General features: G+C 40.2%; 3 protein-coding genes and 2 long non-coding RNA genes across 11 annotated transcripts; 2 read left to right on the top strand and 3 right to left on the bottom strand.

Annotated features, from left to right (window-relative positions):
• Positions 1-33,002: 33,002 nt before the first annotated feature.
• On the bottom strand, positions 33,003-55,526 carry LOC116149157 (uncharacterized). Its single transcript, XR_004132789.2, has 3 exons — positions 55,330-55,526; positions 42,821-42,900; positions 33,003-33,059 (listed from the first exon to the last, which is right to left on the bottom strand). It is a non-coding gene; the product is annotated as an uncharacterized LOC116149157 (long non-coding RNA).
• Positions 55,527-58,073: 2,547 nt separating this feature from the next.
• On the top strand, positions 58,074-148,937 carry ERI1 (exoribonuclease 1). 5 transcript variants are annotated; one of them, XR_010377334.1, is made up of 9 exons: positions 58,084-58,338; positions 62,209-62,387; positions 67,110-67,320; positions 70,840-70,923; positions 72,254-72,363; positions 74,364-74,478; positions 77,957-78,258; positions 80,499-80,590; positions 145,915-145,930. XR_010377334.1 is itself a non-coding variant. In XM_010995688.3 (7 exons), exons 1-7 carry the CDS (start codon positions 58,231-58,233, stop codon positions 78,197-78,199), a joined length of 1,050 nt encoding a protein of 349 aa, XP_010993990.1. In that variant the 5' UTR covers positions 58,074-58,230; the 3' UTR covers positions 78,200-79,074. The 5 variants fall into 5 exon arrangements, 1 of the variants encoding a protein (XP_010993990.1); XR_010377336.1 differs by lacking the exon at positions 145,915-145,930 and adding an exon at positions 92,544-95,654; XR_010377335.1 differs by lacking the exon at positions 80,499-80,590 and having other exon boundaries at positions 145,915-148,937.
• On the bottom strand, positions 117,126-159,078 carry LOC105102389 (large ribosomal subunit protein eL29-like). Of its 3 annotated transcripts, none has more exons than XM_064477490.1 (3): positions 157,944-158,073; positions 122,782-122,845; positions 117,126-117,816 (listed from the first exon to the last, which is right to left on the bottom strand). In XM_064477490.1, exon 3 carries the CDS (start codon positions 117,782-117,784, stop codon positions 117,314-117,316), a length of 471 nt encoding a protein of 156 aa, XP_064333560.1. In that variant the 5' UTR covers positions 117,785-117,816; positions 122,782-122,845; positions 157,944-158,073; the 3' UTR covers positions 117,126-117,313. The 3 variants fall into 3 exon arrangements, with proteins under 3 accessions (XP_064333560.1, XP_064333559.1, XP_064333558.1); XM_064477489.1 differs by having other exon boundaries at positions 122,782-122,848; positions 157,944-158,070; XM_064477488.1 differs by lacking the exon at positions 122,782-122,845 and having other exon boundaries at positions 157,944-159,078.
• PPP1R3B (protein phosphatase 1 regulatory subunit 3B) lies at positions 150,506-158,083 on the bottom strand. Its single transcript, XM_031440182.2, has 2 exons — positions 157,944-158,083; positions 150,506-152,696 (listed from the first exon to the last, which is right to left on the bottom strand). Exon 2 carries the CDS (start codon positions 152,666-152,668, stop codon positions 151,814-151,816), a length of 855 nt encoding a protein of 284 aa, XP_031296042.1. The 5' UTR covers positions 152,669-152,696; positions 157,944-158,083; the 3' UTR covers positions 150,506-151,813.
• On the top strand, positions 155,241-235,652 carry LOC135318905 (uncharacterized). Its single transcript, XR_010377337.1, has 3 exons — positions 155,241-156,232; positions 202,072-202,199; positions 235,545-235,652. It is a non-coding gene; the product is annotated as an uncharacterized LOC135318905 (long non-coding RNA).
• Positions 235,653-245,652: the final 10,000 nt, after the last annotated feature.

The raw sequence follows: 245,652 nt of genomic DNA, 5'->3' as shown, positions 1-245,652 counted from the left end.
GGACATGCCCCCTCAGCCTTCTAGATCACGCTTATCATGAAGGACCCTGAATTCCTGGTGCAGACAGCCTGAAGCCTGCTTGGAGAAGGTGGGCAGCCTTTCACAGTCATTTAGGAGTTGCTGATGTGCACATTCCTAGGCCTTGAAGGTGTGGATGGGGCTTGACCATCCCTGTGAGCCCACAGGCTCCTCACTGTGCTGGATGGAGCCCGGGTTAGGATGAGAGGGGGAGTGGGTGTGCCCTATTTGTTAGCTTGAAGTAGCACATTTAACTCTCAGGCATATGGTATATGGGCTTCCATTTGTACTCTTGCCCCAGGCCCTGCCATTGTTAGGGTGGCCCTGCACAGGTTGGAGTTCTCCTAAAAGCTAAAAGTAATAATCTCAGTTTGGAGAGGAGGGACTGGTTATTCCAAGTTTTCTTGCCATGGATGTTCACCCAACATCATGGACTTAATCTATAAATTTTCCAAAAGCGTTTCATTTCTCTTATTTTTCTTACTCTGAGACTATTTTCATATATTAGCTGCTGCTGTACAATGGCCCTTGGATTGCTCCCAGACCTTCTGCTAGGGCACAAGTCATCTGAAGGAGTAGGAGAGCACATGTGAAAAGGCTGGGTCTTCGTCTAGGCCTTAAAAGAAGTGACTAGTTAGAAGGGAGGATCCCAGACACAGGTGCAAGAGTCTTCCCTTTAAATATTTGTCAGTAACGGTCAGAATGGCCCAGGCCACAGGAGTCCTCTGCTCTTTGGAGCAACAAGCTCCAAGTAAGCTTTCCATCTCTGGTTTCTTTTGTTCTGTCTTTAACACACTAGACTTTCCTCCATCTTGACAGATTTTTCTCCTGACCTTGCCAGCCCCCTAGCTACTGGTTCATTGCTTTATTTCCTTTCCCTGTCAAATATCTTATATAAGTGGTCTAGGGTCATCTGGTGTCTCCCCACTGGGTCCATCCTTGGGCCCAGTAATCTGGCTTCCATCCCCACCGTGCCAGCAGCACTGCTCTCTGGAAGGTCAGCTCACCCTTTGTCCTTCCTTGACCTCCCATCATGGAAAATGTTAAGCAATTTCCTTTGGAAACTTTCTCCTTTCTTAACCTGTAGGATAACTGATATCACATTAAGGTTTGGGATTTCAAAAAGAGCCCTGTAAAGGCTAATTATTTCCTTGTAGGAATCAAGTTTGCAATTTGAATAAGTACTACCAAATGAACCACTATAGCTGCAAGGACAAAGTCTCCAGGATTTCCCTATTTAATGATAGCTTCTTATGAAAATATTTGGTCATATGCTTTTTCTGTTTATATTTCTGTTATTCTATTTATATTAAAGATACATAATTTGGAAAAATCACTTAAGTGCCCTTTCCACTGAATTTTAATTTCATCAAAAACAACTTAAGTCTTTATTTTAGGGTGACCAAATGTCCCAGTATGCATAAGACTGAGGGTTTTCCCAGCATAGGAGACATTTTATGTCTAAAACCAGGGCACTCCTATGAATCCAGTACAGTTATTTAACCTGCTTGCTCTCTATCTTGCTCTCCCTTTAACTTTCAAGAGTTTAGAAAACACAGCTTCCCAGAAATGCAGGACTTTTACTTGCTTCAGCTGCTTTAGACTTTCAAAATAGTTATGATTTATTTAATTAGTACAGGCAGAGCTCATTTTATGGTGCTTCGCTTTATTGCACTTCCCAGATACTGCATTTTTCACAAATTGAAGGTCTGTGGCAACACTGCAGTGAGCAAGTCTATTGGCACCATTTTCCCAACAGCATTTGTTCATTTCATGTCTCTGTGCCACATTTTGGTAATTCTCACATTTCAAGCTTTTTCACTATTGTCATATGTCATGGTGATCTGTGATCTTTGATGTTCCTTTTGTGATTGGGCATATGAACTGTGGCCATATAAAATGATAAACTTAATAAATGTGTGTGTTCTGACTGCTCCAATGACCAACCCCTCCCCTGTCTCCCTCCCTCTTCTCTGGCATCCCAGAAACACAATAATATTGAAATTGGGCCATTTAATAACCCTACAATGGCCTCTAAGTGTTTAAATGAAAAGAAGAGTCAATTGATGCACATGCTTCATTGTCTTATTGTGAGAAATTACCACAGCCACCCCAGCCTTCAGCAAACCACCACCCTGATCAGTCAGCAGCAATCAACAGCAAGGCAAGACCCTCCATCAGCAAAAAGATTATGACTTGCTGAAGGCTCAGATGATGGTTAGCATCTTTAAGTAATATTTTTTAATATCAAAACTACCTGTCTAACTTTGAAGGGAAATGTGGCTATTCCTTAAGCCTTCAGTGTAAATGAGCCCCGAGGGTGGGCTACAACATTTCATAAGAAAATTTTCTTAGTTGTCTCCTTGAAGTCTGGAGAAGCCCAGTAGATGCTGCCTTTATCATGAAAAGAGGGAAAGGGCTTCCCACATTTCTCCTTCCTTGTAATTTTTAGATCCAGTGAATATTGCTTTAAATAAACAATAACAACAAAAATGCTCCCTCCTATCTGATTAAAGGTAAATTAGAGAAAAAGTATGTCCATAATTTTCATCAGACCACACCCTTCTTGGTTTGGCTTTGTTGGAGGTAGAAATGGAGGAAATCAAAGGAAAAACAGAAAGAGGAAAAGGAAAGGATGTCATGATTTTAGGCTTGCCCCAAAGAAGAGGCTAGAAGTCAAGCCTTAAGAATTGCCGTAGGACAGTTTAGGAAGTGGATCTTCAAAGTTGTGTCAGCTGAGCTCTTTGATACTGGGCATGACTGAGAAATCTAAGAAATCTATTACTGAGAAATCTGAGAAATCTATTACCAGTGTTAGCAGCTAATATGTATTTAAGGTTTTCTATGTACTCAGGCACTGTGCTATGGACTTTTCATGCAGTATTTCATTTAACCATCACAACATCCTTGAACAGCAGGTCCCACTATTAGCTTCATTTTACAGATGGAGAAAAATGAAGGCAGAACTACTAACTGGCAGAATCCAGACTCAAAACAAGGCAGAGTCCAAAGCTCATGTTTAATCTCTGTGCTATTCCTTGAGGGGTTGGGCAGGGGGTGGAGGGGAATGGGTCTTGGTTCACCATCAACAGGCTGTATTTTAAGCTGCAGAGAGTGGTACCAGCTGGAGAGCAGGGCTGACACCCCGTCTTCAGTAGAAACTGAACTTGCTCTTATAAATGAAGAATGTCATATTGAGCAACTAAAAGCTCTAAACAAATAGTATCCCCAAGAACTGGGTGGAACATCCGTTATTCAACGTTACAGCAGGAAACAGAATTTCTATGCCATCTGTAGATAAGTTGTGTTTGATTTGTCTGCTTTTTGTTTTAGAGGGGAAGGATTGAATACAAATGTCCATAAAATCTATACTTCAGTTAAAGGGCATTTCAGATTTTGTCTTTTGAGAAGAGCACTAAAAAAAGAAAGAAAGAAAAAGATGGAAGGCTAAATTATCAAGCTAAGATTAGATACAAAGAATGTGATATTTTTGTTTGGGTTAAAAAAAAAAAACCAAACTATACTTCACCCTCTTCCCCCAAATTTAATAAATCTGCCTTGGACTCACCATCTGATTTGAATGCAAGCCACTTTGTATCAGCACTGGCTAAGAAGACTGAGAGTGGTCGTTTAACTACCAGCAGGGAACATAAAAAATGTGTTTGAAGCACTAACTCCGCCAGAGAGCAAAGGCAAAATCATACCAATATGTCTGTTGTTTTTCCTTCCCCTTGCTCGACAAAAAAACAAATTTATCTTGGAATGGGCAGCATTAAATTTAACATTGGATCTCTTTGTGTTTCCAGGTCAAGTGGGAACACATATGCTCCCTACTGAGGAGAATAAACTGCAATGTATTTTTAGCATCTGTTGGAAGTACTTTCAGCTGAAGATATTCTGCAGGATTTAGGCAATTTCACTGAAGGCTAAAGGATTTGCAGCAATGTCACCTAGAATTCCAGAACTTGCCCTCAGGGTCTGTAAACAGCAGTATTCTGGAGCCCTCCACTCCACTCCCCCCACCATTCTCAGTCTCAATCCTGGTGTAAACATCCTCTTTATGAGAAAATGGAGGAAAATCATTCCAGTAAAAAATAAATGAAAAACATCTGTGAAGTAGTTATGACAAATGAAACTAAACTATAGCACACTTGGCACTTTGAGATGAAGCCTGTCAAGGAGCAGGGAATGGGGAGGATGGGGAGCAGAAGTTGCCCTCGCCTTCTGTGCCTAAGGTTGAAGATAAGTCATGGACAGGGAGGCACCATATGGTGCGTCTTTGTGAAAAGTGCCTATGTGTGCCTTTGTGAAAAGCAGAACAAGGCACCACCCCCAAAGACCTACGACAATCAGGTGGTTTCAGCTGCTGGTCCCTCCCTCCAAGGGTAGGGTCTGCAGTGCACAAACTGTGTGGCCCTGGCAGTGGTGTTTCAGTTACTAGTCTGAAATGTTTATCCATGAGATTTGGTGATAGTGAGACAAATTATTTAAGACCTTGCTTCTGTCTGCACAGTTTTGCAAAATATTTCCCATTTTTAAAAACAAATTTAGTTAATTTCCAGCTTTTAAATAAATGACACTGGGATATTGCCTCTTCCTTGAGAAATATTGTGTTTCTAAAATAGAAGCAAAGTCTACGGTGATAAAGCATGACATATATCATACAGCACAGCGTAGCAACACAAATGTGAAGTCCTCCCAAAGAACTGTAATTTTGGTGATTATTATAATAAAGCCAGGTGTCTATTAAAAGACAGGGAAGCCAAAGTAATCATTTATGCTCTTCCTGATACTATATTACTCCTGTAGCAAAAAAAGAGTTTCTGTTTACTCTTCTATAGAACAGAACAATGAAACCTGACTCCTGACCTGCTCTACTTCATCCCATGAAATGGTGAAATGCCCTGGAATAATGCCTTGTGACTATAAGGGATGGTGGTACATCATAATACACATATCACAGGTGGTCATAACGTCATTATTAACCCAACACATATTTATGTAAGACTCTGCAGGGTGCCTGAATACAAGAGAATTTGAGAAGGTTTCTGTCTCTGTTGTCTTCGTCAAGATGGAAAAGTAAAGCATTGTCTCTTGTTGATTAAGACAGTCTTCAAAAGCTGTGGACCTCTCATAAGTTACAAAGATATTGTCTACGTCAAAACTCTCAGAGCAGATTTGATGGAAGCCTAGAAGACTCTTCCCTTTTGTTCCTTTGCTCCCTCACTACAGTGGCTCTTCAGATGTTAAAGAATTTGAGAAAGCCTTTCCCTTCCTTTGTAAGGTGATATGATACTGTTCCATGGTCATATGGTTCCTAAATATAATTATACTAACATTTAATTTACATTCTCAAAACTAGGCATATTAGGTTGACGTGTCAGGAATTTGGGTTTTGTTCTAGTATAGAATATTAAATGTATTGTTCTTTTGTTCTTACTTTGGCTCTTTAAAGTAAGTTTTTGTTCAAACAAGTTTAACATGATGTACAGATTAAATGACACTGTGTCCCAAAGTAAACCGAAAAAATCACTGGAGCTTTATCCTAGCAGCTTAGCTTTGTAGGGGAGGAAAAAATAATTCCCCCTCTACCTATCTGGGTTGTTAGCTGTGACCCCTGTAATAAGAGCCAGATTAACAAGAGGAAAGCACATAGAAGTTTATTCATGTGTATACTTCATGTATATATGGGAGATGCCCAGGTCAAAAACGAGCCATTCACAACAGTGACTTAGAACTCTGGTTTATATAGCATCTCCAGCTGAAGACATAGGAAAGGTGTGGAGACCAGTCTTGGTAGTAGTGCGGGATGGTGGTGGTTATGAACATTTAGATCAGTGCCTTTCCATTGATAAGGGTCTAAAGTTGTCTATGGAGATTAACCTTTGTCCTTCCGGGTAGAGAGGGGAGGAGGGACACCTTTGTAAATATATGTCCTGCTTTTAGGCAAATGGAAGACAGGGAGCTTTTCTTGTATCTGCTTCTTCTCAATTGCCTTCAGCTCAAAATAATCCTTATGCCAAAGTGGAATAATCCAGGGTGCTATATTCTGCTACCATTCAGGACTGAAAGTAGGAAAATCAGTCTTTCTGTGTGTCCAGGTGTTAAATGCGAAACCATGAGCAGCTATCTTAGACTGTCAGAGGAACTTGGGAGAAGAGGAAATCCAGTTCACCAAGAAAGAAAAAGGCAGACATGCAATGATCGCAGATATTAATAAGAGAGCATATTTCTTGGTTTTCCAACATTTTGGTTTCTTGCCTGGTATTTTTCAGTCTTAGCTACATTCCCTGCCCTAGATACTTATAATAAATCCCCTGCTTTTGCAACAGCACCCTTGAATTGGCTTCTCTTCCTTGAAACCATAACACTCTTAGCATAGAAATTGTTTTCTGAAAGTGAGTTTGCAAGTTACAGACCATCTAAGAAAATGCTTATGTCAAAGCAGATGGGGTGAGAGTGGGTAGTCCAGGAAACAAAAGAGAGGATGATAAAGCGTGTTCAGTTCTTGTAGCCTTTCAAGGAAGTACAATGAGAGTGAGAAGGAGAAAGGCTTCAGGCCAAGGTTGCCTGGCCAAAAGCAGGCAGAAAAGCAGAGTCAGAATCCAAGTATGTACCAGGATCCTTTCTGACCACAGCCAGCCATCTACAACTGCTGAAAGTCAGTCTAAAAAGCATCTAAAAAGACACGGATCAATACCACCAGATTCTATATTGCAGCTGTTTTTAAAACTAAAAGTGGTGTGTTTATTGAGAAAATGTATGATCTCGGCAATTAGAATGGGACTATCTGGGAGAGACCAGAGGGGCTGAGGACTTCAATCCTGAAACTTCAGCTTTAACTCCCCAAATCCTCTATGTGTCCCACACCCCCATTCATCCCACCAGATAAGTGTGATAAGGCCTGTTCCCACTGTAAAGCAGTACAGCTCAAATCAATTTGGGAGCATAGGTGACACTTCCTGCCACTTTTGGGAAGGAAAAAGTGGCACCATAAGCTAAAGAAAATGACAAATGGGAAATATTTTCAGTACCTACAATGGAGGATTTATATTCAAGATATATAAGGAATCCCTACAAATCAGTTTGCAAATAATGAATAACAATTTTTAAAAAGAGGCAAAGAAAACAGTTTACATTGGAAGAAATACAAATAGATAGTAAATATATTTTTAAAATAGCTTAATTTCCAAAGTAATGCAAATTAAAATAGGATACCATATTTAGCCACAAAATTGGCATAGAGTATATATATCATTATTTTTTACAGTTTTGTTGAGATAAATTTACATACATCACTGTATAAATTTAAAGTATACAGCATAATGGTTTGACTTACATATATTATGAATGATTACCACTATTAGTTAGCATCCATCATCTCATAGAGATACAATAAAAAGAAACAAAAGAAAAAATGCTTTAACACATAATATTAATAGAAGAATAAGGAAATGGGGCACTCTCAGTATTATAGCTAAGAGTGTACTGGTACAACTTTGTGTAGGGCATTTAATAATATGCAGCAAAATCCTAAAGAAATGTTCTGCTCCTGGGAATTGTCCTAAAGAAATAAACATGCCCCCAAAGATCCACATCCAAGGATATTCAAGGATCATCCAAGGAAAACACCCTGGATTTCCAACAGTAAGAGAACAGTTAAATAAATGTTGGCACACATATATGATAGAATCTATGTAGCCATTAGAAATTGTTTTCCAAGAAAATTTAGTAATTTTTAAGATACCTATGTTGTAACATTTGTTTAAAATATCAAGATATATAGTTCTTCATATAAAGCATAATCTCATGTTGCCAAACTTGTGTCCGCTCCCAGGTAAAGCCAATCTACTGGTACCAGGTTGTGGTAAAGGGAAGTGCAGATGCCAAGCAAGGAGTCCAGGAAGCTAGTGCTCAAAAGACCTGAACTCCTCAATTGGCTTTCAAGGAAAGGTTTTTAAAAACAGGGTGAGGAGAGGGGTTGTGGGGTGTGTGATCAGCTCATGGACCTTCTTCTGATTGGCTAGTGGTGAGGTAATCATGAGTCAATATCATCAACTTTCTGGTTGCAACCCATCTGGGGTCTATGTGCTTGTAGTCAACATGTAGTTAACGTCTTCCACCTGGTGGGGGTTTCAGTATCTGCAAAACAGCTCAAAGGATTTGGCTTAGAATGTTATCTATAGCCCTTGAGGAGGAACTAAGGGTCCTTGACTTTGTTTAATGGCTAAACTATTATTATTTTGTCTTGCTTGATTGTTTTCCTTTGTTTCTGCATTTTCTCACTCCTATGATTAAATTTATTCTTTGGAACTCAGGGAAGGCCTAGGAGGCTAAAGTTTTTCTGCAAGCAAGAGGCAGGCAGAGGACAAGACGGGAGGGGCAACCAGGGAAGTCCTCACAGGGTCCTGCTCCATCACAATATCTATATGTATATTTGTGTATGTGTGTGTGTCTGTGTGTTGGAGGTGTGGGGAGGTGGTATAAAGGGACTTTCACAGGAAAAAGCCCGAGAATATCACCAAAAACATGCATCAAATTGTCAGTGGTTGTTACCTGTGCTTGCTGGAATTATAACCATTTTACTTTCTTTCTTATTTTCCAAATCTTCTATAATACATATTATCTTTATCATTAGAGTAAGTTATATTTCAAAAGAAAGTCATGCAAAAAGTACATACATTTTGCTCAAGCAATCACAAAAAGTGATTGTTATAGTTAACGTTACATTGCTGTATTTCAATTTGTGGTTTGTTTGAGAGCAAATATGTTCAAAAGGAAATCCCCCCTTTTCCTGGAATACCAATCTAAGTGTCCTTCCTGGCCTTAACACCACCCTTATGCAACATGTGCAGTTTCTCCACATTAGTTGCATGAGACTCATAAAGTTGAGGATTTTAAAATACATTTCAACAATGTTGAGAATACGTTGCCTAGTATTATAATACAAAACATTTCCAGGATTCTCACTTCCAGCTAAAAAAAAATTCGAATCAGTTCAAGTTCTGAAAATGCTGCCTTTGCTTAACTTTAATCCTATTAAAGAGAGTTTTCTGCCCCACCTTTTCTTTTCTTTTCTTTTTTTCTTCCTTCCTTTCCTTTCCTTCCTTCCTTCCTTCCTCTTTCTTTCTTTCTTTCTTTCTTTCTCTTTCTTTCTTTCTTTCTTTCTTTCTTTCTTTCTTTCTTTCTTTCTTTCTTTCTTTCCTTCTTTCTTTCCTTCTTTCTTTCCTTCTTTCTTTCCTTCTTTCTTTCTCTCTCTCCCTTCCTTCCTTCCTTCCTTCCTTCCTTCCTTCCTTCCTTCCTACCTTCCTTCCTTCCTTTTTTTTGACACCAGATTTCTCTGGCCCTTTCTCTTCATGTTCTGCAGAGCTGGTCACTGGAAAAGTAGGCAACTTGCATAAAGGCATCACAGTCAAAACCAAGTAAGGAGACCAAGAGTCCCAAAGGCCAATTTAGAATGGGAAGGAGAGTCTGGGTCAGTGACCCCATCATACACTAGATGCCTTCACCTGTCATTTGAATGGACAGCACTTAATGTCTTGTCCATGTTAATACAAGTACAGTCAGGCTTTCTGTATCCTGAGGTTCTGCATCTGAGTATTTAACCAACTGTGGATTGACAGTATTAGGGGAAAAAAATTTCAGAAAGTTCCAAAAAGCGAAACTTAAATTTGTCATGTGCAGGCAACTATTTACATAACATTTACATCGTATTAGGTGTTATAAATAATCTAGAGATGATTTAAAGTATAAGGGAGAATTGTGTATGTTACGTGCAAATACAACACCATTTTATATAAGGGACTTGAGCATCCACGGATTTTGTTATCCATGGGGGTCCTGGAAACAATCCCCTCTCCAATACGAAGGTCTGACTATATGCTACCTGAAACCCCCATATGCTAGAATTTGAGGTACTGTCAGAAGCTGGGTGGGGAGATATATTTGGGCCCATGGGGCGTCTCACATCAATTACTTGCTTAGGAATTTCATAACCAAGTCATAGTAAAAATCGCTTGTAACTAGAGTGAACTCTCTACCTTATCTCACTCTGTTTCTGTGGGTGAGTCATTTAGCCACCATGACCCTCAATGCCATTCAGCATAGAAGGAAAGAGCTGAATTACATCAGATGCTTAATTGTGGCATCAGGTGGTTCAGGAACACATGAACTTATAAGCAAAATTATATGCATTTTTGAGAGAAAAGATCCATAGCTTTCATTGCATTCTCAAATCATGTATCCAAAGAGCTTATGGCCCCTGAGTTATGTGATCTGTAAATTTCATTCAACATTAATAGTCCATGAGTCTCCATTTATGCATATTTTGGATAGCACTTCCACCTCATTAGAAAACTTAATTTTATACCATGCTTAGTTTGCTTAGACTTCAAGTTGGTAAATACTATCATTTCCTCCAATAATAAAAATGGAATGTGAAGTGAACATTCTTTCCTCTCTCATTTACAAGGCATTTTAATAAAGAGGGGTCTGTAAATGTATATATTCACAAGAACTACAAAATGCAGAAAGCAGTAAAATGGTTGACCATCCATTAACTCTAACGCATATGTTAGAGTTCTGTTAGGTCCATTATTGAAATCAATAAGATTTCATGTCAATGATGAAAATTTTGCAATTACACAATTTGCTAGTTTAGTTGATATAATTAAAATATTGTAAATTTCTTGTACATTAAAAACAATTTTACACAGTGTTATCTCCACATGGTCCTGATGTTGACCTTAGTGTAATATTTTTAAAGATTTGGTTGGAAAGAAGTTGGGAAGTCCTAGAACTGTAATTCCAAGATCCCAACCCCATCAATATGTAATTAACTACAATGAATTTAGAATCTTCAGATTTTCATTCCCTGCTTGACATTAATAATGCAAAATATCTATTCTCATCAGAGTCTCTGACATTTATATATTCTTTCAGGAGACCACATTAGAAGTGACTTATGCAGGCTCACAGCATCTTGCTGCTCTACAAGCTGATGTGAGATGTATTGAGAAATTCTGTCCGGGAACAAACACTGGCAGTGCCTTTGCCAGGGGCACTGAATCAACATGCCAGAGCATAGTCCTCTTTCCCAACCAGCCAAGCAGGGCACACAGAGCCAGCCTCACTGGTTCAGAGCACTCTGCAATGATGTCTTACTGTGGGACAGATATTGTATCCATTAAACAAAAGAACAGCCTGGCCTCACAACTGTGGAGAACAGTTTTTTATTTTTGAAATGGTTAACTTCGGATTGTTGGAGTCCCTAGAAAGGTCTTACAAAGCCTTTAAATTCTATAGTTTGATTCTTAGATTCCTCACCTCTTTGGGGTTTTGAAAAATACCACTACCACACATTCTATGTGCCCTTTTGCCCCTAAAGAATTCAGTGAATTTGTAAGTAAAGATAGAAATAAAACAGTTAAAAAGAATTATGAGACAACTGGGTAAACAAAATGTGGTCTCTACACACAATGAAATATTATTCAGCCTTAAAAAGGAAGGAAATTCTGATACATGCTACAACAGAGCTGAACCTTGAAGACATTATGCTCAGTTAAATAAACCAGGCACAAAAATACTGTACGACTCCAATTCTACAAGGTACCTAGAGTAGTCAGACTCATAGAGAGACAGAAAGTAGAAAGGTGTTTGTCATACTTCTAGGGGAAGAAGAGGGGAGAAATTGGAGGTTATCATTTAATGGGTATATGATTTCAGTTTGGGAAAATGAAAAAGTCCTGGAGATGGATGGTGGTGGTGATTACACAACAATGTGAATGTACCAGTACCACTGAAGTATACACTTAAAAAATAATTAAATTGATAAATTTTATAGTATGTATATTTTACACAAATTTTAAAAATCCATTGAATTTTTTAAAATTATGAGACAATAAGAGAAACTTGAACACTGACCAGATATGCAATGATATAAAGGAAATATTGTTTAATTATTTTTAAAGACTATCTTTTGAGGTATGTAATAAAATATTTACAGATAAAATGATATGATATCTGTCATTTGGGTATAGAGGATACAGATTTGGCTAAGAGTTGATTAAATTTAAAAAGAGAGAAAGAGAAAAAAAGACCAAGGGCATGTGTTACTGTTAACCTTACATAAATGAAATCAAATATAGATTATAGATTATTTTTAACCAAAATGATTTAGCCATTATATTATTATTTATATCTTTTGGTTTGCTGAAATATTTAATTTTTTTCAAATTTTTTTCTTATGGATTACAAACATCTTAAAATGTTTTCATTTGTCAATACTATATTCTAAAACATATAAATTTCTAGAAAGCATTCACTGTGTTCTTCTGAATGATCTTTCAGCCTAATCAAAAAATATATTGACTTGTTTGAGATCATAGAGAAAATAAACTTATCCCTCTGTAGTCTTATTCCAGTGTCATTATTTTTTAGGAGTCACTTTTTACTTATTATGCAAGTTTGTTGATTAAAAAATGATGTAACATTATCATAGAATTGGACTAAACACTAACACAAACTTAATACTAATTTAATTTAGTTCCCTCTAAACTGAGAGCAAACTTAGTTACAAAATTCTCTACATTGTATACTTCTTGAGAACAAAATTTGTTTTTTTAAGCTAGAAAATAACAGGTACTAATAAATATTTGACTAAGAAAAGAATGTCTAGTTATAAGATAAATAATAAGTACTAGGGATGTAATGTACAATGTGATAAATATAATTAACACTGCTGTACATTATATACATGAAAGGTGTTAAGGAGAGTAAATTCTAAGTTCTCATCACAAGGGAAAGCAGTTTTTTCTTTTTCTTTTATTGTGTATCAATATGAGATGATGGATGTTCACTAAGCATCTTGTGGTAATCACTTCATGATGTATGTAAGTCAAACATGCTGTATACCTTAAAGTTACACAGTGCTATATATCAATTATATCTCAATAAAATGAGAAAAGAAAAAGAAAGGAAGAAAGGAAGAAAGAAAGAAAGAAAAAAGAAAAGAAGAGAAAGAAAGAAAAGAAGAAAGAAGGAAAAGAAAAGAAAGAAAGAAAAGAAGAGAAAGAAAGAAAAGAAGAGAAGAGAAGAGAAGAGAATGTTCAAGATGCTGCTTTTGGAATTCCTATGCTGATCTGTAAAACCATCATCACACACTTAGAAAAGAAGTCTAGTATTACTTTGACTGATGGTGCATGGATTGATATTAATTTAAAATAAATGTCTTCCTTAAATATAAGACACGACACTATAAAACTCCTAGAAGAGAACATAGGCAAAACATTCTCTGACATAAATTGTAGCAATGTTTTCTTAGGTCAGTCTCCCAAGGCAATAGAAATAAAAGCAAAAATAAGTGGGAACTAATCAAACTTATGTAAGCTTTTGAACAGCAAAGGAAATCATAAACAAAACAAAAAGACAACCTACGGACTGGGAGTAAAATTTGTGAATGATACTACCAACAAGGGTTTAATTTCCAAAATATATAAACATCTCATACAACTCAATAACAAAAAACAAACAACTCAATCAAAAAGTGGGCAGAAGACCTAAATAGACATTTCTCCAAAGAAGACATACAGATGGCCAATAGGCACATGAAAAGATGCTCAACACTGCTAATTATCAGAGAAATGCAAATCAAACTACAATGAGGTATTACCTTGGATTGGTCAGATGGTCATTATTAAAAAGTGTACAAATAACAAATGGTGGAGTGAGTGGAGAAAAGGGAACCCTCCAGCACTGTTGGTGGGAATGTAAATTGGTGCAACCACTATGGAAAACAGTATGGAGGTTCCTTAGAAAACTAAAAATAGACTTACCAAATGATCCAGCAATCCCACTCCTGGGCATATAGCTGGATAAAACTCTAATTTGAAAAGACACATGCATCCCAATGTTCATAGCAGCACTGTTAACAATATCTAAGACATGGAAGCAACCTAAATGTCCATCAGTGGATCCTTGGATAAAGAAGTTGGGGTATACACACACACAAGAATACTACTCAGCCATAAAAAAAAGAATGAAATAAGGCAATTTGCAGCAACATTGATGGACCTAGAGATTATTATACTAAGTGAAGTAAGTCAGACAAAGGCAAATACCATATGATATCACTTATAGATGGAATCTAAAATATGATACAAATGAACTTATTTACAAAACAGAAACAGACTCATAGACAATAAAAAACAAACTTACTGTTACCAAAGGAGAAAGGGGGGAAAGATAAATTAGGAGTTTAGGATTAGCAGATAAAAACTACTATATATAAAATAGATAAAGAACAACATCCTACTGTTTAGCACAGGGAACTATATTTAATATCTTGTAATAAACTGTAATGGAAAAGAATATGAAAAAGAATATACATGTATAACTGAATCAATTTGCTGTACATCTGAAACTAACACAACATTGTAAATCAACTATATCTGAATTAAAAATAATAAAATAAAATAAAACAAATGTCCTCCATCCCAGTTGTGATGGTCTTTGTATTATTCTTGAAGATCTGGAGCACTGTCCACTTATGAATCCCTCTATTTGGAAATCTCTCTCCTAAGATGTTTACATGAAATTCCTTCCCTTACTTTTTCTTATAAACTTCTCTAGAGACCTTCTCTAACCACCCCAGCTAACCTGGATCCACATTCCCACCCTGTTTAGCTAACTCTTTACTCATAATCTCCTACCCCCTCATCGAGCACTTATCATTACATGGATAGGTTTGGTTGTTTTGTTATCTGTTTCCCACAGAGGACTATAACTACATGAGGACAGGGGATTTTTTCTTTCACCACTGAAAAACCTAAGCCTTGGCACATGGTGGGTCACAACTGAATATTTGTTGAATCAATGAATGGACAAAGAGTTGAAAAGGCACACATGGTTAAAGAGACTCTAACTTCCAGCTTGAACAATGAGCTTCAGCCATATCTTCAGCAACTTCCATGGGAACTCTCATGGAATTTAATTACATATGTTTTTCATCTTCAAAGTACATTATACATAATTCTTTTAATACCTCCATGAAACAGATGCTAATACTCCATTTTATAGATGGGGAAATGAAAGCACAGAAAAACTAAATCCTAAAAGATCAATGAGTGAGTCAATGTCATAGCTAGGTTTAGAGAAGAATTTTGGATATTTAATCTTGAGCAACTGACTCCTCAAAGTCAATTATCTATATCTTGTGCTTGTTACAACTCATTTAAAAGCATTTACTATTCCTGAACTTGAAATTGGTTTGTTGTGACAGCAGGTGACTCAGTTACTGTAAATCTCTTTCAAGATCTTGTTCTTAATCTGTAGCCAGTAATTCCAACAAAGCAAGTTGCTGTCTTAGCAGAAATATAAGGTCTGTAAGTAATTACCAATTAGTTTCATTATGCCTGGCCCTCATCTAATTTTAAAATGCTTCCACCACCCCAAATCTATTGCAAATATGGTGGGGGAAAACCCATATGCAGTGTCTATAAAAGATTTTCTCAAAGTCTCATTTTACTTTTGATTCTTTGATCATTATTAGATGATAGGACCCCCAAATTTCATTTGCCAGAAGGATCACATGATCTCATTTTTCATCAGGAAGTCCCTTTTTTTTTATAGGGACAGTGGTTCTCAAATCTGGCTGCCTTTTAGAGTCATCTGGAAAATTTACAAATATTGATATCTGGATTCCACCCCGAGAGATACTGTTCTTTGATCTGAGGTGTGGCCTGGGCTTTGTGATTTCTTATAAAAGCTTCTGCAGTGCAGCCAAGATGGGGACCTTTGCAGAAGAGCCTCAGCTCATGGATCTCCTGACATGACCCAAGAATGGACTCCAGGAAGGAGGCAAAGCCAGAGGACTGTGATATTATGGTTTCTAGATTTCTCTGTAATTTTATGTATTTTAAATTATTACAATATCATTAATATCTTACAGTATTCTTCATCCTGGGGTTATTTCTTAGAAGGATCTAGTTTTATGTATCTAAGATTTAAGTTACATTGAGTTAAAATGAAACAGATGTCAAGGTGACAACAACAGGGATAAAGTGTATGAAACACTCCTTAAAATTGTGACAAGCTATAAAAATGTGAGACACAACTAGTATTAATTAAAATTTTGACATGCTACATGAGCCATATAAGACCAAAGTGGTCATTTCTATAATACAGATTGCCACCAAAATAACTTAGTAATAAACAGAATTCACTCAAAACATGTCTACTTCTATTCTGGACACGTTGTACCTGCATCATCAATCACTCTCACTTGAAGAAAAATGAATTTAGTTTTTCATGCCTGAAAGTTTTCCCCATTCCGATAGCTATAGCTTAAAGTAAAACAATCCTTCTGTAACAACACCAGTCATTACATTTACCAACGCAGACCCTCCGTCACAAAAGTATTATGAAGAGTCACACCCATTTGTTTTCTATTAACTTCTCACACTCGGTACTTACTTGGTTTGCTTGACTGCTTAACTGTGAATGGTAATATAAAAAAGGCAATAGAGAAAAATAGACACAAATGAGGAAAGAATCACTGAAAAAGTAATGCTCTGTAAAAAATCAGCAAGAAAACACATATGAGCTTAGTTCTCTAAGAGCTAGGACAAGAAACCCTGTCTCTATCCTTGGCATCTTGTTGGATGCTTCCAGAACCCTGTGCTCCTGAGTCCCTCTCTCCCTTCACTGGCTGTGGGTCTGGGTTTCTTGTCACTTGATCACTTAAGCTCTTTGAAATAGTTTTCCCCTACTTTGCTCCAGGCTGCTGGGCTTGCATTTGGTGTAGGTTCTCTGAAGCAATGAGGCTGGTGTCATCATTCAGCACTCCTATTTAAACACTCCCTTAATTCCTCCTGTTTAGTCTGGCTCATTGGGTGTCACCCATAAAAACAGTTTGACTTTTGTAATCACCATTAGAGCAGGGTGGTGTGACTAATCAGTCAGTTCACTGCAACTGTTATCTTCTGCGAAGTGAGTCAGTTTCAACATAAGCTTTGTGCTCATATGTCACTCCCTACTCTCTGGTGTTCAAGTCTATATTTGTTCCAGAGTCTAGATGCTTTATTAAAAAAAAGGCTTTTTTTTTTTTTTAATAAAAACATCTTCTATACTCCCTCTCAGGAGAACCAACTCCACAGGAATTTGGAGAAATTCCCTTAATGCTAGCTCACTATCCAGAATTCCCAGTGCAGGGAAGACATTTGTTCCATCAGTTTGGGGAATTATACCAATAAAACAACTAGTTCACATACGGAATGTTTACAAGGTGCCAAGTACTTTTCATATATCATTATTTTAAAAATACACAGTTTATTTTAGAGCAGTTTTAGATTTATGGAAAAAATTGCAAAGAGTGCAGAGAGTTCCCATTATATCCCACACCCAGTCTTCCCTATTATTATTAACATCTTATATTAGTATGATACCTTCGTTACAATAATGTAATGATACATGATCTTTACAATATTGATACATTATTATTAACTAACATCCATATTTTTTCCATATTTCCTTAGTTTTTACCTAATGTCTTTTGTCTGTTTCAAGATCCCATCCCAGATAAAACATTCCATTGCATCATCATATCTTCCTAGGATTGTGTTGACTGTGACAGATTCTCAGCCTTTCTTTTGGATGAAGTTGACAGTTTTGAGGAATACTGGTCAGGTATTTTGAAGAATATCCCTCAATTGAGATTTATCTAAATTTTTTCTCACTAGGCTGGGGTTAAGTGTTCTCGAGAGGAAGACCACAGAAGCAGAAGGCCATTTTCATCAGATCGTGTTAAGGGCATATACTATCAACATGAGTTGTCATTGTTGATGTTAACCTTGATCACCTGGCTGAGGTAATATTTGTCGGGTTTCCCTACTGTAAATTTACAGTCAATTTGCCCTCTTTTTCCCCTTTTCCATTCTATACTCTTCAAAAGGAAATCACTATGCACAGCTCACACTTAAGGAGTAGGGAGTTATGCTCCACCCCTTTGAGGGGAGACTACATAAACTATTTAAAATTTTTATTTATTGAGTCATCTTATCAGTATGATCCTAAGAATTTTTTTATACTTTGGGTCATAATCCAATACTTCTTCATCTTCTTGCTCAACTGTTTTCAGCTTTGGCCACTGGGAGCTCTTTCAGTTAGCTCCTTGTCCCTTTGACATAATACTTCATTATGGATTCTTTTTAGCACTTCTTTAATTTCTAACTCTACAAGGTGCTGCAGGCTCATCTTGTATATTTTCCATCCTAGTCCTAGAATTAACCATTTCTTGAGGAGCCCCAGTTCCTTTATTGGAGCGTGGTATTAGAAACCAAGATCTGGGTGATGAACATGCTCAACATTACTGGAGTGTTCTTGGCTTCTCTGCTGAAAGAGGAACTGTATGTACACCTACTAACCCATGTACATAAGTATTTCAACATATAACCATTTGTATCTATATTAATCTAAATATTAATTCACACAGATATCTCCAACTCAAATCTGTTACCACATGGATCATTATAGCCAATTTCCCTTGCTTCAACAGTGAACAAAACAGTTCCCATCATCCATATCCATTTACTTAATTTTTCAATTCCAGTACACATGTATAGAAGTTTCAGAATTGTTGTTAACCTGTACCCCTGTGGGAGGCAACTTTATCAACTAGAGTGGTATTCCATAGAGTCTGGAAAACATTATTCGAGATGGTGGTATTATTATTATTATTATTATTATTATTATTATTATTATCATCATCATCATCATCATCATCATCATCATCATCATCATCATCAAAACATTATTCTGAGCCTGGTATCATTCAACAATCTTTACCAAGGAAGAAGGGTAAAATCAATAAGGAAAGACAATTAATGGTCTCCATCACAGAACCCACTGGAGTGGCAGGTCAGGGAAGAGAAAAACAGAGTGGCTTTATTTTCAGTTTTAACTGAGTTTCTATGAAAAGGGTAGTTGTTTTCTTCTTAGACTGCAAACTTTTGACACAATGTTCATTTCCTCCCTTTGCCACTGAACCAGCTCCACCTTCTTTCAGCCTCTACAGCCATCAGCAACAGAAAGGGAGCAACTTGATTGAGTACATGATGAACTGTGAGGTCAAAGGGCACAACTGGATAATGAGGCAGCAAGGGATAGATAAATGGACTTATCAGCTAATTGTTGGGCAGCTGAAGGTAGCAGAGACTGCAAATAGGTACTAACAGATCCAAAATATTAATACAGCAAGGGCAAAAATGTGGGTGGTGGAATGGGATGTTACAGTGGACCATCAATGAGGCCCTATCCACAACTTTGACTGTCCTGTGCCCTTTCATTGATCTATTATCAAATCAGTTGTCAATATGCTATTTTCATGCACACTTGGCAATACTCAAAACAAACCCTTCCATAGCCACTCTCCAGACCTGAACTGATAGGAAGCATTATGCCAATATGTGGGAAAGAGCAAGTAACTCTACACGGGGAAATCTAAAGTTTTCCCTATCATATGAGAAGATTCAGAGTTTAAGATTCTTGAAAAAAGAAAATGACATAGTAGAAGGAAAGGGGCTTTGGAGATTAACTTATCTGGGTTTGAATCCAAGCTCTGCCACTAAACAGCTGTGCAACCCTAAGCAAATTATTTGCTGCTGTTTATATCAAATTGATATTAAGATACTAAATTACTAAATATAATGTATTAAAATAATATAAAATGATATATTTAATTAGCATTTAAAATGATATGCAACAAAACCCATAGAATTTTACAGCACAAAGAATGAATCTTAACATATGCAAATTTTTAAATCATTTAGGAGGTTAAGGGATCCAGGGATGGAATGCAGAACGTGGCAAAACAATTTATTTGCATTATAAATGTATGAAACAATCTCCCTGGGAGGTGGGGGGATCATGTGTTAACCTAAGTAATTCTGGAAATGAGTGGAGTCTGTCAGACTACAGGCAAAAGAAACTGTACATGAACATAGTGGTCTAGTTGGAAGTGGAATGTGAAACTTCCAGGAGTATCTTTAAAAGGAGGGAACACCCTTTAAAGAAGGGTGTCTTCTTTCCTACTGGGTAGAATAGGGCAGGATGTCTGGTGGGAATACCCATCTTGGATCATGAGGTGGAAGATGGGCTGAGGGCGATGGGAACAAAAAGATACAAGAAGCCCATCTTCTTCTTATGACTATAGAGCCACCATTCTAGCTGAATTTACATGGAATGAAAAATAAACTTGTCTTGCTTAACTCACTCTTATTTTTAATTTCCTGTCACAAAGGAATCTAATCACGACTAGTATAGATTTCACTTGTATCTTTTCCTTCCTGCCTTTTACCCTTCCACCAATTCCGGAATCCCTCACAAAGTGAGGGTACATAACTTTTCAATATATAACTCTCCTTCTAAGACCCTCTGAGGTCTTCTTAAGCACCCAATTCTAGCCAATGAAAGGGGGTATAAAAAGTTATGACCCTGAATGGAATAATAATTGATCAGTAACATAATTTGCATGAACTCATCATCTTCACAAAAGAGTTTTTAAAATGAGTATAAATTTAGCTTTTGTTTCCTTTATATCAAAATTACACAATTACTAGATTTGCAGAGAAATGTTAAGAAGTATAACCTTTAAAACTGAAAGCAACATGGTTGGAATGTAAATTTGGTGCAGCCACTATAGAAAACAGTATGGAGAATCCTCAGAAAATTAAAAATAGAACTACCATATGATCCAGCAATTCCATTTCTGGGAATTTTTCCAAGGAAAACGAAGAGTAATTTGAAAAGATATATACATGCCTATGTTCATTGCAGCATCTTTACAATAGCCAAGATATGGAAGCAACATAAATGATAGATGAACAGATAAAGATGTGGTGTATATATGTAATGGAACATTACTCAGCCATAAAAAAGAATGAAATCTTGCCATTTGTGACAATGTGGATGGACCTAGAGGGTATTATGCTAAGTGAAATAAGTCAGACAGAGAAAGACAAATACCATATGATTTTACTTATAAGTGTAATCTAAAAAACAAAACAGATGAACAAACACAACTAAACAGAAACAGACAGATACAGGGAGCAAATAGGTGGTTGCCAGAGGGGAGGTGGGAGGTAGGAAGGAAGAAATTAAAAAAAAACAAGACTAACTATATGAGGTAATAAATGCTAATTAACTTGATGGTGGTGATCATTTCACAGTTTATTTATATGAAACCACCACATTGTACACCTTAAATATACAATTTTTGTCAATTATACCTCAATAAAACTGAAAAAGAAAAAGACTTTTAAAAATAGTAAAATAAAAGGCAAAAATAAATAAAAATGCAAAGCAACACAAAATAAAAACACTAACATGCTGGTTTGGAAGGTGATAACTTTGTCATGTAAAACAGTAAAAATATTAAGAAAATAGTCATTCATGACTGGTGTGTCATTTTTCTTTTAAATATTTCCATAATAGGCACTAATAGTCTAAAATCTCCCTCTCTCTCTCTCTCCCCACCTCGCTCACCCCCTGGACTTTTGATGCTACACTGGATTTAGGAATTACAAGTCTGTTCATAGAATAATAGAGCATAAAAGGAGGATGGCAGTTAATAGTTGCTAGGTGTCCATTTCAAAACGGTTACCTAGCAACAGTTGGAGTTTGTAGCTACAAGGACTAGTGCCAGGGGCTTACAGTTAAAAAGCTTGCTTGAGCTAGACTTGCTCCACTAAACATCTCCTCTGCATGCTTTCAAAATAAGAATCACCTTTTGGGGTCATGTGGGCTGATGTACAACGGACCATCTGCTTTATTTGTTTTATCTTACTCTCTGACAGGGAAAATATGCTTGGTGTTTATAGCAAACCACTCAGGTTGTGGGAAAAAAACCTGACAGTATTTGAAGCTAAAAAAAAGTCTCTCTCAAAGTTCCTAGATGCCAGGGATAGTAGCTATGTGAATTCATAAATAGATTTTTTGAAACACAAAGTCCACTTTTAAGTAAGAAAATTAAGTTTTTTGAAACCCACAGAATAAGTTTGAAGAATGTAAATCAGCATTAAATAATTCTCACTAAAGTTAAATATCAGTCTAAGAATACTCTAACCCAACAGCCTCCCCAAGTTTTCATCTGTCTATGTTCAGTTGCAGGAAACTGAGACAAATATCTGTAAGAGGAGAAATGCAGGATGTATTACAGTAGTTGTGGTATTTGATATTTACATCCTATCTTTAAGCTGCACTTCTATTCGTTTGTGTTAAGCCTCTCTCCTTGTTTACAGTTATTTTCTATCTATATCTCAAAATTATAAAATATTTTATCTGTATGATTTCTTTGTAAAGTCTTTGGAACTCTAACCTCTCAAAAGGAAAGCCTCTTGATAAGGTTTAAATACACATCCCACATACTGTATGCATTAGAAATCTATTAAAATCAAATTTGCAGGCACTCAGCTATTTGTACACACAACAGATATTTGTACACACAACAGATATTTGTACACAACAGTGTTCACAGCAGCATTATTCAAAATAACCAAAAGGTGGAAAACCCATGTCCATCAACAGGTGAATGGATAAACAAAATGTTGCATATATGACTGACTAGTATTCAGCCCTAAAAAGGAATGAAATTCTGACACGTGCTCCAATATGGATGAACTTTGAAGACATGATGCTAAGTGAAATAAGCCAGACACAAAAAGATAAATATTGTATGAGTTTGCTAATAGGAGCTACCTAGAGTCATCAAATATATAGAGACAGAAAGTAGAATGATGGTTTCCAGGGGCTAGGGTGGGAGTGGGGGCAGGGAATGGGGAGTTATTGTCTGATGGATACAGATTTTCAGAGAAGATGAAAATGTTCTGGAGATCGACAGCAGTGATGGTTGCACAACATTGTAAATGTAGTTAATACTAATCAACCATACAGCTAGATTTAAAATGGTAAATTTCAGTTATATATATTTTACCACACACAAAAAAGCCAAAAGCATCTATTTAGTCCAGACCAAACATTAACAATATACTCTGATTTTGCCTTGTGCTCCAGTGTCCTAATGGGGAATAATTACAGGTAGAGAAAACTTTTTTGTGGGGAATGTGTAATGAAAAGAGGAATAAACCATGTTATCAAAAGAGCAAAATCCTGCCTGATTCTTGCTAGGAATTCTGATAATCAGTTGAACTAAAATTTTTGAAAGTGAAAGAAACCTGACTCTTTTGAGGGGAAAATGGGCTAACAGTATCTATTCCAACAAATATCCACTGTGTTGTTTCTCTTTGGCCTTTTTCCTTCAATGGCCAGACATTTAAATTTGTCTACCCTGAAGAATGAAACAAAATATATGTAAAAGTGAAATTATTTTGCCATTGCTTCCCGTAAGCTGAACATTCATAACCTGTACACGGCTTTTATAATTGATCCTCTTCAGCAATGTAATTACAATACTATTAGATTTGCTTGTTTTCTCATCTGGGCCCTACACTGAACCACTGAGATAACCATTACATAGATACTGCCATCTTAATTATAGTGTTGTGGGTTAATCACGATGGACCCAAAATGAAGACCAGATTAGACTTTTAGACTCTTTCAAGTCACAAGCTTATGATGTATAATTTTTGTAAAGAAGACTAATTTCATTTAAAAGCATGATTTTTATCTTTTCATATACATTGTCTTTAATGTTTATCCCTATTGCAAAAGTAAAATGTATCAATTACAGGAAAATCGGGAAATACACATAGGCTTAATAAATCCTAGGACCCCACACAATCCTCTCAAAGCAGCATGGAAGGCTAGCCTGTCTGCCTCTTCAGTGCTGTGCTGAATATATTCTATTTACTGCACCCCATTTCCTCCAGGAACATCTCCTCAACCTCCCCTGTGCTGCTCCATCCTCTTAGAGGCCCCCAGGTTTCCTGCTTTTTGCCTGAATTTAGCCAATGAGAGGGCTAGTAGGCCCACATCTCTGGCATCCCAAAGAAGCAGCTACTTACCAGAAGAAATACGGTGTTTTATTTGGGGTCTGTCCAAAAGCAGATCTTGAATCAAGGACTTGAATGCAAGCCGTTTATTTGGAAGGTTATCCCAAGAAACAGAAACAGTGGTAGGAAAACGAGGAAGTGAAGCTGGGAAGAGAAGAAAATAAACAAGAGGGTATATTGTCAAGCAAGTCACCCTATGGGCAACTGCAGTTTAATTTCTTGGAGGAAGAGAGAGGAATCTTAGAAACAGCAAAGGATATACACCTCAGAGCTGTCCCATGTGAAGAGTGGGGATTGGGGCATTTGTCACCAATTCACACTTGTCAGCGATGGAGGATGACCCAAGGACAGTGTATGTGAAAGTGTAAGGGCTGTACCTATCGATTTCTCCAAAGGAGTTTCTGGAAGGACAGTGTCAGTGGAGTGGCAGGCGTTGAAGCCAGAATGCTTCAGAGGAAGAACTGATTATGTGTGCAGACAATTGTTTCAGAAAGTTTGATTCTGAAAGGGAGGAGAGAGAGAGGGCTGCAGCCAAAGGGATAAGGGGTTAGAGCAATGTTCTTCAAACTGGGATCTTTGAAAGTATTCTCAGTCCAAAAGACTTGAGAATTTAAACACACACACACACACACACACACACACACACACACACACACACACACACAGTGTCCACACTGTATGCCTGGATGCCCACTTATAACTGAAAACTAACTATTTGGGGATTTCAGTTCCTCTTGTCATATTTGTGTTTACAAACAAATCACAGCCAGGCAGTCATCCTTTAAAGATAACTTTTCAGCAGAAATTGTTCCTGCTGCTGTACCAGAGGAAGGATGCTCTCCATAGGAGTGAACGTCCGTTTCTGTGTTGACAAGGAGAATCCTGATCTTGTCTTACATGCTGCTTGTTCTGGCTTTGGAGATGTTTGCATTTGAAGGGACATTCCCAGTGGAGAGTGCTTATGTCCTAGAAAAGACATTGAGACTCAAAGAGAACAAAGAGCATCAGAGGGAATGGGATATTAGGGATGAGAGATTTGTTGTATTAAAACAGGAGCACAAGCTGAAAGCTTGGTAACACTGCATCCACTCAGTCACTCTGGCTACTATAGGGCACCTCTCCAGAAAGAAGCTCTGGAAACTTTCAACCCTGAAGGATTTGAGGACTTGATTTTCAGAGAGGAATTACTTTCATGGGTATATGAGTGAGTGTCTCAAGCAAGATTAAGTGGGAATGGGCTCCGTTGTGGCCACGGCAGTGTTGAGTTGGGGACATAGGCAGACCAGATGTAAAAGCCCCTTGTTTGCCCATCCCGGAGAATTTTCCTGCCTGTCTGGGTATGCAGGCCAAAAATATGATTTAGTGTGTGCCTGTGAAAAGCAAAGAGAACTTCTGTCATAGGTCATCTCAAGATTTTGATGTCTAATAAGGAGGAACTTAGCATCAATGATTAGGACAAATAATCTTAAAAGTACTCAATGTTTAAAGGAGTTTTACAAACACACACACACACACACACACACACACACACACACACACAAACACCCACCCATAGAGAAAAACACTTTGTTTTAACAGAGCAACTATTTGCAACTTTTTATCTGGTCTTTCTAATTTTGATCTATATGCCTATGGTTTTTAAATCCTTGTGGCCAATGTGTTGAATATTTCATGAGTCATCTCAGACATACCACGTCAGCTCCACTAGTCTGTTTTTCTGTCAGCAAATGAAGAGAACTGCTTCTATTTCACAGGGTTATTCTGAAGCCCAAGTGAGATAACGTAATATAAACACAATTTGTAAACTCTAAAGTGTAAAATTTTGAGGTATAATACTCACATGTGACTGCTTATATGCTTTTCTATGTGTCATTTTCAATGGTTACAAGTTATTTGAACTCAATTGCTATCATCATTTCTTTAACCATTGGCTGTTGTTCATTCCTGCTTTTTGCTACCATAAATAAAGCTGATTATAAACATCTCTGAATGATTAGCATTTTTCCATTCTGAAATATTTCCTTAGAACAAATTCCTGGAGGTAGAATAGCTGGGTCCAAATAATAGCCAGGACATTCTTCTTTAGATGATGTACATCTTCTCAGCACAAACCCTCACTCCAAAAAAATCCAAAACCTAATTATGATGCACCACAATTCAGATAAGTTAAAAAAAAATAGATCTAATCCTGGTGATGACAGCAAATCAGCATATATAAAACCATATCATTATAATTTCCAAAAGCAAATAAAAACTTTCTCTGATCTTGGAACAAGTCTCCCAATGGCTAAAAATCCTCTTTTTGAAATGTGACAAGATAGAGAATGAAAGGCAAAGACCCTGACCTGGTAACCTTCTTTTCCAGTTTTAGCATCCTCTACTTACAAAAGACCTGGTTTTCAGAGGATAAATTTCTTCCCATCCAAGGCTTCAGGCTCCTTCTTTTCAGTTGGATTAGATTCAAAGAAAAGTAATTTTGGTAAAAGGATAGTTTGCTACACAGATTTTAGGTTAAAGTTGAGGACATAAATTTTGAGCTGCATGTATATAAAATATGAAAATATATCCCTCATGATGTGGTTCCAGTTTTCTGAAAATATCATCTTAATATTTATAAAGTACATGCAGATTCTTAGGCTCCTGAACTGTATATGCTCTTAACATAAATTATCTGATACTATTTTTGGAGGCTTAAATGATCAGATTGGCAGGAATTCTCTCTGCCTAAAGGATTCCCTTCTTTGATTGAAATTTTGCTTTCCTCTGGGCCATTTCTTTAGGGATGGCTGTAGGAATCAAAGAAGAAATATCTGATCAAACAAATAGGGTTCAGTAGGAACTCTCCCTATAAGGTGTTTCAGGGGAATTTTACTTAATATCGTTAATCAAGGGACCAGTGTGATTATTGAATGATTAGCTCTACATGGCTCATTTTGTTTCTCCAGATATTTCTTTTTTAAATGGCTTGAGAAGGAGTTAGGAGGAGGTATAGTGGAAGTGCTGGCTAAGAGTTAACTGCGTATGGTTTCAGCTTTGCCACTAACTAACTAGCTGTATGTCCAGATCCAAGTTAGTTACTTATTTGGGCTTCAGTTTCTTCAGCTACGAAGTTGAATCTAACAAATACTCTGTGATTCTATATAGAGCAAAGACCATTTAGAGAGGCAAATAACATAGAAAAGTCTTTCTTAATGTTGTGTTATTGCTGTTCATTGCAGTTGTGTGTGTGTGTGTGTGTGTGTGTGTGTGTGTGTGTGTGTGCGCGTGCGTGCTGGTGGAGCACTGGGTGGGAGAACTTTCTTCTTCTCTAAGTATCAGTAGTTGAAAAACAGGTTGGAAAAAAACACTGTGCCCTCCTGTGTTTGGGCAAACAGGAATCAGGCCACCCTGACCTCATATTGCATCAAGATTGCCAGGAAGCCTGCAAAGTTCGTCCAATGCTGCCCAGACGCATGTCTGGCTGAAAATAAGCTGGAAGGAGCAGTACAGAGCGTTAATGCCTGTAAAGAGGTGGGCAGGTGCCGGCCAGGTGCGGCACGTACTAAGTGCTGAGTTAACATCTGCCTGATTGTCGTTATCAGCTCTTATAGAAATAGCCTGTAGAATTCTCTAGGGTGGGGGGGAAAGCCCTTAACTTACTCCAACCTCACTTCAGGTGCATTAATATTTTAAAAAATAAACTATAATACTTCTACTACTTGTTAAGATTATTATTTCTCTCACATTCACATCCCGGCAGCTGTGTATTTGTATTTGGTATTTATCTGGCATCGCTGTTAAATCTAAGATCCCAGATTAGAGCTCAGGTCCTACAAAGCACTATTATGAGAATGGAGAGAAAGTCAGTCCCAGTGTCCCCTGAGTCCGCCTTCCCTGCCTGCAGCCTCGTTCCTCTGTGGCCCTTGCAGACCTAGGCCCATAGTGCTGTTTAGCCACCCATGTGGCCTCCGGCTTGCCCAGTCTGCGCACCTCTGCTAGTGCCTCTTATGGTCACATTTTCACTTCTCCCTAAAATCTCTCTGGCCTTGCCGGCTGATCTAATGCTACATCCTGCTGCTTCTTCACACGCCCCTCAGGTCCATGGAGAACGATCTGCTGTGGGCTTTCAGGTGCCTTCCCCAACTCTCTGCCCAGAGGTTCTTGCCCCTGCTTGTTGGCCTAATGAACTCTTAAAACTGCCATCCTTCAAGACTCAGCTAAAATATCTCTTCCAGGTATTGTATTGCTTCCGGAATTCTTTGAGCTGCCTCAGCACCCAAGACAATTGCATATACACAAGACACCGTGAGTTTCCTGGAACCATGCATTTTACTTTTTATATTTTCAGCACAGAATCTGGCAAACAGGTGCTCAACAAATGCTCACTCCATATTTAGACCTGTGTTCTAATCACTTCATCTGCAATTCCTGTTTAGAACACGGTAAGGAGAGGTGCTTACATGAAAAAAAGTGTGTAAATTGACATGGGAAAATTTATACTAGATCATGTTTGAACTTCTATTTGCTTTATGGAAACTCATCTTTAAGCAAAGAAAAGTGGGACCAGATGACCTAGGGCCCCTTTCAGTCTCAAAGATCTCATTTAAGAGGAAAGTCCCTCCACACTCAACCCCCAACACACTCCCCCATGAGTTTCCTACACTTCTACAAACCATGGACCCATTTAGGTTAACAAGTTACTCTCTTCAAAATTTAATTACTTGCTAGGAAAACTAAGTCTATTTACCCCTTAGTGAGAATTACTCTAAATAGAAATTCTGCTGTGGAGAGCCATGGGCTGGGGACAGTGAGCATGCTTCATTTTTTGTTTGTATGTTTACTGAAGTATGATCAACTTACAATATTAGTTTTACTTTGGTTTTTGTTTATTTAAGTATAATTGACTTAACAATATTAGTTTCAGGTGTACAACAGAGTGATTCAGTATTTTTGTACAAGATGATCACCACGTAGAGAAGCAAACTTTGAATGGAGGGCTCTTTCCAGGCACACAGGTTACAGCTCTAATGCTAATTAGCACTCCTGAGCTGCAGTCCACCCTCGGCCCAAATTCCTGGCCCATGGAAAGCCAGTGTCCACAGTGTAAAAAGCCTGGGCATCTTTGCTAGTTTCAAATCCGGGCTCTGTCACTTGCTGGCTCTACGATTTGGGGTCTTGCTGGCTCTACGATTTGGGGTAAACTACCCAACTTGGCAGAGGCTCTATTTTCTCACCCATAAAATGGTGATAATAACAGTAAATACATCACAGGTTTTTGAGAGGATTAAATGAGATGATGGGGCTAAGGTCCTGGAATAGAGGGGTGCACGTCAGTAGTAACTATTACAGCTTTGCATGACTTTGGGGCTCTAGACTTGCCAGTAGTAGGTTTGGGTTGGTTGATTACTGGGTCTTGCTCTGGGGTGGGGGTAGTTTGGTGATAGGACAGGAGGCCTGGTGGATATCTGGTCAGGTACGGCACACTGTGGAGTCCTCAGCTGGGGGACACACTATTCTGGGAGCTCCAGAAAATCATCAGCCCACAGCCTGCCAAAGACCCTAGATTCTGGGGGCTAGTCCCTCTTCCAGCTGAAGGTCTTTTCCACTCCTAGCCCACTAAACTAGGGAAGGCCACTGCACTCTTGCAACTGTGGTCCCATCGGCATCCCTTGGGAGCTTATAAGAAATGCAGAAGCTCAGGCCCTGCCCCAGACCTACCGAATCTGCACTTTTAAATAATTGTGCTAAAATATGCATAACACAGAATTTACCATCTTAACTATTTTTAGGTTTACAGTTCAGTAGTGTTAACTATATTCACATTATTGTGCAACTAATCACCAGAACTCTTTTCATCTTGCAAAACTGAAACACTGTACCCATTAAAACAACTCCCTATTTCCTTCTCCCCTCACCCAGCTGCTGGCAACCACTGAGAACTACACTTTAACAAGGTCCCCAGCTGATTCATATGCCCATTAAAGGTTGAGAAGCACAGCCCTAAGTATAAGAACCATAGATTATAAAATCAGGAGCCACTGTGAGTTTCCTGAGGCACCCAGGCCATGACCTTGGGCAAGGCAATGGAAACCAGCCAGCAGAGCAATGACTAATCTCTCCAGACAATTCTGATGCATGCTCAAGTTTGAGAACCACTGCTCTAGACCAGTGATTTGCCCTCCTGCCTACATACTAGAATCACCTGGGAAATTATGACTGAGATCCATCCCAAACCAACTCTAGTCTCTAGAGGCAGGACCCAGGCATCTGTATTTTTGAAATATCTCACAGCAATTGTGATCACTTAGCCAAGTTTCAGAACCACTGATCTGGAGGGACGAAGGAGGCTGGTAGGATTCTGCGCTGTGTGTGGGATTTAGAGGGGAATGGTGTTCCAGGTAAGGAATCGTAACTGCTGCTCCATTTTATATTTGCCCAGGTACCCTGATATGAACGATTGCTCCAAGGAGTTGAAAAAAAAAAGTTGTCTTTGTGAAAAGAAATAGCTGTCTTCTCAGAAGCTGTGACACCCTCCCATCGCCTGTCATTATTTCCTAACATGGTGCTCTGTTTATTTTAATAGCATCCACCACAATGAGCAATTACTGTGCTTACTGTCTGCCTCCTCTCGCTGAACCAACACCTGAAGCTGTGTAAGAGCCAGGTTCAGAGCTCTTGCTCACCTCTCCCTCTCACAGAGCCCTTGATAAATATTCAAGTGAATCAAACACGTTACCAATCAACCCTGTTATGTCACCGAATTTCCTCACTTACTGGCCCCAAACCAACAGAGTGTAATATAGGAAAGCGGGGAGCCAGCTTCTGACAGTGAAAGAGGCTGCCAAACTGTCAGGACTGGAAGAATTGTGATGGTGGTGGGATCCGGGGAGCAGGGGAATGTGGGATTTGCATGACGCAGTCAAGGTCAGTGAGGGGTGAGTTTTCCCAGGTGGAAGAGGCCAGTGCAGGTAGCAGTGCAGACTGATTGACTGGGTGAAGATCAGAATTCTTAAATGAGTGATAGGGACTTTGAGTTAGTGAGATTTGAATATATAAATGTGACTTCATCCAGAACCTCCCAGCTGGTGAGGCTTGGATGAAAATGAATTTATATTTATATAACACCTCCCGTGCTGACTCCCATCCCAGGCAGAATTCTGTAGTGGAAAGACCATGGATTTTGAAACAGACATGCATTCAAATTCTGCTGTAGAGATTGTAGAGTTGACAGCCAGCTGGAGATTGAGTTCTTAAAGAATTTGGGACACCTGACTACACCAACCCCAAACTGCCTAGTATTTGCAGAATCCCCTTGAAAAAGAAAGTGGCCAACTGTTATATGCAACTGAACTTAATTTGAACTAATACAAGGTATAGTTAAATTATGCTTCTTTCATATTCAATTCACAAAAATGAGGTTTAATCACAGATAATCACTGCACTGATTCCATGATGATCAAATAGTGTACAATCTACTAGTTGCACTGAACTGGTGGCTGAATGTAGAGTTTTGATTTATAATGCAAAATAAATGTTAAGATGCTTAAAGAAGTGTAGCTGATCCAAAAAGCTGATTTTAGACAGTAATAAATAGCCCTAAGCTTCTCTGGGCACCAAACATTACCTCTGAAGGAAAACATATGCAAAAAAGCACCACAATCTAGTTAAAGTAAAAAGTATTGCCGTTGGTTTTATGGATTTCTACTAACTATTTTTATTTGTCTTAAGTTTGAAGTAGATTTTAGGCACATTTACTGTGCTAGAGAATTACCACTAGTAAGAAACAGAGTCTCTGTCCTAGAAATACATATATGTAACTTTTGGTCTTTACTTTTTGTCAGAAAATGAGCAGGGTGGGAGAGAAACAGAGACAACATGAGATAAAGGGAATGAAATGGAAGGTTATATACTGGTCAGTGGGAAAACAGGGAAAAGCAGAACTTGGAGGAAGATGCTGAGACAGGGTGTCCTATGGGATGGCTGGGACAGAGGGTAGTGATAATATCTACTGTTGGAATAATGGATTTCTGTTTACAAAGCCCATGAGTTACCTCACTCAGCAGTAGGTGTAGAAACACAGGGAGGGATGCCGGGGTTATGAGTCAGAGAAGGGACGGCTGTAAGGGAATAGCAGCAGGAATTCTTTGGAATGATAGAAAAGATAGTCTCTTTACTCCAACTGCCCAAGATAACCAACATTGGTTATAATGTTGGGCGTGTATATAAGTATCAGGGAATGATTTTAGATTTTGACCTCACACTTACGCTGTTTTGGAGACCCTCTTTATGAAAACTACAAAATTAACTTCAGGGTCTTGAACGAGATCTCTGCAAGTGAGTGCTTCTGAGCCTTAGCCCCACTGTAAATTCAGCCCTGATCATTTATTTACATTTTAAAAACAATCAAAACAGGGACCATACTATACATACTGTCTGTAAACTTTTTCCCCTCAACTATATGTCTTAGGTACCCTTTCCTGCCAATAAATCTGATTCCAGCTCATCTTTTAAAATAATTCTATGGTTTTCCTAATATTCTTTATACATGTATTGAATGATATTTAAATTATTTCCACATGTTGATCCTCTCCCTGGGGGATGCTTTCCATAACAACAGAGCCTGGAATATGATAAGCCCTCAATAAAATGTTTGTTGAATTGGTGCCTTGTTCTGAGCTGTGTAGTTTCCAGGTCTGACTGGGTTAAAAGATGGTGACCTCTACTCTGAAGCTCCCCTTGGCTGGAGTGGTGAGACAGAGAACAAAGCATCAGTATTCTGTCTCCAATGCCTCTCCCTCCTCTGTCCATCTTTCCTCCCTCCCGCTTCCCATGGGCTATCAACACTCAGGGCTCCTAGTGACGGTGGGAAACCTCACTGAACAGGTTTGGCCACAAAACAAGATGGCGTTTCAGGAATATGCTTGAGATTTCAAAGCACTTCTAACCTTTTAGGGAAAGTTTCCTGAACATTCTTTCCCCGGATGGCAGCAAAGTCCCAAGCGTGCAACTGGAAAGACAGTGGCAATCAGAGAGTCTTGAGTTCATTTAGCTCCTGTGAATCTGGAAAATAAAGAATATTAAAAATGAATAAAAATTTCACAAGATCAAGGAGTATGGGACTTTAGAAAGTTCTCTTTAGATTCTTATGAGATTGATAGAATGGACGGTGAATATATTTAATTTATCTAGGCCAAAAGGCATAATCTGTTCATTCGTGATTAGAGACATTCTCTAGAAATAATCAGCAGACGTACCAGCAGAAGAAACAGTAGGTTCAAAACCTATCATCCCAGAATAATGAATAGAGTTTTGATGCTTTTAAGGAGAAAATGCATATGCTCATATCCTCAAATAAATCTCTACATCATTCATGAAAGATAGTGGAATATTAAGCCTACCAACTTCTCTTATTTCCAGCCTCTATAGCCGTCTAATCTAAACTGAGATCCCTCTTCTCCATGGGTTCAGTCATGTCCCCAGGCCCAGGTGAATCTAAGGCACCCAAGGGCAGGTGCTCAGTATAAAGGACATAAGTTACTGTTCCTTGCTACTTTCTCAGCTTTACATAGGTTTGACAGGAACAGGGCTCTTGCTTCATTCCTAATGCCTGAGTGGCTGACAAGGACAAGTTTCAGTAACCAGGTCACATGTCTCTCCCATAGTTTTCTCCAGATCCTTGAACTATACTGGCACCTTTTTTGATATTCCGTTTTTCTAGAGTGAGGACCCTGGGTAGACATCGCTAGTTCACTCACCACCACTCATTCTCATTTCCTAATAGTACTTACACTGTCTTTCTAATATTTACCTCTTTCCCACGCAGTTCAGACATTTCAGGGAAATCTGACCCCATGCCCAGCTCAAGAGGTGGGCTCTGGTGAGCTCAAGGCCATCCACCCGTTGCAGTGCCCTGATCAGTTCACCTACTCAGGGATGTGCCAGCGACTCAAGCTATCTAGTCACAATGAATCTCAGTGTTTTGCTCAGACTATGGGGACTCGGCTGCTCTATTTCTCATTGGAAATAAGCCAGAAAACTTTTAGCTCCCATTGCAGCTGGCAAAAACTAGTTAAATGTTCACCGCTGTTTCCTTTTTCCCCTGGGCACACAGTTCACTACATTGCCCAGCCTCCCTTGGAATTAGGTCTGGCCATGTGACTGAGTTCTAGCGAATGGAATGTGGGCCATATCCATGTCTCACTTATCAAGCCTGTTGCCTCCTAAGTGATCATTCCTTCTCCTTCCCTGTTTCCTGGCTGAATGGAGAAGCACAATGGAGGGAGCCTGGGTAGCAACCTGGAGGACGGCGTCCCAGGACTGCTGCTTGACCAGGCACATTGTGTTGAACTGCATGGAGAAATAAATTTGTATTTTGTGAAAAATACTAAAATGTTGAAATTGGTTATAATATTAACCTTCCCTGATTACTTCACTCCCTTACCTCTGAATCTTCCTTTTCATAGCCCCATAAATCCCTTTTGTTGATTAAACATGTTGCTTTGTGTTTTTCTGTAACTACTAGAATAGGATTAACTGATAGAGATCCTGCCTTGCACCCCATTCTGATACAGATCCTGGTTTACACTGTGGCTTTTGGGTTGTGTGGTTGAAGCTTATTTGATTCAGTTCATTCCTGGCATTCATGTCACCCTGCCTAGGGAGCACAATCTTGCTTGTTTAATGGCTTAACTAGTGATTGTGGTTAGATGCTCCGCCTTATTTTCTCCATTCGCTAAAATAACTTTTTTCCCCCCACTGCAATTTGCTGTCCATTTAGGGATTAAGGATAACCACTACAGGCTCCATATTGCTCCTGGTTAATTACTTAGTGCTTCTTAATTACTCACTAAGGAGCCTAGCAGCCAAATAGTTTAACTAATATCACAAGATGAAAAAAGATATAAACTTGGATAGGAGCATCTTACCCTTACTTTCACGGGGGTTATAGTTCTCTATCACCAGATCAAAGTATCCATATTCATTGTTCATATCACTTTCACAGGGACCAAAAGACCTTGGAGGCAAATGACAAGGGTCAATGGAATAATGGAGTGGTTTGATTTAGTCCTTTCCAGATAATTGTCTATTTAGAACAAGCAGTCTTCTGTGTTAATAGCAAAGGCCAATCCCATGTCAGATCCACTTTAATAAACAAACCAATGTTGAGGAAATGCCAAATATGACCACCAGCAAGATCTTTTCTTTTTGCCCCAACCTTTCTTTCTCATACTATTTTACTGTCCCACCCAAGGAAGCCTCCCTGCCACTTACTCCATCAGACTAGATGTGTTAAATCAGTATCACACCAACTTTTTTTAACCTAGTAATCCTGCTTCCCATCTTTTCTACCTTCGTTTGTATTGACCACTGAAAATAAAAAAAGTTAAGTCAAAATTTCCTTTCTCAAAGCACTTACAACCTCATGAAGGAGGCAAAATGCATTTTAATTGTAATAAAATATGGGAAGTGCTATGATAAAGTTATACACGTGATGCTGTGAGGCACAGAGAAGAGCCGCTTAACCCAGTATGAAGTTCATAAAGGCTCTCAAGGGGGAAAAATGCCTAAGCTGAACCACAAAAAGCTGAATGCTATCTGAACATAAACCAGGAGCCTAAAATGCCAGCAGCTGATGGGTGGAGGGACACATTCAGGGAAGACGGTAGAAGGCACGAGAGGTCAGGGCTTAGAAAAGATACCTAAGCATGCTTTTGAATTAGTTATTCCTCTTAGAATTTAAGTTTCTTGAGTGTAGAAACCTGATCTATCTCATTCACTGATGTGTCTTCAGTACCTAAAACAGAGCCTGATACCTACATGGAGCTAAATTAGTATTTGCGGAGCTGAATAAATGCCTGGAAGTGATGCCATCAGGTATGCATCTCACATGAAACATGCTAGCAGCCATGTGCAGCCGGCAGGGAGACCAGTCCTCAGGCAAACGCAATAGACCCAGAAGAGAAGGGGACCTCCGCATGGCAATGAAGGCAGGGCAAGGAAAAAGGGACATATTTGAGAAATGTTTACAAAGTCAAGTCAGCAGGACTTGGTAACTGGATGTGGGAGACGAAGGAGAAATCAGTATGACCCTTAGTGATCAAGAATAGAGCAGGAATAGATTGGGAGGAGGGAGATATAACAGAAGAAACCTACATGGCTAGGAGTTTGCTTTTAACAAAATCTTTCTCCCACCCTTCACCCTCTCAGGGACCCCCTAACCAGGTAATGTCACATTCATACTGTCATGCTGGTTTAAGTGACATTTATATAATTTTGAAATTATACAATTTATGATATTATAAGTTAGGATATATTTACATATCCTAAATAATATGTTATTTAAAGGTGTATGTTAGACCTTCTCACTGTATCTTTCAGATCAGTTACCTCTACTTTGTATTTTCCATATTTTTGACTCCCTGTTCTAAATTCTTGGTCTGTGTGTGTGTCTGTGTATATACATATATATACACAGACACACAGACACACATAAATATATGGCTGTGTGATTTCAATAATATTGGAATTATAAATTTGTGCAAGTGCTTTTATTTTGGAGAAGACATTTCTCTAACAGCTAGATGAGATAAACTTTTTATTCACTTAAGATTATTATTTATTATTAGGATGTAGCACACAATTACTTTTTTTAACATTTTTTATTGATTTATAATCATTTTACAACGTTGTGTCAAATTCCAGTGTAGAGCACAATTTTTCAGTTATACATGAACATATATATATATTCATTGTCACATTTTTTCCTCTGTGAGCTACCATAAGATCTTGTGTATATTTCCCTGTGCTATACAGTATAATCTTGTTTACCTATTCTACAATTTTGAAATCCCAGTCTATCCCTTCCCACTCTCCGCCCCCTTGGCAACCACAAGTTTGTATTCTATGTCTATAAGTCTATTTCTGTTTTGTATTTATGCTTTGTTTGTTTGTTTGTTTGTTTAGATTCCACATATGAGCGATCTCATATGGTATTTTTCTTTCTCTTTCTGGCTTACTTCACTTAGAATGACATTCTCTAGGAGCATCCATGTTGCTGCAAATGGCATTATGTTGTCAGTTTTTATGGCTGAGTAGTATTCCATTGTATAAATATACCACATCTTCTTTATCCAGTCATCTGCGGATGGACATTTAGGCTGCTTCCATGTCTTGGCCATTGTAAATAGTGCTGCTATGAACATTGGGGTGCAGGTGTCATCCTGAAATAGGGTTCCTTCTGGATATATGCCCAGAAGCGGGATTCCTGGGTCATACGGTAAGTCTATTACTAGTCTTTTGAGGAATCTCCATACTGTTTTCCACAGTGGCTGCACCAAACTGCATTCCCACCAGCAGTGTAGGAGGGTTCCCCCTTCTCCACAGCCTCTCCAGCATTTTTCATTTGTGGATTTTTGAATGATGCCCATTCTGACTGGTGTGAGGTGATACCTCATTGTAGTTTTGATTTGCATTTATCTGATAATTAGTGATACTGAGCATTTTTTCATGTGCCTATTGATCATTTGTATGTCTTCCTTGGAGAATTTCTTGTTTAGGTCTTCTGCCCATTTTTGGATTGGGTTGTTTGGTTATTTCTTATTAAGTCATATGAGCTGCTTATACATTCTGGAGAGCAAGCCTTTGTCGGTTTCATTAGCAAAAATGTTCTCCCATTCTGTAGGTTGTCTTTTTGTTTTACTTATAGTTTCCTTTGCTGTGCAGAAGCTTGTAAGTTTCATTAAGTCCCATTTGTTTATTTTTGCTTTTATTTCTATTGCTTGAGTAGACTGTTCTAGGAGAACATATTTGCGATGTATGTCAGATAATGTTTTGCCTATATTTTCCTCTAGGAGGTTTATTGTATCTTGTCTTATGTTAAAGTCTTTGATCCATTTTGAGTTTATTTTTGTGTATGGTGTAAGGGAGTGCTCTGGCTTCATTGCTTTACATGCTGCTGTCCAGTTTTCCCAACATCATTTGCTGAAGAGACTGTCTTTATTCCATTGTATATTCTTGCCTCCTTTGTCGAAGATGAGTTGACCAAAAGTTTGTGGGTTCATTTCTGGGCTCTCTATTCTGTTCCACTGGTCTATATGTTTTTGTACCAATACCATGCTGTCTTGATGACTGTAGCTCTATAGTATTGTCTGAAGTCTGGGAGAGTTATTCCTCCAGCCTCTTTCTTTCTCTTCAGTAATGCTTTGGCAATTCTAGGTCTTTGATGGTTCCATATAAATTTTATTATGATTCATTCTAGTTCTGTGAAATATGTCCTGGGTAATTTGATAGGGATTGCATTAAATCTGTAGATTGCCTGGGGCAGTGTGACCATTTTAACAATATTGATTCTTCCAATCCAAGAGCATGGGATATCTTTCCACTTTTTAAAGTTTTCTTTAATTTCCTTCATCAATGGTTTATAGTTTTCTGTGTATAATTCTTTCACCTTCTTGGTTAGATTTATTCCTAGGTATTTTATTACTTTGGGTGCTATTTTAAAGGGGATTGTTTCTTTACTTTCTTTTTCTGTTGTTTCATTGTTAGTGTAAAGAAATGCCACTGATTTTTGAATGTTAATCTTGTAACCTGCTACCTTGCTGAATTCTTCGATCAGCTCTAGTAGTTTTTGTGTGGACTTTTAGGGTTTTCTATATATAGTAACATGTCATCAGCATATAGTGACACTTTTACCTCTTCTTTCCCAATTTGGATCCCTTTTATTTCTCTCTCTTGCCTGATTGCTGTGGCTAGGACTTCCAAGACTAGGTTGAATAGGAGTGGTGATAGTGGGCAGCCTTGTCTTGTCCCAGATTTTAGTGGGAAGCTTTTGAGTTTTTCACCGTTGAGTACTATGCTGGCTGTAGGTTTGTCATATATAGCTTTTATTATGTTGAGATATGTTCCCTCTATGCCCACTTTGGTGAGAGCTTTTATCATAAATGAGTGTTGAAATAATGTTTATTATATAATACAATATTTATTATTAATGATCAACAACATAAATAATTTCAATTGGCCTTGTTAGTCTGTAACACTGTATGAAATTCCAGCTATAGCTGCTTCCCTACCCAAACAACTAATAGTGTTCTGAATAATCAAGGACACAGATGGTGACATCAACTAGGATCTAATCATATAACCTTAGGCTGCCATTTTCTCAGGTCTGAAATGAAAAGGTTGAATTCTGACCTCTGAAATGAGAAGGTCACTTCAGTTTAAAGGGTAATCTGGCTCTTTCAGAGCTAATAATCTGGGCTGATAATATTTCAGCTCTTTTCTCTGGGGAAGAAAGAGAAAGACAGGTTTATCCAGTTACTACGTTTTTTCCTCTCCTCAACCCAAAATCATTTTTAAAAAGAGCTCGTAGGAGCAAACAAAAATAAATCAATATAATAATACAGGAAAATATTGAGATTTTAAAATGAGAGGAAGAGAAAAGAGATGAACACACACAAATTTATTCTATAATGTCCTATAGTTGGGTCACAAAGTCTATGCAGCACTTTCCGGTGGCCCAAGCAGAAAAGAAAACATGATTAGTTATTAAGCTCACATTGTTCATAAGATAATAGCAAACCAAAGCAAAGCTTTGCCTAGAAACTTATTCTGAGAAAACCTTCTCCCATGGGTCTTGTGTCAGTATCCTTGAGCTGCCATGAGAAATTACTACAAAACAGGGGGCTTAGAACAACAGAAATATATTCTCCCACAGTTCAGAAAATCAAGGTCTTGGCAGAGTTGGTTCCTTCTAGGGGCTCTGAGGGAGAATCTGTTCCATGCCTCTCTCCCAGCTTATGGTGCTGCTGGCAGTCCTTGGCAAGTAGCTGCCTCACTCCAGATTCCACCTGTCATGTAGCTGCCTTCTCTGTGCATGTCTCTGTATCCAAGCTTCCCTCAGTGAATAATACTGTGTCTATACTGACTGATCAATTGTAACAAATGCACTACACTAACGCAAGCTGTTAGTAATGGGGAAACTGTGGGGAAGGGAGAAGGGGCACATGGAATTCTCTGGACTTACTGCTCAGTTTTACTATAAAACTGAAGCTTCCCTTTAAAAAAAAGTCTATTAATTTTAAATAACTTAATACTGGCTTTTAATATTTATATGTAATAATGAAAGTCCAATAATAACATAATATAATTGAAAACTAGCATTTCAAAACCAAGCCAGGACTTCTGATGCTCTAACCATGTTTTAAAAGATAAGGCACCCAAAGCTCTTCTTCTCTATCTAGTTTGCACAGCTGTCTGGGGCCCTGGAGCACCCTCGTCCAATGACCTGGCCTTGGCAAGAGCTTGTCTCAGGGACCCTCCACCACCAAGATCCCTCTGGTTCCCAGCAGGGTGTGGGGCACCAGGGGCAGCTCTGTGCTGGCATGTACCTCTTTTATTGGGTTGGTGATCACTGCAGCCATGCCTCGGTTTGGGGACATCCCACTGCGCCGGCTCCACCTGCTTGCCCAGCCCCTCATGTCTCCACCTGGTCATGCGCGCCACACCTTGGCACCAGGGATGGAGAGGATGCTGAGCCAGAGTGTCTGCTCTGAGCCCCTCTCTGAGATCGGCGGGGCAGCTGTAGCTAACATGGTGCAGGAGTAGGCAGGTAAGGTGGCTGGAAAGGAAGCCTGGTGTGGGGCTGGTTTGTTTCCCCACCTCCCCTGGCCCAGCTAAGGCCTCAAACCCGCAAAGCCACAGACGCACTTCCACACAGCTTTGGACATCCAGTCTGTCATTCCTAAAGCCTGGGTGGCTGTGCTTGCAGCCTAAAAATAAACTCCCACTTCCCTTGGGGGCATTGGGATTTATTCTATTTAAATTGCACAGATTGTTTTCATTCCTCGGGGTTTGAAGCACTGAAGGCTGAAATCTGCTTCTCAGCTCTTTGCACGTATTTGTTTTTGTGATGGAGTCACCCTTGCAACAGGGGCTGCTCCTATGGCAACTGCTACAAAACAAGATCAGGCCTCCACCAGTTGAGGGGAAAGGAAGCCTTCCAAGAAAGCCTGGCACTGCTAGGTGGATCTCCCTTTTAAGGGCCTGGCCGGCATGAACAACGATGCATGACAACGATGTTTTCATGATGAAGTCCTGCATTGTGCTAACTCAGCTGAAAATTTCTTTAAAGTATGTCTTTCTCTTTGGGTTAGAAGGAAATGTTGGAATTAGGAGTTAACACTTGTTTCGAACAGTTACAAGAGGATAAAGTGTTACACCTTAGCTCATATTCTAACAACTGCAAGCACTGGCCTTGATATCGACATACAGATAGATATGATATATAGAGCTATATGGCTAGATAAAGCTATAGGTGAATAGATATATACAATGCATACAATATAATGCACATGTAATTACATAAATTGTTGCACATATTATAATATTCCAATTATTTTGAAACTTTGTACTTCTGAGCAGATATTGTTTGGAAAATACTTGCAACACTTTACGCTTTGAATTTTAAGTTCTTATACTAAATTCAGAGTTGAGGTCCAAGATCCCTCTGGATCCAGCTGAAAAGCAAGGCTTCATTTCCTTCTAACAGAAGAATTCTTGACCCTATTAGACCTCATGCTCACTTTTTTGTAATGAATATTTTGTAACACCTCCTTAACTATCCTAAAATGCAACTTATAGTTAATATTATTTCCCTACAATATAATTTTAAAAAAATCAATACAATGCTCTAACTACAATATAAAGTAGAACTAAAAGGAAAGTAATTAATAATAATATGATACAGGGACAAGCTAAGAGAAGACACTGTGAGGTAGACGTACGCCTGCCCTTCCATGTATAGTCACATATGAGAGTGACAGCCACAAATGAAAGCTGATACAGATGTCTCATTGGCAAGGAAAATATTCCAAATTGGTGACAAGATTTTCTGAAATGGCAAACAAATCTTAGTAAAGCAAGCAAAACAAAATGGGATCTTCCTCTTTTTAACATCATAATTGCATTCATGGAATTCAATGTATATTAAAACCATGCAAAAGATCCTTTGGGTTTATAGGTAAAATTAGTTAGGTTCTAGGCTCAGATAATAATAAATAGGGTGTTCAGTTTATTTGTTTTCCTTAAATATATGATGGGACATTCAAAAGTTGATAGAAGTATCCCATGCCAACAGTGCTACCCAAATATTGTGACAACTAAGCCTCCTCCTACACAGATTTCCAAAACATCCCCTAGAGACTTTTTCATAAGAGAGAAATAAACCTCTATTGTCTTTATGTACTTTGTGGTCTTTTTGTTATGACAGCTTAAGGAATACTCTAGCCATACATACAGTTTCAAGTTATTTTATATATGTTTTATTTATTTGTTTGTTTTTATACCATTAGTTAAAGGTAAGTATTATGATCAGGCAAATAAGAACATTCTCATAAGGAAACAAGTACAACCATACCTCATTTTATTGTGCTTAGCTTTATTGTGCTTCATAGATATTGCATTTTTTTTTAATTGAAGGTTTGTGCCAACCCTATGTTGAGTAAGTCTACTGGCACCATTTTTCCAATAGCATTTGCTCACTTCATGTCTCTTTGTCACTTTTTGATAATTCTCACAGTATTTCATTACCATCATATTTGTTGTGGTGATCTGTGATCAGTGATTTTTTGATGCTACTGTTGCAAAAAGATCACCACTTGCTGAAGGCTCAGATGAGGATTAGTATTTTTAGCAATAAAGTATTTTTATATTACGGTATATAAATTATTTTTTAGTCAGAATGCTATTGCACACTTAATAGATTACAGTATAGTGTAAACATAACTTGTATATGCACTGGGAAACCAAAAAAAATTGTGACTCACTTTTATTGTGATATTCACTTTATTGCGGTGGTCTGGAATCCAACTGAAAACATTTCTGAGGTATGTCTGAGGAGACTTCTCTGAAACATAGAACAAAGACAGAAGATATATTGATTTAAAGTGTACTTACTGTTTCATGATGCATTCTACCAGATGAGATTGTCCTAGCTTCACAGATATTTACACTTTTGTTATCATGAGGCAGTATAAGGTGGCTATTAATTGCTTAAGTTTGTAGTCAAGTCCTAGCTTCATCCTTGTTGCTGTGTGGCCTTAGACAAGTTACTTAACCTCTCTGTGCCTCATTTCCTCATCTGTAAAAAGGAACCAACAATAGATCAACTTCATTGGGTTGATGTGAGAATTAAATGCAATTCTTCATAAGTGACCAAGATGTTGGATAATCAAGATTCTTGTAACATAATCAGAAAGCCCTTTACTGTCTCATTGTCTACTTAAAATTTATTTAGTGGGAGAAGGCCTTCCCCTGCTTTGGATGAAAAATCAGGCATCTCCCTCATTTTTCTGACTATCCTTAGATAATAAAAAGCTCTACAACCTCATTAAGTTGTAAAACACAATCTTATTTTTGATGCTTAGGAAGTCATGTTCCATATAACAATAAAGGCTTCAGTTTCATCCAAAGTTCCCCCCAGTTGGGGTCTTCTAATGAGAAGAAGACAGGTACAGGGGACAAAATTCTCCTCTATTTCCTCACCTTACTCCTCTAATCTTGATCTCCCAATTTGATAACCAGGGTTTCTCATCAGTTGAGGTGGGAGGAAAGGTAGGGAGGTGCGTAGAGAAGTTCTTACTTGGGACCACTGGAAGATGGCTCCCCACTTTCTGGGCTTGGCAAATGTTCAAAGGTAACTTTTATTTTCTGATGTTTCAGAGGCCCCACCATGACATTCAACTGCACTTCCTGCGTTGAGAGAAATGTGTTTTCTCCTGGTTGCTGTCTGGTTGCTACAGCCTTAGCTGTGTGTGTGTGTGCGTGCATGTGTGTATCTGCGTGTCTCTGTGCGTGTATTTTCAATTGCTCACTGGACAGAGAATCCCTGTTGGAGACCCGCTGTTCCTCCAGGCAGTCCCCTAGCCAGGATTTAGGAAGGCTCTGAGTCACCCTTTCCTCCCTGAGGGTCCACACATGGACTCTGTCCTGACACTCTGGGAGCGCCTGCTGATTGAGGACAGCTGCAGCTCGCTATCACTCTGCTCACGAAGCTTCTTGCCCACCCTTCTCTCTTGCTCTTTAGAAGCTCCAGTCACAAGTCAGACACAACAACTGGGCCTCCTCATTGCAGGAGACACATTCCAAGCTCTGGATGGTCCCAGGAAGCCCTCTTTACTTGAGATGAAAAAGAAAGCAACCCTACTACACCCATTTGGTCCATATGGGAAAGAACCTAGAGAGCACCTCTCCCCAAATACTTTTTCTTCAACTCTTAGGTATTTGACTTGGCTGAAGTTGTCAAGAGTTTTCAACTAAATCCTACTCCGTAAGCCCTCTAGGGTGTTTAGCTTACAACTCACTTTGGTATTTAATATCTATTGTCTTCATGTCTTAGTCAAAACTGGGAAAGAAAGAGACTCATTTTTTTATCTTCTGTATGTGAAAAGCATTTGTAATAGTGATTAGTAAGTGGTAGCTAACATGACTATCCTGACATAAAACAAGACATGTGGGTAGTTTAAAGTTAGTAAGTGGAACCAAAACAAAAGAATCACTCATATTGTCCTCCTCTAACAAATAGGCTTGGAGAATCAATTCGATGTTGTGAAGTATCTTTTCCAGTTTATTTTCAGAGTAGAAGAAATTTTTCTCTATTTGGGATAAATTAACTGCAGTTCAGTTTAAGTAGAGCAGTGGACTTGTGACCTCTTATTTCTAGTCAGTGATACTTTGAAACTGAGTCATACTAAGCAAAGATATATGTGGCAGGAATTACGGCCAGTATGGGGCCAGTGAGTGTACAGGGCCATGATGTTCCATGCAAAGAACGTGGAAAGATTAACTTCCAACCCCTTTGACTATCATTTCCTTCAGCAGATACAATAGGGAAATTGCTGTCCACACTTTTGAAATGGTTCCTCCATGGACGACTTTTTCAGGGAAAAAAGATTTACTGTTTTTTAAAAACAATTTAGATTAGGAAGACATGATTTTTTTTGTTGTTATTGTATAACTGCAGTCTCCTTTTTATGCTTTCTTTTCTAAAGACTGATGAAAAAAGTTTACTGGGTTGTTCTGATTGGACCAGTCAAGTTCCAGCCATGAGAGCCTGGGATGAATGCTCTCTGAACCTCTCAGCAGCGACTTTGCTTCTCCATCAACTGGGGAGCACACACCTGCCCTGAGTAACTCACAGAGCTATTTTCAGGATCTAATTGGCAAGTATGTGTAAAAATAGCAATGATGCTATTTCATTATTAGTGAAAGTACTTGATAATTATATTGAGGGAAATAATTTTCCTGTTGTGTTTGGGCTTGTCTGCTGAAGATAAATTCTGGAGCAGGCCGAAGAGAGAGCAAAGTCATATATGAATCCTGGGCAACTTGGGGCCTTAGGGCATCTGACAGAACTTTGGAATAGAGCCCTGGACATCCATAATATGGTTAGAGAGAGTGAATGGCACTGTATTTTCTCTGTCTTAGCTTATCATGTTCTACTTCCAGCTCTCAGGCAGTTCAAAGCAGAATATTTCTGTAGCGTGATATGAGTACCTTAAACTAACATGGCAGTAGGACCTGAAGGAGAGAGTAGTCACCTCACCAGCTCTTCATCAAGACAAAGCAGATGCAGATAAAAATCTGGCCAGGTTCACTGGACTTTCAGTTCACTTGTTAAACAGAGCATGCTATTAGCATCAAGGGTCTTGGTGATGACAGCACTGAACATGCCTGTCTCTTGAGGTGTGCTGCTCTGATCCTGATTGACGCCCTTTGATGGAGCATAGCTGTCACGTCTTTCTCCATCATCTGGGGGATCCCCTGTCCTGTGTTAGATCTCCTGTTTTTTGAATGCTGTTTTCCTCTTTCTTGGCTTACTCTCATGTTTTGTGGAGAACCTTGAGAAAGGACACACAGAAGGTAAGATTCTGTGATATTATATACCTGATTATAGCTTTGTCCTACTCTAATGCTCCACGAATAGTTGATTAGGTATAGAATTCTACACTGCAAGTAATTTTCTTTCAGATTTTGGAAGGTATTGCTCCAGTGTTTTCTTGCTTCCAAAGTGACTACTGAGAAGTCAGAAGCCTTTCTGTTTCTAGTATCGGGTATACTACTACTTCTGCCTGTCTGGAAATGAGTAATATCTTCTTTTTACCCCTGGCATTCTAATATTTCACAAGAATATGCCTCAGAGTGGATATACTGGGCTAAGTATCTACTGGGCTTTTTCAATCTGGTAACTTATGTCATTCAATTCCAGGAAATTTTCTTGAATTTTTTTGTTTATTGTCTTCCCTTCCTTTTCTTTCTTCTTTCTGGCACTTTTATTATTCACTGTTTTGATTTCCCTGGATAATCCTATGGGTTTTTTTCATCTTTTCTCTTTGTCTTCTACTTCATGAGAGAAGTCCTCAAACGCACTTTCTCAAGTGCTATCAACAGAACTTTCTGCAATGATGGAAATGTTCTATATCTGAGCTGGCCAATACCTTAGCCTCTAGCCATGGGTGGCTTTGGAGTGTTTTTTGAAATGCAACTAGTGCAAATGACGAGTTGAATTTTAAATTTCGTTAATTTTATAAGTAATTTACATTTAAATTGGTTAGCGGTTACCACATTGGACAGAACAAGTATTTTTTTTTTTCTGCTACCAAGTTTTTAATTTCCAAGAGCCCTTTTCAGTTTTCTTTTTCTAAATCTTCCATTTCTATAGCTTTGGTTCTTGTTTAATGGATGCAATATCCCCTCTTGTCTCTCTGAGGATAGATATGATTATAGCTATTGCTTTTAAGGCTTGAATAATTTCTGTTTTCTCCAAGATGCTTTTTCTGTTTGTTCTTGTTTGTTTTGGTCTCTATCTTCTATATAACAGGCTTTCATCAGATATCTGGTAACACTGGGTGGCCTACTCAAAATTAAGAGTGAGAAATTTAAAAACATTAAAAAATCTGAGTCTGTGAATTCTATTGTAGGGTGATGTTGGTAGAGAGGCTGTTGGCAAAATCTTGATGTCAGTATCTTTAAGCATCTTCTTTAGGATGGCCACGTTCCCCCAGGAAAGTTTTCCAATCTCTCCCCTAATGAGTAAAGATTCAGCTGTTCCTTCTGTGGACGAAGTAGGGGAAGAGGTTGGGGAAGGGGGTGATCTCTTAATCTCCTTTAATGAGAATGAACATCCAGACTTCTACGGGTGAAGGAGGATCTAGGGCTCTAATTTCTTCTCAAACAGCTTTCACTGTGGTCCTCCTTTTATTAGCTTTTCTCTCCCTTTTACCTCCAGTCCTGGACTTGTAGTCCTAACTTAAAGAGCCTACAAATCATGCCCTTTGAAGAGTTTGCTGTGTCCCTATTGTTGGTTTCTTAGCTTTCCCACTGATGGCTTGGGGTTTTGTTTTCTCAGGTCTGTTAAGTCACTTACCACTGATCTAAAAGTCCTTCAGCTTCCAAAATTTTGTTGCTGTTGTCTCCTCTCCTGTTCTCCTAATCCATGTGGGTTTAGGCCCTAAAATACTTCTTATTTTTAATGGTTGTTCAAGAGGGAGGAAAATTAAATGCATATGTTCAGTCTACCATTTTAACCTGTAAATTCGGAAGTGTCTGATGTAAGGTCCAGTTCTTCTGTAACGCATTCTTCTGACTTATTTGCCTTTAGCAGAATTAATCCTGTCCTTCACAGCACTTGAATATTTTTAGTGTGGTACACAAAAAATTGGATCCTAATCCATTTGTTTCTGTATGCCTCTTTCCCCAGAGAAAATATTAATCCTAAAATGTCAGGACCCAGTTTTTATGAATAGCACCTATCACAATTAACAGTAAGTGAGGACTCAATAAATGTTTGCCATACTCAGGAATGTATAATAGTTAGGTTCCAGTAAGGGTAGTGATGAACCTTTTTAAAAATCGAACACTTATTTGGATATGTTTTCTGTTTTTAATTCCCCTTTTTTTTTTGCTGTCTTCCCAAATTAAAACTGAAAACTGTTAGCCCCCCCACAATATAGAAGCCTGTTTATACATCAGCTAGATTAGTTTCTGAATTGATCGCCCTCTGGTGGCATTTCAAGAAATGAACTTCTTGTACAGCCTGTGGGTGGTCTTTTAAGGAGAGGATATCTGGTCTATTGCTATTAAATTCTCAATAGACTGCATCTGTCTATTTTTCTTAGTTTTCCTAATTGAACACGCACGACTTTTGCAATCAGAGAAAGGCTATAATTTTCAAAATCACTTGATGAGTTTCTGATATAACAGCCGAACAAAAATACAAATATAAATTATGTGTATTTAAAATACAATCTATTTCTAATGTTTACTTTGCTTTTCTTATTTCTCAATCTGACTCAATTGAATTACAACAACCTTCAAATCTACCACTGATAATTCAAATGGTAAATATCTTAAGTTCTTTATAACAGAAAATCCATTTTATTTTATATACCAAAAACCCAAACAGTTTCTTCTGCTCAAATTAAAAATAAATCTGAAATCTTTAGTATACAGGTTTAATCATGTTTATTTAAACAGACATAAAAACGTGCAAAATAAACTTTCTTGGATGCTATATTTAATGACAGGGTCAAAAATCTGTAAACACCTCCCCTGTCACTATCATGCTGGTCTGTGCTTGTCAGCAAGGCTATACTCGGGGATGTAGTGGGGAGAACAGAGGACCCTGTTTGTTTGTATTCAAGATGAGATAGGATATGATTTGTACCAGGTCTCATAAATGTTTTAAGCAACTGCACAATACCATACATAGAGAAATTATTAGAACAAGGCATTTTTAACTCACAAATACACACACACACACACACAGCATACGTATCTATTAATATCCAAACTGAATAAAATTATTTAAACTTTCGAAGTTTAACTGTTCACAGAACCATAGCAAAGAAGTTCATGCCAAGCAAATATAAGAGAAATGGATACTATCAGATGACAACCACAGGAGATAAAGATGGGAGAGACACTCCATCCCTTCCCCATCCCTCTGAGAGCAGAAAACATGCTTGTCACATGAGTCTAACCAGTCTGAGCTCAGAATCTTTCTAGTTCCTACTCAGCAGGAATTGGTCATTTGTGGCCCAGAGACTGTTTATGTTTTCCCTTCTTTCCTCCTCCTCCACTTTCTCCTCTTCCTCCTTTTCCAAATAAGTATTCTTATTCCAGTTACCCTGCTCCTACTTTCTCATCTTGGGTATAGTCAGAGCAGAAGACTTGTCTTTGGTTTACAAGTGGCAAGAAGAGCTCCACTGGAGCCTGATAATGAGGACGGCACATCACTCAGAGATCGCAGACATTGAGCTGGATGCACTAACTGAATAACCTCTGGGTGTGGTCGCCACTGGGGAAGGAATGGGTGTGCTCTCTGTGCAGGAAGGGGGATGTGCACGGGTATGTGTGTTCACCAGGACTGTGGCAGAAACTGTTAGTTGTCTGAATGTTTGATCTTCCCTTTTCAACAATAACAGACTTTCAACTGTTAATAGTTAACTGTGCACAGAACCAAAACATTCCCCTCAGCCTCTTCTGCAACTAGTTGTAGTTATGTGACTACGTTCCAACAGATGGGATATAAGCATGACTTCTGGGTGTGACCCTAAAAGGAAATGCACATTCTCCCTTTCAATTTCTCCTTCTTTCCACTGGCTGGAACGCACACGGAATGCTGAGCTGTCTAGAACAGGGGAATGAGGACAGCACGCTAGGAATGGTGGAGCAACAAGACAAAAGGACCCTGGGCCCTGGACATCTTTGCATTATAGAGCCAAGCTTTAACTTCCCAGATAAATTTTTATGTCATTTAAGCCATGGCTATTTAAGGTTTTTTTCTTACACAGTCAAATCTTTATTCTAAAAAGAAACATGCCAAGGAAGGAAGCAGATCTCATAAAGCAGAATTTAGCCAAATCTGGAGATTTGAGGGAAACATTCTGGAGATGAAGTTTAATCTCTGATTTAAAGAATGAGAGGAATTATCCTGGAAAAACTTTGAGATAAGAACAAGGATCTGATATTGGGATATGGAACAAAGTTAAGCATGGAAGGAGACAGATGGTATTTCCTGCTAAACCTGCAGAAATCAGCACAACCCAGATCATTCTGAGTCTTGTAGCCTCTTGAATGAGGCAGGTGAAGAAGATGAAAAGTCAAAAGTAAATCCCCAAAATGAATCCAACTACGTGGTTTACAAAACCATTTACTGAGAAAAGAAACAACAGAGAAGTGGTAGTTTTGGTGGGAAGATGATGAGCTCACTTTCAGATACACGGAGTGTGAGGTGTTCTTGAGTAGGCAATTAGTCACGTGGATCTTGTGCTCGGAATTAAGATCTTGGATGGAAATATATGTTTTGGAGTCACTGGCAATCAGATGGTAAACAAAGCTAGAGGAATGGATAAGAAAACCTAGAAATGGATAGGGACACCTAAGAAAGTCTACACTGGGAAAAGAATGCAAGAGAAGAAGGTCTAAAACCCAGCCTTTAAAGAAGTCCTGCATTAAATGACTAACTATAAGAGTGGGGACTGACCAGGGAGACTGAGAAGGAATGGCCTGAGAGAAAGCAAGGAAGCCAGGCAAGTTCATTGTCATGGAGACCAAAGTAAGAAAGTGTTTCAGTAAATAAATTATGACCAACAATGTTGGATGCTGTTGCAAGGACACATAGGATGAGCTCTGATAACAGCCTACTGTGTATATATCTGAAAAAAAACAAAACCATTAATTTGAAAAGATACATGCACTCCAATGTTCATAGCAGCATTATTTACAATTACCAAGATCCAGAAGCAACCTCAATGTCCACTGACAATGAATGGATAATAAAGATGTGAAAAAATATATATATCCATATATATAATGGTATACTACTCAATCATAAAAAACAATGAAATCTTGCCATTTGCAACACGGATGGACTTTGAGGGTATTATGCTAAGTGAAATAAGTCAGACAGAGAAAGACAAATACTGTATGATATCACTTATATGTGGAATCTAAAAAATAAAACAAGCTAGTGAATATAATAAAAAAAAAAGGTACAGATTCATAGATATAGAGAACAAATTAGTGGTTACCAATGTGGAGAGGGAAAGGAGGGCAATATAGGGGTAGGAGATTAAAAGGTACAAACTTTGACACAACACTGTAAACTGACTATACTTCAATAAAAAATATATATATATACAAAAAAGGTACAAACAATTATGAATAAAATATTCTATAAAGATATATGTACAACACAGGGACTATAGCCAATATTTTGTAACTTAAGTGGAATATAATCTTTAAAAACTGTGAATCACTATATTGTATACCTATAACTGATATAATATTGTACATCAGCTATACTTTAATATAACATTTTTTAAAAAATTGAGGCTTAAGAGTCACACCCACTAATACCAATGTATGAATGTTATTTTGATACCAATTCCAAAAATAAATTTTAAAAGTATGAGACAATTGAAAAAAAGGAGAACTAATCTAAATTAAAAGTGAAATTATAGCTCATGTAAATGCCATACACTATGGGCTGAGCTATATATGCCTCAAATTCATATGTTGAAGTCCTAATTCTCAGTACTTACTTAATTATTTTTTCTTGAAGTATAATCAATTTATAATATATTAATTTCTGGTGTACAGCATAGAGATTCATTTATATTTTATATATATATATACACACACACACACATACACACACACACATACATACACATATACATATACACACACACACATATATATACATTTATGTTCCTTTTCATAGTTTTTATCCCCAGTAGTTCATAATGTGACTGTATTTGGAGGCAAGGGTCTTTATAGAGGTATTAAGTTAAAATGAGGTCATTAGGGTGGGCCCTAATCCAATATGACTGATGTCCTTGTAAGTACAGGAAATTTGGACACAAATAGTTATAGAGGGAAGACTATGTGAAGACACAGGGAGAAGATGGCCATGTACAAGCCAAGGAGAAAGGCCTCCAAAGACACCAGCCTTGCAGACTTCTTTATCTTGAATCTCTCCTTATCTTGAATTCAGAATTGTAAAAAAGTAAGTTTCTGTTGTTTAAGCCACCCAGTCTAGGGTACTTGTTATGGCAGCCCTAGCAAACTAATATATCATATATCTTAATATTGTAGAAATAAGAATGTAGCTTCAAAACTTATTGACCTCTCTCTCTCCCATGAATCCTGGAGAAATTCTGCCATTAAGAAAAAATATGGATTTGAGAAATGAATTACAACAACAACAACAAAAGAGGCTCCTTGGGAGTCTGAAGGGTTCAAAATGGTGTGGGAGGTAGATGTGCTTATCTAGGGAGGATGCAACTCTGCCTGGGGTGGTGGGCAACCAGAAGCAGCCATGAGAAGGCCTGGAGGGAAGAAGAAACCAGCAGCAACATCCCCACGCTGCCCAGGACTTCTATCAAGGCAGAAGCATGAGGGCACCAGGCTGAGGAGAGGGGTTATAAAAACAGGAAGTCTGGCCAGCTGCCTGCAGACGACTTCTTTGCCCTTCCTCTTCCAAATCCCAGGGCTGGTGGATTATGAACTGGGGAGATGGTCTCTCAAGCTACTTCTTCCTTAGAGATCAAAGGTGCAACCCTGAACAGAGTTGCCTGATGGAGTGACAACAAACAGGAGTGATTAGCACTAATTCTGTGGTGATGGGGGCTCATTTGCTTCCTTCTTAAACTCATCTGGAGGGTTACACATGCCTCTTCCCCAATTCACATTAGCAGACACTCCTATGGGCAACATGAGCTCATAGGCCAAAATACCCTGGCACCTGTGGAAGAGCTGAGAGATCATGAAATGCAGACAACACACTGAATCACACATACCAACTGAATTAGAATTATTAGAACAGATTAATCAAGAATTTCAAAGATGCATGATGAATGTACTTAAGGAGATAAATGAAGATATCAGCAACATGAAGAAAAAAATCATTAAAAAGTGGAAACATGGGTTATGAAAAGTAAAAAATTCTGATGAGAGAAATGGTACAGATCTGGCTTCAACAACGTGAAGGTGCTGCGCTCTCTAGTTAAACTCTCAAGGCTTTCCAAAAGTTCACAAACTACCGAAATTGTTTTCTTTGATACCCCTATGGGTTGATTCAAGCTGCTGGCTAACCAGTATACCCCAAATATGTGCACACCAAGCACTATTTCCAGACTGTGGCCTTTCTCCTCTCTCTTTTGTCTTTTAAATCCTGTTTTTGCCTTTGTTTCTTAACAATAGTGTAATGACTGCCTTCCTCATGTGACTGAATTGCTGAAGCAAATTAACTAAAGGTTCCTGAGTTATTCTTTGACTAAATAAAATATTTGAAGGGAAAATGCAATAAATAGGAAAAACTGCATGGAGGATACTGCTAAAGAGTAAGTTAGAGATTTGTAAAATCAGATTGAGAAACTTTCCCAGGAGGATGCAGGAAAAAACAAAGATACAAAAAACATACAAGGGAAGATAAGAGATGTAGAGGGTATGAAAAGAGCACAATGCTAATATCCAGATTTTATGGGTTCAGAATAGAGAGGGGAAAAGAATTGGAGAAGATACACTGAAAGAGATAATGAAGGTAAATTTTCCTAAATTAAAGAAAATGAAGGATCTCAGATTGAAAGGAATCAGAAATCAAAGAAAACAAAACAGACAAAAACCAAAAAAAGATCCCTACCTAGATTCATTACTGTGAAATTTAAAAACATTGATGATAAGAATAAAATACGCAGAGTTCTCAGAGAAAGAGAACAGATCATTTAAAAAAGATCAAGTATCATGTTGACTTCAGACTTTCAAAGCAACATTAGATACAAGAAGAAAATAAAGTAGTATTTTTAAAGCATTAAAGAAAAAGACCTTGGAACCTGCAGAAAACATTATATTAAGTAGAGATGTTCAGCACTGGTATCATTACTGTTAACAAATTACCAAGGCTTCTGGGCCATGCAGTAAGAAAGAAAAAGATAAAGAGGTGTAAGGGTAGGAAATGTAAAGCTAAAACATTTGCAGATACATGATCATGCATTTTAGAAAAAAACCAACAGAATAAAAAAAACTACTAAAGTTCATAAGAGAGCTTAGGCATTATAAAAATCAATAGAATTTTTTCTTTAAGTTCTTCTTACTCCTTTTACTAGAACTTCTCACAAACACCCAACCTAAATTTTAAACACACACACACACACACACACACACACACACACACACAGAGCATTCACAATAGTATAAAATAATATACCATTCATTATGGCAACAAAAACCATGAAGTATCTAGGAATTATCTTAACCAAGAATGGACAAGACCTCTATGGAGAAAATTATAAAATTTTAAAGACATAAAACATGATCTGAATAGTTATATTTTTTAACAGGGTGACAATTTTAGTATGTCAGTTCTTCAGTTCTCAATCTACTGAATTCAATTTTAATGAAAAATTCTGTTGGATTTTCAAGGACCAAAAACTTTGTCCTCAAATGTATGTGAAAGACCAAAATCCATAAATAGCTAAGCCAGTCTTGAAAAACAAGATTAAAAAGGGGGGACTTCTTTTGCAAGATACTAAGACACTGCAGAGCCAAGCAATAAAAACAGCGTGGGGTGGGTATAAGAACAGACATCATGGACCAATAGAACAAAGCAGGGTGCTCAGATTCAAACCTACACGTACAGAATTAAATATACACTGGCATCAGGCAGCAACGGGTAAAGGGCTTAGAAATAAATGGCATTCTACTCCATAAAAGTCACATATTTAGTTCAGCCTAGAACAATTTACAAAACCTGGTATTCAACACACAGATCTGTCAGAGAGTGGATTAATTCAGGGACATTAATGAATGCTAAATGAAAAACAGGTGTGTTTTTCACTGCGGTTAATAAGAGAATAATAGATTCTAGAACCTCTCTTTTAGGCTTGTGCCATACTTGAAACATTTAGGGAGGCTTTCCCCTCGAGCTGACAATCTAGGGCAACTGACTTTCTTAGGCACTGGGATTTCCCCCTTGGTGTATGGAAAGTAACAGCAGAGTCAACATTTAAAAAATGCGGATCTCCTTCATGCTGACATCACATAATCAAAGGAAAATATGGGACATAGCGGTATTTCTTGAACAAGTTCTCATCTCAGGACCTTTTCACTTGTTGCTCTGCCTGAAAGTCTCTTCAGATATCCTGCTTGTTCCCTCACTGCCTTTAGGTCTCTTTGCTTAAATAGAATATCATCAGAGAGACCCCCCATAACCACTCTATTTACAATTGCAACCCCCCCTTCCCACTTGAGCATCCCTGCCCATTCCCCTTACCTGCGTAATTTTTCTCCACACTGTGAACAGTTTACTTATTTCCTTTGTTTATTGTCTGTATCACACTTCTTGAATGTAAATTTCACTAGGGCAAAAGATTTTGTCATTTTTTTCAATGTTCATTTCTGGCACATAGAAAGCACTCAATAAATATTTGTTGAATGAATGAATGATTATTGCATCTTAGCATTCCCATAGATACTGGCAACAGTACTAAGTATAAGCCCATCATTTGAAGTATAGATAATAAATCAAGTCTTTATAGAAAATCTTCTTTACTTAACAGTTGAGACACAAATCAGAAAGCTCAAACAGAACAATTTGTAGCTAATCCTTATTAATGTTCACTTAATGTGGATCCTGACAGTGTTTACTGGGTCATTTTTTCTTCTTTGAGAGAGAGAGATGAGATTAGCAATTCTTGTTAATTTCCCTGCATTTTTGTGTCAGGACTCAGAGTCATTATCTGAAGAAGAAATGATTAAATCCTGGCAGAAAGAGATGATCAGTGCTGTACCTTAGAAATCTTTATAATTTCTGAGCCTATAAACCTTATTTTATAAACATGTAAGCCTGTAGTTATGAGAGAAAAAATACAGTCCACTTACAAAGAAGATGATTTCAGAAGTAAAACATCTGTGGTAGATTTCTAATTATGTCCCTTTTACTATTAGAGAACTATATGTTCTCACCAATTGCCATGTGACTTGAAGTGATACTATACTCATTAAGTTATTTTTATAATAATGCAGAATAACAAACCACCCCAGTGGCTTACAAGAGGCATTTATTTTTCTTCTTCACAGGTCTGCAAGTCAGCTAGGATGGCTCTGCTTCAGGATGCGGCTTTTCTGGACTTGTTTGTCTGAAAAAGTCTGTTTCACCCCGTTGAGTATAGAATGCCAAGTTGAGAGTTTTGTTTTGTTTTTGCACTTTAAAGCTGTCATTTCATTTTCTTTCGGCTTGCATAGTTTCTAATGAGAAGTCTATAAAAACTCTTATTATTGTTTCTCTGTATATAATATGCCTTTCTTCACCAGCTGCTTTTAAGATTTTTCTCTTTATCTCTATTTTTCACCAATGTGATTATGATATGGCCTGGTGCAGTTTTCTTTATATTTACCTTACTTGGCTTCTTTGATCTTCTTAGATCCAATATCAAATATTAAGCTTGGAATATTTTTGTCCATTACTTCTTCAAATATTTTTTCTTCACCCCCATCTGCTTTATGAGGCCACATATATTAGGCCTCTTTATATTGTTCCATAGGTCACTGAAGCTCTGTTTTTGTTTTGTTTTTTAGTCTACTTTCTGTGTGTGTCATTTTGGATTGTTTCTGTTGCTATGTCTTCAACTTTATTGCTTTTTTTCCCTGCAGTGCCTAAATTGCTATCCAGTCCATACACAGATTTAAAATTTTCAGATATATTTTAAATCTCCAGAAATTCTATTTGCTGCTGCTTCTTTTTAAAAAAATCTCTTCGGTTTCTCTCCTGTCATATTTTGTGTTAAATCCTTGAGCATACTGAGTGAATCTATGATAGGCATTTAAAGTCCTTCTCTGTTTTTGCCATCATTTTGTCATTTCTGAAAATGTTTCTATTGACTATGATATATTTCCCTTTTTATTTGGCATGTCTGTTAATTTTTGACTGGATGTCTGATATTTTAAATTTAATGTTATTAAGTCCTGGATTTTGCCCTAGTTTTTTAGAGTATTAGACTTTGTTTTGGCAGGCAATTAGGTTACTTTATTGAGCAGTTTGAGCCTATCAGGGCTTGTCTTGAAGCTTTTTAAGGGTCTGCATAGCTTTTCCTTTAGACGCCAGAGTCTAGGGTTAGTTTACCTCACTACTAAGGCATGACACTTCTGGGGTCTCTACAGCATATTCCCCTCACCAACTGTATTCAGCAGTCTCTCCACTCTGGCTGCAGGGAACGCAAAGGATTCCTAGTCCTGTGTGAGCTCTGAGAATTATCTGGCTTACTGCTCCCCAATAATTGTTTTTTCCTGGCCTTGTGCAGTTTCACAGGACATATTCACTGATTTTTATTCAGCCACAGATGCAGGGGTACTCGTAAACAGATTCCTGAAGCTCTTTAAGAACTCCGCCTCATAAATTCCAACCAACCTGGCCTCCCCATGTGCCCTAAATCCAGTTCCTGTCTTCTCAACTCAACAAGTCCTCCGGCTTCTCGGCGAGACCCTCGGCTGTGTTTGAGCTCCCCTGGTACCTGCAAGCTGGACACTGCCTCTGGGCAGAAAGCCAGGGAGATACAGGGCCCACCCCGTTAGTTTCTTTTCTCTCAGGTACAAATGCCCGGAACTGTCTACTGTCCAATGTCTGAAAACAGTTGTTTCACACACTTTGTTCAGTTTTTCAATAAATCCGGATCCATTTCTTTTTCCTGTCCAGACGCGGACGTCTTAAATGCCTTATAGAAAATGCAGATTGATTTATAAATGCTATTTGCTATGTTTAAAATTCACCTCTCTCTGTGGTACTCCTTGTATTCTTCTAAGGAGATGGCACTGGTCATTTCCTCTAGTGGAATCCTCCAGGGACTAGATAGAGCCCGACGCTTGCGTATCCTCAGCTCCGCGCGGGAAGCTCCCAACCTGTCTCTCCCGCGCGCGCACCTCCTTCCCTCCCCCACGCCGCCCGCCCTCGTCCTCCGAGGCGCTCGCGTTCTGCACGCCGGCTCACTGCGCCTGCGCGGCGTGCGGACGCCTCACGCTCCCGGAAGTGGGAGGTGTTTGCTCGAGTTTGTGTGGCCGCCGCCGCGGGAACGCGAGCCCGGTAATTTTTCAGCGGAGAAAGGCGAGGCTTTCGGGCTTGGCCGAGTGAGAGTGAGTGAGTGGAGCGCTCTAGCAGCTCTCTTCTTCCGTGACACCCGTCATGGAGGATGAGCAGAGCCACCAGCCCGGCGGCGAGGCCGTGGCTCCCGCGCGGCACCGGTCGCCGGGGTCGGAGTGCGGGGAGGAGCCGCAGCATCAGAATCCTGAGGTGAGAGCCTGCCGCGCGCCCCTTTCTTCTAGGGTTTTCCACAGAAACCACAGCCTGTGTTCCCTGGGGCTCCAACCCTGGCCGCCGTCCCTGTCCCCAGCTCCCGGAGCCTTTACTCGGGGTAGTTGTCATTGAGCTCCCTCTGGTCCCAGTGATTCTCTGAAAGTGAGTAAATAGTCCAGACGAGAAGTACGTTGCAGTTTTAGAAGTTCTGAGTGGAAATTCTGCCCTAAACATTCTGAGCACACGGTTACTATTGTCATTCTGTGTAGCTCTAATCTGTAATTGGTAGTATATGTTTTTAAAAATCTCTTCTCTAGGTATGTCTCTTCTTAAGACCTTTAAGCCCGTCTCCCAGCCTTGGCAGAAGGTGCTTGTGCTTGTTAGCTGGAGACGTGTCTCTGATTTTTGCCCGTTAACTCCTGCTTAATGTGGAACAGTGTATGACTGATATTCTTAATGATTTTGACACTGGTAGATCCTAGTTACGGCGGCAAAGTTGTAAAAATAGTCTTAAAACTTCTGTATTCGTCTTCTTTGCAGATACAGTTATTGTTGACCAGCGTTGCGTACTGTAAATAATCTAATACCAAAATTAGTCATTTTCCATGAATAACAAATGCTGAGCACCTCATAGAGTGGATTCTTGCAAGAGGCTTTCTAGCTCGTGCTCTTTGCATCTACAGCCAGTTCTTCAAGTAGCAGCTAGAATGATCTTTTGGTAACTTGAATCTGACTGGATCTTCAGTTTGCAGCTCATAGGACCTGGCTCCTTCCTGCATTGCTAACTGCGTCTCATTCAGCTCTTCCCTTTTGCTCTCAGTCCCCAACAACCTCGGTTTTATGGTGGGTGGTCTTTCTTGTTAAGCAAACTTCCTTTGCCCTACATGCTCTTCCCTTGGGTCTTCGCATAGTTATCTCATTTGCGTTATGATATTACTTTTAAAGAGGCCTTCATAGCCCTTCTCTCCAAAGACCCACTCTTCCACCCGACCTCCCTCTTCAGTGTGACATGCTGTCAATAACATCGTGTAACTTGATTTAAAAATCGTTTTTCAAAGTTAATTTTTAATAAGAGAAGTGTGATTGAATACGCTTCATTATATTTTAAAGTCTTAAAACTGAGATATAGTGACTTAAGTCCTGGGTCTATTTTCCTAGTTGGTTTTAGTGACTGACATTTGTCAAAAACGTGTTGTTGGAGTTTTGTTTTTTTTTTTTTCTCCAGGCTCAATTAAGCAAAATATTTTGTTGGAATTCAGCTAAGTAAATATTCTTTATCCCCAATGGCAGTTGTTTTTGTAAACTATTAATAGGGGTTGCATTTTTATATTTTTAATCAAGTAGGTTCAAATTTCATCAGAACTCTTGGAAGGATTTCAATTAAGTTTACTTCTGCTTCTAAGGTTTTTGTTTGTTTTTTAGTGCAATGCTGCAGAGACTTTTTTTTATAATAGGTAATGCACAGATTTTTTTTGTTCAGTATAATGAAACATTTTCAAAACATCCGTTTTCAAAATGTTCTTGCCACAGAAAAGGTTTCTTTTGATAAGTAGTTACTTTCTGAGTTATTGTTAAAACATATTTTCTTTCATCTTGAAATAAATTGTGTTTATTAAAAAAAAAAAACTTAAGGATAGAGGTATTAGTCCCTTTCTCATCACAGAAGATGACAGCAATTTTGGAACATTTCTTTGTAAAAGAAAATATGTAACCCATCTGTAAGTTCAACAACACTTTTAAGTACTTTGCCACAAGATAATCAGTAAGCCACTGCTTGGTATAAAAGATTTTCATGGTCACTTCCATTTTGTAAAGATTCTCTCATTTGGGATAATATAAAACATGCAACCATTTACCTGGACACTTGAAAATTGCAAAAGGTCACAGTACCATGAAGGTGAATATTCCTCCCTGTACTGTGGAGTCCATCCCCACTTTCCTCATTCTATGGCCAATACTTTCTATGACATGTGACAGATGGACATAGACATTGGGGAGGGTGCCATTATCAATCCATGTATTTAGTAAACTAACTTTGTATTTTTGTGAATGAGTAACACATGCAGGGTTTTTAATATTTTCTTTCTGCCCCTTATGGATTGTCTTGAGCAACCTTCTTTGGAAACTGTTAGTGTAGAATGAGATTTGTGAGAACTGGCCTTTGACTGTGTCCTGGACTTCACTGAAGGAAGAGGGCTAGAGTTGGACTCAGGAGAGGAGGCAGAGTTTTCTTTATAGAATTCATGATTTATAGCATATCTAGAAGAGGCCTAAGTGTTACTGTTGGGTAATATTTGTAGCTACAATTCTAGATGAGAATTAAGCAAGTGAATCAGAGAGAACGTTTAGCAAAAGAGAAAATTTTCTTAAGCTGAGTAACACATCTGTTTTGGTAGACAACCTGTTACTAACTTGTTGACCTAAATTTTAACATGATTGAAAATGAATGATTTAAAATTCACTGTAACTGTAAAGACAAAGGATAAATTAGGAACCCTGATTAAATTCTAATGATAAAGTAGCCAGGCATCGTAAATTTAATATATTATTGAAAGCTAATTATTTTCTTATCTTTAGTCAAAGATTGGTGTAATAAAGTTTTCTAAACGTTTGTCAGCAAGGAACTTCAATATAGTTATTCTTCAGTTTATGGGAAATTCACACATTGGAATTGCTGACCTCTTCCTTAGAGGAGATGGGAGTGAGTAGTTCTTAAGTATTCTGGCACAGTATCTGCTAAATGTGTGTTGCATTAAATTGAGAGCTTAGAGTGAGAAATAGTCCCTGAACCATCAGGATCAGTTCTGACGCAGGGACTATGGCCTGTCCATGGTTATCCTGCCTTAATCTGTAATTAAAGTTCCCATGGGAACAATGTGGTAAATTATGACTAAGTTAACAAACTTTAGTATGGATTGCTAGTACCAAAGTGTTTCTGAGAATTCTGGAACATACCTAATATTTGTAACATTGCATGTGGAAAATAACTTACAAATGAATTTTTGGAATTAAACATATTATTAATTTGGGGACACCTATGGCATGATTAGAGTCAAATTATGTTTTTTATCATAATTCTTAACATGGATTTTGATTTTTAAAAAGGAGGAAAGTTTTATAATACAGTAATGATAGTTCTCCTGAATAACTGCTATACATGTAACTTTTGGAAATTGTGTGTTTTTAAACAAGATATTTCCTTCTTTGTTTTGGGTACTAGCAAGTTTTGAGTCAGATTTCAGGTCCATTTTGTTTTTATATTGGCTAATTCCTGTTAACTTTGTGAAACAAAGTCCGGTTAAAAAATTCTCAGGAAGGCACTGACTTATACATGCATAATGTAAAAGTTTATTTAAAAATTAGTTCATTTGTAAATTTTAGAATATTGTTTGTGAAAAGATCTGATCTACAGTCTATGATGGTAGTAAGTTACCATTTATTAAAAGCCATGATGAGTATGGTATCAGGAGTCTGATATACTTAATGTCATTTAATCCTTATAATAATCTTGCCCCAGTACTATTTATCATTACCACCAAGTACCAAATGCCATTTGAGACAATTATTATGATACCTTATTTTATAGACAAGGAAACTGAAAATCAGAGGCTAATAAGTAACTACCCAAAGTCAGCTGGGGTTCTGAACCAAGGTTGCTCTGACTCCTAACACCAGAGCTCTTTTTACTTAGCTTCATTTCCTGTAAGAAACCTCATGACTCAGAAGAGAGCAGGATAAATTGTATTGGAAACGCATCTTTCTTCTTCCCATGCACTTATTGAACATATAGCATGAAGAGGCCACAGGAGTTTGAATCTTTAAGATGTTTGTACTAATTATAAACTATTTATTTATTTATTTTGATAGAAAAAGCAGCGATGTAGACTTGATGGACAAGAAACAAAAGGATCTAAGTTCATTACCTCCAATGCAAGTGATTTCAGTGACCCAGTCTACAAAGAGATTGCTATTACGAATGGTTTCATTAATAGAATGAGTAAGGAAGAGCTCAGAGCTAAACTTTCAGAGTTCAAGCTTGAAACCAGGTAATTAAAAATAACTTTTTAAAATTATGAAAGTAGTATATGCTTATAGAAAATCTTGAAAACACTGAAAAATTAAAAATCATCTATAATCCTACCATAAAGAGATAACCAGTTATTAATAATAATAACCATTATTAGTCATTCAAGTAACAGTTATAATTACATTCCTATACATGAATCTTTGTGTGACTCTGATTATTTCTGTCTTTTATTGTGTGTGTATATACATATATTTATTGATGTATAATCAGTTTATAATGTTGTGTCAGTGTCTAGTGTACAGCATAATGCTTCAGTCATACATGAACATACATATATTTGTTTTCATATTTTTCACCGTAAGTTACAGGATACCGAATATAGTTCCCTGTGCTATACAGTATGAACTTGTTGTTTATCTATTTTATACATATTAGCTAATATCTACAAATCTTGAACTCCCAATTTTTCCCTTCCTACCTCCTCCCCTCTTGTAACCATAAGTTTGTTTTCTATGTCTGTGAATCTGTTTCTGATTTGTAAATAAGTTAGTCTTTTTTTTTTGGTTTCCACATATAAGTGATACATGGTATTTTTCTTTCTCTTTCTGGCTTACTTCACTTAGAAAGACAATCTCCAGCTCCATCCATGTTGCTGCAGATGGCATTATTTTATTATTTTTTATGGCTGAGTAGAATTCTGTCATATATATAAATATACCACAACTTCTTTATCCAGTCATCTTTTGATGGACATTTAGGTTGTTCCCATATCATGGCTCTTATATATAGTGCTGCTATGAAAATTGGGGTGCATGTATCTTTTTGAATTAAGATTCCCTCTGGATATATGCCCAGGAGTGAGCATGTATCTTACTGGATCATATGGTAAGTCTCTTTTTTGAGGAATCTCCATACTGTTCTCCACAACGGCTGCACCAAATGCATTCCTACCAACAGTGTAGGAGGGTTCCCTTTTCTCCACACTCTATCCAGCATTTATCGTTTGTGAATTTTTGAATGATGGCCATTCTGATTGGTGTGAGGTGATACCTCATTGTAGTTTTGATTTGCATTTCTCTGATAATTAGTGGTATTGAGCATTATTTCATGTGCCTGTTGGCCATCTGTATGTCTTCATTGGAGAATTGCTTGTTTAGGTCTTCTGCCCATTTATGGATTGGGTTGTTTGTTTTTTTCTTATTAAGTTGTATGAGCTGTTTATATATTCTGGAAATTAAGCCCTTGTCAGTCTCATCTTTTGCAAATATTTTCTCCCATTCCTTAGGTTGTCTTTTTGTTTTGCTTACAGTTTCCTTTGCTGTGCAAAAGCTTATAAGTTTAATTAGGTCCTATTTGTTTATTTTTGCTTTTATTTCTATTGCTTGGGTAGACTGCCCTAGGAGAACATTGCTAAGATTTATGTCAGATAGTGTTTTGCCTATGTTTTCTTCTAAAAGGTTTGTAGTGTTTTGTCTTATGTTTAAGTATTTAAGCCATTTTGAGTGTATTTTTGTGTATGGTGTGAAGGGAGTATTCTAACTTCATTGATTTACATGTAGGTGTCCAGTTACTCCAACACCACTTGCTGAAGAGACTGTCTTTTCTGTCAATCTTTTTGATGATAGACTAAGATTGCTGAGTTAAAGCCTATGAATATTTTGACAATCTACCAGGAATGTATAGGGCTATCTATCTTTTTATACCAAATATGTTTAAATTTCTTTTTTAGTTGATCACTTGGTTGATGGATAATTATACCCTGTTAATGAGATTGAATGTTTTTCCTTTTATTTTGTTCATTTGTATTATTTTTATAAAAAGAGTTTCTTTGAAACCAGAAAATTAGAGGAAAAAAAACTTTCACCTACCAGGAAATATTTTTTTCTTCTGTTTTAGTTTCTAAAAATGTGCAGAATGAGAGTAAACATTAACTGTATATTGATTGAGAAAACAGTGCAACTTAGCCAACTCAGTGTGAGTGTATGTATGTGTGCAAAATTTTTTGCAAAACAAATCATTTTATTTTGACTTGGGATATGGGCAGGAATGACCTTTGGAATCCAGAAAAACATGTGGATTTTTGATATATAAGAGAATTGCCAGGCATCAAGAAAAGAAAATTGGCTACACATAGTAAAGGAAAACTTACTGTTTGGGGATCCCTTTATTATCTTATAAGTGTGGTATTCCTCCTCTTTGCTTTAAAATAAAGCTTCACTGCTTTTCACAAGAACATATGTGTATTTTTTTTCCCTTCTGGATTGTCTTACTCCATAATTTATGAAGAAAAATGTTACCTTCTTTCCCCCGTCTTTTCCTATTATGAAAATACAGCCTGTAGCCTACTTAAGATTTTCTGAGCAAAATTCTTGTCCTTCCTAGGTGTGAAGATAAGTTGCTTACTCCCAACTTACATGGAGCTAGAAATTTAGATGTATGTTTATACATTTAGTCAACAAACTCTTACTGAATTGTAAGCACTTAACTAGGTAATAAAGGTAAAACAGACCTATTCCCTATTTTGGGAAGCTCAGTCTTTGGGAAAATCTACAAACCAATTATCACAATACGGAGTGACCAGTGCTATATTGGAGGTCTGGCCAAGTACATCATAAGAATACAGAAGAGAGTCTGCCTCAGGAATTAAGGGGGTGACATTTGAATTGATTTAAAACAGAAAAGGGAGGGAAGTTATATTAGACACAAAGAAACCAGACTCCTGATTTCTGCTTGTTTGTTTTCTGCTACATGATCTTGCTTTTTCTTTGTACAGCCAAAGTTGTGGAATATGAAATGGTGCCACATTTCGGGAAATGGCTTGTATTATGTTTTGTCTGTAGTATGTGACATACTGTAGGGAAGGGGAAGCATCTGAAGATGATGCTGAAATGATTGGTGATAGCCAAGTGGTGAAGAAACTCTGTGCTGAAGTCTACATTTTACCTCGTAAAGCAGAAGTGAGCCACTGAAGGTATTTGAACAGGAAATTGGCACTAGTGCTTAGCTCTTGAGCAAGATAAAGAATGAAGAGGAGAGCTATGATAGTGGAGTCGTGTGCCTAGTCCCAAAGGCTAATGGGAGCCCTGCTGGATAGAATTCAGGAGAACCAGATTCTGAATGTTTGTCTGAGTTGGAATTTGGCAGAAATGGTGATCCTTAAGATATGGGGAGGCAAGGGAGATGTTAAAGATGCAGGTTTCTCTCTGGAGCAGCTGGTTATGTATTTGGGTTGCCATTAGGATTACAGAAACACAATCTTTTAGTAAATAAAATTTTACCTTTAGTAGAATACAGTTTCTCCAAAAAGAAAGAAAGAGAAGAAATTAAAACAAAGCAATCCAAAGTTGTTACATGACACACAGAGGTCACTCACAGAACCTTAATATGAAAGGAGTTAGGGGGTTTCCTTCCTAGATTTTGGTGATTTGGAAAATCTCAAGCAAATAAACGTATTAAGACATTTTGTCTTAAAACAAATAGCTGGTTAATTATCTGGATTTTTCATGGATAAGATTCCTTTTTAGTGGTAGTTTAGAAAGGAAAACAAAAGGTTAGAAACATTTTTTCTAATAGTTACTAGTTGGTGATGTGACCAAAATGTCTTCCTTGTCACTACATACCAAGTACAATTTAGATCCTCTTATTTTTACTACCATTTGTATTTTCAAACCCCTATAGGACTCAGCCTAGTAACAATGAAGGAGGTCTAAGTAATGGGTGTGACTTTTGATTTTTTGAAGAAGTATATATACTGTTTGACAAACATGACTGCCATTACCCACCATTGTTACCCATTTAGATCAGCCTTTCCCCACCTCCCATTTATGGAACATTTAAAAAAAAAAATACTTGTAAAACTGAAATCTCCTAAATCATATTCTACCCTTGGTAAATTAAGAAATCTACTTTCAATTAAGAATCTCCTGGGAGTTCAAAATTTGTAGATGCTGACAGGCATGTGCAGAATAGATAAACAAGATTATACTGTATAGCACAGGGAAATATATACAAGATCTTGTGGTAGCTCACAGCGAAAAAAATGTGACAATGAATATACGTATGGTCATGCATAACAAGAATCACGTTCTATACTGGAATTTGACACAACATTGTAAAATGACTAATAAAATAATGTTAAAAAAAAAAGAATCTATGACAGTGTTCTTCTGGACATGGTATTTATTCTAGGGTATCTCCTAAATTAGTTTTCCTAGTTAAATAGCTAACATTCAACTTTATATACTAAGCTTATAATGCTTTCATATTCATGTGGATTTTTTTAGTTGTCTCACTTAAAAAAGCCAAAAGAAAGGAAAGAGCACATCATATTTAATTTACCTGAATTTTCATTCTCTTAAATTTGTATTTGATCAGTAAAATAATTCAGTATTAATTTCAGTTTCATATCATGTACTTCATCTTAATATGTAAGGCAATAGGGCTGTATAGGTGGTGTATGCTAACAAGGCTTATGGTTTGAAAGACCAATATGTATTTTATATACTGTACTACAAAAGTGAAGTAAACTTGTGAAGGAAAATATTGATGTTGTATTAAATGTTCTATTTTAATTAGCTCTTTGCTGACTTAACTTTGCATCTTGCTTTCTTTACATTTATTTTAGCTAACATTTTCTAAATTATGCTGTGACTGGCATTGTTCAACCAAGTGCCAACAGGTAAGAGTTCAGATTCTTGCCTGTAAAATTTGCCTGTGTTAATTTTATTCTTATTTTTCTTAGAGGTGTAAAGGATGTACTAAAGAAGAGACTGAAAAACTATTACAAGAAGCAGAAGCTGATGTTGAAAGAGGACAATTGTGTTGACAGTTACTATGACTACATTTGTATTATTGACTTCGAAGCCACTTGTGAAGAGGGTAACCCGCCTGAGTTCATACATGAAATAATTGAATTTCCTGTTGTTTTACTGAACACTCATACCTTAGAAATAGTAAGTGAATTGTTATATTTAAATTTTACTTTTAGCAGCAGCTAGTCTGAGGTTAGCTAGTAAGGTGGAAGGTCCAATTTGCTGTTTTAGCTAGAATTAGAATTCCAAAGAGGGGGTTTTTGCTCTGACTGCATACTTTTGATCAGCTTCATTAATAGAAAGGCTGTAATCAAATAATTTCAGAGTCTGCTGCTCTCCTTTTCCAGTAGCTAAAATTATAGTGTTTTTTTCTCTTTGCTTAGAACATGTATCTGACTGGACATCAGAATCTCCTGGGGATTAAAAAAAAAACAAAAAACTTGGCTTGCTGCTTGGCCCTCATCCCAGAGATTCTGATCCACTTGTACTGTGGTAGGGCCCCGGCATCAAAAGCATCTCAGCTGATACGCAGTCAGGGTTGAGAACTACTGCAGTAGACTAATGTGTACTCTGATCTCTAAAAAATGATAATATACAGAAATTACCCTTAAACTTAGAACTGGTTATCTTTCTGGTGAAATGCTTTTGGGGGAAATGACTTAGAACCTTGGCTTCTAAGCCATATGAAATATATGCTTTAGATATTTTCACCAGTGCACTATTTGTTCAGGATCTCAGCAGATATCCTCCAAATTATGATACCGCTTGCCTTATAAAATCTGAACAAGGATGTATCATAACATTTCATATATCCAGGAGTTATTTCTGTGGTATCCGTAGTTGCCACCAGCACACTGGGGATAAGTATAAAAAGGCTTTGTGTTTTAAAATACATAGAATTGTTTCTGTGTGTTGTTTGAAGCTTCGTTTAGTTATATTCTTAATCAGCCTATTTATATAATTTCCTTGTCCAAAGCAGATTAAACCTCAATAAATTAGAAGGGGAAAATGACAGTAATGAAGGCAAATCATCTTGTATAACTCACTAGATCCTACGTCCTCTCTCTCACTCAAGGACATTGCTCTCACCATTCTCTTCCCTCAATTAGACATGAGTGATTTCTTGCTTTCTACTATATTGTTCCCATCACATACAGACTTGTTCTTTTTCACATAATCAGAAGCCTTCGCTTGATCCCACTTCCGTGCCAGCTACCCCGTGTCTTTGTTCCTCTACAGCAGATTTCTTTGAAAAAGTTATATAAACTTCTGTCTCTGTTTCCTCCCATTCTCTCTTAAACCCACATGACTAGGTTTAAGTTATGTAGTCCATGCCATCATTCCACTAAGATCACTCCTCGAGTCATCTTTAACCTTCACCTGAGCCCTGGTCGAATTGACCACTCTCCTGGAAGCACTTTATTCAAGTGACTGCCAGTACACCTCATTCTCTAGCGTTTTCTCCAGCCTCACTGGGTGTTCCTTCACAGTTTCCTTTGCTGGTTGCTCTTCCCAGCTTCCTAAAACAAGATGCCCTATGTTCAATCCCAGATCCTCTTCTCTATGTAGATCCTCTCCCTTAATGATCTCATCTGTCATCGAGTTCCATGGCTTTTAGGAACTGAATGCTAATGTCTTTCAAATATGTATCTCCAGCCTTGTCCTCTTTCCCAAATCCAGATTGCTTACTTTACATTTCTACTTGAACATCTTAACAGACATCTTAATGTGTCCCAGATTAGATTTATCCTCAGCCTGTTTTAGCTTCAAGGCTAGCTGAAGGCTGGCAATTCTGTATTCTCATTGCTCGGCTCCGAAACCTTGGAGTCATCCTTGACTCCTCTGTTTCTCTCACATCATCACACATCCAGACCAGCAGCGACTCTTGTCTTCAAAATATATCCAGAACCCAGTCACTTAAGAGAATTGCTATGACTCTATAGTTTGAGTCCCACTGATTTCTTGTCTGGATTTACTGCATTCACCACTTAACTGGTCTGGTCTGTGCTTGTTCCCTGTAGCCAATTCTCAATGTAGTGGCCAGACTGATCCTTAGGAAATCAGGAAGTCGGATCATTTTACTCTTCTGCTCACAACTCTTCTATGGCTCCCCATTTAACTCAGAATAAAAGTCATATTCCATATATGACCTGGCCTCTTCTTGCCTTGGATTGCGTCATATTGACCTACTTGCTGTTTCTCCACCCCTTTACCTCCCAGGGCTTTAGCTCAAATTCCTTTCCTTCAGAGGTCTTGCTGCTAATTCCCTTCTTCCCTCTCATCCCCTCTTCCTTACTTCGAGGTCTTCCTTAACCTTGCCTTCTAAATAAAGCATGACTGGTTCTCCGTTCAGTAGTGCAGCTTGAACACCCCCCCCCAGTGTTTCTGATCCCTCTTATCTACTCTGTTTTTAAGACCCCTCATCACCTTTTAACTTACTATGTAATTTATTTAAATGATTTTTAAATAGTCAATGAATGCATAGTTCTCTGTTGCAACATTCTGTTAAAAGTATTACATAACAAAATTTTGTTAGTGTCGTACCTAGTATTACCTGCTTGTAATGGTAAAGGAAGTTGCAACATATTTTTGAAAGATGTTCATCTAAAATTATGAAACAAAATACTGATACTTAAAAGAATATAGAGTTTATTTACCTATGAGATTCAGTTAAGTAAAATTTTTCCGTTTGCTGTATGTTTGGTAAATAAAGAACATCTATAACTTTTGACGTTCTATTGTTCTTTTACTCTTTTACAGTTGTTAGTAACTGTTGATAATTCATCTGCTTAATACGCTAGTGTGTAAAAAGAACTTCATAAAAACTTATTTTTCTTAATTTTTAAATTTTCTGTAAGGAATATTCTTTTGTCTTTTTCTCCATAACTGCCTAATGTTGATAATTGCTGCCGGTAAATCTTCAGGCTTTAAAATTGTCCTTAGTTTTTAACAAGTGACTTAGTGTGATCTGGTTTAGGGAGGTAGCATTGGGCTAGAGGAAAAAGTACTTAGAGACCTGAGCCTGGTGATAAGAATACTGTCCTTACTGAGTCCACAGGATTGTTGTGAGCATAAAATAAGACAAGCATGGAAGCTTCTTGAAGAGGTTAAACATTGCTAAAATGTGTAGTAGTATTATTGCTGTTTATACTACTACATGCCATATAGTTATGCTTTGACTATTCAGAATTCATGTTTAATGGAATCATAATATAGAAATAAAGACTATTCAGGAGTATATGAAAGAACAGTCATCTGAGCTAATTTGTTATAACTGAAGACTGACATTTCTTCAAAATACTTCATTATTTAAAAAACTCTTAGTATCTTGAAGTAGAGGTTGCCGTTTCAAAACATTATAAACAAAATCATCAGCATTTTGCTCCTCTGGAAAATGTTTATTTAAACTTTGGTTTGAAGACTTGCTTTCAGATACTTGTTTTATCTTAAAATTTTTAAATTATGAAACCTATTTTTTTTAATTAAAAAATTAGAGCACTTTGGAATAGGACATTATCTTTAAATTGTTAAAACTCTGGAAAGGTTCATGACGTGAGCACCTATAGGATTATAGTCTTATGTGGCTGACTTTGTCATGTATTATGTATCATGTATCTTAAGTCATAGAAAATACTTTAATTTGCTGTCCTTCCCTTGTAGGAAGATACATTTCAGCAGTATGTGAGACCAGAGATCAACACACAGCTTTCTGACTTCTGCATCAATCTAACTGGAATTACTCAGGTTATAATTCTGTGTTCTTTTTTCTAGAGTTTGGAAGTAGTTTTGAAATTGGGGATTCATTTTATAGTTTCAAAAATTATTGTTGTATACAATTTAATGTGATGCTTTCCTTGCTTGGTTAAGATCTTTCATATTATAGTATTTAAAAGATAGAAAAGCACATTTTTTTATACCGGGTAAGATTGTTTTCAACCTTTCTTTTTAAGGAATTGTTATGATGAATCTGAACATTGCACTTGTTTGGAGCATTAGTGAAGTAAATGTTACCATGTTGAACTTGGTGATAAAGTTTTAAAGTGTATCTGTTTACAACCTGACTTCATATGTAGCTTACTTTTTTTTTTTTTAGGTCTCTGATTTTTGGTTGTATTCTAATGTGGTAGGCCCTTTGTTCATTTACTTAGTTCCTTTATTCACTCAATCACTCATTCAACAAATATGTCAGTGCTTGCTGTAGTATTTGCCAAGGTACGAGGGATATGAAGATGGTCAAGGCAGTCTCTCTCTTCACTCACTTAACAGTCTGTAAGTCAGGGGACAGAGTAAACCAGTCGCTGCAGTGTGGTCAGGAAGTCTGCAAGTCAGTCAGTGTTTCATCAGGGTGTCATGGGCATCTATAGGAAGAGCTCCCTATGTAATGGGAGGGCTGTCCTGGGAAAACTCAAGTTGGTGAACTTGGGCTGAGTCATGACAGGTAAATAAGTGGAAAGGAATGACTGGGCATGTCAGATGCGAAGGGCAGAACTACATGTTGGTAGTTCTGGATGGTTCAGGTGTATTATGGGCTAGTAAGAAAGTGGTCGCAAATAAAGCTCATGTCAGAGGCAAGCTCGATTGTGAGGAGACTTGTGTGTCTTTTTGTACTGAAAGCCTTGGGGAATGTTTGGAGGATTTTAAGTATAAAGCGATGTGATGGGTCAGATTCACCCTTTAGGAAGATGTGTGTATGTTTTGGAGAAATGGGAACTTCGAGATAGGGAGACCACTTTCAGCTGAGAAGAGATTGCCCTTTTTCTCCCCTTTGGAGAATCAGTAAGCCACTAAGTTGAAGCATAAAAAAGAGAACCCCTGGGGATGATCTTAAATCTTAATTTTGGGAGGATTATATACTTCAATTGAAAGCAGTCCCTAATACTTAATTATAAACAATTTTTAATGATCTTATAAATGGAATTTTAGGTGAACCTTAGCCTAGGAAACCATGAAGAATTCATAACATCATAGATAAGACTTTCTCTTACTGTTCCTTTCCCTACAGTGTTTGTGTCTGGCTATTTTGTGGGACTGTGTAGCTACCCTGGTTTTTATGACTTTATTTTCATATCCTCAGGATCAGGTAGACAAGGCTGATACCTTCCCTCAGGTACTGAAAAAAGTCATTGACTGGATGAAATTGAAGGAATTAGGAACAAAGTATAAATATTCCATATTAACAGATGGGTAAGTATTTAGGAAATTTATCTTTTTAATCTACTTTTTAAGATTAAAGATGTCCTTATTCATTTAACTTTTAGAATACCACAAAAAATATTGTTTACTGAAGGTCCTGAAGTCTTGCACAGCAGACAGTATTTTTTCATTCACATTCTTATTCCTAGTTAAATTTTGAGTCCTAGGGGTCAAAGAGAGGAGGGAAAGTACCAATGACAGTCTGATCGAGGACTAGAGGAAGATGAAATATTAATGTGTGAAACTAAAATGACTTTACTGAAACTATTTTTTATCAGGACACTTCTGTGCTCAGAAAAGTCCAAACTCTTCAGTCTGGCTTTCAAGTCTCTCATCTAATCCCTCGCTACCTGTGTAGCCTAGTCCACCTGCTATTTTTCTTTTTCATTCTAAGTCAGGCTGACTCATGAATCACATGGTTTATCCTTTCTCTCTGTACTTATGCAGCTCTCCTCTCCGCTGGAAGGCTTGCTTCCTTGACTAGTTTATTATCATTCAGAGCCCACCTCACATTTTACTCCAGACACTACAACTCACGTTGATCTTTTCTTGAAGATCTGGCCTCCATGATAATGTACCATTTGTGTTGACATCTGACTAAATATTCTGATAACTAAGCTTAATGTGTGTGAGACTTATGTTTGCAAGGAGATTAAAAATCCTTTCAGAGCAAGGACTTTTGCTATTTGATAGTCTTCCATGTTGTTTACTATAATGCTGGGCTCAACATGTATGCTTTGAAAGCATTAGTTAACTGAAAAGCCAAGTGGGGAGATGAGATTAAAACAGGGATTACAGGCATTGTGCTGAGGTAGCTCCTATACCATATGCTATTAAGGTTGAAGAAGAAAGTCCTCATCAACTTCTGGTTCAAACTGTGGACAGTTGGACAATAAAGCTGAGGTGTTGCCTATGTGAAGGATTTAGAGGCTGTCACATGCAGTAGGGAAAGAGCATTGAATTTAGTTACATCATAATTGTGCTTAAAAATAGAAGTTTGGGGAAATGTTGCTGGACCTCTTTAGAAATCTACTGATTTGCAACATAAATGAGCAGTGTTTCTGCTAAAGTACATGGGTGGTTCTGTCATAACACAGACTGTGCGATTCTCTAAAAACCTCCTGTTCTGAGACACATCATTCAAAACCTGTACAATTTTGTACCTGGAGCACTAACAAAAACAATACCTCAAGAAATAATTTGCACAGCCCAGGCAAGCAGCTTGTGGTCTGTGGAAGTCACATCAGAGGATGTTACAAATGCACAGAAGCCAGAGGACCCTGGGGACAGGCACTTGTTTTTAATTTTCTTAAACTACATTTAAAAGTACTGTTGCTGGTACTGCTGCTGAGTTGAGAGCTTTTTTCTTTCCTGCTGAAGGTTATAATTTCTATTGCTCCTATTCTGACTCCCTTTGCCTGAGAAAGACTGTATGAACCAACACAATTTCCACTTGATACAGTCAGGGTTCTTCTGCTTAACTACACAGGTTGGTTAGTGTGGTAGAAACATGTGCCGTGGCAGAACAAATGGTGATCTAATTGCAGTCAACTGCTTTTGTCTCTTTCAAGTATTTTGTTCATTTATTTGGTTTTTTTTGTTTTATTTCAAAGCATGCCCTCAAAGAACATCCTAATACAATAAACCTGGCTTTACCTGTAAGCTGAGTAGTTATTTTAGAATTAAAAAATAACAAAAGAGATGTGCCTAGCTAATCAGAATCATAAAAATGGTCAAAATGAACCCAATAGGAATTAATTTGTGAAAAAAATTTAATATACCCGACTTCCACTTTTTCTTTTTGAAGTTTAATTTTGCATGATTATTTTGGAGCAAGAGAGCTTAATTTTCTAAGCTTGATGTTATGTGTGACTATAAGGAAGAAAAGTGACCTGTAAATAAAAACAAGTAAAATGACTTAAAATCCTCATTTTTGAGAATTAGTATAGCATTTATTTAATCCAATTTTTTTTTTCTGTTTTTGATTTAAGTTCATGGGATATGAGTAAGTTTCTGAACATTCAGTGCCGGCTAAGCAGGCTCAAATACCCACCTTTTGCCAAAAAGTGGATCAATATTCGAAAGTCATATGGAAACTTTTACAAGGTAAGATTTCTATGTTGATTATACTGCTCTTAATGGTAAATTTGTTGTATTTTGCATGTACCTTAAGTTGTGGTTTATGAGGTCCTCTTCACAGAAAAAGATCATATAATTTGTTGTTATTTTTCAGATTCCAAAATAGTTATGTTCATGTGAGTTTAGAAAAATGAGCTATTTTCTCTCAGTCTTTTATTTAACTATATACACAAACACATATATGATCTTCAGTAATAGAGGGTTGAAACTGTAGGGGTATTCAGTATATTGATTGTAGAACAGATGCTCCCCACTGAATTTTAATTTTACTAAAGTTAATGTATGTATGTAGTATAAGTTTTGTAAACAGAGTATTGCGAGGCTGATAACAAATGGCAGTTTTCCACCAGGGCCCTCACCCGTCCAGGTTCCTGTTCTTGACGCAAACACTTTCAACCTTTTAAAGCTATTCCTTCTAATATTAACCTTCCTATTTCTAAGTTATATGTTTATGCTATTTCTTGAATTTTCAGTTTGAGGTATCTGTTGAGTTCCTGCAATGGAAAGTGAAGATTTTGCTGTATTAAAAAGCCACCCATTCCTGCATATCCTTACCCTCCCTGCATCTTTCTCATTTAGTTACATTAGCTTTGTAATCAAATCATTAGTCAGTGTTTACGTTTCTCATGACTTTGGAGGGTGTTCACGACCTTTCCCCAGATCTAAAAATTGACTTCTTTTGTTGTTTTCTTACCCTGTTACTCTCCACTCAAACTGTAAATCACTTCTCAGTACTCAAAACATGCAGGTAGTCTGGCCGGTTTTCTTTTTCTTTTTTCTTTTCCTTTTTTCCTTGGAGACTGTTTTCCTGGAGGCTTTAATCCCCTAATCTGAACTGTTTGTACTAAAATCGTCCTGAGAGATTTCTGTTGCTTCTCTGTCATGTATTAGATCTTGCGTCATCTTCTCTTTCCCTTTACAACCTCATATTGGTGAAGCACATCCTAAAGTAGGTTCATGAGAAAAGATGCTTTTCTTTAAAAACTTTTTTTTGGGTAGTTTTAACGTTTAAAAAAATTGAGAACTGTGTATACAGAAAAGTGGAGTTTGACAAATTGTTTTAAAGTGAAATTCCTTGTAAACTCCATCCACTTAACCCCCTTCCTTCCTCCCAGAGCTCCTGTAATCCCTACTGTCATGGGAATCATTTTGTTTTTTATATAGCTTTAATATCTATATGTTGATCCTTGTACCATATAGTTTAGGGGGTCTTTGCCTGCTTTTAAATGTGATATAATTGGCATCATACTGGCTGTATTGTTTATTTTGTTTTTCCCCTCAACATTATGTTTGAGATTCATCCATGTTGTGTGTGTAGCTGTAGTTCATTTATTTTATTGCTGTGTAGAATTCCATTGTGTAACTGTACCATAGTTTATCTGTTCTACTTTGGCTGGCCATTTGGGTATTTTTCATTTTGGGGCTTTTATGAACAGTAGTGCATGTCTTCTGATGCCTTGTGTACTCGTTTCTCCAGAGTATAAATCTAGGGGTTTAATGCATCATTGGAATTAGTTGATAATGCAAAAATAGTTTTCCAAAGTGATTGTGCCAATTTGTACTCTCACAAGAGGAGTGTGTGGATTTATAGTTGTTCCACGTCTTTGCTAACATCTGGTATTGCCAGACATTTAAAATGTTTGTATAGATGGTTGTGTGATACTATCTCATTGAGGTTGTAACTTGCATTTGCCTAATTATTCATGAAATTGAGCTCCTTTTCCTATGACTATTAGTCATTTGAATTTCTTCTTTTGTAAAGACCCTGTTTAAATCTTCTACCCATTTTCAAAAAATTGGTCTTTCCTTTTGTTACTGGTTTATAGATCTTTGTTGGGATTACTAGTCCTTTGATTATATTTGGTAAATAGTTTTTCCTTTTTTGTGGATTTATCTTTTTACTCATTTTGTGATTTCTTAGAAGTTGGTTATGAAAAATTATAAACATATACAACAATAGACACATGTAATGAACTCTCATGACCTAGTTTCAACAGTTATTAATTCATGACCAACCTTGTTTCATCTCTAACCCCACCCACTTTCCCCTTTCCTTATTCTTTAGAAGATCTCAAACATTACTTCATTTGCTTTGTAAACATTTCATTATGTAACCCCCAAAAGATAAAAACTCTTAGAAAACGTAACCACCACACCATTATCACACCTAAAAAAAATTAGCAATAATTCCTTGATCTCATCAAATCATCATAAATATTGTATTTTGTTTTCTTTTACCCTTTGTGTGTTGAATCAAGATCAGAATAAGGTTCACACATTTGGTTAACGGTTGCAGTTGCTTAACATGTCTCTTAAGGTTTTTAATTTATAAATTCCTTTCCCACCTTCTTTTTCCCTCTAGCAGGGTTTTTGGGTTTTTTCATTGGTTTTTTTTTTTTGATTGAAGTGTAGTCAGTTACAATGTGTCAGTTTGTCATGTACAGCATGATGTCCCAGTCAGGTTTTGTTTTTGTTTTTTGTTTTTTCTTTAAGAAACTGAGCCATATGTCCTGTAGAGTTTCCCATGGTCTAGACTTTGCTTATTGTATTGTGTGCTATAGTTTCAGATATGCCTCTGTCTTCTGAATTTCATGTCAGTTTGTAAGGGCTTGATCAGCTTTAGGTTCTTTTTTTGCTACAGCTCCTAGATGGTGATGCATTCTTATATAAGAGGTTTTTCTCCAACCTTTAACTTAGAGGAATAATTCACTTTTTCTAAGGATAATTATTAATAATTACTAAAACCATGAAATAATTTTCACATCTGCAATATCTTAGATTGACCAGAAGGTTGTAGATACATTAAGGCAGTTGCCAGTGCTTGTTTGAGTAGAGAATAGTATTTTCCTGTGAGTCTGTTCATGTTGGCCAGTGTCTTAGGCTGCTCTTTTCTGTGTAGATTCCCCCTCTTCATAATAGATAGCAATTATAATGCTAATTAGTTAAGTGAAATAATACATTACAGAAAAATACCACCCAAAAGAGTTAGTTTGGGTTAAAACGGTAGGAGCTTCAACTTAGATGTTCAGAACCATACATCTCCTTTCATAAATGATTTGTTAAATTATAAAACTTTTGAGATGTCTTGAAGATTCCATCTGTTTACATGTATTTTTATCAAAAACTATTAAGATTTTTTTATTAGGGGGGGTAGGTAGTTAGGTTTATTTATTTATTTTGAGAGGAATTACTAGGGATTGAACCCAGGACCTTGTGCATGCTAAGCATGTGCTCTGCCACTTGAGCTATACCCTCTCTGCTGCCCCAAGATTATTTTTTTTAAAGCTCTGAAGTTTGTTATTTGCTTTATTCAACCCAGGAGTATTTGTCCTTTGCCTAACTTTATTTGACTATTACTGTAAGTTCAGCTTCTTATTTTCCCACTTCACAGTGACTTAACAGAATACTAAAGAATTATTTACTAAGCTTTTTGTTTGTTTTTTAGGTTCCTAGAAGCCAAACCAAATTGACAATAATGCTTGAAAAACTAGGAATGGATTATGATGGGCGACCTCACAGTGGTCTTGATGACTCTAAGAACATTGCCCGAATAGCAGTTCGAATGCTTCAGGATGGATGTGAACTCCGGGTTAATGAGAAAATCCATGCAGGACAGCTAATGAGTGTGTCCTCTTCACTACCAATAGAGGGCACTCCAGCTCCACAAATGCCGCATTCTAGAAAATAACAGCATTTTTGCCCTTTTGCCTGTGGATCATTCACTCTAACTGGAGTTGCTACAAAGAGGTAGCAGTTGAATACTTATTGAATTATTCCTTCAGTGCAAAATTTAAGCACTTTAAACATTTAAAATCTTACTACAGTTATAGGTATGTGTGTGAACAGATTCTATGGGGAGGGCATATTGAATTCTTTGTCACCAGCACTTTTGATATGAGCAGTATTTGTTACACAGTAACAGTTCCTGCTTAGAACTGAATTTTATAATTTAAGGTGTCCAGGGTGTATTCCTGTTGGTTTTAAAATGCAAAGGTTTCTTGGCTCTCCCCTCAATGGTCATCTTACTGATGTTAAAATATATAATGTATTTCTGCATTAACATCATTAGATCAGATCATTTCCTAAAATGTAGAAAAGATTGGAAAGGTGGGCCTTATCTAGCCTTTGGGTTTTAAGAGTACCATAGTCTTTTTGATTTTTGAGTTTATATGTGAGGTTCAGCTGTGAGTGTGAATTTCATACAGTACTTGGTACATATATCTGCCTGTATTTCTTTTCAGTTCATGATTGGAAGACTTGTGATGGATTATAGGGTCTGGTTAAAAATTCAATTACTGATGAGATTAATGGAAAATCAAAAGAAAATACCATTTAAAGGAGTAAAGGGCTACAGCTTGAACTTTATAATATATGAGTCAGTGGGATTTTTTGGATTTGGCGTTTTGGTTTCCCTCCCTCTTAAGACATATGTCTGTCCTAATTCTTAAATCTAAGAGACCATGCTTTGAATTAGACTTAAAATTAAGGGTCACCATTTAATTTTGCCTTTTTATTCAGCATTATATGTGAGGTTAATAAAGTCAAGTAATGTTTTCTACCATATCTTAACGTTTTTTATTATTAAAAACTGGTTTTACATAGTAAATGACCACTGAATGTTGAATAGTTAATTCTTAACTAATTCTGAAAACAAAAATGTGTTTATGGAATTGAGAAAGGAAAATTCTTCTTGTCTAGAAGCTAAAAATACATATTTTCAGAATAGGATTTCCTCCTGTAGCTTTCCTAGAACGATTTCATTGACATTGTTTCTTTTCATTTACTTTCTAATAATAATTGTGATACTACTTTAGTTTAATGATTTATGCAATATAATCAAATTAATTTTGTAGAGATTTTCCAACCCTGATACATAAGAGAAAACTAGGCATTTTTCTTGGTATGAGAATTCTCCACACAATGCTATTGGCTTTTTACTTGAAAGAATGGATTTCTGCCTTTGAGCAGTAGTTGTAGAATCAGCATAATAAAGAATAACAAGTGGCTAACAGAAGGCACATGGGTATGTGATGCCCTTAGACAAACTGATATGGATTATAGTAAAACAAGGAAATCCAGATTTTTTAAGTTTATACTGTAAACTCTTGGGGTGAAATGGATATATGCGAAGATTTTTGTGAATCCCAAGTAGCACCATACAGTATACCATAAAGTATTACTGGACATTTTAAAGCATTTCCTTTAAATCCTTACTAAGTTACTGTGCCAGGGCCAAATAGTAGAGAACAGCAAATCATTACTGAGGTTTGAATGCCAGGAGGTCTCACTCCTTAGGGAGATTTTTCTGCATAGCCACCTTACCATAGAATTCAAGTTCATGCCGCAGCAAACTTATATCTCACCAGCTTCTAGAGTTGCTCACAAATAGCTAGAAGTTGCAGTTGGGAAATCTTGAGTATGGCAAAGAAATATTACATTGCCCTCCTCCTTTGTGTTTTGTTTGTTTTTAAGTCAAGCTGCTAATTTTTTTGCCTGTTTTACTTTTTGCCACGTACCCAAGTTTTGTATTTCTGTAAGACCTTCAACATTATAAGCTCTCAATATCCTTTTGGCTTAACCAAATATTTTATCTGGTGATGCTTTACTGTCCTAACTCATTTTTTAATACTTTGCTGAGGAATAATTGTCAAATGTAATTGTATATATTTAAGTATAAATGTGATGATTTGATACATACTGTGGAATGGTACCATGATCAAGATAATTAACACATATATCACCTCATATAGTTAGGGTTTTTTGGTGGTGGTAAGAATGCTTGAGATATACTCTCGGCAACTTTCAAGTCTGCAGCACCGTATTATTAACCGTAGTCACAATGCTGTACATTAGCTCCTCAGAAATTATTCTTTGTATAACGAAAATGTGTATCCTTTGATCTACATCATCCCATTTCCACCATCCCCAGCCCTTGACAACCACTGTTCTGTTTCTATGAAATTGGCTTTTTTGTTTGTTTTTTCTAGAGTCTGCATATAAGTGATACCGTACAGTATTTGTTTTCTCCATCTGGCTTATTTCACTTAAACCTCCAGGGTCATCCACATTGCCGCAAATGGTAGGATTTCCTTTTTTTATTTGGCTGAATAATACTCCTCTGTGTGTGTGTGTCTGTGTGTTTGCCCGGAAGTGTGCCATTTCTGTTTGTTTCAGGGTATTTTTTGAGTTCCCTTTTTACTTCTCCTTTGACCTATTGATTGCTCAGAAGTGTGTTGTGTAATTTCCACATATATGTGAGCTTCCCGGATTTCCTCCTGTTACTGATATTTAGTTTCATACCATTGTGGTCAGAAAAGACACTTGATATGATTTCAGTCTTTTTAAATTTATTGAGACCTATTTTGTTACTTAACACATGCTCTATCCTGAGAATGTTCCTTGTGTGCTTGAGAAGAATATATACAGGTATACCTCAGAGATACTGTGGGTTCGGTTCCAGATCACTACAATAAAGTGAATATCATAACAAAGTGAGTCACATGAATTTTTTGGTATATTTACACTGTACTGTAGTCTATAAAGTGCGCAATAGCATTAAGTCTAAAAAACCCAATGTACATTCCTTAATTAAAAAATGCTTTATTGCTGAGAAATGCTAACCATCACTTGAGTCTTCAGCAAGTTCTACTCTTTGCCAGTGGAAGGTGTTGCCTCGATGTTGATGTCTGCTGACTGCTCAAGGTGATAGTTGAAGGTTGGGGTGGCTGTGACAGTTTCTTAAGACATCAGTGAAAGTTGATCACATCAACTGTAGCTATAGTTACTTTTAACACTTTTGTGTCTTAATCTATATGCTAGAGTTCAAACTAACTTACCAACATAGCAGTATTAGAGTATTTTGAATTTGAATGTATATTTACCTTTACCAGTGAATTTTATATTTTTTTACGTGTTTTCATGTTACAAATTGGTGCCCTTTCATTTCAGCTTGAAGAACTCCCTTTAGCATTTTTTGAAGGCAGGTCTAGTGGTGATAAATTCCCTGTTTTTGTTTGTCTAGAAAAGTATCTCTCCTTAATTTCTGAAGGACAGCTTTGCTGAGTTAAGTATTCTTGGTTGACAGTTTTTTTGTTGAGCATTTTGAATATATCATCCCATTCTTCCTAACCTGCAAGGTGTCTGCTGAGAAATCTGATGGTAGCCTTATTAGGATTCCTTTGTATGGTCTCTCTTCTCTTACTTTCAAAATTCTTTTTTTAAAATTTTTGAGATCTTGATTATAATGTATCTTGGTGAAGATCTCTTTGGGTTGAGTCTGTTTAGGGATCTAGCTTCATGTACCTAGATGGCTGTACAAAAAAAAAACAAACCACTGTTAACTTCATAGGTAACAAGCTTGCAAGGCTTGTTGGTAATGAGGATCAGTGGGGAAGGGGAACGGATTTATGTTTACAGTTTTTCCCATTGTTCTCTAGGTGAGGAGTGCAAACGAATCTAATGAGACGTAGAGGTCAAAGGGCTTAAGCTTGGCTGATGAGGGGCTGAAGGGTGGAGGTGGTCATTTTTATGGATCCTGTGTCAAGACTTGAGTAAGAGACCAGTGATGCTGAGGCTTTCAGCTCAATCAATCAGTTTTTGAACTTCTAAATGCACGTTCTCAAGAATGATTTCCTTAGATTTCTTTAGGGCAAATATTGATAGATCACTATGGAGTCATTTAGTATGATCAACAACAAGGTTAGAATATGAATCCTTATTTCCCCTATTGAACAAGAAAACAAAGTAGGAGAAAGCGTATGATTTTCCATCATTGTTGATGGAGATGAGTTGGAGCTTGAACCTTTCCCTTCACATGTCCATTCTTGCTTGCTGACCCTGTTCCTTCCAACATAAACCTGTTTTCCCGTTGGATTTGTTTTTGTCAGTGGGACCATGATTATTCTAGTCAAACAGGCTTGAAACCTTGGAATTAGTTGTGGTTCCCCATGCCCTTTTAGTACAATGTCCTTTGATTATTTTCCAGTCACAATATCCACAATATTGAGTCTGCTTCCATCCTACTCCCCAGACCATGGCTGAAATTTAAGTCACTCTTCTCTCTTCCTACATGCTACTGTCACTAAAAAAGCTCCCTAAAATGTCACACATTGATCTCAGAAAACTTTGCATTTCTCATGGGATAAAAGCCAACTCTTCATTGGCATTTAAGACCCTCCACAGTCTGGTTTCCAGCTATATTCCAACTTTTATAGCAGCCGTCTGCTCTGGGCTAATCACTATTCTCCTCACTGTCATACCTGAATCACACCTACACCATCCTATTTCTGTCCCCAGCAAATTAGCCCATCAGTCTTGTTCTCTTGATTCTGTTTTTTGTTTGTTTGTTTGTTTTGTTTCGGTTTTTGTTTTTAAGACCTACTTTGATCCCAGACCACACTGATTTTAGGGAATAACTCCCTCTATTTGTTCATTTCAGTTTTTGTCATAGTCATTGGACCCATAATTTGTGCTGCACAGATTCCTATTTATCTCAGTGTTTTTTTCCATTTCCTAAGGGATACTCAATTAAAAATAATTAGTAGTGGTAAAAATACTCCATGAGATTAGTACCTTTTCTTGAAACTGCAAAGAGTAGAGAGCTTAAGTCTTGACTAGTCTCCAGTCAAGGAGTTACTGCTCGCTCACAGTTACAGATATGAGCTGTTCTCTGTTACTGTGCGCCATAAATCAGTTCTTAGAGTGTGACTCAACAGTAGACCTGTTTAATCCCTGTCTACGCTTGGCTTTCCCTCTAGGTGCCAGGAAAAGCAAACAGATGCTAAGCTCTTCTTCTTAGTTGTTCAGTCTGTGCGCTGCTGATAAAGAATCTGCTCTATCTTTGGCCTCAGAAATGTCATTGCTAACCTTTCCTCTTTCTGGAACAGTGATTTGCAAACTTTTTTACATCAGTACTCTCTAATAGTTTTTTTGTTTAATAATTTAATTATCTTAAAAGGAAACTGTTCCTTTGTACATTTAAAACTGTTCCGAAGTTTAAACATTGGCAAAGGATAGAATTTCCAGCATAGTATGAATACTGGCATTTTAAAACAAAACATCACTCTTTCAAATATATCCAGTGGAGGCAAAATATAGAAATTTTAATACTATCAACCGTATTAAAAATACATAAAGATACTTAAAATTTTACATCTTTCCTTTTTCTCCTTGAACTTGTATTTCATTGTGATTTTCCCACAGGATCCTTCCTTCCTTCCTTCCTTCCTTCCTTCCTTCCTTCCTTCCTTCCTCCCTTCCTCCCACCCTCCCTTCCTTCCTTCCATTTCTTTATTTATACTTTTTAAGGGAGGTTTTGGGTATTGAACCCAGGGCCTTATGCATGCAAGGCACATGCTCCATCACTGAGCTATACCCTCCCCCCATCTTTTTTTTAAATTCTTTTTTTTGGGGGGAGAGATAATTAGGTTTATTTATTTATCTGTTTTTTAATGGAAGTACTGGGGGTTGAACCCGGGACCTTGTGCATTCTAAGCACACACACTACCACTGAGCTGTACCCTCCCCTTCACAGGATTTTATCTTAATGTAATACAACATAATGCCTAGATGGGTCCCCAAAAATTGAATTTTGAAAATACAGGGTCATATTATTGCACTTATAATGAAAAAAATTATATTTCAGTCTGTATTGTCACACAAAGGACAAAAATAAAGGTAGTGAAATTTACTATACAAATTGACCATTCATTGAACTGAGAAAGTCCCCAGTAATCACAAGGTAGTCACTAACACTTTCTAACCACCACCACGTGCCTTCCCTGGAGAAGCTTAAAATGTCTGGGAGTAGGGGACTGAAATGGAGGATGGGGGCCAGTTCCATTAGACCAGATTCTTATATTGTTGGAGTTTGTTGTCATAGGATTTTACTGTATGTTTTTATGCCCGGAAATAATACTGGTCACACTATCATCTTTGAAAAAAAAAGTATATAGATTAACATTTTAAAATTTATTATAAGAGGGTGAGTATTGCTTAGTAGTAGAGTGCATGCTTAGCATGAGTGATGTCCTGGGTTCAATCCCCCAGTACCTCCATTAAAGAAAGATAAATAAAATTTAAAAAAATAAAATGTATTTACTATGGCCTTAAGTCTGTGCTAAATTTCTTCTATATTGAGTTGTTAAAATTATTTTACATAATTGATCAAAATATAAGTATTTAAGATTTTGATACTTATTAAATGAAATGTAAAATTGTTGAGAGTCCTCTTTTAATGAGAGTAATTTTCTCATTGGTTTATGTATCCCTGCATAAATATGGCATTGCTAGAATGAAAGAGGGCTCAGCATCAGTTCTGTTTATGTCCTTCATTTCTATCTATGTAAGTGCTGAAACAGCCCCTAAATAGAGCTGGGTATGGAAGTAGCTTTATTAGAACAGTTTTACTCAATTCTTTAAATTCCATGCCAAAGATCGTGTTGTGTTTTTAATTATCCTTCAGCTGACAATATGATTAGTTTACTGTTTTTTTTTTTTGTTGTTGTTGAAAACAGAATTGGTAGCTCTAACTTTTGGAAGAGTTTGTTACTTAAAGTTATTTATTCTCAAATTTGGGGACATAAACCCAAACAGCTCTACCGAGACTATCAAATGATTATTAAGTGTACCTGTTACTCTTCCACTTAGAAAAACTTTATTTAATTCAGTTGGAAAATCCAACCTGTTACTTTCAAAACACCTTTTCAGATATATTTTTCATACAATTAGTGCTTTAAATATTTTTATCATAATATATATTTTATTAAATGTATCAGTCATCAAAACCTTGGAACCACAGGTTTAATCATTCAGTTTATGGTAAATGTCCACCACATGATGAAATCAAGCCAAATAGCCACAATCTCATCATTAAATCAAGTAAACAAATCATATTTCCTTTCTGTCAGAAAAAGTCTGACTTTTATGTTGTGTTAATGGATTTTGAAGAATATTATAAAAAGTATTAAGAATGTCACAAAACACCTCTTCTAAGAAATTACTAAAAGCACTCAAGGGGTAAAATTTTAGTTTCATATTATTTAGCCTATAACAAGTCAACGGTCCTCTATAAGCTAAAATTATCAGTTACCTAAGAAGCAAGTAGGTTGATAAGGCAAGATAATCTTTCAATAAAGGTGTGTGCATATATAGAACTAGGTGTTTAGTTTTTGGTAGAATTAGGAATCAAAAAATAACAGTTTTATTAGGATCAGATTTTTCTATAGATGTTCTATAGGGTGCTAAAAACTGATGTGGCAGGTAGAATCTAATTTATTTTCTTTTAATAGGTGGTGGGAAATATTAATCATTTCATAAAATTAAATAAATTGAGATATGTCTGTATTTGAAGTAAATGTTTCATAATATGAAAATTTTTGTCTGTAGGTTTTATCAGTGAATCATGAAAATTCTGGTAGTCCTGAAAAATATCCCAAGTTATAATTAAAGTATCAGCATTACTAAAGTGTTCTTGTTTTGACTGTTCAAAGTTACTTTTCTTCAGGGTCAGTGATTGTTCTAAAGATAAATACTTTAAGTAGTAGAAAAAGTACTTATGAGAAAAGCTGTTTGTAGCATTCAGTGTTTCTTAAAGGTGCTTCCTGCTTTGCTAGTAGGGTTTCCATCAAGACTGATATATTTCTTCCTAGGCATGCATCTGGTAATGGAAGCGGCCAGTCTGTTAAATAAGAATCAGCATTACTTCCACTATATCCTACTTTGCAACATATCCAAATTTTGAACATCCTAACAATTCCCAAATACGCCATCTCTAAATCTCCCTTAACAGAACAGGAAATGCCAGGAAGCCCCAGGGACTAACACTCGTGGACCCTGTAGACTTGAATGCCTCAGGGCAGTACAGCCTAGCATGAGCTGGGGAGGTAAGAGGTGTGCCTTTGGTTTATGGAAGGTGACTGATGTGCCTTTGGTTTATAGAGTGGAGGAAATACTGTGGATGCAGTATTTTGTTGTTTTTTAGATTGCTCAGTTTGAGGGAAAGTTATGTATGAAAGGTGAGAATGTGGAGTAAGTTTCCTTTAAATTTACCCTTCTTCGGCAACCCCTTGATAGATTTTGAGGTCCTCTTGATAGGGTTAGACATACCCTATATGAACACTCTGGTCCAGAGTGTTGAAAATTTCTGTCCTTACTTCCGTATGTTTGTGAAATGTTTTCGTCAGCGACGTTGTGCTTTTTTTTCTTTTCTGAGTTCCCATTTGATAAAAGTTCTTATTTAGGACTTCCTTAGTGAGCACTGAGAAAACTGGGTTAGTCTTTTGAAGGGGAGTGAAAAACAAACCAACCTGCCCCTGCCTCAGTGTCATAAAGCTTATCCATCAACCAGCCAACACCAGGCCTTTTGAGTTCCCCTTATCAGATAAAGTCAGGAACACCTGGGTTAGCATTCTTTCCATGTCAGTCTAGTGCTTATTCAGTCCTGAGCTGTGTTGAAACTGCAGACATACCAGGTATAATGTTAAGAAACAGTTTTCAGTGCAGACAGCTGAAACCCAGTCACTCACTCTGCTGAGTGCTTTGGTGATTACACTGCACTCGGCTTGCTTGCTTAAAATGTATAAAGAGCACTGCAGGGAACAATGACCATGACTTCTTCATTCTGTGTGTATAGTGAGAAAAATATGGGAACTCCAAATAGTAACTTAATGATGATTCAGGAAATTAAGGAAAGACAGGCAAAATATAATAAATAAACCTTAAGTCATAAAACTTGCATTAAATCCTGTGTTCCTCATACAAGCAACTTCCTCAAGTTCTACCAGTTATGTTCAGGGAAGAGAGAAGGAAGGGGAGCTTTTAAAAACTGGATCTGGTAAAGTTCCAGCTTATAATTTCAAACATTCTTATAGGGGATTTTTTATCCAAATATATGGGATAATAGTGCACAATAAGAATCTTATGCTGTTTTGGATACCACAGTTCTTTATTTTTGAGAAAGTTTATTAATCCATTCAAAGGCTGCACTCTACCACAAGACTTTGTATGGCCTTACTGAGTAAAGTCATTGATTCTAAGGCTCTATTTGACTCTCAGATTTGGGGAGAAATTTACTACTTCTGTCCAAAATAGAAGGAAATAGAATAAGGTAAGCGTTAGGAATGTCTCAAGGCTAAAAGGAATCTGTACAAAGAAGAGGAAGGATTTGGGGATGAGGTAACCAGAATGCCTCATCCAGTGTGTGCTCCCCTAAGCTTGTGTCCTTGGTCCTCCCCTTGCTTTATTTTTCCCCTGGAATGCACAGGATTTTATCACCTCCCTGCAAAAGATTCCTAAGATCTATTGCCCTAAGATCTATAACCTCTCTTGAGTTCTTCTCTACCAGCTTACTGGGTATTTCATGAGTATCACCAACATTTTAAATTTAATACATTAAAAAACAAACATATGGTTATAACCCACCCCGACCCCTGCCTATACTTCCGTCACCTGCTTATCACTCATTCAGATGCTTTGGCAAAGCTGCCAGTTTCTTGTTTTTTGGGCTAGAGGCATGCTTTGTCTTTCACAGTGCAGGCACGCTGTGGTTTTCTGCTCTTGGAGAAAGCCTAGAGGTAATTACACTTTGCACCTAGAATGAAAAGTTTACTAACAAAGCTACAGAAAAGTGTTGTGCTTTCAGGAGGTGATGCCTGAGCCTGCTCGAGTCAGCTGTTCCCTCCATTGCTCCCAGATGTGGTGTCATATACCTGCCTGGTGCGTCTGTCATCCCTGCGAGGCTCTGGACTCAATTTGCTATAGCCCCAGGAGAGAAACAGCTTGGCTCCTGCCTCCTTGCAGTCTGTCTTTCATCTCTTCTGTTGAAATAGGTGGGGTTTGACTCTGCTTTTACATCTAAGTGCATCTCTTTAGGTTTCCAGCTTTTGAACCATGCTTGAGTGTGAAAGGGGTACATAATTCTAATTTATTTAAAAATTTTTCTTTTTATACTCCCCCACTTATAATTGATATAAATCATTTCTCATATCCCCTAGAACTTCTTAAAAATCCCTCCTTTAAGACAAGTGGTGAATGCTTTCTTGTGTGAGCTGTCAGATACATAGATGGTGTATTTGGGAAACCAGTGAATGCAGTGCCCTCCCCCAACTACTCAGTTTCATGCCTGGCATATGTGACTCTTCTGTGACTCAGTGATGAATCCTCCAAGAGTGTGTCTGGCCCCATCTCCCTGTCTTGAAATAGTTACGTGAACATTCTCAGACCCTACCCTTAAGGGCCCCATCTAAAACAAACAGCACAGGGTAAGTAGGGCTTCCTTGGAGTTCAGGAATGTCTTACGAAAAATGAAGACAACAGTGGAGAAATCTTTCCCTCAGCCATGGTAAATAGATGAGATACAAACGGGCTGAGGCTTACATTCTGTTGGAAACTTTTAAATATATACTTCTAGAAAATTATTCTGTGCTTGGTACCTGATAAAAGAAGGTTGGGCACTTTTTTTTTAGTTCAAATCAGTGGCATACCATCCATAATTACATTGTTTGTATTCAACCAAAGCAACAAATACTTATTGAATATTTCATTCTAATTGGGAAAAGAAGGCATACATAGGGAGAAATAGCTAACTACATAAAGTAAGTTTCTCAAGGGGCCTCAAGGGCAGCCTGGTGTTTGATAGTTTAAGGATTTGGAGTCAGATCTGGGTTTTGATCTCAGTTCTGACACTTACTGGTGGTGTGGCCTGAGCAGGTTACTGAACCTTTCTGACTGCCATTTTTCCCTATAAAGCTTTCTTTGTAGGCTTGTTGTAGGAGTTAAATGAAAATGAGTTAACAACTGAATCATGCCTAGTGAATTATGGCCAGTTTAGCTAGAATATCATAGGGTAAAACATCCACAGAATTCATCATGGTGTTAAAGGGTGTCCTAATCGGCATGGCATAATGCATACAGGGCTACAGGTCTCCTTATTTGCCATGATTAAGGGATGAATGACCACAGAAACTGGAATGGTACTGAGATTTTTGGCAAAAGCAAAATGGTTTTGACAATGGGAATGAGGGGGTGTGTGAGGGACAGAAGGGAAGCCGAGGCCAGATCAGCAGACACATCACTACATCAGTTCAGTAGGACGGTTCACACCAACCCCCATACAAGTAGGTTTAGTTACCTAAGTGCCAAGTACCCATCATCAAATGGAGGTGATGGAGACGTAAAATGATTACCATCCATGATGTGTCGAGGTACACAAAGGATATTATAAGAACTGAAGTAAAGACTCATGGACTAGGGAGTCAAAGAAGCCTTCCTCTAGGTAGAAACACAATTTAAGTCTTAAAGAACAAACCAACAGACGTTAGAAGAGTTAATACTACCAAGCAGCAGAAACAGCACGTCTAAGAAGTGAATGCGTGGGAACATAAAACACAACTTGATTCTATAAGGTGATGTTTTCCCAGTGGAGCTTCATTTTTCTTTAGTATGACAGCCCAAATTCTAAACCTATTCTTGACTCTTACGCTGACCCACACTACCTGCATCACCTACTTGGCTAACATTAAGCCAGATTTCACCTGGTAAGAAGTGTTCTTGAAATCTCATCTAAAAGTCCTGACCACGAAGCCTTTAAGAATAGTGATATTAGATCCAACTCTCAGTCGGCTTCTCAGATTTCCACTAGACTGGTTCTACAGCAAGTGTTCTGTAGCTCAGGGAGTTCCCCAGCCCACTCATGTATATTTGCACTGAAATGAATTGCTCACTCTAGCCCTACAGTAATAGCCTTCACAAATAGTAGGCAGCTTAAAAGGCAGTCTCGTTAGACCTTAGTGGAAAGATTAATGGATACCAAAGTCTTGTGTTTCAGTGGCTTTCAAATCTAATTTATCATCAGAATTGCTTGAGGAATTTTTAATGTAGAGTCCCAGCTCCTTCCCAGAGACTAGGGTGGAGCCTGGGTCTGTATTTAAAAAAAAAAAAAAAAAAACAACTCTCACAAGTGACTCAAATCATCAGCCAGACCTGGGAACCTTGGTTGAGAAGTTGGCCACTGGGCTATGTGTCCACTGACCACTGCGGATGGTTACTTACCAATCAGGTACTTCCTCAGAATCGATACCAAAAGACACCAGTCATGCTCTCAAGTGGAAGTGCTGAGTACTACTCTCTGAGTGGTAGCAACATGTCTCCTCGTAGGCGGAGGCAATCAAAGCCAGTTAGCAGAGAGACACAAAAGCAGCTCACATGCCAAACTTCACAGATGAGACATTGCAGTCATGTCCTGGCAGCTTTCCAATTCCCTGTCCCTTCCTGAAGCCTGGCCACACTCTTGTCCTTGCTTGCTTGAGATGTTCCTTTATTCATATAATAAATCCCCCTCTGTGGCTAAAGCCAGTATAAGTTGTTTCTGTTACTTGCAATTAAAGATTCCAGTGGCTAGGAGTCTAACTAAAATAGCTTCTCTAAAGAGCAATTGAGGCATACACTTTATTTTTTAAATTTTATTATTTGTTTATTGAAGTGTAGTTGATTGACAATGTTGTGTTAGTTTCAAGTGTTCAGCAGAGTGATTCAGTTATGCATATATGTATTCTTTTTCAGATTATTTTCCATTATAGGTTATTACAAAAAATTGAACATAGTTCCCTGTGCTATGTTACAGCAGGTCCTTGTTGTTTATCTCTTTTACATATAGTAGTATCTGTTATTCCCAAACTCCTAATTTATCCCTCCTCTAGGAGTACACTTTATTTTTTTTTAATTAATCAATTTTGGGGGGTAATTAGGTTTATTAAGTTTTAGAGGAAGTACTAGGGATCGAACCCAGGACCTTGTGCACACTAAGCATGTGCTCTACCACTTGAGCTATACCCTCCCCCCTCTAGGCATACACTTTAAACATGCTCTGGTATGAAATATCAACTTTCTTTCCAAACAAGCCTGGAAATGGGCTCAGGGGAGGAAAAAACAAAACACTCTTACGACTGCATAGTTTACTCAGCTATTAACTTGGGACAAGGAGTACTCCTTTATGAAAAAAAAGAAGACACTGTATTGATAGGAAAAAATGACAGTGATGGAAGCAACCCATGAACCAGTGGGGGCACAGATGGGCCTCCCTAAGGGTAAAGGAACTACTGCCAATTGCGTGGCAAGGATGATTTCCGAGGCTGAGCCAACCTCCGTTACACTGATCCCAATCTGTGCCTTCTGCCTCACCCTCTCTGGATCAGCCCGAGGCTGGCAGAGGTCTCTGAACAGGGCTGGGATTTTTGACCTGGTGGGCTGAAAACAATCAACACTGTCCAAGGAACAAATAGAGCACAGCTGTTTTCAGAAGGGAAAACAGGCAAGCTACTCTTTCCCAAAGGGAGCGTCCTTGCCAAGCTAGGATGCCCTCAGGGTCTTCCTGCACAGGGCACTTAAATGCTCTGCTGCTCTTGAACAGGAAACGGTTCAGGCCTCCTGGCCACCACCACACACCTAAAAACCAGAGATACTCAGCCAGCCAGGGGATTGGGGATTTAGAGCAGCGTCTCCTGGGTGGGTCAGTGAGCTGTTAGTGGCTGCTCTTTCCACTAACGAGCCTGAGGCTCCAGAGGCCACTTGGGCCAAGCAGCCCTACTCTGCTGGCTCCTGTGGCCACAAAGTTGTCCCTGAATCCAGCCAGCCTGATGCCTGCCACCAGAAGAGAGATTGGAAGTGGACCACAGCAGTTCCAAGGCAGGTAGAGCCACCCCAAACAGAGGAAAATTGGATCTGTAATGTTATGTTCCATACTAGTGGTCTTCAAATTATTTCCTAGAACCCCTAAGAGTTTGCAGAACTCTGGAAGAAGAGAGTGGGGTCTCTCTCCCAAAACCCAGCTTCCAAAGGCAGTTCTGTCATTATCTATTTATTCATTGGGCTTCTCATCATTTTGTTGGAAGAATGGATTCTTAACTGATAATACTAATAGCTCATATTGGGTGTGTGGGTGCATGCGTGCGTGCAGGCACACGCCTGCCAGACACTGCTGGGTGTTTTTTAAATGCCATAGCTTATTCCTTCAAACAATTCTGTTATTATCTCCACAGCGCAGTTGAGAAAACAGAAGTCAACTATCTTGTTCATGGTCACAAAGCTAGTATGCGGGAAAGCCAGTAATTGAATCCACCTCCCTCTGACCTGGAGCCTGACTGTTATTGGCCTCGGGGAAGGACCACAGGGAAAATCAACAGAGGGAGGAAAATAAAAAGTTAGCCTTTCACTAAAGCAATCATTCTCAGCCTTGCCTGCTCATCGGAACCATCTGGGAAGCTTTAAAGATTATGGACTCCAGGCTCTCACCTCTGGAGACACTGATTTAAATGGATTTGGGGAGCAGCCTGGACTTAGGGATTTGTTTTTAAAGACTGAGAACCACTGCATTAGAGGAAACAGTGATGGGAATTCAATAATTAAAATTACATGTCAACACTGATTTGAGGGTGTCAAAGGTAGGAATTTGCCTCGTGGCAAATTACTCAACTGATGATATAAAAAAACGTCCTTTAAGAAAGAGAAAGAAACAGCAAAACTGCTCCTGTAGCTCTGGTGCAAGGTGATGAAGACTTTTTCCCCTTCTTTCTCCCTCATGGCTCAGCTATGAACTTGAGAGCATGTGGTGGTCACTGATTTGATGGGGCTGATGTAGAGAACAGCTCACTTGTAGAGGAGACGGGGAAGGACATAGGGAAACTAAACTGGGAATCAGGGCCCTGTGATTGCATTTTTAATGTACCTGGTCCAGGACCGGAATTGGGTGGGGACCGTGAGGTGCTCAACCTCGGGCACAAATTTAAGAGGACTCAAAAAAAAAAAAAAAAAAAAAAAAGGAAACAAAACCCCACCAAAACCCCTCAACCATCAAGATAATTTAGTGCCATATTAAAAATAAAAATTAATGCAAAAAACATCCATGGTAAATGAAATGTCAAGAATTTAAATACAGACAGGATCCGACAGGGCTGGGAATGGGGCTGGGGTGAGGGAAGTGGGCTGTGTGGTGCAAGTATGTGGTTGGATCTCCTGTCTTTATTTAAAATGGATTTTTTTGCGTTAATTTTGATTTTTAAAAATACTGCAGGCAAGCATTATTTGTCTTGTGCCCTATAGCGAGCCCCAGTGAACATTCCCTCGAGGAGAGTAAATGACTTTTTTTTTGGCTTATTCAGATCCTTCTGAGTTGAGGGAAGGGAATATCACAAAAGCATCAGAATATTAGCCTCCAAGAGGCCTGATGGGATTTCCTGCATCATAGTGAAGGCTTCAGCAGAGAAATGACCTCATCATTCAGAGCCAGCAGGTGAGAAGAGAGAGTAGAAAACCATGCAGGGAGAGGGGAGGGAGGGTAGGCTGAGTGCAGGACCAGCCCGTGTCATGAAGGGCAGCCCTGGAGTCCCTATCTCTGTTGATTCATTAGGCTGGGATGTGGTCTGGGCCCAAACACACAACTAAAACTGTTACCTTGGTATGTTAACCCATTTAGCACTCAGTTCCCTTATCTGTAAAACGGAGCCAATAATAGACATTCCTCATGGGGATGTTTTAAAGAGAGATGACCTAATACATAGCCATGTGGTCTTGGACAAGTTTCTTAGCTCTTCATGCCTCAGTTTGGCTCACCTATGAAATGGGAATAATACAGCACCTGCCCAAGGGTTGTTGTGAGGATTAAATGGTTAATGTCTATAATGCATCTAAAATAGGGTACTACTGAATGCTTTGTAATTGTTTGCTAACTAAAGATTAAAATGATGCCTGGCATATAGTAATTTTTAATAAGTGTTAGAAATTTTAATTATTTTCTGCTTATGTGACCCCCTCTCCCTCCATCTCTCCAACTGCAGTGATTGATCAGGGAGTAAGAATCTGGAGCCCAAGATTTGGGTATTTCTAACTGTTAGGATGGGATGGTGGGAAGACTCTTTCTCCCTGTAGTCCCAAAGTTATTGCTGCAAAGTCAGGGAAGAAGCTAATCAGCAGTAGGAGAGAAGAAAGCTAACAAAAATAAATTTTTTTTAAAAAGCAAACAAAAATAATATTTGAAAGGAGGGGAGCAGAGAGAGGGAAAAAGACAGACACAGAGAGATAGACAGTGACAGTCAGAGACAGACCTAATGGTATTAGAGACATGGTTCCCATGTCTGGAGTCCCAGAAGTTTCTTGGTTTTCTGTCCTTCTGATCATGGTTGAATAAAGAGCTCTTCTTTCTGTTCTGTGAGCTACTTTTAAATATATATTTCTCAATAAATCTAAGCAAGTTTTAGTCAGGTTTCTGTCTCTTGCTATCAAAAGAATCTGGAAGAACACCACTTGATTGGGAACAGTCACCTCCTATTCTTTATCTAATGGGTCTCTTTCTGATCCTTCGGTCTTCTGAGATCCCATGAACGCTTCCTCAGTAACACCAGCAGCATTCTGGCATATGTGGTGTACACCAGCACTGTCAGCTACTTAGCTGAGAAAAACTTAGTGCCATCACACTGAAGTGCATTCTTTGCACAAAGAATTGTGTAAAGCATTGCACAGTGGTAGGAACCTGGGTCATATTTGTCAGGGAAGTATGTTAACTTCGGGGTACAGTTTAGAAAACTGAAGTAAAGAGATTTCATCAGAAAACACATTTCAGAGCTGTGGCATAATAAAAAATAAATATTTGGTCTTTATCCCAGGTTCTTGGCACAGAAAATCCCAAAACTCCTTGGGATTTTCTGAGTGATAGTATTATTTTGTGTTATGAATAACAAGCTCCTTTCTAACCGAATCTAAGTTGATGTTAATGAGATGACAAACGGTGGGACCCTCAGATAGATTCAAGGGAGGGGCTGACCACAACAGAAAGACCCAATGTGAGGTTAGAGGGTTAGAGTTTTCATCCTCACCCTCAACCTCCAGCGAGAAGAGAAGGGTTGGAGATTGAGTTCCACCACTAATGAATAGAGATTTAATCAATGGTGCCTAAGTAATGAAACCTTGATAAAAACTCTTGAACAATGAGGTTCTGAGAAGCTTCCAGGCTGGTGAACTCATCATGGTTCTGGGACAGTGGAGCACCCAGGAGGGCATGGGAGCTCTGTGCCCTGACCCCTACCCAACCCCTTGCCCTATGGATCTCTTTCATTTCGCTGTTTTTGAGTTTTATAATAAAACTGATTGTAAATATACCTCTTTGCTGGGTTTTATGAGTTCATGACGCAAATTATTGAATCTGAGGGGGGTCTTAGCCCCCCAACTTTTTTGGACTATTTTTTAAAATTGAGGTTTGACATAAAACATTTATATTAGTTTCAGATGTACAACATAATGATTTGATATTTGTATAGAAACCCCCGAATTTGTAGTCAGCCAAGCAGAAGTGCTGGTGGCCTGGGGACCCTGTTACCCAAAATACTGGGTTCGTCTCTTGGGTGTAGAGCCAAAATACACAGCCAAGCCAAGGAGAAGGAAGGATTAATTGCTTGCAGCAAGTAAGGAGAACACCAGGGATCATTCCCAAAGCAGTGTCTCCCCAAACAGCAAAACTGGGGAAGTTTTAAGCTAAGGGTATATGCATATTCATGAAGGAGCTTGGCTGGTGTATGCATATTCATGAAAGGACTTGAGCAAAGGAGAATTCAGCATAGAATTGGTCGACAGAGTCCAAGCATTGGTTGAGTGAAGTTACGAGGATCAGAAAAGGTCAACATCATCATCCCTCAGGTTATGACCAGACTGGTTCTCGGTGTGTAGTTACAATCCTCCACCCAGGGAACTAACTGTTCAAGGGCAAGCATCGTGGCCAGCCTTAGCTCACAAAATGGCTTATGGCAGAAATGGCTTCTCTCACGTCAAGAAAGCCATCTGTAATTCTCTTTCTCTGGGGACTCCTACCCTATCTGCTTAACAACCCCTGGCGTCTGAAAGGGGGGGCATCTTGTGAGAACTAAGCCCTCACTTGCAGAATCTAGTGCCGACTCCAGGCGGTCAGTGTTAGATTTGGATTGAATAATGGGACTCCCCATTAATGTCAGTGAATCAAGGCTGGAACCAGGTAAGAACTCCTAAATCAGAATCCTGCCCAGGCTGAATCATCTTGCAGTGCCGGAAGCCTCTGTTGTCTTAGGATTGCAGGTCCCTCACCCTCCTGCTGGCAGCCATGCTGCGCATCCCCGCCTGGCATGGCCCGTCCAGTGCGCGCGACCAGGGCGTGCGTGCAGCCCTACGTTGGTGGACACAGGGCGCAGCCGCGGGCGCAGCCGCAAGCGCAGCTGCCCCCCCTCCCTCGTCACGCAGCGCACGTTGCACGTTCCTGCGGACCCCGTGCTGCGCGCTCGGCCTGCTTCTGAGTCGGCGTTTCGCAGGTAGTACGGCAGCTCCCTCGCGGCCTTCTCTTCAAAGTCAACCCTCCGCCCAAGAGTTTGTGAAGGAATAAGACGAGGAAAAGAAAATGAAAGGAAAGAACTTCGGAGGAACTGGCTATAGGAAGCCTCTTCTGAAAAGCGGCCAAGCTCTCAGTCCTCTATTGTCTCCAGAAAAGCACTTTAAAACACTTAGAGCGAAATTTTCAACAGATCCTTTTGAAGTGAAAGAAAATAGATCCGTGATAGGTGAGTAAACCACGTCACACCAAGTTCTGAGACCCCATATTCTACCTGGTATGATAATGAGTTCCGCCCGGGTCCACGTTCACATATGAGGTTTATCCAATTTGTGATTTTTTTCTGCTAAATCTCCTCAGAGTGGATCTCATTACTGTGTAAAAGCAACGCCGTGGAATTGGATGTATCAAAGGTGGTATAAATTACAGTGGTAATGGTGTTCTGGAATTAACCTGTGGGTGAACTAACCTACCTGACAGACTCCTAGACTCTGTTTGAAAAACAGTTGTGAGGGCCAAATTATATCCATCAAAATACTCCGTTATGTGCCCAGGTAGTGCTGATTTGGATTCACTTTTTTATAGGATTCAGCTTTAGGTTTCTACAAATACATTTATTGTTTAATGCCTCTGGTTTTACATTTTTGTTTGTACTTTTTTTTATGTATTTGGAGTGAGCCCACTCTAATTTATATGCATCCCTAAGTAACGATGGGGTGTCAGAGCAGGTCATTGGGTGCCCACGTGCTTAGGGTTCCTGGAACTCTGAGGAGAGAGACTGTTGCAGGAGAGCAGAGGACCTATCAGTCTCTGAGGATTTGAGACAAGAAGGGTGGGGTCCAACAGCCCAGAATCCAAGAACACTGCTCTGTCCTGGGCCCAGGTCTGTTTATACCCAGCCTACCTCCTTCCCATATTTTTTCCCTAATCTATTTGGGTGGAAGTCTTTGTAGCTTCACATCAGGACTTTCCCACATTGTTAAATTATTAATGTGTCATTAAAAGTGGAATGGAGTTGATGAGCCATGTAAAGTTTGCTTAGTCATTTTCTTATGGTGGGCCATTTAGGTGGCTTCCAAATTTTGTTTTCATAAATATAGCTGTAATAAAATCATTGCCTAAATAAAGCTTTTTCCACATTTAGGATAAAATTATACAAATTAAGCCCTGAATATTTTAAGGCTTTATACCCATTTGCCAAATAATTTTCTAAAACGGCTCTATTTTCTAAAGGGTGGTGTCTGAAAGTACATTTTTCTCTTTTCCTTTACCAGTATTGAATATCATAATTTTTAAAAACCTCTGCTAACATACTAGTAAAAAAATAGTCTTACTGCTTTGATACAGATTTCTTCAATTAGTCTTGATGTTAAATACTCTTTCCTCCCCTACTTTTAGCCACTTATTTCTTCTTTTCATAGACTTCTGCCAACTCTGAACCATTCTTCCCTCCATAACTTCTAATTGCTGGATGAGGCTGATGAGTGTTGAATTAGGGTTGGCAGACACTTCAGTGGTCACATAGAAGACTCAGCATACAGCTCAGAAATCCAGTTATTTGGGGGTCCATGCTTAGAAACCACACTTGTTAACTAGTTTGTGTTAATCTTTGTGCAAAACAAGGATTTGGCATCTATATTCATTTATTCATTCAACCGACAATTCTTAGGGACCTTCTGTATGCTGAACAGTGTTTTAGACAGACTAATATCAGACAAAGTCCCTCCATTTATAGAGTGTATATGCTAGTGAGGAGAAAAAGTAAACCTACTAAGCCTGATTCTGTACATCAGAAGGCGAAGTGCTGGGGGAGGAGAGCTGAGTGAGGGAAATTGATGGCACTGGGGAGGAGGGTGGCACATGCAGCAGTTCTGAATAGCGTGGTTGGGGTAGACCATAGAGAAGATGGCATTTGAGCAGAGACTTGAAAGAGGTGGGACAATGTGGCGAGGAGGGTCTCGGGTAGATTGCTTCGGGCAGAAGCTAAAGATGGCTTCCGCCAAGGAGAAGATTCTGAGGCAAAAATATGCCTGGTGTGTTTCAAGATCAGCAAGGAAGTTGAGTGGAGTAGAGGAGTGGAGGCAGTGGCAGCTAGAGGAATAGAAGTTGAGGCTGGAGAAGTCAGAGGAATGGATCTTGTAGGGCCTTTTGGGCCACAATCAGGACTGGGGCCTTCCTTGGAGTGAGATGGGAGGCCCTGGAAACGTTTGAACCAGAAAACCGGCGTGAACTGTCTGTGCTGTGTTAAAGACAGAATGCGGGGTCAAGGGCAGAAGCCGGGAGACTGGCTAGGAGACTGCTGCAAAGTTGCAGAAGTCGCACTTGGCTGTGGAGGTGATGAAGGAGCCTCGGATACTAGCATAGCAGAGGGGTTTCCTGACGGAGTGAGTATAAAGTCTGAAAAAAGGTGGACTCTTCCACTGATTCTTTTTAAGTAACTCTTAGGTTACTCTGGGCACGGTGGACCCTTAATGTTTCTGAACATTTCCAGATTTCAAATTAGAAACACATTTGCTCACAGAGAGAGTTCCAGGGATTAAGGCCATATGAGAATTAATTCCCATCATGAGAACTCAGAAGGGGCAGTGGTTTTATCCACTTTAATGAGATGATAGATAAACATGGTAACACGATTGTGGCATTTGGTTCATCCTTTTAGGATCTTCATATATTCCCTGTTTAACTTCATGTCATTGGATTAAAATAAATATTCACTATCTTGGCAACCAATTGTTATTCTTATGCAGGATGTATGCCTGATGTCTTTTGAACTTATCCACACTTGCAGTGATTTGATTGAATGTTCACGTGTGTCTGGATTGTCCAGCAAACTGAAGGTGGATGACACACTACAGGCAGAAAGAAATCAGATGGATTATTTTGTACTGATGTAGGCCATTTTGTTAAAGATGCGTTCAGTTATGAATGATGGATATATAATGCAAGCCATTATTTTTAAATAAAGGGGTTTAATATATTTTATGAAGTCTATTTTCTTATCCAAAATACATAGTCTTTGCAGACCCCATGGCAGAGACTAAAATGTGACTGCTCAATGAGTTGGCAGTGAAGATGCTGGTTGAATGTGTCTGTGATCGCTTTGATTTTATGAAAGGTGGAAATCCCATTGTGTTGCTGTTCTGCTGTTCTCAGTGACTTCAGCTGAGCTGTGAGAATGGGCAGATGAAGTGGGAGGGGAGGGAAGCCCTTCATGCTCCCAGCCTCTCAGCTGCCTGGCAACAGGAATCAATGCTGGTGAACGGGGGAGAAGGTCGAGGTCTGCCCCTTGCAATATAAACTTGGGCAAATTATTTAATGTGTGTGTATCTCAAGTCTGTTTACAAAAAGGAAATAATTTGGATTCCCTGACTATTTCTTAAAGCAGTTGTAAGGCTCAAAAGTGAATGTGATATGACATAAAATTGCTTTGTAAACACTAAACCATTGTGTAAATATAAGCCTCTATTAATCTAGCAATAAGGTACATTAGTCATACATGTAAGATGTTAAACCCAAAGATCATGGACACATTTTTTCACCATCCTAAAATATGTATTAAATTTTCTGGACATGAAGAATCCATTATTTCATGATTGTAATTTTTCCTCTCTGTGAACCTGTTCCTTATAAAGGTCCCCAGTGAAATTTAATCTTTAACCTGTATGTTTCTACATGTGCGTGGGTGTGTGTTGGGGTGTGACATTAATAGAAGGAGGGACAAAAGAAATGTGAACAAGGCCTTATAGAGGGTGGATGAGGCCTTACAGATGACTGAGTCCAGTTTCCTCATTTTAAGTTGAGGAAGCTGGTTGTTGGTTGATTGCCAAGATTTCATAGCTTATTAGAGCAGAACCAGGGCTGGGAGTCAGGTCGATGGACTCTTAGTCCAGTGTTCTTTCTACCTCATTTTACTTCTTTCCTGTATTATGCAATTTGTCTGCACATATTAGTACAGAGTGTTACACCACCTATATGTGATATAACATATCTCCCCCAACAGTCCCTCAGCCAAAGGAGAACTTTCTACCAAACTTTGTACAGTTTCACTTAAAGCTTTACAGCTGAATAAGTAGAGGAAGCAGGGGACATATATTTTCAGAGCCATCGCTAAGCCAGAATTGCTTTTCTCCTTACCATTCATTTACCTTCAAATTCAGATTTTCTCCTGAATATCTCTGAAATCTTTTTTTATGTGATTGACCTGACACTGTCTCACTTTTGAAGACACATTTCTGGAAGTTCCACCTAACAATCTCCATGACATCTCACATGCTGTCCTGTTCTTCCAGATGGCCAGGAAATGTGGGTTGGGGCTCTCTTAAGGGTGAGAGGGAGGCTGGATACTGTGAGGACATCTTTCTGTCACAGAGGGCGTTCATGACACCAAAAGAAGCAAGCTCCTCGCTTGCCCATAGGCTCCATCGTATCCATGGCTTACTTTTCTTTTGTATCATAGTCTAAATTTGTCTTCTCTATTCACCTGAGTGCTCATTCATTGTCTTGTTCTTTCTTCTTTTTAGGACATCAGCTTCCTGAGAGTAGAGAGCTGACCTTTGTTGGTCATCAGTGTATCTTGAGTGTGTAGCATTTGGTAGGCACTCAAGTATTATTAGAAGGATAGAAGATTTATGGGGTCAGTAAGTTGAATATTCATGAGACTTTGGATCCAAATTATCAAATCACCTCCCCCAAAATATCAAAGTTCAGAATCTCATCAACGATGTTGGACGGTCCTTTTCCTTGCATTCTGTCTGAACCTGGGTGTTATAACTCGGTAAAAAAGCCCCTGTTAATATCATAGGCAAAACACTAAACAGGAATTCTTATTCTTATTTTAACTTACATTTGTTCATTGCAATATATTTTAGAAAGATTTTTATTCATACAAGTTAAGTTTTTGTTTTTGTATTTTTTTTTTTTTGGATTGTGGTAATATAAAGGGATAAACTTTAGTGGTCAAGAAAATTCAGTTAATCTTCCCTGGGAATGCTGAGTAAATTGAAGATTACTGTACAGCCTCTTTCAGTTATTAAGATCGAACATTATGATACAGCATTTTAAGAAGAAAAAACAAATTATGCAATCATAGCAATTTGTTATACTGACAATGGTAGTGCAGAGGAGACTGATGGTTTTACTCAGATAACATATTTAAAGTACTGTAAAGATACCTAGTTATACAGTCAGACCTTCTATACCCTCGGACCCACTGCATCGTGGATTTAACCAACCTCGGATAGAAAATAATATATATTTTTAAATTCCAGAAAGTTCCCAAAACTTGCATTTGCTGCATGCCAGAAATTATAAGAAATCTAGAGATGATTTAAGGTATACAGGATGATGTGCTTAGGTTATATGCAAATACTATGCCATTTTATATAAGGGGCTTGAGCATCTCCAGATTTCGGTATCCTGGAGGTGAGGGCGAGGTCCTGGAACCAATCCCTCTTGGATTCCGACTGATGACTGTAGCTAGTAAGACATTGGTAGTGTTCAAAACTGTTAGTATGGATAGAAAGGAAGAAATCGATGGGCTCTTTTCCCAACCACTTATTCACTCACAGAGCATTCATAATGAATACCCACAAGAACTCATTGCTTACAAGGACCAATTAACTCACTTAACCAGTGCATTTCATCCTTGCAGATGCACACAGAAAGATCTACTTGCTATCTGAAGGGATCTGGCTCCAGTCTCAACTGTATAGGTCAAAGTTAATTTTTGTTTTGGACCATGGTTCTGTGAACTATTGCGGCTGACTTTGTTTTAAATCCCTCTTTTCCCCAGCTTTTTGGCAGACCATGTGTCAAGGGCCCAGAGGGGACGATGTGGTGGTGGTCAGGGCATGGGGGAAGAAGCTTTCAGGAGCATCTCAGTCTACTGTCACCCTGAGTTCTCCAGCGACTGCAGGGTGACTGGACTCAGTCCTCTCTCTACTTGGTTCTTCTGGGTGTTTTGGTCTGTTGATTTTCCAGTGTCCGTAACCCAAAGCAACGTATCTTTCTTGGCATGTTTGGAAAGGGAGCTGTTGCTAAGATTATTGGGCTCACAAGGGAATGTTCTTGTAGTTACACAGTATAATAATAACATTATTCTAAGCTGAAGTTTGTATGGTTATAGATATTTGCTAGGTCAGTTTTTCTTAACCATTTTAATAAAACTAATGATAACCAGTAAACTTGACACAATCATTTCTCAAAGGAGCTTTGGTGTTTAATAAATACTTTTCTTTTTCTAGGGTTTATATTCTAGCTATTATATTTGAAAGTAGAATGCACACCCACTATAAAATGCCTAACCTTTAAGCTCCCTCTGTGGAATTCAATATAATTAAAAGCAGAAAGTATTTAAGTTTCTAGGAATGCCAGCCCTATGTGAGGAGCTTTGGGGGACACCCAAGAAATCCAAGTCCTGGAAATGATGTCCTAATTATGTAAAGGAATGAAAAAACCTTTACCAGTTTTCAATTCCCAATACATTCATCTGAGAAATGCTTTCTCCAGGTCGGACAGGATAATGACTCCTTTAACTGGTTCCCCATTCTGCAGGGAAAGGTGGAAACTGCTCCCCTTGAGCCGTTCTATGGCCAGTACCTTCCTTTCAGGTGTTCAAACTGTAACATGTTCATTACATCCACAGTTTGTGAGCTCCAGCAGGAAAACAGTGGTATCTAGACAGTGACAGAGAGGCAGAATTCCCCTAAGAGGTGTGAAATATGAAATATATGATTTTGAGTTTCCCTATGGTTCTTTACTTAGCATTTGATAATACCTTTCCTTTTCGGGGTCAGTTATACCCACCTCTTTACCTTCTAGCCCTGGGAGGTTGCTGTCATGGCTTATTCTCATATCACATTGGCTCTTCTCTCTAATTTCTTATTGGCTTAAAAAACAGCTTTTATTGATATATAATTCACATATCATAGACTTCACTCATTTAAAGCATACGTGCAGATATGTACAACTGTCACCACAGTCAATTTTAGAACATTTTTATTACCTCAAGAAGACATCCAGTATCCCTTAGCCCTCACCTCCCTACCCTCCCATCCCCTCCAGACCTAAACAACCACTGATCTTTTCTTTCTTTCTTTCTTTTTTTAAATCTCTGAAGCCATCATGTGTCAGCACTTTGATATAAATCTCCACTAGATTTTTATCGGTTCTTCGCCAGACCTTGACATATGTGCTCCCTTTCAGTTGGAGCCAATACACCAGGGAACACAATGACCTAATGACAAAAATAGCACCACAGAGAGGTTAAGGGTTAGGATTAAGCACAAAGTGTTCTCAGGTGAACTGAAAATCTTGACCTGGCATTTGGAGAACCACCTCAGCCTGAAGTTTTTTCATAGAGATCAAGGTGCAGCATTCATCTTTTTGCTTCTTTGGAAGTAAAAAACATTTTGTGATTTTGCTTTTCACTGTACCTTCCCTCTCTAGTTCTCTTTAATTTACATCTGTCTTCTACTCTGTTTGACTTTAGGATGTTTCATCTGTATCCACCACATTCATCAGGGAACAGATGCATCATCCTTCTTTTGGCTTTTGTTGTTAGTCAGTTTGGATATTGGTTGTCTTCTCAGCCATAAAGTTTATGACAGCTTTGTCCTTGGGTTTGGAAGACTATTGAATCAACATTGTTTATCGTTCCTGAAGGCTGTATCTTAACCACCTTATAGTAGCATTAATCTGTCATATCATCCCAAAGATGTAAAGCACTATATACTGTCTAAACTGAGACTCCTTGTCTGTTGAAGGGTATTGTCCACTCTCTTATTAAAATATCTCCTCTTCTGGTCCTGAATACTTCCGAGAAGTGTAAGCATGAGAGAAAGTATATGTGGGGACATTTAGGTAGGGAGGAGGGCACACTAGAAAACAGAGCATGGTAGAGATCACTGTCATCAGCCATTTATAATTTTGATGCAGGAGAATTTTGATGACTTTCCTTTGGTTTTCTAGTTCAGTTTTTATTTAAAAATTTATAAGGCTTTTAACCATTCTGTATTCAATTTTGTTTTTTAAGACACATGATGTTAGGCTTTTAAAAATGTCACTGAATAATTATATTCTGGTGTGAAAAATCTGTGGTATTAGCCTCCTGTTTCTTAAATAGGCTTAAACATTCTTCACCTGTTCTCCTTCCTCTGATGCAATTAGGACTGTAAGACAGAGGAAACTGTATCTAGTCCAGTAAAACTTTTGTTTTAGGGTCTTTCAGTTATTAATAATTCACTTCATGACAGTTTCAAGCCCTATAGCATCTTGTAAAATTCCATGATTTATTCCATGTGCTTTAGTTTTATAATGCTCACATATATATGAGTAGTCTCTGTAATATCCACTACCCTTTAAAAAAGTCCTGAAGCTTTAGTTAATAGAGGGCATAGTCCTCTTGGTTCATTTCAGCCCTTCTAAGGAAAAATCAGCATTTCCTTGTGTTCTTACGTTTCATAGCCATAAGAACAACATTTTCTCCTTCAGCACCACGGGAGGTAGCATATAAGAGTGGCAGGGCTGCCAGACATGCACTTGCACTCATCTGGTCCTGGCTGAGTTAGTAGGTTTCCCATGAAAGCCCATTTTTCCTTTCCTGAATCATATCTGAGCCAAAGGCCCTATAAGGGAAAGATTCCCTGCTTCGTGAGGAAATGCCAGCACATGACATTCTTTCTAATGAGTCACAGTCAATAAAAATTGTTCTCGAAATGAATCTGAGTATGCCTCCACACCAAGCTACATGAAAGAAACATCTTTATCAAATCAAAACATCTCGTTTCATTAGCTCATTTCAGACAAACCTTTCATGTCTGTAAGCAAAGGGAAATGAGTTTCCACACAAAGTGAAAATCCAGTCTGTCCTTATTTTTCCTTTGTTACACATGTTATATAGCATGAGGAAATGAGGGAGACACATACTGGAAAATGTTTTCAGGGCTTGGGACTTAGGAGAAGCTACCAAGGAATTTTGTGTATTATTAATAATGAAATGATTTTTCATTAATCTAAAGGTACTTTGGACTCCTAAGAGCTTCCATATAAACATTAGGTGATAGGACTTGTGTATATAGTTAGATTGAACATGGTCTTAACTTGGAATCTCACCAGCCCTGTTATGAGGGGAAGTGGGAATTTATTAGCAGTGCATTTCTGTTGTGTTATTGCTCAAGAGACTTAGTGAAGCCACAAAGGATCCCCAAGGTGTATACATATGAGCTATGGACGGGCTATCCTTCAGGCTTGGGAAAATGGAAATGAAGAAACCCTGTAATGATTGTCCAGAGGTTAACTATCATGTGAAAACATAAAGAAAAATTTAAGGAGGAAATATAAGCAAGTCAGGTGACACATTTAGGGGACAGCAGAGAGGGTGTGAATTTCAAGGCTGGCATCCATAAAAATCCTTCAGAGGAAGGACATGCAACACATCAAGTTCAACTGTAAATCAGAGCAAATCCAAGTTAGAATGAGATGAAGGATTTAATTAACTGCAGTCAAGGCTCCAAGGGATCAGTGACACCATAGATAAGTGACAACCCAGTTGGACCTTGAACGTGACCTTCTCTCAAGCATTGCTAGTATTTACCCAGTAAGGAAAGGAGGCGGGGCAGGGAATTAAATTCTTATCCAAACATCAGGAGTTTGTTTGCTTAAATTATCCAAGTGCCTTTGATAATGCTGTGTGCTTCTCTTTCTATGGGAGAAACAAAATTATATCCAGAGAAGGGTAACTGGAACGGCAGAAAAAGCCTCTTAAATGAGAAATGGCTGAAAAATCCAGGAGTGCTTGGCAATAAGAAGAGAAATGTGAATGAGGGCGAGAGGACTGCCAGAAAATTAGGAGAAAGGGGGAAAATGTGTCGCTCCGAAAGGCAGAGCTGGGACCAAAGCAGAGCTTCCCGGCATTTGAAGGGGCCTCTGGGGGAGATAATAATTCAGAGGATTCGGCTTTATGATAAGGCTGCAGCAGTTGGATATGGGGAGGTGGATATGAGACCAGGGTTGGGAAGGAAGGAAGAGCTGTTAAGAAAAATAGACTCTTAACAGATCTCCCTCCCTCCATGCGCTCCCCCTTCCAATCTCCATCTGCAGACCTGTGTTAGTAAGGCACATTGAGTTTCTGATCAGAACATTTAATTGGCTACTTATTACCTATTGAATCATGTTCAAACTCCTTTTCTTTGTACTCAAAGCTTACAGCAGTGTGGCTCTAAACTTTTCCAACTGTATCATTAGATTAATCGTCTTCCCAGACTCTCCAACGCCCCCTACATCATGCATTTTCCTGCCTTGTGCCTTCACCTTCCTTTCCCACTCAGTTCTCTGCCTGTTGAAAACCTTTAGGGCCCAGTGAAAACTCCACCTTTTTCACAAAGCACCACACCCTCCCCGCCCCCCCCCCCCCCCAGCCTTTCTCATCCCAACTGAATGCACCTCTTCCTCTGTGTTCACTCTGGCCATCCTTTTGACACCAACCCCAGGCTGTCTTCTTTTCTACTATTATGTATTTGTACAGCACTTTGCAGCCACAAAGAATTTTCACAAACATGGGTATTATGTCCCTGGGAGATTTTTATTCCTATTTTGCAGATAGGCTTTGAGAGTATAAGTAATTTGTCCAAAATCACAGAGCTAATATTTGGTAGAGCTGGAATTCAAATGCAGGTTTTCTAACCCTAAATGCAGAACCTCCCTCCCTCCTAGATTGTGGTGAGGGTTAGTTAAAACAACAACAATTCTTAAGGCTGAGAGCAATTTTCAGATCTAAAATTCTGCTCAGATGAAAGGAGGGATGTCTCCATCAGACTGCCATCTTCTCCACACCAGAGACTAGGTCTTTTTCATCTGTGTGTATAAATGCAAATTCTCAGGCCCACCTGAGACCTACTGAATCAGTGACTCCAGTGCCTTTGTGCTGACAAGCCCTCCAGGTATTCTGATGCACGCTCAGCTCTGAGAACCAGGGCTGTGAGAGAGGATTATCCTTTCTTTGTGGGGCCCTTGTCCTCCAGAGGTGGGGCGTTATGGGATCATTAGCAGGTATACAAACCTCAGTTCTCAGAGGGGAGGATGAGTGAGCAAAGTCTATATAGTGCTGAGTGAGCAAAGATTTTATCAGGGATAAGAAAAAAAATTAAAGACTAAACTGGCAAGATTTTGAGCTATAAAAGGTGGTGTGTTACCTGGAAGGCAGGTGTCAAGTGGAGCTTTAAGTGGTGGAGGTAAGAAGACAGGCTCTTGAAAGGGAAATTCTTCATGGGTGTCAGAAAATCTCACGGGGTGGGGAGAAAAGAGATTTATTACGGAATTTTAATTTGGGAAAGAAATGACAAAGATTTTTTTTTCCTTTGAAAACTGCTGACAACAGGCCTTTGGTAAAAGGGTGGAACAATAGAGATGCAGAGAGCAGATAATAAAGAACTGAAGGGTAAGGTTAACCCCTTAGTCCAAAGAATGGACTCTGTCATTTGAGTTTCTGTGACCATTTTCTTTTGGAAATGACAGTGTGAGTTCAGCTACAGACTGTTTTTATTTTCCCTAAACAATGCATTGTTCTAAAGAGAAAAAGTAAAAGGTTCCTGGTTTCTCTAAGCTATTTTGAATAATGCAAAATATTATTTGGTATTCTTATTTGAAATGTGCACAGAATTAGCTAGCAAAGAAGAGGAACTTGCTGAAGTTCAAATGACCGACCGTATAACCCAAGTCTGTCGCTAGAGTCGATGTGCTCTGTAAGTCTCCAGGTGCCCTCTGGTGAACTTCCGTTTATGTCCTGAGATGATAGCTTGCATCATCCCGCAGTACGCATATTGTGGGAAGTCCCACACCTGGTCCTAACCTTCCTGTAGGTTTCTGTGGGTTCCAGGTCTCCTAGTCAGCCTTGCTATCACCTTATTTCAGAATCTGAGAGCATATCCTCAGTGTGGAACTTGACCTCTTCTTTCTTATTTCTCCCCTTCCCAAAGCAACACTAACTAGGCTTCTGTAGGTAATAGGCTGTGATATTGTGATTTATAGTAAGAAATACATATTTGGTCTTCATCCCTATTTCTTGCATAGAGCTCCTAAAACTTTTGAAATTTCCTAAATGGTAAGAATGATAAAGGTGTGTTTTGTTACTCATAACAAGCTCCTTTCAACCCTGTCAATGGAAAAAAATTAATCAGTTGATCTAAGAAATAGAAAATTTTATTTGAGCCAAATTGAGGAATATAACCCAGGAAGCAGTCTTTCAGAAAGCTCCGTCTGTTCTATCCAGGTCAAAGCACAGTTATCTAAGCTTTTTGAGACAGAGGGCTCTACGTTAAATGATTATTATGGACAGTTTACACAATCCAGATCTAAGCGTGTGAAGTGGGTAGTGGGTCATGGGTCATCGTGGCCCCTTACAAGATTAGGAAGGAATGTTATCTGTTAAGAAGTTGTCTTGGTGCTAGGAGAATGTTGCTCTTTATGGTTGAGCAGGTATTTCTGCCGATAGGGAGGTGTGGCCCCTGCATAATGCAGATACACAGTGCACAGTGAGGGGAGAGAGGAGGCTAAAGAGTAGAGAAGATTATGTTTAAATTTTCTTTGACTTGCCTTAGAGTATGAATTTTTATTTCATCAATCCCATCTGAGTTTATGTTAATGAAGTGACTTTTGGAAAGACCCTAAGGATGGTGGCTGGTGGTCAGTGGAACTAAGCGTGTGTTTTGAGGGCTGGAACTTTTATTCTGCTCTGGCCCCCAGGGAGGGGAGAAGTGCTGGAGATTGAGTTCAGTCACCAATGGCCAATGACTTAATCATGCCTCCATAGCGAAGCCTCCTTAAAAACCCAAAGGACAGGATTTGACTGCTTCTAGGCAGGTGATCTCGTGGAGGTGCTAGAAGGGTAATGCGTCCTCGGGGGGGCATGAAACAAGATTGGCTGTGAGTTAATTGTTAAAGCTAGTTATGGTACATGGAGGTTCATTAAACTAGTCTGTTTGCTTTTGTGTATGCTTGAAATTTTCTGTAATAAATCATTTTTTAAAATGGATGCTACATATTCCACAGCTGTCCTAGAATCCCTCAGCTGCCCCTGGCACAGTTTCTCTCTGGCCATCCTTCTCTCTGTTGTGTTTGCTTGGATGCCCCCCTTCCCCTCTGCCACCCATTTCTTTACCTCTTTCCCACCTTTTATGACCCACTAAAGCCCTGTCTTCCCCGCCTAAGGGGGACGCTAATCATCATCTTCATCATCATCATCCTGTTCAGTGCAGAGCAAGCAATTTAATTCTTCTTTGTTGAGACTTCCCATCAGCCTCCACTGGAAGTACCACTCTTTTATAACCAAACATACCCATTCATACTGTTTTTCTGAACACAAGCAGATCTTACCCCATGCAGAATTCTGCCTTCTGCCTAGTCCATCTGGATCCCTCAGCCAGCCTTTAAAATCATTGTATTTTCCCTGTTAGAACTATAAAATATGTTTAACCTCAAAGTAGAAGTCATGAATAGTAGGTATTTCCTATGATAGTCCCAGGAAAGAGAATTTAGTCTCTGTGTAAAAACTTCCATCAAGAGAGGTCTAGCATTGAGACTTGACTCTTGATTTGTCTCTGGTTTAGCAAGGCAAGAGAATGGAAACCGCCACAAACTCCTCAAACTCTTGTTTTCTACATAATCCTCTTCCTTTAAATTCCTCTTATTCCTTTTACCAGAACTTCTGGCAAGTAATGTGTTGACTCATGGTATCACTTCCTTCCTCTGGCTTACCTCCAGTGGAAATGCTAATGAGTTGTCAAGTGACCAATAGGCAAGACGTGATGAAAGGAACGTCCCTGCTACAAAAATATGATCATCTGGGCATTAACAATATGTAACTGGCAGTGACAAACTGAGACAGAATTAGGTTGGGTCAGGAGGTAGCTCCTGCCTTCCAGCATGAAATCACTCTTCCCTTGTTCAGACTCTACAGAGCCCATCTGCGTGTATGGGGGATGCACCATCAGGAATGACCTGTACATCTTGGGGGTCTTAATTTCAGCTGTGATGAGAGGATATTGAAGGGAACTTGTAGGGAAGCTGAGTCTGGCTTCCTCATCTTAGAGAGGAGACATTTGCTTGGAGACGTTTAGGCAAATGACTTCTCTCCTTCCCTACATCTCTTCAAGAGCCAGAGGTCAGGCTGTCAATCTGAATTTGTCTAGGATCAGGAAGAATGCCTTTCTAGGAACATAAGGAAAGTTGATGGTGAAATACCCAGCGAGTCATATTATCGAAGTCTAGTCAGTCCCAGGGGAGGTGAGGTGTGGCAGGAGTTGGAGAAGGATGGGGAATCTCCTAAATTTTATGAGCCATAGAAGTAGAGTTGCTAGATGAAATATGGGATACTCACTTAAATTTGAATTTCAGGTAAACAACAAATACATTTTTAGTATAAATGTGACCCAAATATTGCATGGGACACAAAAAATGATATTTGCTATTTGTCTGAAATTCAAAAATGTAACTGGGGCCCTGTGTTTTTATTTGCTGGAGATCCTGTATAGTAGCCCAGTCTTTCTAATGATCTCTTTTTGCTCCATCGAACGCAGCAAGTCATCATGGTGTATTTGTTGGGTGAAGCAAGCACAATGACTATGGTAATAATGCTTTATCTTCACCTGCTTCCAGTGAAAAAGTCACCTATTTTTTCCTTTTGGGAATGTTGTTAAAACAATGATTGTGCTATGAAAATAACTCCCATCCAAGGGTCTTTTATTGCAGCATATATGCTCTTTGGAGAGAGCCTGCCATCAAGGGTTCAGAAATCGTTACTTAACTCCATTCTTTTTTTTTTTTTGATGCCTTTTTAAATTTTATTTTTTTATTATGAAAAATTTCAAACTGACAGTAAAGAAAAAAGAACAGAACCATGAACATCCATGTACCCATCACCCAGCCTCAATAGCTTTCACCTCATAATCAATGCTGCCTCATCTATAGCCCCCCTATTCTGTCCATCCTGACCCCATTATTTTGAAACAAATCCAAGAGAGCTGGAGCTTTATTGCTCTATAACTTTCTGTTCCTTGCTGTACCTTTTCTTTCCCAGTAATGGAATTGTATGGGTAGTATTTACCCCAAAATCTTCTGAACACTGTTCTGTGTTTTTATAGTTTTCTAGGTGTTAGCGTTCCCAATATAAAATCTCAGATCTACCTTTTCTAGCCTCCCTTGCCCCCACGGCTCATACACAGGACTTGAGGTCTGAAATTGAGACCCACCAGGCATAAGACTTTGGCTAGGACTTGAGCTACAGGAGGATGCAAGACTGTGTGCCATCAGGCCCACTCTGCAGTGTCACTCTAGAAGCTGTTCCTGGGAGCTGATCTGAGAACATGTTCCTCCAGCTTTTGCAATGAGTCTGAGCACTCTAACATACCTTAAAACATCCTCATACACTAGCTAGAGAAGAGTCCATTGACTTTAACTTGATAGCTTAACTGATCGGAAAGCTAATAGTACTTACCTTCCAAAGAGGCAAGAGAGGAAAAGCACACATGAGCACTTAAGTTGCTCAGAAGAAAAATGTGATGATTCGTGTGAGTTTAATAATTTATTGAGCATTATAGGCTTATGGGACTGTCCTAGAGCAAAGGTGCTCAGAGCATGGCCTCCAACCAACAGCAGCAGCATCACTTAGAGACTTGTGAATTCAAATGCTTGGGCCCATTTCCAAGACCTCGTGAATCAGAAACCTTGATGAATGGAAAGTGGTGGGAGGAGTCTGGAAATCTGTGTTTTCACAAGCTCTAGATGATTTAAATCTGGGGTCAGTCACCAATGGCAGCCTGAGGACCAAATCCTGGTCACCCTGTGATTTTGTCAATAAAGTTTTATTGGAACACAGCCCCAATCATTTATGTATTGTCTCTGCTTTTGTGCTACAATGACAGGTTTGAGTGGTGGTGACAGAGGCTGATGAAGCCTAAAATATTTACTACCTGGCCCTTTACAAAAAAAATTTGCTGACTTCTGATTTCGGTTCATGCTAAATAATGAGTCCATAAAACTTAGAGGGAGCCCTCCCCATTCTGGCAGGACTAGGTGTTCAGCTCACTTCCCCATGTCCTTCAATCCTCTTACAAGCCACAGATTTTTGAATGCTTGTTACCATATTTTAAAATTTGGTCTAATATGCATAGAGTGCTTGCTATGTGCAGGTATTTTTCTGAGCTCTTTAAAACTGGAATCTCAATGTTTTATTATCAGTATTTAACATGTACCTTGGATAGGACAACATACATTTTGAGATATTAATAACATTTTTTAAAAATTTAAGTCTTCTATCATGAAGAAAAGGTTAGAGGGTGAGTTAGCAAGAGTTGAACAGGAATGTGTGACATTAATTTATCACAAAGGATAGCTGTTGGAATTGATTCCCATGATGTGGAATGGTCTTCTACCGTTTATCTGTGGTCTGTGGAATACAGACTAGCTGGCTATTTCTGACTTCTATCAATGGCAGTCTTTGCTCCTTAGGGCTTAATATTAACAGAATCTTATTTGATCAAACTATTAAAAAAAAAGTATGTGTGTGTGTGTGTCCATCCAGAAGACAAATAATCTCTCAAACAGACCAAGCCTAATTCTATCCCTAATAACAGGAATATAGCTCCAGCTCTCTTCCAAATCCAAATTTGTTTATCTGTGTTGTTGGGGCATTTTCACAAGTAATAAAAAGTGGGGATGGTGGATTTACAAAGTGAGTTCAGATAGTGCAGAGAATGACAAGTAGATTATTTGCCAAGATAATAAAACTCTTCAGACTAAGTGTAGATGATTCTTACTTGGCCATGCTTCATTCCACTCTGCTTTGATCCTTCTATGTGAGGAAGAAGCAGCCACACAGATCACTTTCTGGTCTCTCACTAAGTGAGCCCCAGGGGAATGCCTAAGAGACTGTGCACTGGGTACCATTGATCCTGGGTCAGGTGTCTTCCTCCCTGGTCATTAGTTTTCTCACCCAGAAAATGATGGGCTGGGACCAAATGACCTCTGAGAGTCTTTCTGGTTCTAAAAATGCAATAATTGCTGTGCAGATGGTCTAGTGCTTCTTTTGGCACTGATTATATTTTCTAAGATACCTGTTAGAGACCATGCAGCAGTCAAACCTAGGCTCTTCGAGGAAGAGGGAAATAGCCATACTTACACTCAGCTAGTGTGATAACTTTCTGGAAGAAGTGTTTATAATATGTATCTGAAGACTTAAAAACAATGCCATCTCTTTGACCCACCAACTCCACTTCTAAGAATTCATTCTAAGAAAATAAGAATGGATTTGTATTCAGTGATATAGCAACAAGCATGTTGGTTTCAGCACTGTTTATAACAATGAAAAATTGAAAGCAACTTAAATGTCCTAACTAAATCAATGTGGTTGAGTCATATTGTGGAATATTATGTGGCCATTTAAAGTGATATTGTAAATGTATACTTGTTGACATGGGTAAATATTCATACTGTTGCAGAAACAACAGCTTCAAAGCATCATTTTTGGTTACCATAGTTTGCTGGAACGGACTTACCATTACATATACCTATCTATATAACTGTGTTATAATCTACAAGGGTACATATGAAAATTCTCAAAGTGCTTACTGCTGGGTCATAGGGTTATGCATCCTTTTGATCCGCTTCTTGTCTCATATTTATTTTAAGTTTTTCTGTAGTGATGATGTATTATTTGTGCGTGGATGTTAATGCACACATAAGCACATGTGAATACATGCACACATCTAAGTTCAGAGAAATAACAAAATTTAAATGGGTAAATTTAGACACCTTACTCTCTGTCCCAATTGACATAAGTGCCCTCCCCATGCAGCTGGGTGGAAGCAGAAGGCCCCATGAGGGTCACAGGTTGCTCTACTTTTATAGAGAGGGAAGGAGGCAGGTATAACCCTGGAGGACCTGTTGTTCCTCCCTCATTTCCTGGCTCAGATGACCAACCATCTCAGTTTACCTGAGGCTGAGAGGTTTTCCCTGATGCAAGACTGTCAGTACTAAATGGGGAAGTCCTGGGCAAACTGGGGCAAGTTGGTAACCCTATTCTGGCTGACTTGGGAAGGATGGTTAGTACTTAGTCAGGTATGCTGCAGTTCTAACTCTCTCGTGGTGTGTGGTCTCCTGAAAGATTATTTATGAAACTGTTGCTGACCTCTGGCTCTCCTGGCCAGGAGAGGTGGTGAACTCCACAGGGTGGGGTCAGGACTCAGAAGAGATTTTTCTGACCCCATTTCCGGAGATGCCTTCCCTTCTCTGCATGTATCAGCCCTTGCATTTGTTCTGTGCCTGAGCCTCTGTAGTAAAATGAAACCAAGTGTTATCTGAATAATTCAGGCCAAATTTGCCATTCAATGACTTGAATGGCTGTGAATTTCCTACTTCAACTAATATTAAACATTGAACTAATTAATGTTGCTAAAGTCACATTAATTGTATCCCATTAGCTCAGTTGTGCCAGTGCTGCTAAAGCTCTCGACATCCTTTTTATGAAAGTGAAAGAGGAAAGGAATCAGGAATGGGGACCAGCAAGCCGCAGCTTGTGTGGAAAGGAAATGTGACATGTGATGGAAGTGGAAGTCTGTGTAAACTGCTGGGAGGTTAACTCTCTCTGTGTTACACATGCACGCATTTGAAGGTAGGTGAGATGGTGCAGAGTGGGACCAGTGCCAGTTATAGAGACGGACATTATGGGCTCATCTTGCTGCCTATCACCCTTTATTTGAAAGTAACACACTTTTTGCACCAGCTGAGTCAGGGGATGTCCTCCTGGGTAATTTCAGGGACTCTGTCTCATTGCTCACATTCACATCATTCCCTTTGGATCTCAGGGTGCTCAGGGATGTGGAACAGTGAGAATCTCCACAAAATAGACCGAGGCCATTCCTTGATTGGGTCATCTGTGAGTTAACAGCATTCCTTCTGTCTTCTATGCTGAAGTGAAAAATTATGTTGTTTCCTAGCTCACAGGGTCAGCACATGGAGTAGAGTCGAGTGACCCAGACTTTAGAATTATCCAGATTTAAGACTGAACTGCAGCTCAACCCCTTCCTAACTGTGTGACACTTGGCAAGTTACTTAACGTCACTATGTCCCAGCTTCCTCAGATGGATGATGGGAATAGTATCATTCCCACCCCATTCTCATTTTTCTCCTTTTCTGCTGAGTTTCTCTGACCTGTGCTCCTTTGTTGCCTGGAAAACATAAGGAAGGAGAGTAAAATGGATCCAGGGGGGATTCCAGATAATTCTCATCTTCTGGCACACGGTGACCTCACGCATGGAGCCCAGATCTTATTCCACAGGGGAGCTTTAGATTCATCTTTCTTTTCTGACAAAGACTGATGCCATGGGTTGTAAAGCATATTCTATGGCCTGTTGGTGATTGCCTGGTCCTCCAGGTGTTGTAAAATTCAAGGTGAGAATGTGCTCATGTTTCCCTATGAGGAGGAAACATAGAGGAGTGACATTGACTCTGGGTGAAGACTCTTGGCTCCACTTTAGAGCCCTGGGAAGATGTGATCTTTTTTTTCTTCACCTGGTACCTGTCTCAGTCTTGCTGAGATCCCACATCTAATCCTTTGTTGTTCCCCCAACTTCATCTTCGCTAGCAGCACAAAATGACAGGGTTTGTGGGCCAGAGAAATCCTTGGGCTTTTGTTTGTTTTACACCATTAGGAAGAATAGGGGGATTAAGTAGAAAAGTCCACTTAGCTTTTGGGTGAAGAAATAAGAGGTGTGGTGAGAAGCGTCTAGGTGTATTTTGCTGGTGGGAATGCAAATAAGATCCAGAGGAGGAGGAGGATGTGAATGTGAGCAATGAGACAGATTCCTTGAACTTACCCAGCAGAATGTCTTCTGACGTGATATGACGGGCAGAAAAGAGGGTGTGTGGCTTTCAAATGAAGGGTGACTGGCAGCGAGATGAGATCACATCTTGCATTTTTTTTTTTTTGTCTTAGCATTAGTTTCGCTCTGCATCCTTTCCCATCTGCGCATGTGTACATGTGCAACACACAGACATCTGCATACACTGAAGGGTGGGTAATGAAATCCCACCTCTTAGTAAGCAAATCTAATCCAAGGACCCGAGACACTTGCTTGACCCAATTATCCAGAAACTCAACTGCTTCATCCTCTTCCTTACATTTTGAGAGAGAGAAGGTGGATGGTAGAGCAATGAGAGGACAGGTGAGGTGACCTGAGGTGTATTTTGCTGATAGAACGGCACTTTGGTGCCATATAGTAGGAAGCAATTTGCACAAGTATATAAATGTCTTTTATTTATTTGTTTGTTTGTTTGTTTGTTAGTTATTATTTTTGACTGACAGATCCTGCCTCAGGTTTATTTGTACAAACAGCACAGGTAGACACGAGCCCCATGCAGACAGTAGCCCAGGGGTCACACTAGTCCTTCTATCCTTACATCAGAAGATGAAAGCCTCTACTCTGGAGCCTTTGTCGGGGCCTGGGTGCCTTTGGGAGCCTGAGCCTGAGCTGCAGCTGCAGCTGCAGCTGAAGCTGCGGCCTTGGTCTGAGCCTTATCCTTGGCCTTTGGCTGACAGAGCCTGAGATCCTTGGCGATGTGGGCATGAGCACATTTCCTGAGCTTGGGGTGAGCAATGTAGGCAAGTCGACTGAGCCTGTGGCTGTTGCCCTTTGGGATCTTGGGCTTGACCTCCTTGGGCTTTACGAGAGCCTTAATCGCCTCAGCACTTGCACTTGTGGCCTTGGTGTTGTTGGCCTGCATCTTCTTCAGGCCCTTCTTGTGCTTCTTGGCAAAGAGCATGTTCCTCAGGAACTTGGGGTCCACCCCCTTAAGAGATTCGTATTGTTGTGATGGGGGTTTTTTGATGCCGTTTCTGTGCCATTTTCGGAACTGGGTGTGTGTGGTGTGGTTCTTCGACTTGGCCATGTCTGCGCTGGAGCCAGGAGATCCCAAATTGCCTGGGACCAGAAGAGAAAGAGCTATAAACGTCTTTTAAATGTTCTCATTCATTGATCCAGTAATTCTAGATCTAGGAATCCAGCCAAAGGAACTGATATAGAGGACCATGTAGTATGCTAAGGGTACTCACTGTAGTTTTACATATTATACTAAACCATTGGGAAAAACAGACATAATCAAGGATAGTAAATATCAAAATATGTTTAAGTACATCTATAATGTGGAATTACACTGCCAATAAAGGTGATGTTTTGGATGCATTCATTTTCTATATTGAAAAGTAATACATGCACATTGTTTAAAGGGTTAAATAGTGCAAAAGAGAAGAAATAAGAAAATCTTCTTCTCACCTCAGACCCTAGTACTCCTCTATAGATATGACTACTGTTATCAATTACAGATTGTGCTTTAGAAAAGAAAGGAGGGAAATAAGAAAATGATTCCAAAGAAATGCTAAGTGGAAGAAAGACACAGATAAGAAAATTAACTTTTCACTATACTTGTAATTTGAGAGGGGTGAATATAGAAAGGAAATATTCCAAACTGTTTCTGGGTGGTGAAATTAAGGATAACTTTTATTTTCTGTGTTTTCTAATTTTTTAAAATAATGTGTAATATTGCTTTCTAATTTCAGTGTAATATTGCTCAGCATTTAGGGAGCTAAAAATTACGTTCAAGTTCTGAATTCAGCAGTAAGGACAAATGATCTTTAAATAATACACTTTTTGAAAAAGCAAACGGTTTTACATTTATACGTATGTTCTATTCCTGTCATGTGTAAGTTTAAAATAACACTGCAGGCCAATATGCTTTTGTTCTAGAAAACCCAGAAAATGAATTTTATCTCCCCACTAACCTTTTTTCAGTATCCCACAGAATCAGCACACACACACAAGAAAGTTAGAGTTCTTGCTATTATTTGTTGGTCTTGTGCTCCAATAAAAAACTTCCCCTAATTTTGTATTTGAGTGCCAAATGCTGAAGTTTGAACTTTGCCTTTCTATAAATGAATCCATCAGGGAAAATAAATTTGACACTAGTTCTTAGGTCAAGGTCTAATGTTATGAGAGTTTTCAAAAGAATCCCAAGGGAAAATATTTGTCTGGTTTGTATATGACAGCACTTAGGAACAAACTTTCCAAGTTTCCCAAAATGATAAATGTACATTTGAGAATCTAATACAATGGTATTTCAGAATCCACACACAAGTTTTAAAGAGACAGGCATTTCTAAATGTCCCTAAAAGGACTCTGTAGAAAAAGTGTTAATTTCTGATGTTGAAAAGCTTTCTGCACTTATATTGGAGCCTAAGTATGTGTTTTGATGATGAGATTCCCATGGTGCTTTGAAAACCCTATTAGAAGATATCGGCTTCTCATTCTTTTTAGAATTTTCTTGTCTGCACCATTGTACCTGTGGCCAGTGGTCAGCTTCACTTGAGTCTGGGCTGGAACAAGCAAATATCCTATTTATATCCATAGGCTGGTTACTTGGTCAAGTAGATGATGATGTGAGTAATTACTTGAACCACTTTCTGCTCTTGCCATGAATAAACAGATAGGGGACTTAACTGAAGATTATGTGGCACTGAATGAGCAATTTTTTTTTCTTCAGTGCCTCCCACACATATCAGCTTATTAAGATAAACATGACAACTGTGAGCTGGTAGTACTAGAAGCAGTAAGGAACCAGGACTGTGGGCAGTGGTCTGCCCCTAAAACTAGATTCAGATTTCTACTTCCTCATATTTTGAATTCTTGATTCCTGGTGATTTACGTATTTATAAATGTATTTTGTGTTCATTTGCTAGGGCTGCTGTAACAAAATAACACAAACTGAGTGACTTAAACAACAGAAGTTTATTTTCTCACAGTTCTAGAGATTAGAAGTCCAAGTTCAAGGCATTAGCAGGGCTGATGCTACGAGGGGTTGGGGGCTGTTCCATGCCTCTCTCCAGCTTCTGGTGGTTTGCTGGCACTTTTCAGCGTTCTTTGGCTTGTAGATTCATTACCTAAATCTCTTCCTTCATGTTCATATGGTGTTTTCTGTGTGTTTGTGTGTCTGTCTCCAAATTTTTCCTTTTTATGAAAACACCAGTCATAGTGGATTAAGGGCTCACTCTACTCCAGGATGACCTTATCTTAACTAATTACATCTACAGCAACCCTATTTCCAGATAAGGTCACATTCTGAGATACCAAGGGGTTAGGATTTCAACATATGAATTTTTGGGGACACAATTCATAACATATAAACAGATATGTGCATACATGTGTGTATGTGTAGTATTTTTTTGAGGGGAGATAAGCACAGTGAAAGCCAATTTGGCCTGCTTTGGACCCTGGTTGTGTGATGGAGTCTTCCTTGAATCCTACAGCGTTACTGTGAAAAATATGTGTATGTTGTCAATTATAGCAGTTAAGCATTACATACATTTGTGGCATGGCCTTTGAATTTGATGTTTCTTTTATTGCTATGTTTTATGGCAATAATTATAGCCACATATGCATGCAACTAGCATATGGGCCAGTTGAAAAGCTTATGAGATGTGGTTTGTGATTTCACAGAATTTCTTCCGTTTTTCACAGTTAATGGCATCATTACTTCTTCATTTTGATTTAGAAACTTATTTATTCCACACTAGTTCAGTTTCTGCTTGAGCAGTTGTACACTGTCAGAGCCCAGACACTCATGATCTGGGTCACGTATATGATAGGACTGGATCATCTAGAACTTAAAAACTTCTCCAGCCTTGTGACAACAGAGAAAATGTCATTTTACAGCACTTCACGTTGACTTCATCTCAGCAATACGTGTAACAACAGAAATTCTGTGATACTAACCTGACAGTTCTGATGATTTCTGATCTTATCTGTTCTTTGAAGTCCTTCATGGAGAAACCAATGGGTATGAGTAGTTATTACAAATTTCCTGGTACCAATCCTTCAGAGAACGGATCTGGATTAACCTCTTACCAGGGGTCAGAAAACATCACATCCGTCCGAGAGAGTAAATCATCCATTTAAGGAAGTAGAACATTAAGTCCTCGAGTGTTCTAGAGAGCTTTATCTACCAGAAAGTGGTGGATGAGTGTAGGGTACAGATATGAAGACACCAAGTCAGAAGACCCAACACCCATATAAATAGAAGACTTTTAAAAATAATTATTTTTTCAAAGAGAGAAGTAGTTCTGAATTTTAAGAGAGGATGTTAGTGTGTTTTTAATGTTATTTATTCAAATACAGTAAAAACCTTAAGAGAATTATGGTACCCCATATACCTATCAGCTAGCTTCAACAATTATTAATAATTGTTATAAATTAACTGTTTAATAATCACAATGACAGTAGCAAATTATTAGCAATTTAAAAGCTCTGCTGGAGAATATTACAAATAGCAAACAAAGCATTGAGGAAAATGGAAAAATTAGCTGGATATTTCTTGACCAGATCCAATTCCTGAAATAATAGCTTATTACATTACGGACCCCAAGGATCATCGTGGACTCTCATAATGAATCCAGGCAGCCAGCAGAGTCTCCTAGGGCAGAAGACCTCACCCTTATTCTCTGTGCTGCCTTGGGCAGCAGCCCAGAGGCCTCTGTAAGAGTTAAGGCTTGATATTTTGCCTTGCAGTCCTTTTCTCTGTAGTCGCTGTACTGAGTCTCTCAACCTTTTGTCTGCGGACCTCTTTGATGACACAAAACCCCTCCAACCATCTGCCCTACCTGTTGGCTTCGAGCATGAGGGGGGAGCTTGCTTTTTGCTTGCTCTTTCTGACCAGTGTTTTGATGAATGATGCCTTTCTAGCAACCCAATGGCTCAGGACAAAGACCACGTCTCCTTTTCTCTTTTCTCTTTGTGCTGGTTAGGGAACCTAAATGTGTTTCTCATTATTCAGTCTGTTTTACAAAGTGAGTTCCTGCTGGGGTTCATTGCTTTTGGGATTAAATAGGTATTTCATCTCATACAAGATTGGCCCTTCCTTAATGTTTAACAATGGTAGTCTGTCCCAAGACAGGAAACTCTGAAGTGCTTTGCTAAATTTAAAGACCCAACCAAACATTAAGGTTCAGAAGATTTTTTCCTGTTTTAAAAAAAACATGTAATCTCCTTCTGGCTAGTGTGTATATGCATTATGAGAGTGTTGGGGAGGGTATTGAAATGGAGTGGTGAGTGGTAGGACGGATCCAGAGATAATTCCTAGGTTAAAAGCCATTATGGTACAATGAAAAGGAAATAGGCCCTAGAATCAGAAGGTTGGGTTTTGAATCCCAAGTCTTTCTTACTGGCAGTTGGAACAGCTAGTGGTTTTGAGAAAGTGAATTGACCTTGCTGAGCCTTACTTTCTCTTCTGCAAAGAAGAAGATAATATAATCTACTTCTGGGGATTGTTGTGAAAATTAAATAAGATGCTGGCTGAGAGCACTTGGCACTTTCTAGGTGTTTGGTAATTGGTACCGTATTATTATTATCTTCCTGTGTAATGGCGAGGAAGTGTTAGCTTTGCTAATACAGCGTTTGTGACCAAAGGTTCCCTGAATCTATGGGATAAACATTTAAAGTACAGCTTTGCTCTGTATTTAAGGTTCATCTATAGAGGACAGGAGCAGAGCATTGATTAACCCAGCTCTGGGACCTGCGGCAAGTCACTTAACCTTAGTAACATCATTAAAGAAACACCTATTGAGCCCCTGCCTCCTAGCTCCAGGGCACTGGGTCATCTGTGATATGGGACATAATAATCCCCAGTTTCATCATAGGGCTGACCTTGGGATAATGAGATAATGTCTGTGAAAGTACTTAGTAAACTTGGAGCACAGTCTAAAGGTACTGCTGTGGACGTGAGGCAGAGAGAACATTTACTCTGTCCCATTCATGAGGCTCAAATACAAACTCTCCATTCCTCTGCGAGAGCAAACACATTCTATTTGGCTTTGGCATTGAATGAAAAGTAAACAGTACCTTTTCAGTCTTTTTGCTTCCTCTCTTTACCCTTCAAAACAAAGCCAGGTCCTTCAAGTGCTTCCTGCTGAGTTGAGAAAGAAATGGTGGATTACAAATCCAGCCCCAGCTCCCAGGGCCCCAGAGGATGGCAGAAAAGTAGGGCATCAGAACAAGGGTGTTTAAAGACACCTATACCTGGTTCTTAATTAAGGGATTGGTCTTTTCTCAAGTCCCAAACCAGGGCCAAGTACCCCCCAAGACAATTGCTTCCTTCTTCCACGGGGGTAATGCTAGGAGAACACATATCAAAGCACTTGGACAACGGCACTGCTGGATTGTGTCAAGTGTTACTATGAGGATGAGAATGAGGTGGCCTGGGGCTGGCCTCGGAAGCTTGGTTGAGCAGCTTAACTTTTGGCTGGTGCCCTTGAGGATCACTGTGAGAAGTGTTCTAAGTGAATCCAAAGTCTTGTAAGTTTTGTCCTTGAAAAGTCTATCACTTCCTGTCTGTTACTGTTCTCCATCTGAGGTCCTTACTGCACTCTTTCCTTCGGTCTCACCAGTCCATCTCATTTGTCCTGAATTTTGCCTTTGTGATGAGAATTAAGGATCTTCACAATCTAGACAAACCTACTTTTCCTAACAAACTCATGGCCGCATCACATCTGTGCCATAGCTCTGTCACTCCCTCTGGAAGTGGGGCTTTTTTCTCTTACTATTTATGCCCTCACCATCCTTCAGGATACTGTGTGGTTTTACCTCCTCATGAAGCCTTTTGTGACAATTCAATCCCACTGATCCTTCTCCCTTCACTGGTATAGCATAGTATAGTACGTATTTTCCATATTACTCTTTGGCCTTTAACAATTTTCTGTTCCTTCATTCATTAACAGTTTGCCTTTGTACCTGGCACTGTGTTGGTGACTGGGGAATCCAGTAGTGAACCAAACAAACATGGCCTCTCTCCAGAAGAAATTTGCCATTTAGTAAGTAAGAAGGGAGATTTCAAAAAAAAAGAAAGAGAAAAGAAAAGAAAGAACCAATACATAATATATAGTAAAAAGCACGGATTTTTATTCTAAAAGCAATGAAAACTATTGTAGAGGGTTTTAAAATAGCTTTTAACATTTTAAAATAGCTTTATTGAGATATAATTGACATACAAGAAACTGCATATATTTAAAATGTACAACTTGGTAAGTTTTGACAGATGTATGTAAAACCATCATCACAATATAGTGAGCATATTTATTATATACTAAAGTTCTCTTGTACTCCATCCTTCCCTTACCCCTGCCCCAAATGCTGATTAGTTTGAATTTTCTAGAATTTTCTATTAATAATCATATAGTACATACGTTAGTGTGTGACTTCTTTCACTCAGTTCCTCCTTTTTCTTCCAGATGGTATTCCATTGTATGATATACAAGTTTGTTCATCCATTGACCTGTTGATGGACCTTTGGGTTGTTTGCACTTTTTGGCTATTATAAATAATGTTACTATGAACCTTTGCGTACAAGTACTTATGTGGACATATGTTTTCATTTCCTTTGGGTAGATAAGTAGGAGTGGAATTTCTCAGTCACATGGTAAATTTATGTTTAATTTTCTAAGGAACTGCCAGATCTGTTTGACCTCAAGGCCGTAATTCTGTTCACATCAGCTTATTGTAGAATAATGTAGACAAAGACGGTGACAAAGGAAAATAATAGCTAACATTTATTACATGTTTTCCACATTCCAGGCGTTATGCTAAGAATTTTTAAATACAATATTCCTTAATCTCTCCAACAAACCCTTGGAGGTAAGCACTATGATTATACTCATTTATAGAAGAGGCAACTGAGACTTTTTGAAATTGAATAACTTGCCCAAGGTCAAAGTCACCAGAGCCCAAACCTAGGCCTTTCTGACCCCAAAGTTTGTATGTATAACCACAGTATGAGTAAGACTAAGCCAGTGGACACTAAAATCAAGACACTTGCCTTGCACTTTGCTTTCTTCTCAGACTGGTGGGGTCAAGGGGTGGGAAGCAGAGCATTCTGTGCCTACAAAGAGGATTCTGTTTAGTTGAGATGCTGGTTTCATTTTGTTTTAACTATTAGTCTAAGAATCTAAGCAAAATATAATGTGCAACATACACTTAGAAATAATTTTTAGATTACTCTAGAACTCTATAGAAATAAAGTTGTCTAATCCAAAAATATAACTATATTTAAAATGAATTTCTTTTTTACTAGGTTTAGATCTAGTTCTTTAGAGGCCTCATCCATCAAAAGACAATAAATGGAAATTGATTGTATAAGGAATCCTGAGAATCTGATATTTGGAAGCAGAATGATAGAGCAGAGAGAACACAAGTTTGGGTATGAAAGAGACTTGGATTGAATAATGAGTCTGATATTTCATAGTGGAAAAGCTCCTTAAACCTCATTTTCCTCACCTGTAGAATGGAGATAGTAATGACTATTTTAAAGAGTTGTTTTGAGGATTAAAGGAGATTACAAGTCAAAGCTTTAGGTTCTCAGTGAGTGCCAGTTTCTTTTTCCACTTCACTTTTTAAAAAAGGACTCACACTTTTTCATCCTGGCTTAAAATCTAAAGCCCTTTTTGCTTGACTGCGGTGGTCCTCCCAAACCATACACAGAATTGTGTATGTTTGTACATGAGCATTTTGGTGGGAAGATGTCCTTGGCTTCCATCAGATTTCAAAGAACTCCATGATTCAAAAACAATTGACTAGTTTTTATTCATTCAACAATATTTATTGAATATCCACTATGTACAGGTCTAGAATTTTGCACAGATAAGACCCTGTCCCTCCCTGCCTTTAAGTAGTTTACAGTTTTGAGTAAATAAAAAACTGCAGTGTGTTGTGAGTTTGTGTGTTACCACGGTAATTACATACATCAGAGAGAGCTTGGTGTGTGAAGGAAAAAGCAGAAGATTCCTAGGATGGAGGTGAGCATAATACAGTCATTGCAGGGAAAAGACTCAGGAATCCAGGATATAAACTTCCTGACTATCCAGTGTGACTGGCAGCCAGCTGCTCCATCGCTGGAGAAGACTGTACATGTCCTGCCCTGGACAGAAGTGCCAGCCCAGGGCTGGGGGGTGGGATGCAGGGCAAGGAGATGCAGCTGGAGCCCTGTTACCAGGCAGAGAGGCCTCAGAGCTCGGCCTAACTGGTAGGGGCTCTTTCTTTCAGTTTTTCTCAAATGTTCTGTGTGTGCTGCCAGCCCAGCGTGGTGCTGCTACATGGTGTAAAATTTCCCTTTAGTACTTTTGCTGTTAAACTTTAAGGAGGATCAACTTAAGTCCTGAAAAAAAAAGAAAGAAAAGAAAAAGAAAAAGTGTGCTCTTTGTTCCACTGATCTCTTAGTGGACATGATCAAGATAAGTTGGATCACTGTGTCAACAATGTTTTGAAAATAAAGATGGTATCTTCCAGGCAGTTAGCGAGGCGAGTTGGAAAATTCCTGAAGCCAGAGGGAGATCTGAGTTCTGTGTGGCTCAATCCCTTCATTTTATAGATGAAGACACTGGGGCCCGATGATGGGAATTCTCCGAGGTTTCACGGCCTCTCCTGTCACTAAGTAAAGGAGCTGCAGAGCGATGGTTAATGAAGGCACATTCTGGACGACTCACTGTGATCTCTGTGAGCGCTGAACTGTGGGAAAAGGCCTCTCTGCTGTCGACCCTGTTTCTGCTGGCCTTGCCCACAGTGACTGGCTCCACCTGCCATGTCGTATCTTGGGGCCAGAACCCCTGCGTGTTTATTCTTTCCAGTCCTGCACTTTGCTCTTTTATTTTTACTGGCCCTGGGGTTGTGTTTGTTCTTGGAGCTCTCTTCATGCATATTGCAGGCGCCCCGTGTTTACTTGAGCTCAGGACTAAATATAACCTCCACTATCGCCAGAGGCATCCTTACATGTCAGCCGCTTTTCATTGTGTGCAAACTCCACTGCACGTTGCAGCCCCAGGGCGAGTACCAACACTGCTTTCGTTTCATGGGAGTTCACTTTTAAAAGGAAACTGTCACTGAAGACATGGATGGCCGGGTTCAGGAAGAAATCAGTTTCTATCACAGGCTGCCCTCATGCTTTGTCTCTTGTGTGCGAAAAGACCGGATCTCCAAATCCTAGTTGAGACAGCCAGGAAGGAGCACGTTTAGGGCCCCTCTTCTCCGTTTAACAGCATGGCAGGTGCCCCTTCTCCTGACTCCATCCCCATCCTGTAGGCCTTTTGTAGAGAAATAGAAAATGTCTGTAGCATGGGTCACATCCTTCCTTCTTCTAGGACCTTCTAAAGTGTTGTAGGAAGTGTCTGGTTAGTGGCTTTACATAGTGCCCCAGACCTGAGACCCAAGGTTTTCAAGAAATTGCCACCGCAGTGCACTGAGCACAAGGACAAGCCTCCAACCCACTCCATGAAGCTCTCCCTAATGCTCTGTCAACCACGCTCTCTCCCGTCCATGTTCACTACTGTGCTGATTAGAATTTGTCTATATGGTTTATAAATTATTTTGTGCTTTTAATCTTGTCAAAAGGAGAGTGAAAGCTTATCAGAATCTGAGTCTGTGTCTCCTGCTTACCTTTACCCATTGACTGTAGTCAATGCGGAGGAAACATTAGGTGCTTGCCAACTTCTCAGCTACTTGAGAACATGGAAGAAGGTTCAAGCTGGCATTTCCCCTCTTTGAATCCAGTAGGATCTGCTGTACCCTCCGTTGGAGGGCTGTGAACTGTATAGGCAAGAAGTAGCCCCGAGTGACAGCAGGATCGCATCCACGAGTATGCTTGGTGAGGGAAGAAAGGGGACTCAGCTGAGTCAACCCAGCAACAATGGGATAACAGAACCTGAAACCACACTGCCTTCACATCCTCAAAGTGGGCCTGAAATCAGATCCTTTAAAATTTCTCCAGGGCCCCCTTCTGAAAGAATACTATAGGCAATGCCTGCATTTCTCAAACCAGTCCCTCTCTTCCTCCCTTCCTTCCAGCAGTTATTGAGCATCTGCTGTGTACAGTGATCTGGGTCAACAAGGAAGACCAATATGTACTCCTGCTCATGGAGATTACTATCTAGAAGAAAAGGCTTATCCACCGACACAGGAAAAGGACTAATTAAGGACCACTAGATAAGATGTCTGGGCTGCTTTGGAGATTGTCAGGAGAGCGATTTGGATGTTTAGAAGCAGAAGACACTTTGGCAGGGGTTCAGGGAGAGTAAGAAAGCTGAGAAAGAAGGTGGTGAAGAGGAGGTTTTGTTTGTTTGATTGCTTTTGAGCTTGTTTCAACCCTAGGAAGGAAGCAGGTGGAGGAGGTAAGAGTGCAGGTGCCAGGGAGGGCATACAGGGGACAGCAGATGTGATCCCATCGGACAAGGAGAGATGTGTGTAGGGGCAGCGTCGGGCCACGCGTTGTGCTTCTCAGTCAGCATTACTCCTCGTTGTCTTGTCGTCCTATAGGTGTCTGACTGGCAAATTTTCTGTGTGGCTGGCCGACTAGCTACCAATTCTGTTCTTCGAAAGTTCCCTGTTTTTGTGTTCACTGTAGGTGAGGAAGGGAAATTGTTCTTGCCCTTTGCCCTCAGTCGTGTTTGCAGGGTCAACCCCTGCTATCAGGGGTTTGAGTGAGGACACAGTGTCTGACACTGTTCATCAGAAGAACTCTCATCCGTGTGCATCTAACATTGGCTGCAGGATTGCTGGTGGGGGTAGGGTGGGTGCTGATGGTGAAAACTGGAGTCTTTCTGAAACTGACATCCCTACAGCAGATAGTGATCTTTGGGGGCCTAAGGAGGGTGTCGTTAGGTGCAGCTGAGAACACAGAGGATGGGGGAACCTGTTGACAAGGAGGTGGGGCTGACTGTGTGCTCAAGATGGGGCCTTTTGATTTTCAGTGATTCATTGTTAGAACCGGAATTTCAGGGTTCCTGTGGCCTGGGGTCTACATGGGTAGGTGTTAGAAAACTGGAATTTCTGGGTCATTAAGTGGTATTGAGTGTGGATATGTCCGGAGTGTGAAAGCTTTACCCCAAAGTACAAAGCAGGATCTCATCTCTAGTGCCTCAGTTGGGCAAGATGTTATATTGGATGTAAGATGAGGCCCGCATCTCCCTTGGAAACAGGCAGTAATGTCTGTAAGCCATAAATGCAGGTGAAAAATGGTCAGCTTGTGTTCTAAATCAGAGTGAAAGACCAATTCATTTTGCTCACTGGCATGTGTTTTTTGTTATTCCACAGCCCACGTACAATGAGAAAACAGGAGTTGTGAGTAACCCAGGACCTGGTAGATGCTTAGGAATGCTAATTACATCTTTACCCCATTTTGCCTGTGCCTGCAAGAAGAAAGTCTCAGCCCCACACACTTGGAGGCTTTCTACACAACCAGGTTCCTTTTCTTGTGTTCAGTAAAACAGCACCAATTATGTGTTAGGAATGCGATAAAGTCCTTGCCCTCGTGGAATTTAGATTCTAGTAGAAGAGAAAGTCAAGAAACAAAGTGTGTAATGTCAGGTAGTGAAAAGCACAATGAAAAAAATGAAACAAGGTAAGGGGAGATAGCATCTGCTTTTATATTTTTATTGGGTGCATTTCAACTATTTCTTTCCCCAGAAATGCCCTCTGATTCCCCTCACCCTTATCTGGCCCACTTGTTATGCTGTCGTTGATTCAGATTTCAGTGCTGCCTGGAGTTACTCCTTCCGTTTGGGTTCAGTTTCCTTCTTAAAGTTCACCCTTTTCCTTGAGGGTCCCTGAGTAGTTATATTCTCCCAGTCTTTGTCTGACTATATTTTTATTTCATCTCTACTTTTGTTTAGTAGTTTAGCCCTATATATGCTCTAGATTAAAAGAATTTCCCCTCAGCACTTGGAAATACTATTCCACGCTCTTCCAGTGTCTCCTGCAGCTGTTCAGCAGCTTTTTATCAGGCCAATTGCCGTTCTTTGTATAATTTGTCTTTCTCTCTCATTGTTTCTCTTCCCTTCTCTTCCTTCTTTTCCCTCTGTTTTTTCTTTTTTTCTCCTCACTTTCTCCTTTGGCTGCTTTTCAGTTTTTAAAAAACCGTGTGTGTGCATGTGTGTGTGCTCTGTACTTCACCATGGGTCATGTGGGTATAGGTTTATTTTTCTCTGTTCTGTTTGGGACTAATGTCTCCATATCTTCAAATATGAATTCTCACTCATTCTCCCAAAACTTAAACTCCAGTGAAATATTGTTCCTTCTTTTCTGTCTTCTATTTCCTTTCACACTCTAATATTTTCTACCTCTTTATCTCTCTGGCTTCATAGCAGGTAATCTGTGTGTGTGTATTTCATAGTTACTAACTCCAGTGACCTGTTTTACATTTCACATAGTCTATCTTTAGTTTTGCTAATCAGAAGTTAAACTGTACATTGTGTTTGGATCTTAAGGACATTTATTTGTTTCTAGAAAAAAATTTTCAAAATTTCCCTTTTTTCATGCCACATAATATTTTCTCAGAGTTTTTGCCCTTTTTGGAGGGGCCTGTGTTTAATCATTTCAAATATTTCTTTCAGATTGTTGTTCTACAAAATTGAATTCTCCATTTTGTTTTATGTTCTCATTCTCACAAATAGTGGATTGTTTCCTTATGTATTTTATAATTTTTTATCTGTGCTCTAATTTAGAGATTGTGTGTGTGTGTGTGTGTGTGTGTGTGAAAAGCTCTTGTGGCATGGATTTTGAGAACATCTTTCTCACAGGTGCCTCTGTTTCTACCAAGGACTCTGAATTAAAAGGACTTTTAATCACTGGCCCAGGACCAGGTTTTTACATTAATTCCTGAAGTTGTCATTTTCTATACCACAAAGATAAATTTGAATCCCTTATCTATGCAAGACATAGGCTAGAATTCCTATTTTTCAGGGAAAACTATTTCCCCACCCAGAGTCCAGCCAGAAACAGAAGAACTTTCTTGTAATATCTTGGTACTGATGGGCAGATTTTTCTAATTTACCTTTTACCTGCGGAGGCAAGTCTATTAGGGTCTCATCTTAATGCAAGAATTTCAATTCCCAGCTCCGATATATCTCTGTCAGGCTCAAAGCCTTGTTGAGGTCTAATATCCGGGCTAAATGTTTACTTTAAAACCCAGTGCTGCATCAGGGGCCTCCAGCAGCATCAGCAGCATCTTGGAGGTTGTTAGAAACACAGTCTCACCCGGACCAATAGAGTCAGAATTTTCATTTTAACAAGATCCCAGGTGATTCATGTGCACATCAGAGTTTGAGACGCCCTGCCCTGGATCACCATGTTATATGATGCTCATTCTTCCAGCCTCTTCCCTAGAGTTGGGACAGTGTCAGATCATGTGTTCTCTGGTTTTGTTTTGTCTTGTTTTGTTTTTTTAAAAGTTTCCTCTGCATTTTCAGGAAATGAGAATTTCACTGTCTTTCTTGGGAGCTCATCTATGCATTTAAAAACACTTTTGTTAAAATCTTTTTAATCCCCAGGTCTGGAAGCCCAGTCCTACTCTGTCTTCATGGTCCAGTTTTAAATATTTAGCAGCTTCCTATACCAGCCTCTAGCTTAGCGCTTTTGTGTGCAGACAGTAACTGTAGCTTCCCATGTTCCATTGGTAGATTAGAACTGTTCTGTTGAAAGTTTCATGGTTAAATGCATAATATTTGCTTAGTTTTCTTTCCTCGCAGGGTGGTCTTCATATACACACACACACACACACACACACACACACACACACACACATGCACACACTAATGCTTTGACGTATAACATACTCTTGTCCTACTACATCCTTTTTATAACGCTGGGTCTGGCTCAAGGCTAGGTCCCCTCTTTTGCACCATGGAATTTCTGTAGTGAGATCAGAGAAATTGGTTGTGCTGTCAGAGTCACAGGCAGTGAACAACACAGCAGGGGCCAGTTTATCATGGACACATCTTTCAAGCCTCGGTTGAACAGTGGGTTATCTCAGCCCATGCCTGGTCAGCCTGCACGTGCAGTCTTGGGTAGAAAAAGCTGTAGTGGGAAAGCAGCTCTCTCCAAATTCATTACTAGGCATTAACTGTGCACTTGTCCATGGCGATGCAGTATCCTGTACTTTAGGGACACCAGAAGGGGAACACTTTGGGCAGCTTATCAGCATAAGGTAGTGAGGCACCCATACGCAGAAAAATGAGAAGGAAAATCCCAAGAGGTGAGATAAGCAAGTACCTCCTAGAGAGATAAGGACTGTACAAAAATGCCAAGGGACTGTGGATGAAGAGAAGGAACGCCATAGGACGGTGCAGGATGACATCATCCCTTCACTTCCTTAAATTGCCACTGAATCCTTATCCCTTGCCTGCTTCTGCTTAGGGGCAAGTCATTCTCCTTTGGTTCTCTCGCCTGCCTGGGTAATCCATCACACCAACCGCGGAGACCTTGGCTTTCTAACACCATTTAGGGGGCTCTGCTTGGCATAAAAAACGTATCTTCCCCCCATGAGGTGAAGAAGAATTTCTGGTTTCTTCACCTCCTGTAGGGTACATCTGGCCCACAGTCCCGGATCATTGTTTGCAGAGCTGTAATCCAAATGTGTACATTATTTTTTGAATGGCAAAAGACTGAGCCAACAATAACCGTAGGTCTTGATCTGCTCCGTTCATCTGGAGAGTAGGGTTATTATATGAAGCTCCCTTCCAGCCAGGCTGCTATGCTCTTTGTTTCCTAGGAAGCCAGGATCGTTGCCTTTGAAACTCTGCTCACAGCACACCCTCCCCTGGAATCCCTTACCCCATTCTTTTTTGAACTCTGCCCATTCTTGAATGCTCTCGTACATGGGTGACTTTGTAGCTGCACTGATTATTCGAAACTTCAGTCATCCCTTGTATTGTTAGGAATTGCGTTTTTATCTTTCTGGCTTATCTCCTGAAATATATTTTAAACTTTCTGAAGTCAGATATCTTGTAGGATACAGCACAGTTGGCCAGCATAGAGCAAGTTCTCAAAGATCTCAAGAAAGTCTGTTGATTCCAGACTCATAAAATTACTAGTTATCAGTATATACAGTTATTCATATGCTCTAAAGAAACATTTGTATATGGTGTCCAGGTTGTTGTGGAAATCATAACAAAGAGTGGCTAAGAACACAGGACTGTCTTGTTCTTAATGGTTATAGGAAATGAGCCAGGTTTTCCCCAGAGGGGAGGTAGACTGCCTCACTACTGCTTACCTAAATGCAGTGCCCCTCTTCACCTGCCACCACCACTTTCTACCACCTTTTTTGTCATAATAAAATGAGAGATAATAAAATGTCACATGCATCTTCCTCATTTTGTACATTTGGAAGCTCTGTTATTAGGTGCATACACATATATAATTGTAATATCTTCCTGACAAATTGACACTTTTATCATTATGAAGTCAGTGTCATCTGATATTACTACCACTTGGCCTCATTATGCTTATTCTTTGCATGGTGTATCTTTTTCCATTCTTTTATGTTACTTTTACTTGGAACCTATCTGTCTCTATATTTACAGTGCATCTCTTGTAGACAGTATGTATTTAGTTCTTGCTTTATTATCCATTATGAAAACCCCTGCCTTTCAATTGGGATGTTTATTCCATTAATATTTAATATAATTTTTCTTGTGGTTGGCTTTAGGGCTACTCTTTTCTAGGAGACATACCTTGGCGATATTGTGGGTTGGGTTCTAGACCACTGCAATAAAGCAAATATCACAATAAAGTGGGTCACACTAATTTTTTGGCTTGTGGATACACTGTATGTTATGTTTACACTATACTGTAGTCTATTAAGTGTGCAGCAGCATTTTGTCTACAAAAATATGCATACATTAATTTAAAAACTTTATTGCTAAAAAACACTAACCATCATCTGAGCTTTCATAGTAGTAGTAGTAGTAACATCAAAGATCACTGATCACAGATCACCTTAACAAATATAATAAGTAATGAAAAAGTTTGAAATATTTCAAGAATTACCAAAATGTGACACAAAGTGAGCAAATGCTGTTGGAAAAATGGTACCGATAGACTTGCTCAATGCAGGGTTGCCACAAACTTTCAATTTGTGAAAAATGCAATATTTGTGAAGTATATATAGTAAAGCAAAGTGCAGTAAAACGAGGTCTGCCTGTAATAATGTTGGCTCATATATTCTTTGCCAAGCATGGTGCTAAATGTTCCATAGACATGATCTCATTTAGCCCTCCCCCAAAACTTTTAAATTAGGTATAATTATCCCCATTATGCAGATATATTAGGGAGACCTAAAATGATTAAGTGAGTTGTTTCTTGGTCAGACAGCTGAAAGTGTGTGGAAGAAGGACTAGAATCTGGATCTACCTGACTTAAGGTCTCTTTTCTTATGAGCATAGGGTAGATATGGGTTTTCCTTCTCCCCTGTAGGCAAAACGTGGTAGCATAGTTCATGGCTATGTAAATATATACCCTGAATATTTACCTTTCTGATTCCCTTGTCTCCTTCCTAGGTAGGGAGAGTAACTAGGTCCACTGGCCTCTGCAGTGGCAGGGGCGTCAAAGGGAGGGAATCCCTATGGATGGTGAAAACCTGCTTTCGTCTGAGAGTCAAGGGATCTGACTGCAGCCCTTATTGTTGCCAACTGCTGGTACGATGTGGAGCAAGTTACTGTGCCTTTTTTCACCACTACTTCCTCATCAGTAAGTTGGGAGGACCTCTCAGTCTTTTCCAAAGCTACTTAACAACCTGATTCTCAGGTTATTTTTGGTGGCCAGGAACTCGAAAGAACCCTCTTGGCAAAGTTTTGCTTGTGGATCATGAATTTAACAGTATCCATGGTAACTGTCCTGGATATCTTGAATCCCTAGATATCTTCCAATAACAACTCAAATAGTAAAACCAGGATCTCTCATTCTTAACATAGTGTTCTTCAGTCTCTGACTCCATCTAAAGCCTGCTTCCCACGTGGGTCTGTCATGTTGTAATCAGTGCTATTGGCCGAGCTGTCATTCCTTGGGAGTGCCATGATCCTGGCTGGGTCACTTTTTGCTTTTAGGGCTCTAATTCTTACAGATGAAGCAAATTCAAGGGTACACTAGTCATCTATCTTAGTGGCATGTGCTCTGGGGTTGGGTGGTTGACCCTTCCCACCTAACAGGAAAAAACCTACCTGCTTAACCTGTTCAGGATGGGAAGAAAAGGTGTTTACATTTCCAGTTCCCTCGTGGGGCTCAGTTTCGATGCCTGCATTTCAGTCACCACACTCAGCCCTAGACTGACAGCACAGTAGGCTGTATTCTCCGAGGAATGCATCAACTGACAAGTGTTCATTTGATCAATTAAAGAATTCAAGTCCTGACTGAAATGACTCCCTGACATCAGAATTTTGTCAGTTTCTGGAATCAGAAGGGCCCACCTCACCCTTCCTCACTCCCACATTGCTTTTTTTTTTTTTGTTAATAATCATGCTGGAAAAATCACCCTGTCTAGGAAGAAAAATAGTAGAATAGAAGGAGGTAGTGCAGACTACTCAAGTGTGCAGAGCAGTATTTTTGAAAACAACAGCTTGGGCCATCGCAGGTGGAGGCCTTCACCTTCCTGATCTTCCCAGAAATGGTTCTAGGAGGAGGAACGTAAACCATATTTTCCCTCTGACTCACTGTGTAACTCTGGAAATGAGTTCAACCTTTCAGTGGTGCATGCGTGAATGATGGATGCCAAGGTGTTGCCTCTCATAATTTTGTGACAGTGAAGATCCTTGAAAAATTAGGAAAGTCTTGGAAAGATAAAGTGACCTTACAAGGGTTACATTTCTGGTCACTACTTAAAATTATAACAGTATTTAAATGGGATTTTCTGGTTTGTCATCAGTTTATGTCCTCAATTTGCTCTAAGACTGAACTCTTCAGTTCATTTTGGGGATGTCTAAATCAGATGTTGACATTTTACAGTCTGTGTGCCAAAGATGGCAAGGACCAGATTTTCCTACACAAGGGGGCCAGATGTCACCACTTTTGCCAGTGACTTCTGTTTGCCATTTCCCTCTTCACACTTCTCCTGCTTCCAAGCTCTGATCCACAGTTGCTAACCCAGACCTGGATGGGGTTAGAGTTGCCAAACAAGAACAGAAGGCCCTTATCTTGGCAAAACTTTTGAAAAGTTTCCACTTCCTTATCTAAAGAAAGAGAATGTTCTTGCCTTAGAAGGAAGACTTAAGCTTTCCCAGGACTGCTGAATCAACCACTGATGAATAATTAAATGCTGTCAGATTCTCAAAGCAAGAATTTGCCAGAAGGGCAACAGGTGACTGGACACCATTTAACTTCTCTGGGCCTTAATTTTCTTGTCTGTAAGATGAGGCAGTAGGAGTCACAGAGGATCCAATTTTTTTCCTGTGTCAACAGTCTGAGTCTGTCTTTACTAATATTGTGTTCAATTATCATTATCAAAGCTGGTGTTTTGCCTAAAATTATTTGTTGTATTAACAAACATTAATCTCCAAACTCCTCTCCTCCCCCTTCTCACACTTTATTTAAAGTACTCAGATTAGTTACAACCTATGGCCTTTATTGTGTTCTAGCTCAGCAAAAAGACACGAGGATTTCATCCTCCTAGCGAGGTATTTCAGGTCTCATCATTGACTTGAGTTTTCTTTGGTATATGGAGCATCATGAGAGAGTTTTTACTCCTAGCTAACACATCTCCTTTCTGCTAAAGACCCACCCAAATATTCTAGCCTTATCTTCTCAGCCAAGTCTTATTCTTACATTTCCAGGTATCCATAGGGAATTCTGACTTGAGAAGAACATCTCATCATAAGTCAATCAACAGGTATGGTTGAGCAGCTACTATAAACCCAACATTATGAGTAATCTAGAAGAAGCATTAGACATCACCCTTACTCTTAATTGAAACTAGGGAGAAAAAAACTAAAGTATATCCAGTCAGGAAACACTTGTTGGGGGCCTTTTTCTAGGGGACACCATGAAACGTGATAGGTAGTATGGCAGTATATCCCAATTTTCCAGGAACTGTCCTACTTATACATGTATTGGAATAATTATTAATATCAATCCTCTGACCTTCAAAAGCATCCTAGTTTGGGTGAAAAATTGTAAGATTGCCTTAATAATAGGAATGACAGGGCCTCAGTATCCTCACCCATGGGAGTTTAGAGTTAGATTAACATAGAAAATTACCATAGCAACTAAGAACCATGATGATTAGTGCTTTCTGAACACAGGAATGGCCATTGTCACACCCTGAGTGTTTTTTAGTTTGGATGAGGTGATTCCTTTCATTACCTGAGATACTTGTATAGGCTATATTGTGTTGTTGGTTAACCTGATGCAAAGGGTTATTTTCTCCAGCTTAAAATTCTAATCAGCATCTATGTCTCTGACATGAGCTTAACCTATTTCTGACATGTGTCAGATCTTTCCTCTATGGGAAATGGACCAAGAAGAACCCTTAAGGAGTGGGCAGCAAGTGAACTGCAGCAGCTCATATAGTCCACAAAATGAGACCATCCCTGAGGATCTACACCAACCCAAACACTGGCCTGTAGTCAACAGGGCAGAAGGAATTTTATGAGCAAAACCCAGAGGTAGGAGATAGTATGGGGAATGTGGGGACCACCAGGTAACTTGGTATCGGTGGGAGTTGAGTGAGCAGGTAGCAAGGGATGTGGCAATGGAGGTGGTGGAGAACTAACATCAAGAAGCATAGTGTCTTTTAAGTTTGGAAATGAAATGGGACCTCAGATATAGCTCCATTCCCAGGGCTCTCGCCCTGGCAGCCACATGATCTCTTTTTTAGGCTTCCTGCTGATCTCTGAAAACCTTCTCCGTCCCCTCCAAGGCTCTATTTGCACTGCTCCTGTTTTCAGACTTAGTACTGATGAGATAGTTTCTGGAGATCCAGGAAAAACAATGCTAGCTTGGAGGAAGTAATCAGCCCTGGGCAGATAGCCCCATGTTCAGTGTCACCTCCAGGGGCTGCAGAGAAGCTGGAGCAGCAAGGACAGTTAATTCACTGGGTCAAGGCAGTGGTGCTTGTGCTCTTCCTGAATGTGCAGCAATTGCTGACAATGCTGAGCTGGCACCAAGGATCCTGCTGGTTCCTTCAATGGCTCCTCCTGCTGGCAGACTTTGATGGCCCCAAAGGCCACATAACCCAGTTTGGTGCGCCATCCCCACCCAAGCTGCTGGATCCGGGAGCCCCTCCCACCCTGAACTGCAGTGTACAAGTCAGGTGATCTTATTTACCCTGGCAATATAAATTCTTGGCAAGAAAAGCAGAGCAGTATGGGTTGGTGCATAAACACAGGAAGTTAAAAAAAAAATAAGGCTGATACCACTTTGGAATGAGCTGGTAGAATCCACCAAAAATGCAAAATGTAAAACTAGCAGGAAGAACTGTCTCCAATCTTGTGAGAAAGACATGCCAACAAAGACTTTGTTCAAATAATAGAATTATTAAGAAATAGATGACCATGAAGTTTTAAAATCAAATGCAGATGTTTGTTTTCCAGTTTGCTAGACACAAACACTGAGTGTGATATTTGCAAAAAACATCTCTTTTAGGTACAAGGGAGATTTTCCCTAAAGTTGCATGTAACTTTTTCCCTTCGCTAAGTCACTTAAACATGTTTCCTCAATTAGTATTTTCTCTTCTCCATTGCAAGAGTCTGGCCAGTGTTCATTTGGTGAAGGATCAGTGATGGATTTTTGGGAGTGTGGAGAGGTGTTCCCCTCCTTTGAGGTGCACAGAGATGCCAAGATGGAAACCGTCTTGAACAGAAAAAGTCCATGGGGTTGTTGGTACTTGCAGTGGTGCTGGGTCATGTGGGTACTGATTACTTTCATCCAAAATGCTTTGAGGAGTACATTCTGAACTGGACACTTGAAAATCATACGATTATGACTATTTCTAAAAATTATTTATTTACTTATTTTAAAAATAAATAATGTGTTATAATGTGTCAATTTCTGGTGGACAGCATAATGTCCTGGTCATACATACACATTCATTTTAATAATGCCTGTTTTTAACTGTGACTCACAGGAGAAAACTTCAGTCTAATAGCCTCCTTTATGAAGTTTTAATCCATGTTTCATTGTCATTTACACCAGTGCTACTCTAAGTACCGGTCTCTAATGACGTGAAGGGCTTGGTCCAGAGAGTAAATCAATGTACTACTTCCTTCATGGAGAAAGTCAGTCTTTGAAAAACACATCATCTCAACCACAGTGTGCTTAGAGAGGTGGCTGATACGCAGTACGGGGCAGGCCTCTTCTCCTGATGCAGGAGGTTAAATCTGCAGTCCACCATCTGTCTGTAGACTGTACTTTGAGAAGCACTGATGTACACGTTACTGTCACTTTCATCATCTTTCTAATCTGTAACTATTAATTTGTCTTAATTTTTTAAAAATAAATTTTGTAACCATATGAAGCTTACAGGAAAGTCACAAGAATAGAATAAAGAACTGTGTACCTTTCAGCCCCCTTGCAAGTTTCACTCATGATGAGCTTGGTGGCAAACAGGACAGTTCTGACATGTGCCCATCACTTTTGATCACTTCCTTCACAATAAGCTGTTTCTGGCTTATCTGGTACTTTCCCTGCCCCAGTGCTGGGGCCTTCCTCAGGAGCCTTGGTTTCTTTTTGTGGAGAGTGATATTTAGAAGTCAAGATCTGGGTGCTAAGTGTGCCCTTTGCTACTGGAGTGTTACTTCTCCCAAGCCCTCCCAATGGACAGAGCTGGGAAATATGTGTACTTTTATACACACATGCATGCATACCCACATATGTATGTATGCATGCGTAACTTTAACATCTTTACTGTCTGTTTCTCTCAGTCCCATTATCCTTAATATGTTCTTTGCTCAATCCCCTGTATGTAGCCATTCCCCCTGATTACCTGAGGTTGCCTTTCTGCCCTACTCTGATGCTGTCTTTGTAAAACTCATTCCTAGCTGTTAAAAGCTGCCCCTGCCACCTTGCTCAGTACCATACTTGCCCAGGCCCTGTTACCCACTGCTTGTGCCCGCCCAGTGACTGTTGGACTTAAATTGGAAGGAAGGGAAGAAAGGAAAATTTTTCTTTCTTAGTGAGAAGAAAGTAAGCAAAGCTAAATTGAGATTATCTGCATAGTTACTCCTTTGTTCACTGATACACTTTAGAATTTAAACAATAAGACAGCCCATCCCCTGGTATGGTACGACTATTGGCATAAAAGGGCCTGAGGTGTCTCTGAGTCTCCTTCAGGACTGAATTAGGGCCAGGAGTTGGGGAGCAGGTAGATGCTTGTGCATCATGTGCTGCACTTTGGCCTTGGCAATAATGGCAGAAATAGGGCTGTCAGTGTAGAGTGCTTGTCACCTGGGCTAGCCAGTCATCATGCCTCATGAAAGAACAAAAACAGGCAATTGATTTTTTTCAGTGAGTCTCATCAAGAAGTTACACTGTTCGCTCTGAAAATGACTTGGACCGCTGCTGAAATAGTACCAGAAAAATAAATGTGTTCCCGTAGTCAGTAATGACTGTTACCTAACTATGAACTCACATTTCCCGTCACTTGGGCAACAAGTATTCGCCAGCCCTTCCAAGTTGATGGTAAGCTCCTTGAGGGCGAGGGACATGATGGTAACTTACATAACACCCACAGTGACTTGCAAGTAGTGCTGATTAGTAGCTGATGACTCAAGGTTTGATCCCGCCCACCCCCTACCCAGCTAGACCATTAACCACAACACTGGGGGAGGACTCATGTCCATTTTCCTATGGTGTTCTTTCTAGTCACCTCTGTGGTTCACATGTTAGATAGGTTGGAAATCTGGAAACTTCTCAATTGGTTAAAGAAGGCAGAAATAGAAGTCAACCCTTTCTGATTTCACCTTCTTACCTTCCTTTCCCCTCTTGCCTCCCTCCCTGCCCTTGATTTAAAGGCTGGCAGAAGTTGATGCAGGAATGACCCTGATCTGGGTGGGCAAATGGCCCTGAATTGTGGAACTTCAAGTTCAGAGCCAGCCCAGCAAGTGACAGGACATCCCGGCTCAAGGCTTCAGTCAGAGCCCTCATTTTAGGCTGGCTTCTTCCAGGAACACTCTGCTCTACTTTCATCAAGTCTCCTAACCTCTCTGGGCCTCATTGTCTGCATCTGTAAAATTGGAGGTTGGACTTCATGATCTCTTAACAGCTGTGGTTCTACGGTTGTCTTACTGGGGTGTTATGAAATGTTATGATTCATGGTCACATCCTGAATGATAGCACAACAGTGGCAAAGTAACAAGGAAAACTGAGAGTGAAAGTGTAGCTTATGATAACACTAGAAAGACCAGTCTCTGAATACTCAAAGCTAAACATCTCTTTGTGTGTGTGTGTGTGTTTGCTTGCAATTACAGGAAGAACTACAGAAAGCCACTGACAGCTGCTGCCCTAGATTATTTTGAAATTTATATGAAAAGAAAATCCCTAGAATAGCTAAAACAATTGTGAAAAAGAATAAAGTGGGAAGACTCACTATCTGGTATGAGGTCTAGTCATACAGCTACAGTGATCAAGGCTGTGTGGTACTGGTGGAGGGACAGACACATACATCAATGGAACAGAATAGAGAACCCAGAAATATGCCCAGCTGCTTTTCCATGAAGATGCATGGAAAATTCAGTGGAGGGAGGACAGCCTTTTCAACAAATGGTGCTGAAGCAAGTGGATACGTATAGGCAAAAAGAATGAACTTTGGGCTAAGCCTCTCACCTTATACAAAAGTTAACTCAAAATGAGTCAGATATTTAAATTTAAAATGTGAAACTGTAAAACTGTTAAAGGAGACAGGGATCTTTGAAAGTGGATTTTTGAGATCCAGGGCTAGTCAAAGAATTCTTAGACTTGACACCAAAAACATGATCCCATAAAGTGGAAGACTGAGAAACTGATAAAGAGTAAAACGATTTGGTCTGGGAAAGTCCATGTGAAGAGGGTGAAAAGGCAAGCTATAGATTAAGAGAAGATATTTTCTTTTAAAAAATTTTTATTATACAATTTTAAAGGTTGCTTTCCACTTATAGTTATTACAAAACGTTGGCTGTGTTTCCTGTGCTGTACAATAGATCCTTGAGCCTGTCTTACATACAATAGTTTGTACCTCTCAATCCTCTACCCTATTATGCCCCTCCCCACTGTAACCACTAGTTTGTTCTCTGTCTGTGAGTCAGCTTCTTTTATGTTTATTCACTAGTTTGTTGTTTTTTTAGATTCCACATTTAAGCAATATCGTACAGTATTTCTCTTTCTCTAACTTATTTCACTTAGCATGATGCGCTCCAAGTCCATCCATGATGCTGCAAATGGCAAAATTTCATGCTTTTTTTATGGCTGAGTAGTTTTCTATTTTATATATTTTTATATACATACATATAAATAACACACACACACACACACACACACACACACACACACACACACACACACACACACACACACACACACACACACACACACCCCATCCAGAGAAGGTATTTTCAAACTACACATCTGACCAAGGACTAGTATCTTGAATATATAAAGAACTCTCAAAACTCAACAGTTTAAAAAATCCTCAAGCAATAGAATTAGAAAATGGGTGAAAGGCATGAACAGACATTTCACCATAGAAGATAATAGATGGCAAATAAGCACATGAAAATATGTTCAACATAATTAGCCATTAGGGCAATGCAGATTAAAACCACAACAAGATATCACTATATACCTGTCAGAATGGCTGAAATAAAAAATTGTGACAGCACCAAAATCTGATGAGGATGTGGAGAACCTGGATACATCACTGGTGGCTTTGTAAAATGGTGTAGCCACTCTGGAAAACAGTTTGGCAGTTTCTTATAAAACTAAACACATAACTACCATAAGACCCCGTAGGTTCACTCTTGGGCATTTACTCATGAACAGTGAAAACTTATGTTCACATAAAAACCTGTACATGAATGTTCGTAACTGCCTTATTCATAATAGCCCCAAATTAGAAACAACTCAAGTGCTCTTCAGTGTATGAATGGTTAACCAAACTGTGGGATATCTATAGCAAAGAATAATACTCAGCAATAAAAAGGAACACATTTGATACCTAGGACAACCTGGATAAATCTCCAGGGAAGTATGCTGAGTGGGAAAAGACGGTCCCCAAAGATTACATGCTATATGATTCCATTTATATAACATTCTCGAAATGACAAAATTATAGAGAGGGAGAACAGAGGAGTGGTTGCCAGGGTCAAGGACCTGGGTGGGAGTGTGGAGGCAGAGGCAGAGTAGAGCGAGGGAGGCAGTGTGCCTATAAAAGGACTTGAGAGATCTTGTGGTGGTAGAAACATTCTGTCTTGAGGTCAGCATCCTGACTGTGACATTGTATTATAGTTTTGCCAGATGTTACCACTAAGGGAATCTCAGCAAGCAAGTATATGGACACTCTATTATTTCTTGAAATTGCATGTGAATCTACAGTTACCTCAAAATAATTTTAATGTAAAATAAAGAAACAGGCTTCTCTGTCTGGGCTTAGTTTGATACAAGTAAATGGAGTTTTAAAATGTACAGTTTGGGGGAAGAAAGAACTAAAATAACCATTGGAGACATTATAAATAGCTGGGTGACAATGATATCTCTTTTTCTTTCTACATTCCCCAGAGTACTTGGCCCCAATCATGACCTTATCCACAGAAGTGCTCAGTAATTTGGTTTTATGTATCATTGTTAGTATGGAGTAGAAGTTGCCTATCAAGCAGTTTAGTTTTCATATGTAAGACACATACATAGCATAATAAGAAACTCAAATGTGGTTCTGTGTGAACAAACCAATTTGTTTTGTGAAAGATGATCGTTATCCATGATAACATAACCAAACACAACCAGAGTCCTTTTGCATAATATGGGGTTAACTGTTTTCCTCTTATAACAGAAAAATTGTTTTGTTTGTTAGCTTGCTTTTGTTTTATTTTACAGGATATCCTTGACCTACATTCACTAGCATAGGAAACAGGAGGAGTGTAACTTCTGTGCTTCAAGGGAAAGGTTCTCACCTCTATTTCTGGAGCCCACGGTCTTAGGAAGTATCTCAGGAGTCTGAGGAGGGGGACATGGGTTCCCTACTTCCTGCAATTTCCACCTGGGGTAGTTAGTTCCCTCTCTATCTATTTTGCAAATTGAGTTCTTGTAAGATTTGGTTTAAGAACATATTCCAATGCTTCATAACATATTTGAAAACCACCAGTGGCTCCTGTCTGGGTTGGCTGCTCCGCAGGGCTAAAGTTGCAGTTAGAGACCCAGTGTCTCTGAATTCCCCTGTCTGGGGAGATAGTGCAGAGGCTGAGCAGATAGGAGTGAGGGTCTGCGTGGCATAGAACCAGTGCCTTATGTCACTCTTTGTCCGCTGCTGCAGCCACTGCCAACAGTGTTGCTTGTTCAGTGTTGCCTTTGCTCCAGTTGTGACAGAGCACATATCGCCTGCAGAAGCTCTGGAGCAGAAACTCCCCATTTCAAAGGGGAAAAAATTTGCAGAGAAAATGCTTTTTAATTTTCTTTTCAGTGGTGTGTGTGTGTGTGTGTGTGCTGTAGTGATAGTAATACATGCATGAGTGATATAAGACATGAGGACCCAAGGTGGTGAGGTCATTGATCAGTTGATGAGCAAAGCAACTGGGGACTGGAGAATTCAAATGAACAAACACTTATTGCATAAGGAAATGTGCAAAGCAGTGTGCAAAAAAGAATTATGAAACTATTTGGGGGATAGTTCAGTGTTTCTTTCAATAGGTAATTGATTAATGGTGAATAATTAATAATAAAATAAATTTTAATAAAATGGTGTGCTAATAAGATCAGCAAAATGCCCCCTGGCTAATTCCACACTCAAATGGGACCAAGATGTCCACCAAAGGGCAGTTACCTAGGTGGCCCTGAGAGTGAGCCCAGCAGAAGTAGGGAGCCATTTTTCTTTCTGCGGTGCAGTTTGTGATGCGTGGTATTTCCACGTTCTCTGAAAGAAGGGTGAAACCTGGAAAGCTTAACCCACCTTTGATGGTGGAGAGTTCCCCTCGGATGTATTGGGGCTTCATAAAAAACTTTCCATGTCCCTGCAGCACTAACATTGGGGTCCTCTCTGCATTGCTGCCCCTCCTTCAGCACTGGGTAATGGTAAATGCCAGCCGTAGAAGGTGACGAAACTTAAAATGAAGAACATGTGTGTTCACATCGCAAAGATGGCCATTGGGAAGGGAGAGTGGAACTCCAGGGCCAAGGCCCGCAGCATTTTGGAGATAAAATTCTACCTCTGTAGTTTCCTGTGGTGCTTAAGGCTGGGCCAGAGAAAGATGAACCGAGAGCCTGTAGTTTGCAAAATTCCTGGGAGCAAGCACTTCAGTGGTACTTTCTGGGGATTGGGGCTTGGAACACTGTTAGGTTCAGCCTGCGTCTCTGTCCACAATGAACAACTTTCTTGGGGAACTTGGCCATGCCTTATTTTTGGGGACAGGAGTGGCGGTGTAGGGATAGTAGGACATAAGCCCAAACCATTAATAACCCCTCTCCTTCTAAATTCTCTACCCTTAAGAGTGAATTGGCTGGAGTTTCCAGAGGGCTTTTGGCCATCAGCACTACAATTAGGAAACAGAAAACCTAACCAACAAAAACACATCTAAACCACAGACGAAATCACCACTCCGTTATAACCCATCCCAAGAAAAGCACTATCCAGCTGGAACTGATTCTGGCGCATAACTGGTATGGGCTTTCTGAGCTCCCTAAGGATCTAAGGAGATCCCAAAGGCCAGGGTAGGTGAGCTCCAACAGGGCGCACACAGTAGGGTTTACACGAGTGCTCCAGGGTCATTCAGAGCATCCCAGTTTGGACCATAAATTATATGGTCTTTAAACAAATGGACTAAAAAGTTGCCTCCAGGCCTCAGCTGAGGGTCTGCAAGTCGGCTCTGGAATCTCACTCTTCCTATGTGACTCTTCAACCAGGGTCAACAAACTACAGCTGTTTGCCTGTTTGTGTATGTCCACAGCTGAGGATGGTTTTTGCATTAAAAACAATTTTCTAAAGGAGAATATGTGACATAGACTGAATATGATCTGCACAGCCTAAAATATTTACTCTCTGGCCCTTTTCAGAAAAAGGCTGCTGACCACTGATTTGGCCGCTTGATCTTGCCTTTCTGGGGAGAGGGCCACAGTCAAGGATCATTATTGTCTTTCGCTTCCCAGAAAAGTGAGTATTATTTTTCCTTATCCTACCTTTGCCAGACTCAAGTCCAGCAGAGGGCCTGATAACTGGGGAAGTGCACTGGTGCCTGTAGACGGAAATGAAACGTGTCACCTACCAGAGAACCCCATGTGGACAAAGACCTCTGTTGAGATTCCTCATCTCCTCTCCAAGGGTTGGTAGTGGCGAAGGGAGAGGAGCGAGGGTTAGAGTGTCCTGTGCTGCAGGTGAAAGGCAGTGCTGAGGTCCCGAAGCCTGCTTTCCTCCTGGAATGTTTGGGTAGCAATGGGGCCCTTTGGTGGTTTCCTACTCTCAGTCAGACCCCGCTGTTCATTTGGGCCCCAGGATACACAGATCATTCAGTGTTGACCTCTATGCTTCCACATGGTCGGTAGTCCTCATGTGTGCCTTTTGTGTATAAGAATGTGTGTTTTCACCCCTCCCCTGGAGATTTCATCTCTCCAGCATGAGGGCCTTCTTTTCAGAATCACTGTTTTAGTGAGAGAGACTCCCAGTTCTGGGGGACAGTTCTTGGAAAAAGGAAAAAAAGACCCGCCCAAGGTCCACCTCCCAGTTTTGTCACCGACTGGCTGTGTGACTTTAGGGAACACACTGAGGGCCTTCATCTCTTTACCCATAAAAAGAGCTCCCTGATATCCCTTCCAGCATGAACACTGATGGTTTTGTGAAGTCCAAGCTGTTGTCTGGAATGGTCTTCGTTTCTGTGATCCATATGAAGAGTGCAAATAGTGTACATGGTACTTCTTACAAGTTTAAACTTAGAAACATTTTAAAAATGAACATGTTGGCCAACTCTGAGAAGTACTCAGGGCACTGCTAGAGTTCCTGGTTACCTTATTCCTGCTAAAAACACTCAGAGCCTCATTGGTAGAGCAGTTGACAGGGGACAGCAGGGTCCAGGCCAGAACCCAGGCTTCCCGACTCCTGATATGCTGGTAGCACCATCCACTGCTTTCCATGGCTACCAGAGGACCCACCCAAAACCTGAATGTCTCTTAGAGAGCTGGGTAGAAATAGCACCTAGAAACAGCCTTGCACATGAGAAGTAAATGTTCCGCTGCATTATTCAGAGCTGGCTATTCGCTATTCTGGGGACATTGCTCTGGAAAAGTTTTTTTGTTTTTTGGGGTTTTTTTTCCTTTTTACTCCAGACATCTCTGGGATGTCTGTCTCACAAGTTAGAATTATGTCATGATTATGAAAACCACACTGAATCTCAAATAGACATTCACAAAAACCAATGTTATTTTTCCCCCCCTCCCATTTCTGCAAAGGCAAAATGTGGGCAGTGTTTGCCAGATCTGAGAAAGGTGATTATGTATGTAGCTCACTTTTGGCATTTATTTACCAGGTGCCAAGATTTAATACACTCTGACTTTCCACTGCAAAACCACCACTGCCTTTCCCTGCGTGGCCGAGCCTGATTGGCAGGAAACATCTGGCAGCAGTTCCCCACCATCTTACATCCTATCTTTCTAACTTTGAAATGAAACATTTCTGAAATCTTACTGAGGGTGAATGTCCCAGACCCAGTACTGGGGGGTCCCACCAGGAGCCGGGTGGTTTTGCTGTTTAGAGGGTTTGTCTGATCAAGCAGTTAAAAGCTGTGATAGAAGTTTTTGTTTTCCCACTTTTGCATGCACTAAACCAAAAATATGCTTCAAGAGCAAGTGAGAAGGTAGGAAGAGACCTGCCCCGGGATCGCTCAGATTCAGAACACCCGCCCTTGCACTCCTTCCCTGGCAATCACTTTCTCAGCTGTAATCAGCCTCTGCTGCCGTAACATCTTAAAAGGCAATTACCCGCCTTCCTCTGTACCTTACAGCTTTTCAGCTCAGCCATTGATTGTGTCCTACCCCTTTGGAATCCGACGATCTATATATGGAAACACACTAATTGACAATCTCTCTCCCCAGTCCCTGACTCGAAGAAGAGAGTCAGTTTTAAAATAGGACAGTTTCAGTTTTGTTTTTTCTACCTTTATTACATTTTTGCTTTTGAGATACAAACCACTCTCTTATACCACACAAAAGATATCCATTCTGGTGACTTTAAAGTGCATTTCCCCTTTAACTTTGTGTACAAAAATATGTATTTTTTAAAGCCTGTGATAATTTCTCAACAAGGCACTTTTAGGCACGAAAATGAAGATGAGTCTTTGGTTCTACGTTCACACTGAAGTGAGAGCAAACTGCCACCACCACAGCCTCATCTTGGGAGTCCTCACGGATCCAGCTGACCCTGGGAGCTGATCGACAAGACTGTATTTACACTCATAGCTTTACAACCTGGGCTACAGCACTTTACAACCCTAGCAAGGGAAAGCTGTGCGTGAGCACAGCTCTCCTTCCCTGTCCCAGACCTGTCTCACTTCAGGAAGTAAAGATAAGCCGGCAAACTGTCTTCCGACGACCCTGGGAGATCCCATTATATGTGTAACTTCTCCCCAGTGTCAGTGATCATTTCAGGAGGGACAAGGACATCAAGCCCTCCCAGAGCAAAATGCCATGATGCGTACTCTGCAGCCAGCTACATCCTGCTGAGGAATTTGACTTGAGGAAACAGGAAAGACACTGAAGTTTTCATTCACTGTCCACTGAGAGGGAAGACCTAGCAAACAGCACTTCTGAAAAGTGAGCAAACACTTTTTTGGTTTATAAACATATATACACATAAGTCCTTTAATGTCCAAGTGACTACAAGTAATGCTTGTTTTTAAAAAAGCAAATGATATGCCAAGATCAAAACCACAAAACATTATTTTAGCAGTTCAAAATTTCCATCTTTAAAAACACTGAGAGAGTGTTTTACCACCGTTAAAATTAAATCTTAGCAATATAATAAACTCTACCTTGACTCTGAAATTGTTTTAATTTCTGGAGAACTACGTAACTCCATTATTTCTCACCAACTCCCCTATAACAAGAATAAACAAACAAACAAACCTGCCCAATTCACATCTTTCAAGAAACAATGAAAGCTAATTTTTTTAAAAAAACTATCTTTATATAGTCTAGCTTATTTATTGCACCTAATTTGTGAATGCTTCTCAGGACATATGGGGGAATAAATATGAAACAGAAATGGAGCTGCCTCCCCATTCCTGGACAACTGCACCAGTGGCAGAAGGCTGGTCTGTCTGGGGCAAGTTGGGAAGGACACCAGGACCACGGGCCATTGGTCAGCATAACCAAGAGCCATCTGAGGGTTATACCTACAGGTCAGGCTGCAGTGACGTCTCCAACTAAGGAACTCATCACTTTCTGAAGTGTATAGACCTGTCTACTGTTGGTGAGCTATGAAACAGGGACAGGGTTCACTGGAGCAGACCCCTGAGGCCATCTGTTGATATCCTGGGACAGAACTAATCCAAAAGGAGACAGGCTGATGGGTAAAGAGAAGACAGTATTCTTCAGAGGCGGTGACAAGGCTGACAATCTGGGCAAGCAGATGCTTTAGTCAGAGAAGGGTCTTTGTGAGCGGGTGAGGACTTGCCTGCTGGGGTGAGCAGCCCAGGTGCACAGGCTGGGGGCTTGCAACCAGTGCCCCCAGCAGAAAAGCTGGGGTGAGCTGGGAGAAGAGAAGGATAGTAGGGGGAGGGTTTGTGGCTGTTTTAAAAGAGATACTTATCACTGAATTACCGTATTTCAAGTTTTGACACGGGAATGTCTTAAGATTATTGAAAACCCTACAGAAGTTACTTGAGGCATGTTTCTTATGAGCATAGAATGATCTCATTACATTTAGTCTGGTAACACGTAAATGACAGTGCACCTTGTACCTTACATAAATTGCAGGGGCGAGGAAGGGACTTCTTAAAGCAAAATCATGACCTGTATAAAATCAGTTTTGCTTCCAAGCAATGTAGATTTCACCATTACATAATAGCTCTGGTCATCAGATTTGTAACATGGAGAGTACTGTCTGTGTACTTGATGTAAGACATACTTAGATAAAACCTAGTTCTGTGCAGTGTCAGCATAAGATAAAAAATGTGATTGTCCCATAAATTATATTATCCTGTAATCCCCCAGTGCTGCCCACCTGGGAGAGGCATACAAAATAAAGCACTAAATTGCAGTCTAGTCACAGCCAGTTTTAGGAATAAGAACTCCATGGAACACCACTTCAGAGCATTTAAAAAGTCAAAACATTTTACAGTTCAAAAAAGAAAAAAATCCAACGACAAAACTCTAGGAACCAAGACACTCCAGATCTGCTTGACACTGATTTACAAAGCCACAGAAGCCGGGAGGACTCTTCCAAATGATCTGGATAATGCAAGCAAAAGAAGACCCTTTGCTTGCAGAGTCCAGGAGTTGTGCCCCCGAATCCAGACAGCTGGGTATTCCTCTTCCTGCCTCCCCGTGGAAAACCTCACCCTAGTAAGATCAGACAAGAGAAAAATGAGGCAGTCGTTTAACTAAGCTCCAAAAACCAAAACAAAAGAGGGAAAAAAACCCCAACCTTCTACAAATATACATGTAAAAATATTTTTTTAAATACCCCCAAGTACCAACCAGTCTTGTCCAAGAAAAATCACAGGGTTTGGGGTGCATCTGACAAGGAAAGCCCCAGGAGTCTCACAATAACATGAACCCACAGACTTTTAATGCTTTAGTCCAATATGGTTAAGAACAATTAATCTCTGATATTTCATAGTTGGCAAACAGTGAAAATAAAATCTGAGAACCTGGTGAGGTTTTTCTCCCCTATTCCTTTACATACCCACACACCATAAATAAAAACAACCAAATCAGAGTCCATGGGGGCTTGTAAAGTGTTGTTTACAAAGTGGATGTAAATCACAGTCAAAATACAACTGAACATTTTCTGAAGGCATTGAGGATATATTGACTCTCTAAATCAAAACGTCCCAAATACAGCATAAAAGATGACTCTCCAGGAAAAGAGATTCTAAAATCTTTTTGTGAAGATAGACATGGGCAAACCAGCCAGGCAAGTTACAACATGTCTTGTAACTGAGCCGTCCGTCGAGCAGTCAGGTGACTCAGGCAAAGAATGAGTGCTTAGAAAGTTCCCCCAAAGCCAAGAGGAGAATTTAAAAGTGTCCCACTCATGACTGTTCTGCCTGGCATAAGCCTGCCATCAGAAACACTGCATAGGAGCCAGTTACTTTCGATAGCTGGTGTCTTGTCCTCTGCTGGGGTATCTATGTAGCATCAGAAAGAGGAAATGCCAGTCTCTGTCATGAGCTGATTTGCCTTTATTATCTTTTCCTGAACATTAGATGAACTGTGGAAGAAAACCAAATCAAAAATTGCACAGAGAAAAAGTATGAAGCACACATAGACACGGAACAGCAGCAACAGGCAGGCAGGACCTGGCTGAGCCAGGAAGACCCGAAGAAGAGAGCCCAGAGCCAGTGGGATGTGGCTGGGAACAGGGCTTTCCAGGTGACTCACTTCCCACACCCCAGGAGAGAAAGGCTCCTTCAGGCGACCTCATTATTAAGCCACCGTCCTCTGGTGTCACCAGCGCTGCCTACAGGCCTGGGTCTGGTCCAGACCCTTTCTGGCACCATCCTGCTCAGGCTCTCATTGTTGCCCTGTGGGTGCCAGACAGACCAGCACACCTAGTATTGACCCAGTTCTGTGATCTAAACCTGACTGGCTTGACTGATTGAAGAAAAAGTGACTAGGATCCTTTCTTTTCAAAAACCACGTCTGATGGCAGTTCAGCTTTTCTCGAGGCCTTCATCTCCATCCCGTGGTGACTGTAGCTTGGCTCGTCTGCACCACAGCCCCGTTCCATCGCACGCTATCACTAGTAGTAGGGCCCGAGCTTTTCATATCCTAAATAACTAGGCCACTCGGCAAACAGACCGTAGGAACACCGAGGGCTTCCAAACTGGTCAAAGGCTATTCCAAAATCCGGTCCATTTGGTTGCTGGGCTGTTCCCTGGGTGGATTTTAACTCTGCCCGGATGATCCTATAGTTTTTGCCTTTGTTGCTGTCCCAGTATGTCTGCCCATTGCACTCATAGCACACAGCAAATTCCATCCTTTCATAAGACTGAATTTTCTCAGGCAAACTGATGTCAAAGGAGAAAGTGTCCCTGTCTGAGCCCGCATACGTGTCCTTCACGTACCCACAGGGAAAGTCCGTGAAGCTTTTCCAGGTGTCAAATGTCATTCTGATTTTCACCATCTTCTCGAATGCAAGGTTCTGCACCTTCACTGTGCCAGCAATGGCTCTGTCCTTCAGGACACAGTTCTCCAGGCAGACGTGGTCGGTCTGAAGCCGATTTCTAAAGTCCAGGTAGTCTGCAGATGGCTGGGAGAAATCCAGCACAAAGCTCTCGCTCTCCACTGTCGTCAGACTCACGATGTTGTCCAGGAGCTCGGTGATGTTCAGCGGGATATCTAATGGGTCATCGAACTCGGAGAACACTTTGACCATTGTCAGGGCCAGCCCCTGGTTGTCTGCAAAGGAGACTCGCTTCTTCACCTTTTTCTCCTGAACGGTCGGGGCCACCGTCCCACTGGCTTCATTCTTGCCGCCCAACTGTATACAAGGCCTCAGAGGTTTGCTCGGCTTTGGTGAGATCTGGAAGGCGAACCGCTCTCTGCGCAAGGAGGGGGCCATGCAGCTGTACCTGCACTCAATGTCTACAGCCATCACGGGGTTAGAAGAACAGGCTAGAACCCTGGCAAAGGGGAAAGACAGAAATAGCAGGGAGATCAGACAGACGTTCAAACTCATCCCTTCAACAGGACCAGTGAACTACGTTTGCCTTTGTCTCTGCCCATGTGGCTGCAGCTCAGTACTAACTCAAGTGTAGTCCAGCATGACCTTCGTTTTAGGGGAGTTTAAGACTGTATAATGGGGGTGAGGGTGTGGGGAAGAGGTTCAAGGTTAAAACAAACAAACAGAGAAGTATGGAACCACTGATTTTAAAACTAGTTCATGGGTCAGGAAAACTAAAACTAAAACTAAAACTAGTTTTCCTGTCACGACTTCTCGAGGCCTTCTGTACGCTGATGTGCTGTGGGTAACAATGAAGAGAGCATGCTGTTTGCAGAATTTCCCAAACTTATCCCACACGAGGAAACCCCTTCTTGTGGAGCACCTGCAGAACCCATGTTCTGTGGAACACACCTTGGTAAATACTGCTTTCATCTGATAAAAAAAGAAATGACTACCTCCCACAAATATTGATTGGTGTTTGCTATATGCCAGGGATGATGCTAGATACTGAGATTCAGGAGTGAAGACGGACACAAACCTGCTTTCATTACATGTACAGTAGATTTTTATGTTCCAGTGTATCTTACTTTTAAAAAGTTCCAGCAATTTAGTATTTTTAAACCATTTGTATCGGTAAATAATTTTTTTTTCTACAGTGAAAATAGCCTATATAAGAATAAAAAGCAAAGAGAATCATATGCTAAAGATTAGGTTAAATCTGACTTCATAAAAACAATATTTTTCTATAAATGAAAACAATAAGTAAAAAATCAGAAGATTAAAGACACACTGGGGAAGCATTTTACAAAAAGTATGGTAGCAAAGTGTTAACACTTTAATATATAAAGAGTTTTTACAAAACAACAAAGTCAAATATTCCATATAGAAAAAAGAGCAAAAAGCACAAATAGAAAATTCATAAAAGAAATTTAACAGTGATTCATAAATACCTGAAACATCCAACCTCATAAATAACTTAAGAAATTTAGATTAGAAAAGAATGACGGTTTTTACCTACAGAGTAAGGAAAAAAATTTTAGAAGATAATACAAATATGTGTATTAGTCTAAATGGGCACAACCTTTCTAAATGTTGTTATCATTTTTGGTTCTAATATCATATACAAGTATTACTCTTAAGGAAATAATTAAAAATGCATGGAGGTTAATGTACTGAAATGTTCAATGCATCATTATAGGAGGAAAAAAGGATGAGAAAATAAAGTAAATTACCAATAACAGATATATAATTATATCAAGTATACTACATCCTTAAATCAAGTATACTACATCCATGTGATATAATTTTATATCATCATTAAAACCATTATTTGGAAAAAGATTCAAATGGCATAAAAACTTACATTATTAACGTAAAAATGGAGAAAATAAAATTGTACATACAGATTAGACTTGTAGGGAAAAATATTATGTATATGCACAGAAAAAAACTAGAGATATACTTAAAACTGTCAGAATATCCAGGTGATGGGATTTCAGGAAATTTCTGTTCTCCTGCTTTGAAATTTCTTATATTTTCTAAAATAATAGACCTTCTCTAACCAGGAAAAAAAAAAGGAATCTAATAAAACACATCAAGTATTTTAAGATTTGCCAAAAACCATTCAACATGATTCCCTCTCTAAAGCCAAGTCATTTTTATTCTAATTACCATGGCAAATTTATATTCTGATTTGACAGCTCCAGTGGGCTAACTGAAGAAGTCAGTGATGAAACCAGCATTAAAATCTCTAGTCTGAGAACCACAGAACACAGGATCTGGTTTAGTTCCCAAATGCATCTCTCCTCACTACTACAAAGGCGTCTATATGTGGTAGTGTGTTGGGATTCTGGCACTCAGGCCTCCCCTAATCCCCCTACCCCTCCCCTCCCCACCGTGGTTACTGCAAGGTGATGGTGGTAGTTCAGGAGGACAGGCAAAACGCTGCTCATCTTCTGACAAGAATGGAGACCACTGGCTCAGTCCAATAAATAATATCTCATTTTCAGCTTCTCACTTCCATAATCAAATATATAAAGAAAAATGAGAAAGGGTGAAGACACATTGGTTTTGATCTCATTTTCCAAAGAAATACAGTACTTCTCCAGGATGCAGGAATCACTTAGTGATGACCAAGTGGAGAAACACATTCAGAGACAAAACAATAGTAATACAAATATCTGTATCGGTTTAAATTGGCCCAACCTTTCTAAATGTTCTTATCTCAATTTATAACCATAATGTAGTTATCTAAACATTCATTTGAAAGGATATCTGTCTTACTATTTCCCTCTAACAAAGTTAAATAAGTGAAAATTTTAGAAGCAGATTTGCTATGATTTGTTCTTATACCCATGCAATTGTTCTGAAAAGGAAAGTTGTCATTGAATTGGGCAAGACAGCTTTAAAGAAGGTCAGTGGGTTCACTAACAGGTTCAGTGTGAAAAAAACCTATACTTGAACAAAGTACTTGAATTTTTCTCTTCCCCTGTTCATTGCAAAACTTGGTTAGAATGCATCGGAATTATACTTTCAGTTCTACCTTTAACACAGGTAGTTTTTGTTTTTTTAACTAAATGTTAATATGTTAACTAAAAATAACCAAACAGTAGGCAAAGCCTTGCACTCAGCCCCTCTCACTATGCCCACTCTTGACAACCTGTGTGTGAACTGAGGGAGGAGAGGTTCTTCCTCGGCCACAGCCACTTCCTCCTCGCTTGAGTCAGTACAAGGTCAACTGCAAGCTCTCTATGTATGTCCAACAAGCCTGCAAACCAATCTTATTTGTGCTTTCCTGCACGTTAAAACGGCTCATTAGAAAAAAGCTGGGAAACTCCCAAGATATTGTGGAAATGGAATTCTAAAACAAGGGGATCAGGGAAAGAGTCTGCACACTTGCTGTCAACTAAAGTCACTCTCAAGCTCTAATCCTGTAAGTTAGAAAGACTTAGTTGAAGACCTTGGTAAAGTTTCACTGTTTGGACCCAGCAGTATAAATGTGCCCCTGAGATCCCTTTTATCACCAAGCTTTAAGAACTGGAGGTGAGGAGGGGAGGCTGGAGTCAGAGCCAGAGCTAATTAAACAATTCCACTGGCACTTTCTAGAGCCTAATTGGTTTTGCAACATTTCTCCATGAAAAGCAAAAGAAAGGATAACCTGGCGGTCCAAGGGTTCCTCCCAGGGCTCCTGCCCCAGGCTCATTACACAAACACCCCTGCCCAGAATCCCTTCACTTCTTCAGTGTCACCAACACTGGAGGGGAGGACATTAACCCCTGGTGGCCTCAATAGAGGGTGCAATCTGACTGTTGGCTCCCTTGCCTATCCTTACAGGGAGATTCCAGCTTTTATTAACCAGATTATTCTCCAAGAATTGGTGCAACAAAGTGCTGCTTTGGTGTAAGGCTTCCTAACTTTCTGCTTAGAAGTTCTCAAATGGACCACTACAGGGGTGACCATCATCCAGAAATACTCCTAGCAACCGAGACATACAAGGTAATAGTTTCCTAAATCTCTGAAAGGAAGGCACTTGGACATGTGTTTTATTCTCAAATGGCATGAAAATGATCAGTTCCAACACAGGATGCATCGGGTTTTACCTCAGGCCCCCTCTCCTGACAGACTCCGCTATTCTGCCCTTTCCTTCGCCCAAGCCAGGGAATATGAGTCACCATCGTTGGTCAGGGGCAAAAACAGACTTAGACGTGGGCACACAGTTGAACCAACAGAGTATGAACTAGCACCTGGATACCAGTTCGTTGCAGAACAGGGTCTTGAGAGTATGAGTAGCTGTTACTCAGACCAGTACGGATTCTCAAAATCTTTGCTTCCAAATAGATTCTGAGGTGATGAGTTTTGCCCCATGAGACACTGGGACATATACCCAAGGGTAGATTGCAGTGTTTCTGGTCAAAAGAGATTAAACCCTAACACTCTGAAAATTACAGAGAACTTGGATAGTTCTGCATAATGCTTTCCCTGTTCCACCAGTCTACAACACAGCTTCTTCAAGACAGCTGGCCAGAGTTAGATGTTGTGTTTCTGTAAAAACTATCAACTTGTACAAAATAACACCATGACTTTCACAGTTCAGGCAACTGAGCTGCTAAATGTCTGATATGCCTTTTATAGGAAGTAAATTTGTGTGTGTGTGTTGAGGTCAAGACATTGCCTCCTCTATTCTCTTTGTACTTTGATAAGAAAAGACAAAAATCAGACACACCAAGAAACACTGAAACTGCATCACGTCAACATTCACAACCAGGTTACCAGGTTATAATTTTTTAAAGACATGACCAACTACCCCTTCAGCATTTGTTTCCTCCCTAAAGGTTTGGCCAACACAGTATGAATAAAGTTGGAATCCTTCCCTTTCTACTCAGACCATGGGGCCTTTATTCATAGCCTTAGAAGCCACTTGTACTCCTCTATTCTGTCACTATTACCCAAAGCATCTTAGAGATAAATATCTGTGGATGAGGTTGCATGTTATAGGAAAGAGACAAGTTAAGATGGCACAGTGTCTGCCAACTAAAAATGTCCAATGTGAAACACAGCACACTGGCCTAGGAATACTTGCACCTAGCTGTGCCACTTGGGGCAAGTTACTCAACCTCTCTGGGCTTGAGCTTTCTCCTCTGAGATCCCTTCTAGTTCTGACATTCTTGGTTGTTAGTGATACTTGGGTGTTCTTCTCTTCCCACTAACTTTTCCCTAAATACCTCTACTTTTGTGGTAAGTCCTCCAGCTGTCTTCACTTTAGTCTTGGCTCCTAGACAACTCTGCCAAATGAACCATTTCCTCTTCTTCTCTGCACCCCACCTCAAAGCCCTAACTCTCTCTTTTCCTGGATCCTGGGTCTCCCAGGAAGTCCTGGCCACACAGACCACAGGATCCAAAATCATCTAGGAATTCTCCAAGTCCTCAAGTCAAGTCTGTCCTCAATTTTCTCTTTTGCAGGAAACAATAGCAGGGCGCAGCCTAAATCTTCTAGTATGTTCTGGGCCCCCTACCCCCTCTTTTGCAGCACATCCTTTCCCCCGGATTCAAAAGGGTGGTGTGAACAGGGCAGTGGGGGTGGGGGCGGGCAGGCCAAGGCGTCCTGGCTTCGAAGATCCCACAGGTCACTCCCCCCTGGGTCCAGCCAGGCCGGACTGCACCCTGACCCCAACCCCTCCTTGAGGTCTTTCCCCTGTCTGGCACCCACCTTTTGGGCCGCGGGGAAGCCCCCTCTCCAGCTGGCTTGCTGCATCAGAAAGCTCGGAGGGAGGTGTCAGGGGAGGCTGCCGCCACCGGACTACGTGAGCCTCGGTGTGTTGTGTCCGGGAGGCAGGGCTTGGGCTGGGTTCCCGGAGTTGTGACCGGCAGGGGGAGGAAGACGAGAAGGAGGAGGAGCCCGAGTTATCACACCAAGGGCGGGGCGGCAGGGCCACGCCGGGCGGAGCTGCGTCGCGAGAGCGTCCCCGCGCGGCCACCTCGTCCACGCCGGCCTGGGACAGCCAGCCGGTCTGCAGACCGGGAGCCGGAGATTGCTCAGCTCCAGAAGGCCCCGACCGCCGCAGCGCTCCGTCTCCCATCTCCCTTGGTGGCCTGAGAGATCACCAAGTGTGTTTCCCTCCGTTTTACCGGGAAAACGACGTCCGGAGAGATATGAAGCAACTTTCACTTGTGCTGCGGACCCTATTGCCCAACTCTGGAGACACCCTCCAGAAGTGTCGGGTCCTAGGCTGGAAAAGCCTTGTGTCAGGTTCGAACTCGGCAAAATAAGCGGTAAGGGTATCTGGAGTCCCAGCCCCATATGTCGCGGCCGGGACCTCACCTCGATGCAACACGTGGGTCCGGCCAGGCTCCATCCCACCTCTGTCCCTGGATTGCACTCTTCACGTAGAAGCAACAACTTCCTCGAGCCTGTCTAGAGTGTCCCAGCCCCTAAGTGTAATTGCAAGTTGAACAGAGAAAGTGTAGGTGGCAGGAACCAGAGGGGTCCCTGCTGCGCGCCCTTCGCTGCCGTTTCTGAGGCCGGACAGCCGGCCTCGCGGGCCTAGGGAGGACGTACCTGGTACAGCTCATAAGCCCCGAGGTGCGGAGGCGCCAGCCCGCGGCAGCATCCGCCCTGGGGTGGCAGGGGCAGCGGCGGCGACGGCAGGAGCGGGGGCCAGGGCTCAGGTTGGCGCCCTCCGCGGGCAGCCGCATCCGTCCTTGTGCGAAAACAGCGCGCCCGCCTCCTACCTGCGGCCCTTCACCCTGGACTCGGGTTCCCAGCCGCTGCGCGGCTCCCTTTAACTTTTGGGCTACCTCTCCCCACTCGGGATGCCATCGGAGACCCCCTTTCACGTGAACGCCCCTCTCAGCCAATGGGCACGCCTGGGACGCTCGCCGTCTACCAATGGCCGTGGAGCCGCGGTTCCCGAGAGCATCGCCGCGCCACGTGATCGACTGCGCGCCGGGAGTGATAGGGCTGGTGTCCAGGGGCTGAGAAGGGGGCTGTGGGTCACTGCTTCATCAAAAGCCCGGGGACGGGCGCCAGGGGGCAGAGGCACTTTCCTACAGAAGAGCATCCCGTTACAGCCAAGAGGGCTGGACGCAGGCAGCTGGCAGAGTTCCCTCTTACTAGGCAAAGCCCTAGCCGGGCAAAGTCACACTACACACAGGGACGGGGTGGCAGTTACATTTACCCGTCCCGCCGGACCCGCCTTCGTCTCACACTTCAGCCATGGGGTTCACAGATGACCATTACTTCTCCCCTACACGAGGATCCCTTAAGTGCCCCGAGGGAATGTCAAGTGTGTTTCCTTATGTTTTAGGTGGAGTTTTTTCAGGATCGGTATCCCTACTCCAGAGATAGTGTTTCCACACTATCAGGTCATTAGTGAACGCTTGCTTTGTACCGGTCATGGTCCAGGTGTTACTGTGAAAGGAATACAGTAAAATCCTTTTTATAAAGTTGTTACTGGGGCAAAGGACTAATACCCATCTCACAGAGTACCTCATATATAGTTGAGGGTTTCTCAAGTAGGTATATTTTCGAGGAAACTAACTGACTTGAATCTGTATTAATAGATTCAGCCTGTGCCTATGGGGCCTCCATGATCTTTGTGCTACAGCTTGAGGTCTGTAGAGAATGATGAACTTAGAAGAGACCAGAAGCCCCTCCACCCATATGAGATCAATTTAAGTATGCATATATATAGTATATATTGGTGATCAGCTCTAAGCTAGCCATTTTAGGAATGAGGGTCTCAATTTTCTAGTTTTAATGAATTTGGGAAATTGATATAGGGTTACCAGTTTTTTAAAGTCCCAAGACATTAAAAATGAATCTTCCATCTTCTGTTGCCATCCTTTTATTTCAAGCAAGTACTCTTTAATAGCAATAAAAACAAAATGCAGGAAGGGCATAATCTCAGAGTAAAGGCTAGTCCTTCACATTGGATTTATTTAGCTTTATGAAAATTCATTACCTTGAGTATGGCATGTGAGAATTTCTGATTTAAGAGATGTAAGAGCAGCTTCTAATTTTACTAGGAATGTAAAACAAAATCTGTTGTCAATTACAATAATCCAGTCAGAGCCTTCAGCTCTATAGAGAACTTCCCCAGACTCATTCTTCCTGTCTGAAGGATGGTCATTAGTCTTCTTCCTTCTCTTTCAATGGACAAATCTGATAAAAGACCACCTGTGAAATCAGCTATTGGTAGGCAGTTGGCAACTAAAATTTCTGTGCAATATTCCCTTTGCCAACTCTAAACCCCCTTTTATTAGTTAATGAGTAGGTTGTAGATTTATGAAGCCAAGTGCTGGCTACATTTCTCAAGTAGATGGAGCATGCTAGAGGAGTGGGCAGAGATAAGGAGCCAGCAGGTATTGCAAAATGTATTCAGGCAAAGGGTGATCTGAACCAAACTGGGAAGGAGTTGAGACAAGTAAATACAACTTTATAGCATTAGGGTTTGAAAGCATCTTCCTTACATAGATCTAGGAAACCATGGGTAATAATTTCCCCTGTGATTTAAGTGACTATTTCAGACTAGGAGAGTGGGGCTAAACTTAGTTGTGGCACACCACAGTCCTGGTAGGTAGGAGTGTGGTGTCTCTGAGTTTGAAAAGAGCAGTCTTCTTTGCGATCAGAATAGAGCTGGCATGCAAGCTCTGGAGGACTGTTCCAGCAGAATTCATAGCAGTCCTGAGCCCTTGAACCTGAGAGCTAGTCTGGTCTTTAGACATGATCTTGCTTTACCCTCTCATTTTATCACAACAAAGAGGGAAATGGAAAATGGAAAATTTCAACCCTTTAGTCAATGCATACCAAGTTCCTTTTCTAATATCTGGCAGTGAATTTTAGCATTAATTTCATTTAATAAGCCAACTCTCCTCCCTCAAATCAAGAAGCCAACAATGGCTAAGCATAGTTAATGATCATTTTCCCTGAAACTGTCCTTTTCTGTGGCTGTTAGTGGTAGCACTGTCTTTTTTCTTCCTTGCACTTGGGCTCATCTGTGACTTTTCAGTCCTTTCTTAGACATTTGTTCATTCATTCAACAGCAAACTATGGTAAACCTGGGTGCTGGAAATGGAAAAATGAATGAAATACAGTCTTACTCTTGAGAAGCTCTTAAGCCAGTAAATAACGATGTGGGATAAACATGTGAAAGGCAAATCCCTGGGGCACTAAGAAGACTGCACATGTGTGGCAGTGAGGTGGGGATGGGGCGTGGGGAAGGTCAGAGAAGGCTGACCTTTAAGAACTGACCATTAAGCGGGATCCTGAAGGGGGCATTATAGTGCAGGGGTAATGGGAGAGAACATGGCAGGGATTGGCAACCGCATTGAGTTCTATATGTTCCTCCAGTTTCCACTTTGCAGATTAAAAATTAGACCCTCTTTTTGGCTTAAATATTGGACAGTATTTCTTTTTGCATGTGTTGATGTCAGCTTTTTTACTCATCCAGAAAAAAATTTAAAAATATCAAAAGATGTTTTATCTCCTCAACATAGTACATTTCAAAAACTACTCAAATCATGTAAAATTTTGGAAAAGAAATCTTTTTCTTTTTTTTCTTCTTAGATTCTAACATAGCTTCTCTTTGAACAAAAGTGATTGCAAAGTAAATCTAAATAAAAATAACCAGCATCAAGAGTCAGAACTAAAGAAGAGAACATTCTTTTGCTTGATCAGAATAGAAAGTGGGAAAGGCTGTTTCCAAACTGCCTAAGTCCATTTATATTTAGACGAGTGGAGTAGTTTGCACCTGTCAGAGCTACAGACATGCTCTGGGTGCATCATGTTACCTGGGGCCCTCTTCCCCTCTTTCAGGCTTGACTGAAAGGGACTTGCTAGATCATGTTTTATGGGACAGGCAGATGAATACCAGCAAAGGGATTCTGTAAGCCTCTGTCTATGCAGAACACAAGGGAGAAGATCTTGAGTAATTTACATGTCAAAGCTCCTAGACCCCATCAATAATTTACGTGGTTGAGGGCTTTTGAGTAGGGACCAGTCTTAAAAGCTGCATATACAGAACAGCTTTTTTATCTTGTGTACTGCTTTGTATGCTCCATATATATCTTTAATTTTTACTTTGTATTATTTTTATGATTATGAAATTAATACAAGATCACTGTGGACATTTTGGAAAATACAGAAGAATATAGAGCTGAAAACAGAATCAGCACCACCCAGCAATAACTACCAATGTAATTTACTTTGTAAATTTATTTCAGTATTTATCCTATGTACCATTATATTTTCAGGATCATATATGTAAAGTTTAATATCTTAATTATTTTTACTCATGACTGCTCCTCATTTTGAATATATTAGTATTATTATAATTTTTCTGTTGTGCTTTTTAATGACTGCATAATATTCCTTCATATAAAGGGCCCATACTTAAGAATCTTCATATTTAAACTTTTGCCCACATCCTTGATTCTTTTTTTTTTCCTGATTATTTTTATAAGCCTTTGTCCCACGGTATACAGACATTCTTCAGAGTCTTGATTCATATTGCCAAATCATTTTTTAAAAGATCAGTATTGACTTTTCACTCCCACTACTGGGGAAATTTAAGAGTTAAATAATCCTAATGAGGTATTGGTTTGTGGACTTTGGGCAAATTATACCTCATCTTACAAAAAAGCCATATGAGAATTTTAACTGATGAATCATATACTCTGTGCCTGGGTGAAAATAGCTACACACTCATCTTTTGCTTTAGCTTTAAATCTCAAAGTACAGCCAATTTGTGTTATGAATGGGAACTTCATAACCCATATTATTGACTTAAATGATATTAAGTGGTGGCTGGTCAGAGAGAAAAGGAAAGGCTGGGAACCAGGGAATACCACTTTGCCACAGGCTTAAAAGAAATTAGGCAGAACCCAATATGTATTTATATTCTTTGCTCATTCATCCCCCATTCGTAACTGGTGTGATCATAAATTATATTTGAACGTGTAACTATATACATGTGATGCAACGTATAACATCCAGAATTTCATGACAAGTGGCACGCATTTTTGTGAGAATGACATGTCAAGCTGCTTTGAGGATTGTGATAGACCACTTGACTCTTGTGTGCCTTGGAACTTTGGGCTGGGCTGTTTCTGCTGCGTGCCTGGGGGGTCAAATGCCTGGGATACTGCAAGCACTTTGTGTTAGCAATTGTATTTCAGTTCCATCCAGATATTTACAAAACTGCCTACGTCGTCCTCTTAGAAACAGGTAATAAGATAACTTGTATTAAGAAAACAGTGACTCATTTGAGAGATGAGAAAAAAAACTGTTTACGTACAATAATTTCTAAATGTACACACTATATTTTCCTGCAGCTTAAACTTTCTATCACTTTTCTTTTTCTTTGAAATTTTGAGTCAGAAGCTGAACTGACTTCATGGTTTTCCTTATGATCATTTGATATCCTCTAGAGAATTACAACTTAAAGACTGCATTCTTCCTTCTCGAAACTCATGGTAACAAACCGTTTCTCCACACAGAGCCATGGGCTATTTTGGAGCTGGAAATGGAGCAATTAAATCTAGGAAGTCACCACGTGTTGAGAATATTCCTTCTTTGCCTCTCTTTTTGCTTATGTTCCCAAGGAGGCACAGATCTCAGAGGGCAGTGGGGGAGCCATCGTCTAACATCATTATTTCACCTACTGCATAAAAAAATGCAGAGGACAATAGTGCATTTGTTATAAAGGCTACTCAAGTTTGTTACAAAATTACACTTCACCAAAAACAACTGCCCGATAACTATTAGTATGAGTCTTAACTTGGTAAGGAGCCAGGACTGTAAAATATACAAAACCATACTTTGACATTCAAGCTTTGGAAATAGATAGGACCATATATTAAACCTCAGCAAAGACAGTTGGCATCATTCCTGTTTTCTTCGGTTAGTTCTTTGGTCATCTTCAAGTGCAGGGCCCTCCTACAAGTAGGGGCTGTTGTCTTCTATTTTTCTCAAGGCTCCTTGATCCAAAAGATGTAGTAACTTAAGCTTTCTTCCCTGATCTTGACCCTGGTTCTTTTTCCTTCCTTCTTTCTTTCTTTTTTGGTATTATTCTTCAGTTTGTGAAAATCTAGAAACCTCTCTCTTAAGATTAGACAGTAAGTATTTCTCTTTCTTATAAATCAGCATTATCCATGAACTTTCAGGGACAATCCAAAGTCATAGGTGATGAGAAGGAACATATTTCAAAATAGAAGAGAAAGTTTCTGTTTTAACTGCATGCTAAGATTCCTAGGAAGACACATAAAAATACGAAGCTATGTATAACCCTGATGCTCTAGACATGGTGAAATGTAACGGATAAGATCTCAGTCATCTGGTGGTTCTAGATTTGAATACTGACTCTGCCACAATGAGCTGTGGACCTTAGGAAAATCACTACTCAACTTTGTGCCTCTGTTTTCCTATCTGTAAAATGGGGGTACTAATGCCTGCCTGGCAGTATTACTCTGAAGATTTCCCAGAACTCTTTATGTGTAACCAGGATAACTCACTTCATGAAACTGAAGTGAAATGAAAGTCACATTTTGGATTAGTCTAAATACAATAAAGTCTTGACCTGAACCCTTCACTTCCCAAGGCAGCAAGAAGCTTAATATTGACTGGCATATGCAGCCCCTCAAAATTGGAAACAGGCCCTTGGTTCTTAGACTCTAGGATCACTGCCCTTAATGTTACTTCTTCTGCAGCCCATCCTCTGTGATCAAGTCCTCGCCACCCACTGTAGCTACTGCTCAGGGCAGACTTCCCTGATGCTTCCTTGGCAGGCCTGGCATGAAGATCCTGCACCGCTTGATCTCAGCTTCTTCCGTGTGAGCAGGATGTCAGCTTCCATCACCTGTGGAAACTTCAGACCCCACAGCTCACAGGCTCTGGAGATTCACTGCCTCTCTGGAATGGATCTTTCTGCAAACCCATAGAAACACGAGCCACTATACCCTCCTAATCTTGGATAGTTCTGGGCCCTTTCTGGGAGGACCCAGAATTCCCAAATGGAATCAGTGATTTGGAGGTTAATCTTGATGGGTCTAGCAGGATGTATAGGAAAAGAACAATGAGTTAGAAGTGATAAGAGAAAAGGAAGAATTATTTAAAAAAGAGATAGATACCGAGAAAGAGAATGGAAATCCAACTGAAGAATTACAGTATTATTAATGAAAAAAGTAGAACAATAGAAACAAATGATAATGACTTTATTGAAGAAAACATTTCCAGCTGCAAAGAGACTGGAATATATAGATTGAATGGGTTCACATGCTTCAGATAAAATCAATTTGAAAAGACCCACATCTAGGCACATACTTAAAATATTTTTGAATTACAAGGACAAAAAAAAATGCTACAAATATCCAGGTAGGAAACGACATCCTCTGCAAAACAAGTTATTGGTAGAAGATAAAACACCAGACTAACTTCTGACCTCATTATAGTACTAAGTGCCAGAAAACCATGGAGAAGCATCTAAAAGCATTTTATACTCATATACATTTTTATATGGGTACGTAACCTCTCCTCCTAACACTTCCCAACTTTCTTACCAAATTTTCCCCGACATTACAAAATATACCAATAAGACTGAGTAGTACTCAAAAAAATGTAGCTCCTCTATCTTATCTACCATGCTAATTTAGTTCCTTGATGAGGTTCTAACACTACATGTAAAAGTCTATTTTATGCTCTCCATTACTCCTTGGTTTTAATGATCATCTCACCTGGCAGTGGGAGTGTTATTTGCTGCTGAGAAAAGAGGTCTCTCTCTCTCAGTGAAGTCTTGAACGGTCCCCCACCCCCCGACTCCAAGGGTGGTCCCATTGTTTTCCTTACCAGTGGGAATTTACACTTTGTGGGCGTAGTGTTTGTTCAGGTGGAAGAGCTTCAAATACCAAGTCTTGGCTTCTTAATTTCACTCCAGATGCCAAGACTTTCGTTTATAAATCACATTGAAAACTCATAGACTACTGGAGTTAAAAGGACTTTTTTGTTTTCCAGTTTAGTACCCTCTGTTTACAGGTGAGGAAATGAAAACCCAGGAAGGTGCCATCACTTGTTTAAAGTCATAGATTCAGGTACTATTTGAGTTGGGAGGAACTAGGCTCCTGGTTTTTCTGCATCCACCGCCATGCAGACCCTGATGAACAAGATCTATTGAAAGGTTCATGGGAGCCAGTCTTTGCAATGAGGAAGAGGCTCCTGTAGGCCAGTGCCCAGTGCCCATGGACTGGCCAAGTGCAAAATGAATGGCCAAGTGCAAAACTAATGGCCACTAATCAAAAGGCCAGTGAATTTCCAGCAATCAGTGGAGATACACCTTCAGCATGGCACCTTGAAGTAACCAAAAACCAAGGGTATTTAGTACAGAAGTCTGAGGACACAGATGACATGCCTCCAGCCAGTTTTAATTCCAAGTTCTTCAAAGTTTTAACTTTTAAGGGCTGTAGTAACCAGAACATTTCCCTTCTAAACAAGCAGACTTGGCTCACTATACGTGACATCCTGTCTTCAAACAGTGACTGAAGTCAAGGGTCAGGACCACAGCCTGCATTTGCAGATCCCATAGCCTTTCTACTTGGTGCTTTGTGGAGGATTTCTGTTCTCTAGCAGAGCCATTTCCAGGGATCTTGGTGGTGCTTTGTCCCCTCCTCTAGGTATGACAGTCACCAGCAGGGAGGGCAGGAGAACAGGTTCACTTGGTACCAGACAGGAAACAGACTCATTGTGGAGTCATTTTGGACAAGGAGGTGACATCCACACTAGAGTTTCTAAGAGGATGTCCTTACGCCCTATCAAGGGGAGGCAGTGCCAGTGACCCAGGTTAGCCCTTGGCTTCATCACTGTTCAACTGGCTGGTGCAGCTCAAGCAAGGTGAAAGCTGTGGCCTCCACAAGGGAAGGCCGCCTCACCACTTCCTCAGCTTCATTTCTGTTTTTCATACCTCACAGGCCCACTCTAAACAGTAAGAACTTTCCTTGATTGAGCATTCCCTCAGTATCAGGCATTTTACATACTTTATACTGATATCCTGAAAGATAGATATTTCTGTCATCTCCTTTTTTATAGATAAGAGGCTCAGAGAAGTTAAGTAACTTGCCTGATAGCACACAGCAGCCAATGGCCAAGTCTTGATTCAAAGTCAAATTTGTCTGACCCCCAACGTCCAGGCAATTTCCAGAACACCAGGTTGCAGCTCAGAGCAACCAGATGAAAGAGGCTGGTAGCTCCACCTCAGGGACTTCTTGTCTTGCTCCCTCAGTCTCCTAACTTGAATTTTAGGGTCTTCACTGGGGCCCCTGCAGAATAAATTGGGGATTTTGCAAGCAAAACCCTTAATTCAATTTGACCACCAGGACAACCACCTCATTCACAGGCAGGCAGTGAGGAAAGGATGATCAGATTACTCTGGCTAGAGGAGGAAGGTTACAGCCTCTCTGGACAGCTACAGCAACGGGTTCAGGAAGGAAATCTGGGGAGGTGGAGAAAGGAAACCATGGAGCTGGAGAAAAGGGAGGAAGATAGGGCACACGTGGGGAGGAAGGTTTCTGAGGGTTGTGTAGGGCAAAAGGGAAAGACTATACAATGCACGAACAGATGCCAAAACTCCCTGTTTTTGGGAAAAAGCCAGATGCGGAAAAAAGTCCTCCTACCCCAAACAATTCTCAAGTCCACCCCACATCCTGAGACCTCATGCAAAAATAAATCAACAAAACACCTGCTATAAATGCAGTGAAAGTAGGAGATTCCATAGTAAACCGGAAGGAGTTAATCTAGTCAGCCCTGCTTTGCGACAGTTGTTCAGGATGGGCGACTCTCTTGGGGCCAGTACGGCTAGAAATCTGCTGCCTTCTCTGGCTTGTCACAGCCTGTGGCACTGGGCTGCACTTGTGTCTGTGGTTTGTGATCAAGGCAGGAGGCTTCTGGTGACTGACCCCCATCCTCTCATCTCTGGGCCCCCTCCCCTGGCCCCCAGCCAGGGCTGACACATGTCACACTGCATCTGAAGCAGGTGACTCTTTCAAGACATCAGGAGAAGGGTGGTCACTGGAGACGGGGAGAGTTTGCCAGTGGATCTTGGACATGAATTTTATGTTCTCCTGACCTTTGTGCCTTGAGGACTTCTGAGATCTCAAAATAGACAGTTTTCTCAAGGGGGTCATGTAGCCTTAAAGACATCCTGCCAAAACAAAAATTAACTTTAATTCTAATTCACTCTGATGTAAAACATGGTATGTGCCATCTGGCATTTTGATGAATAAGAGGAAATGTTGCAGAAGCAAGTAATGAAAAGTTCAAGGCTCCAGAAAACTGGGTTTATAAGTTAGGGTTATAAAGATTCTGGAAAAAAAAAAACAACCTTTACTGGGATAAGTGTTTCTAGTCCTTTTCTGATCACTGCTGGCTATGGAACGATGACACAGAGGCACTTCTAGGCCCTACACTCACACCGCCTGCTGGCAGGGAAACCCACCTCCTTAGAACTCAGGGACCTGAGATTTCCCAAGCCTCTCTCTATTTGCCAAACCCTTAAAGGTGTTTAGTCTAATTTTAATTTCAAATGTACTTCATACCTATTTGTTTAAATCAGAACTTTTGATTAAGGGATAGCCAAAATTGGATAGAGGGAAAAGCAGGAAGATCATTTTATATTTAGAGAAACACTGGAGAAAAGATGTGATAATGTAAAGAAACAAAGGAAAACAACAAAGAATGTATACTCTCTTGTTCCCCAAAGTGTCTTCAATGAAACACAAGTCCCAAGAGAACCTCATCACTAAAAGGTTTCTGAGATCAGATAAATCTGGAGACTGAAAAACTATAGCCCCATTTGGAGAGTCACAGCACTTGAGAGCATCTGGAAGGCTCTGATAAATCCTGCAGCGAGGAAATCTGGCTGTGTTGATTTAACCTGGCATTTCCCAAACTGCCCTGGAACTTGTGTTTCCTGCTAAGTTGTATTTTACTGTATGGAAAAGAGTAGAGATGAAAAAAAAAAATAAGTGAGCATAACTGAAATTTTAGAAAAGAAATTCTAACAGAACGGAGATATGTATTATGCACTTTAATTCTGTGTAATGTTGGCCCTCCATAGAGAACAAGGATAGGAATAGTTCCAGCACGTGTGCCCTGAACCCTGCTTCCTAGAGCAGTAAAATCAGAAGGATGCCGCCTTCCACCCAAGCACAGAGCCAAGTCACAATGCAAGAAACAACCAAATGGAAAAGATTAAATCAACCAGTTTAAGGCTTATTGGTAAGGAATGAAGGCAAACAACACAGACACATAAAGACAACACACAGTGCTTCCCTTGATACCAGCCCTAGTCCTAGAAATAAACCCACCCACATTAATGTTTTGTGCAGGTTTGAATGGAAAAGCTCTCATTACTTTCTTTAAAAATAGAGGAGTTTTGTAAGAAACAGAAGAGAAGGCCATGTAAAGACAGGCAGATTTTGGAGTGATGTGGACACAACTTCAGGAATGCCTAGAGCCACCAGCAGCTGGAAGAGGCAGGAAAGGATCCTCCCCTAGAAACTTCAGAGGGAGCATGTCCCAGCCAACACCTGGATTTTAGACTTTCGGCCTCCAGAACTGTGAGGGAATACATTTCTATTGTTTTAAGCCAAAAAAAAAAGGGTAGTTTTTATCTTTGTAGGATCAGAATTCACTAATTCAATCCATTCATTCATCCATTCAATACAATTGATTGATTGCTTAGATGTGTCGGGCAGGCTGAGGATGAAGGATGAGCAAGCCAGGCTCCCTGCTGCATCGGCTCTCACCTGTGGACTAAGGAGAGATGGAAACAACTCCAGGCCGGGGAGATGGCTTCTTTGATAACACGATGACTGGAACCGCTGGACTGAACCCAGAATGCCATTGCCCCAGTGTAGCGTATCCATTTTGATCCCTGCTGCAATTACCCAGTGCTTTCTTAGTCACTGAAGTGAACCGGTGGATGGTTGTTTAATTGTTTGTAAAACCAAGCATTAACTACTGGCCTTGGTCATATATCTCTTCTCCTAAAGGCTCTGGAAGCAGATGTCAGACAACACTCTGGATGATGCTGAAAAACATCCAAAGATAAAATGTGGAAACTAGGATTTCGGCTCTGGCACTGCCCTGCTTCATAACTTTTGTCAAATATGTCAAATACGGAGGTTGTTCATGTGGATCACAGGAGCACCGGCCGGGATAACTGATGGTTTTCAATTGCTTATTATATAAATGGGAAAATAGAAAACTACTCACAAAATCCCATTCTAGTGATGGAAGGTTTCTATCAAGTTACATGAGTCCGTCAAAGATATGTTTGGGGAATGTGGCCCCTTCAGAAAGGGAACATATAGTCTCCCTGGTCCTGGCCACATTTTAATGTTGGCTGCATTTTGGCCTATGAAGCTTTTGACTCCATACGACCACTGTCTGCTTTAATACAGCATTAATTGCGGTAATGGGCAGGGCACTTATGTCTTTAGCAGTTACTCCAACACCACTCAGCCTAACCCTCTAAAATGGACAATAAGCTATCCCCTAACTGTAAAGCTCTCCAACTGTGCATGCTGCACTACAGGCATCTATAAACAACAAGAAGCAGCCTGAGTCACCAAGGCACCTCACTGTCCAGCTGTCACCAGCAATCCCTAATTGCTGCACCTTTAAACTTGATGGTGCCAACACTTATACATTAATCAGGAGCTGGACCCACAGCCTGTTTCTGAAGGATCCAGATGAAATGTCCACTTTAGTTCAGTGTGAATGTACTGATGGATCCAATGCTCAGAGCCCTGGCAACCTTCCCCACACTTTTCCTTCCCCTGGTAGCATCTTCCTTACCCTCCTCATTCAGCTGAAGTCACATGCCCAGAGAGGTCCCCAGTCCACCCTCTACCCTAGATCCTTTCTGTTTGTACCCTTCATAGCAGTTGTCACCATCTGTAATAATTTCTATTTCTATTTATTTTCTTGTTTGTGGTCTGTCCTTGCCAACTAGAAAGCAGACCTAAAAGAAAACCATGTCTTCTCACCTCATCTCTGAATTTCCCAGAGCACAGACAGGGCCTGTTGACTGAATAAAAAAGAATAGTGGGACAACACTATCAGAGACAATTTTGAATGGAAAAGAAAAAGGAAGATTCCCTGCTGGTTTTGTTCATGAAAACTTACACATTTTTGTTCTCTCTTATCAGTCAACCAACTGAAAACTTCTGGCTGGAACTGGATCAGAATGTTGGGGCAATCTCCAGCAAAGGCAGCCTTCTAGACTAATGAGGGTTAAGCAGAGTCAGATGGGCACATCTATTTCAGGGAATGCCTTCCACCATGTTGTGCAGAACCAGGTGTTGACAGAGACCAAGAGTCAGGGACGGAATATATATATATATGTATGTATATATATACACACACACACATATACATATACATATATACATATATATATAATAGTTGCTGATAGTAGTGTCACCAGAATGAAGAGGGGCCCAGAGCTGAGGGCAGTCTATCTGCAGGGCAAGGCCCAGGAAGTCTGTGAGCGGTTAAGGGCAGACAACAGAAAGCAGTACGCCATGCTGTCTTAAAGAGTCTTGGTCCCTGGAGTAGCACTCCCTCCTGCATCTGGGGCCCAAGTGACAGGAACCAAGAGAAATGATTAAGGTCCTCTAGCTGAGAATGTCCAGTTGGCCACATTTAGCTAAAGATAGGGAGGAGACGGAAACTTACGAGGAATGCTGGTGAGAGAGGTTAATTTGGTTTTGGACATTTTGCACTTAAGGTGTTAGTGTCCTGAGTGGAGTTGTCTACCAGGCGAGTGGATATCTAGGTCAAAAGAGATAAACTGAAGACTTGGGTATATGGCAGTGGTAGTTGAAACAATGGAAAACATTATTAAGAGAGAGAGTACAGACACGGAGAAAGCAACTAACAATCTCTGAGTGTGTATAATATACCAGATGGTATACTAGGCTGAGGGCAGATCCTTAGAAAAGACCAACATTTACAAGATTGAAAAAGGAGGCAGACACTTGAGAACTGCACTCAGTGATGGCAAAATAGCAGATCCACCAGCCACCATTCTTCATTGCTCCACCCACTGCAGGCATCACTGGTCAATTGCCATGATTTTCTTCAGAGAGCTTAGACTACCTCAAAATTTTTCCCAACACCAGGAAGCAACACTAATTGATCAGATTTGGCCCTTGAGAGAAAAACTCTTTACTATCTGTGGCATTATAAAAGCCAAGAGAAGAAGGGTTTATCCAAAGGAGAGAGTAAGTGGGAGCCATTTTCAATACTAGAGAGGCAGAATCAACAAATGGGACCTAATGATACTTACAAACTTCTGCACAGCTGGGGAAACCATAAGTAAAACAAAAAGACAACCTATGGAATGGGAGAAAATTTAGGCAAATGAAACCGACAAAGGCTTGATCTCTAGAATATATAAGCAGCTCATACGACTTAATAAGAAACAACCAAACACCCCAATCCAAAAATGGGCAAAAGACCTAAACAAGAAATTCTCCAAGGAAGACATACAAATGATCAATAGGCACATGAAAAAATGCTCAATATCACTAATTATCAGAGAAGTGCAAATCAAAACTACAATGAGGTATCACCTCACACCAGTCAGAATGGCCATCATTCAAAAATCCACAAATGACAAATGCTGGAGAGGCTGTGGAGAAAGGGGAACCCTCCTATACTGCTGGTGGGAATGCAGTTTGGTGCAGCCACTGTGGAAAACAGTATGGAGATTCCTCAAAAGACTAGGAATAGACTTACCATATGACTCAGGAATCCTGCTCCTGGGCATCTATCCAGAAGGAACCCTACTTCAGGATGACACCTGCACCCCAATGTTCATAGCAGCACTATTTACAATAGCCAAGACATGGAGACAGCCTAAATGTCCATCAATGGATGACTGGATAAAGAAGATGTGGTATATTTATACAATGGAATACTACTCAGCCATAAAAACTGACAACATAATGCCATTTGCAGCAACATGGATGCTCCTGGAGAATGTCATTCTAAGTGAAGTAAGCCAGAAAGAGAAAGAAAAATACCGTATGAGATCGCTCATATGTGGAATCTAAAAAAAAAAACAAAAACACAAACAAAAAATAAATACAAAACAGAAATAGACTTATAGACATAGAATACAAACTAGTGGTTGCCAAGGGGGCGGAGAGTGGGAAGGGATAGACTGGGATTTCAAAACTGTAGAATAGATAAACAAGATTATGCTGTATAGCACAGGGAAAAATATACACGATCTTATGGTAGCCCATGGAGAAAAAAATGTGACAATGAATATATATATGTTCAGGTATAACTGAAAAATTGTGCTCTACACTGGAATTTGATACAACATTGTAAAATGATTATAAACAATAAAAAATGTTTAAAAAAATACTAAAGAGGCAGATAAGAACAAAACTTGAAAAAAAGCCAGCTGGACTAAGTAAAGAGGAGGTCCTATGGACTGGGGAGAATAGTTTAAGGAGCAGCAGGACAGCAGTCAGATGCAGAAATTCAAGCAGATGCTGGCATTTCCATCTGCTGTCTGCTCAAGGGAGCACTGTATCGGGAGTGGGAAGTTTAGGCTGTAATCACCGAGTTCCTAGTCACCCACTGTGATGTTATAATCTTTATCTTGAAAAATAAAAAGCACTAGATTTTGGAAAGCAATTAATAATTACGTTTTCTGTCAGTGGATACAATTTTACTTAATTTTTCGAATCTGTTTTAAGAATACAATACACCCCTTATTTCTCAGCTACATTAGATTGGCCCATACACAGTATGCATTTTGTTTGCATACTCCACAGTTGCATTTGGTGGATGTTGGAAAAACATTAAAAAAAAAGTTCCCTAAATGCAAGTGGCTGCTTATGTGGAAAAAGCATTTGTCAGCAATATCTTCCACTTTCTGTATTTATGACATTTAAAATAAAATGCAAGACAAAGCCAGAGATGGCCTGGAGATGGCTCGGCAGAGGAAAACGAACAGGAGTCCTAGTCCCAGGAATGATCCCAGCTCTGGCCCTCACTTGGGTTTGACCTTGGATTGGCTACTTAACCCTCTGTAGTCCTTTGTTTCTTCATCTAGAAAATGAGAGTCCTGGCCTTGGGCAGTCTGGTTGAGAGAAAGTCTATGATTCATCTCTGGCCAACCCACCTTTACCCCCAAATTGATCCACTGCAGGTCAGCTCTGCATAGAATCTAGTTTCTCCTACTTGTCCTGCTTTCAGTGGAATTAAAACTCCTGTCCCCTGCCATCTGAAGACACCACCCAAAGTCTGCAGTTTTAGAGGTCAGAGCTGATGACATCCAAGGTGCTTTCTAAGTCCAACATTTCTAGGAGGGGACCATCAATATTAATTCAGTGGTGGCAGAGCTCAAGATTCCTTAGTATTCTAAAATATGGGAAAGCTCACTCACCTTGTGTGCCCACAAGGAATTTGGATATACCTGCAGATCTGGTTACTGTATTTGGGCTCCATCCAAAGGCCACAACACTCTATTGAAAATTCTGATGGATACCTAAAGAATTAAGCGAACTCCTGGCCAAAACCATTCAAAGTCATTGGGTAAACTTGAAAAAAAATAAAGAACAGGTTATTACATTGTTGTTGATGATAAATCAGAGATCAGATGGTTTCATGCAGGTGTCTACCTGCCCTCCACACAACTTGTAATCAAAGCTCAGTGAATGGCACCACCAGTCACCCTGTTTTCTGACCTAGAAACCTGAATCCCCCTCAGACTCTTCTCTTATCTCTAACAGGTGACCAAGTCCTTTCTGAGCCACTTCCTCTCTTCCCACTACCATTTTCTCTCCACATCCATTGCTTCTGCCTTGATCTGGACTCTCATCATCTCTCACTTGAACTATTTCCATAGCATTAACTGATCCTGCCGTCCTCACCCTGCCCTCTCCCTTGCAATCAGAATGAGCTTTGTCAAAAGAAAATCAGATCCTGGTCTCCTTTTGCTGTGTCCTTCCTTGGCTCTATAAACAGAGTCCTTCATTTCCACCCCCAGGAATTCCTTGCATCTTCCTGTCACTGTTTCATACCTCCACACCTTGTCTGTTGATACCTCTGCCTGGACAGCCTGTTCCTTTGCTGGTGGGCTGTTTCTCATCCTTCAAGACACAGCTCAAGTTGTATGCCCTCTGTGAAGACAACCTTCACCCCAGCCCATCCTCTCCTCCACAAGCCATGCTGTGTCTTGTTCATACCTCCATCGCTTACTGGGGTTCCTCATGGGATTGCAGTCAGTGCTGCGACCAGAATCATCTGAAGACTCGCTTACTCCCACGTCTGGCACCTGGGCTGGAAGTCTCTAACAGCCGGGGCTCCTCGGGAGGCCTCTCTCTCTTTCACTATGTCTCTCCACATCAGAGTAGCCTGACTTCTTACATGGCAGCCCGGAGCTCAGAAGGTGCATGGAGAGAGAGAGAGAGACAGAGAGAGACAGAACCAGGCAGAAGCCAGTTAGCCTTTGATGACACCCTCAGAAGTCTTGCAGCATCACTTCTGCAACATTCCCTTGGTCCAGGATGTCACAAAGACCCTCCCAGGAAAAGGGAAGAGGACATAAACTCCATTGTTTGATGGGCAAATAGAAAGGTTCTGAAAGAATACACTGGTTTGGAAGTAGTGTTGTGAGCATTTTTGGAAAGTACCATGGGCCACACTGTTAACAAGACTTCATCCTACTGTGAGTTCTTCATTATTGGCATTCCACTGAACGAGTGCCCTCATCACTAACACTCCTGCATATCTGTGACCGATGGACTTTGATGCTGCCAGAGGCCACCCAGAGTCACTGTGAGATACCTGAGTGCCTGCTGAACCACCAGAGAGCCTGAGATCTTCAGATTCACCCATGGATGTTATCCATTGCTCACTGCTTGGAACTTGAAAGAATTAGGGAGGCATTTGGGTTCCCAGTCGATGTTGCCACAACAGCAACTCTCTGGCTTTGAGCAGCATGTGGGTTGCAGGTTTCACATATTAAAATCCAGGGGCTGACCTAAAGCCTGCCTGGAACTGTTTTGTGGTTTGATTGGAATGAACGTGATTCTGCCATGTCCCAACAGTTACCAGAGATATTTTCCACTGTGTGGCTCTTAATCTGGATTATTTGTGGTCACCTTTCCTTGGTGGGAACCAAAGGGACCAACCTGCTTACCATGGACACTTGGCCTAGGCAGAGACAGGGAGAAATCATCCCAAGGCAGAGGAGCCATTGGAAGGAGAGTTAAAAGAGGGAACAGGCAGACTGATGAGAAGGTTGTTGAGCTGGCCTTGACTCAGCATCACCAGGGCTGGTCTCCTTAGCAAGATAAGGAAACTTTAATAAACCCAGCTTCTGCTCATTTCTCTCTTTTTCCCTCCACAAGATAGGAGTTTCTCTCTCTTCTAGGGTATGGTATTTAACATAAATTCACAAAATTTTCCAGGCCAACTTATCCTATGGAGAAGACCCTTGAGTGGTTGGAACTAAATCAGAATTTTCATTGCTGACTTGGCTTGATGTTTGCCACAACTGGTTGAAACGAGAGACATTTTTTTTTCTGTTGTGCAAATGAGGAATAATAACAAGACAGCTGAAGGACTGAAAAATCAACATTGCATAAGAACTTAGGTGGTTCAAAATTCCTGAAGGATTTTAGGAAGAAAATTAATTTCTGTATTGTCGCTTAAAGCAGCATCATGGCATGTTCTTCAGGTTTTGCCTTTTTTACTGAACTCATCCAAATGGCTAAGGAAAATAATTATAGAGAGAAAGAGTCTAATGAAAATAGTTTTAGAAGAGTAGGAGCAGTCTTCTACCAAGCTGGCCTTGCAGCTTTGGGAAATTTGTCTAAGAGTTGTTGACAAGCCCGACATCCTCATCTCTTCCTCTAGATTATTCACTTAAAACAGCGTATTTGGATGCCTTCCAGTAGGCCAAGTAGTGGGGACAGAACTGCTAAGAAAATGTTCTCCCCTTCCAAGTTTATTATGTCCCTTTTATTTTATAAAATAACATATGTACATTAAAGAAAATTTGGAAAAAAATCACCATTCTAATATAACTGCTGTTAGTCTGTTGACATATTTTCTTCCTGGGTACATAAAATATGTATGTGGTTGTACTAACACTGAATATAAAAAATTTTATCCTGCTTTTTCTGAAAAAGACCGTTTTATTAATGCTAGCAGCTAGGATGCTAAGAGGCAGAGGGAGGAGTTTCTAGGAACATTCCAAAGTCAGGAGCATGTGGAAAAACTGATGCAAATGAGAGCCTTGGGTGTCTTGAGAAACCACCTTCAGGGTTTTGCTTGTTTGTTAGTTATTCTAAGATGCTCACCATCCCTCTCCCTCATTCTTTACAACATAAACTCAAAGCAGTATTGGCCAGGGTGTAAGCTGAGGATAAGCTAATAATTCAGAGGCTTACACCACACCTTAGACACAATTTCTAAGGAATCAGCTGCCAAGCTAAGCACCCCACCTCCTCCTAGGGATGAAGGGGCCTCATTGGGTTACAGGCAAAGAGCACCCAGCGGTTGGAAGCCCTGCCTTCCTCTTATTTTTTCTTTCTTAAGGCATCTTTAGTGTGGCCCAGGGAGGGGTGATTCTTTGAGGCGCCAGCCCTGCTCCATTATATCTGTCAGAATGGCCAGAAGGCAAGATGCGTCTGCTGCTAATGAAGCCTTTTTTCACCATGTTCAGATGTCAGTTATCAATAAGTAAAATAATAAAGTCTAAAAATAACTTATCGCCATTAGGTTGGATGGGAACATGTTCATACCCTTAAAATAATGCCAAATCCTTGCAAGAGAGTCCAGAGCCTTCCAGGAGACAGACCCCAGTGCCTCCATCCAGAGTTTATCTTCCTTTGTCTTTCTTTACCTGGTAACCAGTGCTGGATCCAGGTTTGTGGGGCCTGAAGCTTGTGCAGTTGGGGAGCACAAATACAGGAAAGCAAATAAGTGAATACTGTTTGGTGCACAGTTTGGGAAGGATCCCAGACAAGTGAGAGGCCCCTCAGTTAATTTCATTAGTTTTGCAGTGAACCCATCCCAGGCTATTGCCTCCACAGCCCTGTCCTGGAGGAGGTGGCCTCCTCTCCCTCTCCACAGCCCCAAGGGAGAAGGGGTCAGGGAAGGGTGGGAGAACACCCCGGACCTTGCCCTTAGTGCTGAACACTTTCCCCCCACATAGGCTAATATTTTCAAAATGAACATAAGCAAAAAATGAGAAAGTGTTAGAGAACACTAAGATGATGTAAAAATTGTTAGTCTAGATAAAAGTCTGAGTCTGCATATAAGAGTAACAAAAGCTACGTTATAGCCCTGAAGAGCTTATCTAACTTTTTATGTCTTGTCCCCAGGCTGCCTGACCCCATGTGGTTGGTATCCCCTAATTCTGCAGTCTGAGGGAGGAGTTGGCCTTCTGTCTTGTCCTTTCCTGGCATCACTACAAATTCCTTTTCCTGTTAGAATTCAACACATTTATGGATTTAAACCTCACAGAGGTTCTGTCCCTTCAGGTTAGTTTCTGCTGAGATCCTTACGTATTAAATGGGCTGGTATAAGTAAGATGCTTGTAACAGTGCCCAACACCTAGAAAGTACCGTGTGTTTGTCATTATTCTTAGAATGGTCCAAGGGCTTGGTTGAATGCAAGTCCAGGCTCATCTATCTGCCCTGAGTTCTCTTTCCCACAAAGCAAGAAAGCATTATGCTTTTAAGTGTCCATTCAGCAGGGGTGCAGAGACCCAGGGGCTGACATCATATTATTAATACACAGAACAAACTGTCCAAACAAACAATAGGAAGTGGAGGTGGTGGTCTTTCAGAAGGACCTGTGCTTATATTGACAACACAGCCTAGGATCTGTTCTAACATGGCGATTCCTGTAGGTCTGACCCAGCCATATGACATTTGAGATTTCCTCTCTGAGATGATTAGGCATCTTCTAATTCTAAAGCCATATACTGATTGTAGCATTTATTGATCTATGTACAAGACTGTGGGCTAGGGGACATGCAAGGTATGTGAGATCATTATAGTGAGACATAAGTTATTGTGTATCTATTAAGTACCAGGCACCATATGATGTGCTTTGGTCCAGTCATTTTATGCTCAGAGCAGTCTTCAAGGTAGAAATAATTAACCTTATCATATAAAAGGAGAGACATAATCAAAGAGGTTACATAATTTTTCTAAGGTCATACAGTAATGGCTACTGGAGATAGGAGTCAAACCTTCATCCCTTGCTTTAAACTGTTTTTTCTTCTTTTTTTAAACACTGTAGATTTCTCCCCTATCCTTAAGGGGATCATAGCCTTGGAGAAACAGTCAGTTGCTATCTTGTTGCTTTAGCATCCCCATGTGTCCTTAATTGGAAAGATTTTGGATCAGAGTAAGTAGTTAGATGGTACTATTTCCTGGATTGAAAAGTGAATGGGATTATAGATATTTCTTTGTTTGAACTCTTTGTTCAGAATTTATTTCTATTATAGAAGTAATTCATGATCATTGAAAAAGATCTTTCAAATGCAGAGATTTACTTCATACAAAATAATTAGATAGCCATAATTGCACTGTTTGGAGATAATAATTGCTAACATTTTGATGTACACCTCATCTTATTTACATCTGATAATTTGTTGATTAAATTGGGATCCTATTGCATTTTTTGCTTTATAATCTACTTTTCTAACTTTATAACATCACAAATATTTCCCTGATATTTGTTAAAGGATAGTTTGAAATTTTAAAATATTCTGTAAAACACCATTTTGATGACTTCCTAATATTCTGTCATATGGATAGACCATAATTTATTGATTTGTTCCTTAATTTCTTTACTTCTAGAGACAGGGCCTTCATAGAGGAGTATACATTCTGTACATTGCACAAAAGTTTGCACTTGAGGTGGTGGGAAGCTGAAATCTAGCTGGCATTCAGCTCCTGAGGGCATGTACATGTACAGCCTGTGGGGCAGGGGAGGGTGGCAGAGGGTCAGGGGTAGTGAGGCCAGAGAACATCTTTTTCTAATTAACACAAAGGCTTCTAGAGGCCAGCAGCAGCCTTGATGGTAGATAATCCACTGCTGAATTGAATACAGAAAATTCGTACGTATTATCTGCAATTGGCAATTGCTACCAGCAGAACCTGCTATTACCTGCACAAACCTCTTTTTTTCAATTAAAAAAAAAAGTTTATATTACTGCAATTGATTTTTTACTACTAATTATATTGCATCATTTTTTTCCCCCAGAGCTACAGTTACTCAGAATCATGGTTCTGCAGGGAATGAGAGACTTTTCCATTCCCTTTTATTTCCACAATGCAGTGTCATGGGTATTTTTAATGTGGTAAAAATATACCCCCATTAAAGATCATTTTTAGCAATGGCAATCATTACTGATTGAAAGTATACTAACACAGTGTACACAATAATGCCAGATCCTCATGTTTACATAATTCCAGGGAATTGATGGGACTTTTATACATTTGGGAGATGTGACTGTAATGTGGAACAGTGCTGAACTTTCCCCCAAACTGGTATTGGCAAGGGCAGAAGGTCATCCCAGTTTTATAGTGTCCTGCTCCATTATAGGTGATAATGCAGAATTATAAAGGGGGAAACTAGTAATGGTTATGATGATTCTTTTTAGATTAAATATTAAAATGACATTTATTTTGGAAATGGTTCTCTAGCTGACTTTGCCACAGGAAACTTGTTGGACGATAAATCACCTAATACATTTTGCATGTCCCTGTGTTTTGGCTAATGTACCAATCTCTTTATTAGAACATCCATTTACATGATATAAATCTGCTCTGAGCACAGCTCAGAGACCAGACACCCTGGTTTGGAGTTACTGCCACTGTCCTGGACGGCATCTGGGAGCAGACCTTGAAAGGCGTACAGCTGACAGTTGTAATCCTCTGCTGTGGAGTAGAGAGGTTGCAAGCCTGCAGACCAGTGCTTGGTGTTTGCTTGAGGTCAGACTTTCATTTTCAACCAAGAAATGCCAGAGAAATAGAGATGAGCCGTGACTTAATAGAAGGGTTAAAGTGTGGACACTTGCCAGTAGACTGAGGTGATAGCAACTGCATCTTCTTTTTCCATTAAGGAGGGTAAGTTTTAGACATTCCGAAAAGTTAAAGAAACGTGTGGCAGTAACAGAAGTCTATGAATCAGGGTGGAAGCTTGTAGTTCTTTGAGGAACCTCACTTCAATTTTAATTCAGTGTACACTGCAAAACTAAATGTTGACCTTCATTTAGAAAACTGATGTAAAATAAGCATTCCAAGTACTAATCAATAGTTTTAACAGTGAAGTGAATGTGTATGTGTGTGCGCGTGTGTGCATGTGGTGGGTCAGCCTCACTACAGCTTGTTGGGGGTATAGGGAGCTTTCCTTTTGTTTGCTTTCTCTCTCTCTTTCTCTTTTGTGACCTGCATCTGTTTTTGAAACATTTGACACAGCAGAAAGAGGAAGCAGCAGAGTAAAATTTAGAGTCACTTATGAGTCAGGTGACTTTGATGAACCACGGCAGCTTTTGGAACCTCAGTTTCTGCATCTGTAGAATGGGGGTGCAGGTGATCAGAAGTATTAAAGTGTCAAAGTCCTATATGATTTTGGTCACGCTAAGTCGGGGCGGGAGTGCCTCTCCACATCCTTCACAGGACAAGACTGGGAGGGGCTTCTTACCCCTCCATCCCCCAGCTCTCACTGTCCTCACATATCTCACATCCAGAGAGCCAGGAACCTGGGGCTCTGTCGCTTAGTTACCACATGTTAAGACTGAGAAATTCACAAAAACCCAAGACCTACTGGGGCTCCGCTTTCCCAGTAATAAAATGAGAAGGAGGGACTGGAGACTGTTCAGGGTCCTTTTGGAGACAGACTTCTGTGAATCTAGAAATCAATGCAACAGAGCTAACAAATGGGATTCTGTTCCCTCCCCTGTGCGGATCAGAGGAGATAATGACTTAGCACTTGGCATTTTGGCCAATTCTGCTGGCTTTTCCCCTGTTAGTGTTCTTTCTGGTTTCGCCCTTTTGATTTTGAGCTGTCAGACAGGTGATCAATGATATATACTTTGTATGGCTCATTCTGTCAATAGAAGTCGCTAAAAAAGCTACTTTTTCCCTGTAAACAAGCATTTGCTTATGAGTCCAAAGGGGATTGATAGGAAATATTTTGTTCTCTCTCCACACACACACACACCTACACTGATGATGTGCTTTGAAAGTCCAAGAAAGAAGATGAATTTTACTTGTTTCAAAACTGCTACTCAGGCCCTTCCCCTGGCCAGGGTCACTGGGGCTAACTCCCCAGCCCATGGGGGCACTGAACCTTACTCCCCTTTCCTATATGAAGTTCCAATTAAAAAACTTTCTGCTTTTCATGATACCCACAGGCTTATGCAAGGCTTCAATAGTGTGACTTTTCCAGTGCTTTGTCCTGTGCGCCTGTGATGGCTGTGTTGCACTTGCCTGGCCTTTCTAGGGATCTGTTTTATTCTTTTAACAGTTAAGAGTGTGTGTGTGTGTGTGTGTGTGTGTGTGTGTGTGTGTATGCATGTATGCATGTGTATCTCTGTGTGTATCTGTGTTTTTCCATTCACAGATAGTGGAGACTAAGTAACTCACCCTGACGTCTTCCTAAAGTGAAGGTCATTTGCTCTTGATTTCAGGAGCAGAAATTCCTTTGTCTGTTTTCCCTCTCTGTCCGTGGACCATGTTGCCACCTGACAGGGCATTACAGCTATAATAAAATGTAAATAGATTTTGTTCTGACTGTGTCCCATCCACACGGGGATGCAGGAGAACCAACTCCCATCCGGGAAGAACCGCTTGGCACAACACCCTGCTCTCAGCCCACCTTCAGCTATGGGATCCTGAGGGCGGTCTGCCTTCTTCAAGGCCCCTAAGAACCGAGATGCCACAGTCTTTTCTCATCACCTGCTGCAATGTGGAATGGGAGCTTGTGTTTCTGAAGAGACAGTTTAGAAAAAAATGGTATTTCCCTAACCCGGAAAAGTACATCTGAGCATTCCTAACCACTTACAGATAATTGTGTGGATGAATATCAGTGTAAATACTGTGTCCCTGATCAGGTGAAAAATAAGGGCAGGAGAATAAAAAATGAGGCTATCTTTCTAGATAATAACCATTTAAAAAAAATCAAAAGCTGTTTGAAGAAAAGGTTAAAAAAAAAAAAAGAGCAAAACTCACCTGCTTAACTTAAATCCAAGATTTAAGCTGGAAAAATCAATGCTATTTTCCCAGCAACCGTAAGTCAGCCTCCTTAATAAAACTCCTTAATCCAAAGAGCCCCTCTGCTCCTGCCTGTACCATTTACAATAAGGCCTTTTATTACAATTATGAACATAGGACACTGGAACATATCTTATATTTGGCAAGCAAAACTGTAATACTGTACGCAAGAATTCTCTTATTAAAATGCACCTACTCTCATACCTGAGATTTATTGGTCTTTTGTCTGGTTGCGTTAAGTTCTTAAGCTGATTTTTGATATTACTCCTGTGGCATTTTAAAGCTTTTGTGCTTAAACTGCACATTCTTCTCTGAGCACAGATATTTCAAGATGAAGTAGGCAGCATTTTATAGAATTTCAAAGAGATAGGTCGGCCAGATGATGAATGAATGTATTTACCGTGTAACAGAGGAATGAAACGAGCTGAGATTTTTCTCCTGAAACCAGACATTTTTACCCTTCAATAATATATTTTAATATTTTCTCCTCTTTGGGGCAATGTGTATATAGCAGACTGTGCTTTTTATTTTTCTTGACTTAGGGTCAGAGTGACAGCTCATACCAACAGGATCACAAACTCTGGCTTCTTTGCTTTCTGTGCCCTTTCCTGTCTGCTGGCATCTGTGTTACATTACTTCTGGGGATTTTTCAACGGCTTCCTTGAAGTTCTTCCTCTCCTTTCTGTTCAGTTTCCTTCCTTTAGCAAACTGCTCGGTAATGGATTTGAAATCTCCATGTTATTTGCTTTCATCCCTTGACCAGCCTGCAGTGTTTCCGAAGGTAATCTGATGAATTGGTTTGAATAGCTCAATTTGGAGACTAGCTAGCTAACAGGCAGGAGAAGTGATGAGTATGAATTCCAGAGATGGCTGAGGCCCCTCATTAAATCAGTATGTTTGGGCGGGGAGGAGCCAGGTGTCTGGAAACACTGGATCGCTAGGACTAGCATTGCTGGGTATCAAGTATTGACGTTCTTAAAATTGAGGCAAGAAGAGGGAATGAGACTCCATTTCACTGTCTTGGGTAATCTTGTGGGTGGAGACCTTTTCCTTTATTGTTTCACTGTCATTACCTTCAGAAAGAGGAAGAATTGTCTGTGTTTTGGCTGGTGCAGCAAAATCAAATAAATATTGACCTGAGCCCTGCTACAGGCTACAAAGCGAAGTGGACGTGCATCTAGGGCAGCAGAAAAGCACTAACTCTGGGTAGGGGAGGTTTAAAGTGATTGGAAACCACAGTGGAATTTCTCATGCAAAGGCACCTGTGATCAATTACCTGATAAATGTGCTTTGGACCTTGAACAGGCCTTCTGAGGTCAGTGTAAGCAAGGAAGAGACAGCAGCTGGGGCCCTAAGGATGGGAGGATTGAGATGGTGAAGGGGCAAACTGAGAGCTTCGAAGTAAGAGGGTGGCAGCAGCAAAGTAGAAAGAGCCCCAGCCAAGAGTTCAGAGACCTGGCTTTTTATCTCCACTCTGTGTCTGTGTCCTAGCATCCTGTGTGGCATGGGACAAGCTACAGAACCTTTCTGAATCTTTGTGTCCTCAGCAGTAAATGGAGCACTTAGGTGATTTATCCATTCAAGGGATATTTTTTGAGCACCTATTGTATATCAGACACCGTACTAAGTACCATGGTTATAACAGTGAGCAACATAAGTAAGATTCATGCCTTCAAAGAAGATAGTCTTCTGGGGAGAATCAGTCAGGCACTCACAGTATTAGTGATTGTCCTGTGACCCAAAGTGGAAGGGACTATGGGAATATAAGAGGGAGAAGCTTCCCAGAGGAGGAGGCACTAGAGCTGAGATTGAAAGCTGAGTAGAGGTTGGGGAGCAAAGGTGAGATGGGGGGAGGTTCTTCTGAGCAGGGGAGCAACACTCCTGTTTCACTGGGACATACGGTTCAAAGTGGCAGAAGCACAGAGCTCGGATGCTCTGTAACGTTAAGATCCAGCAAGTTCTCCCGTGAACAGAAGCACTACTAACTAGCTGTGTGACCTTGAACAACTCTCTTTGCCTCACAAAACCTAGTTTCTTAGTCTGTAAAATGGGATAATAATGGCGTGTAATTCACTGGGAGAGTGTATGGAATAAATGAGACAGTGTATGTCAAGCTTGTAGCTCAGTGCATGGAATGTAGCAAAGCTGAATTTTCATTATTTAATATATATATATATATATATATATATATATATATATATATATATATATATATATATATAAAATGTATTATTATTATATCTTCTGAGCCCCAGGGACCCTGTGAGTCACCAGCTTCCTTGCCACTAGGGCCAGTGCCCACCTTCCCCAATCACTGTGGCCATCTGGGGAGCAGAACATCTTCATAATGTTAGCTTTCTAAGAAATTTCCATGGGATTAATTCATGAGTGGTTGCTTGTACTGGCTTAGCTTTTCCCCTTATTTCTAGGCTTACTGATTTAAGTTCGTTTTTCTCCAGTACTTTCTCTCATATTATTCTACCTAGATATTTTCTATGTGGAATCCAGAGAAAATATTGGTATATGTAGTTCTATCTCTATGAATAATATCACTTTCTATCTTTACTGTTTTGACATATTGACCACTGAATAATTAGAACAACTGGGAAGCCTTAGAAATATAATGCACTTTCTGCTGTTTAAAATTATTTTGGTCATCACTTTTCTCCTTGGCACTAAGGATAGAGTTACACCCGTATCTGCAATTCTTCCCCCAAGTACAAATCTGACTTTTAGGAGGTTTGAAAGGTTACTTTAACCTTTAAATGTGTTTCTCTAATTTTTTACTTCCAGCACAAGTAATTTCTAAGATTCTCCTATCAGAGAAATACAAGCACTCTAAAAACCTACTTCATTGTGTGTAGATCACGTCCTATGTATCTGTTTAAAATTTGGCACAATTTTTAATTGAGCAGGTACATTTTAAGGAATTGCACACATGCTGTAAGCGTGGGCAGTCTTGAAAATTGAACTGTATCCAAAACGTAAAGTCCTTAAAGACATACTCAATGCTCTCTGGATTCCTCAGCCCTCCATACGCAGACCTTGAATAGTGCCTCCTTTACTGTTGATCCATGTTGATCCAGGAGCTGCAGATCTATGAAATGTTGCAAAAAGCAAAAGAGATTTACCATTGTTTGTGCTTTTTATCGGTGACTTGAACAGCATTCATTCACCAAGATGCAGATCTGGAGGAAGCAAGAACTTTAACGGGTGGATTTATCTGAGGCCATGTGGTTTTGTCTAGAATTTAGACGTTCACAGGATTTCTTTAAACATGGCGCACATGGTTTTGAGACAGCCTCCACTTTCTCCTCCACCCACACTACTGCCTTCTAAATGACTTTGGTTAAGCACAATCTATTAACCATTCAACAAGGAGAAAGGAAATTTGGCAAAATGAATTGTATATGAGTCAATGATTGGACTATTGGAAATGGAAGATGTGCAGATATAAAAAACCCACGTTTCAACAAATCGAGAGCATTGATTGAGATTTGCAAGGAAGTGTTTTTTTTTTCTTTTGGATGAATGTCAGAGGTATTGAAATGAAGAGAATAAATTTAAAAACATTGTACAAAGATGATTGCTATGGATGGTGGCATTAAAATCTTACTTGTAACTGCACATGGAATAATTAGGGTAGAAACCTATGGGGGTGGTTCTCTTAGAACCCATCCTAGTGGGAGCTGGGCAGGGCGGACAGGGCTGGGGGCTTTATAGGCACAAAACAACAGAGCCCCCCCAGTTCAGAATCAGAGTTAACTTCCCCTTGTGATCTGTGTTTCCACCTCAGTCCACATGCTCAGTTCCCCCTGGACCCCCAGGATTTTCTCTTTATCATCAGCTTGGTTGCTTGCAGTAGGTGCTACACCCAGGACCAGCGGGCCCAGTGGTAGAGGCAGGTCTTTCTAGGATGTGGTGCTTAGCTTTTCTTCATTTGCAGTCTCTATCTTGATGAAAAATTAGTAATGTTTTCACTATGAAAGAACACATAGCGCCAGGTGTTATATATTGGTTCTACGTTCTATCATGGTTTGAAAAGTTAGAATTTTTTCCTTTGGAAGTTTGAAGGGTCACTGTGACATGGGTGTGCCTGAGGGTGTCCCCTCCACTGTTTTATATTTATGACCTGTGCTCTTAGTTCCGTTCTACCCAAACCCTACAGGCACTGTGTCCCTGATTCTGTTCCATGTGCCCCTAACAGTGTCTCGCAACAATTAGCTGTGTTTATAACTAATTGCAGGTCTGTGCCTGGAGTAAACATTCCAGTTCACTTCTCAGGGCTGACAGATTGGAGCTCATACTCAGTTACTTGTTTTGTATCATCATCAGCATTATGAGGCAGCTTTTTTGAAAGATGGACGTGTACTTAGATATAGATCTCTTACCCTCTAGAAGATTGTTATTTTAAAACATTTTATATCTGGAATCCAACCTGGAGATTCTGATTCAGTGAGTCTGGGATGGGGCCCAGGAATTTGTAGTTTTAACAAGTATCCTGGGTGATTCTTATCATCAGAGAAGCCTGGAAAACACTGCTTTATTGTATACTTGACTTTCCTGTTCTTCTTCCCACCCCAGTCACATAGACCTAAATATTTGCATGCTGTCTTTGTAACAGAGCTGTACCTTTCCATTTGGCAGCATGAATATAATATAGCAACTTTGAGCTCTTGTGATTTTTAAACAGTGGAGTTTTACCAGATCAATCTTCCTATCTTGACATATTTAATTTATCACTTGCTCCTTTATGAACTCTGAATACTTCACCAAATATGATGTCTTCATTTTTGTTTTTGTTATTTTAATCAGGAATTTAGTTCATTAGAAGAAGAACCTGCTAAGGCAGCTATTCAAAGTAGTGATTGACATTCTTGCTTTTTCACTTGTTCTTTTCAGCTAAAAGTTGTGGGGAAGAGGGGAAAATGGGGAGTTGTTTCATGGCTATAGGGATTCAGTTTTGCAAGAGTTTTGGAGGTTGCACAACAATGAGAATATATTTAACACTACTGAAATGTACACTTAAAAATGGCTAAGATGGTAAATTTTCTGTCGTGTGTGTTTTGCCATGGTTAGAAAAAGCTTTGGGGAAGTGACCACAGGTTTATTGTCCAGATAAAGGACAGAAAATGAACATGTGTGACTTTTATGTGGCCAAGCACTATACTAAGACTTTTTCTACTATTTCAGTTTGTTATTTTAGTCTTTAAATAACCCTGCCCCAATTACACAGATAAGGAGATAGAAGGTCACTAAACTCAAAGGCCAGGGTCACTCAGTGGTAGAGCCCAGGGTTCTACCCAGCTCTGCCTACCTCCACACTCATGCTCTTTCTGGATATAAATTCCTCTTTCTGGAGCCTTGGAGAAGCACGAGTCACATGTAGCACAGCCAGGCTGGAGGGGTCCTTCCTCAGACACATCTCTGTGCAGTGTGCTTCTCTAGCGGGTGGCTACTCTGGGTCCCCCAGTCTTGTGAATTGGTAAGATTTAATGTGGGCAGTCTTGGAAAATTTAAGGCTTACCTTTAACAATTCTTCAGGTGTGTGGGACTCTCTAAAGGGATTAGTTGAGAATGACAGAAGCCCCAGTATGCAATGGTGTACATACAGTTTACCAATCCCCTCAGCCAGTACTATGTGCATGACCAATGCCCACCAAAGCTCGCTGGGATTTGCTGTCATCCGGTGATAGCTCCAGGCTCTGGGCATCATGGGAAATCCTTCGCCTGTTGTGGCTGAAGGTAATGTCTCTGTCGTATCTCATGGGACCTTCCCCTCCCCTCCCTTGTCATGGTTTCCCATCACTGCCACCCCTCCTCTCTGTCCCCTGCCGAGTCAGAATGCTCTCACTGACAGATCAAAGCTTTTCTACTATCTTCTAAAGCTTCTTAGCATCTGAGCACAGTGACATCAAGTTTAGAGTCAAATATCCTGGTTTCATTAATTATATTTCAGTGACTCTAGTGATGCTTTCCCTAATTGACTCCTACTCAGCTAGAATTTATCTTATGTACTTGCTGCAATGTGAGTCTCTTCTTATCCCCTTTCTCTTTGATACCCACCCACCAAAAAAAGAAAACACTTTAAGGCTGAGGGCTTCCTGGAGAATCTGTTCCATTGGACAGAAGGATTGGACATGTCTGTGCTCACATCAAACATGACCTTCTGTTTCTATCCACTGAGGACCTGTATCCCACTTGCCAACTATTTTTCTACCACAGTTTCATCTTGTATAAGTCACTTTACCTCTCTGGGACCCACTTACTCATTTATTAAATGAAGGTACCTTCTAGCTGGAGCATTCCAGGATTGCATGAATTTTCCTATTTAGTCCCAAATTCATCAGCCCCAGGAGTGCCTCTCCTTACTTGGAGCTCTAGCCACAGAGAACAGGCAGTGCTGACCCAACCCTCCCATGGGTTCTCGTGCCAGGGCCCCAGGAACACTCTGGCACCATCTGGCTTCTGGGACCGAGATACCTCAAGTCTTCTTGATGAGGATGGAGGCTGGAGCTTTGTTTTAGGAAGTGGCTCAGAGTGACCCAGTCAGAGTTCAGGATAGTATGGGACTTAGCTCACAGTGACTGGTATCAGAGGAGCCCTAATGCTACAAGCTGCCTCCATATCCTTATTCACATTCCTCTTCAAGTCTCTACTTGTAAAATGAGGTTACAATAATGCCATGAAAACCTAAACTTGCCCTTAATAACTTCTGTCTTTTGCTGACAATCGATATTTTTCTTAAACAACTTTTCTTCAGTTTACAGCTGGCTTTTGAGGAGTAGTTTTTTCCCCCTAGAGTCTTAAGAAATGCTTCCTCAGCAAATTGAGAATAAGAATGTATATAAAAGTTTCTCTTTCCCTATCTCTGTGACTCATTCCAGAATGTTAGTTTAGAAGCTTTTGTAGTTCAGATGAAAGCTTCAGAAAAATGATAACATGTAAAAAAAATCTTCAGGATCATTCTAGAGTAGTCAAAGCTGAAAACAGTCAGAACTAACATCTTTAAAGATGCTGACAAAGTCGGTGATGGGTGAACCTCTGTCATGGGTACCATGATCCATGTGAGAGACTCGAGGGAGTACCTTCTCAGTTATGGAATATTAGAGTCCACTTGGCCTTTATATGATGGGTGTGCTTGCAATGAAAGAGCATTAAATTGTTAAAACTGAATCTTATTTTCCACTAATATATTTTTTAATGATTACTTATTGATTCTGTATTGGTTTATTGATTATGAATTTCATTTATTCATGTACTTATTCATTCAGAAATCATCCCTGAATCCTGTCTACCACGTGTCAGGCTCTGGTTGAAGCTCTGGCATTAATTAGAGCACTGAACAAGGCCCTCTGACTTCACAGAGCTTGCATTTGAGAGGAGGGGTTATAAACTGGCTAGTAAATGAGCAATAACAGATTGTGATAAATGTCAGGAAGCAAATAACATGGTATAACATTAATTGTCAAGCAAGGAATCACTGAAATAATAATTTGCTTACCCCTTTGGTTTTCCAATGCTCTGCTTTTTTCCCTGTTGTTGAAAGAATAATTGAAATAGTAATTTGCTTACCCCTTTGGTTTTCCAGTGCTCTGCCTTCTTTCCCATTGTTCCTCAGATCGAGTTCCTTAATTCAAGTTCAAGTAACTAATGATCAGAAAACAACCAAGTTTAAGAGAGCTGCTTTTGTGGTTGTAGAAAAACAGGCCTCCTCACTAACCCACTCCTAATTAGTATCTTTCTTGCATTTGGGGAACCTTCAAAGTAGACCATATTTTTTTAAATCATAGGATCCTCATTTAAAAAATAATTTTGACATGTATATCAAAAGATAATTTTAAAAGGGCTTACATTTAACAAAGCTCCATTCTAATTCATGGTGTTAATTTTCTGAAATAATATTGGCAGAAGAGATGAGAAATAAAATCGACCAACATGTAAAACTGGGGACTCACAGGGAGCTTTATGATTTCACCGTGGAAAGAACATCTTGTTCCACTGTCATCCAACCTCTGTTCCTTGTTCTGGCCTGGTTTTCCAGAACTTACAGTTCTGATTTGGGTTTTCCTACTGATTGGTGGACACCAGCAAAGCATTTACCTTCTGGGTCTTCTTATCTCTAATTTGCCTCATTTGTGTAAGTGTTGCCTGGGTTAGATGAGTCAAACCTTTAAAAATGCTATTTATATGGGTTTCTGTTATTTTTCTGTATCTTAGAATATAAGTTAGAATTGTTTGTATATTTTAGCGCTATCTTCAATTTTTGTTTTGGCTGCAAAATAATTAAAAAGTAATGAGATTTGTACAAATGAAATTCAACAATCAGACTCCCCACCATAAAGCCCAGGCCAAGGCAATAAATTTTAACTAGTGTTTAAAACAACCCGTCTGGTATTGAGGAAACCAAGTGGCTCTTTTTAAGTGGAAGAAAGGCAGGAGAGGTTTTTCTATATTAATGAGAAGCTCTAGTTTAATTCTGTTGGGAGGGATGCCGATGGCATATGAGGCTGTGTTATATTGGGTTGAACATCTGTCACTGGCTTACAGAGCTGTTAATCATTCATTTCATATTCAGACTTATCAGTATTCATTAAAAAATCTCCATTTGGGCAAGTCCTTCTGGGAAAAAGTACCCTATCTTGGCATCTTAGATTATTTTTTCTTAAAAAAAAAAAAAAAGGTTTGATTTTAAACACATTTTTCAGCCGGCAGCAAGCAGCATCTGGCAGCACAAGGTGGGAACTTGTCATCCATGCAGATGACCAAGCAGCTTGTCTCCAGGGAAGGTTTAGTGTTGGTAGGAGAAGGTTCAAAATTAAAATTTCAAGTCACCAATTTCTATCTTGATTCCTCACCTACAAGAAAATTTAGAAGTCAGTGCAAACGGCATTCCTTTAGCATCGCTCATGAGTCCTGCATATTTTTCTCAGGAGGTTGAACGAAACCTGAGCCAAAGCGCCTAGATGGCTAGAGCAGCCCTCTCATTGCCTCACCTACTTGGGAATCCAGGCACACACACAATGTCTGAAGGTCTAAACAGAAAATAGGATGTCCTGCTCCAGCAAAAATCAAATGATTTTCCGTATCTGCAGCAGAAAAACTAATCCAGCAGCGATTTCTTTTCCATCAGACCCACTTTGCAGCTTGGTGTGTATTAAAAATGCAAGAAATATGCACTATGACCCATGGCTGCTTATTTCCTATTTATAAAACATGACTATTCCTAATGTTACCTGTAAAGTAGCTACCATACATCATCCAGGCTCTTACAGATTCAGAAAGGAATTCATGTACACTGAATTGTTTCATGTAGGCAAGGCTATTAGAATAAATCTATTAGGTTTAGTACAAATGGAGCTCACAACCCAAACAACCCCTATCAAGAAAAAGCAAACGTTGGGTCTAAGTGAAACTATTTTCATTTAGATGAAATGAAAAACCAGGCTTTCTGTCTCCAAGAAATGAGAATATAAAGTATAAACTTCTGAAACCTCTAAATCCCAGCAGTAATGCAGTCTTGCAGGAGGATGTGGACAGTCAGCCAGATGCCCACAGAGGGAAGGGTTTGGTCTTGGCCCCTGGGCACTTGCCCTCAGCACTCTTCCCTGTCTTTGAAGGCTCCATGGAGGTGAGCAGCTGCCCAAGAACCAGAGTCAGTTTTATCCTGTGCTGAAGGCAGATGGTTTGTCTCCTCTCACAGAACACCTGAGGGTTTATCTGTCCAACTACAGACTTTAGACCAGCAGAATCTTTCCAAGCGGGGGATGAGTGGCTGGGAGCCATATACTGTCCCCCATCCCAGCCCAGCGGTCTCAGAAGTCTCGACTCGTGGCCTGAACCCAGTACTACAAGCATGTCTTTTGTCAGCCTGTATTTTGAAGAGATTAGGTGTCACCTAGCTTTAGCTGCAGCCTAAAGCTGATGTGGCTAGAGAGCAAGAAGAAAATACAGTGAGGGAAAAAAGACAAGATTTTTGCTTGTCCCTTTGCATTTCTTCCAACAGCTTCACTGATACTAAAACTTCTCAGTGCATTTAATTGCCCCAAAATGAGGACTGCATCCATGCCGTGTATCACCTCCTCTGGACTCTCAGCCTCTGGGAGCCTAAACACACGTGCTGTAAAATGTGGGGATCTCACAGCCCAGCAAATTCCCTCATTCAAAGGATTAACAGATACACACTACTATATATAAAATAGGTAAACAACAAAGACCTACTGTATAGCACAGGGAACTATATTCAGTTTCTTGTAATGAGCTGTAAAGGAAAAGAATCTGAAAAAAAAATGTATGTGTATGTATAACTGAATCACTTGCTGGACACCTGAAACTAACATTGTAAATCGACTACACTTCAACAAAAAATAAGAATTAAAAACAACAACAACAACACACACACACACAGGAACGGCAAGAGTGCAAGGACGTATTGTCTAGCCACAGAGAAGTATTGCTGAGCATTTTTTCCCCTTGAACTTTTATTTTGAAATAATTTCAGGGTTTAAAAAATACAGCAAAGTTCTGTATGTCCTTCACCCAGAGTCCCCAAATTTAACATCTCATATAGTCACAATTATGGGAGTACCTCTGTATAATGGCAGAAATCAGGAGATTAACCTTGATGCAGTCCTGTGATCTAATCTTCAGACATTCAGACTTTGCCAATTGTCCCATTAATGTTCTTTTCCTAGTCTAGGATCCAATCAAGGATCTCCCCTGGTATTTGATTTCCCTGTCTCTTAGTTTCCTTTAGTTTTCTCTCCATCTTTCTTTGTCTTTTCTCTCTCCCCACTAGTAACCACTAGTTTGTTCTCTGTATCTGTGAGAGTGTTTCTTTTTTGTTATATTCACTAGTTTGCTTTATTTTTTAGATTCCACATATAAGTGAAACCACACAATATTTGTCTTTCTCTGTCTGACTTATTTCACTTAGTATAATACTCTCCAGATCCACCCATGCTGTTGCAAATGGCAAAATTTCATTCATTTTATGAAGTTATTTTTTTCCCTTTGTAAATACTAAGTATCTTATGAGAAGATACTTTGAGACTAAATATCCTGTTTCTCATCATACTTTCAGTTGAAATCATACAGTAAAGAAGAGCTTCCTTTTCTCTCTACTTATTTTAAAATTATTTATTTGTATTAGTAAGGGCTGATGGATTCTTATTTTTCTTCTATGAGTCATACAATCCATTACTATTGTTATTTATTTTCTTACTCAAATTATTCCGAAGTTTGGCCATTGGGAGCCCTTTCACAGAGGTTCTTCTGTCCTTTTTGACATGTCTTGGCTCCTGGGCCAAGACTTTCTTACTTGGACACTTTGTTACTTTCTGACATATCAAGATGTTCCAGGCTCATCTTGTTCTTTCTTTGCTCCAACCCTGGAATCAGCCATTTCTTCTGTTTCTTGGAGGATGGTGTTTAGAGTCTAGGATCTTAGAGCTGGTTGTTTTCATTGCTATTGGAGTGTCATTACTTCTAGGCCTCTCAGTGGGCAAAGCCAAGACATACATGTATTATAGATACATCTGTTTCTGTTTCTATCATCTGTATGCACATTACAAACCATAAGTACCTACTATCTCCAATTCCAATCCAGACCCATAGGGCTCATTCTTATCTTCCTCCTTTCTCATTTGTAACTGCTTTCTCTGACAATGAGAAAGTCCATGTATACTTACTTACCTGCTCAATCCTAGAATATATACAGACTAGTTTAACATCTTACCTCCTTAAATGCCTGGCCTTAGTTACACAAGTGAGAAATTACACATGAACTTGAAAATGTCATTTTAAAAAATCCTCACCTTTCCTTCTCGTATCATTGCCCTTAGTAACTTTCTACAGTAATACAAATTTTACCTTTTATTTTATCACAAGGCTGTCTTATTTCTTATGTAGGATTCCACATTTATTAGAGAATTTTTTTCAAGTAACTGTTATAGGAGGAGTGTTGGGAGTGGAATAAAAATATATTATCTTTTCTTTCTCTGATTTTACTTAGAATGTTTCAAACAGACTAAAAGAAGAAAAGAGGAGTGTTACCTAATCCATCTATTTTCTTTCAATACAATCACTTTGTTTTTTTCATCTAGTTTAATTTTTCACCATGTTTTTCATCTAGTTTAATTTTTGTATTAATGGAATACAAAACCATCAGAACTCTCAACATGCAAAGCATTGACTTCTGTCCAATTTCTGAAGAAGTTGGGATGATGAAGAGTGAGAAGGTTCTCTGGAGACCTGGAGATTTATTGAGATTATCCTGAGCAAGAATGCCATCCCCCTGTTAAAGACAGAAATAACAAACACAGCTTTTCAGTATTTCTCTGTACTCTAATACATGAAAGCCGTTGGTCTGGGCCTTTTAAGACAGGCCATAGAACAATGTAGGCACATTGGTCATCACTGCAGAGGAGCTGAGATGCATGGAAATATTGTCACTGTAGTTTTTGCAATGCAGAACACAGCCCACAGACCTCTACTCTGTGCCTCTACTTTATTTAAGCATAGGATGCCAACAATAGATCACATTTGAGGCAGTTAACACCACATTTGGTTACCCTCAAATTCTCCAAGGACCTATATTTATTCAGTGTAGAGTTGATCATTTTCTTCATGATCAGCTCTGGCTAAAATAGGAAAGAGTGAGAAAAATTGTTGATAGAATATATGGGACCACCACCTCATATGTCCAAGATATTTGTACTGTATTTCTAACAGCTCAAGTAAGTAAAAATAGTAATTAATGGGTTAAAGTCACTGCCAAAACAAAGATTGTTTCAAAAACAGTTTAGCTGCATATCTGTTACAAGATTGCCCCTCAAAATTTTTTAAAAATCACTGTAAGGTTTAAAATAAAAGGATGGAAAAAGATATACTAGGAAAGCATAATAAAAACAAAACAGGGTGGCAAGATTATCACACAAAGTAAAATTAAAAACAAAAGGATCTAAATGGGACAAGAATGATATTAAAAATGATAAAAATGCAATATACGAAACCTATAGTTATAAAACTTTACGCACTAACATAGCAAAAATGTACATAAGGCAGTAAAACTATTAGAAGGCTTATGAGAATTTAATAGATCTCAATATTAGTGGTAGATTTTAGTATTACTCTTTTAGTAGTCAATAGATTGAATAGTTTAAGAGTATATAAGCTCATAAATGTTTTGATTATGTAGTAAACTTAATTGTAGACATAAAATATTTTGTTCTTTGTAGAGTTTTTTCAAATCCTTAATGAATATTTGCAAAAGTCGATCATGTACTAAGCCACAAAGAGACTCTCAATAAAATGCAAAAATTAGTACTATTACAAGACATATTATTGGAGTGTAATATAATAAACTGGAAATTATTAAAAGATTACAAAAATAGTCTAACAACTTAAAAGTTATAGCAAAGCTACTTTTTATCATACCTCTTGAATAGATGAGGAAGTCAAATCCAAAATCCAGACTACTTAGAGGTAATAAAAATGGAAATGACACACATCAGAACCTGTAGGTACTGATACACCTAAAACTAGACTCAGAGAAGAATTCATAGCCTTAAATTATCTTGTAATCAAACAAGAAATATGGAAAATTAACTAAAATTTAACTCCAGAAGTTATTTAAAAATAGCCAAAGTAAAGTTGGAAAAATAATTAATAAATAATTAGAAAAGAGAAAGTTTAAAATTGATAGCTGGGTTTAAAAAAAAATACCAAGAGAGATTATTGCTGGTAAATCTGGCCAAGAAAACACTTCAGAAGATATATGCATACAATTAAGAGTGAGAAAGGAAAACATAACTACAGTTTATACTGACAATCTAGAAAAAATGAATTCTTTTAAGGAAAGTTTAAAATATCAAAGCTGACAAGGTAACAAAACTTAAATATACCAACAATCAGAAGTTGACTATTTTGTTAAAAATTTACTTCCAGGTGGTGTTATAGGAAGGTCTTCTCAAACTTCAAAGGATCTGGTAATTTCCATGTTATTAAATTTTGTCATAGTGTTAAAAAAAAATGGACACTTACCAATTCAACTTTTTAGGGTATCATAATCCAGATCCCAAACCCACTAAAAATAAAAAGAATTGTATACCAAATACATTATAAATATATATATATAAATATCTTAAATAAAATATTAGCAATTTAATTTAGCAGTTGATTAAAAGAGTAACATATGATTCAAGCAACTTTTCTTTCAAGAATTTAAGAATAGCTCAAAATTTTAAAATGTATTAGTTGTGTCTTATTTCTAGATACCTGTGGTGGGCAACCTCTAAGATGGCCCCCACTGATCCCTGCCTTCTGGTGTTCGTTCACACCTTGTACCTGTATAGTACGCCCTCCTGAGTACAGTTTGCTCCAACAGAATTCAGCAGCAAGGACTGAGGGGATGTCATGTCCTTGATTAAATCACAAAACTTTCTGACTTACCTCTTCTTAGCAGACTCTCCCTCTTGCCGGCTTTGATGAAGCAAGTTGCCAGGTTGGGGAGGCCACCATGGCAGGGAACTGAGGGTGGCTTCTGGCCAAGAGCCAGCTGGGAACAGCAGCCCTCAGTCCAGCAGCCCTGTGACGTGGATCCTGCCAACAACCATGTAACTGAGGTTGGAAGCAGATCCTTCCCCAGCTGAGCTTTCACAAGAGAACCCAGCTCTGGCCAACAGCTCGATTACAACCTCATAAGAGACCCCGAGCAGAGGATCTAGCTAAGACATGTCCGATTTCTGACTCACAGAAACTGTGCAACAATAAACGTGTGTTGTGTTAAGTGGCTAAGTTGGTGGCAGTTTGTTACATAGCAATAGATGACTAATTAATACTGATGCCCAACATGCAAAGCATTGACTTCTGTCCAATCTCTGGGCAAAATTGGGCAGCCGTTTTTGTGAGGCGAGACTCCATTCATTGGACCTTATCTTCTCATAGAGGAATTTCTGAGACTGATTTCCCTGCTTTCACCAGTGTCTCTTTGCTTTTAAATGAAAATCATAATGTTTTGCTTCTTTGCTTTAAACCCTTCCATGGCTTTTTCCTTTGTTTGGAGCAAAAGTCAAAACCCATACAATGGTCCATAAGTAGAGTGACCATATAATGTACCCCGTAAATTGGGCCAGTTTTAAAGTGAAAGGGGGAGTTATTACAGATTATCCCAGAACAATCATAAACAGGGCTGTCTCAGGCAAATGAGATGTATGGTCACCCTGCTTATAAAACCTTATATGATCCATCCACCCTCTGCTACTTACTAGCCATCATCACCTACTAGTATCACCCTCTCTCTCTGCTCTGCCTAAACAGGCCTTCTTCCTGTGCTTTGAACATGCTAAGCATCTCCCACCTCAGGGCCTTTGCACTTGCTCATGCCTCTAATTGGAATGTTCTTCCCCTGGATAAGTGGATGTCTTATTTATCCCTTTCTTCTGAACCCTGGCTCAAATACCTGCTTATTTGGGAGATTCTCTTTGACCGTCCTGTAAATTACAGCAGTCTCCTCCCTGCTCCTCGCAGTGTTCCTTATCCCTCTCACCCTGCTGAATTTTTCTCCTGCTTTCCTTCTCGCCATCTGTCATGTTAGATGTTTATCTTTTCTTGTTTATAGTCTGTTTTATCCCACAAGAATGTAAACTCCATGAGAACGAAGACTCTATTTTGCTCATAATTATGTCTCCAGTCCCCAGAACAGTGCCCAGAATGTAGGGAGCGCTATGAATATCTATTGAAGGAATGAGTGAGTGTTTGAAGTGAAGAGACATGTGGAAATCTTAGTGCTCCCTGAGGAATAGCATGAAATATTTATATTTAATCCCATCATATGAAATAGGAATAACTTATCAGCAGAAAGTATGGCCATATGATCTTTGTAACATAAAATCATAAACACGAAAGTCCACAAGCATCATGAACGAGAACAAAACCCAGCAAACTATTAAACTAAGAAAGATGGATTGTTTCAAGGTTTTTATGTTCATATTTGCTTGCATCTTGCTAATTGAGTTTGTCATCCCTTTATTCTTGCAAGTGTTAACAGTCTTATAAGAGTATATGTTGGAGAAAAATATATAATTTTGAACATTCTTTCCTTTAGCTTAACTGTTTCTGAGGAATGAAAACCACTGGTCAGATTTTGGTCATGGAACACCCTGGAGTGTCCTGCTGACTTGGAACTTAAGAGCTGGTGTAATAAGTCACAACCAGTTCAGTGTAAATAGACCTTGGAGGGCTTCTCCTTCATTAGACAGACAAGGAAATTGGGATCCTGGATGGTTGTGACTTGCCTGAGACAGTGGGCCTCCAGTGAGGGTGTGCCAGTGTGCTCTTCAACAGCAGTATCTGAGAAAGCCTGCATCTCCACACTCTTGCTAACATTGAGATCTGTATAAAATAATAGTCAATTTAATAAAGGAAAGTTGAAATCTCATTTGTTGCAATTATAATTTTAGTTAAATTACTAGGGTGATTGAATATTTTCCGTATGTTTAATATTTATGTTTTTATGGATTTCTACTAATCTCTTGTGTGAAGTTAGCTACTGTGTTAGTCTTTTTATTCTTGAATTATTAGAATCCTCTCTGTATGTAAGAGCTGTTACGTTGTCATTGGTCACTTGCCTTTTACTTTTGTTCCAGATTGCTTTTTGATACATAGAAGATGGGTACATAAGTAATTTCCTGTATAACTTTTTGCCTTTGATTTCATGTTTATAAAACTTTCTATACCTTATGTGTATGTGGAGAGTTGGGGGAAGGAGTTGTATGTGTGTTTGTGTGTGTATGTGTATCTTTGTTCTTCTTGTCATCAAGTGAGGCAAAAGTTATATGGCTATAGCACAGGGAACTATATTCAATATCTTGTAATAACCTATAATGAAAAAGAATATATGTGTGTGTGTATGTGTGAATAACTGAATTACCATGCAGTATACCAGAGACTAACACAACATTGTAAATCGACTATTCTTTAATTTAAAAAAATTGTCATATGGCTAATAGTTTATTACACACATACCACCCTGTGTCTGTCAGTCAGTCAGGGAGTAAATCACACTGACTTTCTTTGTGTGTCTCAGAGTGATGTGAAACAAATCTATGGACCAGTAGGTGTCCTGCTGTGGCAGCCCTGGTCTTCTGTGCTGGGAGACAGCTAGTCTCAGAAGCAGGAATGATGGGACTCATCACTGCCTGCCTTTTTACCTTTCTTGTCTTTTCCCCTTATCCTTCCATTTTTCTGTTCCAATTTCCTCTCCTTTCTAAGTTGCTGAACAAGTTTATAAGAATGGGGATTGATTTATCTTGAGAATAGGCAACTACAAATTACACTGTAAGTCTCCCCAAAACTGGACTATATTTAAACCTAGAACACAATACATACACTCTACATTTGATAGATGGAATAATTTCAAACTTGAAGCAAATAAGAAATTTCTGTGACCGTACTAATGACCCAAGTCATTGACCGAATTTTAATCAAAGTTGAGAGCTTTGAGTCAGATGCAAAATGAGAGTAGAAAATAAACAGTAGAAGAGCAACAGAGGGAAGTTTTGGAATCTGTTTTCCTAAAACAAATAAAAGAAAATGGCTCTTTTGGAGTGCCTCTGCTTTTCTTCTCGGTCTTTAGATGGGACATAGACCAGCTCCTTCTGTCAGATTCTCCTGGATTTCTGCTTCTATCAAATTTGGCAGGAAAGACTGAGTGCGGCAAGATGCATTACACGTGGTCGTTCAGTCTTTGTAGCATCCTTTATCTATCAGCGCATATGGCCTCCATTTGTGAGCCTGGCCCTGCTGTTGTCCTTCCTTTGGCAATGACCCTGACTGTACACAACAGAGATGGAAGGTTCTAGTACTTACATCAAATCTATTTCTTCTGGTGTCCCTGCCTTCCTTTGTCCCAAGTCTGATGACTGACATTTGCCCTGTTTTCTCTTTATCCATATCACTAGCATGTAAACCCAAGGGTTCTGTAGTCTCTTTATAATCTGGATTCTGAAGTCATCACCTCCACCTTCTTCTCCGTCCAAGGTTGGAGTCTTGCTTCCTGCTGCTTTGCTTATCTAATGGCTGTCCATGAGGAGTCAGGAAGCCCCCAAGACTGGGGAAGAGATCCCATGCTTCATGTCAACCACAGGCAGCCCCCTCCCCAAGCACGCTGCTCGCCATGTTCTCTCTACCACACCTGGGCTGTTTCCCCTGCCTGCAGCTACTTCCCCTCCACCCCCCAGGGGCCAGATCTAGGCTGGTTTTTGCCCCTTCCAAACTGCTCCATGTGACCTTGGCTAATTGGACCTGACTCAGCTACGTTCTGAGATGCTGCTGTGGTAAACGAACTAAAGGAGCATGACATCAACAAACTCAAAAAAACTCCTGATTGAGAGGATTCAGTCTATAATGAGAAGATGGTTTGCCTTTGGCCTTTACACTGAGCTCTTACTATTTGCCACTATCTTAAATACCACTTATATCTTTTCCATTTCTTCATCAAAACTGTTCCTCTTTCATTACAGGTCTTCTAAAGAACAGCTCAGCGGAGTGAAAGGATAAGCAATTTAGAATGTGTGAGGATGCCAATTCCTTGGAGAGGCAAGGGGAGATGGATCACGCAGGCCGGCTTCTGCAGCTGAGAAATCTCACAGTAAGATTTGTCTCTTCTTAAGCTGGATAAAGTTGGCTCTGTTTACCTGTGTATCTGTAATTGTTCATGCCCCTTCAGCACTTTCAAACAACAAACTTCTGTTATTGCAGGCAGAAACAACTTATCGGTAGAATATGGGGTAGCTCACAGAATTAACAGCAAGGATAGGGAATACGACAAGTACCAGGGGAGGCTGGGTGGTTGGCACAAGGTAGGACTGCTGCTTGTGTGGGTGCCACTGGACCCTGAATGCTGCCAGTGCTGCCACCAGGATGAGTTCTCAATTGTTGCTGCTCCTGGGATTCGTTGCTCCAGACTCAAAATCTTAGGCAAGAGTGAATCGTGGCTGTATTTGGGTTGTAACCCCATATCCTCGCAGCTTTCCATGATGGCTGGACAGCCAAAAATATGGCAAGTCTTTATTTCTCCTCTAACAACTCACTTGAGAATACACATAATATATCAACAGAGACTCCCAAGAGTGTTGCTGATATTCATCTAATTGGAAGACTAGCCCCCAGTGGCCAAGAGGCAGAAAGCTGAAATGAATAGACCTGGAATCTTCCTCACACTCACACTCACACTCACGGGCTCAGTGTCTGTCCTCCCCTAGATGATTGACCCCGTGAGGTCAGAGCATGAGTGTCTTATTACATCCCGGTGCTGCTCAGAGGGTATTATAGGTTGAATCGTGTTCCTCTCGAATTCATATGTTGAAGTCTTAACCCACGTGAATGTCACCTTATTTGGAAGTAGGGTCACTGCAGATGTAATTAGTTAAGATGAAGTCATCCTAGAGTAGAGTGGGCCCCTAATCCAATCTGACTGGTGTCCTTATATAAAGGGGAAGTTTGGACAGCGATCCGCATACAGGGAGAAGGCCATGTGAAGACTGGAGTTATGCTGCCACAGCCAAGGATTTACCAGCAGCTAGGAGAGGCTGGAAATAGATCCTTCCCTAGAGCCTTCAGAGGGAGCATGGCTCTGCCTTGACTCTGGACTTGTAGCCTTCAGAACTATGAGACAATAAATTTCTGTTGTCTAAACCACATGGTTTGTGGTACTTTGTTATGGCAACTCTAGGAAACTAATATGAAGGGCCTAGGATTGAAAAGGATGCACATTTGTTTGAATGAAAGTATAAAGAATTTTTGTGTCCCTTCCTAATTGTGAGATCTTGATGAATGAATTTTTTTCCACAATATAAGATGGAAGAAATGTCTCACTTATTTTGTGTCTTTAAATCAAATGTATTCTTCTCCCCATCCCAGTGGGTTAGTAAGTAACTTTAATGTTACCATGGTTCCCCCTCTGCCCCACATCCATGGCTGTTGTGAAGATCCTTGGGGTCTTACATCATTAAAAACCTTTGGAGAGGACTTTTGTTCCTGAGCACATGGAGAACCAAGCTTGTACCACACTGGGCTTCTCATCGAGGCTGGTACCCTGGCCTCCCCAAGAACACCTAAGAACCACGAGCCCTTGGGTCTTGCCATCCCTCCACGATGTAGCAGGTTTCAACTGATTCTCACAACTCTGGAGACCAGGTAGTCATCTCTCCTCCCCCAAAATCCTGTTCCTTTTTCAGTCTTGAAGAATAAAATCTCTCTCCTTAGCTCTCATACCTTCTTCCCTTCTGCTCATTCACCTCTCTCCTCACCACCCGCCCCCCCTACCCCCGAGACATCTTAATAGCTTCAGCTTTCCAAAATCAAAACCAGCAAGCTACATTTGACCTGGGCAACACAAGCCCTTCTTGAGGCAACTGAATGCAATGAGTGGGCTACCATCTTCTTGGGAACAGCAAAATTTAGTGTGAATGAAACACTATTGTTTCAATGTTGTTCCCAATTATTTACTCTCTCTTTCTATAAGAGGGTTAGACACCCTGCCCACTGCTATGTGACTTGTCATGCTCCCTTGTGAAAAATATATGTTCCCTGCCTCCAGTAATGTCAGGCTTAGCTTTGGCCAGTGGGAGATGAGCAGACATGACATGTCTGAGCATTGTTCCCACTAGCACCCCTTACTTTTTCCCTTTGTCTTGGGAATAGTATATTCCATATATAGGCATATCTCACAGATAAACTGAATATTGCAGTAAAACAAGTCACATGAATTTTTGGATTTCCCAGTGTCTATAAAAGTTATGTTTACACTATACTGTAGTCTGTTAGTGTATGATAGCACTGTATCTTAAAAAATGTGTATACCTTAATTAAAAATACCTTATTGCTGAAAAATGCTAACCATCATCTGAACCTTCCGCAAGTCATAATCTTTTCACTGGCAGAGGGTTGAAATATTGAAACAATTACCAAAATATGACATAGAGACACAAAATGAGAAAATGCTATTGGAAAATGGCACTGATAGATTTCCTTGATGCAAGTTCAATTTATAAAAGTACAGTATCTGTGAAGTACAATAAAATAAAGCGTGATAAAACAAGTAACGCCTCTAGAACATTCAACCTTGATTCTCATGGGACAGACCTACAACCAACTTGCAGCTTGTGCAGAGCCATAGTCTGGAGCTAACCCACAGCTGATGCATAACACATGTGAGAAACAATTCTTTGTTATTGTAATCTACCAATTCACACTCATGTTTCTCCTCATGCTTGTGTGAAACTTTCTCTTACTAAATGTTATTGTAATGTACCAAGATTTAGAGCCTAGGGTTGTTTGTAATCATAGTATAATCTAGCAAAATCTTACTAGTAAAATACCGAAATAATTATCCTTCTGTATTGGGAAGGATTACTTCCCTTCTCTGAGCCTCCTCTCATTACATGTGAAGTTGATTGGTTGGGCCACATGATATCTTAGGTTCTTTCTAGTTCTAATCTGCTAGAATTCTACATCAATATGACCAGGGTCCACAGGATTCATCCATGAGGCATCTGCTCACCTCTTGCCCTCTACTTGCCCTCTTCTCTACTACAATCTTTGTTCTAACCCTGATATATATGACACAGCAGGGAGCCAGCATTGCAGTGTAGAAAGAACTGTGGTTTAGGACACATGCAGACTCAGTTCTAATCCCAGTAACCAATTCCTATCTGTTTGACTGTCAGTAAGAGTTAAGTTTACCTAAACTCTGAGCTTTCATTTTCCCATCTGTAAAATGGGAATAATGATAGGATCATGAACAAGAAATAGGATAACACATGTAAAGTTTCTAATACAGAACTTGTCAGACGTTAGGTATGAGTAATTGTTAATTCCCTTCTTTAAGGGTTTTCTTCACCCAAGAAGATTTGCAACTTAATGTAAATCAAGTCTAAGAAAAAAGGGAGAAATTCTGAAAATTCATTTCAGATATCAGCTGTAGACAGAGGAGGTGATATTAGGAACTCCTTTTTCCCCACACATTAAACATATGGAAGGATGGAGCCTCTGTCGTTTCACTTACTTTCCATGGTCAAGCTTGTTGTAACTAGGGCGAGGAGATAGAGTTCTCTCACAGGGATAAGTAGTGAACACTTGGAATAATGGTACACCTACCTCAAGGGGTCCACACCTCTTTCTTAAGGAAGCCTAGGGAACAAACCCAAGAAATAGAGGGTGGTAAGCTAGATCCAATGCTGCTGAGAGGCTGAGTGAGAGGAGGTCAGAGAAGTGACCACTGGGTTTGGAAATACAGTGGTCTTTTGTTTCATCAGTAAGTCATTCTTCTAAGCTGACGTATTAAGTACTTACTATTGTGTACTTTCTGTGCTAGAAGCACATGATGGTAATACTCTTGTCATCACTACTTCTGTACTCTGAAAATAGAGCTGATTAAGGGTCAGTGATACCCTGGAGCAGCTTGTGGGTCCAATAATCAAAGGTATTTGACCACAAAAGTAGAAAGTGTTAATAAGAGAAGAAGGCCATTAGACAGAGGTGGTTTTAATACCTTAGCAGCCTGTGTAAGCAAACCAGAACCTGACCCTGCAAATGCCACAAGTTATCCAACTACAAACAGCCAACTAGGCTTTTCCACAGAAGACACACAGTTAAGCTACAGCCAATCAAACAAATTCCTCCCTTTGCTTCCACCTTTTCTCGATAGAAGTCTTGCCCCCTACCTTGTTATCATGGAGTGCTCAGGACACTTGTTCTTTGGCATTGTCGATTTCAGTAGATGTTTGCTCAAAAAAACTCTTAAAATTTTAATACGCCTGTTTATCTTTTAACAAAGATAACCTGAATTTTGATTTGTTCATAGTTACGTGCATTTTTGGAGAGGAATCTTTGGCTAAACAAACAGCAACTAGTATACCTTCTGACCAAATTAGCTTAAGGGGTTTTTCTGAAGACAGAAGAAAGCACTGACCAATAAGTTTGCGTTTCCTTGAAGATTCTCTACAATCCTTCTTATTAGTTAGATGTTCCTGGCTCATCCCTCACATTTCCCCCAGACCTAACTCTCTGCTTGTTGGAGAGGAATCTGCAGGAGTTTACAGAGTTGGGGGTGGGGACTGTGTTGGTGAAGCAATAGCAGTGATGTGGGACTGAAATGCTGACTCTATGTGTTTTTCTCCTCAACCTGCTTGTGGTTGAACACAACCCCTGCTGTCATTTTGATATTTGGCAAGGGCCTGAAAAACCTGAAATTTCGCCATGTGATCTGTATCTACTTTGACATTTTAAAAGAATTGCTTTTTTAAAATGTAAATCCTAACTCTGTGATTTTTTTCCTTTAATAGTTGAGAATATTATGGTTGGTAAAGAGATCTCCAAGTTTTGAGGCTTAAACTATTAAAAAAAAAAAGTGAGAATCTCTACAACCCTGACAAATTTAGCCTCTCCTCTGTGTATATCTGGAGATGAGGGAGCTCATTGTCTCACTACCCAAGGGACAAAACCAATTTTCAACTAATGGGATTCTAATTTTGAGGAAATCGTTTCTGATGCTTAATTAAAACTTGCCTCCTTGTAATTTCCATCAAGTAATTTATGCTGGGGATAATGTAAGTGTGCATATTAGTCAAGCTTTTCTATAAACTGAAACAATAGGATATATATAGATATATATGTAAGAGAAGATTTATTATAGGAACTACCTCGTACAATTTTGGAGGCTGAGAAGTACCCCCATCTACCTTCTGCAAATTGGAAAACCAGGAAAGCCAGTGGTTTAATTCAGTCCATGTCCAAAGGTCTGAGAACCAGGAGTCTGCTGGTGTAAGTCCCAGAGTCTAAAGCCTCAAGAACAGGAGCTCTGATATCTGAGGGCCAGAGAGGATGGACTTCCCTGATCAAGAAGATAGAGTGAGAATTCTCCATTCCTCCACCTTTTTATTCTGTTTGGGTCCTTGATGGATTGGATAATGCCAGCCCACAATGGTGAGGGTGGATCTTCTTTACTCAGTCTACTGATTCAAATAATTCTCTTCTAGAAACATCCTCATAGACACACCCAGAAATAATATTTTACCAGCAACCTGAGCATCCCATAGCCCAGTCAGATGGACACATAAAATTAACCATGACAGCATGGTACAATAAGAAATATATTTGTTGTGGGAGGGTATAGCTCAGTGGTAGAGTGCATGCCTAGCATGTATGAGGTCCTGGGTTCAAGCTCCAGTACCTCCATTAAATAAATAGATGAATAAACCTAATTACCTCCCCCACCAACACCCCTCAAAAAAAGAAATATATTTGGCCTTTTGACCTGGTACCCAGGTACAGAGCTCCAGAAACTCCTGGAATTTCCTGATTGATAGGAGTGTCTTTTGTTATTCATAATGAGCCCCTTCTGTCACACCTGAGTTTATGCTAATCAGGTGACTTAAGGTGGGACCTCTGGATAGCTTCAGGATGGGGGTCAGTCAAAAACCAAGCCAACATTAGAGGGTTGGACTTTCGGCTCTACCACCCTGGCCTCTGAGGAAGGGAGAGTGGATGGAGATTGAGTTCAGTCACCAAAGGCCAATGATTAATTAATCATGCCAAGTAATGAAACCTCTATAAACACCCATAAATGACAGGGGTTGGGGAGATACCAAGTAGATAAGCACATCCATGTGCTGGGAGGCTGGGGCAACCCAACTCCACAGAGACAGAGGCTTCTGCACTCAGGACAATTTCAGACATCACCCTATGTACCTCTTCATCCAGCTATTCAACTGTGTCCTTTATAATAAGTTGTTATAGTACGTATAGCATTTCCCTGGGTTCTGTGAATCATTCTAGCAAATTATGGAGTCTGAGGCTGGGTAGGTGTGGGAACTTCTGAATTTTCAACCAAGTCAGAAATGCGGGTCTGATATTGGTGTCTGAAGTGAGTGAGGAATGTTTTGTGGGAACTGAAATCCTTTAACTTGTAGGAGAATCTAACTCCTGGTAGTTAGTATGAAAATTGGACTGAATTGTTGGACACCCAATTGGTATCCAGAGAATGAGAGAATAAGACAAATCTACTCCATCTTTTATATAAAAATCCTTTGGCTATTCTTTAGTCTTCTCTTATGTCAAACGTCTTTAATTCTTCAAACTCTCGCATGAGGTAACTGACCAACTGCTCATCACCCATGTCAACCTTCTCTACTACTCATCAGAAACTCTAGTTTGTAAAAGTCCATCTTACAATGCTATACTTAAACTTCAGCACGCTTCTCTAGACATGGCCTTAAGAGGACATCACAGGTGCCCTAGGCAAGTTAATAATTTTATGCCCTTTCAAATGGACATGCCCCAAATACGCGTCTATTATTTGGAGTGGGGCTAGGAGGGTTGGCCAGCAGAAATCCTGGACCTCTTTATTGTCCTGACCAGTTCAGGTTTTGCCCAATCACAAGCACCCTACCCAGCAAACACCAGTTTTAAAGATAACAGAACCCATCTCCTTGAAAACCCATTAGTAACCCTCAGCTATAACTCGGACGTGTCTTCAGAGAACTCATCTCTAATGCCAGTGAGCTTATCAGAAAGTATCAAGTTCAACCAAGAAATCTAGGAAATGACATTTTCTCCATCTTCTTACACATCCTATGATACTGAGCATCTTATAGTTTGGAGCCCTGGACACCAGCATGGCTGACATGCTCCTTAATTCAGCACTAGATCTGACCAATTATTTCCTGTATTCTGGGTTACTATGTTGACTGTATCAACATTTAAAAAATCCTATGACAGTACAGCTTTTAGGAGATTGTGGCTAACTTTAAAAGGAGTTTTTCTTTTCTTACATGAATTGCCAAGCCAGTCTCCTCCTCCTATATTTATATGTTTGACTTTTACAAGCCTGAATATAGAATTTTACATGTAGCCTGGTTGACATTCACTTTGTAAGATTCAGTGAACCATTTTAATTTGTCAAAAACATTTTTAATTTTATTCAGATATGTCAGTATGGGATATTTTAGGCAATTGGATTGTCTCATTAACAAAAATTTGGAGATGAAAATTTGATCACTAAATTAGGGAAATTTTTTTCTTTATATTCTAGAGATGTGCTATCTTAACAGTAGTCACTACCCTCATATGACTTTTGAACTCTTGAAATGTGTGCAAATTGAGTTGTGCTCTAAGTGTAAAATGCACACCAGATTTCAAAGGCTGAGTATTAAAAAATGAAATATTTCATTAACAATTTTTTAAAATGTCGATTACGTGTAGAAATGATATTTGGGTATATTGAATTAAATAAAATGTTATTAGTTTTTTTGCCTATTTCTTTTAACATGTTAAAATGTGGCTAGTTGAAAATTTAAAGTTACATTTGTGACTTGCATTTGTGGCTCGCATAATATTTCTACTAGATAGTGTTACTCTAGAGGTTGAAGTGACTTCTAGCTTCCCTCTCCTAGAATTAGATAATTAGAGCAAACTTGAGTTGGGCAGTGGAAACTTGGACAGAAGGCAGTGGAAATTTTGATGCAAGTACCAATGTGTTGGTATGTGAGTGGAGGTAGTAGTATCGGGCAGTCAGAGAGCAGCATGTATGTATGTGGTGTGTAAGTAGGAGGCTTGAAAAGGGGCAGGAGATGAGAGACAGTGTCTAGCAAGGCAGGGAGAAGACACCCAAACTGACCAGCAATTTTCTACAATTCCCATGTAATATATCATCCCTGCTGATGTCTTGGTTGTATGAGAGTTTATCCATATGGCTCACCCCACAGCCTTTCCCCCAGTCCACCCAATCAGGGAAGTCTAGGCTGCTCAGTCTAGCCTGGTACCTCTTTAACTAAGCCCATCCATGTTTTGCCAGCAGAGGAAGAGAAGAAGTGGAGATTCATACCCTGCTATATTTCCTCCTCTCCATCCACGCAGAGCAGACAGTCACCATCTGTGAGCCCAACGTGTGGAGACCATGCTGTCTCTTGTATAAACACAAAATGCAAAGCCAAGCTAGCTAACACCAGTCCATGTAGCTAACAGCAGTACCCACACCTCTGTGTTGAATTTTTGAATTATGAAGGCAACTGGGTAGGCCTTCATACTGAATGCTCCACATGTTCCCATTAACTGTCAATTCCTATGTAAACAAGAGGTACTAGTCCCATCCAAGATGGTAGAAGTCTCACATTGGCAGCCTGAAGTCTGAACATTGCCCTCAGATATATTTTGTTTGGCTTACACAAGGTTTTAAAAAGTTGAACCAACTTTGGAAAATCAAAACATCTCCCATTAAGCTCCCATTTGAGCTTCCCTTGAAAATTCCTAAGAGAATATTGGGTCAGTGTTCCCACAGAGTAGAAGTGGGCTGGAGTAGAGTAACAGTAACCTCATTACCCCAGGCCTGTGATCACCCTGCCAGGATCCCTGGGCACGTGCACAGACACCGCCAAATCTACACAGTGGAGTTGTCCAGCCGGTCCATGGATTCATCTGTGTTCACTCCCCTTTGGTCTTCCTGATCGGAGAGCCAGAAAGAAAATGCCATCAAGAAAGTGGCATGACGCAGTTTTATCGTGATGGTTTTATTGCCAGGGAGGTGTAAGAGTTAGGTGAAGGTGGAGGTTCTAGAAGGGAGAGATTAGGAGCCTGGATACGGCTTCTAACTGGATGTGTTTCCAGTAGAAGTGGGAACAAGGAAGTCTAGTTAGCCACTAGCCAAAACCCATGCAACTGTTTCTGCTTCCTTACACTAGTGGACTTACATTTAGAAGGGTAGCTTTTCCCTCCTAATAAAAGGAAAAGACAGTGTAGCAATTGCATGGGGTCCATGTGGGTGGAACAGATTGCATAATGGTTTGCTGGCCTAGCCAGCTGGATGGAGGAACACCCTGCTCTCCGAGTGATAAAGGGCCGTGTGCTCACACTTCTGAGGTCCAAAGAGCAGGTCAGTCCCATGCCCCTGTGTGGAGGCTGGGACAGAGGGTCGAGAAAAAAGGCTGCCTTGTTTAAAACAGTCGTCTCCTGTGATATTCCACAGACTAGGTTTTTATTTTAAAGTAACAGAATTAAAAAAATAAAAACAAAAACAGAAAAGGGATGGTAACCCAAACACAACAGCACCTTTTTTTTTTTTAAAAGCATATTGGATAGAAAGATATTGCTTAAGAAAGACCTGAGTTTCTTTCACATTCCTGAGGTGAATCTAGATAGCTTTTATAAACTTAAGTCCACTCTGCTTGCTGATTTTGGCCTCATTTCCTTTTAGAGAAAGAAAAGACTTTTGACAAGCCCTCAACCCATGGTGTGTTTTCACTCCTTAGTGATGTCTAATTCAGGAGGCCAATTTTAGCCACATTGGGCAGCTTCCTGAAGGAGGGTCAGGTCTCACATGTTCTGTAGTGACCAGTTTATATTGAGGACCAAACTGGCCTCTTTTAAATGACCGTGCCCTTAGCCAAGATCTAGTTTCCTACTGACAGTGATCGTAGTGTGAGCTGGTCATTAAGTCATATGTTTGTTTGCCTATTTGTTTGGAGTAGGGATGGGGCTGAAAGAAAGACCTGTTAGAAGCTGAGAGATTGACTGAAATTTGACTTGCATTTTATTATAAATGTGTTCAGTGATTTTCTCCTGAATCCAGTTCTGATCCATGCAATCTAACACAAACCAGTAAAAAACAAACAAAAATGGCTACTCCACTTTATCCCTACTCTTGTATTCTCAAAGTTTCTTCTATTTTCCTTACTCTGAGTCCAGCCTACCAGGATAGCTCTGAATTCACATCTCTTACTGCAGCCTTTAGTTTTTAAAGGATTGGATTTTTTTTCCTTTATAGCACTACAGGTACATTTATAAATCATCACCCTATGATAGCCTTTGCATTACTCCGTAAGTTTCATGGTGTTGTTTATCTTTGAACTTCTGTATGCATTGTCTGCTCAACTAAACTATGAGCTCATTGACAGTAGTGTAAGTATCTTGTACCTTTTTGTGTTGGTCCTGGCTCTCTGGAGAGTGCTATGTGCAGGATAGGTTCTCAGAAACAATTTGCTGAAGAAATGGCACCCTGATTGATTTGGAGCATAGAATTTGCACAAAATGGTGATTATCTTTGCTCTTGTTGTAGGTAAAGTCAAGAGATTGGGAGATTCATTCAAACAGGGACTCAGAATCAGAATATCACCTGTCTAGGGGCAGGTATTCTAACTCCACACCCTAGTGGATGGTCTCCTCCATGATGGTGCCAAGGTTTACATTTGGCTTTTCTGGGTTTTATGTTCCCTTATCTGTGCACCCCTCACACACCCCACACACACACACACACACACACACACACACACACACACACACACACACACACACACACACATGCAGAGACATCACACACCACATGTACCTCTCTGTTTTGCTTCTGCATTCTTCCTCATCTTCTGTTCTCTAGAAATATTCAATTTTTTAAAAGCTACACTGAGTGCCTAAGGTAAAACCCATTGAGGTGGTATTTCTCAGGAACCACAAATTTAGGGAATGGATTATTAAGATCAAAAATTATTTTTTAGAATTTTAACTAAACCAGTCCAGAATTCAAGAGCACCATGGCTTCATGCGTTGTATAGATTGCTTTACCTTTTATCCAAATATAAATTTTATCAGCATTTGAAGAGCTAAGAAAGGAGAGACCTCTTGGGAAGGGAAAGTCTATTATAGCACGCTCTTACACCACCCTAGGCTGTCTGGGCCATTCTGAACAATGCAGGCAATTGAAGAATTCAAATGAGTAGGTGATCCTTTCCATCTTTACAAGGCATCTCTGGAATACCCCAGCACTGGGGTTTCAGTGGATCCTGAGACTTCCTTCCTCTGGCACAATCTTCCTATCATGATGGGCCATGTTTCAAGGTCTTTATATTACACATGCCCAGGCAACTTTTGAGTTTATTCTAAACGTCTTTTTTTTTTAATTAACTTGTTTTAAAAAGGAATTTTTCATCCCCTCCGACCAAAAAAAGAAAAATCTACTTCACTTCAAAGTGCCTGTTATGGGCTGAATTGTGTCTGCCCCAACCCCCACCCCACCCCAACCACCAAATTCATATGTTCAGATTCTAACCCCACTACTTCAGAAGGTGACTGTATTCGGAGATAGGGTCTAATGAGATAATTAAGGTAAAATAAGGTTATATGAGTGGACCCTAATCCAATATGACTGGTGTCCTTACAAGAAGAGAAGATTGAGACACAGAGATGTATACAGGGAAGAGCATGTGAAGACACAAGCCAAGGAGAGAGGCCCCAGAAGAAACTGAAACTTCTGACACCTTGACCTTGGACTTCCAGCCTCCAGAACTATAAGAAAACAAATTTCTGTTATTTAAGCTACGCAGTCTGTGGTGCTTTGTTATGGCAACCTGGGCAGACTAATACAGTGCCCCAGCTCATTTTCTCAACAGCGCTGAGAAAAATTCATTTTGAGGATAAAAATTACCCCATGAAGGAATCTGTCCAAAGCCATGAAGCTAAACAGGATCGTAACAATCAGGTTTTTCAAAGCCCTATATACCTTTTTTTTTTTTTTCCAGTCTACGGTTTTAAAAACAGTTATCCTAAACAATAAGCTTGATTCCTGTGGAAGAGCAGTTCTCACCCCAGCTTCACACCACAATGAACTAGAGAGATTTGAAGGAAAATTACCCATCTCTGGGCTCTACCTCCAGAGTTTCTGGATGGTTGGTTTGCAGTCGGCACTAATACCCCACCCCAGTTGATTTTAATGTGTAGCAAGGGATGAGAAAAACTGCTCTAAAAACCAGTTGATTAGAAAACCCCTGAAAATTTCCATCACTCTATTTCTGCCTTTTAAAAGACTCAGATTTCAAAAATTCATTGTATATTGTTCCACCAATGTAAAATAGATTTTTTTCCTCCAAATATCTCTCCATCCTTTCAGTCCCCAAATCATTTTAGAGTTGATATTGCACCATTTAGTGAGAACAAACTATTTAGTAATTTCCTCACCACTGATCAATGCAAGTTACAAAATGGCAGCTAGCGTTTTAGGGAGCATTTTTAAATCCTCAAGTTTCAGCAAGCGTTTATGTCTAGAAGAAACTCCATTTGGATAGGGGTGCTCTGTATCACCCTAATTAGCAGCACAGCAACGCAAGCCCTGTAGAGAACTGGCCTAATTTGGTGGAACTGGGTTGAGAGCCAGGTTTCTGGAACTTGGCAGCGAGTGAAAGCACTACAGGCACCAATTAGCCAGCGTTGCCTTCAACCCCTAGCTGCTTAGTGGCAGCCTTTTAATGTTTGTTGGTTTTTCATTAAAGATTGATCTGACTCTGCGGATTTCTAATGTCCTTTTATTTGGTAAGTCAATGCCAGTCTGGCAGTAGCACATACACAAGATGTTAAAAAAAAAAAAAAAAGTCTTGGCAGAAACTGACTTTCAAAGTTCAGCTCTATAATTCCAGAAGAAAAGAGATGAAAAAAAAAAAATGGTGGTGGAGTGAGATGCAAGCCCCTCCCTCAAGGCAGTGGGACATCTAAGGGGCTGAGAGGCACAGCTGCTCCTGGGCCCTGGAGTTGGGGGGAGTGGAGAGGAGTGAGAGGTTATCTTGAGCAGTTTTTCCCAAAGGATAAAAATCTTAATGCTGTCTGTTTCCTACAATAGCTTTCAGGTTATTACCTTGGGTCTTAAGAAAGGAAAGTAGGTAAGTAAGAGGTTAGTTTGGCCTGTGGGAGAAAGAAAAAGAAGTTTTAATAGTACATTCAAGCTTCATTGCCAGAAGCCATTGCAGCGGCCAGGGTAGACAAAATTGCTTCAATACTGAATTTTCTGCCTCTTGAATATACTGATTGGCTGGGTGATGTAACCTGCCTAACCAATCAGATCGAGCCTCTCTGGGGCAACTCCAGACTAGCTGGAAACTGAACCTCATAATTGGCAAGATTCCCATCGCCAATTTATCTTGCATCTAACGAAGTATCCTGACTATAATTTCTGGCAGGAGCTCATGATGAGAGTACTTGTTAACAGCCTCATTGATAATTTGCCCTAAGTGGTTAGGACCACTGTTGTTTCTGCTGTGGCAAACTGGGCTTCCCTAGGGTTGGTGGTCTAAGGAGTTGTGTCACCTGCAATATGGCCAAGGGCACAGAAGAGTTTAAGACTGGTAGTCTTATCCTCTAAGGGCTGGCTAGAGCTTTGTTTAATATGGCTTATGTTCTTACAGCTTGAAAAGTCCTGCTTCCAGGGGTTCAACAATAGTGTCTGTTGATGCCAGCCTATCATATCATATCATATCATATCATATCATATCATATATGATATATATCTTGATATATACCTATACACTCATATATATATACTTCAGAAGTTAACAACAGTGTCTGTTAATGCCAGCCTTACTATATATATATTATATGTAATAAGCCAGACTTTTCCAGTTAATATATTTCAGCTGGAAAATTCCTGTTTCCAGGGGTTTAACAACAATGTCTGTTAATGCCATTATTAACAGGGTCTTTGCTTGCTGTTCTCTCTGCCTGAAATGTGTTTTCCCAGATCTCTGTATGCTTCACTCACTGACCTCTTCAGGGCTTCACTCAAAAATCACCTTTTCCTTGACCATACAATTTAAAATTTCAAAGCTTCCCCCACTGCCCACATTTCATATGTTGTCATTTTTTCTCCTTAGCTCACACTTTCTAAGGTACTATATATTTTATTTATTTGTCTTTTATTGCCTGCCTTCCCCCACTAGGCTGTACACTCCACGAGGGCAGAGATTGTGTAGAAGTGACACATAATGAGCAGTTAATAAATATTTGCTCAATGAATAAAATAGTCATATTTATTGAGAGTACACTGAGTTCAAGGCCCCATGCTCTTTGCTATGGAGGATACAAAACCATCTAAGACAGCCTGTGTCTTCCAGGAGGTCACCAACCAGTTGGCAAGGAAATGAGAGCTAACAGTATAAAACACTATGGTAAGTGCCAAATGAATGATCTGGATAATAATATGAGCAGATGTCAGAGGAGGGAGAGACCAGAAAGGGACCATGTGGTCAGGGTGGGCCCTATGGGTAAAGTGAGCCTTGAACATGACCTTAGAAGAGGAAGGCATTGGGTAAGTGTAGAAGAAGGGAGAGGGTGTTGTAGGTGGAGGCTTTGCCTCCTTCAGTGACTTTGCTGATAAGACACTTAGCCCTGGTAGTGCAAAAGCCACAAGGGATGCTCTGATTCGCACCTTAGCCTCCACCTTGGTCTTGTTGCCATCTGGACATCCTCAGATAAAAATGCTCAGGCACCTTCCAAGTGATCTGGTCACCTCTAGGCTGGGCAAGCTGTAGGACTGCTTCCTTGAGCTAATGACCCTAATTACCTAAACTCCCCTAATGAATAAGGGGAACACTCATGCTTCCCTAGCACTGGCTTCTTGGAACTTATAACTTACTTGTCTTATAACCGGAAGTTTATATCTTTTGGTCACCTTCATACATTTTTGCCCACCTGCCCCCCGCCCCTGGCAACCACCAATCTGTTCTCTGTATATATCAGTTTATTTTTTTAAATCATACAATATTTGTCTTTCTCTGTCTGACTTACTTCATTTAGCATAATGCCCTCAAGATCCATCCATGTTGTTGCAAAAGGCAGGACTTCCTTCTTTTTTATGGCTGAATAATATTCCTGTGTGTGTGTGTGTGTGTGTGTGTGTGTGTGTGTGTGTGTGTGTGTGTGTGTGTGTGTATCATATCTTCTTTATCCACTCATCTGCCAGTGGATACTTAGATTTTTTCCACATCTTGGCTATTGTAAATAATGCTGCAGTAAATATGAGCGTGCAGGTATCTTTTCAAGATAGTGTTTTGTTTTCTTCAGATGAATACCCAGAAGTAATCTTTCTAGATTATATGATAGTTCTCTTTTTGATGTTTTGAGGAACCTCCATACTGGCTGTACAATTTACATTCCCACCAGCAGTGCACAAATTTTGCCCATTCTCCACAACTCCATCAACAGTTGTTATTTCTCATCTTTTTGATCATAGCCATTCTGACAGGTGTGAGGTGATATCTCATTGTGGCTTTGATTTGCATTTCCTTGATGATTCGTGATGTATCTGTTTGCCATCTGTATGTCTTGCCTGGAAAAATTTCTACTCATTTTCTCTGCCCACTTGTAAATAGGATTTTTTTTTCCTATTGCGCTGTATGAGTTTCTTATATATTTTGGATATTAACCCTGTATCAGATATGTGCTGCAAACATTTCTTCCATTATGTAGGTTTTCTTTTCATTTTGTTGGTGGTTCCTTTGTTGTGCAGAAGCTTTTTAGTTTGATGGGGTCCCCTTTGTTTATTTTTATTTTGTTGCCTAGTTTTTATTTTTTATTGCCTGCTTTCACCACATTGTAACTGGCTCTTCTTTTGTCCAAAAGACAGGACACTAGCTGGTTAATTATGAAAGTAAGAGCCACAACACAAACCCAGCAGAAAGTCTGTGGGGAAAACTATTTCAGTTTAAGTTTAGACCCACCAGTTAACACTTCTCTTCACTTGCAACTAAACGCACATTAATGTTTTGATAGATATTTAAAAAGGGTATGATGATAGTTGGAGATTCCTTCCATACAAACCCAGTCTCCCCTGGATTTGGAATCTCAATTAGAAAAATAGACTTCAAAAAAAATTGTTTACCAAAAACATTTAAATTCTTAGGCAAAAGAGGCTTTCTTACTCTTTCCTTTTTTTCTAGACTCTGACCCCGTGGAAGAAAAGATATCCTATTTGGAGACAGTCCTATAGCCCAAAAGAGTCTCTCTTTTCTTTGGTGGGCTCTCAGAAACCACTGGGTTACTTGAATCTCAAATTAACCCATGTGTAACATGAAATCAATCAGGGAGATTTTTTCCATGGAAATTATACAATTTTGTAGGAGTTAGTTTACGCTTTTTTCCTTTCTAATCCAATACAATTCAATAGCTCCACTCAGTCCTCTTCTAACACACACACTCACAAATAGGAGGTTCCAAATCATTTGCCATTTAGCAAGTGTTTCCTCCTATCCTTTGATTTACTTCTGTTACATTTAAAGTAGACACTGCACTTGGTTGGAAGGTATGACTCTAATTCAAACTCAGCCCTCCTGGCCTGTTCACAAGGGAAGTTTTGCTGTAAAAGATGAATTGCGAAGTACTAGCTGAGTAGAACGAAAACAGTCAATGCAATTGGCCTTTGGTGCATTTTGGAGCTAATGATACTGAAGTCAATATGACTGGAAAAGAAAAATAAATGTCAATCCAAATACCAAAAAAGGAATAATCTACTGCAAGACTGCAAGAATCCTAAGCAGTTCCCAGTGCTCTAAGACTGCTCTGAGAACCATATCAATACACTAGACTCACGGTAATTAAAAAATCTAAAAAGCCGATACTTATTTTGTCCAAGGCACAAGTGGAAATCCAACCTGGACTATGAACAAATTAACACAAAGTTCTGATCGTGCTTAAGCTGGGGCAGTTAGAAATTATTCTTGAAAGAGTATTTCTATCAAGAACTTTTCTTCTAAAGCTCAAAATACTAGATAATCATAAAAGTTGGAAGGGACTTAAGAAACTATCTACTTGCTTCATTTCATCGATTTGGAAGCTGTGTCTCAGAAAGCCAGACAGAGAGTGACACGTGATGAAGTCAGAAAGGTGGGCTGCGTCCAGAACCCTGCAAGCTATGACAGTGAGTTTGAGTTTTATTTCATGTGCCATCAGGAGACTTTGGAGGGCATTAAACAGTATAGTCACCAGATCCAATACGTGTTTTCAAAGGGTAACTCTGGCTGTTGTGTGGAGAATATATGTGGAGCAGAGAGCATTAAGGAGACCAGTTAGGCTGGTGGGAGGGTGCAGGAGAAGGGGACGGTGGCATGGACATCGGACGTGGGAGGCAGAAATGGAGGTGGAGGTAGATGGAAGGATTTAGGGTATATGTTAGAAGTGGCACCCACAGGACCTGCTGATGGGGTGTGAAGGAAAAAGAGAAATCAAGGAAGCCAGTAGCTGCAAAGACTGGCAGCAAACAGGTGTTTTAGCTGGAAATGACAAGTTGAGTTTTAAATATAGGACATTTAGGTTGCTTGTGAGACACATATTTCTTTAAACATTCTCTGATTTAGTCTAACGTTTGCCCCTATGTGCCTGAATTAAATGAGCTTCCTGTGTCATGCTCTAGAAACTTCACTCAAGTTCTTGCCTCTGGTTCTTGGACAAGAGTCAGTTGTTCTTCAATGACAACAATGATGTCATAGACTTGAGAAGATGTCCTAATTTCCCATCTAGAGATGCCCCTCCTGGTTTCTTGTTGTGTTCAGCTTTTCTTTCCCTTTATAGACTGCCCTGGGGCATCTGCATTGCGGGTGGGAGAGGCAGTGGGGCAGGTAGACCAAGGAGACCCAGAAGGCAGAGAGACAACTGGGTCATAGGCACCACCAGGTGACCCTCAGTAGCCCTGGATTGAGTGGTTGGCATTTCTGTTTAGGTTGGGGCAAACAGTGGGTAGTCGAAGAAAATGAAATTGTATAGAAGATGTTTAGTTTGGAGAAAACTGAAATGAGGAAAGGAAGCCAGCAACTTGTCAAGGGAGAGGAGAGGGGACCAGAATTGCCTGTGTATCCGATGGAAAGAACCCAGAGGAGGGTCTTGACGAACCAAATAGATGAGCTCATTTCCTCAGGGACCAGGAATCTGGAGAGGGGATGCATTCCAAGTTGCGTTGATGGAAGATACTGTGAAGAGAAGTGAGCTTCCCAGATAAACAGGTAGCAGAAGACCTGGGCTGAGGGTAGAGGACAGGTTTCAAGGACTAAACAAAGCAGTCTAGCTTTATTTGCTTTTAGGGTTTTTAGTTTGTTTGTTTTCTGGGGTATTTTTTAGTGCAAACTAAGGCAATCTGATCTGAATGCTCAAGATTATATATATGATTTTCCCCCCAAGGGTTTTTATATACCTAGTATTCCTACTATCATCATGTAGTTGAAATTTACTATCTGCTCACTAATTTCAGTTTGTAAAATGGTAAAAGACCATGGGCACTGGAGACAGAGCCTGGGTTTGAATCTTGACCCTACCATCTACTAGCTATGAAATTGGACATGTTACTTAAATCCTCTGTGTCTCAACTACCTCATCTTTAAAATGGGAGCAATGACAGTCCCCACCCAGTAGGGCTGTTGTGAGGATAAAAGGAGCTAATAACTGTTATGCCCTTGAAGTAGTTCCTGGCACATATTAAGCCCACTAAAATACCATTTCCTAGAGGGAAAAGAACAGAGGAGAAAACGGGGCAACAATTGTAGCTTCTTAGTCCCCCAAGTTTTTGTGAGATTAAGGAGAAGGCCAAAGTGAACACAGGTGACTTTTATCACCTCATCTTGGTATGCTGGCATAAGCGATCTTCTCTGCAAAGACAGAGAGCCACTGGGTCATCTCTTTCCTACAATAGAGGAAAAGGAGGGTGACTACATGAGTCAATTACACAGCATGTGGAAAATATAAAAACAGCAGCACAATGTCTGAATGTGCCTCCTAAAAGCATTGCTAAGTGATTCACCAAGCCTGAGACATAGGCAGATGGTGAGATCCCTTGAAATGCCACAGGGAAACATCTGGAGGCTTTACAGATTAATAGCATTAGAAAGATGCTATTAGGAATATCCTGCATTAGAAACATCCAACGCCTGACTTTTGCCACTATCCCCTTTGGTTTATGCCATTTCTCTCCTGAGGAAACAAACTTTTAAAAATTATTTTTCAATGTTAAAGGAAGAATTATCAATCCATTCAGGAAAACAAAATCATTCTAATTTACCACCTTTCATGGGAAGACAGCCTGTTGCTGCAGGGCTAGATAAATGGCAATCCAAAGCTACAGAAATGGAGCCAGCAACATGGTCAGGTTCAATTATTTCGTCTTCACTCAGCCAAGTAATTGATATCTGATTATTTTGCCTGATGGGTGTTGATGGAGAGGGAGTGATTTCTCCCCAGGCTGGACCAGCATCATGAGCAGCTTCTGGACTGCTGCTCGAGGAACAAAAGAATGTACAGGGCAGGCTCACTGGGGTCTGTGTCCCCAGACCAACCCACCTGGAGAATGGAGACCGGGCAGCAACCTCCCTGAGTTCAGAGCAGAGACCATCCCCAGTCACCTGTCCATCTTCTTGCTGGGAGTTTTTACCCCAAATCAGCCTCTTTGACAGTAAAACCTGTCGGTTCTAGATCCAGAACATGCTGAAGCAACTTTCTGCTTGGCAAAGAGAAGTGAAGTGGTGAATTTTTCCCCCTCCTGTTAACAGAAGTTGTTATGACAATGACAATGAACATTGCTTTTTTAAAAAAAAAATGAATAAATAAAGTCTATCTTTACATGAGTGCTTCATTTCATTCTGTTTCATAACCTTGGTAGCAAAATGGCTATTTAATGAAGGATTTGTAAGAATCAGGGGAAAGCATCCTTCAGATGCCCATCTCAAGCGTGAAGTGGAGATATTCTGAACAGCGGTTTGAATCATTAGGGAATCTCATCACAGTCCAGGGACGTGGGATTTCAGCACTAACCTGAACAAAGAAGTGAATTAAGCAGCTAATTATCATCACACAGGCAAACAAATTCTAGCCATTCAAATTGGCTTCCTTCAAAATTGCTGTTTGTTTAACTTAAATAATGCTGTAAGACTTACTAATATAAACATCCCTATTTGCCAGAAAAGCCTTCATAGAAACAAAGCTCCAAGATTCAAGCCAAGATTGAGACTAAGAAACATCAAAGAAACACCTCATCATATCAAATATTTTCGTGGAGCCTTGCTGGACACCTGGCAACTACGAGGCTGTCTGGCTTTGATGACAGTTCAGCGGGCAGAACTCTTAGATACCTGCCATATCAGCAAACTGTTTTCTCCAAAGAGATAATACCATATATTGGTCAATAGGACCCATACTGTTAGGATGAAAAACAGACTCTTGGGTTTTTTTAGAGTAAAAGGTGATGACCTTCTGGTCCAGCCCAGAGAGGTTAAGGCCCTGTGTGGCCTAGAGCACACAGTGAGTTAGGGGCAGACCCAGGATATGAAGCCATGTTTTCTGGACTGCCAAGTCAGGGCTCTTTCCACTTCAGTGAGCTGCCTCTTAGGGAGCACATTTGAATCACTGGAGTTAAAAAAAATTCAACAGAAATACTCAACTTACTTTACACTTGAGAGAGACAGCTCTCAAGTGCACAGGAAAAAAGCTCCATCTCTCAGAGCCCACCTTGCCCCAGTTCAGATGGAACTGCTGTTTCTGGAGGGGGGTGAGGTAGGTGAAGGGGGCAGGCAGTGATTTTTGGCAAGTCTGAAGGCAAGCTGGACATGGCTCTAAAAGGTCCTAGTGTTCATGACAGTCTCAGGAAGTACTATGCGCTTGTAGCCCACAGACTGCAGGAGCTGAGTGATGAGGAGACATTCTGTTTAGAAGGGACAAGATGGGGGGATATGTTCTCTTCAGGAGGGGAAATTCACAGAAAAGTGAACTCTGTGGGTATGTTTGTTTAACTACATCTTTACTATGAGTCCTTACTATGTGGAACACATTGTACCTTTTCATGAAATTATTATAAAAGGAGATGTGGGTAGATGGAAGTGGGGATTGAAGATTTTGTTGAGAAATGAACTAGTGAATTGGTGAAAGAATGATTAGTCATCTCTCATTTATCTGGACTCTTTGGGGGAATTGGGTTAGATGGTTTTTCCAGTTACTAAGACTTCCTACTATAGATGTGAAGTCACCTGATTTTAACCGTGTTACATGGACATATTTTTTGTGCATGAGCATATTTTATGGAACACAATTTTACCTTTTCACTGATTGTTTTACTATATACAACTGTGACTTTGGGGCTTTGGAAATGTGAGCTATCTGTCCCCACCCCACAGTAATTTTTTTTTTTTTTAATCAGAGCTTCTTCTAGCTCCTTCCTTACCTTACCTATCATCACAAGCGTGTATTACTGTGAGCATGACATCCTCTGGGTACCGGGAAACAACAGTGAACAAGACAGATATGGTTGCTTCCTTTACGGAGTTTCCAGTCTAATCTGGAATTCAAACAAACCAAGCAAATAATTACAATCTGAAGTAAATTCTATGAAGATAACTGCTAAGATAGAGAGTAATGTTAGAAAAGAAGTGAGTATTCCTGTGTGGTGATTCCTGAAGAGCTTGCTGTGAAGGTGATAGTTAAACCACATCCAGAAGGAGGAGGCAAGCCTGGCGTAGGGAGAACTCTTTCCATCCCACTTTCCCCTCCATCTCGTTGCTAAAGTCTGCCAGCAAATATCAAAAACACATGTCTGTTAAATCATTAATCTTATGTTTGCAGAAAAATAGAGATGTTGCTCTTAAGGGGATTTCCGCCTTTCCTTAGGTGAAAATATATAAAGTTTATGACAGCTATTTTATTCACTTTTCATCTCACTTTGGAAAGATGTGCAAAGCACTGAGCCCCAGGGGAATAAAAAATGAATCATGCATGGTCGCTTCTACCTTAGGAATTGTATTAGTCAAGGTAAGCGAGGCTATGTTGCAATAACAAGTAATCCCCAAATCTTGGTGGCTTAATGTACTAGTAGTATATTTCTCACTCACGCAATTTCCAAAGTGGGTCAGCAGCTCTTCTGGCTAGTTCTCCTTCAAGTCATTACTCAGAGATCCAGGCTTCTTTCATCTTGTGATGCTGGCCTCTTTCCGCAGAAAGTGAAGAGTGGGCTGGAGGCTTATCAAATATTTTTAAAGACTAGTTTTACAAGTTGCTTACATTACTTCCACCCCATTCCATCGATTAGAACCCAAGCACATAGCCTCACACTAACTGCAAGAAAGACTGAAAAACGGGGTTTTCTTATGTTCCCAGAAAGAAGAAGTAGGATAGATGAAGATATAGCTGGCCTCCATCACAGAAAGCTCTTAATTTAGTCCAGAAAGTCCAGCAGTCACTACAGTATCTTTATTAGGGGCAACTGTTAAAAAGCATTAAACAGAAATGGAAACAATGATGGGAGTCCACAGAGATGAGATTGATTAATTCTGATTAATCAATAAGGGATAGCTGAGAAGGGAAGTCTGCTAGAGGAACTGGGTTTGATTGGGGTCTTAAAGGATGAATAGGTATTTAAATGGTAGAAATAAAGGAGTGAAGTTAGACAACAGTGCAGAAATGTGAAAGTTCATACCAGCCAGAAGCGGTGAGGGATCTGGGAAGACTGGAGGAAACATGAGTGGGAAAAAAAAGGGACCAGATTCCCAAGGGTCTTAGATGTGAAGTGAAATAGTTTGGATTTTGTTCTGTAGGAAATAGGACATCATGAAAGCTTTTTGAATAGGTGGTTATATCATCAGATCTCTGTTTTAAAAAGATACTTTATTTTCCATGTATTTGATTGTTGGCTGAGGTCAGAGGAGAGCTTAATGACTAATAATCAGGGGTGTCGTTTGTTCGTAACAGGTAGTTTTTCTCTTCCAAGAATTGAAAACACTTTGTATGTGCTGGAGAAGCTCATGGATCCTCAGTTTCTTCAAGAGTAGCGCAGATGAATCAAATATCCTTATATGACCTACACACTTTACTGAACTGAGAAAACCTTGTACTGGTGGCACAAATGACATGTGAAAAATGTTACAGGTTGCATCATTGTAGAGAATTCTGTCCAAATGCTTTTGGGAGAAACAGAATCATGTGCCAACTCCCCAGTGGTGCTAAGAATACTGACACTAAAGTTGAGGGATTTTTGGCAACCTTTTGGGTCTGTTGTCATCAGTACCTTTGGGTTCCAGTTTTCAGCTTGTTTCTGATCAGCTAATAACAGGCATATCTTAAACTTTAACCTGAAAGGTAAATATCAGTCTCTTCATAGATTCTCAATCCTACTGCTCCTTTGTAGTGTTGATCGTTAAATATATTTCTCCATTACTGCATTTGTCTAGATGCTTGGAAATTTAGTTTAAGTCCTAACATAGTTGAAGTTTCTTTAGTTTCCTCATAGCTCCTCAACCAAAGTCCCAAATTAACCCTTTTCATTCCCACATCCCCAGTCTGGAGAATAGTTGAAAATACAGAAACATAAAAACCTTGATGCTATGTGCTCTTTCTTCAGAGAAACTTAGCACAATTCACTAGAGTAGAAGTCACTGTTGGTTCTCCACCCAATGGTTAGTTGTTTCTTTACTCCCTGCTCTCAAAGCCCCAATTTTTTCCAGATGTCCTTGGCTTTTTCCTAACCTGTCTCAGGAATGAACCCAAATTAGTCTAACCTAATCACAGCAATCTTGTGCCCCTTGTCAGTGATGGATTTAGGAGTGACCCAGTCTGGACAATGGTGCAGTACAGGCCTGCTTGGAGGTTTCTTAGAAACATTGCCTTGATTTTGAAGAGCTCTGATGCCAGTGTTCATTTCTACTCTTCCACTGGATGATGTTGTGTCAAGATATGGTGGCTGGAACAGCAGGGGCCACCTGGTAGCCCTGGAGGAACCCAGCTGGAGCAATGCCAGCACCCTGAGGATGACGGAGTAGGAAGACGAGAGGATCCGAAGGTTCTGGTGGCATTGCAAAGTCACCAGCTTAACCAAGCCCAGAGATGTGCTCCATCAGGACCTATTTTATGTGAGACAGTTCATTTTCCTTACTTTCCTAAGCTGATCAACATGGAGTTTTCTGCTACTTGCCGCAGAAGTGCTGTAACTGGTAACAATGGTAATTCACCTCATTTCTCACCATCCTAGTGAGGAAGGCAGATGGTCAAAGCAAGAGTGTTCACGTTACATCACTGTAGGCTATAACGTGATCAGTGCCCTTGAGGTTGCACAAAGCAGGTTCCAGAAAGCAGGCGGTGAGCAAATGGCTTGATCTGAGTCACAGAGGGGATCAGGAAGAAAGCCAGAAAGAATGCAGCCAAGATAGCGGCTTCCTTCTCAAAGGCTAGCTAGAGCGTGGAACCAGGCACACCCAGCTCTGATTCCTTTTGCCCATAGACTTGGGCCACTTTACTCAGCATCTTGAAGCTTCAGCTTTTCTCATCTGTAAAATCTGTCTCACAGGTTGTTCTGAGAATACAAAATAATGCATGACAATTCACCTAACGTAGTGCTTAGAGCCCATGCAATCTAGGCACTCAGTAAAGGCAACTTTTATTTCAGCTGGGAGATGATGCCCAGGCTCCCAACCATAACATTAGCTGACACCTCCATCACATCATATAATTACTACTTCTTTTTTGTGGTGGGAACATTTAAGATCTAGTCTCTTAGTAACTTTCAAATATATAATACAGCAGTATTTAACTATAATCACTGTGCTATATATTAGATCCCCAGAACTTATTCAACTTCTAACTAGAAGTTTGTATCCTTTAACCAACATCTCTCCATTTTCCCCACCCCTTGGCCCCTGGTAACCGCCATTCTAATCTCTGCTCCTATGAGTTCAGCTTTTTTAGATTCCACATTTGAATGATACCATATAGTATTGTTCTTTCTTTGACTTATTTCACTTGGTGTGATGGTCTCAGGGACTGCCTATGTTGTTAAAAATGGCAGGATTTCCTCCTATTTTATGACTGAATATATGTCTTATCTGTTCATCCATTGATGGACACTTAAGTTGTTTCCATACCTTGGCTATTGTGAATTAACATGCAGTATAAATACCTCTTTGAGATTCTTTTTTCATTTCTTTTGGATATACACCTAGAAGTGAAAGTTCTGGGTCATATGGTAGCTCTATTTTTAATTTTTTAAGGAACCTTCATACTGTTTTCTGTAGTGGTTATACCAATTTACATTCTCACCAATAGAGCACAAATGTCCTCAAAACCCATTTTCTTAAGCTGTATTGTCACCTACGAACAGGAAAACTGGGTTTGTAAAAGGCATTTCGACTGACTGCCATGCTACTTACACAGACGCTGCAATAATTTTTTCACAACTACTTGTTAGCTTCTAGTTTGAGAGAAAGAGAACTTAAAAAAAACCTGGAAGATTCTTGCTTAGAATAATTGCTCATTAGAACCCCATTTCATTATAATTGTACAATTCATCATGCTGAGCACTTCATTAGACATATTGTAAAAATCCTGACAACTTGAATATGCTACATTGAATACTGAAATGAATCTGATTTAGAGCTTTACTGTTTCTTGAGGGCATTTTCTATTAATGCATGTCTGAAAAGCCAGAAAAGTGAGGGTCTCCATATTTCCTTCTGGAGGTCATTACTGGAGATGTGTTTTTAAAAAAATTATCTTGAAATAGGAAACTTTCTTTAGCACAGAAGGAAAAAAATAGTCCATAAACCTGAAATAGTCACAGTGAGGCCACATCTGTCTTTACAAATACAAATAGCTCAGAATTATCTGCAATTAATACTTAACCAAATCTTTTTATAGTGCTGTTAGGGACTTTGGGGTGAAGAGAGCAGATTGAACATTTTCATTTATCTCTTTCTCTTTTTGAAAGCCTACTAAAATGACAGCAACGGGGGCTTCAGAAGGGTTTAAACCCACCAAGACAGGAAAAATGAAGGGGGTGAGCAGAGCAACACAGTCCCAGAAGCTGGAGGCAGATGGACAAGGACTGTTGACTTTCCAGACCCAAGAACCAGAATCCCAGGCCAATGGAGTGGAAAGTAAGATGCAAATTCACTGCACCTCAGTATCCCCCAGATACTCAGGAGTCTGCTTGGGAAGCATTTGGATCCCCAGATCTCTTTCCTCACACTGCCCAGTCTCCACTGGCACAAGTCGAGAGGTTTTTACCTCTGGAGAGAGTGGAACAAAGGGTCTCTAGACTGGAGGACTCTAGAAATAGTTGAGGGCAAGTCTACTGTAATACAACAAGGGGATCAAAGGAACATTTCCATACCCACAGGAGACATCTCACCAAGCCCTCTCAGGCTAGGAAAATGCTGGCGGCCGGGTCTAGACCCTAAACACCTGATTGGAAGTTACTTCTTTGAGGAAGGTGGCCATCCTAAGGAGAAATACCAAAAGATATCTATCTTGAAGAGTCCCCAAGGAAACAGCCGGTCAGAGGGGTGGTTCTCAAAGTGTGGTCTCCAAATCCGCAGTAGCAGCATCACCTAGAGAGTTGCTGAAAATACAGATTTTTGCACCCTGCTCCAGACCTGCAGAAGCAGAACCACTGAGGTTGGGGCTCTGAGATCTACTATAAGAAGCACCTCCCCTCCCGCCAAGTGTATACTAAAGTTGAGAACTACTGCTCTTCAGCAAAGTTTAATGTGGCCATAAAATTTCCCTTCCTTGTAAATATGAGCAGACAGTCAAGGATGAGCCGATATCAAAAGAAAAATGGAAGACCAACTAAACTGAAATAAAAAACAATCTTAGGGGGAAACGAGACTATTAGGGAAAAAAAGAATTAAACTTTGAAAACAGCTAACATCAATACCCTCAGAGAGGTGAGAAAAAATACCCATGAAACAAGAGGTTCTGATTTTTTTTAAAAGAAGGGATCCTTTAGAAAACAATAAAAATGAGTTTTTGAAAATTTTAAAATATGATAGTAGAAATGAAGACTTCAACAAAAAACTAAAAAGTGAAGCAAAAAAACAAAAAGATAGAAAACAGTGGGGAAAACGAGGGTAATCTGAGGATTAGTCTAGGAGAGTGATTCAGAACCAGTCTAAGAGGATGAACATCCAAATAATAAGAGATCCAGACAAAAGAAGCAGAGAGGAGGAAATAATGAAATAATTGAGAACTGTTTCTCGGCACTTAAGAACATACAGCCCCAGATTGACAGGACCCACCCCATGTCCAGCCAGTGGATGAACATAGATTCATATCCAGACAAGTCACTGTCAGATTTCAGAATGCAGGAATAAAGAGAAGATCCCGCAAGTTTCCAGAAAGAAAAGGTTAAATTTTGTAATAAGAATGGGATAGTGGTCACTATCAAAGTATCAAGTTCTGATTCTTGGGGACACTTAGCAGAGAGGTACCTAAACCAGGGACTTGTGATGACAACTGTTTCGTCCTCTGCATCTGCTCTCGCCTTTCTTCCATCTGGGCTTCACCTGTGACCAGAAAGTTCTCTCTCCTGAAGACTTGTCTCTCCAGCCTGCGCCTCTATCCTTACCTTACTAAGCAAACCCTTTTGTTCTCAGTGAGGCTTCATCTTACCTCAGCTCTAGAATTTCAGTCTAGAGGGCTTGGGGTAGAAATCTGGGTGGGGGGAGTAGGAGGCCAGCCCTGGGGTCTTGTCTTCAAGCTGCATTCTTAAATAACTTAGATTTCATATCACTTTAAATAACATGTGTCAAGGTGATTTTATTTACTCCAAATGTAAGGTTAAGAAAATATTGCTTGCCCCTATCAAGTGTTATTGTTACTGTTTTTATTTGGGGTGGATTGAAGGACTGATGGAGATTGAGGCCGTGGGCCCAAGGCCCTCCCTCAGCCATCCTTGGCCCTACGTCCTGGGATGACAACAGGAGCAGTCATTCTTCCCAGGAGCTAACTTGGAGGCTGTTTGGATGTGCCTTCTTGTTCCTAGGAATGAATCACCTCAGGTCTGTCCCATTCGAAGTTTCTCTCAGTGAACCTCGCTCTTAGAAGCCGCTCCCATAAGCTGCCCAGCTGGGCTCTTTAGAGCTGTCTTGCTGCAATACTGCTTTCTCAGAGAACTACTCTTAAAGGGATTTATTCAAAAACCCCTACCCAGATTTGCCAGGGGAGGTATTCTGGGTAAGAGAACAAGGATACACTCCTACTTTCTCAGCTTCATTGGGTCGAGCCTTAAGGCAGGACCCAGATCCACTGACTTTTTGAGTAACTTTTTGTTTAGTATGGTGGTTTAAAGCCTGTCTCGGGGTAAGATAAGAATGAGTTCAAATCCTGGTTCTGCAAACTCCCTGGAGAATGGGACAAATTAACCTTACTCAACCAATGGTGGCGAGGATTAAACGAGATAATGTATGCAGGGATTAAGCACATTAAATCCTCAATCAGTGATAGTTCATTAGCAACATTAACCAGAACTCTCTTAAGTTTCCTCCTAGGAAAGAGCATGGCAGGAATAGTCCCCTGAGCTTAAGTATCTAGGAAATGAGGCAAAATCCCTATGTCCCTTTATTTATATTCTCCCCTTCTCTTTTCCTTGACACCCCCCCCCCATACTGGACTAAGTCCAGTCTCAGCACTAGCTCTGAATACCCCACTAACCTGAAATACAGAAAAACAGACATACTAGGTGGTTAAAGAAAATGTAGAAGACAAAATGAAACACAATATACAGTTTTCCTCCCCCACTTTTTTTCTAGAAGTGTGTCTCTGTTTGTCCCTAACTTTTACCAGTGGGTAGAGTGATAATAAAGATAGTTGTCATTCTCAAGTACTCACTATGTGCCAGAGTCTTTTCCTAGCGTTTTTGCTAAGATTATCTTATTCAAGCCTGAAGCCTCATGGGAGTCCTAGGAGATAGGTACCTTTGTTATTCTGTTTTGGCAGATAAGAAACCTGGGGCTTAGAGATGACAGCTAACTTCTGGGGAGGCAGATAGCAGCTCAGTGTGTGGAAGAATACCCTAACAGTTTGGGTTCTCGAAAACATGGTGGTCGGCCTCATACACTAGGGACTTCATGGACTCCACCCATCTTGTCTTTTATGGCTTCTAGGAAAAGTGTACAAATGGTTAGTTTTCTTCTTGGTCCCATGTAGCTGGTAGGAAATTTTCTGTATGCCCAGGGATACGTCTCTGTTCTCTGCCTCAATGTTTAGAGCTATGCAGCACTTAGAGATAGTCCGTGAGAACTTTGAGGCAGGGACTGTCATGCTCAGTAGGACTCGCTGACTTGACTTTATTCGTTTCCCCACCCTCCAAGCCCTTCAGAGGCAAGGACTGGGTCTCAGACACTCTTCCCTTCCCCAAAGGGACTGCATAACAAAAGCAACTCTTCTAGCTTTGCTACTCTACATTTATTCACTTTTTTCCCCCAAATCCTTCAGTTCCCTCTTGGTAAAGCTATTCCCAACTGATACATCAGGAGGAAACCTTGGCTAAATGATCTGCAGAGTTTCAACAACTCTGAAATTCTGTGATTCTGTTGTTATATAACTTAGTGTTATATAAAAGATGAAGGTATGCATCACAGGTTTTAAGGGAGTCCAGAAATGTCACTGGATGTTAATGCTTTCTTGGACTCTCTTTTAGGCGTTGACAGCTAGGGTCACATTTCCACTAGGCTGAGGAGAAATCCAAGGGGAAGTGACCTCGAGCTGGTCTCATGCAGGCCACTCTGTGGCCGACTGAGAGCTCCCTTTTGACCACTGCATCCAGCCCAGCCCTGCAGGGTCCGTGAAGAGCGACTGAGGATAGACCACTCTCAGAGGGGATGTCATGGGTAGAGCGTGAGCTTGGATAGCAAACCCTTTGGGGTCCGACTCTCAGCTCTGCTACTGACTTGCAGTGTCATCCTAACACTCAGGGTATTTTCTTTCAGTTTTCTCCTCTGAAAAATGAGAGTGTGCCACCCTCTTCATAGGGCTGTTGTGGGGAATGAAATGATCCACGTACGTGCCGACCCCCGGCATCATGCCCATCTCATGGTTCAGCACTGCACCACTGGTAACTGTTGGTAGTAGCATCGCTAACAAAGTCAAGTTGCCCTTCCTGTTTTAAAGTCTCACAGCGTATCATGCAGGGCTTGGGGCTGGTCTCCTAGACATTGGGACTTTGAGTCTCATGACCACTGATTTGCAAGAACTAAACCAGGAATAGTTATGGCCATCCTTACTGTCACTTTTTAAAATCAGATTTAATTTTATAAATTTGAATGTATTATTAATTTGGGCTCTCCATTATTATCAGTGACAAAGAATTTTCTGACTGGTAAAGTTAACCAAAGATGGACTGGCCTCTTCAGTGGTGGGAGGGCTCCTCACCATGGCAGGGGTGGCTTAAGGGTAAGGCAGAGGACCACTTGGTCAAAATGTATTAGAGGACATCGAAGGACTAGTAATGGTTTGTGTTGATGACTTAAAGTTTTCTGTGATTCCAAATGTGCCTCAGAGCTCTCTGAGCAGCCCTGGTAATTTGTCGTTTTTGTTTCAAGTTTCTTTGGTCTTACAGACTACCCATCAAGGAATAGAGAATCTATAAATAAATGTTAGAAGCAAGCCCGTAATTGATCAACTTTCAGGTTTTCCTTGGTGAATTTTCTTGAAACTCATTTCCTGTGTACAGTTTTATTTGTGCATCTCCAGGGGAAAGATCTCTCCCCTGATCTTTGAGGAGGGGTGCAGATGCCTCCTAAACTCAGCCCTGTGGCTACAACGTCAAGGCAAGGAGGCAGCAGTGCTACTTGTAGATAAGAACCAGCACTGGCTGAGCCAACGGCCAAACCTGTGAAATGAATACAGATTCCATGCCAGTAGGAAGGAGGAGGGCAAATGACTGCCAGGCCTGTGCATCAACCAACTCAGCGCCAGTCCCAGGCCACGGAGCACTGTGCTTAGATGCTTCAGTTGGATTGCTTGAGTATTGACATAGCCTTGTAAACTGAGACCCTTCAAAGGGGTGAAAAGAAAAAATAGGTTTAGAGGAATGTTTACATAGAAGTTTCCCTTGGGTTCCAGCTGCCCAACTGAATTAGCATCAAACCGTTGCCCTGGAACAGGGTCATAAGAGTTGGTTTTCCTGGCCTCACACAATGAGCGCAGTCAATATGGAAGCTGTCTGGTTTTCATTTGGAAGAAATTTACATTTGATCCCACCCTCACCCCCATGCTTCTACCCTCCTGTCTGTTTCACTCTATCATTCTGAGGCCCATATATTCGCAAAAATGCCTCCATTGCTCTTTCCCCTGGTGACATGGCTATAGAATTTCTCTCCCTCAGTCTTTCCTCCATCCCAAGCAAAACTTCCATTTGTGAGATCAGACTGGTATGAATAAGGAGTTTGGAGGGAAAACACTGAGTGAACTAATTCACATTAAAAAGCAAATAGCTGATAAATTCTTAGAGCAGTCCTAACACTTTTTATGAATTCAGTTATCTCAGTTATACAGTGTTTGGCTTTAAAAGTTAATCTCCTGAATGGTAGCATTTCATTCACTAAGACCAAGGGCAAAAAGTTTTAACATTGTAAGAGTTACCTCCTTTCCTCTGTGTTGCTTCATCTGATAATAAGGAAGTGTTGCACCTGGGAATAGCCAAGGATATTGGTAGTCCCCCGATATTCAGAGATCCACAATCAGGATAGATGAGAGTCGTGGAAGCCTCCCTGGACATACAAGAGAGGAACTGCAGCCCCACACAGGGTCCTCTCATTCCTGCTCCCCATCCGGGGGCCTCCTGAGAGAGAGGTTCTCGGGGATGGGCCTCCCACCCCTGTTAGTTCTTCCTTCCCCTTTCCTCCCTACTCGTAGTGCCAAAAAAGGAGTGTCTTTGTCCTTTCAGAGTGCAGAGGGAAGGAGCACCCCCTTGATTTTGGAGTTTTGACATTTGAATAATAAATGTTAAATTTTACCAGTGGCTTACTAGGTGTTGCTACTGTTCTAAATGCTTTAATTCATCCATTCCACAAATATTTACTGAGAGCCTCTTGTGTGCCAGGCACTGATCTAGGCTCTGCATTGGGGAGCCAACCAGAGCCTCTGCCTTTATGGAGATAATATTCTCTTGAGGGTTGCCAGGCAGTGCACACATAAACAAGACAACATACAGTGGATCAGGTGACATTAAGTCCTACAGAGAAAAAAAATCAGTTGAGGGGAGCAGACAGTACACGTGGTAAATGTTGCTATATTTAGGTCTCATTGATGAGGTGGCATTTGAGCAGAGACCTGAAGGCAGTGAAGGAGCAAACATGACAAAATCAGTCAGAGGAAACATCAGTACAGAGACCCTGAGGTGGGAGCATGCTTGGCCCACCTGAGAAAAATCAAGGAAGGAGGGGGTGATGTGAAAAAGAGGGAGAGGGGCGTACGAGGTCAGAGGAGAGAAGCTCCACAGGGCCTCCCTGGGCTCTGGAAGGACACAGGCTTTTGCTCCGAGTTGGATGGAGAACACACTTGAGAGCTTTGACCCTGGGAATGACTTGTTTTAAAAGCATCCTCCAGCTGCTGTGCTAAAAATAGACTATAAAACATCAGGGTGAAAATGGGGGGGCCAATTAAGTGGCTAGTGTAGCAACCCAGGCTGGAGGGGATGGTGGCTGTGGGCTGGGGCAGTGACAGCAGAAGAGGTGAGCCGTGGTCAGTCACTGGTTTTATCTGAAGGTAGAGCCTACAGGATTCGCTGATGGATTGGATATGGTCTGTGAAGGGAAGTAGGAAGCCAAAGACAGTCCCAAGGATTTTGTCCTGAGCAACTTCAAGGACAGAATTGACATTTATTGAGATGGGGGAGCTGTTTAGGGGAAGAGCTGGAATGGGGAGTTCAGTCTGGGATATTATTAAGTTTGAGATGCTCATGACAATCTTAAGTAAAGAACTTGAGGCAGGCATTTCGGTGTTAGTTTGACTTTCGAGGGAGGAGTCTAGGAAAAGAATATAAAAGTGGGCAGACACGGCCTTGAAACTGACAGACAGGTGAACTGAGTGTGGGTGAGTTAGATGGAAGTCCCAGCACTGAGGTCCAGGGCACTCCAGTGTCTAGAAAAGGAGGAGGACCTCAGACCTGAGAGAAAGATGTAACCAGTCAAGTGGAAGGAAAACCAGACTCAACAGATACTCTGGAAGCCAAGCAAGGAGAAACTCAAGAAAGAGGGAAGTGTCAACCACGTCAAGGGCACCGGATAAGTCAAATCAGATGAGTTGTAACCAATACCCATTGGGAAGGTCCCAGAAGTGCTAACCAGAGCTGTTCAGAGGAGTGACGAAGAGGGACGCCCCATCAGGGCATTACAGGTCTTTAGGTGTTTAAGTCCATGAGGGATAGTCTGTTATTATTTCTGTCTTGCAGATGAGAGGACTGAGGCACAAGAGAGGGCTGAACACAGCTGGATTGGAAGCCAGGCAGTCTAGCTCCAGAGGACATGCCCTTCAAAGCTTTGAACCTGAATGCTCTCAAATCACCAGTGGCCATGGACAGTGGGGAGAAGCATCTCAGGACAACAATCACAAGGTAAAGGGGACAGTGGAAGGACAGGGAATATCACCTCACCACCCTCCTCAAATCCATCTTCGCTTTTGGAGAGAAATGCTGGCTGAGATGGGCTGGGCAAGAAAGGTACCCTTTACTTTCTCAATGGTATTTTTAAGGTTCTTAGAAATTAATTTAGAGCATGCTAAATATTCTGATATTTAGAAGATATGGCATTAAATTGCCATTGGTAGAGAAGACGACTGTGGGTAGGGGTTGGTGCTAGCAGAGATGTCTTCTGTGCACTCCGCGCTCACCAAAATCTATCCAAGAACTCACTGCAGTCTCTGTGTGATGAGCAGCAGCAAACTTAACGTTTTCGGTTGTGTTCTGTTTTACTAGATTAATGTTCTTGTTAGCTGTTGTTTCATGTGGTGAACAGAATTCGGGGGCCTCTGAGATAGACCTGCTCCAAGGAGGAAGGGAGTAGGGCAGGTTACTACAGGGGAGCCGAGCTGGAAGGTCAGTGCTCTGAAGGGACTTTGTGGTCACTCCCAGGGTGGAGCAGAGGGACGTACTCCCCTCTGCTTCTTGTTGCTCCGACTTCATAGCTTCTTTCCCTGGGACCTGGCAGGGTGTTTCCAGCAGTCGGTCTGTAAACTGTTATCAGTGAAATTTCACTTACCGTTTACTTGGGATTGAGTTGTGGTGGGGTTGGTGAAGGTAGCCTGGATTCTTGTCCTTAAAGTAAGGAAGACAACTAGGTGGCTGATAGGGGCACCTGGAGGGGGTGTTGAGAGGCAGATGAGAAAGCCCCAAAGACGTGCACCCCAGTTTCACAAGTTCCAGAGAGTTATGCACTTTGCTTCTTTGGAGCCAGGGGAAAGCAGGACCACCCAGCACACAGGTGGCCATTTACCCTTTCCAGGCTTGGAGAAAAATCAGTTGAACGGAGGCCCTAGGCTCTCAGGTCTCATGAGCTGACATTCTGGAATCAGTGAGTTCTCTTTGGTGCTGGACTTTCAGTCTGAGCATTTTGAGCAATTTCAAAAGGGTCTCCCAGTGGTTACAGGGGTTTCTCTTTACAACTATTTGTTCTACTGTACTCGGTTTTCTATACATGTGTACACACACACACACACACACACACAAATAAAGTATCTCTCTTTCTGCCTCCTCTTGTCTTCTTCAAGAGAAAACTTCTTTGAAAGGGGCCACAGTTTTCAAAATGAATTATTCAAAGCTGAGTGCGCAGACCATCCTTGTGGTAAGGTCTGTATAAACCCAGGAGCTTCATTTTAGCCAGTAGAGCACTTCTGCCAAGGTTTCCCTTCCTTGTCCTTATCTGCAAAGTCAAAGTATTACCATCCTGCTGAGGAGGGTCTCAACCCCCTTCCAAGCACTTTAACATCCCTAATGTATAAGAAAAAATCACAGTTTTTCTACTAATCCTGTAGCCGTGACACTGAGCTGTAAGTCCAGCCCCTCTATTGGCAAAGAAAGAAGTCAAGGCTCAGAGAGGTAGCATGACTTTCTCTCTATCACACAGCTACTTTGAGGAAAAACCAGTTCTCCTCACTCTAAGAAATTTACTCTTGTGACCATGCCCACCAAGTAATGTCTGACTGTTCCTATGTACTAATTCAAGTGATAGAATTAATGGAAGGGCCAAAGTTCAAGCCACCAACATCAAAGGGATGAGAGCTGACATGTACATCCAGGAAATTTGATATGACCGAGGTCATGTGAAGATTCAGTTTCTGGGGATTGAGAGAACTGAAACGCTTGTTTAAATTATTAAGAAAAATGTGAATCTAATCTTTATCTGCAGTAAGCAGGGTTGGGAGCTAGGGAGCAGAGCCCCAGGATAGGCTCAGTGGTCTGTTTCGGGACAGTGCTCCCCTGACAAAGTGATGCTTGGAGAGAAATCTGCTGCAAGTATGGAATATGTTCCCTCAGTCTAGAATTCCTTGATTATTTCTTCTAAAAGATACGGGTTCTGTGGTAGGTCATACATATTTGGAACTCAGGACATAAATATTCGTTGCTTATGCCATGCCCAGAGTCTCGGAGTCACTCAAGTTCTTGTTGAATGAATGCGAATGATTCGTGCTAGATAAATACACTGATGATACATTTACATTTTTTAAAACTGTTAACCTATGTATTAATCGATAAGTTAGAATGTATCAGGAATGAATGTAGAGCCATGTATTCAGTTTCAAATAAATCAACAGGGACAAGAGGGAGGATATTTGTTTCAACAGCAGTTCAAATGAAGTGGATGTGAGAGCTTTAGTTTGGAACTCAGTAAGAGCCAAAGGTCTGAAGCACATACTGAGGAGTTGATTAGACTGTTTTCATAGAAGAGTGGTTTCTAGATCCAGGCTGGACATCTCTACACTGTGCTCTTAGGTGATTAAACCTTACCTGGAGTATTGGAGTTGATAAACAACTGTCACATCTTAAGAGGGACATTGATAAACTTAGACCATGTTCAGAGGACAGAAGGTAAGGGAGGCAAAAAGTCCAAATGCCATGACTTAGATGTATTGAAAGAACTCAAGAAACAACCAAAATTGACACCAAGGTTGATTAGATGATATGTTAAAGTTCATAAAAATGTTACGACTATGAAACAGCATCTATAATTTACCACCAAAGGACCTGGGATAGTTAAAGGTTGCATCCCCAGCATGGAAGTCCCAGCTCCCATCACCCAAAAACTATTTCGGGTATAAATTTAAATGCTGTTAAAAATAAAACCATTGTTCTCTATAAACAAGGGGCTTAATTATCCTTACTCAGAAATAAAGACCATACATATGTCATTTACCCAAATAACCATAGTCTCGTCTGAAAATGTTAGATCATTCCACCAAAAGATTTTTTCTATTGCTTCAAATTATTAATAAGAATTTTGACTGCAATAAAAGCAGTAAAATAAATCAATCCTTAATAAATAATAAAGTGCTCCTCCTCTTTTGACAATGATTTATTAATATCCTCTCATAGAACTGCTTATTCTCTTTCAGTACAGGTTTTTAATCATGTATGAATTTACCAAACCATATTTTATTCAATTAATATATTTCTATCTGTTTTAAGGAACTTATCAAATGCTTTACTCTGTCTCTGATTCCCCTTATGTACTATGAAAAATAATGAGGTTAGTATTGCACGACTGCTTTTGTGAACTCTTAAATCTTTATTTTCTAAGAAGCCTCAGTTCTTCTGTTGAAGTTTCAATGGTTTAATTGTGTCAGGAAACAGCAATTCTCCTGCTCTCACTTTGGAAGTTCACCTTTTTGAAATTTGGAAGATCCTGTTCCCCAAAGGACACCTTATAATGATGACCAGGGTTCTGGGATCCACCTCTAAGTTCTTTCCAGACTGTGAGATCCCATCTGGACTGGGAAGGGGGAAACTAATGGAAAGAGGCAGCTGCATGGGGGCAGACAAGCTCAGTTGGTGGTGATGCCTGAGGCATCGTGCTGGCAGGATTCTTAAACCTTGTCCAGGCTCAGCGGAAAATGGTGTCATCACACTGTAACACTGCCAGTCATTGGCCCCAGTGAGAAGAGTGGTTGTGTAGGAACTCGGTGTTTCTGATCTAGAGCTAAGTGTTTTCTTAAGATTCCTTTACCAACCTGAGCTTTATTTTCCTTTGATGCATTTTTGTTTCACTTTTTTTCACTTTGAAGACTTTTTCACTTTGAAGAGATAAAATTGAAGAAACATTGGAGATAATTAGTTCTGTTGTTTATTAGTTGTTGTCACTTTGGACAGGTAGCTCAACCCTACTTTATAGTGTTTGATTTAATTCTTTCTTAGGTTAATTTTATGTAGCTGTGACTATCTATACCATCTTGGTCTTCTTAAGTTGTCTTTCTGTCCATGAATTCAATCAAAGGTACTTACTACCCTTTAAAAAATTTTTTTATTGCCATAGCTTATTTTTTCCCAGTTTTATTGAAATATAATTGACATAAATGTTACATTACAAGGTGTAAAACATAATGATACGATATATGTATATATTGTTGCAACATGATTACCACAATAAGTTTAGTTAACATCAGTCACCTCACATAGATAATGAGTGTTGATGAGGACGTAGAGAAATGGGAACCCTGTGCAGTGTTGGTGAGAACGTAAGTTGGTGCACCTGCTGTGGAAATCAGTATGGAGGTTCCTCAGAAAACTAAAAATAGAACTACCATATGATCCAGCAATTCCACTCCTGGGTATTGATCCAAAGGAAATGAAATCACTATCCCAAAGAGATATTTGCACCCCACTGTATATGGCAGCATTATTCACAATAGCCAAGACATGGAAACAACCTAGGTATCCATCAGCAGATGAATAGATGCCCCTCAGTTTTTAATTTTAAGGTTTCATTCCTTTAAAAACTTCTCCAGACTCACTTACTCTCACAATCTCATGCGGCCAACCTTTTATTGCAGATCAGATTTTTGCCCCCACCTCACCCTTTGGACTGCAGACCTTAGGTTGTCCTGTGGTTCCCTTGACAGCTTTTGCCAGGAACATGGCTGGGAGCTCCCTGTGCTTTCTGCCGACAGCCTCAGGCCAACCACTGTTCACTCCTGTCCTGACGCTCCCACACCCACACCCACCCAGGCTGGACAACACAGCTTCCTAGAGTGGGAAGATCAGAGGGTGACATTCAACTTGCCATCACTCAACTGAAAAACCTATAAAACCTCAAAACAGCTCTATCAATACAAAATATTCTCAATCCTAAGATGCAGGATATTTGAAGACAGCATCAATTCAAAAAAGTTTTTCAGGGAAAAAAAGTACGAGATATGCACTTGGATTTACAAGGGATTGGATATCAGAAATGTAAGTCTGTCTTAGGATCAGGGAAACGCGGTGTTATTTGTTAGAATTCCACCCCTGCCACCACTTCCTTGTGTGACTGGTTCCTGAACAGGCTGGAAAGAAATCAGGAAAGAGCTTTGTGTTTCCCTCTCCACAGCCGCCCTCAAACCCATCCAGTCAGCTCTCCTACCCCAATGGCTTGGTGTTTGTCTTCAATGTTCTGGTCACTTTCAAGGCTCAGAAAGTCCAGTATCATCCAAATCAAAACTTAACTCCTTCATCCAACAGAAGCTTCTCCCTTCTCCCTCACCCCCCACCTCAGCTCCCGTCAGACCTACTCCTTCTTTCTGCCCCTCCCCTGCTCTCTCTGCTGCTTCTGGTCCCCCTGGGGCCAGTGCCGGGGCAGAGAAGGGGCCTTGTGCTGTAGAACATTCCCTCTCATTGCTGCCGTGCACATATTGGAAAATTCCTCTGGGATCCTTTTGTAGGTTTGTTATGTGAACCTGCCCTCCATCATCACCTGACCTTCACTTGCAACACACAGTCTTCCAGACTCAGGCACGTCGATTCTGCACAAGGACACCAGTCTCCAGCAGGGACAATGCACTTGGAGATGCCCTCCTCGGAGGCCCCTCAACTCTTCCCCCCTGCACTTTGCTATTCGGCTCCCTTCCCCCAAGCTGGCAGCCCTCTTGGCTGTGGTCTTTTCCAAACTGGGGACTTGCCGGCTTTCCTCCCTCTGCCCTCCCCGCTCTCCCAGTGGGGACTTCAGCCAGCCTCGGTGGAGAGTCAGGCCCCAAATCTCATGACTAGCAAACCCAAGGGCTACATTTCAAGCTTTCCCAGAAACCCTCCTGTTCCTGTCCAGCCACAGCAAGGGGAAAGCCTGAGAGTCTGGGTGGGTCAGCCAGCGAATGGTGTGTCAGTCCCCCTTCCTGAAAACGATTCAGATCTCCACCAGTGGTTCTTTAAGGTCCCTCTTCACTTATCCCAGGAGGCAGTGGGCTGTTGGCTGGAGGGAGGCAGGGAAGCCACAAGGGTCTCTGGTCTCTGGAAATCTTTCTTCTCCCGTAAGAGCCACAAGCCTCCTCATCACATTGGAGGTTGCTGGGTCGCTTGGCCTCCTTTGTCTAAGTTCAGAATGGATGTGGTCCACCCCTCCCTTTAGAACGTGGACTGTACTTATCACCCCTCATCCCTGGTTTGGAAGCTTTGGCAAAAATAGGACACAGGAGGGGTCTTGTTCTCTCTGTTACTCTTCCATTCAATTCAACAAACCTGGAGTGTATGTCGCTTGCCAGGCATCGAACTAAATGCTGGGATTACAATGGGAGCAGAATGTAATCCACCCTGAAAGGATCAGAGCTCGCATGGAGCTCAAAGTGGAGGCAGTGGGTGGGGCTTCAGGGCACAGTCTCAGCAGCCAAGGTGCCTGGGTTTGAGTCCTTAATGAGCTGCCCATTCGTTTCCCCACCTGTAAAATGGGGCTAATCATAGTGTAGTTATCATGGTGATCAAGCTAGTTCAAATACAAGTACCGTTGACTCTTCCCCTCCACAGAGCCTAGCACATACATAGTGGAGATATTTGCATTAAACACAGAAGCTTGTGCTGTCCTCACTGTGTCACAAGCTTCAGCTCATGCAGGCCTTTCACTCTCCTTCCACTTGCCTTCCAGGTTCAGGCTACTCCTTTGCATGAGTCTCTGGGCCTGGTCTTCTCCTCCTAGCTCATGGTCGTGTCCTTCTAGCACCTGACTTGACTGCAGCCACACTACGGTCACGTTATAACTCCACGGTGAGCCATGTATCTCACCATGGCTACATTTGAAATACGCACTTCCCCCTTTGAAATCTCCTTTCTAAAAATATAAGGAGCACATCTAATTATGCCTGGCGTTCCCTTCAAAACATGCGTACTAAGTTCAGAGCACTAGTTCTTGTGTTGCTTCCTTGCTCTCCTGAGAAATAAATTCAGGAGTGAAAACAAGTCAACATTTAGCACAATTTGATCTCTAGACACTCTCTAACAAAAAATGACTTTTCAGTGCACTCTTACCTTTATGACGGTTTCCTAAGTAGTAACTGTAATGGGGTATGCACTTGATACTCCTCCGGTATGGAAATTTGGATGAGGCCCCAAAGCTGAGAACTACCGTAAGAGGGTGTTAGGTCATCCGTGTAGGGCTGGCACAGGGGTGGTCCAAAACCTGTTCCGTTACCCATCTCAAGAGTTTAAAAGAGGAAGCTAGGAATTTATTAGGAGGTTGAAGCCGCCAGCAGCAAGGATTAGTTTGAAGAGAGTTGGCAGAAGCTGAGCATTCCCACCACTCCTGCCCCCACCCCACCCACCCTGCTTGGGAGGAAGGGAGTGGATATTTCCCCTCCTCTTAAGCAAAGCGAGAGAGACTTTAGAAACCACTCAGACAGAGCTTTACCCGTGAGGCCCAGAATTGGGTGAGTGCAGACTGGTAGCTGGTCTCCATCTGTAAGTCCAAAGAGAAGATGTGATTGCAGCTGTTGCTGCCAGGGAGAAGAGTAAAGAGGGCTTGGGAGGGAAGATACCCTGACCTATGGGTGTACCAGGGGCTATGGGAACAGGGGGTGAGTGGCCAGCTGGTTACAATTTGGGCTTCTTTAAAAGAGCTGCAGGGGTGGGTATAGCTCAGTGGTAGAGCACATGCTTAGCATGCATTAGGTCCTGGGTTCAATCCCCAGTACCTCCATTAAAAAAAGAAAAAAAAGTTAACTACACGTTGGAGACCACCATGGTATTAGGCGAAGCACCAAGGGAAGACCCCCAAAGAACCCGTGACAGTGCTACAGAGGAGAAAGAAGCAGCCTGCCACCAGATTGCCATGGTCACAGCCAAGTGAACCCTTTCTTGCTCCTGCCCTTTCCTTCACTCTTCTCCAGTTCTGGGAGAGCTTGAATCGAGTTTAAATAGTGATGAAGCCAACTGGCTCCTACATTACCGCCAGCTCCTCATCTTGTATCAGGCGCAACCTGGCAGGAAGAGAGGAGTCTAAATTGTATGACAAATTTGAATTCTGGATTGAACTGGGCATTTTTATTATCCAAAAAATGAGGCTATTTGTTAATTCCATAGGACCTGCCTGAGATTTCATCCAAGAGCAAAGAAGAAGCATTCAGCTTAGCACAGAAAAAAATTATATAATTGTTTTCTGCTTGCCCAGCTCATTTAATGAAATGGTTACTCAGTAATAAGAAAGCAGAAGCCATATCCCTAGATGGTCTGTAGACAGAGAATGATTTGTTTGCAGTCTTGGAAGTATGATCTTCATGTTAAGAAGTTCCTATACATTAGGAACCCACCCCCAGAGTTATGGCCTTTTAATCTGCTCTCCTTTGTTTCATTCATATGCTTTGATCACCCACATCATGAATAAAATATGCTAAGAATCAGGGTGAATTCCTCTTGCCATCCTTAGGAAAGAGCTGAGCACATGGACATAGACAGACATGAGAAATATTTGGCAAGAGACTGGACCCAAGGAATGAGAGGAAAGCTTAGCCATCCAAGGCTGGAATTGGGGCCCTACAGTGAGGGGCACCTTGTCCACAAGTTCTGCACTTCAGGCTGGGTAAGTGTGGGTGGGGGCCACAGAGGCAAGGAGGTGAGCAAGAATGCAGAGGGTATGGGACTCCAGGAAAGTTGAGGATGAAGAGAGGGAGGGAGGACTGGGCAGAGGTGGAAGTCTCAGAACGATAGAAGGGCTCTGGTAGAGGTTTGCCAGACTTAGCAAATGAAAATACAAGGCACCCAGTGCTTTGTTTTATCCGGCCATTCTACTTTAGACGGTGATAGACCAGGGCAGTGAGGATCAATATCTTTAGCATTTGCTTCTGTGGCCAATGGAGTGACCCAAAATTAAAGAGAGTGAAACAGTGTGGAAACAGATTGTTCTCCATATGAATCAGAGACAGAGCAAAGGTTAGAAAAACTAAAATATATCAACTATCATCACCAGAAAACAGAGTTATATGGAAGAAATATTGCTTGCTTTGGCAATACAAAAGACACTAGAGATAGCAAATTTACATTACCTGCTTTAAAGAAATACATCCTAGATATAAATGTCTCTAAGGGAAGTCATATAACAATGTAAGACATATTAAAAAGTAAGTATGTACAGTCTTTAATTTAATCTTGAGTCAGATAATCAGGTTAAATTTATTCCTTGTGTGACACATCATTTTAATCTTTTATTATGCATTTCTGACAATTCAGTTTAAATTGTGAGAGTGTGTTTGGCACAATTAATTTTAATGATATTTACTATCTGCTGGATATTCCTAAAAGGCAGAACATCTTGAAAAATGTGTTCAAGTTATTTAGATCCTTGTTAGCAAGCAAAAGTCGAGCTCTCCTTAACAGTGGCTTTTGGAAAACTGACAGACACAAGTGCTGATCTGCTCACAGTATCAGAAACGTGATTTTCATATCAGCAAATTCCTGTGCCAGAGGAGGTTGCTGGTGCCACCTAAAGTGTCCCCAACACAGGACTTCCTGGCTTTAGTAGCGTGATGATGCCCAGCATCAGACATGTTCTTAGAGCGAAATAAAGCTGCCCTACCTCCCCAGTGTTTGAAAGTCTAAAGCTCTGGGTGATGGAGCAAAAAGTGCCTCCCTTTCTCCTGCCCTCCTTTGACTTACCTCTCAGATGAGCCGTGAGTGTCTTGAGAAGTGATGCTGAATGTACTTTAGGATAACAGATAGCAGGGCACTGATAAATAAATCAAGACACCCTTCAGAATGCAAATAGATGCTGCTAGAATTAAGGAGAGAGCTGAAATGTATCTTGCAGGTCTAAAGGGAAACTTGAAGCCCACATGGGTGAAGTGATTTGCTCAAGATCACCTAGACAGGGCCGGGGAGCATTCCTGAGACCTGGACTTTATTCAGTTTACTCTTAACATCCACTTCCAAAGTCCAGGTTTGGTTGGTTTTTTTAATTGGGTTTTCTTAAACTGAAGTTCACCTATATTTGTGTTGCCATCAGCATTTTAACTCATAAGTTCCTGTGTGAAAAATATTGTGATTTCTCTAGAAATTTCTCTCACTGGGAGTTCCCAAACTGTTTGCTCCTCATAGTCCCAAAGCTGTCCTTCTGTGGGGC

The sequence above is a fragment of the Camelus dromedarius genome, chromosome 22 (assembly GCF_036321535.1).
Source record: "Camelus dromedarius isolate mCamDro1 chromosome 22, mCamDro1.pat, whole genome shotgun sequence".
In the NCBI taxonomy this organism is placed as follows: domain Eukaryota; kingdom Metazoa; phylum Chordata; class Mammalia; order Artiodactyla; family Camelidae; genus Camelus; species Camelus dromedarius.
Note: the sequence above shows the minus strand (reverse complement) of the source record. Positions and strands in the feature narration are given on the sequence as shown.

Coding starts and splice junctions, on each gene's coding strand:
- PPP1R3B (XM_031440182.2), bottom strand. CDS start 152,668: ATGGCTGTAGACATTGAGTGCAGGTACAGCTGCATGGCCCCCTCCTTG.
- ERI1 (XM_010995688.3), top strand. CDS start 58,231: ATGGAGGATGAGCAGAGCCACCAGCCCGGCGGCGAGGCCGTGGCTCCC. Junction 62,388..67,109: donor GAGTTCAAGCTTGAAACCAG/GTAATTAAAAAT, acceptor TATTTTTCTTAG/AGGTGTAAAGGATGTACTAA. Junction 70,924..72,253: donor ATCTAACTGGAATTACTCAG/GTTATAATTCTG, acceptor TCATATCCTCAG/GATCAGGTAGACAAGGCTGA.
- LOC105102389 (XM_064477488.1), bottom strand. CDS start 158,313: ATGGGAGACGGAGCGCTGCGGCGGTCGGGGCCTTCTGGAGCTGAGCAA. Junction 117,817..157,943: donor GCTTCCCCGCGGCCCAAAAG/GTGGGTGCCAGA, acceptor TTCTGGTCCCAG/GCAATTTGGGATCTCCTGGC.